A 251,000-nucleotide genomic window follows, 5' to 3' on the forward strand; every position below is an offset into this window, starting at 1 on the left:
ATAACGGAACGTGATGGGAGTCAGCGTCCTAACTGCATGATTTGCAATGCCAAGTTGAGCAATTCTAGTCTAGCACCCGCAAAACTAAGAGAACACTTTCTTAAGCTGCATGGAGATGGAAAATACAAGAACACAACGCTCGCTGAATTCAAGGTGAGGAGAGCCAGATTCGATGAAAAGACTAGTCTGCCTGTTCTCGGCTTTGTACCCATCAACAAACTGATCCTCATAGCATCGTACAAAGTTGCTTACCTGATTGCAAAGCAGGGCAAACCACACACCATTGGTGAAACATTCATAAAACCAGCTGTGTTGAAGATGGCGAATATCATGCTGGGAAAAGCAGCTGAAGTTAAAAGAAAATTAAAAATAAAAATCAATAGATCAAAATTCACAAAAAGGTTAAAAACGAATTCTTAAAGGATAAATATTTTTGGATCTTCTCCAATAAATAATGAGGCTTACATTAATATAACAGTTATATTATGAATCCTAGATAATACATATTTTTATTCTGTTACAATATTACTTTATTTCATCTGTTACATTATGTACTGTGAATTTCCTTCATACAAAAAAGAACATAAATCCCTGGAGAATACTTTTTTTTACCTGTGACAATGAACTCAGCTGTTTCTATTCTATAATATAAAATAAATCCCTGGAAGACACAGATTTTTTATCTGTCACAAAAAACAAATCAAGTTCCCTTCACACAATGACTATATAACAAATCCCTGAAGATTGTATCATTTTTATCTGTTACAATAAACAAAGTGAATGGCATTAATATAAGCTTATAAAATCTTCTCACAGAGATACCGGTATATAATTTGTATCTGTTTCAATGAACACAGCGGGTTCCATTCATAAAAGGGAAAATCTGGAAGAATAATTGTATTTCTTTTACAAAAAACACAAAGAGCAAAATTCATAAAAGTGCTAAAAATGAGATTCTTGGTGGACACATATTACATATAATACATATTTTTCATCTTTTACAGTAAATAATGTGGGTTACATTTATATAATGATTATATCATGAATCCCTGGAGAATTCCTAGTTTTATTCGGTTACAATACACGTAACAAGTTCATAAAAAACAAAGTTATTTTAACTTGATTTCCAGTCCCCTTCCAGGACGGCTTAATTGAGATATAGGCTCCTCCCACCTAGCACAGGAAACACAATCTACATTAGTTTAAATACAGGTGAGAGGCAGTCAGTCCCCCTCAGTAATAATAAATAACCTAAGGCCATTAAACCTCACACTTACCACCCATAATACACACATCCTAGATAGGGCGGGAAGCAGCGCCATCCTGAAAGATGACTGGAAATCAAGTTAACAGGTAACAACTTCGTTTTTCCCAAGTCGTCTTCCAGGACGGCCTAATTGAGAACATCATAATAGAAACCATACCTGCTTAGGGAGGGACTACAGCCTGCAGCACTTTTCTCCCAAAAGCCTGGTCACTAGCCAAAAGGAGATCCAGACGGTAAGGGCCCATGCACACAGGGCATCAGAAAAAATGAGCTGCAGAGCCACTTCTAACACCAGGAAAAAGCAGCTGAAAAAACGTGCTTTTAGTAGCAGTTTCCATTGGCGTTATTGCACGTTTGGCCATGTTGCTTTTAGCAGCGTTTTTTTCTGCCTCCATTCAAAATCAATGGTTCCCTATGGGAGCCTATTGATTTGAATGGAAGGCGCATCGCAAGTCAGATCAGGATGATCCGACTTGCGCTCTGAGAATCTTGAGGGGGAACTAGGAAAAAAACAGCGTGGTGGTCCCCACCAGGTTCCATACCAGGCCCTTTAGGTCTTGTATGGATTTTGAGGGGAGCCCCACGCCGAAAAAAAACGGCGTGGGGTCCCCCCAAAAATCCATACCAGACCCTTATCCGAGCATGCAGCCGGCAGGCCTGGAAAGGGGACAAGCAAAAAGCCCCACCCCCCTGGACCATACCAGGCCACACGCCATCAACATGGGGGGGTGTGGGTGCTTTGGGGCAGGGGGGCTCTGCACCGCCCACCCCAAAGCACCATGTCCCCATGTTGATGAGGACAAGGGCCTCTTCCCGACAACCCTGGGTGGTGAATCTGTGGGTCTGCGGGCAGGGGGCTTATCAGAATCTGGAAACCCCCTTTAACAAGGGGGCCCCCCAGATCCCAGACCCCATCCCTATGTGAATGTGCAGAGCCCCCTCTGCCCCAAAGCACCCACACCCCCCCCATGTTGAGGGTGTGTGGCCTGGTATGGTCCAGGGGGGGTGGGGCCGCTCGTTCATCCCCTCCCCTTTCCTGGCCTGCCGGGCTGCATGCTCAGATAAGGGTCTGGATTTTTAAAGTGGACCCCACGCCGTTTTTTTTTGGCGTAGGGCTCCCCTCAGATCGATTGTTGCCATAAAAGTGTTTCTGAACAACAGCTCCCTTGTTGTAAATATCGTGTCCATCTTAAATTTTTTGTACAAAACACTGTTGTTGACTTCTTTTAAATTCATAATTAATCTGTATTTTCCTGATGGCTTTATTCTGATGAATACGTGAGAAAATAATCCCCCGTAGCCTTGAACTTGAGGAATGGGGGAAATGACCCTCTGATCCAGAAACTCCTGGATAAGACCATGGCACCCGCCGCGATTGGGTCCGAAGTTAGCGGGGGTCACCAAAAAACAAACTGGGGGTACTTGAGGAAATTCTGTTTTGTATCCATTCTGGATTAGATCCAGAATGCATTTGTTGGCTGTAACCCTTTGCCAGAAGGGTAAGAAGGCCCCCCGCCTCCCCCTTACTGTGCAAAGAGAGTCATTGTTTTTTGTCTTTGGTCTGGGCGTGATTAAACAAAAATCCCCCTCGACCATTGCCTTTCCCTTGTTGCCAGGGCCTGCTTTGGTCCTTCCTGGCTGCGCCTTTTTAATTATTCTTCCTGAAAGAACGAAAAGGCTTATTGAACAGCTGTTTCTTCAGATTAGGAAAATCTTTCTTATCTGCCGACTTTTCCAATACCGAATATAAATCTTCATCGAAGATTAAGCCCCCCTTGAAAAGTAGCGAACACAACTTGGCCTTAGAAGCCGCGTCCCCCGCCCAGGCTTTAAGCCAGATCGCACTCCTGGCTTCATTAATGAGTGCTATACAACGCAATGAAAACCTAATAGCTTCCAGATATATTAGTGGCCCCACTAGAGCCCCATCTGTGGAGGAAGACCCGTTGCCTTAGCCTGATGATCTATATCACAAAACGCCTTTAATGGTGTATTTGGAGGTGAGTGGCCATTGCACCTATTTGTGGATTAGCTCACTTTAGTGACACACTTTCCCTATTGGCAACATTGGAGAATCACAAGAGTCACCATTTTGAAGCACCTTTGCACTTTTTGCACATGGACAAATTCTTTTTAATTTATTGATTATTATGTTCACCCACATCTGAGTGCAATTATTTATATATTTATTTTCACGTATCTAAGCACCTTATTGCTTTATGGCACTATGGATGCATGAACTGCTTATTTATTCATTTTCTGTGATATATACAGATATATTGGGCCGGATTTAAAGAAACTGCAGCTTCAGACATCCATGACGTGTTTCAGTTTCACCGCTTTCAAATCAATTAACTGGCGCTGCGGCGAATTGGCTAGTGAAACAGCAATAATGAATTCCGCCGTCAGCGGTATTCACTTACGATCGCGGCTTCGCAAATTCGCAAACTTATGTCTTCGTGCTTATAGCAGATTCACATAGCGATGTGGGCTAGTGGATTAGTGCACACATCACGTCTGTAATTCATCTCCCTCTGCTGTAGGTTCGAGGCTTACCATCTCCACCTAACTTTTTTATTTTCTTCTTTTGTTTATATTTCAAAAATGTAACGGATTACATCATATATATTGCTAAATAATGTTACACTCAGAAGCACTTGCAAACTTACAGCATTTTAAGTGGTTTTATGATCTTGTCTGTGTGTCGAATCGATCTTATGATTGAAAGTAGCAAAGGCAAGTGACCAAACCCCTACACTACTTCAGGTCAAGATGAAACCTCACAATTTTACCATGGTCTTCTTCCCAGATTCCATACAATGTTTAGTAATAGTAATCTAGCTATATGTGCTTTTTAGCCTTTACACACTCCTTTTTTTTCCACCAAACAGCTTTATTCTGCACAATAGCTAAGTGCTTTGCAACTTCACTGCAGTTAACAACGTCATGGGTTCAAATCCCAACAATCACTACACTTGGGATCTCTTTTCACTCTCATTTTTTTTAGAGTTTTTTTAAACTATCTTGAATTTGGGGGGGGGGGGTGTCCTACCCAAATTTCAAGCACATTAATGGAACCAACACAATTTTGATTTTATGAGTGTGGTCCTAGTTTTCTCGAGATGCAATTCTTTACATATTTACCATGGTTCTTACAATTTCTTGACCAATAAACATAGGTGTCTGATATTGGACTCTCTCCATATTTCAACAACACAGACCCTCATAGTCCAACACTACATTTGCCTCACACCTCTACACAACACTGTCACATCCCTACTCTACATTACAACCCCTCACATCACCAGTACAAGCAGCATGCAAAGTGCAAAGCTCCGGCCTTGGCAGCTTAATGGGCCATAAACTAAGAATTTTTCAAGACTTTTTCCTGTAGACTTAACCAAACCATATAATATGAGGTCAAACCTCAACACTTTCAATTTGTATGCAATCAGGCAGGCCCTTGCACTACATAGAAAATGTCAATCTGAAGGATAAAGTATTCTCTAAATCTTACAGTGTGTATGGCCCTTTTGTCTGTAGGCACCCACACAAAACAAAAAACACATGTTCCATTCAAAAGTCTTTATTTATTCTAGAATGACAGCATAAGGAGGGATGCAGCAAGATAATATTGTCACTCTCCAGTCCGTGTGCCTTTACAGCGCCAGCCCACGATCTTTGCTCCATGGCTACGGGATTCTGATGTCTTCCCCAACTTCATGCAGAGTTCAGAATCTATTCTGCACCTCTACCAGCTCATAGGGGACAGGCATGGCCAGGTTGCTGGTCAGCTTCCAAGCAACTTTGGAACTTCCAGGGTGTTCATGTTGGTCATCGATGCTGCTTTTGGCTATGTGCCTTACCAAATATCCACTGACCACAAAAGAAGATGAGTGGAGTCCATCAAGGTGGGTTTCTACCAGCTACAACCGCAAGCAGTACCACTCCTGGAGAAATAAAACAAAGGATAAGACATTTCATTATGAAAATCACATCTTAATGCCTGTTTGCTTCATTCTGAACTTCATTTAATTTCGACATCACGAGTGAAATAACACATTTTCTGCCAACTTACACAAACCAGAAATCATTAATGTAAACATTTGAATACACACCTGTGACGCCAGACAGCCCATCACCACAGGCTTCTCATGGTACGTGCCATGATTCCAAGATGTTCACGTTCTGGAAAATTAGAACACCATAAGATACCAAGCAGCCGTTCATGTTATCAATAACTACACAGGTGGCATAGACACAAATACACACCTGCCAGCTCTTCTCAGCCCTTTCCACTATTCACAATACCAACATGTTTATGGTTAGAGGTGCATGTTTTTGCTCAAGTAACACAATTTTACCAATGTTGACTACACTTTATCTACAATGGCAAGTGTCATTGGCAGATGATAATTACCCTCTGTCTCCCTGTGAGTGGCACCTCTGCTAACTAGCAAATTAATACACATGCCCTATCTTGACCGGTTACAGTACTTACATGTAAAGTGGCTAGCAACCAGGGTATTCCGGGTGGCAAAACCAGCAGCGGTGCTCCGCCGCCTGGGGGCCGCCGGCTGACGGACCTCTGGCTCCCTCTCCTCCGTCAGCTCCCAAGATTCATCCCGGGCAACGCACATGTTGTGCAACACGCAGCACGCCAGGATGATCTTGGAAGCCTTTGTAGGAGAGTACAGGAGTTCACCCCCAGGCCGGGCCAAGCAGAGAAACCGGGATTTGAGAAGACCTATGGTCAACTCGATGATACTCCGGCTTCTCCGCAAGGCCCTGTTGTAATTCATTTCTGCTCGGCCCTGGGGGTACCTGATTGGAGCCATCAGCCACGTCAGCTGCGGGTAACCAGCATCCCCTGAAAAAAATGAAAAATATACATTAGTTCTTCATATCATGTGACTTTAGATGACTCTTCAAAATGGGAGACAATTATGCATTTTACTAAACAACCTGCTCGTCTGTTTGCAAAAACTCATATGAAACATCTCAACTCTGTCTAACTGCCTAAATCACTAATACAAATGGGAAAAAGGACACACAAAGTGGTGGGTTTCTCTTGCAAGTTCCAACTTGGCCCCTATTTTGTTCCTATTACATTAGCCTAGGTATTACTTCTGGAATATATCTGCAACTAGAGTGAGGAAACCAATATTGACTCACTTATGCAAAGTACTTTGGGGATATGGCAATACCATTGGAATCATTTGTAGGTTTTGTTTGGGTGGCTAGAGGACACCATTTACACATTGGTTAACCACCTTCATTTGACTCAAAGACAACTTTGGAAATATTTATTTTGTGAGCTGCTAAGCTGCTGATCTGGTTGTGTGTGAACAGCCTGCCAACTCCTAACACATCCATTTTAGGTAGGCTTTGCTTAAATCAGGGTGTACACCGATGTAGCTTATTCCTATGTCTATGTAATCTTACAGTTTATGTTGTTAAGACAAAATACTTTACCAATAAGCCACCCTTGGGGCATTTGGCCACTTTCAAACGCCTCGTACAGAGTACTTGTTCTTAACATACTGGAATCATGGCACGACCCTGGGTGACCAGTGTTGACACTCATGATGCGCTGTTTGGCGTCACAAACTAATTGGACGTTCACGGAGTGGTACTGCTTGCGGTTGCGGTACTCCACTTCGTGGCTCCTTGGTGGCCTAATGGCTATGTGGGTGCCATCGATTGCCCCTAGTATTTGCGGCATGTGTGCCCGCAGGTAGAAACCCAACTTGACTTCATTCCACTCATTTTCATTCTGTGGCCAGTGGATAAAATTGGGCAGTATATCAACTATGGCATTAATGACCAACATGAACACCCTTGAAACTGTGGGCTGGCTAATGCCCATGATACTTCCCAAAGTGGCTTGGAAGCTGCCACGCCCTAAAATATACAAAGTGGCCAGCAATCTGGCCATGCCGGGCACCGCATGGCCGCGCTGTGTGTCCGGGTCAATTTTGTCTGCTATGAGCTGGTAGAGGTGGAGAATAGTTCCTCGCTCGAGCCGGAATTTCCTCCTGAAATCAGAATCCCGCAGCTTGTCCAAATAGATCCTTGGAGCAAAAATGCATGGCTGGCGAGGTAAGGGCACACGGACTGGAGGTGGTGCTACTGGAGGTGCTGCTGCTGCTGCTTCCCCACCTTCTGCTACCTCCTGTGCTAGGGCCTCCTCAAACAAGGCACAGACAGATGAATGCCAACATTGCACCATCTACATGGGATACATGGGACCAGGGTCGCGTCTCACTCGTTAACCGAGAAGCACAGATTGTGGGATGAAATCCGGGATGCTGTAAATGCACTGGGTGAAGCACCTCGCCACCGTGACAGTGTGCGGAAGAAGGTCACCGACATCTGTGCGTCCGTTCGGAGGAAGCTAATTGCATGGGCTGCGGAGGGTCTTTATGACCGACAAGGTCGGCTGGATGAACATGCACAAAGTTCTCTCTGGGATTATCAATTACCTTTCTTGCAGATCATAGGACCCAATACCATCTTTCCCAGAGAGGACTTAGATTTGGATGCTTTGCACCGAGGTAGGATATTATCTTGGATGTCAATTGTGTGAGTTGTTTTGAAAAGATGAACTACTATCCTATGTGTGACATGACTAGAATTTGATACTTGCCCTTCCAATTGTCCTTTTTTTGTTTTCCCCAACCTGCAATTTGTTCATCTGTAGCATGGATCTCAGCCCCTCCACAGCCCATGCAATTTGGCGACCCAGACGGGCTCACAGGTGTTGACATCAGTGCTGACCCTCCTCCTGGTAGGTCCCATATCATACTGTGCCAAACAATGTAGATGTATATTTTATTCTTTCCAAGATACCTCATATTGCTATGTCCTTTACAGAAGATCCGCAGCAGGGAACACACCCAGTGCAGCAAGGCCTGGAGGAAGGTGTTGGTATGTCTAGCAAAATAATATTTTTTGTGGAATCTTATTAACCCCATTAACACACATGTTTTTTCTTATGAAAGAGTGTTGCCTTTTAGATGTTTACAGTGGAAAACACCGTTGACAGCATTAATGGGTGCCGTCATTAGTAGGCAGACCAAGCCTTCTTAACCTTTGGGAGGGTTTAGCAAGTGTCCTATGAGCCCAGGAAAGCACTTTTGAATGTTTGGCCTCAATGCTTCATTCCTGAAGCTAGGAGGGCAATCTGGCCATAATAATTACTGCCTAAGGTTATGTACTAAACATGTTTTATTTTTTTTTTTTTTTTCAAAGGACATCAGGCCCCTCTTGACGTAGCAGCTGGAGTTGGATCAGGAGCTGGCGACGATTCTGCATCCAGTGCTGTGGTATGTGATATAAGGGAACAAGGTGCACATGTAACATTTCAATGGTAGTAATGATTTTGGGCTAGATGTGGCTTACATTGTGTGTGTTAAATGAATGCTATGACATTCTGACGATGCACCAGCACAACAAGAGTTCTATCTTGAACATCAGGGAATTATGTTATAATTTGGTGTGCCACTAATGTTCCAAAAACATCCAGGACCTTTAAAGTCCGGCCAGTCTTTGATTTTCCAGGTCCAAATTCATGTGTATCGTTTGGTTGGGTTGTCCTGTAGCCGATTGATGGCAAGATTTTAGACAACATACGTAGATGTAGAAAGTCATTGGTGTAGTAACAGATTTACCAAAAGCTTAAACAACCTACCACACCAGGGTTAATTGGGAACACCTTCATGTCGAAACTTTTTTGCCTTTGTCATATTAGTCCTACCAATATAATATGTACCCATTATCAGAAGTGTTGCTAGCTTGGATAATATTACAATGAACAAGTACTTATTAGAAGCACATCAAACTTTTCAACGTTCTGCTTGAGGTGTTAAGTTGTCAAACTAATCTGAACTATTTAGTCATGATGTTTGATAATGATTTGGTCTATTTCTTCTGCTTTCAGGTAGCCTTCGATGCAGAGGGATTGTCACCTACCCAACCTCGTCCATCTATGCTGGATGTAGCCGAGAGGCTGCTTGATGAGTATCGGATCCAAAATGAGTTAAGGAGGCGTACTCAGCAATCTACTGAAGTAGTACGTCTGCTCGGGCTCATACAGGAATCTGTAGCAACAATGGTACAGGTTCAACAGGATATGCGTAACAGCTTGGTAAGTTTAGCAGACCAGCATCAACGGGATCGGCAAAGTGTTGACACTCAGGTGCTGGCCACACGCCAATGCCTGTTTGGATCTGAAGATGCCCCATTGGCAGAGCCCTCCCAAACATCTCACTCACCTGCCACTGCAGGTTGTGGTAGTGGGAGGGTAATGCCAGTGTTGGCCACTTGTCAGGCAGCTGGGGATGGGACAATTCCTCCTGTAGCCACTCCTAGCACTTCACACTCCGTTCGGACTCCCACACCCCTCAATGAGCAATCCTCCTGCACAACCTCAATGCGCACTGGTTCCACAGTACCCCTTCCACCTGACTACATTCCCTCCACACCTTTATCACTTCACTCCTCCCCAGGCCGTCCTCCTTTTTTGTCACCAATGCAACATGTCGTTTCCCCCCGCACCGTGGACCACAACAACCAATCAACCACCACTCCCCACACATCTTCACAACTCTTGCACCACCAGCAGCATCAAATAGCCTCGGGGCAGCAACTAACAAATTTGATGGTAATGGCACACGTTCCCCAAATTCTTAGGCTGAGCACAGAGCAGATGGGACTATTGGCACAAGATCTTCAGTCTGGGACATTTCCAGGGTTCAACACCCTGCATCAGCAGCAGCCTCATACACAAGATCTGATCCTAATGGGCCACTATACCACAACTCTAAGGCTAACCCCAGAGCAGATGGGACTATTGGCCCACCATTTGATGGCAGGAACCTTTCCAGTGTTCACCACACTGCTTCAGTCACCACCACCACCACCACCACCACCAACTTAATTTGATATTTTTTTATTTATTTGTGTTAGTTTTGTTAATGATTGTTACATTGGCCAATTTGTGGGGCCATTTTTTTGTTTAATTTGAGGGTGGCACAATATGATTTATTATAGTGTTTTTTTTGGTGATGAAATTAAATTTTATGCAAAATGATTAGTTTGTTTTTGATCTTTGTTTTTTTAGGAGTGTTGGTGGCCAAGTAATGGCCCTGGTTAATGTAGGCATTTATACACACGTGCAAAAAAGTGAAAAAAGAATAACCCCCTTTGGGTGGGTGGGACTTTAAAGGCAACTAGTAATTATCTCTCATAGGAAAGATTAATTTAAAATAAAAAACAATTTATTGAAAAAGGTGATTATAAGAAGAATCATCAAGGTAAATTATATTGCATATATAACAGTATAAATGGACATGTGATACAATACAGTGTTACAGGTGCACAACAGAGTCCAATGCGTTTCGAAGTATTGTATAATACCAGAATCTTCCTCAGGGAATCTGTGTATATTCCTGAAAAGCATATGCCAGAAATAAATCAAAAAAAATAAAAAGAAAAGAAAAGAAAAAAGCAAAATAATGACTAAATATTATATACCAAATCATTAGCATGAATACTTTTTGCAGTTGCGACAACATATTACTCCATCTTATTGTGAGAAGAATTCCTGGCTAATTAGCCATCAGTGAGTCAGAAACCTTATCTTATACCCTATGGAAAATTAAGCAAGAAAAGAGAAAGAAGCATACCACATGGTAAGAGTTCACATACCTGCAGACCTTTGGAGCCAAAAATATCTGTCCAGAAAGGGGGGATATATAGTAATCCCACAGTGTAGGAGCAAGAGTCAGATATTAACTCATGATGTTCATTACCTAAAGATAATAATTCATTATCAGCGAAAAAAGGGGTTCCATAAATTTAATCCGCCATATATATAGAAGACTATGGATCAATTCACCTGTTATGATGATCAAAATGTATAATATGTGAAGAGGGGAAGAGAACAAATTCTCTCCAAGTATAAAAGGAAGGAAAGAGTTCCTAACAACTTGTGATGGTTATCCTCCAATGGGGGTGCCTTCAGGACTTGGCAGGTGGTAAATCCTGATGAAAAAAGGAAAAAAGAAAAGAAGAACAGGGAACCGACAGAATAAATATATCCATTAGCCACGGTAGAATGTGTGATATACCCTTGGTATTTCGGATACCTTACCTCCGTATTAATGTGAAACATCCATGGTGTCTTTGTTGACTTCTATGGATATAATGTTCACACGGGTATGTATAAAATATCTATTCCAAAATTTTATTCCCAAATTTTCAGGTCGATGTTGGATATTAATCTAGGACAGATACATGGATAATATATAACTTTATGTATGGGAGAAGATATGGAGGAGAAACAAATCCCCCCCAAGAGAGAAAAATATATAATGGATTTGTGAGATTTGGACTGCCTTACCTCAATATTGAGGTGGGTTGTCCATAGTATCCCCACCACTTGAAAGGCTGCAATATTTATCGGTATCAATACCAACTAATTGCCTGCAACAATATATAAAGAGAATGTATTCATCTAATTCCCCATATATGAAAATATGCCATGCATAAATCTCGCCCGTTAAGATAACGTATAAATACCGTTTAATGTAGGTGGAACACCAAACATCTAGTTGCTATCCACAAGCGTTGGCCGTCAAAAAGGTCCCAAGACTTAATAGCGCAGCCTTATCAATTCCATCCAGTATCCTGAAGGTAACAAAACGAAAATCCCCTTATGTGGAGTCAAAGCCTAGCACAAGCTGTTTAAGTCCCCTGAAGCATACTTACTGATTATAGGAAAAATAAGCAATAGACCTGTCATGTCACGGAGAGGTAACTCTCCGGACTGACTCTCGGCGTTTCCTTAAGTATCAAACCATTGCCATGAATTCTCGTTGAATCTCGCGAGATTACGTCTGATCGGCGCATTGTGATGTCGTCATTTCCGTTTCCTTATTTCGCGGGAAATCTCGCGAGTTTACGGTGACGTCACATCCGCCCTTATAGTCTTTATTGTGGAAACGTGCCACGTAGCCGCCGTCAGAGACATACTTCCGCCCTGACTTACAGATGGGCATAGCTACATGTCCGCCCATGTTTCTTGCGGTCCATGGGTACCACAAAAAGACAGAATGAAATGACGAAGAAGAATAGAAAGAGAAATAAACATTTAACACTGAAGAATCTGATCATAAATATGATCAGACCATCAATACACAATGAAATAAAACCCCAATTATATATGTATATATAGATTACTTGTTGTGGAGGAAGGCATGGTGCCGGTTGACAGAGAAGGAAAATCCTATCAGATATCGCCCCGGCACGGGAGATAGCGTTTAACCCCCTGAACTCACCCGGGGTTCAGACATGGAATTCCCGAAGAAATTGTCGGGAATTGATCCAGCTGAAAAGACGCTTATTTCTCCAGTTGTTAAATGGGGACACCCCTATTGGATGGGGATCTCCATTGGAGAATGTCTCACCCGTGCCGGGCTCCTATGCTGTGGGTGATCTCCCCAAGAGGAACAGAACAAAACCATGCTATGCAAGGTTGTGGCTCCAAAGCCGCTGGTGAACCCACCAGGCGGAAGGAGGGAGGAAACAAAAAGGGGGAAAGAGGTGAATATATACAATTATACACACGTGCTTCTCTATCTCCAAACATATGATTTCATGTAAATTTGGAAAACACAATGTTCACATAATGACCCAAGAAAAGGTCTCCCTTCAAATGTAGCTTCAAAACAAGTCTCAAGGCTAACATAAACCAAAGCCAACATACTAACAATTACAGACCACACCACTCGACTAAACAAATACAACACAAAAGACATTCGATGTGTACACCAAAAAGAAAACTTTGGTAATAAAAGAAACTCTTTTTAATAACACATGTAGGTGTCTACCAACTGTAGCGTACAAAAAATATATTAAAATATATAATAGAATGAACTAAATTTCCAATGTAACATTTGTGTTGCAACGAGCAACATACTTTTTTTTTATTTTATTTTTATTATAAATTTTTTTTGTTTTACAATTTTTTTTAGTTTTTCACAAAAAAAAGGGTTTTTTGTAAACATTTTTTGTTTTTTTTGTTCCCAAAAAAAAGGGTTTATTGTAAACATTTTTTGTTTTTTTTGTTCCCAAAAAAAGGGTTTTTTGTAAACATTTTTTGATTTTTTTTTGTTCCCAAAAAAAAGGGTTTTTTGTAAACATTTTTTGTTTTTTTTGTTCCCAAAAAAAAGGTTTTTTTGTAAGCATTTTTTGATTTTTTGTTCCCAAAAAAAAGGGTTTTTTGTAAACATTTTTAGATTTTTTTGTTCCCAAAAAAAGGGTTTATTGTAAACATTTTTTGTTTTTTTTGTTCCCAAAAAAAAGGGTTTATTGTAAACATTTTTTGGTTTTTTTTGTTCCCCAAAAAAAAGGGTTTTTTGTAAACATTTTTTGATTTTTTTTGTTCCAAAAAAAAGGTTTTTTTGTAAACATTTTTTTTTTTGTTCCCAAAAAAAAGGGTTTTTTGTAAACATTTTTTGATTTTTTTTTTGTTCCCAAAAAAAAGTTTTTTTTGTAAACATTTTTTGTTTTTTTTTGTTCCCAAAAAAAAAAGGGTTTATTGTAAACATTTTTTGTTTTTTTTTGTTCCCAAAAAAAAGGGTTTATTGTAAACATTTTTTGATTTTTTTTGTTCCCAAAAAAAAGGGTTTTTTGTAAACATTTTTTGATTTTTTTGTTCCCAAAAAAAAAAGGGTTTTTTGTAAACATTTTTTGATTTTTATGTTCCCAAAAAAAAGGGTTTTTTTTTTTTTACTTTTTTTATTTTTTTTGTTAGATTTTTGTTTATAATGGGCAACAATTACAAATGTGACATTTCTTTGTGTTGCAACGTGCAACATAAGTAAACAAACAATTAAAAAAACAAAATACTACGATCTTTTTAAAGGTGTCACATTCCTAACGAATGGCTCCTTAGGGTCTGGATCCACGCCACAAAGGTGTTCCAAATAGAGAATTCGGTCTCCGCACCACCTCATATAATCCATGAGGACCTCGTAGGTGAGGTGGGTGTGCCCTGGGTAGAAAAAGACATGACAATTAGTTTTATGCAAAATGATCCAAACAAGGATTGTAATTAATGTGCCTCAACAAATATGCTTAGGAGTCTATTGGTTGGCTTTTATCAACACTCTGAAGCAAATATGCTAAATTGCTGTTGTAAACCTTAAACTCAAACTTTCACAGCAAATTGTTCAAAAGGTTACATAAGATGGCTTGGAATGTTAGTAGCAGTTCCACCAAAGCTAAGTAAAAGGCTTTTCTTCATGTCAACACAAGCAATCATTAATGCCCCATACACACGTGCAGATTATCTGCAGACTTTTGTCTGCAGACTTACCAAAACCATATAATATGAGGTCAAACCTAAACACTTTCAATTTGTATGCAATCTGGCAGGCCCTTGCACTACATAGAAAAGGTAAATCTGCAGACAAAAGTCTGCAGATAATCTGCACGTGTGTATGGGGCATTAGAAGAATGTAAGGTGTTTTGGGTTCAATTGGTCAACACGATACATGTGCACACATTTATCTCTATCACCATTGGAGTTTGTGTAGCGTTCTCTCTCCCTCTTACTGTCTATAGATTGAACCTGACACATAGTAGAGACTCACCCTTTGGAATTCGGAGGGACAGTTCTGGCCAGAGTAGATGTGTCTGCTCCCCTGAACTCCTTTCCGCCATCCCAGCTGTGTTAAGAGAGAAGAAAAAGTTTCTCAACAAATCGACTCACGCTAACTGTAGGTTACGCAGTCATGAAAACGCTCTAACACCCACTCATTACCCCTCCACATTTCCCTGAAAGTTTTATTTAGACATTGATATGGTGGTGATGCAGATTTGTACAGTGCAAGCGTCATTCTTCTGGGTGAAGCTTGTAGCGTTAAGGATACGTACTCCCTGCTTTTGTGCTGATTGTGTTTTTCTGATGTTTTGGTGCCTCAGCCCTGCCTGTTCTAAGTGTTGGAAACATATCATTTTTGGAGGGCTGCGGAAAACTAATCAGGTTAGACATACACTCTCTAGGTTTTTGGGGACGAGAGAAATAACAATCCTCCTTTTTACATGGCCCCTGTACACACCTCTAGGCACCTCCCTCCTGTTGGTTGACTCCACAGCAGGCAGCTTGCTATGGAGGCACATGAGATGAAGCCAAGCACCCTGTGCCTGTTCAGGCACTAGGCTGTGAGCCAGCCTTGCCCCCCTCCCTTCCGATGGTCTCAATGATTAGGAGTGACAGCATCAGGAGGCAATATTCGCATGCTGTCACCTCAGTTAAGGAGGAGGGGGAGTCTGTTCCAGACAAGTATTTGTGCAAAATTTTGGACAGTAAGAAAATGGTCCCAGTAAGTCTTAGGGGGAATATGCACACCTATCACTTGGAATACTAATGCATAGAATGCATTCACATAAAGAACCTGCTGCCTTTAGAACAACTTGAAGCCTGAGCGGGGACATACACAGTTAGCATTTCTCCACTTACTAAGTAGACACATTACTGGAAAAGCACACAACTTACCATCATCAGGTTTTTTTGGGGCCCCTGAAGTGGATGGCGTGGCTGGCTCTGGAGAAACTGCACAAAAAAGAACACAAATTGTGAACTGGAATGTGGTACATTACCGAGGAAGAGTATTTATGAAAGATTGACAAACACACATTTTCAGTGTTGACTAAATCAGGACATGATTAAATTACAATGTCCCCAAAAAATTTACAAGTACAAAGCACACCATTTCCAATGTAGAGAAACTAACACCAATTTAGAATAGGGTGGCTTGAGATAACTTACAAAAGATAACATGTCCTGTAAAGCTCCCCAAAACCACCTTTCAAACATGAAGGTTAAGCAAGAGTGTTTCATGACCAACCTTCCTGTCACATATAGCAAAACTACACTTGCTTAGACTCCAACTTAGATTATCCTAGATACACATCATCCTAGCACACACAATTCATGTGAGAATCTAATTTTAGGTACTTACAGACTAGTTCAGGGGAGCCTGGAGTGGGGGAGGATGGGGGAGACCCTACATGGGGGGATGGTGTCCCTTCATGGGGGGATGGCGTCGTATCTCCTAGAAACACAAAGACACAAATACAATCCTTGAACCAAAGCTATTTGATAAAGGCACACAGAAAGTAGTTGGGAAACATTGAAGGTAGTAGTTACTTTGGACTGGGTAAGCAGCAGCCCCTCTTCCCCAGTCCTCCACAACTAACATCCTCAATGTCAGCTGCTACATAACCCCAATGGCAAAATATAGATATTACAGCCCTTAGATTTCCCAGGACACATTGAACACACAAACACATGTAGAATACTTACTTCCCATTTGAGGAGAGCCCAGGTCCTCATCCGGTTCAGACGAATTGGCCTCTTCTTGGGCAACAATGTGTTCCTGGCCCGGATCCAGGCGACTTGGCCCTGCCTGAGGCTCCTCTCTTGCTGAAGTTACATCAACCACAAAAGAAAACAAAACAAACAATCATTCCTCCAAGTTCGACCTAATACACAACACACCAGCACATCCACATTACTTACAGGGGGCCTGAGAAGGCTGAGCCTCCACATCCTGATCACTGGTTTCTAAAATAAAAGAAAAACATTATATATTATTTATGGACACAAATAGGCAGTAACCTCTCATCATGCTAGCACCATACTCAATGCCCCTACAATTCAGAACATAGAAGTGCACTTACACCAATGAGATGCATTGACCATGTTTTAAAACAGGAGGGCACCATGCAAATTAAGCGGGCGCCTAAGGCCTCGCACCTACAGGGGCCTTGCGGCCAGTGGCGGAGCACCAACATTTCGAAGGGCGCAGTCAGGGAAATCTCCCAAGTAAAAGATTGCTTTCAATCCTCGGATCAAAAAGTTGCAGCAGTGTGCTGCAGTCCCTTCACTGCGTCTGCCAGGTGTCTGTTGTCCGCTGACACTTACTCCTCCTTCTCTGCCTGGGGATTGGCCGTCTGATCATGTTATCCTAAGATGTGGAGGAATCGGTAGGTGTGTACCTGCACCAGTAGGAAGTGACTGGCCGGTCAACTCACTCTGCTATCATCATTTGTTGCTCTGGGAGGAGAGCTCCGCCCTGGACCCGGAACATACAGGTAACCAGGCCCAGACTTGATATTTTGCAGGCTGGTCATAGATTTGTTGTGTCCACTATGCAAAGGGGTTGAGTTGCCCAAGGGAAGTTGGAAGAGTCTGAAAATGGTTGGTGGAGGAGGAGGAGAAGAAGGCCCTGGGTGGCTGGGGGACAAGGAGAGGGCCCCTGGGTGTTTTCTAGAGGAGGAAAGATCCACAATGACGCCAGAGTCAATTGCCAAGGAAGAGAGTGGAGCTGAGCAAGTCCTGCCTATCTGACCTGAAAGCCAAACATGTTGTAGATGGAGCCCTTTGCCCTACACAATGACAGCACCAGAGGTGGAAGGTGAGTGGTAGCGGGTCTTTGACATTATAGAGCATATGGACTCTGTCCATTATTGGTAGTTTTGTTTGGAGTTGTCCTTTAGATGTTTAACTGTGTTGTTTTTGACCCGAGCTGTGAGGGACTGAGGTATGACAGCCCACTATGCTGAGACTTATAGTGCCCTAGAATGTTGAGGACTGAGGAATCCTTAGTCCCTAACAGAGGGCACTACAAGTCTTAGCATAGCAGGCAGTATTTCCTCATTCCCCTACAGAGAGGATTACAAGTCCAAGCAGGTAGCCTTCTGCAGTGGGACTTGTTGTGCCCTTGACTGTGGTGGACTGAGGAAGGGAAGTGTAAGAGGGTCTCTGTAAGCTCAGATGTATGGGGGAGCTTTGGGGAACACAGAGTTCCCTTTTACACCAGAGTCCCCAGCTTCCCCCCTCAAATAATGGTTCCCAAACTCTCCTTATATCAGAGTCTTCACACTTCCCTCTTACAGTGTAGTAAGTCTGGAGACTCCGATGTAAAGGGGGCTCTGTAAAATGTGATTAGAGATTAGAAATTTCTAACATTTTTATTTTCTACTTACGATCCACAATTTTCAGCTGCTCAAATGGCTCGCTGCCTCTGAATGCATATTGGAGTGTGGCCGTCCTCCTCCTCCCCTTCTTCACCAAAAGCACAAGAGGGTGCCGTCCGTCCGCTTTGGCTAGAAGCAGAAGAAAAAAAAAAAACATAAAAAATATGAATGTACATAGTAGTATTAAAGGTTGTGAAGAGACACTTGATGGAGGTAGGAAAGGTAGGAGCGAGAGGGAGGGGGGGGGGGGTGTTGGTATTAGTGTTGTTGCATAGCTAAACACATGTCCACCTACCCAAAAAACTGTAACCTATCTGGTCACATGTAATGTATATTTTTACTTACCGGAGATTTGCTCCACAGCCTTTAGCAGGAGCCTGGGTGAGCGCCTTTTGGCATCACTCCAGGCCCGCTGCAGATCCACTATCTCAGGCAGAAACTGAAATCTCCGCTGCAGCCTCATCCGGAGACGACACATCATCTTGTGCTTTTGGTGAAGATGCGTATAAACTTTATCATACCCCCAGAGGAGGAGGAGCTGTGGAAAGAGCAGTGTATGTTTGAGTCCAAGTATGTCCAAAATAGTACAGTCTTCAAATAACATGCTAGGTCGTCTTTGAGATATTGTAGAACAAAGAATTCCATTTCTGGTGATACATATACATCGATGTCCAAATCTACCTCCATGACATAGGTTGCCCCACACTGGTGATTTCCTCTACATGATATAGCCATTTTCTCAATTGGCCTTTCATGACACACCCAGGGCCGCCATCAGGGGGGGACAGGCAGTCACTGTATTTACAACTTTATTGCTGTCCATTTAGCAGGGTGCAAGTAACTTTACACACATGTAGCATAGGTATCAACTTTTGTCACCATGTTAAAAGGACAGCAGTATGGGTAGCATTACAGTGACTGTTATTAGTCCAGGCTCACTAAACTAGCCAATGCTTGGAAAAGCAAGCCATGCAGATTGCTTTTCAGGTCCCTTTTAACACGAGCTGTCTGATTGGGTGTGGCTGTTAATTTTTAACGCAGACCTGATAAGCCCCTCAATTCTCCTTTATGGAGTGTTATATGTAAATGGGATTGCTTCATTTGAGATGCAGATTTAAACTGTGTATGGCCAGGCTGAAGGTACCCAAGTTGATTGGTCGATCACCTGGAGGACAACGTACAACCAGTCTGTCAGATTTTACACACACTTATCGCTAGCATCTCTTGTAGCCACTAGCAATAATCACTGTGTTTTCCTGGCAGGGGCAGCACCAGGAGAACACAATGGCTCCGCAGGAGGGTTTCCCCTGTCTGTGTTGATGGTGGAATCAAGGCAAAATGTTTTTCCTGCAAGCCACGGGACAAACAAAGATATTTTTTTAATTAATCCATGATTTTGCCAAAATGGAAAAAAAAAGATGTTTGCTTTGTATATTCTTAAGTTTGCTACATAACTAGAACATGTAACAGTGTTATATCATTGCAGGAGATTTCCCCTCACTTCCTGTCTTGGTGTCACCAGGACAGGAAGTGAGGGAATCTCCCGTGGGGATATAGCCAGCAATTCTTTCCTTTTATATATACTATGGACATTATAAGGCAACAATTGCAAGCTATTTCCCCACAGTGATATTCCCCTCACTTCCTGTCTTGGTGACACTAAGACAGGAAGTGAGGGAAAATCTCATGCAATGATATCACCCTACTAGAAATTGTAGTTCCGTCTAAAAAGTATACATAAAGTAAGCACTTGGTTTCCAAAGTGGCAAAATTATGGAGGAGTTAAAACCCCATAGTGTGATCGGGTAATCTGACGGTGTGTTCCTACACTCCTCAATGTGTCTGTTCATTAAGCTGTGCTGAATTATCCTTGATTCACAATTCCTGCAAGAGTTGCACATGGTATGTGGGAGATGCAAATTTAAGGTGGCATAATTATCCACACAATCACACATAATCCTTTTTAAAGGTCCCCAGCAGAATTTGATGGCATAGTGGTTCACAGCAGTGCCATTAGATTCCAGTTAGATCTGTAAATTAACAAAGCAATGTGATCTGGGGGTGTATTTAACTTGCAATGGACACCCCCATTCATTATCATATGGCAGTGTGAGATGGGTGTGTTGGGAATGTGATCCATTGAGACAAGTGATTATACACTCATGTGTTTCTTTTAGAGGTGATTTGTTCAAGGCAATCCTTTGAAGACATGACCATTCCAGATTTTTGTGATCACTGATTCCATCTCAGGTGAACCAATTAGCTGCTGTGTGCAGATCCAGCTTATGATGGTAAGAGTGTCAGACAAGACAAACGGGGCCGAGCTTGCAGTGTGTATGGATGTATGTAAGGCAATAATTTTTGGCATTATGTATTTAGGGAATATAATGTTTCTAATCTTGCATATATGAAAAGGGTCAATACATTTGTCTTTATCTAGATAGATTCCAAAGCGTCAGAGCAATCTGTCACAGATAATTGGGTTTCATTTTGTGTAAAAGTTGAAACGAATCAAATCTATCTATATACAGGCATAGCCCACTTTAAGTACACAATGGGACCAGGGCATGTATGGAAACTGAAAATGTACTTAAAGTGAAGCAATCCCTTTTTTCTTTTCTCGATGCATGAAAATACACCAGCTCCATTGTAAATTTTGGCCACATTGACATAGCCTTACTCCCAAACCATGTGGGAGCATGTTAAGGGGATCCAGGACTATGACATGATAGATTACCTAGGCAAGCTGCCCAGCCACAAAATGGATATGGTGTAGTCCTGGGTACCTGGGTACCCTGTCGTTGCTCCCTAAGTTTGTTATCCCTGTCACTTATGGTTTGTGAGCAGTGTCATGGCAAGCTGAACAAGCTGTGTCCTTACTCACGATTGTATATAAAGTGAGTGTACTTAAAGCAGGGTATGCCTATCTATATCTATATAGAAAGTTCAGAGATGTGAACCTGTTCCCTATTATATACACTAATATATGGTATATAACATATTCTATAATGTATCTAATGTATATATATTGTATATAATATATACATAGTATATATATTGTCTAATATATATATTTTGTATAATATATATTTTTTATATACACATACATATATATATATATATATACACATACATATATATACATACATACATACATACACATATATACATATATATACATACATACATACACATACACATATATACATATATATACATACATACATACACATATATACATATATATACATACACATATATACATACATACATACACATATATACATACATACATACATACACATATATACATATATATACTCTCTCTCTCCCTCCAATGTGTGGATGGGGAATGAGTGTAGCTTTTTTTACTCATCCTGCTGGCTGAACGATAAAACTGAACCATGTATGGCCGGATTTGGAAGCAAGATATATTATTCATCAACTGATCCCCCAGAAGGGGTTAATCTAGGTTTCCACACTATATATGTGTGTATCATCATCTGCTGGAGGTAAAAGACGTCACAGGACAGACATGACGGGGGAGAGGGGTTACTGGGTGTAAATAGAAAATAAGATCTTATTACCTCCTCTGCTGCCTCTTCCAGCAACGTCTCTTCTCTCTATGTCTTCCCGACTCACCTCTCACCCGGAACTTCCTGTCTGTACCTGACATCACTTCCTGTCTATATTCCATAGAGACTTCCTGTCTGGGTAGAAGTGAGATCACCACCTTGTGGAGCTCAGAGCAACTGCAGCTCTGAGAAACGTCTGGTAGTGTGAACACAGCCTTGTGCTATGTGTGTATGTACTGTATATCCTTATAGATGGGTCATCTCCACTCCCACCAAGGGGGAGAGAAATATATTACTGCTCGGGGGGGGGGGGGAGACATTTTGGCAACTTTGATTTGGCAGTAAAATTGATCACAGATTTAGTCATGTAGATGTAGAACATCTGTTACATGGATACAAAGAACCCCAGCCGAGAGTAAAGGGTGGAAATGGCTCCTGATCCCCAGATTTGGGAAATTATGTCACCAATATAAATGGGAAAAAACTGCGCTATGTGTAACAACTCAAATACCTACAAAAATAACTTCCACCGGACTGCTGCTGTAACAAAGGTAAGAATTCCCTTTATCAACTAGAAGAGCATTATGTGTCACAGCGCTGTCCTATTGTGTGTGCACATAAATTATCATAAATACACTAAAATATGTGGCTACATTCATATATAAAGTGCTAGGGGCTCAAAATAATATTCTCTGCAGACCTACTGCTTCCGCTTTACACCTACTTCATTATTCTTATAATCTTTGCTGCTATATTAAATAAACTAAAAATCTGTGAAATTTCATGTAATCATACAATATTTTGTGCTCAATATAATGTTCTCTGCAAGTTCCACTTTCTACTTCAGTGAACTTATTTTGTTAATATAAATTCACAAATGAATGAAAAGTTGATAAGGTGTGAAAGTTCTCCGTGCTCCAAACTGTGCCAGCTGTAGTGTAGCCACGCCTTCTTCCACCTCTTACACACGTGATGGTGAGGGCGCCCCCTTAGTAGTGCTTCCCCACTCACCAGAGCAATATGACTCCCAGCTTTTCAGCTACCAGAGTCACAAACATCCTTCACACTCTCCTCACCTCCGATGGCAAAGGAACTGGATCCTCCTCGCTCACTCCTGCAAGTCTGCTGCGCTTTCTGTCAGTCTCCCTCCTAGACTCGGCTTCCTCCTCCAACCGCTGTTCCAGCAGGAGCTCCGCCTCTTCATACACACTCAGGGAGGAGAGAAAGGGGAAGGATATACAGTACATACACACTAGTGATGTCCAGTTCATGAACGACTCGGTAGGAAACAGTTCAATATTCAGTGAAGGAGAGCTGCTCTGGGCTGATGGTAATATGATCCTGGAGTGAGGAGCTCAGCTCCTCCCTCTAACCAATCAGCGTCTCCCAGGCCAGCACACTGAAGGACTGGCCAGAAACACAAGCTTGTATTGAACCGTTCAGGGAGAAGAGTCGAATCATTCAGTAGTTCAGTACACGAGTTACTGAGTCAAAAGAATCGAAACCTATGAGTCGGTCTCTGTTAGCACAGTACACTAAGAACCGTTCATCACCAGCACATACAGCTGTATACATGAAAAGCAGGTTTCTGTGCATGTGAACTGCATTCTGATGGGCAAACTTCACAGTTAACTTTGCCAGCTATCAGATTTGTCCAGTTTTTACAGCGCATGCATAGCAATAAAAGTCTAATTTTATTACTGTGGCCAAAGTACCCGCACACAGTAATAAAATCTGATCGTTATTCCTGTGCATAATCTGTAAAAACTGGTCAAATCTGATAGCTGGCAATGTTAACTGTGAAGTTTGCCCATCAGAATGCAGTTCACATGCACAGAAACCTGCTTTAAATATATACAGCTGTCACCTGAAGTCCTGAACGTGATAATGCTGGCTAATCTGAAAAAGTGTATTGTGTCTGACATACCGTAGGCTTGAGACAGCTCTGAGGAGCCAAGAAGGAGTTAAATCAAAGAAAACATCCCCAGAGAGCTGCCAAACGTATGAGTCACTCTTCTCATTCAGCTCATTTGAATAGAGTTGAGTCGGAGCTTCAGTTCACCTGCTTGTCAGTAGACTCAGCAAGTGAACCGAAGATTCGATTCAATGAATCGGTTAATTTCAGTGAGTGACTCGAAATGAACCGATTCATTTCAAAGAGTCGAACTTCCCATCACTAATACACACATAGCACATGGCCGTGTTCACACTATGAGAGGTTTCTCAGGGCTGCAGTTCCTCTAAGCTCCACAAAGTGGTGATCTCTCTTCTACCCAGACAGGAAGTCTCTATGGAATACAGACAGGAAGTCTCTATGGAATACAGACAGGAAGTGATGTTAGGTAAAGAGGACATTCCATAGAACGTAGAGGGAGACACTGCAGGAATTGGCGGCAGAGGAGGTAATAAGTAGATTAACCCCTTCAAGGGGATCAGTTGATGATTAATATATCTTGCTTCCAAAGCTGACCACACATGGATGGAAATGTGATCGATCCCTGCTAAACCAGCTGAATTTCCATGTATCTATGGTCACCTCCCCTCCCCCTTATCTCCTTCATTATGTAAGTCATGCTGAGATAATCTCCCATTGGCTGAGCAATATTCTCATTTGTCTCTGAGCTCCTTCTTGCTATTCCTCGTCCTGCCTGTTGTTTCCTTGGATAGATTTTCTGTGTAGTGACCCCGGCTTCATCTCTTGGATGCGCTCGTCTGTTGCTTGTCCTGACCTTTATCCTGATTCCTGGATCTCCTCCTCATCTCTCCTCCATATTCTCTTACACAGCTTTTCTCCACACCTGCAGTGACCCTGGGGGGTGGAAACTTGGCACCAGCATGCAGCAAAATCCATCCCCACCATTCAGAGCTCTGGAGAAAATTGTCTGCTATTTACACTCCGTTCCTCCGCACGTCACCTGATCACATGAGAGCTTATTTCACACTCCTGACAGATCTCTGTATGGTAAAGGTCAAAGTTCACTCTTCATTTTAGGAGAAGTGGGAGGCACCCAGGAACAATGATTGGTTTGCACAGGATCCTCATATAGAGGGCCCCTCAAATCTCCCCATCTAAATGTCCCTCCATTCAGAGTCTATATGTCCTATGACATCACACTGACCTCACAGCTCCTCCCCCCAATGTCCATCCATCTGGCTTTTTTTTTCTCATGCTCTTAGGATGTAGGCGGTCCCTTGGCATCCTCATTAGCAAAGTGGATCTATTGGTCCTGTGTTGTATGTAATGATGTCAGAATGCCTGAAACAAGCTTTTAACCTGCGTAGTGTGGGGGTCCTGTGTTGGTAAACTATACCTCAGCCTGAGGTGGGGCTTTAATCAAATGGAAACCCGAATGGTGGGGTGAGGAGGATTCTGGGAATTTCATTTGATTTTACTATTTGTGTTCAGATCTAGAGTTTTCCTCCTGTGAAGTCTGGAGATCATATGACCATCACATTGCCTCCACCTCCCCCCCCTGATAGAATAGAGAAATACAAAGAAGATTCTAGAAGTCACCAGAGAGATCATGGAGGAGAGGTGAGCGGTGCTGGGAATTCTGGGACATTATCCAGTAACAGACAAGGGATGTGTCTGGATGGTGACTGTATCATTGTGTGTGTCAAGTTCCTATAAGGTGTCAGGATGTCACTGTCTATTTCTCCATGGAGGAGTGGGAGTATTTAGAAGGACACAAGGATCTCTACAAGGACGTCATGATGGAGAAGCAGCCACCCCTCACATCACCGGGTAAGAGGAGACTTTATTGTAAAGGAGAGAGCAGTACGGAGGCTCCACCTAGATCCCCCATCATCTGATAAACACATAGAAACAATGTATTCAGTCAGTGTGTGTGTTTCCTACAGATGGATCCAGTAATGGGAACCCACCAGAGAGATGTCCCCGTCCTCTGTATTCCCGGGATTCCACACAGGAAGGTCACACCATCCCTCACCATCATCAGGTAGATGAGGAACAATCACTGATAGTATCATTAGGATCTGTACATTATCTGCATTGTTACCATTGATGTTATTTTTATTATATATTCAGATTGGAAACCTGAGAGATTCTAAAGTTGAGGTTAAAGAAGAGATAAAAGAGGAGGATGACGAGGATGGGGTGATGGAGGAGTCAGAGTTTCCAAAAGGACACAAAGATCTGTACCAGGAAACCACGGAGGAGTCATCAAGCTACAGGAACCCACCAGAGAGATGTCCCCGTCCTCTGTATTCCCGGGAATCCACACAGGAAGGTCACACCATCCCCCACCATCATCAGGTAGATGATGGTCAATGATTGGTAGTTCTAATTTATATACAGTATATATGTTATAAGAAATGTTTTATTATATATTCAGAGAGCAATCCTCGGGGATGATAATATTGATGTTAAAGAAGAGTATAAAGAGGATAAGGAGTATGGAGTGATGGAGGAGTTTTCAGAAGGACACAAGGATATGATGGAGCCACCTAATACCAGAAACCCACCAGTGAGATGTCCCCGTCCTCTGTATTCCCAGGATTCCACACAGGAAGGTCACACCATCCCTCACTGTTATAAGGTTGGTGAGACAGAGATTATAAAACACAGACTCATGGAGACCATGTGTGGATTTTTTTGTGATGTCACAATAATAAATCTTATATTTTACAGATGATATTCTCTTTCATTTTCTTGGTTTAGAGTGGAGATCCAATCGATATAGAATTTGAGGTGAAAGCAGAAGAAGAAGAAGAAGAAGAGAAGTATGTGAGAGATGATCAGCAGTCTATGGAGGAGGATGGAATAACGGGGACATTTATAGAGGAGGACACTCCTACAGAGATCAGTAGAGGTGGGTCATTAATAGTGTTGAGCGAACACGGACTGTATTATTCGTGTTCGTACCGAATAATTGGATTTTTGTTACCCGAACATGGACCCGAAAACTTTACTGTATGTTCGGGTTTAAAATCCGTGTTCGGTCATTTTATTTCTGGGTTTGTATGTATTGGCGCGCTTTTAATGGCGGGCTTTCAACAGCCAACCAACAAGCGTTTAACTGGTGTGCTTTAAGCCATCCCAGCCATGCCTACAAATGTATTAGTAGCTGTGATTGGCCATCTGAAGCATGTGACCAAGTCTTTATAAGTTCGAGACCGAGCGCCACTGCGTCATTCTGCTGTAGTACAGGGACAGAGCACACATCATACGTGCTGGCTGCTGATTAGGGACAGACAGTCATAAATTATATTGTGTCCAAAAATAATTCAGAATCAGGGACAGGTCAGAGTGCTGCAGGCAGGGCGAGTTGTTAGGGCATTTTAGGGTGAGGCTGGAGATAGGCAGGGTCAGTGTTCTACAATCGATTTTGCTGTGTGGGGGGGGTTTGCAGTGCCGACAGTGACCGATCTTATTGATCATTTTAGGGCGAGGCTGGAGATAGGCAGGGTCAGTGGTCCACATCGATTTTGCTGTGTGTGGGGTGGTGTGAACACAATCTTTTTGCCCGCTGAGGAGGAGGGATAATACACTGCTGTGTTCACATGTGCTATTATTGAGTGATTTCAAAATTTATACACTTTTTTTCTATTCCACTATTCAATATACACCCTTTTGGGTTAAAAAAATTAAATTGTGGCATAGTTTGTACTAATCTATTTAAAAATTACAAACTTAAAGGGGAATTTTCTTTTTTTTTCCCTCCATAGCCTGCAGCAGAGCTGACTGATATAAGACACTGCTGTTCACATGTGCTATTGAAAAATCACCAATTTTATATCATATTTTCTATTCCGCTATTCAATCTACACCCTTGGGGTAAAAACTATTAAATTGCGGGATAGTCTGTATCGGTACGTGTGAGATACACCTTTCCAATTTTTGGGGCGCATCTCATACTGCCGAGGATTGCAGGGTGCTTCAGTCTGCCTCCTGCCTGTTCCGAACTCCTCCTACTCCTCATTCTGCCTTTGGGGGTACAAAAAATAGTAATTTGGGCCTAGTCTGGGTCTGTACGTGTGAGATACATACACCTTTTGATATCATATTTTCTATTGCAGGGTGCTTCATTTTGCCTCCTGTTCGGACCTCCTCCTACTCCTCATCCTGCCTTTAGGGTACAAAAAATTGTAATCGGGGCCTAGTCTGTGTTTGTACGTGTGAGATACACCACCGTTTTGTAAAATTTTTCCTATTCCGCTATTCAATATACACCCTGTTTGAGTGTAAAAAATTAAATTACGGCATGGTGTGTATCGGTACATGTGAGATACACCTTTTTAAATTTGTTTGGCGCATCTCCTTCCACCGCCGAGGATTGCAGGGTGCTTCAGTTTGCCTCCTTTTCCCAACTCCTCCTACTCCTCTTCCTCATCCTGCCTTTAGGGTACAAAAAATTGTAATCGGGGCCTAGTCTGTGTTTGTACGTGTGAGATACACTGTATTATAAAAATGTTTCTATTCCGCTATTCAATATACACCCTTTTGGAGTGTAAAAAATTAAATTACGGCATAGTCTGTATCGGTACATGTGAGATACACCTTTTTAAATTTGTTTGGCGCATCTCCTTCCACCGCCAAGGATTGCAGGGCGCTTCAGTTTGCCTCCTGTTCCGAACTCCTCCTACTCCTCTTCCTCATCCTCCCTTTAGGGTACAAAAAAATTTAATCGGGGCCTATTCTGTGTTTGTACGTGTGAGATACACCGTTTTTTATCCTTTTTTCTATTCCGCTATTCAATATACACCCTTTTGGGGTAAAAAAAATAAAATTGCGGCATAGTTTGCATATTTGACTGTGAGATACACCCGTGCGATACTGTTGTTGTTTTGTTCCGCTATTCAATAAACACCTTTCTAGGGCAAGATCATAAATTACAGAAATATGAGGAGACCGTCAAATAAGGGCCGTGGCCTGGGTCGTGGTGCTGCTGGTAGAGCTCCTGTTGCAAGAAGAGGACGTGGTCGATCTGTGCCAGCTATACGCACAAGTGAAACACCTTTCTCAAATGTAAATAGGCGACAGAACCTGCAGCAGTATTTGGTAGGGCATCATGCGCCTCTAGAAGTGATGAGGCCAGAAGAAGTACAGGCGATAGTAGATTGGGTTGCTGACAGTGCCTCCAGTTCCTTCACATTGTCTCCCACCCAGTCTACTGCAGAAAGTTCAGAGTTGGCACCTGCAGCCAATGTCCAACCGTCTTTCACCTCACCCCCTCCTTGCAAATCAGGCAAGCAGTCTGAGCCCCAAGTCATGCAGCAGTCTCTTCTTCTTTTTGATGACTCTGTCAGCAGGGTTTCCCAGGGCCATCCACCTAGCCCTGCCCCAGAAGTGGAAGAGATTGAGTGCAGCGATGCCCAACCACTTATTTCTCAAGATGAGTACATAGAAGGACCATCGCAGCACGTCTCCGATGATGACGAAACGCAGGTGCCAACTGCTGCGGCATTCAGAATTGTGGAGACCGACAAGGAGGGCAGGGGTGAATACTGGGTGGAAGATGATGTGGAGGACGATGAGGTCCTCGACCCCAAATGGAATGAAGGTCATGCAGGTGACCTGAGTAGTTTGGAGGAAGAAGCAGTGGTCGCACAGAGCCACCAGCACAGCAGAAGAGGGAGCAGGGTGCAGAAGCGGAGCGGCCGTGCCCTAGACACTACGCCTGCTACTGCCCAACGCAGCAAGGGAACGAGCGCACCAAAGCGAGCTCAAAGGAGTTCTCTAGCGTGGAAGTTCTTCAGAAAATGTGCTGATGACAGGACACGAGTGGTTTGCACCCTGTGCAATCAGAGCCTGAAGCGAGGCATAAACCTTCTCAACCTGAGCACAACCTGCATGATCAGGCATCTAAGTGCAAAGCACGAGCTGCAGTGGAGTAGACACCTTCAAAACCAAGAAAGGTCTCTGGCTCCTCCTGCTTCCTCTTCTGCTGCAGTCTCGGCCTCTCCATCCACATCTGTAGTGATACCGGCACCTGCCACCCCGCAAACAGACGATCTGTCAGCAACACCACCACCTTGGTCACCAACCATCTCCACAATGTCCAGTGGAAGCGTTCAGTTTTCCATCTCCCAAACACTTCAGAGGAAGAGGAAGTACCCCCCTACCCACCCGCGATCCCTGGCCCTGAATGCCAGCATTTCAAAATTCTTGGCCTTTGAAATGCTGTCATTCCGTCTGGTGGAGACGCACAGTTTTAAAAGCCTTATGTCGGTGGCTGTCCCACAGTACGTCGTGCCCAGCCGCCACTACTTTTCCAGGCAAGCCATCCCTTCCCTGCACAACCAAGTGGGGGAAAAAATTAGGTTTGCACTGCGCAACACCATCTGTGCCAAGGTCCACCTAACTACCGATACGTGGACCAGTAAGCTTGGTCAGGGGTGTTATATCTCCCTAACGGCACACTGGGTAAATGCAGTGGCGGATGGGCCTGAGGCAGATAGCAATTTGGCGCATGTCCTTCCACCACCGAGGATTGCAGGGCGCTTCAGTTTGCCTCCTGTTCCTAACTCCTCCTACTCTGCTTCCTCATCCTCTACCGCCTCCTCATCCGGTCAGTGTAACACCTTCACCACCAACTTCAGCACGGCCAGGGGTAAACGACAGCAGGCAGTTTTAAAACTTGCCTGTTTGGGGGAAAAACCACACACCGCGCAGGAGTTGTGGAGGAGCATGGAACAGCAGACAAATGAGTGGTTGCTGCCAGCGAGCCTCAAGCCCGGCCTGGTGGTGTACGATAACGGGCGAAATCTCATAGCAGCTCTGGGCCTAGCCGGTTTGACGCACATCCCTTGCCTGGTGCATGTGCTGAATTTGGTGGTGCAGAGGTTCCTTAAAAATTACCCCGATATGTCAGAGCTGCTACAGAAAGTGCGGGCCATCAGTGCGCACTTTCGGCGTTCTCACCCTGCTGCTGCTCGCCTGTCAGCGCTGCAGCATAACTTCAGCCTTCCCGCTCACCGCCTCATATGTGACGTGCCCACAAGGTGGAACTCCACCTTGCACATGCTGGAAAGACTGTGCGAGCAGCAGCAGGCCATAGTGGAGTTTCAGCTGCAGCACGCACGCGTGAGTCGCTCTGCAGAACAGCACCTCTTCACCACCAATAACTGGGCCTCCATGCGAGACCTGTGTGCCTTGTTGCGCTGTTTTGAGTACTCCACCAACATGGCCAGTGCCGATGACGCCGTTGTCAGCTTAACTATCCCACTTCTATGCCTCCTTCAAAAAATGATTCGGGCGATGATGGAAGAGGATGTGGCACAGGAGGAGGAGGATGAATAGGTAACATTTCCAAGGCTTTCAGGGCAGTCATTCGCAAGTGGCTCGGAGGGTGGGTTCCTGCACCCACAAACGCCAGGGACACAATTGTCCAGCAGGGGCACAGTTCTGGAGGATGAGGAGGAGGAGATGGAGGAGGAGATGGAACCATGTTCACAGCAGGGTGGCACCCAGGCCAGCTCATGGCCATCACTGGTGCGTGGCTGGGGGGATACAGAGGACACGGACGATACACCTCCCACAGAGGACAGCCTTTCGTTGCCTCTGGGCAGCCTGGCACACATGAGCGATTACATGCTGCAGTGTCTCCACAACGACCGCCGAGTTGCCCACATTCTAACTTGTGCTGATTACTGGGTGGCCACGCTGCTGGATCCCCGTTACAAGGACAACGTACCGTCCTTAATTCACTCACTGGAGCGCGATCGCAAGATGCGCGAGTACAAGCGCACGCTGGTAGACGCGATGCTGCTGGCATTCCCACCTGACAGCGGGGCCACAGTGGAAGCACAAGGCCAAGGCAGAGGAGGAGGAGGAGGAAGAGGTCGCCAACGCAACCAGGGCACCGCCAGCACCTCAGAAGGCAGGGCTAGCATGGCCGAAATGTGGAAAAGCTTTGTCAGCACGCCACAACAAACAGCAGCACCAGCAGCTCATATGGAACGTCTTAGCAGGAGGCAGCATTTCACCAACATGGTGGAGCAGTATGTGTGCACACGCCTACATGTAGTGAATGACGGGTCTGCCCCCTTCAACTTCTGGGTCTCCAAATTGGGCACATGGCCTGAGCTTGCCCTTTACGCCTTGGAGGTGCAGGCGTGCCCTGCAGCCAGTGTATTATCTGAACGTGTATTTAGCACGGCTGGGGGCGTTATCACAGACAAGCGCAGCCGCCTGTCCAGAGACAATGTGGACAAGCTCACGTTCATTAAAATGAACCAGGCATGGATCCCACAGGACTTTTCCGTACCTTGTGCAGAATAGAGATGGATACCGACCTTACCCAGCCATTGTTCTATTTTTGATCTTTCTCACTCTTTTGGGGTGTACCCTCATTTAAAATGACTGAAAAAAAGCAGTGTTGGCTACCTTGTCCTCCTCCACCGCCGCTTCCACCTACAGCGCCCATAGGTGTGCGCAGCCTATTGCATTAGGGTGTGCACCCCAAAGTTTAAATACACATGCATGTGTTTGCCTACATGTATATGGCCCCGGTACATTACTCTCCCTGCTGGCAAAGTGAAATAGAAGTGTGTGGCACTTCTCTTATGGCAGAGCAGGTCCGAGGGAGATATTTCCCATCTCCTCACTGGCAAACAGAGCGATAATGCTAATGTGCCCTAGGTGATTAGGGTGTACCCAGGCACACCCGGCACACCCTGTGCGCACGCCTATGACACCGCTACATCCACCACCACCTCAACCTCCCTCCTACTCCATATGGGCCTCATCCTTCACAGATGAAGAACATTGTTTTATTTTTCTGTTTTTTTTTTTTGTTGTTTTAAGTTATTTCCCTATCCACATTCGTTTGCAGAGCACTTGCCATGCTCTTAACTACGTTTTGCTGCCATTTGCAGCACTCTAGCCCTTTCCATTGGTGTTTTAGAGCCATTTTAGTGCCTGAAAGTTCGGGTCCCCATTGACTTCAATGGGGTTCGGTGTCCGGGAAAAGTTCGGAAAAAGTCCGGGACACGGACCCAGACTTTTTTTTCAGGTTCGGCCGAACCCGCTGAACACGGACATCCAGGTGTCCGCTCAACTGTAGTCATTAACACTAAATACATTCCTCCACCCATACTGTGCACTGATTGGTCCAGAGTGGGGCGGGGACTGGGTGATATCAGCCTGTAATATCTTGGTCACTTACATGAGCTGTGTTCCCCGTCCTGTATTCCTGTATTTCTCTCAGATAATCTTCCTTCTCTGTGCTGCAGACACAATTTATGTCTCTAGACTGGATTTATGGAGATTCTGGGATTCGGCTGGCAAAAAAAATGTGCATGATATAGGCACCTAGGTTATGAGTTTTGGGCCTTCTGCCCCATGCCTGAGTCTAATGTCATGTTCCAAACAAATGAGGAGGAGATACTGTACACCACATGAAAGGTCCATCTCCATTCCTCAATATAACGTCATATTCCAAACAATAAAATTGTAATAATTTCAATAGCATTATTACTTAGTGATGTTTGGTTGGGTAAGGTTGTATCATTGATCCATGTCAGATCTCTTTTTTTTTTTTTTTTCAATTCTTTTATTTGTATGAAAGACAACTTCCAGGCATAATAAACAGTAACATTCCTTATAGAACATATGCTGAGACAGTGTATTACAACATTGAAGACAATTCAGTCATAAGGTTGAGATCTACATCGGTCGTAGAATAAGAGGTGTTCTACAATTCCTCTAATGGGAGGAGTTATGCAGGACTAGAAAGTACCCGGAGTTGTCCGTTTCAGTTTTGCATAACGTATAGAAGAAGGAAGGAGTAAAGTGAATAAGTAGTGGAAAGAGAGAGGGAAGTAAAAGAAACCTAGAGAGAGGCAGAAGAGGATAAGTAGGTGGGATGAGTGGGGAAGGGGTAAGGAGGTGTGGAGGGGGGGGGGGTTAGGAGGGTTAGCATTGGTAAATACTTTCCACCAATATTTTAGAGCTCCCCCAAACTCAACATAAGGTCTCTTTAGTATTGCCACCCTTAATTACAGAGCAGCCTTCATCAGAGAGGACAAATATATTCCATTATAAATAAAACGTGATGCGCCAGAAGTGCACAAAATTAATTGAAGTGACCGTATAAACAATACAGTGTCCAAGTATACAATTCAAAAAATGCCGTGTTCAAAAGATGCCGTGCTCAAAAGCAATGTGTTCAAGTGTCCATATATCAACTAGAAAGCCTTGATCCCGTGAGAGATAATAATAAACACCAGTGTGTTGAATCCCTTCACCAGAAAGATTGGCCTCTCATCTCAATATATGACCCAAAACGGGCCGGCATTAGCCTATATGGGGATAATGGACTTCAGGGATGACTCTCCAGCCTCCGGAGGTGAAAGGCTGGAGAGTCATCCCTGGAGTCCATTATCAACATTTAGGCTAATCCCGGCCTGTTTTGGGTCATATATTGAGATGAGAGGCCAATCTTTCTGGTGAAGGGATTCAACACACTGGTGTTTATTATTATCTCTCACGGGATCAAGGCTTTCTAGTTGATATATGGACACTTGAACACATTGCTTTTGAGCACGGCATCTTTTGAACACGGCATTTTTTGAATTGTAAACTTGGACACTGTATTGTTTATACGGTCACTTCAATTATTTTGTGCACTTCTGGCACATCACGTTTTATTTATATTACTTTGATTGTGAGGTGAGGACACGATTAGTGTATGCTGCCGGTCATTTTCATGCACATTGATTGCTGATATATATTTTGATGCACATTGATTTTTATGCACATTGAATTTATCATCATTGCACTTGGTTTTGCTCTGATAGTTTATTGTTTAAATATATTCCCTTGACCCCAGGTTTTGGTATATCGTTCGTGTTGGGGACATGTCGAGAGAACAAGGTTTTCCATTCTATTTATTTCTTTGAGCCACATGCCAACAGTCAGGGCCTGTGGGTTTTTCCATTTAAGAGGGATGCACATTTTAGCAGCATTTAGAAGGTGACAAATGACAGAATTTTTATAGGTCTGGACCGGGATGTTAAAGGCATGGAGAAGGAAGAGAGCAGGGTCATTGGGGAGGGGTCGGTTTATAAACCTCTGAGACTTTTCATGTACTGTCTTCCAGAACTCCACTAGTTTAGGACACAACCAAAAATCATGTAGGAGTGTCCCCTGGCCCTTCCTGGTATCTCCAGCACTGATCAGAGAGTGTGGGGAAGAATCTGCTCAACCTTGACGGCGTGTGGTACCACCTTGTTAGGAGTTTGAAGTTGGTTTCTTGTATTTACGTGCAGATGGATGATGTAAATGTAAATGGAATGATGTGATTTTGTTGGTCTGGATTAAAGTTACAGTCTAAATCCCATGCCTCTTAGCTAAGAATGGGGGTTGGTAAGTCCCCTGGGGTGTGATCGGTAATGCATAGGTCGTGGATAATACCTGTGTCAGTATTCCGTCTTGAGAGCAATGTTCTTCGAAGGGTGTAAGTTGTGTGTTGCGTTCACTGGGAGGTGGCAATGAGTTTAAAAAATTATGGAGTTGCAATGCCCTCCAGAAATCTAGACGGTAGGGTCCCGAGGAATCCATGAGGTCTTTGGGTGCAGGCCAACTAGATGATGTGGAAAAATGGGAGGCTTGGAAATAGCCTGACTCCATCAAGGTCCTGAATGTTTTATCTTGGTAGCCCGGGGTAAACTGGGGATTCCCCAGTATGGGTGTCAGTGGCGAGTGCGTCGGGGAAAGTGAAAGTTGTGTGAATAATTTAGAGCAGGTTCTTATCATGTGACCTATGAGGGGATGGCGTCTTATGGAGTCTGGTACTGAATGATGGCACGATGGAGCTCTATGGAGGGGTATGTCGCATTGGGCCTGTTCTAGTCTGGGCCAAAGCTTCGCTTCACCATGACGACACCAGTCTGAGTTTCCCCAATTGTGTAGCCTGATAGTACTTGCATAAGTCCAGCACTGCCAGTCCACCTAGTCGTTTAGGAAGCAAGAGCAGTCTCCTACATAGCCTAGGTCGCTTATGTGCCCAGATAAAATCCACTAGTAGGGTGTCATCTTGTTTAAAGTATTGTGAAGAGATGAATATTGGAAGTGCTTGAAAGAGGTATAGGAACTTAGGGAGTATGCAGATTTTAATAACGTTGCATCTTCCAAACCATGAATGGAGGCCAGAATTCAATTTATCTTATAGAATGTGGACTTTTGTTTAGGAGGGGGAGAAAGTTGAGCGTGAAGATGGGTGAAAATTTTGGGTGGTATGAGAGTGCCCAGATATTTCAGCGCTGAGTTCGTCCATTTTAGCCTAAAATTCAATCGCAGTTGGTGGAGGAGGGGGTTTGATAAGCCTACTCCCATAGCTTCAGATTTAGTAAAGTTGATATTTAGATTGGACAGAGTGCCATATGCCTCAAACTCATGAAGAAGATTCGGTAGAGAAATTATGGGATTCATGAGGGAAAATAACATGTCGTCTGGAAACGCTGATATTTTCTGCTGGGTCACCCCAACAGTCATGCCTGAGATATCCAGGTGGAGGCGTATTCTACATAAAAAGGTTTCTAGTGATAATGCGAAGAGTAAGGGTGACAGGGGGCACCCCTATCTTGTCCCACTCGTAATTGTGAAGTAATCCGATAAGATACCGTTCACCTTAACCTGGGCGGCAGGGGCAGAATAGATCTGGGAGATCCAGTTTAGCATGGTGTTGCCCTAAGTAGTAAGGGGCAGGGGGGGGGGGGGGTATGAAGATAATGGAGATAAAAAGAGGGGAGGCAAAGATGGTATGAGAGAGGAAGAAAGGAAAGCCAGGCAAGCAAAGAATATGAGAGAGTGAAAGAGAAGGGGGCAATCCCACAGAGAGAGGCCGCAATTTACTAAGAGATGGCAAAAAAAATGCTAAGACACTCACCAGCAAGGAGCCGGATGATTGAGCGTGCGCCTATGTGGGGTTGTGGTTGGAAAGAGCCAAGGGACGGGCCCCCGATCCCCCCCCCCCCCGGCCCGGCAGCCTTCTTGAATAAATGAAGAATGGTATATAAGGTGTAGCCCTGCCCCCTAGAGGACTGCTGAATTTTCACACTTTAAGGATTCCCTTGGGTTACCCGTAGCAACTGCTTGCAGAACTTGCAGAAATCTTAACACTTTATGTTCTTGGCTCAGTCAATGATCAGTCTAGGGTTAGTTGTTTTTGTGGTTTTATTTCATATTGGGATAGGAGAAGGGATGAGTGGGATACTCCAACTGATGAACTATTCACAATTCAGAGGACTTCTAGCTTGAGAATGCGGCAAGGCCGCTACTTCATCCTGCCACTTGAATGAAGCTGAGGTAAGTGTTCCTATTTGTGTTTCTCCTCAGGGTACTCCCCCAGTACCCCCTTTCTCTGTACTAGCTGACACCCGTCCACTGACTATAAACTCCGGAGTGGTCCCCTTCTTGGGCAGACCCCTGGGCAAGATCCTCTGTACTCACGATACAGTTTTTCCAGATTCTCGCAGTGCCCCAACTCCTCCAGTCAGCTCTCCTGGACCTCTGGGTTCAGCTCCTCTCCACTGGTTCACCAGGCTGACTGCCTGTAACCATCACCCACTGCTGCAGAAGAGGAGGCAGCCACCACCCTCCTTCTGGGACTTTGCTTCCCGCCAAAAGACCTCTACCTCATGTGCCCCTGGCTTTTTATACCCTACCGCACAATTCACCAAGACAACCCATCTGTGCCAATCCCTGGAGCTGTATCAAAAGCCTGTATGTTATTGGCCAGGTTTCCTCCAGCATCCAATGTGCCTCCCCATTGGATCAGCTGGGGACACTCCCTTAGACCAGATGAATCACACACCGGGCACACTGAGCAGACCTAACTCACAGATCCTGCTCCCTGATAAGCAGAGTGCAATATAGAATTTACCTGCTGCTCCTCTGATAGGCAGACAGAGCCAAAACTATACTCAATCTCTAGCACCTGACTAGGAGGGTGCTACATCCACCCCCCACCAAACGAGCCATGTCCTCACTGGCTCTGGGGCAGCCGCCCCCTACAAAAATTTCCTACAAAAATAAAAAGAAAAATATAGATATGCTGTACAAATATTCACAAAAATTAATGCACCCCCCATCAAACAAAACTCTGCTTGAGTGGGTAACATGTCAACCTGACTAACTAGCTAACTATAACATTCACTTTTCAAAAATGGAGGGCCTTGTCAGACCCGGACATCCCGTGCAAGCCTGCAAAGGAAGAATTAAAGGTTAACACTTCCAACATTTGCATATTAATAACATTCTACCTAATATAGTGAGAATGCCCTCTCCTCAGAGGCGACCTTCTCACCCAAGATCCCTAGCTACACATCCTGGCAGATATCACCTCCGGTAGGCTTGACTAGGCGTTCAGCTCCACTCCTGTACAGGTGACAACCAAACCCTGTCAAGCTAACTATCTACCTTCTAGCCACAATGAGTGACTGAAACAGACACAGTCCCTTTACCACCCGGGCACTGACTCTTCTTCCATTTCAGCCACGCCCACAATTTTCTGAAAGACATGTGGAGTCCATCCGACTGATGCTCACAGTGTCCCTCACACCTGTAGCACCGAGGCTACATGTCTTCTTAAGGACAAGGTATTTGCTGGAGCCTGAGCAACCTGTCTGACTTGTGGGTGTTAACAGTCTCTTCAGGGGCCCCTGGCACTAGGGCACCCCCCACCGAAGACACCTTAGGCCACTACCCGTTCTCCCTGGGTAGCAACCCAACAAAGTTCCATTACTGGCCCGTTGGCCCAATAGAATCTTCACAAGGCATCTTTGTAAACAGTGTCTCTTTGCAAAGAATTCTCCTCTTCAGCCCGATGACCTAACTACTCCACAGAGTGTCCTTTTATCTTGAGGTGTTACATGATCCTGGCCCGATGGCCCAAAGGGTCTCCTTTTTAGCACAGTTATAGTATCACAAGAGTCCTCCTTTAGTAAGGGTCTCTTCTTTTTTAAAGTTGGAGGGTTGGCCCTCTTTAGTGGAACCACTCAGCAGTGGTAATTGTAGATTTCCCAATCCCTTTTGCAAGGATGGAAGGGAAAGGGGTATTGGAAATAGGGCTTGGGCCCTAGCAACAATGATAAAACTTGAAACATCACTGTACACTTTACAATCGGGCTCTCCGGCCCCTCTTCTTCAGTAAGCAAGTAAGCAAACTCAGGCTAGCCAGCCTCACTAAACTCAGCATCCTGTGTCCTTAGTAATAGTAGTCAGGATGTGGGATTCAATATACTCCAACAGTGCTGCGCCAGACAGAATAATGTGCATAAACACAAATCATAAAAATCACAGTGCATAAATCACCATGCCTTCAATGACAGTGCTAAATAAAGTCCTTGGATAGTGCAAATTATATATTGTGCAAATAAATGTGACAGAAACAGTCCATCATATAGATCCCATAAGGAAGCTTGTGATATACACCTCCGTGACCGTGTAGACACCCCCACCACCAGCTAGAATGGCCTCTCACCTCACTCTTTGACCCAAGAGTCACCCTGGGTCTTACACAGCTGTCCCCACACTGGGGTATGCGGATGATGGTCCCCAAAGGAAGTGCTTTCAGGTTCCAGGCTCCACTCTCATTCGGTCAGGGGCACCATGAGCAGACCCCATCTAGGGGGAGCAGGGCAGTCAGCATGCATGCATAGTGTCTCACCAGGGTCTCAGCTCTCAATAGATCCCCGCGCAGGCAGCACACACCAAAAGCTCCCTGAGGATTCGCACAACTTTTCCCTCTGAGTCTTTTACATGGATGGACCATGCCTGGCCAGATCCGTCTGGGCGGTGAACCTCCACTCCGTCTATATCGATGGGCCGCCCAAAGTTCCATTTAGCCTTTACAGATTGGAAGGTTTTCCATAACTCCGGCTTTGACTGGTTGCGGTGGAGTTTTGGGATGTAAAGGAAGTCCCACACAGCCTCATCACACCAAGCCTCTCTCCTGGCCTCAATCTCCCTTGGAGCATAAGGATAATCATATCCATATTCTAAGGCCACCTTCCTATGTATCAGCCGTTGTAGTCTGGAGAACCTGGGGAGGGTTTGTCTGTTGCCTCTCCCAGGTGGGGAATACAGGGTCTCCTCCTTAATGATGAGAGATGCATAGGCCTCATTTTGTTCCTGAGCCCGGGCATAGGTCCGAGGAGGGGATAGATCTGGGACCTGGTTAGAGTAGGCCACACAGAACCCCAGATTCTTAGCACATTGTCCACGTATTACAGAATTTCTAGTCTCCTCATCAGGAACACTTGGACTGGCCGAACTGTTCCGTTCATTCAACCCCCCCAGTCCCACTCGGTTTCTTCCTCTGATTTACAGACATCGATCCCCTCCTCCAAGGATCTGTAGCGATGCTGGAAACTAGGAGACCCCACATAAATGACCCCGGCCTCTTCCTCGCTGCTCAGACTCACAGCCCTGGTCACCGCAGGCCATCGACTCCCCTTTGCCTTTGTTGGAGCAGACCTGGTGTCTGCCACTGCAGTCTTCTGTACATCAGGTGGCCGCTCCCCGGCCCTCACTACCTGCATGCACACAGCCTCGGAAGTACAGGTTTCTCTCGTGTGGCACACTGTAGCACTGGCAGATGTTACTGAGCCCAGTTCCATCAGCACCCTGAGCACTCCTCTTCCTCTGCCCACGAAGAGTCCTGATTCAGAGGCCAACAGAGCACGAGTGACCCCGGTCTCCCATGTCACATTCAGTCTCCTGGGCTGACCTTCACTCTTCTCCGCCCGCTTCAGTAGATTGCCACAGTGCCCGCACTGGCCACACACTTGCATCCGCATGGTAACATTCAGGCATTGACTACATACCAGGCCCAAGTGTTCCACGCCTACTCCGGTACACAACGCCAGTCTTCCATCGGGCACCAATTGCACCCCAGTGTCCCACAGGGTCGAAGTCGACATTCCGGCCTGCTCTGCAGGATCTCCGCCAACACGTGGGATAGCCTCCGCACTCCAGCTCACTCTGGCACTCGCCATCTTGCTTCTCCACACACGTGTCTCCCTCTCAGCTACACACGAAAGTGGAAGTAATTTATAGACTTCCTTCCTCTTACCAGATTGGCTGTGCGTGGGCGGTGTTTCCGCCCACAACTCCAGATTAGCTGATTCTTTGGCGGTGGCTCCTTCTGCTAGTCAGATCTCTCCAGCGCACGCTTTCCCACGCGGTACAGTAACCTTTTCATTGCCGCTCCAACTCAGCTCAGCCAGCATGAAAGTCACTGTAAAGCAGATCGTAGTCTTCAATCCGCACGCATCCGCCATCCTTGTCTGTACCTGGGCCTCAGTTGCACCTCCATCTCTCCAGGCCAACTGACCCCCCTTTGCTATTTAGGAGAATTGTCCCGCTGTCAGACATTGGATGGCCGACATTCCTCTTCATAGCATTTGTACCGACAACTCTTCCCATACTATCTTTGAAAAGTGTCCCGCTGTCATTAGTTGCACGGTCAACAATTTTCTGTATAGCACTGGCACAAACATGGCCCCCGTCACACCGATCCACGTGCCCTGGGCCTTCATTTTCTCCTTCCGCACTTGCACCATTCACTGTTAAGCAGACGCAGACCTTTTGTACAGCGTGATGCAACTCTCCTTCTCTAACTCTCCTGCACATTTCTTGAGAGAACAGATTACAGTCCCAACAAAAGTCCATCCGTTGCCGCTGGCAACAACCACTTTGAACTCGACTCTTCATCCCACTCTCCCTAACTCCTGTAGGATGAGTCCTAGGAATGAATAAACAGGAGGGAACGGGATAAGGCGCAGGCCAAGGAGATGTTGGGGGAGTGGGTGGAGTCAGTGAGATGTTGGGGGAGTGGGTGGGGTCAGTGAGATGTTGGGGGAGTGGGTGGAGTCATTGAGATGTTGGGGGAGTGGGTGGAGTCAGTGAGATGTTGGGGGAGTGGGTGGAGTCAGTGGAGGTGGGGAATGGAAACATGCAGGAGTGACTATATATGAAGGTTACGATCGCTGTGTCTATGACTGTACAAAGCGGAAATATTGTGTACCGAATGGAATGGACTTTTCTTTCTTTATAATAAAACTTTTTCTGATTTAAAAGAAAAAAACACTCAGAAAAGATGAGTATGGAAAATGTCAGTGGCCTCCACCTGTAAAACCATTCCTGTTTTGGAGGTCGTCTCATTGTTGCCCATCTAGTGCACCTGTTGGTAACAACCCCCTCTGCTACTTGACTGAGCAGATGAATATCCCAGGAGTTTCCCTGACTTGATGCTATACTCTGATTAAAAAGTGTTGAGCAGTGTATATGAGTGTGGAAAACTCTTGGTAATTTTTCTTGTCTTCTGACAGACGGACTCTGTGGTGGGAATAGAAGGACATCGGAGGAAGATGTGACTACAGAAGATAATGACATGGCATCTTCTCCAGAAGTAAATCCCGTTCCTCATAATATACATGACAGACCTCACCATTGGAGGAGATCATTGGAATCTCCTGATACTTCACATAGTCCTCTAATATCTGACAGTGCCGACGGGTGCGGGAAACCATCTCATCTCAGGGAATCTTCTTTATACCATAAAGGGGTTCATACAGGAGACAATTCATTCTCATGTTCAGAGTGCGGGAAATGTTTTAAACAGAAAAGATACCTTTTTCAGCACCAGAGAATACACACAGGGGAGCGTCCCTATTCATGTTCTGCATGCTGGAAATGTTTTAATCAAAAAGGAAGTCTTCTCATCCATCAGAGAATACACACAGGGGAGCTTCCATATTCATGTTCAGAGTGCGGGAAATGTTTTAAACAGAAAATAAACCTCCTTAGCCATCAGAGAATACACACAGGTGACCTTCCCTATTCATGTTCAGAGTGCGGGAAATGTTTTAAACAGAAAAGAAACCTTCTTATGCATCAAAGAATACACACAGGTGACCTTCCCTATTCATGTTCAGAGTGTGGGAAATGTTTCACTCAGAAAGGAAGTCTTCTTAGCCATCAGAGAATACACACAGGGGAGCTTCCATATTCATGTTCAGAGTGTGGGAAATGTTTTAATAATAAAAGAAACCTTCTTAGCCATCAGAGAATACACACAGGTGAGCGTTCCTATTCTTGTTCAGAGTGTGGGAAATGTTTTATTCGTAAAGGACACCTTCTTACCCATCAGAGAATACACACAGGTGTGCATCCCTATTCATGTTCAGAGTGCGGGAAAAGTTTTAATGATAAAAGAAACCTTCTTAGGCATCAGAGAATACACACAGGTGAGTGTCCCTATTCATGTTCAGAGTGTGGGAAATGTTTTAATGAGAAAGGAACTCTTCTTATGCATTTGAGAATACACACAGGTGAGCGTCCTTATTCATGTTCAGAGTGCGAGAAATGTTTTAATCGTAAAGGACACCTTCTTCGCCATCAGAGAATCCACACGGGAGAGCTTCCCTGTTAATGTTCAAAGGGCGGGAAATGTTTTAATAATAAAGGAAACCTTCTTAGCCTTTAGAGAATACACACAGGTGAGACTCCCTATTCATGTTCAGAGTGTGGAAAATGTTTTGCGCTCAAACGTTTACCTGTTAGACACCAGAAAGTTTATAGAGGCAAGCGTCTCTAATCTTGTGCAGAGTGTGGGAAATGTTTAACTAAGAAAGAACCTACTTACACCCAGGTAAGCGCCCTTTTTAATGTTACGAGTGCGGGAAATGTTTTCCAAACACATTTTTATTTCTTAGAAACCAGAAAGTTCATACGGGCGAGCGTCCTATTTCATGTTCAGAGTGCGGGAAATGTTTCACTCCTTATGTACGTTTCAAACATAAAAGAATTAACACTTATATTAGAGGCTCCGTTTTCATGTTCACGTACATGTACTGAGGCAGGGCGGCCGTTCTGGACAGAATCACGTACCTGTACGTCATCTGCATTTCTTTGTCTGGGGCCAGAAGAGTTCCAGGAGTTCTACGCTTATCACAGTTCCCAAACCAAAAGGAGACATCCACCACATCTTCAATCTTAGGGCCCTAAATGTCCTCAGCTGGGCACAGGAGGTCCTAAATGTCCTCAGCTGGACACAGGAGGTCCTAAATGTCCTCAGCTGGGCACAGGAGGCCCTATTTGTCCTCAGCTGGGCACAGGAGGTACTAATTGTCCTCTACTGGGCACAGGAGGTCCTAAATGTCCTCAGCTGGACACAGGAGGCCCTAAATGTCCTCAGCTGGACACAGGAGGCCCTAAATGTCCTCAGCTGGGCACAGGAGGCCCTAAATATCCTCAGCTGGGCACAAGAGGCCCTAAATGTCCTCAGCTGGGCACAGGAAGTCCTAATTGTCCTCAGCTGGGCACAGGAGGCCCTAATTGTCCTCAGCTGGGCACAGGAGGCCCTAAATGTCCTCAGCTGGGCACAGGAGGCCCTAAATGTCCTCAGCTGGGCACAGGAGGCCCTATTTGTCCTCTGCTGGGCACAGGAGGCCCTAAATGTCCTCAGCTGGACACAGGAGGCCCTAAATGTCCTCAGCTGGACAAAGGAGGCCCTAAATGTCCTCAGCTGGGCACAGGAGGCCCTAAATATCCTCAGCTGGGCACAGGAGGCCCTAAATGTCCTCAGCTGGGCACAGGAGTTCTGCATGCAATCCACCAGGTCATAGTCTCTTTATCAGGAAGAGTTTTTTCTCTGACTACCCCCCATACATGTACTGCGGTAGGGCAGCCGTTCAGCACAGAATCACGTACCTGTACATCATCTGCATTTTTGGGTTTGTGGTGTGCACACGCACCGCTGGCGCCCATCTTCCACTGGACACAGCAGGAGCCAATCAGTGGGTTTGGCGGATGCGGTGTCCGTTGGTACCCGGCAATCGTTCCCGAGAGAGGCAGAACAGTTGTCCACCAATATAAACAAGGTAGATCGCCGTTCTGTTAGTAGGGAAGATGGAGATCCTGTGTATCTGATAATGGAGGAAGGAGATATTGGCGCACAGAGATTATATATAGTCCAGCCAGCAATAAATATCTAAAAATACCAATGATCAGGGTAGGGGGTTGTCAGGACTATGGTAAGAAATAGGCATATTTTTCATATTACATGTGAAGAATTATGAACTGAATGACCCCAGAGACAAAGTTCAATTCATGGCCTTCACTAGAAACTCAATAAAAGACTCCGGTTTGTAGTTTCCATTGTTTGTTGTTGAAAAGTGGTAAGCCGTTGTTGACTAACCCAGGAGATAACGACTATATTCTCTGGTCTTGAAAAGAGAATATATTTGAAGAAGCCATAAAACATTGTGTCCTGGCCATGAGTTATTTTCCATACAATAGCAGATCCTAACAGGTTCCACAAGGACAGCTGTATCATGGATTACCTAACTAACGCACCATTGTTTCAACTATGGAAAAATAAACAACAGAGGAGCCATGGGAAGAGAGTTTTTGGTTAATTTTCTGGTAAATAACTTAGACTTATTCCAACTGTATTTTTAAATGAATTTAATATAATCATAAGCATCTACAACCTCCTTGTTCCATCATATACCAAGAGGGGATGTGGAAATGATGGTTATATGGACAATCCTCCATTGAAGATTATATTATATCAGTTAGATAGTAGTTGATGATTAAATTAGATTATTTCATATTGTAGATTACTAGCATAATAATTCTCTAGTAGATAACCTTCTGATTGAATACATCACATGTGTCAAACAATTATAATCCCAGGTTATTGCGTATTAATTTAGATAATCTATAAGTAAGTCACATATTCTTAATTAAGCTATATATATATATATATATATATATATATATATGGTATTAGTATGTATGCTCATTAAACGGCGTTACCAGAACTGAACCTTTCAAAGAGATATTACAGAAATATCAGATGACCAATGCCGGCACCATGAGAATATGGAGAGATTCTCATTTTTTTTATTACTATAAATGAATGTAGTAACTTCTATCAAAGATTTTTGCTCCCTGACATACATGGTGGTTAGTAGAGGTATTGCATAGTTACTCAACCAGTTAATGGTTATTTACCCCAACCATTGGGAAAGAGTTCCACCTTCTGGGTTTGGCTTATTGTAATTTTTATGGCCTTTTTGTCCTATACAATATATAAAGTAACCCAGACGAGACATAGAGACACACACATCCACCCATACACACTCATCATACTCCATCTTACTTCACCTTCATTCTACACCTTACAGTCTGAAAAACTTTAAGGACACAAGCTCCTCCCTAACCAGCCACCATTTTGGGAAAGGCAGCCATCTCAGGACTCTGGTAAACGATCATTTTGAGCCAGCAGCCATTTTGAAATGGTAATTATTCATTATTGATTCTTTGATTTTTGTTTCCTTGTATGCTATAATCGTATGTTCAAGATATTTAGATAACCTTCCCAGTTGTAACAACCATTGTAGATTTTTCTCGAAATATTATTTTTGTTTTTATAAAATTTTTCCATTCTTGGTTTAGCGCTATATTAGTGAATTAGTCTCACGTTTTGCATAGTCTGTTCTCACTCCAACTGCAGTGAAGTGACTGTTGGCTACGCAATTCACAGACAACTTTGTCTGATATATAGAACTCTTGATATATGGTTTTTACTCCTTCTGGGGAAAAAGTAATCCTGTCCTTTTGATTTGTATTGCTGAGCCAAATTAATTCAACTAGCGTTATCATTAAGTTTGTATGTGAGCTATATGTGAGATTATATTTTTGTGTCACCCATATCTATTTATTGTGAATACATGTCTTATGAATAAATATATATATATTCTCTACTGTAGTCTGTGTTCACTAAGATTGGTATATGCTGTTAAAAAGAAATTAATCAATTAAAAAGAATTCATTCTTCATTCAGAATAATATTCTCGAATGTGTAACGCACAACAGGGGTACAGTAAGAAAATTCTGAACCCAAGGTGTCAGAGGGGTCGGGAGACTTGTAGGGTCAGGACAACTAGGGGGTACAGTAAGAAATGTCTGAACCCAGGATAACAGAGGGGTCACAAGACTTGCAGGGTCAGGGCAATCATTGGGGTACTGTAAGAAATGTATGAACCCAGTGTGTCAGAGGGGTTGGGAGACTTGCAGGGTCAGGGCAACCTTTGAGGTATAGTAAGAAATGTTTGAACCCAGGGTGGCAGAGAGGTCTGGAGACTTGCAGGGTCAGGGCCACCATTGGGGTACAGTAAGAAATGTCTGAACCCAGGGTGACAAGAGGGTCGAGAGACTTGCAGGGCCAGGGCAACCATTGGCGTACTGTAAAAAATGTCTGACCCCAAGGTGTCAGAGGGGTTGGGAGACTTGCAAGGTAAGGGCAACCATTGGGGTACAGTAAGAAATGTCTGAACCCAGGGTGTCAGATCGGGAAACTTGCAGGGTCAGGGCCACCATTGGGGTACAGTAAGAAATGTCTGAACCCAGGGTGTCAGAGGAGTTGGGAGACTTGCAGGGTCAGGGCAGCCATTGGGGTACAGTAAGAAATGTCTGAACCCAGGGTGTCAGGGAAGTTGGAAGACATGCAGGGTCAGGGCAACCATTGGGCTACAGTAAGAAATGTCTGAACCCAGGGTGTCAGAGGGGTTGGGAGACTTGCAGGCTCACGGCAGCCATTGGGGTACAGTAAAAAAATGTCTGAACCCAGGAGGTCAGAGGGGTTGGGGGACTTGCAGGGTCAGGACGACCATTGGGGTACAGTAAGAAATGTCTGAACCCAGGGTGACAAGAGGGTCGGGAGACTTGCAGGGTCAGGGCAACCATTGGCGTACTGTAAAAAATGTCTGAACCCAGGGTGTCAGAGGGGTTGGGAGACTTGCAAGGTAAGGGCAACCATTGGGGGTACAGTAAGAAATGTCTGAACCCAGGGTGTCAGGTCGGGAAACTTGCAAGGTCAGGGCCACCATTGGGGTAGAGTAAGAAATGTCTGAACCCAGGGTGTCAGAGGGGTTGGGAGACTTGCAGGGTCAGGGCAGCCATTGGGGTACAGTAAGAAATGTCTGAACCCAGGGTGTCAGAGGAGTTGGGAGACTTGCAGGGTCAGGGCAGCCATTGGGGTACAATAAGAAATGTCTAGAAGGGGGAAGTTTTGGTGCATCAGGCCAAAGGAGAAGGTGGGACTTTTACGGGCAAGTAGGTTTAAACACAGTTTGTAAAAATTCAGATTTATTTAAAGAAATATATAAAAATTCCCAATTAGGGTACAATTAGGTACATATATTCAGTGCATATGTGTTTGGGTTATAGACCCAAGGTGTATTTAGAAGAAGGAAAAGGTTTTGGAGTATATCCGTGACATAAGTGAAAAGGTGACTTTTTATTTTTTGGACATTTGTTCTCTGTTTTTCCAGGCTGGTTGCTTGGAAAAAATTCACAGAGATCAAGCTGTTGGTCCAAAGCGTGTTTATCCGATGCGTTTCGGCTACAGAGTAGCCTTTCTCAAGGATTTTGGGGTATCATCAATTCTGTGAAGATAGTAGTAGGTAGTATTGATCTTTTAATGTACATAATTTCTGGTATAATATTTAGTATTGTGTTTTTTTATTTAATATATACATACTTTTTCTGTCTATTCATGTAAGCCTCCTTATGTCTGATCGGACACGCAGCAGGAACCACTGTGGTGCAACCTGGAGGGTATATATATATTATAGCAAATAAAGGTAAGAACACCTACCTGTACATTAAAAGATCAATAATACCTACTACTATCTTCACAGAATTGGTGATACCCCAAAATCCTTGAGAAAGGCTACTCTGTAGCCGAAACGCATCGGTTAACACGCTTTGGACCAACAGCTTGATCTCTGTGAATTTTTTCCAAGCAACCAGCCTGGAAAAACAGAGAACAAATGTCCAAAAAATAAAAAGTCACCTTTTCACTTATGTCACGGATATACTCCAAAACCTTTTCCTTCTTCTAAATACACCTTGGGTCTATAACCCAAACACCTATGCACTGAATATATGTACCTAATTGTACCCTAATTGGGAATTTTTATATATTTCTTTAAATAAATCTGACTAATTTTTACAAACTGTGTTTAAACCTACTTGCCCGTAAAAGTCCCACCTTCTCCTTTGGCCTGAGGCACCAAAACTTCCCCCTTCTAGATAAACAGGGACGGAGGCAACAAATACTATTTAGCTTTATAAAGGATCAAACCAACCCCCTCTACAGTAAGAAATGTCTGAACCCAGGGTGTCAGAGAAGTTGGAAGACGTGCAGGGTCAGGGCAACCATTGGGCTACAGTAAGAATTGTCTGAACCCAGGGTGTCAGAGGGGTTGGGAGACTTGCAGGCTCAGGGCCACCATTGGAATACAGTAAGAAATGTCTGAACCCAGGGTGTCAGAGAGGTCAGGGGACTTGCAGGGTCAGGGCAACCATTGGGTTACAGTAAGAAATGTCTGAACCCAGTGTGTCAGAGGGGTTGGGGGACTTGCAGGGTTAGGACAACGATTGGGGTACAGTAAGAAATGTCTGAACCCAGTGTGTCAGAGGGGTTGGAAGATTTTCAGGGTCAGGGCAACCGTTGGGGTACAGTAAGAAATGTCTGAACCCAGTGTGTCAGAGGGGTTGGGGGACTTGCAGGGTTAGGGCAACGATTGGGGTACAGTAAGAAATGTCTGAACCCAGTGTGTCAGAGGGGTTGGGAGATTTGCAGGGTCAGGGCCATCATGGGGGTACAGTAAGAAATGTCTGAACCCAGTGTGTCAGAGGGGTTGGAAGATTTTCAGGGTCAGGGCAACCATTGGGGTACAGTATCTTTAAGCGGCCTTCACTGCGGTAGATTTACATGGGCAATGATGTCACTGTGACAGACCTAGCTGGGACATGGGCTCTTACCCAATGACTATGGGCCCTGGTATTTATGGGAACACTGCTCTTTGAAAGGTGTATGCCTGGGGGATCAGTGAAGTGGTTTTGTTTCTGATTCATGTTCATGTCTCCCCAAAACACACAGACTCTGGGAGCTGGAGGTTCCATATTTGGGGCCTCTATGCCTCAAACTAGCAATGACAGTAGATGGTAATGTAATCCACTCAAACCACAGGGGTCCCCTGCCATAATGTGTTTATTGTAAGTAGGTCTCCTGTTATAGTCTGTTGCTTACTAGTCTGAGGAGCGGGGAGATCACTGTTTGTATTGGTAATTGTGCTAATTAACACACCTATTGTCTGCTAGCAAACTATTGGGGGGTGTGTTTACACTTGTAATAATGTGTATTGTGTGAGCTCAATGCCGGCAAGTCTGACCCGGAATAAGATCCCTGATTGTCCAGGTTGCTAATTAGCCTAATGTTTTTAGTGTTAGTTATATTTCTGTATACAGTTGTGTTTGCATATGATAATGTGATCAGCCTTACCTGAGTGTGTAGTGTATAAAAAGCCTGTATTCTTGTTCAATAAACAGTTCCAGTTTTGCAGCTAAACGAGTCCCATCTAGTTCTTGGTTGCAATATGTGGCTGTAATATCTGATATCTATGTTCAGACTGGAGGAAGCAGTATACTGATGGAAGCACTCAAGTGGAGTGTAGGACGGTTCCGTCACAATCACCACTATCCCCGCCCCTTCCTTTATATAGCAGATGACAGCTCAGGACGCCATTAGTCAGCGAGTGTTACCGTCTGAGATCGCTCCTGTGTGGCGGGTCATTGGGGTTATTGGTGGGTCAGTAGGGGGGGTTTGGCATGTTTTGGGGTGGTTTTTAACGACCGTCCGCATTTATACTGGGGCAGGCAGCCGCTCCCGGGCAAACCAACATAGCAATACAGGAGGCTTCTGCCCCCGCTCATCAGCTGGGAAGCCAATGCAGTGGGCAGGCGGCTCCGATTGCCGCCTGACACCCCTGATTGCTCCCCGCTGAGAGAATACCTTGTATACAAGGTTTCCAGTTAATACATCCTGGGGTTGTGATATATGTGTAAAATATTTCCTTGTAACATCTCTGTTGTAATATCAGTTTCGTTCAATTGGATAGCAATAGATTATCGATCGATGTTGGTTTGGGCGGCAGATTGGTTTGTGTGTGTGCTGGAATTGGTTTTTGGCAGGAACTCTTCTATTAGTGAAACTGGTGATTGTTTTAGATGCTGGCGTTTGAATTGAGCATTGAGCAGACGGTTTTGTACTGCATTTCAGTTTTAAGTGGCAGATTGTGTTACACAGCCTAAAATCAGATGTATATGTATAAATGGTTCCTGCGCTATCCTGGGAATTTGAATCACTCCTTAATGCTGCACCACAATACTGACACTATAAACCAGTCTAAGAATCAATTAAAAAGGGGGTGATGGTTAATTGTAAGTGCAATACTTTATTTTTGGAATAAACGGTTTATAATACTGCACCATGATGGCCCTCTTTATTTAATGAGCCCCTGAGGTGGTGGTAGTAAACAGAGAGCCCGCGATACAAGGAGTCCCAAATAAGGAACCCCAGAGTTATACCAAGGATCGGGAACATACACAGGACCCCCTAGGAAGGTCCCAGGAGCCATAAGGAACCACGCGAGAGGGAAAGGCACACAAACACAGGCGTTTTATTTCTTTATTTGAGGTGAGAATTTAGAGCACATAGAAGTGACACCTGGTGGAGGAAATTAGTCACAGCATTTTATTTGCACGGAAGCACTTTTTTGGATCGTTTATATTTGGATTGAAGACACACTTTTGTTTGATTGGACAATCTTTGATTATTTTAAGTGGACTTTTTTAATCACACAAATTGTCAATATTTTATTATATTTTGAAAGAGATATAATTTGAAGCACCAAGCACTTTAGAGATTGATTTCATCACGTTTTAAATGAAATGCTTTATCACAATTCTTATTGAAGCACATTTTTAACTTAATGGGAAAATGAAATTCACCTAATTATTCAATAGAGTAAAAAAGTCCCATCTAACAATCACGACACCAACACTTATATATAATTTTATAATAATTTAATATTCTAATTCATCCTTGAAGCGCACCATCACCCCCTTTTTAACAGCCTAAAATCAGCATTCCATGAGGATAGCTATTGTCTATATTCTGAATACGGCTGATCGTAAATCCTGTTTTTCTTGTTTTTTTGTACCTCTTTGTCGTATACCAAGAAACACGTTTGCTCAAACTCTTTGTTTTGTGCCGACCATGTGCTTGGCGGCCATTTTGTGATGCAACTTCCTTTGTGTGGCAGCCATTTTTGGGACTCCCACATTACCATTTTGTTAAATGGTGTTAAAGCCCATGTGGCTGAGATGCTATTTTGAGCTTTAACAAAACATTTTTCTCTGTTTTTGTTAAACATTTTTTTCTCTTTTTTGGTTATTTTAAACATTTTCCTCTGTTTTGGTATGTTATTTTTGCACTCTATTTCAGTTTAAAGTGGTGTTTCTTCATTTTAATTGAAATTCAGCATCTAGGAAGATTTTTATTTATTACAGGACCATTGCGGTTGTTTTTCTAGCTAGGTTTGTTCATCTTTTTGTTCATATTTAGCATATGCATATCCAACCCATCAGTTTTTTGTTTTTTTTTTGTGTTTTTATGTCTGTTTTTAGGGGTAACTATTGTGTTTTCTAAGTTTTTTTGTTTAAGCTGTTTTTTGTGCTGTATTTTGTCTCATTTTTGTTGTAACTAAGTTTTTTTTCCAATGATAGACTACATTGTGGAGTGTGACTGATCCATTTTTTTATTGGATTCAGTTTTCAGGTTTGTTTTGTGCTGAGTAGCGGTTGTTTCTCACAGAGGTAGTTTTCGGTACTGCAGGTTGGATTTTAGGTAGAGAGGTTATACCTTCCAGTGTGCAATCAGTAACCGGCATCTCAATTTAATTTTCGACATCAAGGAATAGACTGAAGCCAAGGTTTGTATAGGGAGGACTTTCATTGTGCCTTCGGGGGTTGTTTGGCTGCACAGGCTAGGTCAAAACGAATGTGTGTACTTTGAGCCGTTTACATGAAACGGGTAATTGCGACACGCTTGTTTCAGCCTTCAACGTATGCGGAGTAGATACCGAAACCCGCCCCACATTTGGCCGTGTAAAATAATCAGAGCTGGGGAGCGAGTGGGGGTTGATGAGCTGTATAGCTGTATGAAGTCACCGGGTTGAGGTCTTCTAGCTGACCGGCAGAGGGCCGTGTAAAATAGTTGGAGACCGGAAGCAGGCCAACACTGTCAAAGTTGGCACCTGGCAGTGTTGCTCCTAAACCAGGTGCAAAGGAGCGATTTGAATCGTCACGGGCAATGGTTTTGTCCGTGCAAGGGGGGAAAATGCAGGCCCCCTAAATTAGCCAAACAACTTTCGCGGTACATGAAGTCCGAGTTTGGGGCTCGGGCCATGAGACCCCTCGGGAAGTGGCATTACCAAGGGAAACAGTTGGTGCATCCCTTTGTTTTTGATGTCTGGAGATGGGAGTTCATTATTAAATTTAGGACTAGGCTCCAGGCAACAAAGATGCTAAGCGTAGAGCAATTGTGGCTTCAGAGATCTATTATGGTCAATCAGCAAGGCGTGCATGAGGCGGTTTCAGTCCGGAAGAACCGCATTATGTACACTTGGCCTGATGAGATAGCCGAGTCCAGCGATAGCCGAGTCCTTCTGGTGAGAGAAGTGGAGGAAGCTCTTCCTGGGCTAACTTTACCGAGATGAGCCAGATCCGCTGACACTGAACCTGTCACTGTCTCCTGATTCACGGCTTGTTATCGACTCTACTGTCTCTGCACTTTAATCTCCATTTTCTTCAGCTCATAGTGTAGACCTCGATACTTGTAACACCCTCCCACCTCACAGTGTCTCTATCTCTCAACAGCCTGTCATAACAGCTGAACCCTCTCCTTCTAACTCTGTGGCAAACTAGAAGTTCTTTTAACAGGTCTGCTATGGATGTGGAAAGTAAGGGTACATCAGGAATAATTGTCCGACTAACCCGGCTGGTCCGTGGGGTAAGTGGCATTTTTTTCCGGAGGACCCGGAAATTTTAAAGGTAGGTATGGTCAGAAACGACTATGACTTATCATAGGGCGTTGGTAAACCGGTGTCAGCTCACATCCTAGAGTAATTAAAATAGGCCCTCCCTTGCCTCACTGACACCAATGCAGCCAACACGGTTCTAAGATCTCAAGACCCTAGAGGCAAGGTTCCCCTTCCAGGGGAGACAACTCCTACTGTAGGTCTCACAGGCCAGATAGTGTCTTTACAAAGACTGAACCTCTCTATTGCAGGCTAGGCCAGTTCTGCAAGGAGAAGCTTGTTTTTTTTTTTTAGGTCATTGCATTTCTCTGGGTACCCAACATCTAACCACTCAGAGAATACAGACACTGGAGGACCCCCAAAGACCTCGTAACCTTAAACGATGCACTATTTTTGAACCCTGCGTCTCTTCTTCCTGTTAAGGAGGAAGAGAAGGGGGAGAAGGTCATGCAGAAAAATGGTAATTTTCAAAAACTTTATCTCGCTCTCTCTCTTTTTCTTTTTCTCTTTCTCTCTCATCAATTTCTAACTTTAGTAGGAACAACACAATTGTCTTTGATGGATTGGCAATCAGCTGAGGCCCCCATTCCAGACGCTAACCTTTTTGTAGATGGTTCCAGGTACTACACCCCAGATTGTAAGACCGAGATCAGAGGATCAATTTCTATACAGATTGAAGATACGCTTTTTGGGTTGGCACATTATTGTGGTCCTGTCTGGAAGGCAAGAGGGTTCTTGACTAGTTTGGGGAGGTCGGTGAAATGTGTGGGGTTTATAGAGCTGTTCATTGCCTTCTGCTTGCCACACGAGATAACCATTCTGAAGGTAAAGGCTCATACTACTGAGACCACTATGGAAGCCAATGGAAATGCCTTGGCAGATAGAGCTGCTAAGGAAGGTGCTCTGAGCCCTGGGGCAGAGACCCTGATGCTAGCCATCCCCCCTGACGTGCCGCTAGAGGAATTTAGTAAACTGTAGTTCAAAGTGGAAATGCCGGAAAAGAGGAGATGGACAGCCTTAGGGGCTACACATGGTCCAGGCAACATCTGGGGTCTTGATGGTAAATGGTGTTTACCCAGATCGGTTTTTCCAATGATGGCCCACTCGGCTCATTACCCTGGGCATCAGACAAAGCTGGTTATGTGTGCATAGGTGGAGGAGCATTGGATTGGCCCTGGCTTTTCTACCGCAGCTGAAAACGGTAATGGTACAGAGAAAGCCCTCACCCAAACCGGAATATCCCTTTCAGCGCATCCAGATAGACTATATCACTTTGCCAAAGAACAGACGAGCGTGTCTTGGTCTGTCTGGATATGTTTTCTGGGTGGCCATAGGCTTGGCCCATTCACAATGCCATTACCACTGCCACCACGAAAAAGATCCTGTCTGAAATAGTTTGTAGCAGGAGGGGGGGCTGCCGGGAATGATCAAGTCAGATCGCGGATCACACTGCACTGGTCAGATCTTTGCAGAGGTACGTAAGGCGCTTAAGGGATTCAAAGTAGCGGTAAGGTTGAACAGCTGAATAGAAAGGGCCATGGCTCAAATGTTTTTTCATTGCTCTTTACCCCATCAGGAATGCCCCATGGGTTATCACCCTAGAAGGTTTTGTTTGGGAGTCAACCAGAGACTGGATTGTACTTTCCTCAGCAGCTGTAATTTTTACATTCTCAGCTGACGGGGTGGGTGCAGTCCTGGCAAAGGGAGCTCCAAAAGGTCCATCATAGGGTTCGGGAGTCTCTGCCGAACCCTGACACGATAACCGGTGTACATTCTGTCCAACCAGGTGACTGAGTCGTTGTGAGGAAACGTCAAAAGACGGGATTGGAGCGGAGGTATTCTGAGGTATTACCAGGTTCAGCTGACAACGCCGACTTCCTTGAGGCTCTGGATCCATGCCAGCCACTGCAAAAAGCTGCTCAACTCCATCCAAGAATGATGATGAGGAGTATCATTTTTATTTACATATTTAGCAAGTGTGTTTTAGCAAGGGTAATGCATTTTCAGCTGACCAAGACGGCAAACAGGTCTAATGGCTGGGTGTGCTCCAAACCCCCACCTAGCTATTACACCCCAGCAATGGCAGACATTCGTATCATCATGAAGACAACCGAGAGACACTTGTCCACAGAATTTAATGACACATTCCTAGAGGGTAACATCAATTTTAGTTTTTATGTTAGCTCTGGCTCCTGTTCTTTTCTGGTCAATACAATTTGGGTATCGGGACAATCAGGTAGTCCACGGCTGGGCTTTAACTTTAGTTTTGGCACCGGAACTAGATTCGTAGGATCTACAACCTGTGGGACAGGTATAGCAGTCATCTCACCAATGAAACTCCGGGTGTTTTTACTGTAGGAGAAAATGGTACTAGATTTTCTTTTAGCTTCCAAGGGGGGTTTCTGTGAATTCATAGGGGAAGACTGCTGTTCCGGTATAGCAAACACCAGTGATAAGGTCCAAGCCTATATGGATAAGGTAACTTCATTGCAAGGCAGAGCTATAGCTAGCGAGGGTTGGAATCCTTTTATTGCTTTGGGAGGTTTTGAGTATTTTTTTTGTTCTCCATTGGCTCTTGGTTGAAGAAAATAGAAGTATATATACTTATGTTGTTCTTGTTTCTACTCCTCCCATATGATCCTGTTGTCTGGTCGACCAAGTCACCAAAGCCCGAGCAGATGACCTTGTCCTGATTGCTGAGACGAGACGCCCCAAGATTCCGCCCCTGCATCCGACACCAAGGACCCCAGCCCGACCGCTGATCAACGCATCCCATCATCTCATGCCCTCCCTCTGAAGTCATCTCCCGAAGAACGGAACCCAAGTGTTGTTTCCTTTCGATGGATTGTTTTTACCTATCTTTTTCTTTTTATAAACTTTTTGAAATGGATTGTTTTATCGTCAGAAGAACTGTTCTGTTTATTTAGAAGAAGAAGATTCATCAAGGGACACATGGGAGCATATGACAAAGAGGAGGGGCTGTTGTGGAAATTTTGATAGACATTTCTTTAGTTAAATAGTCATAATGTCTCCCAGTGTCAGTTTTACTGATAATCGCCATTTACAGTGATTGTCGCTTTAACTGTCATTACAGGAAAGACTTGTTGGTGAAAATCTTCCATTGGATGAAATGGCACAATACTAGTAGCAGAGAGAGTCCATCGCACAGATCTATGTCTGCAGTTCGGGGCCCTGTGCTGCTGAGATATGTCTGTGATATGGAAATTCTTAGCATTTTACCAAGATAAATAGATAGCTCCTTTTAGTCACATTCGATCGGTGTGACTGAATGACTGCTGCTATTATCTTATGCAGATAAAACCTCATCAACTGGAACAAATAGAATGGTCACTATCAAAAATGCTTTATATGTGAATCATGTTTGATGAAGACCCACTAACAAGTAATGGACTCATGTTTTTGGATTGACATTAATGAACAATGAAAAGCCATGTGCCCCTTGTGGCAGTTGAGCCCTTTGTTCGCTCGTGTCCATTCATGGGCATGTACTCCAGTTTCTATTGTGTTTTTTTTAATGTATACTTGTTCGTTGATTGGTGGTTTTGAAGCCACTCCCTGTAACTCCCTTTTGTTAAATAAACCTGATGTGTCCTGGAAGAGGGCAGTTTACTCAGAGGGACCCTCCAGAGAGCATCGGATTGACTACAGCAAGCGTGTCTGTTCATTTCTTTGCTACCAGTGCTTGGTAAACCGTTACACAAAAGAGCGGTACAATTGTACTTTTCAGTACAAGCTATTAATGGAGCTTGGTGCGTAATAATCTTGAGCGCACTGAAGCGGGTTTTCATGCTCCAAGCCCTATTCATTTCCACGACAGGCCTGTTCTGAGTGGAACCTGTCCAGTTAAACCGCTGTATGGTCCGGGCCACTGTGTTGCAGCTCAGTTTCAGGGTCTTGGCAATCTTCTTAAAGCCTAGGCCATCTTTACGTAGAGCAACAATTCTTTTTATAAAATCCTCAGAGTTCTTTGCCATGAGGTGCCATGTTGAACTTCCAGTGATCAGTATGAGAGAGTGAGAGCGATAACACCAAATTTACCACACCTGCTCCCCATTCACACCTGAAACCTTGTAACACTAACGAGTCACATGACACTGGGGAGAAAATAGCTAATTGGGCCTAATGTGGACATTTTCACTTAGGGGTGTATTCACTTTTGTTGCCAGCGGTTTAGACATTAATGGCTGTGTGTTGAGTTAATTTGAGGAGACAGCAAATTTACACTGTTATACAAGCTGTACACTCACTACTTTACATTGTAGTAAAGTGTCATTTCTTCAGTGGTGTAACATGAAAAGATATAATAAAATATTTACAAAAATGTGAGAGTGTACTTACTTTTGTGAGATACTGTATATTTTATCTTGTACATAGGATCTTCAGGACAGATACCTATAGATACACAACACATTTTGGTCTGATTTTTCCCCCCTGTGTCCGCCCCAGGTTGGGTTAATTTGTTGGGGGTTAGAAGGAAGGCCGTGTGCTAGTAAGCCATGTTTGTATTTATTATGATGTACATAAATACATATTATGTTCTATGTTTATGAAACACTAATATCGAGTCTGTTCATTTTAAGAAAAAACTGTCTGCACATCTTCATAGTCCTGAAGAAGCCTTGTGTGAAACGCGTTGACCAGTGAACAGAGGAAGATAGAGGAATATGATCCGAAGCAAACACAGTGACGTGCCTCTATTCCTAATGGTTAATGCAAACAGAAAACAGAGGTCGTGGGACTTTAAATGAGGCCGGTCACCAACTAAGATATACAAAAATAGAATCTGAACGTAGTCATTTATTATACATACAGTAATTGATACAAATGTTGACATCAGTAACAAATATGATGCAGACATGTATACAAAAAAAGCTGACACAAAAAAATCCATATAGTAAGGAGATTGTTATAATAGTAATAAGATATATTCAGTAAAAAAAAGTACATGACCGTCACTAAATGTTACATCTAAGTGAAGAGAGGAAATATCTATACCTACACGAACCTTATGATATATACCAACTTATCCTTATATATGTATGATGTACATGAGTGAAATTAGTTGGAGACATTGATCTCCTGTGTACGAGCTGAGCTCAGTTTGGGGCCAGTTTCCTCACAGGGTTCATACACATTTTCACCAATGAAATTCCATGACTTTTCCATGACTTCACGTAAATATTCATGACCTAATGTTTCATGAAATGTCTATGTATACGTGTTAAATAAGAAGAAAATCTATGTCACACCCAGCATATATTTACTAATATAAATGACCAGCTTTGTAGTGTACAGTGGAATATGAAATATTTATTTAAATAACGCTTGCACAGTAACGATGTTTCATAACATAAACCCTGAGAACCGCTTAGAAATGGATTAACGTAATCCACAGGAGATATAACATAAATCAAGGGGAAGCAACTAAAAAATAAAAAAGTGTCCAGCAACACTGTTCTGAACATAAATATGAGCACTTACGTTCGCTGCATGCAAAGCTGGCCGCTATCTTGCTGTCTGGGAACATAGTCTGGAAAAGCTGACCTGTGTCTTCACAAGACTTGTATGAATAGTGTGAATTAACCACCTTTAGAGCCCACAGTACCTCTGCTGTTAGAGTTTCGTTTCTGGATACAGCGTGACTCAAAATGGTCCCCTGTTTTACAGAGGATGAGGTGGAAGCACCGCTGCCGCAGCTGGGAGCCGGTGTCACTTCAAGCGCACGGGTGAAAAAGCCAGCGATCGGATTGGAAGCTGTCGAGCACGCAGCTGCAGACTGGTGCTTTGCACCTTTAGCGTGGCTAGACAGCGCTGCCTCTCCCATGTTCGAAATGTCAAACGTTTTACGACACACTGTACATTTAGCACGTCCCGGGTCCTGATCTTTCTCCAGCCACCTCTCATACTTTTCGTCATGAAGCCATACATTTTTAAAGCTGCATTTCCCTGGCATTGCTGTAACTGTGAACGGACTGGTATGGATGGCACAAAATGCAGCACTTAATATTTTTAGGCCCAAGCAACAGTCATAAGGTGCAGGCGGACTGGTATGGATGGCACAGACAGTGAGATGCACAAAATGCAGCACAGTAATCCTTTTTAGGCCCAAGCGAGTCATAAGGTGCAGGCGGACTGGTATGGATGGCACAGACAGTGAGATGCACAAAATGCAGCACAGTAATCTTTTTAGGCCCAAGCGACAGTCATGAGGTGCAGGCAGACTGGTATGGATGGCACAGACAGTGAGATGCACAAAATGCAGCACAGCAATCTTTTAGGCCCAAGCGACAGTCATGAGGTGCAGGCGGACTGGTATGGATGGCACAGATCTGATGGTGCACAAATGCGGCACTTACTTTTGGGAGAAAGAACAGTGGTGCTCCTGCTTGCCCAAATAAAACTGTTCAGGTGGCAGTGAGTCATGAAGGTGCAGCTGGAAAAAATGCGGCGCTTACTATTCTTAGGCCGAACCTAACAGTCCCATGAGGCAGAAAAGAGTTCTCACAGAAACTAAGGCGACTCAGGATTGGATGCTTAAATATTTATTTACATTTATTTTTAACATTCCCATAGGACTGGTACAGTAGGTGCTTGCAGTTTGCCCTACGGTCGGTCACTGGCCAGCAGCAGCCGAGGAAATGATCGTGCACCAATGACAGGCAGCGGGGAGGGCCGGGCCGTGGTTTGCCTGTATGTGACTGGCCAGCAGCAGCAAACCAATCACAGGCAACGGAAGCGTCACTGGAGAGCGGGCCGGCCGCATGAACGTGATCACGCGGGGGTGCGGTAACTGAAACGGTTACCGCCCCCTTCCGCGTCATCATCACGTTCATGCGGCCCGCCCTCCAGTGACGCTTCCGCCGCCTGTGATTGGTTTGCTGCTGCTGGCCAGTCACATACAGGCAAACCGCGGCCCGGCCCTCCCCGCTGCCAGCGATTGGTGCTTGGTGTGTGATCTACTCCTCGGCTGCTGCGGACCCGGAAATGTGCACAAGCATAAAATAAAATAATTATACATTAATTTGCAATAAAAAAGTTTTAAGCATCCGCTCCCCCCGCCGCTGCCCGCCGCTCCACCCCGCTCCTCCCCAGATTTCCATGACTTTTCCAAAACATTTGTAAAATCGTACTTTTCCATGACCTTTCCAGGCCTGGAAAGTGTCATCTCAGAATTCCATAACTTTTCCAGGTTTTTAATGACCGTACGAACCCTGTTCCTCATTTTATTGAGATCTGGTTTTAGATAAATCAATAAATGTTATTTTAGGATAAATCCATGTAGTTATCTGTCTCATGCTGTGCCCTTGAAGTCCACACATATGACAGTGGTTCCTTGTGAACATCTGTAGGTTCCCATTTCTCTGAATAGATAAGATGTTGGGACTCATGAAAAAAAATTACGTGGGATCCCCTCCCCCCCCCCCCCCCCCCAGTCTATACCAGGCCCATACCAAAATGTAAAAAAATAAATGCAGTGGGGTCCCTCCAAAATCCATACCAGATTCTTAACCTGAACATGCAGTTTGGCAAGTCAGGAAAAGGGGGACAAGCGAGCTCCCTCCCTTCCAACCCATACAATGTCCTCACCATGGGGTGGGGTGGGTTTTTGTGCCAGCTCTGCCCTCCCCACCCCAAGGCACCTTGTCTCCAAGTTGACGGGGACAAGGGCCTCTTCCCCACAACCGTGGCCTGTGTTTGTGGGGGTCTGCAGGCAGTGGACCATAGTACCTGAACCTATTCACCAAAAAAGTGTCAAAAAGTAATAAAAACACAAACACGATTTTGGAAAAGACCTTTATGAAAAAATAAAAACCAGCCTCCCCCGATGTAAATACGTCATCAATCACAACGCCTGCCGCACCCAAAAAAATAAATTAAAAAAGACGCTCTCGCCGTCATGGAGGCCCTCTGCCTACTGCAGGCTCCCCGTTTCACATCTTTTATATAGGTAAGGGATGGGGTCACCTGTCTACATCACCTGGAGACCACGCCCCTTCTGACGTCAGGGATCTAGCATGCACTGGTCCATGAGGTCAGAAGGGGGCAGTGCCACCAGGTGACGTAGACAGGTGACCCCGCCCCTTACCTATGTAAGAAATGTAAAATGGAGGAGGAGCCTGCAGTAGTTATTTTTTAATAAAGGATTTTTCAAAAATTGTGTGTGTGTTTTTAATAATATTTGACACTTTTTTGGTGAATAGATACAGGTAATATGGTCCCGATACTCACATGGGGGGGGCGGGATCTGGGGGTCCCCTTGGTAAAAGGGTCTTTCAAATTACGACAAGCCCCCTGACAGCAGACTCCCACAACCACAGGCCACGGTTGTGGGGAAGAGGCCCTTGTCCCCATTAACATGGGGACAAAGTGCTTTGGGGTGGGGTGGGGGGGGGGCAGAGCTTCCCCAAAGCACCCACCCCCCATGTTGAGGACATGTGGCCTCGTATGGTTAAGGAGGGGGGGCCCTCACTCGTCCCTCTCACTTTCCTGACCTGCCAGGCTGCATGCCGGGATATGGTATGGATTTTAGGGGAGAACTCACGCTGCTTTTTTTTGGGCTCCTAAGGGCCTGGTATGGACTGGGTGGGGGGGACGTCATTTTCTTCTATTGCCGGGCAATGCCGACATTCTTTTCTTTACATTCAGCTGTCAGTGGGGAAGCCCGCTGACAGCTGATGAGTCTTGGTTGGTAAGGATGCGGGCGGCCGGCTTCCCGGCTTGCTGCCAAACAACCAGCTATTTCTTCACACAGAATTTGCATCAGTCGATCGTTTTTTTTGACTGATCCGAATTCGAATTGTTCTGAAAAGTTAGTATTCAGAAGAAAATGAATAAATGAAACTAATTTTAACAGATTTCAATGAGATTCATTGCAATTTCATTTGGATACATCCGAATCTAGGAATAGCCAAAAATTTGTCGGAATTTGTATTCTCACCGAAACAAATTTCATGTGTCTAACACTTAATGGCCACCCACTAACAGCTGGGCTCCCAGCCAATGCAAATGGCCGCCGATGGCAGGGCCCACTCTCCAGGCATGGATCCACTACATATGTGTGCCATAACACCACCCCGCTGATAGCTGGGGACTCAATGACCACTCGGGACATCCTGGAAGACTTCTGGATACCAAAGGAAGCTCCTGACATCCCGCACAGCTGCCCAGCACCAGACCCGCCCACCAATACTTCCAATAGGTAGGAAAAATTCATACAAAAAATGGTCCTATAAGTGAGGAGGACAAAAAAGGAACGCAGTCATTGGCTTATCCTGAACATTTATGGGGTCGTATGCTGTCATGGACATCTTTCAGGAAAGCACATTATGGCCACTAGATGGAACTGACCATTATAGGAAATCCCATTTCATCATGACTGGGGGAATGGGGGTCACATTTCATCAACACATTTATAACAACCAGATCTGTAAGTGTTTTTGAAATCTTCCCGCACAAAATGTACTCAGCCAATGAAAGGTAAGAACTCCATTTTTATTTTTATCCTGCTATCAATGGCCAACACGGGACAACACTTCATCCATGTCTCTGGTGATCTCTGATCTCCTTATGAAGTGTTTCTTACATGATGAAGATCAGCCATGGAGTATATCTGAGGTGTATATCAGGGTGTGCTTCTTCCCCACATGTCCACCAACATTCATATAGAAGACATTTCCCGCACTCAAGGCACTAATACACCTCAAGGGTTGTGTGGGACCCCTGATGTACAGGAAGACATCACTTCAGTGAGGAAAATTTCCCTCACTCAGGACAGGAATACGGCTTCTCCCCTGTGTGAGATCTCTGATGTCTGTAAAGATTGGACTTCCTTGCAAAACATTTCCCGCACTCAGGACAGGAATGCGGCTTTTCACCCGTGTGCAATTTCTGATGTGTGGAAAGATGTGATTTGCGTGAAAAACATTTCCCACACTCAGGACAGGAATACGGCTTCTCATCAGTGTGCGATCTCTGATGCGTGTAAAGAGTGGACTTCTGTGAAAAACATTTCCCGCACTCAGGACAGGAATACGGCTTCTCACCAGTGTGCGATCTCTGATGTGTGGAAAGATGGGACTTCTGTGCAAAACATTTCCCACACTCAGGACAGGAATACGGCTTCTCCCCTGTGTGAAATCTCTGATGTGACGAAAGATATGACTTGCTTGAAAAACATTTCCCACACTCAGGACAGGAATACAGCTTCTTACCAGTGTGCAATCCCTGATGTGTGGCAAGATTGGACTTCTGTGTAAAACATTTTCCGCATTTAGGACACGAATACGGCTTCTCACCAGTGTGCATTCTCTGATGTATAGAAAGAGTGGACTTCTGCATAAAACATTTCCCGCACTCAGGACAGGAATCTGACTTCTCACCCGTGTGCAATCTCTGATGTGTGGAAAGATATGACTTGCTTGAAAAACATTTCCCACACTCAAGACAGGAATACAGCTTCTTACCAGTGTGCAATCTCTGATGTGTGGAAAGATTGGACTTCTGTGAAAAACATTTCCCGCACTCAGGACAGGAATATGGCTTCTCCCCTGTGTGCAATCTCTGATGTTTGTAAAGATTGGACTTCACTGAAAAACATTTCCCACACTCAGGACAGGAATACGGCTTCTCACCAGTGTGCAATCTCTGATGCGTGAAAAGACTGGACTTCTCTGAAAAACATTTCCTGCACTCAGGACAGGAATAGGGCTTCTCACCAGTGTGCAATCTCTGATGCGTGAAAAGACTGGACTTCTCTGAAAAACATTTCCCGCACTCAGGACAGGAATACGGCTTCTCACCGGTGTGAGATCTTTTATGTACAATAAGCTTGTATTTAAAGCGGAAACACTTCCCGCACTCAGTACAGGAGAACCTCTTTTCTGTTGGAAGGACGGCACCGTCCCTCACAGTCTGAGGTTCCTCAGGATAAGAGGAATACGATGATCCGGCACTGTCCCTCACAGTCTGAGGTTCCTCAGGATAAGAGGAATACGATGGTCCAGCACCGTCCCTCACAGTCTGAGGTTCCTCAAGGTAAAAGGAATACGATGGTCCGGCACTGTCCCTCACAGTCTGAGGTTCCTCAAGGTAAAAGGAATACGATGGTCCGGCACTGTCCCTCACAGTCTGAGGTTCCTCAGGATAAAAGGAATATGATGGTCCATCTACACTGTGTGGTGCCGGATGGACATTTGAGGTAGCCGGGTTTTCTCCTGGACTATACTGTGTGATGTCCTCATCTTCTACTTTACAGTCTGGAGACAAAGTGAGACAATCCTCTGAGGTTTTCCTCATCTCCCATCCATCTACTAAAATAGAAATACAAAGATTATTACTAGACATCAGCAGATTGGTTCCCCTAAACCAGGACTCCGCCCACATTAGACAGCTTTGTCTCTGAGGATCTTACAATTCCCCACTCAAGGTAACTAGTAAATGGGTCCTCTGATCTCCTACCAGTTCATTTCTTTATTCATGGACCTTAGTCAGAGGGTGAGAAAACAATGAGAACTGTCTTTTATAGGAGTGACAGTAATGAGGGGAATATAGGACGAGTGTCCCCTTCCCCTCTATCACTCATTGCCATCTTCCTAACACAAGAAGTGCTGCACTTCCTTATTTAGTCCATGATTTAGTCATGAATAGCAGAGGGGCTGAGCCGCACCAGAGGTCAGAGAGTGAGGATAGGGGGAGAACAACCAAGATGAAGACTGAACTGATCCTGAAGACCACCATCATTGGGTTACTGTAAAAGTCTGTCCTCCAATCAAATCATCAGATATAAAATAAAATGTCCAGCTGGTAGGAAATGGGCTTAACAAAAGAGAATCCATAATATGTGTATATATAGCAGTGGGTAGAGGGGAGAAAGCAGAAGTCAGGAGTCTGTAATGTACAACATAGAGTATATAGTATAGGGGTCAGGAGTATGTAATGTACAACATGGAGTATATAGTGCAGAGGTCAGGAGTATGTAATGTACAACATAAAGTATATAGTGCAAAAGTCAAGACTCATAATATTGGTATTCAGTAATCAGTGGTGGCTTACACGTATTCATGTCATATATGTATTTAGTGTTAATGACCCACCTGTGCTGATCTCTGTAAGAATGTCCTCCTCTTTACATGTCCCCATTATTCCATCCTCCCCAATAGACTGCTGATCATCCCTCACTTCTTCTTCTGCTTTAACCTCAACTTTAGAATCTCTCAGCTTTCCACTCTGAATATATAATAAAAATCACATCAATGGTAACAATGCAGATAATGTACAGATCCTAATGATACTATCAGTGATTGTTCCTCATCTACCTGATGATGGTGGGGGATGGTGTGATCTTCCTGTGTGGAATCCCGGGAATACAGAGGACGGGGACATCTCTCTGGTGGGTTCCTGGTATTTGGTGGCTCCATCATATCCTTGTGTCCTTCTGAAAACTCCTCCATCACTCCATATTCCTCATCCTCCTCTTTAACAACAATATTATAATCCCAGACGTTTCCACTCTAAATATATAATAAAACATTCATTGTAACAAACATGCTGTGTATAAATAATAACTACTAATAAGTGTCAATCATCTACCTGATGATGGTGAGGGATGGTGTGACCTTCCTGTGTGGAATCCTGGGAATACAGAGGACGGGGACATTTCTCTGGTGGGTTTCTGTAGCTGGATGACTCCACCATGGTGTCCTGATACAGATCTTTGTGTTCTTTTGGAATCTCTGACTCCTTCATCACCCCATCCTCATCATCCTCCTCTTTTATCTCTTCTTTAACCTCAACTTTAGAATCTCTCAGGTTTCCACTCTGAATATATAATAAAAATGACATCAATGGTAACAATGCAGATAATGTACAGATCCTAATGATACTATCAGTGATTGTTCCCCATCTACCTGATGATGGTGGGGGATGGTGTGACCTTCCTGTGTGGAATCCCGGGAATACAGAGGACGGGGACATCTCTCTGGTGGGTTCCCATTACTGGATCCATCTGTAGGAAACACACACACTGACTGAATACATTGTTTCTATGTGTTTATCAGATGATGGGGGATCTAGGTGGAGCCCCCGTACTGCTCTCTCCTTTACAATAAAGTCTCCTCTTACCCGGTGATGTGAGGGGCGGCTGATTGTCCATCATGACGTCCTTGTAGAGATCCTTGTGTCCTTCTAAATACTCCCACTCCTCCATGGAGAAACAGACAGTGACATCCTGACACCTTATAGGAACCTGACACACACAATGATACAGTCACCATCCAGACACAAATAGAAGACACTGCTGGAAGAAGCAGCAGAGAAGTGATGCATGATGATATATGTGGAGCAGAGGAGCAGAGCAGAGCGTGGGATCAGTGGCTGTGTGCAAGTGAGAGGAGCGGGTGTGTGACCGACTGCTTGTGGGTGTGTGAGTAACCGCCCCCCCCAGTAGAGTGGCGGGGGCGAGCGGTGCTAGAACCCCCCCCCCCGGAAGTAAAAGCGGGCGGCGAGCGGGTCAGTAACCCCCCCCTCCCTTGTGCGGGCGGCGAGCGGTGCAGTAACCCCCCTTTTGCGGCGGGCAGCGAGCGGTGGGGTAACCTCCCCCCCCCGGACAGAGAGGGAGAAGAGGAGACTAACAGAGCAAAGGCTGACCGGGAAGTGACAGAGGGAGGCGGGTGCAGAGGGGAAGACTGACCGACTGAGGGAGGAGGGAGGAATCCTTGTCAGGAACTGCAAGTGACAGGCTTAAAGGGACACACACTAGGTAAGTAAGACTGGTGACTGAGATTGAACACTGAGTGTCTGTGAGTACCTATTACTACCTGAGTGCCTGTGAGTACCTATTACTACCTGAGTGCCTGTGAGTACCTATTACTACCTGAGTATCTGTGAGGACCTATTACTACCTGAGTGCCTGTGAGTACCTATTACTACCTGAGTGCCTGTGAGTACCTATTACTACCTGAGTATCTGTGAGGGCCTATTACTACCTGAGTGCCTGTGAGTACCTATTACTACCTGAGTGCCTGTGAGTACCTATTACTACCTGAGTATCTGTGAGGACCTATTACTACCTGAGTGTCAAGATGGGAGAGCTGGACCTGCTGAGGTCTGAGGAGGGTTTAGATTTTGTGGGGATTAGAGACTTGGTTTAACAACTGTCATGACTGGATGGCAACCATTCAGGGGTATTCCCTTTATCGCAGAGATAGAGAAGGTAAAAAAGGGGGAGGGGTATGTCTGTATATTAAGAACAGTGTACAGGTAAGTATGAGGGATGATATTAATAATGGAGCCATGAACGAGGTAGAATCCCTATGGGTAGAACTTCAAAGGGAAGGCACTGTGGGGAAGGCATACTTGCCAACTGTCCCGTTTTTGGTGAGGCAATCCCAGCAAGTAGGACCCTGTCACGTGTAATTTAGTCTGCCGGGACTAGTCAGTGTTGCCTCGGGCTGCCCGTAATTTGCTAAACCACATTGGACACAGAAAATGGCCATCATAAGGCAGGACTAATCAAAACCAATTATAGCTCTCGTGGGGGCAGTGCTGCGGTGTATTATCGTGAGATTCAGGCTACAGTCTAATTTGAATGAAAGTTTGTTAGCCAGTCGAGAATGCGCCTTGTCTTTCCGCCTGAAGTCTGCTATTGTCCCCCTGGGTAAGGAGCTGTGTGAGGGGTTCTCTCTCCTGTGTGTCTCTATCTGTCCCTCTCCATAGTAAGGGCCAATGGCGTGCCAGCGGGGAAGCGCTGTCAGATCCCGGCATCTCTCAGTGTGAAGGCAGCTCGGCTGCAGTGACAGCTCCTTCAGTCCGGGGGGGGATGGGCGGAGCCGCAACGAGAAGAAGCCAGGTGAGTGCCCGAGTCAGTGTGTGTGCTGTTGTATAGGAGGGGGATGGGGCAGCTGCATATAGAGGAATTGATCTTTCCCTATTCCTCCTGCAGTATTCAGTGGCTGCAGGAGGAATAGGGAAAGACCAATTCCTCTATATGCAGCTGCCCATCCCCCTCCTATACAACTTCTTTTGCTGGCCCCCCCAGTGCTCTCCAGCCCCCCCTCAATGCTCTTAACCCCCCTCCAGTGCTCTTAACCTCCCCTTAGTGCCCTTAGCCCCCCCCCGCCATTGCTCTTTAGCCCCCCCAGTGCTTTTCATCCCCCCATGCTCTCTGGCTCCCCCAGTGCTCCCTGGCTCCACCCTCTGTGATTTCTAGTTTTCCCCCGTGCTCTTCATCCCCCTGGCTTTCCCTGCCCTCCCCCCCAGTGCTACCTGTTCCCCCCCTCCCCCCAGTGCTCTCCATCTCCTGCACCTTCCAACCCCCCTGCAATGCTTTCCAAACCCCTCCCTTAATTCTCTTCAGCCCCCCCCCCGTGCCCTTCAGCTCCTCTAGTGCTCTCTGCTTGCCCTGTGCTTTCCGGCCCCCTTAGTGCTCTTCTGCAGTCTCTGACCATCTCCTGTACTGTGTCCGCAGTCTCTGATCATCTCCTGTATCATGTCCTCAGTCTCTCTCTGACCATCTACTGTATCGTGTCCTCAGTCTCTGACCATCTACTGTATCATGTCCTCAGTCTCTGACCATCTATTGTATCATGTCCTCAGTCTCTTGTATCATGTCCTGAGTCTCTGACCATCTACTGTATCATGTCCTCAGTCTCTGACCATCTACTGCAGGGGTCTTCAAACTATGGCCCTCCAGTTGTTTAGGAACTACAATTCCCATCATGCCTAGTCATGTTTGTGAATGTCAGTTTTACAATGCCTCATGGGATGTGTAGTTCAACAACAGCTGGAGGGCCGTAGTTTGAGGACCCCTGATCTACTGTATCATGTCCTGAGTCTCTGATCATCTACTCTATCATGTCCTCAGTCTCTTGTATCATGTCCTCAGTCTCTGACCATCTACTGTATCATGTCCTCAGTCTCTGACCATCTCTTGAATTATGTCCTTTTCATCCAAGGCTCGGCAGTTCCTAAATGTTTTGCAGGACAATTTCATGGGTCAGATGGTGAATGCACCGACAAGAAACAATGCGGTACTATACCTACTGATTACCAACAATACAGACCTGCTCACAGATATAGAAATACGGGGCAACTTAGGAAACAGTGACCATAGGTCAATTAGTTTCAGTATTAATTATAGTATTAATTATAGTAATAGGAAACACAAGGGTAATATAAAAACACTGAATTTCAAAAGAGCCAATTTCCCTAAACTGCGCTCTCTGCTAGAAAATATCAAATGGGATAGAACCCTGGGAACAAAGAACACGGAGGAAAAATTGGAGTGCTTCAAGAGCATACTTAACAAAGGGATTGACCAGTGCATTCCAAAGGGAAATACATTTAAAAGAGCAAAACTAAACCCTGTGTGGCTAAACTCCCACATAAAAATGCATATTAATGCTAAAGGAAAGGCTGAGGGGTCATTGGCAGCATTCAAGCATTACAAAGAGTGTAATAAGAAATGTAAAGACAAAATTAGGGCGGCTAAAATAGAACACGAGAGACATATAGTGGAAGAGAGTAAAAAGAACCCCAAGAAATTCTTTAAGTATATAAACAGTAAGAAAGCGAGGCCAGAACACATTGGCCCCATAAAAGACGATAAGGGAGTTTTGGCCACAGAGGACAGGGAAAAGGCGGTAGTGTTAAATAATTTCTTCTCTTCAGTCTTTACAAAAGAATTGGGGGGGGGGGGGGTACACTAACCACGCTTGTAAGGCCAAACTAAACAACACACCTCAGGAAATACCGCCATGGCTAACAGAAGATAGACTTAGAACTAAACTAGAGAAACTTAACATAAATAAATCCCCGGGACCGGATGGCTTGCACCCGAGGGTTCTTAAAGAGCTCAGCCAGGTGATTGCCAGACCATTATTCTTGACCTGTAAGGATGGTATACAGACGGGTATGGTGCCAGCTGATTGGAAAAAAGCCAACGTGGTACCAATATTTAAAAAAGGGCCGAGATATATCCGGGTAACTATAGGCCGGTCAGCCTAACATCAGTAGTCTGCAAGATTTTGGAGGGGATGTTAAGGGACCACATACAAGACTTTAGTAATGAAAATGGTATTATTAGTAGAGATGGCCTTGCAGTTCGCCCGACGGTCGGTTCGCGGCGAATTTTGCTTGTTCACTACCCACCAAATTTTTGGACACATGGCGTCGTGCGCGGCGGCCATATTTGTTTACATTGGGGAGAACTTTGACCCGTGACACAGCCGTCAGGTGGAACGGGACAGCCAATTGAAACATTCCAGCACATGGACAGTCCCCCTACCCTATAAACAGACCAGATCTGGCGGCCATTTCACATTCCGCTTTCTGCCAGTGTAGGGAGAGGTCTGCTGTGCTCATTAGGGAGAGTTTGCTAGACACATATAGCGCTGTGAAGATCCACAAAAGCCCTTTTCAGGGCTGGTATTTCGGTATAGGCCTTCTACAGTCTCTTTTCAGGTTAGGGACAGGTATCCTGTGGTTGCTTTAGGGGCAGTTACAGATCGGCTGCAGTCACACAGAAATCGCTTTGTCAATGTCCACAAAAGTCATTTAAAGGGCTGCAAATTTTTTGGTATTGCTGTGCAGTGCACTAAAAAGGGGGGGAGGGGGTTAATCCACAATATAATATACTTTGTAGAAAGCATATTATAGTGGATTAGTACTATTATTGTGCACTGTGCAGCATTGTGACAGGTGTGGTGGTAATACTGAGCGTTTCTGCAGCAACACTACACACATTGGCAAACTCCCTGGGCAATTATTTGTAGAACTGGTGTGACAGACCAGTAGCCCCCCAATAGCACATATTGAAGCGGGGTGTTATTTAACAGTATACTTTTATAAGAGTGTATTTTAGTCCTGCAAAAATGTGGCCTCTCTTGCTGTGTGCTACACACAGTGACAATAGTTACTGGCCAATTATTTGTAGAACTGGTGTGATAGACCAGTGGCCCCCCAATACCACAGATTGAAGTGGGGTGTTATCTACCTTTTTGCAGATATACTGCGATTCTCTAGAGACTTTTGTCACAGGGTAATTAAAAAACATGACAGGCAGAGGAAGAGGCAGAGACGTACGCAGGGGTGGTAAGGGTAGGGCAAGAGCAGTAGGCCAGAGCCTAACTGTGAACTTTCAAAAGCAGCGTGCAATTACGACAAAGGACGCACCAGACTTGGTTGAGTGGGTCACTCAGCCTTCCTCTTCTGCACCCTTCTCATCCTCTCTATCTGCACCCCCAAAGACATCACCACCACCACCACATACCCTCCACTTGAGCCACTGGAATTATTTTCAGATCCATCACAAGACATTTGCGATGCACAGCCATTGTTGGCATCGGATCAGGAAGAGGAGGTAGCAACAGCCGCCACTCAGCAGTCTGACGACAGTACCCAGATCAGCCCAAGGAGGTTGGTCCCTGCTGTTGCTGCCTACTCCCAGATCTCGAATGTTAGTGGTGGGGAAGATGACGTGGATGATGACGAGTCTATGGACGTCACGTGGGAGTCCACAAGAGAGGAAGAGGAAGGGAGTTCAGAGGGAGAGACGGACCGGAAGATAGGGAGGAGAGGCAGGCAGAACTTGCATTGCAGAAGAGGTAGAAAGCAGACTGCAAATGTATCAGGAGCGAGCCATCAACCATGTACAGTCACATCTGGCGCTCCCAGGATGCCGGCACATGGCTCTGCAGTGTGGGCTTTTTTTAATGTGTCCGTTGCTGACAACAGTATTGCCATCTGCAGCCTTTGCAGTCAACGCATAAGTCGCGGTAAGCCCAACACTCACCTAGGGACAACCGCCTTAAGAAGGCACCTAAACTCCCATCACCGAGCCCAGTGGGAGAAACACCTTCAGAACCCACAAAGCCACACTCCAGGCTCTCACTGTCCAGCTCCTTCTCCTTCTCCTCTCTCCTCACATTTTCCCTCCACTCCACCTTCCATGATGGCGTTGTCACGTTGTTCTGGAAAAAGGCAGGCTTCTGTGGTCCAAATGTTGGAGCGTAAAAAAATGATGACGCCGGATAACCCTCTTGCCCAACATTTGACTGCTGGCTTGTCGCAACTGATAGCCCGCCAACTACTGCCATATCAACTGGTGGACTCAGAGGCCTTTCGTAAATTTGTGGCCATTGGAACACCACAATGGAAGGTCCCAGGCAGGAAATACTTCTTGCAAAGGGCATTCCAGAGCTGTATGGCCATGTTAAGCGGCAAGTGAATATATCTCTGGCACACAGTGTTGGTGCCAAGATTCATCTGACCACAGACACATGATCTAGCAAACACGGGCAGGGAAGGTATATCACTTTTACTGCCCACTGGGTGAACCTTCTGACGGCCGTTAAGCATGTAACCCGTGGCACCCGTGTAGATTTAGTTGTACCGCAATGGATTGCAAGCAGGCCTGCCTCTTCTTCTCCTCCATCATCCTCCCTCTCCTCCTCAGCTGACTCCTCCTCTTCCGCTGCTACCGTCTCTTCTCCTGCGCCGCCCAACATCCCCAGAACCTATTCCACATACCAGGTGAGACGTTGCCATGCTGTGCTGCGTCTGTTGTGCCTGGAAGCCAAGAGCCACACTGGTCCTGCACTCCTTTCAGCTTTGCATACACAGGCAGATCAGTGGCTGACACTGCTGAATTTGTCAGTTGGTAAAGTGGTGTGCGACAACGGTGCCAATCTGCTGAGCGCGCTGAAACAGGGCAAAATGACACACGTGCCATGCATGGCACACGTCCTGAACTTGGTGGTGCAGCGATTCGTTGGCAAATACACTGGGGTCCAGGACATCTTGCGGCAGGCCAGGAAAATCTCGGGCCATTTCCAAAGATCTTACACAGCCATGGCTCGCCTTGCTGAGATTCAGCGGCGACATAACCTGCCCCTCAGGCGTCCTATTTGTGACTGCCCGACGCGATGGAACTCAACGTTGCATATGCTCAATAGGCTGCTCCAGCAGAAATGTGCAGTTAATGACTACCTGTTCGAACTCGGCGGCAGGACAGGTTGTGGGGAGCTTGGGTATTTTTCACCTCCCCAGTGGCAGCTCATGCGGGATGTATGCAGACTTCTGCGGCCATTCGATGAGATCACCAAACTGGTCAGTCACGGCCAGGGCGCCATAAGTGACATCATACATAATGCCTTCTTTCATGAGCGTGCATTGTGTCGTGTCATTGATCAAGCCATCGAGGAGCAGGAGCACGAAGATCAGGAAGTTGCAATGTTGGATGAATTCCCAGGGGGTGCTACTCCATCTGAGACAAATCAACAGCAGGAGTCTGAAGAGGAGTCAGAGGAGGAGGATGGTGCTGGGGGGGATGAGGAGGAGCAAGAAGAGCATGCTTTAAACCTTTCTGGGATCCCTGGTGTTATCCGTTCTGCTTTTCCGTGCGCTGGCAGAGGAATGTCCAGTCACAGAGAGACAGTTGCGGGTAGCAATCCAACAGCGCCTGCACGAAGAGGGCGGTTGGAAGATGTCTTGGTCACTTCAGATATGAGATCCTTCTTTCAGCCGAACCATCGACAGCTGTACTCCGGATCCAGCATGAGGGAATGCCTAGACCGACAGGTGTCCGACTACATCGGGTTAACGGTCGATGTGGACGCTCTGAGGAGTGATGAACCCCTGGACTACTGGGTGGGCAGGCTTGACCTCTGGCCAGAGCTTGCACAATTTGCAATGGAACTGTTGGCTTGCCCCCCGTCCAGTGTCCTGTCCGAAAGGACGTTCAGCGCAGCAGGGGGGAACGTGACCGATAAGCGCACTCGCCTAGCTCATGACAGTGTAGACTACCTTACATTTATAAAAAATGAATGAGGCATGGATCTCTGAGGAATTCAACACATGTGACCAGTAGACCAGGTTTCATTGAAATTCCTCCACCCACAACAATTCCTGGTCCTTGGATTTGCTACATACAGCGGCATAAAAGGCATTTCATGTCCATTGAATGGCAAATTTTAGGGGCCTTTCAGGGCTGACAATTATTTTTTCTGTGAATGCCTACCGTACCTCTAGCCATCAAAAAATATGTTTTTTGCTGTCAGGTCAAACCATGTGAGCTAATTTTTGGAGCCTATACAGGCCGACACTTACGGTTCTGTATCCTGTGAATTCCTACCGTACATCTAGCCATCAAACAATACATTTTTTGCTGTCAGTTAAAACCATGTGAGCTAATTTTTGGAGCCTATACAGGCCGACACTTATGGTTCTGTGTACTGTGAATGCCTACCGTACCTCTAGCCATCATATACTACGTTCTTTGCTGTCAGTTCAAACCATGTGAGCTCATTTTTGGAGCCTATACAGGCCGACACTTATGTTTCTGTATCCTGTGAATGCCTACCGTACATCTAGCAATCAAAAAATATGTTTTTTGCTGTCAGTTCAAACCATGGGAGCGAATATTTGGAGCCTATACAGGCCAACACTTACGGTTCTGTGTACTATGAATGCCTACCGTACCTCTAGCCATCATATACTACGTTCTTTGCTGTCAGTTCAAACCATGTGAGCTCATTTTTGGAGCCTATACAGGCCGCCACTTCTGTATACTGTGTGAATGCCTAATGTACCTTCAGCCACAGAATATTACGTACTTAGCTGTCAGGTAAACCCATGTGGGCTAATGTTTGGGGCCTGGAATGGGCGACACTTACTTCTGTATCCTGTGAATACCTAATGTACCTTCAGCCACAGAATACTACATTCTTAGCTGTCAGTTAAACCCATGTGGGCTATTTTTTGGTGCCTTTTATGGCCGACACTTACTTCTGTATCCTGTGAATGCCATATTTTTCAGACCTTTTTCATGTACCTTCAGAATACAACGTTCTTAGCTGTCAGGTAAATGCATGTGGGCTAATTTTTGGGGCCTGGAATGGCCGACACTTACTTCTTTATCCTGTGAATGCCATATTTTTCAGACTGGAAATGAAAAACAATGGGTCTGTAAAGGTTCCGCCAAATTGTGGAATGGATGCGGACCCATTTTATAGATTTGTGAATGGACCCAATATGTATTAGACAATGTATTTACCAGCTGCTGTCAGTTCTGGCTGATTTATGAAAAAATAAATAAAATATTTTTTGCTGTAAAAAAAAAAAAAATTTAGGGCAACTTTTTCAATTGCAATACTTCTGTTATGACATTGTCCATGTGCTGGGACTATTTGTGCACAGCTAGTACGTCTTTTGTGGCTGCAAATATGACCTAAAGGTTTTTAAAGTTTGCCTCCCATTAAAGTTAATGGGGCCCGCCACGAACTCGCAGTTCGCGGACTTTTGAGAAAATTTGCGGCTGGTATTCGCGAACCGCCCCGGCCGATGTTCGTCCATCACTAATTATTAGTAGTAATCAGCATGGATTCATGAAAAATCGTTCTTGCCAAACCAATCTATTAACCTTCTATGATGAAGTGAGCTGCCACCTAGATTAAGGTAAGCCTGTTGATGTGGTGTACCTGGACTTTGCAAAGGCCTTTGACACCGTTCCCCACAAACGCTTACTGTTCAAACTAAGGAAGGTAGGTATGGACCATAAGGTGAGTACCTGGATAGAGAACTGGCTCCAGGGTAGGTTGCAAAGGGTGGTGATTAATGGGGAGTACTCAGATTGGGCGGGTGTGGAAAACGGGGTCCCCCAAGGTTCTGTCCTGGGGCCAATCCTGTTTTATTTATTCATAAATGATCTAGAAGGAGGGGATATCTAGTACAATCGCAGTATTTGCGGATGATACTAAACTAAGCATGCCAATATCTTCTATGCAGGATGTGAAAACCTTACAAGCGGACCTGAACAAAATAATGGGGTGGGCAACTACATGGCAGATGATGTTTAATGTTGAAAAATGTAAAGTAATGCACTTGGGTGCCAGAAACCAGAAAGCAAGCAACTCACTAGGGGGGGAACCTCTGGGTGAATCTAAGATGGAAAAGGACCTGGGGGTACTGGTAGACAACAGGCTTGGCAGTGGCATGCAATGCCAAGCCGCTGCAAGCAAAGCCAACAGAATACTGGGATGTATAAAAAATTAAAGTTACTTACTGGTAACTTCTTTTCCAGTAGTCTTTCAGGACAGGCACTTCTGAGAAAACCTGGCTCCTCCCTTCCTAGGAAACACCATCCCAATCAATTGGATTTAAGCCTCCCTCCAGCTGGCTGCCTCAGTTCTTCAAGAGTACCTCCGGCCACTGGGGAGACACAAAGATATATCATACTAACCTCCATCCTTTGATCATCTTATATTCAGAACTTCTTTGGGTGGGTATTAGTGCTGTCCTGAAAGACTAGTGGAAAAGACGTTACCAGTAAGTAACTTTAATTTTCCCTTAACGTCTTTAAGGACAGGCACTTCTGAGAGGATAAGCGAGTACTTACTTTCAGGGTGGGACTACCGCTTGCAGGACTTTTTGCCCAAAAGCCTGATCTTTAGCGGATAGTAGGTCCAGTCTGTAGTATCTGGAAAAGGTTGTATAGCTGGACCAGGTTGCTGCCCGACAGATCTGCTCCGGGGTAGCTCCAGCTCTTTCCGCCTGAGAGGTCGCCATTGCTCTTGTAGAATGCGCCTTGATACCCATAGGAACCTCCTTCCCGGAAAGCCTATAAGCCCCACTAACGGCTAGCCTAAGCCATATGGCTATTGACCGTCTGGACGCTTTAGTACCCTTTTTTGAACTAGTAAATAAAACAAAAAAGGAATCTGACTTCCTGAACTCCTTCGTGATGTTTAAGTATTGCAGAACATATCTTCTGATATCTAATTTGTGAAAATTAATTTCCTGTTCCCTTACAGGATCTGAACAAAACGTCGCTATCACTATCTCCTGGTCTCTATGGAACTTCGAGACCACCTTGGGAAGAAATGCTGGATCGGTCTTAAAAATAATTTGATCTGCAAAAATCTGTAAGAAAGGTGCTTTAACTGAAAAGGCCTCTAGCTCACTAACCCGTCTGGCGGTAGTGATTGCCACTAAAAAAACTGTCTTGAGGGTTAAGGTTTTCACCGAACAAGACTCAAATGGCTCAAATGGTTCTTTAATGAGAGCCTGCAAAACTAAGGACAGATCCCACATTGGAAATGGGAGACTTCCTGCTGGTCTTTGTCTATTCAAAGCCTTAAAGAAACGGATCACCCAGGGATCCTTTGCTAAGGGAATTTCTAGGAACATGCTAATGGCTGAAACTTGGCTTTTCAGGGTGCTGATGGCTAACCGCTTGTTTGCCCCCTCTTGCAGGAACTCGAGTACTGACACTGTGCTTCCTGCGTCTAAAGAGCTTGCTTTACACCAACCTTTAAAAAACTTCCAAGTTTTTAGGTAAATGCTCTGTGTCTCTTTCTTTCTGCTTCTTAGCAGAGTTGGTACCAGTTGGTCCGAGAAACCCTTGCTCCTTAACAGTTCTTCTTCAGGCTGCAAGGCTCCAACGTTGTGCCTGAGGACAGAGTACTGGGCCCTGATAGAGGAGATCTTCTCTCACTGGTAATAACCAGGGGGGTTCTACCGCTAGGTGTTTTAGGGTCGAGAACCATGGCCTCCTTGGCCAGTGTGGCGCTATAAGGATTAGCGTCATACTTTCCTCCTGAAACTTCCTCAGGACCGCTGGTATTAGCACCAGCGGAGGGAAGGCATAAGATTTGGGGAAAGCCAAAGGTTGAGCCAGAGCGTCCACTCCTAGAGCTCCATCCCATCTGTTCAGGGAAAAGAATTGAGGTGACTTTGCGTTTTGCCGTGAGGCAAACAGGATATTCGGTATTTCCCATCTCTGGGTAATCCCATTGAACACCTCCTGGTTCAGAGTCCAGCAGTGTTAATTTTGGCAGCAAATTTCAATTTAGTTTTAGTCTTAGTCTTAGGACTAAAATGGCATTTTAGTTTTAGTCCCATTTTAGTCTTCTGCAAGTGTTTTAGTTTTAGTCGTATTTAGTCGACTAAAACTCCAGTACATTTTAGTCGACTAAAACGTCCTACATTTTTGTCGACTAAAACTCATTTTAGTCATCTATAATCGAATGGGTGTAGTTCAATTGTAATTTGTAATGCATTATTTAAGCATTTCTCTACAATTTCCAAACTCATTATATACTACTGCTGGTCCTGGAGTGAAAAATCTAATATGTTATTATTTATGGTATTAAGCTTTGAGCATGCACCAGTGTTAATTTTGGCAGCAAATATCAATTTAGTTTTAGTTTAGTCTTTTGACTAAAATGCCATTTTAGTTTTAGTCGTATTTTAGTCATCTGAATTGTTTTAGTTTTAGTCGTATTTTAGTCGACTAAAATTGTGTTAATTTAGTCGACGAAAACGTTTTAGTCGGTTTTAGTCGACGAAATTAACACTGGAGTCCAGTCGCCTTCCCTTACTGTTCTCCTGCTGAGAAAGTCGGTCAGTTGGTTTAACTCTCCCTTGAGGTGAACCGCAGAAAGAGAGAGAACTTGAACTTTGGCCCATTGCAAGATTCTTTTTGCCAAACCCCAAAGGAGATTGCTCCTGGTTCCCCCCTGTCGGTTTACATATGCCACCACTGTGGCATTGTCCGACCGAACCTGGATTCTGCATCCCTGCAAGTCTTCCTGGAAGGCTCTGAGGGCCAGCTCTACTGCCCTCAATTTCCTCCAGTTGGAGGATTGTTTCGCTTCTTCCGGTCCCCAAGACCCCTGCGTTAGCTTGGATCCTAGATGGGCCCCCCAGCCTGTGCTGCTTGCATCTGTGGTGATAATGGTGGAAGCTATCTGAACCCAATAGAGGCCCTGCAATAGGTTTGAAGTTTTTCTCCACCACCACAGGGATCGCTTTACTCCGGTTGGGATGTGGATTAGAGTATCCAGGGAGTCCTGGCTGTGGTCCCACGCTTCCAGAATGCACAGCTTTAAGGGACAGAAATGCAGGCCTGCCCACTGAACTGCTGGGATGGCGGCTGTTAGAAACCCCAGTATGGACATGGCCTGTCTGACTGAGATTGCTTGGTTGGATTGTAACAGCCCTACCGCCTTGTCTATCCTCTGCTTTTTGTCCAGAGGTAAGAAGATTTTCTGTACAGTGGAGTCTATCTCGTAGCCCAGAAATAATATCCTTTGTGTTGGTACTGGGGAGGATTTTTCTAGGTTTAGTAGCCAACCCAGACTTTCCAGCATCCGTGTTGCATCTCGGAGGTCCCTTAACAATTGTTCTCGGGAATGGGCAAAAAGTAACAGGTCGTCTAGGTAAGCTATGACCGACAACCCCTGCAGATGCATGAATGCCAAAGTCTCTGCCATGACCTTTGTAAATATTCGGGGGGAAGAGGATAGACCAAATGGGAGGGCCTGAAACTGCCAATGCTGTATGTCCTCTCTTGTTTTTATGGCTAACCTCAGGAACTTCTGGCTTCTCTCTGCAATGGGAATGTGCAGATAGGCATCCTTGAGGTCTATTGAGGCCATATAACAGTCTGGGGGAAGGATAGCCCTTATCGAATATAACAGAGTCCATCCTGAACTTCCTGTATCTGATTGCACGATTCAGGGGCTTTAGGTTTAAGATCAACCTGTAACTGCCTGAGGGCTTTACCACCACAAAAATGTGGGAGTAGAGCCCCTCTCCTACTTCCCCTGGTGATACCCTCCTGATGACCTTCTGTTTGCTCAGGTCCTTGAGGGAGGAGAGTATGGCTGTGGCCTTCTTCTCGCACCTTGGCAGATGGGTAACTAACATCCTGGCTTGAGAACTCCAGCTGATAGCCCCATCTTACGACATCCATGATAAAATAGCTGGAGGTGATCTCTTCCCACTGTGGAAGAAAAGCCCCCAGTCTCCCTCCCACTGTGGTGAGGCTGTCACTGTGACTTTCTGGGCTGTTCAGGAGGGTGAAAAATAGCCCCCCCCCCATGGCCCTTCCCTTTTTGACTCCAGGATTTTCTCTGTCCTTCAGATTTTCTTGGAGCCAAAAAATTCTTTTGGGGATATGATCTTTTATTGAATCCCACCTTTTTCCCCTGCTTTACCAGAAAGGATTTTTTCCGATCTGCCGTTTGGTCTAGGATGGTCTCTAACCCTGGACCAAATAAGTAGTCCCCCGTCAATGGGATCCCACACAGCTTAGATTTGGATCACCCGTCTCCCTGCCAAGTTTTTAACTAAAGGGCTCTCCTAGCCAAATTGGTTAAGGCAGATGACCTGGCCGTCATGCGCACCGACTTCACAGAGGCATCCGCAATATATGCTACTCCCCGTAGCAGCATGGGGAAAGACGACAATATGGTCTCCTTGGCCGTACCAGCCTCAATGTGCGCCTTTATCTGAGTTAGCCAATACTCCATGTTTCTTGCTACCACAGTAATTGCCATAGAAGGTTTTAGGTTTCCTAAAGAAGAGTCCCATGCTTTTTTGAGGAGGGAGTCTGCTCTCTTATCCATGGGATCAGGAAGAGATCCCATATCCTCAAAAGCCAGATCCGTATGTCTGGAGACTCGTGAAAAGGCTGCGTCCAGTTTAGGTGATTTATTCCAGACGGCCGAATCATCTTCAGAAAAAGGAAACCTCCTTTTTAAAGCCCCGGAAAAAATGGTTTTCTTTCTAGGTCCTGCCATTCTTCTTTTATGGTGTCTACCAGGACCTTGTGTACTAAAAAAAAAAAATTTTCTTAGGTTTTCCCAGACCCCCATACATCTGATCATGTAGGGATAAGGTTTTCTTTTCCTCTTGGATTCCCAGAGTGGTTTGGATGGCCAGTAGAAGGCCCTCCACCTCTTCCAAAGACAGTTTGTACCTAGAGGTTCTGTTGGATTCCCCATCCGACCCCTCTGCCTCAGATTCCCCTTGGGAATTGGGGGGGGGGTGTGTGCTGTCACACTCTTCCCCCTGATATTCAAGAACCACTGGTGCTTCCCCACTTGTAGAGGGTAGTACCTGTGGCGTTGGAGCAATTTCCTGCCGTGCCGACTGGGGGGAACTCTGCGGAAGCTGAATGGTAGCAAACAAATCTTTAAAAGACTGAAAAGTGCTAGTAAGCTCCTTGACTGATGTAGCTAAGGCTGCATTTTTACTTTCTGTGTGCTCCCTGACTAAACTATCCAGACAATCCTTGCATAAGGGTTTAGTCCAGGATTCCCCCATGTTAGCTTTGCAGGAAGGGCATCTCTTCTTTGCAATATGGGCTGTTTTTGCTATCTCAGAGGCCTTAATCTGAAAAAATTTAAACAAACATAGTAAAAACATGTACTCTCACTAGCGCCCCCAGCCCGCACAGCTTGCCCCAACCGAGGGTGTTACTAGGGACGACCATCACCAAAAGATCCCACAGTGTAACCCTCAAGCCTCCCCGATCCCCTTATAGAGCCTCTAGGGGAAGGAAATGGAGCTAGAGGGAGAAGGTAAAGGAGTACCACCCCAGGTCTCCTTATGGTGGCTTGTGCTGTTCTCCCCCGGAGCAGTCCCTGAGGCCTGTGCCTCCGACATGGCTCTTGGAGTGGCTCACAAATCCTTCAGGCAGCTGTCCCCCAGCTCTTTGAAATGCACCAGCCTTCATATCTGGCCCGCTCACCGGCGCGACCCGGAAGTCGCGGTTGCTGACGGAAGTGCCCGCCCCTACCGGAAGTGACATCCTCCGTCATCCGGCCCGGCTGCTCCATACCGGCCGTACAGTGGGGGGGGGGGGGTGGGGGGCGGTGCACAATCGTCGGACGCTCTCCCCGAGCGCGGAGAGCAGCCCCCCCAGCCTGGGAAACCCCCTGAGCGGGGCTGGGGTGATAAACATCTTTTTGCGGCCGACAGGTAGGCGGGTGCCCCCCCGGTGCTGTCTTTATGGCCGCTTCTGAGAGTACCTGACTCCCTTGTAGCTTCAGCCTCCCCGCCTCAGCTATGGCTCCTCTTTGGACGGTGTCTCCCCGCTGGAGGAAACACCAGAACTGAGGCAGCCAGCTGGAGGGAGGCTTAAATCCAATTGATTGGGGCGGTGTTTCCTAGGAAGGGAGGAGCCAGGTTCTCTCAGAAATGCCTGTCCTGAAAGAAGATAAGGGAAAAGGGGATTCACTTCAGAAATAAAGAGATTATTCTCCCACTCTACAAGACTCTGGTCCGGCCACATCTGGAGTATACTGTCCAGTTCTGGGCACCGGTCCTCAGGAAGGATGTGCTGGAACTGGAGAAAGTCCAGAGAAGGGCAACAAAAATAATTAGGGGAATGGAGGACATCAGCTATGAGGAAAGACTACAAGCACTGAACTTATTCTCTCTGGAGAAGAGACGATTGAGGGGTGATATGATATCAATGTACAAATACTGTACTGGCAACCCTAGCATATGGAAAAACCTATTCAGTGAAAGGGAATACAATAAGACACGTGACCACTCACTAAAACTAGAGGAAAAGCGGTTTAACCTTAAAATACGCAGAGGGTTCTTCACTGTAAGAGCAGTAAGGATGTGGAATTCTCTTCCGCAAACAGTCATATCTGCAGGGAGCATTGATAGTTTCAAAAAACGATTAGATGGACACCTTAAAGACCACAACATACAGGGGTATACAATGTACAACATACAGGGGTATACAATGTACGGTTAACAGAAAACACACACACACACACACATCATAGGTTGAACTGGATGGACTGATGTCTTTTTTCAACCTCGCTAACTATGTAACTATGTAGCTCCTATACTTTCCTCAGAGCCCTCACTATTTTCCTCCCTCTGACACCAATGATAGAACATATTCTTCATGGCAGGCTAGGGAATGTTTTCTTCCTCCTGACCAGCAATGTAAGGGGCTCCATACTCCTGACCCCTGCACTCCATCATTGTGTTGGCTGCATATTGTAATGATTGCCCATTGGCTGCCTGTGTTGTGTAATAATTGCCCTTTGTAGGCAATGTATGGTCAGGATTAGAGATGGGCTTGGGCGTGGTCGAGTTCGCACGTGCCCGATCCCGCCAGGAAGCCAACACTGCAATCCACTAATCACAGGCAGTGAGACATTTACTGATCTGTGCACCTGCGGATCGGGAAATGTCTCACTGTCTGTGATTAGCGGAGTGCAGTGTCGGCTTCCTGGCGGGATCGGGCACGTGCAAACTCGAACACGCCCGAGCCCATCTCTAGTCAGGATGGTCATTGTCTTGTCTATTTATTGTCAGTGCTGTTTGTTTAGAGGAACATATTACTAGAATTTATCTTCAAAATAAAGGGAATGTTCCGGCCACAAAAGTGGGTTCTAACCCTGAAGGGGTTAATCTAGGTTTCCACACTATGTGTGTATCATCATCTGCTGGAGATAAAAGATGTCACAGTGACTATGGAGGAAGAGGACGAACATGACGGGGGGTTACTGGGTGTTAATAGAAAATAAGATCTTATTACCTCCTCTGCTGCCTATTCCAACAACGTCTCCTCTCTACTTCCTTCCAACTCACCTCTCACCCGGAACTTCCTGTCTGTATCTGACATCACTTCCTGTCTGTATTCCACAGAGACTTTCTGTCCGAGGAAGAAGAGAGGAGAAGTGGCAGCAGAGGAGGTAATAAGATATTATTTTCTATTTATAATCTTTAATTACATAAAGAAAATGTTCTCCTTCCGTTTTTATGCCAGAGGAAAGAAACAGAGGAACGCATAACACTGAGAATCAGATTGCAGTCCCCCGGTGAAATCAAATAAGTAGGATGAGCAGCAAAACTTCCTCCAGCTCTCCTGTAGCACCCTCACCAGGCAGAGCTGAGGTACTCATAATCTATCTGGGGAAGAGGCAGAGCTTAGGGTGACCCCGACACTCACCTCTGGAAATATTCAGCAGCTTTCCTCCCTCGTCACTACTAACATTAATCCCTTCCTCTGCCCCAACACCAACTGGGTCCCCAGATCTGTATATAGTGGATGACCGGGAACCCCACCGTGTCTATGCCATCTATACTCTGCATGTGTCAGAAGACACCAGACACAGCTACCTGCCCCCATCTAACACCGCTGTCCCCCGCTCCTCACCCCCCATCTAACACCACTGTCCCCCATTCCTCACCCCCCATCTAACACTGCTGTCCCCCACTCCTCACCCCCCATCTAACACCACTGTCCCCCACTCCTCACCCCCTATCTAACACCACTGTCCCCTGCTCCTCACCCCCCCCCATCTAACACTGCTGTTCCCTGCTCCTCACCCCCCATCTAACACCGCTGTCCCCCGCTCCTCACTCCCCATCTAACACCACTGTCCCCCGCTCCACACCCCCTATCTAACACTGTTGTCCCCCACTCCTCATTCCCTTATTTAACATTGCAGATCTCAACTCGTCACACCCCATATTTGATGCTTCTGCCCCCCACTCTTCACCCAAACCCCATGCTGCCACCTTGCTTTCTCTCGCTTCTCTCATGATATCGCTCTTATCTCTATTAATAACACACAGACCTGACCAGAGAGGTGAGGAGGATTCTCAGAAGATTCTTAGAAGGACACAAGGATCTCTACAAGGACATCATGATGGAGAATCAGCTGCCCCTCACATCACCGGGTAAGAGGAGACTTTATTGTAAAGGAGAGAGCAGTACGGAGGATCCACCTAGATCCCCCATCATCTGATAAACACATAGAAACAATGTATTCAGTCAGTGTGTGTGTTTCCTACAGATGGATCCAGTAATGGGAACCCACCAGAGAGATGTCCCCGTCCTCTGTATTCCTGGGATTCCACACAGGAAGGTCACACCATCCCTCACCATCATCAGGTAGGTGAAGATGGATGTCGAGATCCTAAAAGTGATCTGACTGTATGAAAATATATTCCACTTTTAGGTATAAGGTTATTTGTGCTCACAGTTTAAAGAAACCATCCCCCGCTATTTTGTTTGTTTAGAATGAAAATCTGATAGATATAAAAGATGAGGTTAAAGAGGAAGAAGAGACGTATGTGAGGGGTGATCAGCAGTTCAGGGAAGAAGTTGGGATGATGGACAAAGTTAAAGAGGAGGAATCTTCTCCAGATATCAGCACAGGTGAGTGATGGCCACTAAATACAAAAACTGTTTGGGTATATGGATTGATGTTTGAGGATCAGTAGCCGATATATCGGGGGCCAGTATGCACTTTCCCCGATATATCGGAATCGGCCACCAAGGTGACCGATATTGCCGATATTTCGGGAAAGTGCATGTACCGGAGCGGAGTGATTCCTGCATCACTCTGGTATCGGCGTCTATAGCCAACAGTCGGCTGTCTTGTAATGACAACCGATGCGGCTGAGAAGCCACTCAGCTTTCATTACAAGACAGCCTTCTGCGGCTCGCCCGAGTCTCCCGTCCCAACGGGAGACCCAGGCAACCAGCCTGCATGGCTGCCGAAGACCTGATCAAAGCCGCATTCATGACATCACTTCCGGGTACTCGGCGCCAGATTCCAAAAAATGACAGCATTCAAAAAATCCAAACTTGTCGTTTTGAATGGTGTTAAGTGCAGAGGAGGGGTTTGGGGTCTTTTAGACCCTCAGGTCCCTCCAAAAGAGTACCTGTCAAGTGCTTAAAATACATTTTTTTTTTTTTAAATGTACTAAAATATCAGCCGATACCGATATTCAATGGCCAAAGTATTGGTATCGGCAACGAAAAACATCAGATGGACTGAAACAGAATGTCCCAGAGATGTTCTATTGGATTCAGGTCAGGCGAGTGTGGGGGCCATTCAATGGTATCCATCCTCCAGGAACTGGCTGCATACTCTCACCACATAAGGCTGGGCATTGTCGTGCACCAGGAGGAACCCAGGACCCACTGCACCAGCGTAGGGTCTGACAATGGGTCCAAGGATTTCATCCCAATACCTAATGGCAGTCAGGGTGCCGTTGTCTAGCCTGTAGAGGTCTGTGCGTCCCTCCATGGATACGCCTCCCCAGACCATCACTGACCCACCACCCAACCGGTCATGCTGAACGATGTTACAGGCAGCATAATGTTCTCCACAGCTTCTCCAAACCCTTTCACGTCTGTCACATGTGCTCAGGGTGACCCTGCTCTCATCTGTGAAAAGCACAGGGTGCCAGTGGTGGAGCTGCCAATTCTGGTGGTCAATGGGAAATGCCAATCGAGCTCCACGATGCCGGGCAGTGAGCACAGCGCCCACTAGAGGACGTTGGGTCCTCGGGCCACCCTCATGAAGTCTGTTTCTGATTGTTTGGTCAGAGACATTCACACCAGTGTCCTGCTGGAGGTCATTTTGTAGGGCTCTGGCAGAGCTCATCCTGTTCCTCCTTGCACAAAGGAGCAGATACCGGTCCTGCTGATGGGTTAAGGACCTTCTACGGCCCTGTCCAGCTGAAACTGATTAACAACCCCCTCTGCTACTTCACTGAGCAGATGAATATCACAGGAGTTTCCCTGACTTGATGCTATACTCTGATTATAAAGTGTTGCGCAGTGTATATGAGTGTGGAAAACTCTTGGTAATTTTTCTTGTCTTCTGACAGACGGACTCTGTGGTGGGAATAGAAGGACATCGGAGGAAGATGTGACTACAGAAGATAATGACATGGCATCTTCTCCAGAAGTAAATCCCGTTCCTCATAATATACATGACAGACCTCACCATTGGAGGAGATCATTGGAATCTCCTGATACTTCACATAGTCCTCTAATATCTGACAGTGCCGGCGGGTGCGGGAAACTATCTAATCTCAGGGAATCTTCTTTAAATCATAAAGGGGGTCATACAGGAGAGAATTCATTGTCATGTTCAGGGTGTGGGAAATGTTTTAAACACAAAAAAAGCCTTCTTAGCCATCAGAGAAAACACACAGATGAGCGTCTTTATTCATGTTCAGAGTGCGGGAAATGTTTTAGTCAAAAAGCAAGCCTTCTTCAGCACCAGAGAATTCACACAGGGGAGCGTCCCTATTCATGTTTACAGTGCGGGAAATGTTTTAATCATGAAGGAAGCCTTCATAATCATCAGAAAATACACACAGGGGAGCGTCCCTATTCATGTTCAGAGTGCGGGAAATGTTTTAAACAGAAAAGATACCTTCTTCAGCACCACAGAATACACACAGGTGATCTTCCCTATTCATGTTCAGAGTGCGGGAAATATTTTAGCCAAAAAGGAACCCTTCTAAAGCACCAGAGAATTCACACAGGGGAGCGTCCCTATTCATGTTTACAGTGCGGGAAATGTTTTAATCATAAAGTAAGGCTTCTTCAGCACCAGAGAATTCACACAGGTGACCTTCCCTATTCATGTTCAGAGTGCGGGAAAAGTTTTAATCATAAAAGAAGCCTTCTTAGCCATCAGAGAATACACACAGGTGACCTTCCCTATTCATGTTCAGAGTGCGGGAAATGTTTTAATGATAAAGGAGTCCTTATTAGGCATCAGAGAATACACACGGATGAGCGTCCCTATTCATGTTCAGAGTGCGGGAAATGTTTTAAGGATAAAGGAAGCCTTCTTAACCACCAGAGAATACACACAGGTGAGCGTCCCTATTCATGTTTGGAGTGCGGGAAACGTTTTAATGAGAAAGGAACCCTTCTTAGCCATCAGAGAATACACACAGGGGAGCTTCCATATTCATGTTTAGAGTGCGGGAAATGTTTTAGTCAAAAAGAACACCTTCTTCAGCACCAGAGAATTCACACAGGTGAGCGTCCCTATTCATGTTCAGAGTGTGGGAAAAGTTTTACTCAAAAAGGAAACCTTCTTAGCCATCAGAGAATACACACAGGGGAGCTTCCATATTCATGTTCAGAGTGCGGGAAATGTTTTAATCATAAAATAAGCCTAAATAGCCATCAGAGAATACACACAGGTGAGCGCCCTATTCATGTTCAGAGTGCGGGAAATGTTTTACTCATGAAGTAAGCCTTCTAACCCATCAAAAGAATACACACTGTTGAACGTCCCTATTCATGTGCCAGGTGTGGGAAATGTTCTAATCACAAAAGAAACCTTCTTAGCCACAGGGGTGAGCTTCCCTGATCATTTTTAGAGTGTGGGAAATGTTTTAATTATAAAGGAAACCTTCTTAACCATCAGAGAATACACACAGGGGAGCGTCCCTATTCATGTTCAGCGTGTGGGAAATGTTTTACTCATAGAGGATTCCTTCTTAGCCATCAGAGAATACACACAGGTGAGCGTCCCTATTCATGTTCGGAGTGTGGGGGAAACATTTTAATGAGAAAGGAAATCTTCTTAGGCATCAGAGAATACACACAGGGGAGATTCCATATTCATGTTCAGAGTGCGGGAAATGTTTTACTCATGAAGTAAGCCCTCTTAGCCATCAGAAAATGCACAGGGGTGAGCTTCCCTGTTAATTTTCAGAGTTGTCAAGGAATTTACCTTTAGACCACAAGCTGATTCAAAGAAGAATTCATTGAATACTTGTATACGAGGAGATAGGTTATATCGACATACTTCTGTGAGCTTCTATAACCCGTCTGGTTTGCATACGTGGTTCCTATCCTTATTCCTTTGGACAATGAATGATGGCCTATACCGCCTTTAATATATCCTAAGGAGGGGGGTTGAACAGTAGTCTATTGTATTCTTCTTCATCTACAAACATCTGTACAGGATATACGGAGTCAGGCAATGTAGTAAGTCTTTGTAAATGTGAAAACTTTAACAAAGAACATATGACAGGATATGCAGTAGCCACTGTTTAAATTATTAGCAGAATCTGCTGAAGAAATGCAGTTTCTAGGTATACTCTATATATGTATACATAAATGATTATAACACACATAATAATTATGAAACATTCATAATTTCTTTAACAAGAGTGTGGGAAATGTTTTAATCATATAAGGAAACCTTCTTAAACAGCAGAGAATACACACAGTTAAGCCTCCCTATTCATGTTCAGAGTGCGGGAAATGTTTTAATAATAAAGGAAACTTTCTTAGCCTTTAGAGAATACACACTGGTGAGCTTCCCTATTCATGTTCAGAGTGCGGGAAATGTTTTGCACTCAAATGTTTACTTGTTAAACACCGGAAAGTTCCTAAAGGTGAGCGTCTCTAATCTTGTGCAGAGTGCGGGAAATGTTTAACTAAGAAAGAACACCTACTTACACACAGGTGAGCGCCCTTTTTAATGTTACGAGTGTGGGAAATGTCTTCCAAACAAAGGTTTATTTCTTAGAAACCAGAAAGTTCATACGGGCGAGTGTCCTATTTCATGCTCAGAGTGCGGGAAAGTTTACAAATAAAGGAAATATAATGAAACATCAGAATACGCTGGATTGTAACGGGTGGAACTGTTTAGGCCATAAAAAAATGTGAAACCACCACAGTCCACTCGGGGTTAGTTTACACCCGCATCGCCCTCTGACCCACTGTGGGTTTGGCAGGCAGCTGGGAGCCCTTATGTTAACCCTGTAAAGTCCACGCCAGTATGCCGCAACTGTATGCATCAGGGCTGTTGCAGAACAACCCCATTCAGTTGACTAGCATTGCCCAATGTGACCGGGGGGTGTGAGGTTTGCAGCAGCCGCAAATTGCAGTGCCATGTGTACCGCCCCATCCGACTGCAATTTAAGCTTAGGGGGTGGTAAAATCATGAGTCAACTGTCTACCTTTACTGATCCCTCCCCACATGAGGCAACAGGCGGGAAACCATGACAAGACATGGGGCAACAAGTGAGCAATTAAGACAAAACATGGGGCAACAGGTGGGCAATCCGGACAATACATGGGATAATTAATGGTCAATCCTGACAATATATGGGGCATAAAACCAATGAAAATGGTGGCACTCCAACAGGTTATAGCGATGATATTTATTGCAGACAGTCAATACGGGATACAGAAAGGTGGACGCGTTTCACACGTAATATTCACATAAATATCTAAAACTACCAATCATCAGGGTAGAGGGTAATTCATAAAATGTCACTGGTCTTTGGTTATGGGGGTACAATAAAGGAATGCACGGGACCACCTAAGGCTGCTGTCCTTGTGACTGGCTCTGTATAGACCAAGAGGAAAGCCTTGCTTCTCTTCTCGTCTGGTACCTCCTATCCTTCCAGTGCTGGCACATTCCCTGTGCCTTCCACACTGGTTAGCATGGCTTCTTGGGGCTCCTCCAGGCTCCCGAGCCAGCCATCTCTGTGCCCAGCAGCCGGAACAGAGGACAGCGGTCCTGCAGAATGGTTCTAAGAGGATCCATAGACTCTGACACCAGATAAGCACTTGTATATTTTACCTCATGTGAGTGTTTTTAATCCATCACTATTAAAACCCTTTAAATAGGATACTACACTTTGCTGGTGCTTCCTGTAGGGTTACCACCTATCTAGGATTCACCTGGACAGTTCAGGTTTTGAGTCATGTGTTTGGGTTTCAGGCCACCTGAAATCCAGACACAATATTCAGAATGGACTGTGGCTCCCGGAATAACCAAGTACCACAACCACTGAGTGCATACATGTACACACCGGCCCTACCCCCATACACAGACAGGAGAGAAGAAAGGGCTTGATCTACTCCTCTTCCTCCCACCCCTACCCCTCTGTCTGCCCACCCACACTCCAATCCCTGGCGTTCTGTGCTTCAGGAAAGGGATGTGTGGGCTGGAAGTTTTAAGCTCAGCAACCGGCAGATACAGGGTGGATTAAAGGCTTTGATGCCTAAACCTCCATCCTCGGTAGAGTGAGCTCACCATCCAATGTCTATGATTGAAGTCTCTGCCCTCTCTCCATTCTCTCTGATGCCTCCAAGTGAGTAAGTACACTAAGGTAAGATTTAAGAGGTGCTCTGTGGACTCTGATGTAAGGGGGGCTTTGGGAACCCAAATGAAAGGGGAAATGCTGGAGACTCTCATGTAAGTGGGAGGTTTGGTGAGTAGAAACCCCCTTACGTTAGAGTTCCCCTTTACATCAGAGTGCACAGGGTTCCTCTTTAAAAATAAGATTTTGCAGTGCGTGGCTAAAGTGTTCGGGTTTGGCTTGAAGAAAAGGTGGCAACCCGAGCTTCCTGTGTGTTTCTGCTAGGCAGGAACACGGATCTCTACATTCCCACAGTTAAAGCACCTCCCCCACAATGAGTAAGCACTCCCTAGGAACACATTTAACCCTTTGACCCCACCCCCCTGATGTTAACCTCCTTCCCTGCCATTGTCATTAGTACAGTAACAGTGCATATTTTTTTTTAACACTGATCACTGTATTGGTGGCACTGGTCCCAAAAAAAGCATCAGTTAGCTGTGCAATTTGTCCACCGCAATGTCGCAGTCCCGCTATAAGTCGCTGATCGCCGCCATTACTAGAAAATATTAAAAAGATAAAATTCTATAAAAATATCCCATAGTTTGTAGAGGATATAACTTTTGCGCAAACAAATGAATAAACACTTATTGGGATTTTCTTTTACCAAAAATATGTAGCAGAATACAAATTGGCCTAAATTGATGAAGAAATTAGATTTTTTTACATTTTTTTTATTGAATGTTTTATGGCAGAAATGAAAAAATATTGTTTTTTTTTGTCAAAATCATCTTTTTTTTCTCGGTTTATAGCATAAAAAATGAAAATCACAGAGGTGATCAAATACCACCAAAAGAACGCTCTATTTGTGGGGAAAAAGGACATCAATTTTATTTGGGTACAGCGTGTCACGATTTGACCACGCCCACAGCGACTAGCTAACCGAGACGTGGTAAACCGTGACTGGGGAGTATAAGGGGATGACAGAATAAAGAAAATTCCTACTGAGTAATTAGATTGGCTGCGATACTTTCACAGCCTGCACTGCCTTTGGTCACCACTAGAGGGAGACTCCACTCCAATCCAGCTGGCTGACCACACACAGGCAGATACAAATCATACATACAATCTGGTGCACTCTAAGGGTTGGGGAACAGTCTAGGAATTACCACACACTACTAGGATTCCTCCAGCTATCCTACAAGCCAGAACCCCTGTGTTAATTGAAGTTTGCTAATGAACAATTCAGAGGAGAACTGGGTGAAAGATTTGTGGTCAGATGAGACCAAAATCAAACTCTTTGGCATCAACTCAACTCACCATGTCAGAGGAGGAGGAATGCTGCCTATGACCCCAGGAACACCATTCACACCGTCAAACAGGGAGGTGGACACATTATGCTTTGGGGTTGTTTTTCTGCTAAGGGGACAGGACACTTCATCGCATCAAAGGGCCATGTACCATCACATCTTGGGTGAGAACCTCCTTCCCTCAGCCAGGGCATTGAGAATGGGTCATGGATGGGTCTTCCAGCATAAGAATGACCCAAAACACACGGCCAAGGCAACAAAGGAGTGGCTCAAAAAGCACATTAAGGTCCTGGAGTGGCCTAGCCAGTCTCCAGATCTTAATCCCATAGAAAATATATGGAGGGAGCTGAAGGTTCAAGTTACCAAACGTCAGCCTCGAAACCTTAATGACTTGGAGAGGATCTGCAAAGAGGAGTGGGACAAAATCCCTCCTAAGATGTTTGCAAACCTGGTGGCCAACTACAAGAAACGTCTGACCTCTGTGATTGCCAACAAGGGTTTTGCCACCAAGTACCAAGTCATGTTTTGCAAAGGGGTCAAATACTTACAGTATATCACTCATTAAAATGCAAATCAATTTATAACTTTTTTGAAATGCATTTTTCTAGATATCTTTGTTGTTATTCTGTCTCTCACTGGTAAAATAAACCGACCATTAAAATTTTAGACTGATCATTTTTTTGTCACTGGACAAATGTACAAAATCAGCAGGGGACCAAATACTTTTTTCCTCACTGTAAAAATAGTGATCTCATAATAGCCTCTACCTGGTCATGATCCAATGTGGAGAATCTACGTACCCCAGAAGAAATAGAACGGGATACAGAGTCAGCACAATATCATATACAGAATTTCGCTTATCTAACAGTTCCTGCCTATACCTATATAATCAATGAGACTTTCTAAACTCTGTGGACATCAAGGATGGATACTTGAATGTTCCTGTTTTTCTGACGCACCAGCAATTCTTCCCCTTTGCTGTGGGCCTTCAGCTTCTCTTGTTCATCATCTCTTCTGCACTTTGAGTGTTCACCAAGGCGCTGGCCCCCAGGGCTAGCCTTGCTGTGCTCCCAGGGTATCCCCATTGTGGGATATCTGGAACACCTCCATTAGCTTAGGTTCTGGCTGAAAGCATAGCTAGAACTGTCCTGACATTGCAAAGGTTCAACTGGTCCTGAACCTTCAGAACTCAATACTGGAACCAACTCATCACTTACAATATCGGAGACTCATTCTAAACACAGCTCAAGCAAGAGTTTTTCTTCCCCAAGAGAATCTTAAAACTCTCTGTTCCTAGGCTCAGGCTCCTCAGTCCAAGGGTCACCCAACTTTTTGCTTCTGCATGAGATTTCTGGAGCTCATAGTAGTGTTCTTCTAGATCAGGGGGTCTCCATACTTTCTAAACAATGAGTCAGTTTACTGTGCTTCAGACTTTGGGGAGGGGGCATACTCTGGCCAATCGGAGGAGAAAGGGCCTCGTCAGTTGGGAAAAATGGGGCCATCTATGATTCAGGTTCAAGCGCAATTTGCCATCTCCTCCGTCACAGCAGCTCTGAGCTCAGAGCTTCTACGAAAAGGAAGTTGGATCACACAGTTGCAGGATTTGCATCGTAGAGACCTCCCTCTTGTAATAGTGAGGGTAAGCAGTAATGGCAGGGATTATCTTAGCAACAACCTAGCAACAAGGCAGGTTGGGGAGGACGCCATCTCAGGGGGTGTTTTTGGGCTAGGCTCTGGTAGGTACATAAATGGCCTACACCAGGTAGGATGGGAATTATTCAAGTTTATTCAAATCTGCACAGTTAGTTTTCATCTACAGGCGCTCCCCAACCTGAATACGCATTTTTTGGGAACAACGAACTAATACTTGCTGACCACAATACGTATATATATATACATTGTGGTTTACTGGGGTTATGGCCAAAGCTATATGCCATAACCCCAGAATCGTTTTTTCAAGCCAGTGGCTGGCTTTCTCATGAAACCATTCTGAGCGGCTTATGAGCTTTCTGAAGCAGCGGGAAGGGACATACCCCCCTCTTCTGCCGCTCACCGGTGTTTGGGCTTACCGTTTTCATCGGTTCGCCTAAGAAACGATCAGATGGTGTGGCTGGCTGCTGCCATAGACGATCAAAGTGTAGATACTCTTTGATCACCCCAATGGCCTTGGAGGAACGGAGTGACATCATGACGTCAGTTCTGATCCAGGCTAGAAGTAAATCTTTTTTTCTTTTTGCTTTTAAAGTTAAAGAAGAGATTTGGGGTCTTTTTGACACCCATAAAGAGGACCTGTCATCCTTATTTCTATTACAAGAGATGTTTACAATCCTTGTATTAGGAATAAAAGTGATGGAAAAAAAAAAAGGGATAGAGTAAAGATAAACAGTAAAAAAATAAAAAATAAATAAGAAAAGAAAAATGTAAAGAGCCCCGTCCCTCCGTGCTCGCACGTAGAAGCGAACACATACGTTACGTATGTTAACACATACGAGTGTACGCAATTTTAAAGCATGACATGTTAGGTATCTATTTACTCGGCATAACATCATCTTTCACATTATACAAAAAAAAATTGAGGTTTAGGGGTATTGTGTTTTTTTAATTAATTAAAATATATTTTCCAACCAAAAATTGAGTTTGCAAAATCGCTGCGCAAATACCATGTGACATAAAAAATTGCAACTTTCCCCATTTCTTTCTCTTGGGTCTCCGCTAAATAAAATGTATAATGTTTGGGGGTTCTAAGTAGTTTTCTAGCAAGAAATACTGATACTGTTCGGAAGAAGATGAAGGGAGAACACCCTGAAGGCCAGTCCTGAAAAGTTACCTGTTAGAGCAAATAACCAAAACATCACCGAGAGTACTCAACTGTTTTGCTGCGAGGAACAAATACGCCTACAGTCACCGTAAGTACGCTAAGTACAAAAATCCCAATATGGTCCACAAGGTGGTGACCTGACTTCTCTCAGATGGAATGCACAAACAGGAAGTGATGAGGTAAAGACAGGAAGTGACACTGACAGGAAGTGATGTAGGTCCACAGAGGAAGTGATGTCAGATATAGAAAGGAAAGAGGCGAGTCGGGAGGAAGAAGAGAGGAGAAGTGGCAGCAGAGGAGGTAATAAGATATTATTTTCTATATATAATCTTTAATTACATAAAGAAAATGTTCTCCTTCTGTTTTTATGCTGGAGGAACAGAAACAGAGGAACGCATAACACTGAGAATCAGATTGCAGTCCCCCGGTGAAATCACATAAGTAGGATGAGCAGCAAAACTTCCTCCAGCTCTCCTGTAGCGCCCTCACCAGGCAGAGCCGAGGTACTCATAATCTATCTGGGGAAGAGGCAGAGCTTAGGGTGACCCCGACACTCACCCCTGGAAATATTCAGCAGCTTTCCTCCCTCATCACTACTAACATTAATCCCGTCCTCTGCCCCAACACCAACTGGGCCCCCAGATCTGTATATACAGGATGACCAGGAACCCCACCATGTCTGTGCCATCTATACTCTGCATGTGTCAGAAGATACCAGACATGGCTACCTGCCCCCATCTGACACCGCTGTTCCCGCTCCTCACCCCCCCATCTGACACCACTGTCCCCCGCTCCTCACCCCCCATCTGACACCACTGTCCCCCGCTCCTCACCCCCCCCCCCCCCCCCCCCGTCTAACACTGCTGTACCCCACTCCTCACCCCCCATCTAACACCGCTGTTCCCCGCTCCTCACCCCCCCATCTAACACTGCTGTTCCCCGCTCCTCACCCCCCATCTAACACTGTTGTCCCCCACTCCTCATTCCCTTATTCAACATTGCAGATCTCAACTCCTCACAACCCTTATTCGATGCTTCTGTCCCCCACTCTTTACCCAGACCCAATGCTGCCACCTTGCTTTCTCTCGCTTGTCACATGATATTACTCTTATCTCTATTAATAAAACACAGATCTGACCAGAGAGGAGAGGAGAATTCTTTATTCTAATATAGAAAGCATATTATAGTGGATTTGCATTGTGCACTGTGCAGCATTGTGACTGGTGTGGTGAGCGTTTCTGCAGCGATACTACAACTACAAAGAGTGACAAGTATTATAACTGGCGCAATAGACCAGTGACCCCCCCTAAACCATAGATTGAAGCGGGGTGTTATCTAACAATATACTTTTAGAACAGTGTATTTGTGTCCTGCAAAAATATTGCCTCTTTTGCTGCGTTAACACACAGTGACAACAGTTACTGGCCAATTTTTTGTAGAACTGGTGTGATAAATCAGTGCCCCCCCCAATACCACAGATTGAAGCGGGGTATTTATATGCAGGAGTGAGAATAAAAAGAACCTATGCGCTTGATCATATGCCAGATGTTATAGATAAAAACTGAGTGATAGATAAAGAGTCAAGATAGGGAATTAAAGGAATTAGCAGCCAATTCTGTATAGTGTCACCACATACATAAATAGATAAAAGGCAATAAAATCATCGTGCAATTGATCCCCCAATAAAACTTGATAAGAGAACTCACTTAAAATATACACATCAATAATAAATATCAAAAATTGTGACATCAAAATAAGTAATGTGATAAAGTGCATATGTGCCAAAAGTGCATAAAAATGCATAAATATGTGAGAACAGACTCCAATAAGTAGCAGCAAAAAGCTATAACCAATAATAGCGAACAAACGTCACTGTGAAGGAAAAGTGACAGTGAATGAAAGTGCCAAGTGGTGGTAGACTAAACAAAGTCACCAATAAGATATGATCCAAAGTGAAAATAATAAATAAATGCACAGTGAAGGAATAGCAATATATGATTGTGTAAATAAAAGCTGTGACTGTGACACATATGCACTTTATCACATCACTATTATTTTGATGTCACATTTTTTGATATTTATTATTGATGTGTATGTTTTAAGTGAGTTCTCTTATCAAGTTTTATTGGGGTATTTATATATCTTCTTCCACATATACTGCGCTTCTCTAGAGACTTTTGTCACAGGGTAATTTAAAATGCAGGCAGAGGAAGAGGCAGGCCCTTACGCAGGGGTGGTAGGGGTAGGGCAGAAGCAGTAGGCCGGAGCCAAAGTGTGAAGTTTCAGAAGGTGCGTTCAATTGCGTCAAAGGACGCACCAGACTTGTTTGAGTGGCTCACTCAGCTTTCCTCTTCTGCACCCTTCTCATCCTCTCTATCTGCACCCTCTTCACTCTCTGCTGTGTGCGCCACCAAAGACACCACCACCACCATATACCTTCCGCTTGAGTCACTGGAATTATTTTCTGATCCATCACAAGACATTTGCGATGCGCAGCCATTCTTGGCATCGAATCAGGAAGAGGAGGTAGCAACAGCCGCCACTCAGCAGTCTGATGACTGTACCCAGATTAGCCCAAAGAGGTTGGTCCCGCTGTTGCTGCCTACTCCAAGATCTCAAATGTTAGTGGTGGGGAATGTGACGTCGATGATGAATTGTCTATGGACGTCACGTGGGTGCCCACAAGAAAGGAAGAGGAGGGGAGTTCAGAGGGAGAGATGGACCAGCAGATAGGGAGGAGAAGCAGGCCGAATGTACATTGCACAGGAGGGACAAAGCAGACTGCTAATGTATCGGGAGCGAGCCATCAACCATGTACAGTCACATCTGGCGCTCCCAAGACGCCGGCACATTGCTCTGCAGTGTTGGATTTTTTTAATGTGTCTGCTGCTGACAATAGTGTTGCCATCTGCAGCCTTTGCAGTCAACACATAAATCGCGGTAAGCCCAACACTCACCTAGGGACGACTGCCTTAAGAAGGCACCTGGATACCCATCACGAGCCCAGTGGGAGCAACGCCACCAGAACCCACAAAGCCACACTCCAGGCTCTCACCGTCCAGCCTCTTCTCCTTCTCCTCTCTCCTCACAATTGTCCTCCACTCCACCTTCCATCATGCCGTCCTCCCGTTGTTCTGGAAAAAGGAAGGCTTCCGTGGCCCAAATGTTGGAGCTTAAAAAAAAATGATGATGCCGGATAACCCTCTTGCTCAACGGTTGACTGCTGGCTTGTCGGAACTGATAGCCCGCCAACTACTGCCATATCAACTGGTGGACTCAGAGGCCTTTCGGAAATTTGTGGCCATTGGAACACAACAATGGAAGGTCCCAGGAAGGAAATGTTTCTCGCAGAAGGGCATTCCAGAGCTGTATGGCCATGTTCAGCAGCAAGTGAATATACAGTATCTCTGGCACACAGTGTCAGTGCCAAGATACATCTGACCACAGACACATGGTCTAGCAAACACGGGCAGGGAAGCTATATAACTTTTACTGCCCACTGGGTAAACCTTCTGTCGGCCGTCAAGCATGTAACCCGTGGCACCCGTGTAGATTTGGTTTTACCGCCACGGATTGCATGCAGGCCTGCCTCTTCTTCTCCTCCCCCTTCTCCATCCTCCCTCTCCTCCTTGGCTGACTCCTCCTTTTCCGCTGCTACCATCTCTTCCGATGCGCCGCCCAAGATCCCCAGAATCTATTCCACATGCAAGGTGAGACGTTGCCATGCTGTGCTGCGTCTGTTGTGCCTGGAAGGCAAGAGCCACACTGGTCCTGCACTACTTTCAGCTTTGCGTTCACAGGCAGATCAGTGGCTGACACCGCTCAATTTGACAGTTGGTAAAGTGGTGTGCGACAACGGTGCCAATCTGCTGAGCGCGCTGAAACAAGGCAAAATTACACACATGCCATGCATGGCACACGTCCTGAACTTGGTGGTGCAGCGATTCGTTGCCAAATACCCTGGGGTCCAGGACGTCTTGCGGCAGGCCAGGAAAATCTTGGGCCATTTCAGAAGATATTACACAGCCATTGCTCGCCTTGCTGACATTCAGCGGCGACACAACCTGCCCTTCGTCTTATTTGTGACTGCCTGACATGATGGAACTCAACGTTGCATATGCTTGATAGGCTGCTCCAGCAGAAACATGCAGGTAACGACTACCTGTACGAACTCTGCGGCAGGACAGGTTCTGGGGAGCTTGGGTTTTTTTCACCGTGCCAGTGGCTGCTCATGTGCGACGCATGCAGACTCCTGCGGCCATTCAATGAGATCACCAAACTGATCAGTGATATCGTACCTTACGACTTCTTTCTGGAGCGTGCATTGTGTCGTGTCATTGATCAAGCCATCGTGGAGCAAGAGCAGGAAGATGAGCAAGTTGCAATGTTGGATGAAATCCCAGGGGGTGCTACTCCATCTGAGACAAGTCAACAACAGGAGTCTGAAGAGGAGTCAGAGGAGGAAGGTGCCGGGGTGGATGAGGGGGAGCAAGAAGAACATGCTTTAAACCTTTCTGGGATCCCTGGTGTTGTCCGTGGATGGGGGAGGAGAACAAGGATGACATTATCCTGGATGATGAGCTGGAGCCAGGCCACTAAACCGATTCCAGTTTAGTGCAAATGGGGGCCTTCATGCTCCAGTGTTTTAAGGGGGGACCCCCATATAAAAAGCATTAAGGGCAAGGACCAGTACTGGGTGGCAACGTACTTAGACCCCCGGTACAAACAAAAAATGACGGAAATGTTTCCACCATCTCAGAGGGCGATCAGAACGCAGCACTTCCAGGCCTTGCTTCGAGAAATGCTGCATTCTGATTTTGCGTTTGCTGGCAGAGGAATTTCCACTCACAGAGAAACCGTTCCGGGTACCAACCCAACAGCGGCTGCAAGAAGAGGGCATTTTGAAGATGTGTTGGTCACTTTAGATATGAGATCATTCTTTCAGCCGACCCATCGACAGCTGTACTCCGGATCCAGCATCAGGGAATGCCTAGATCAACAGGTGTCCGACTACATCTGGTTAACGGCCAATGTGGATGCTCTGAGGAGTGATGAACCCCTGGACTACTGGGTGAGCAGGCTTGACCTCTGGCAAGAGCTTGCACAATTTGCAATGGAACTGTTGGCTTGCCCCCCTGTCCAGTAGGGATGCACCGAAATGAAATTCTTGGCCGAAGCCGAATAATAATGAAATGTTTGGCCGAAGGCCGAATACCGAACGCGGTGTTTCGCATTTTTTCCATTTATTTTGCCAATTTTTTGTCCTCTCTCTTGTCCTCTTGTGTCTCTCTCTCTCTTGTCCTCTCACTCTCTCTCTCTTGTCCTCTCATGTCTCTCTCTCTCTCTCTCTCTTGTCCTCTCATGTCTCTCTCTCTCCCTAAATGTTACTGTAGGGAATGGGATTCAGTGCACACTGCAGCCTTTTACCATAGGGTTAATGTTAGTGACACTGTAGGGATTGGGAAGGATGCTGGGAATGGAAATCAGGAAGCATGCAGGCAGCCTTGTAAATTTTAATTGCAGATACAGGGCACTGGGCAGGTCAGGGTTAATGTGGTAACATCAATTACTCAGTGACAGTCAGTCAGTGTCAGTGTGGACTCGATCAGATTATAGTGACAGTCTCTCATAGTGGTGGTAGTAGGAGGCTGGAGGTTGACTAGTAGGAGCCTGGAAAGGAGCACAGCCGCATACATACATTACTCACTCGTGCACTGCAGCCCGCCCCACACATTCAGTGAGTCTTACTCTCCTCCCTAGTTTTTTCAATGGCACATTCAGGAAGCCAATCACGCCATGAGTAGCGGCACAGCGGAACCAATCAGGTATGCAGGCACGCGTGATTGGTTCGCTGTGCAGCTAATCACGGCGTGATTGGCTTCCTGAATGTGCCATTGAAAAAACTAGGGAGGAGAGTAAGACTCACTGAATGTGTGGGGCGGGCTGCAGTGCACGAGTGAGTAATGGATGTATGCTCACCGCTGAAGTGTCCCGGCTTCACGGAAGTCTGTGAGTCCTCCTGTCCTCCTCCGAGTCCCTTCCCCCTGTAAATATCGTGACCTCCGCGATATGAATATCGCCTACGGCCACAGAACGATAGTCGATATCATATCGACTATCAGTCAGCCCTATTGTTCGGCACAAAATTATTCGGCCTTTTGACTTATTCGGCCGAATACCGAAAGTGCTATTTTTTCTATTTTCGGCCGAATAATGTTCGGCCGCCGAATATTCTGTGCATCCCTACTGTCCAGTGTCCTGTCCGAAAGGACGTTTAGCGTAGCAGGGGGGATCGTGACCGATAAGCGCACTCGCCTAGCTCATGACAGTGTTGACTACCTCACATTTATAAAAATGAATGAGGCATGGATCTCATAGGAATTCAACACATGTGACCAGTAGACCATGTTTGATTAAAATTCCTCATGACAGACCACAAATGTCCGCCAGACCGCTATCCACCCACAACAATTCATGGTCCTTGTCTTCGGTAAATACAGCGGCATAAAAGGCATTTCATGTCCATTGAATGTCTAATTTTTGGGGCCTTTCATGGCCGACAATTATTTTTCCTGTCAATGCCTAATGTACCACCGGCCACAGAATACAACGTTCTTAGCTGTCAGGTAAACGCATGTGGGCTCATTTTTGGGGCCTGGAATGGGCGACACTTACGTCTGTATCCTGTGAATGCCTAATGTACCTTCCGCCACAGAATACAACGTTCTTAGCCAGTGGCGGCCGGTTGATAGGGGGCGCAGGGGCGCCCCCCCCCCCCAACCAGCATCTTCAAAGAAAAAAAATTACCATTTAAAGCCCACTAGGGGCGCCGGACCTATTGCTGGCTATGGTGGGGGAAGGGTTTGGCATCCCACGTGCTGACAGCAGAGGCGCCGATTGGCGGCCTTCTGGGTGTCATCGGGGTGCAGAGCAATGCGCCCGACACTCCCCACTTCTACACTTGTAGTCCTGTGATTGGTCCAGACTCCAGCCTGGACCAATCATTCAGGACATCCCGGCTGATGTCATCGTGGGGGCGGTGCATGCGTCCCAGTTCCCGCCCGCCGTCAGAGCGAGGAGGAGCAGCGTGTGGTCAAGACGTCTCACAGAGTCACAGTCGAGTCAGCCAGCCCAGGAGAGCAGGTAAGTGATTGAAGCCGCTGCCTCAGTGCCTTGTGCATCCTCAGAACTGCGTACTAGGGCTTTGGTTGCTATGGGTTACTGCATCATCAGCACTGGATGCTAGGGCTTTGGTTGCTAAGGGTTACCGCATCCTCAGCACTGATCTTTTACATTTGTGAATGCATGTATAGATGTACATATATAGGTATGTGTGCGTTTTTACTCCTACATACAACGCTGGAATGGATCTGCTGGAATGCTGAGCGGCGTGCAATCCCCCCGTGTGTTATAATAGCATGCAGCACAATGTATTGTAATGTCAGGCTGCACACAGCCATGCATAATGTATATACCCACAAGGCGCTATATGAGATAATGATGATGGGTGTATAATACAATGATGAGGATGATGATGAAGGGTGTATTATATGGAGATGATGATGATGATGATGGGTGTATAATACAATGATGAGGATGATCATATTTTCAATATCCTATGTGTATGCGGTATCTATATCTTGGCACGGCATGATGAGAAACCTCCAATCACACCCCCCCCCCCAATTCTGTGTATAAAGTATCTTATGTATATATGTAACCTATATATATATTATGTATATATATATATATATATATATATACAGTGGGTACGGAAAGTATTCAGACCCCCTTATATTTTTTACTCTTTGTTATATTGCAGCCATTTGCTAAAATCATTTAGGTTCATTCTTCTTCCTCATGAATGTACACATAGCACCCCATACTGACAGAAAAACACAGAATTGTTGACATTGTTGCAGATTTATTAAAAAAGAAAAACTGAAATATCACATGGTCCTAAGTATTCAGACCCTTTGCTGTGACACTCATATATTTAACTCGGGTGCTTTCCATTTCTTCTGATCATCCTTGAGATGGTTCTACACCTTCATTTGAGTCCAGCTGTGTTTGATTATACTGATTGGACTTGATTAGGAAAGCCACACACCTGACTATATAAGACCTTCCAGATCACAATGCATGTCAGAGCAAATGAGAATCATGAGGTCAAAGGAACTGCCTGAAGAGCTCAGAGACAGAATTGTGGCAAGGCACAGATCTGGCCAAGGTTACAAAAAGATTTCTGCTGCACTTAAGGTTCCTAAGAGCACAGTGGCATCCATAATCCTCAAATGGAAGACGTTTGGGACGACCAGAACCCTTCCTAGAGCTGGCCGTCCGGCCAAACTGAGCTATCGGGGGAGAAGAGCCTTGGTGAGAGAGGTAAAGAAGAACCCAAAGATCACTGTGGCTGAGCTCCAGAGATGCAGTCAGGAGATGGGAGAAAGTTGTAGAAAGTCAACCATCACTGCAGTCCTCCACCAGTCGGGGCTTTATGGCAGAGTGGCCCGACGGAAGCCTCTCCTCAGTGTAAGACACATGAAAGCCCGCATGGAGTTTGCTAAAAAACACCTGAAGGACTCCAAGATGGTGAGAAATAAGATTCTCTGGTCTGATGAGACCAAAATATAACTTTTTGGCCTTAATTCTAAGCGGTATATGTGGAGAAAACCAGGCACTGCTCATCACCTGTCCAATACAGTCCCAACAGTGAAGCATGGTGGTGGCAGCATCATGCTGTGGGGGTGTTTTTCAGCTGCAGGGACAGGACGACTGGTTGCAATCGAGGGAAAGATGAATGCGGCCAAGTACAGGGATATCCTGGATAAAAACCTTCTCCAGAGTGCTCTGGACCTCAGACTGGGCCGAAGGTTTACCTTCCAACAAGACAATGACCCTAAGCACACAGCTAAAATAACGAAGGAGTGGCTTCACAACAACTCCGTGACTGTTCTTGAATGGCCCAGCCAGAGCCCTGATTTAAACCCAATTGAGCATCTCTGGAGAGACCTAAAAATGGCTGTCCACCAACGTTTACCATCCAACCTGACAGAACTGGAGAGGATCTGCAAGGAGGAATGGCAGAGGATCCCCAAATCCAGGTGTGAAAGACTTGTTGCATCTTTCCCAAAAAGACTCCTGGCTGTATTAGATCAAAAGGGGGCTTCTACTAAATACTGAGCAAAGGGTCTGAATACTTAGGACCATGTGATATTTCAGTTTTTCTTTTTTAATAAATCTGCAACAATGTCAACAATTCTGTGTTTTTCTGTCAGTATGGGGTGCTATGTGTACATTCATGAGGAAGAAGAATGAACCTAAATGATTTTAGCAAATGGCTGCAATATAACAAAGAGTGAAAAATTTAAGGGGGTCTGAATACTTTCTGTACCCACTGCATATATATATATATATATATATATATATATATATATATATATATATATATATATATATTCTAGATAGAGTGGTTAGATGTACACATTGTATTTTATATATATATATATATATATATATATATATATATATATTATAATAATTTTTTGATTCATCCTTTTATCCTGCTGATCTCATGTAGCCTCTTTGCAGCTCCTTCCTCTTTACATACACTCCAGCAATGACTCAATGACATTTCTTGAGGTGTGGTTAAAGGAGAGCTAAAGGTAGTTTTTTTTTTTTTTTTTTTAGGGTAGGGGATAATTATTACCCCCATAAGATATTTTTTGTGATCTGTGTCCAATTGGGGAGATTTCTCTTTGATTTCTGCCTCAAAGCCAATCAGGAAGTGGGAGGGAATCCTCGGTTGTCACCAGGAGTAATGTTTATATTATCAACAATCTCTATCAGTTTCCATGTGCTGCTGCACCTTTGTCTTGCTTTTGTTTACACAGCAATACCACTTCTCCTGATCATTGGCATATAGTCAGTACAACATGTCACTGTATAATGACCACTGTAAAAATCATTAAGTAGTCAATTATAAGGTTCATTTGTTCGATATTCTCATTGTGTGTGTACGAGGCTTCAGGGTGGCACGCAAAAAGCCTTCAAACCTCCTAGCCTAACTATCATAACTCTTGATAAAATAGACCAGGGATCCTCAAACTATGGCCCTCCAGCTGTTGCGGAACTACATGTCCCATGAGGCATTGTAAAACTGACATTCACAGACATGACTAGGCATGATGGGAATTGTAGTTCCAGAACAACTGGAGGGCCATAGTTTGAAGACCACTGAAATAGACACTTGCATAGAGCAGTGCCATACCGATCTCTCTTCTAAACATTCCCATATTCTCATTTGACTCCTAGGTACTGATCATTGTGGAAGCGAGGCAAATTTGTTAACCATGAAAGAAAATTCAGTTTTATCTTTAAAACAAAACCCCTTCACAAGGCGTTCAGATGAAGAGAAAAAGAAGATAAAGGAGCTTGGACCAGATCGGCCCAACTTGGAAATTAAGCAACAGTCAAGTGATCGTGGTCGAGCTTACACTCGGTGCTTTTCCACCACTTGTTATGAGAGACGGAGTTGGCTAGCTGGATGCAATGTGAGTCATGCCTTCTATTGTTTTCCCTGTTTGTTGTTTCAAAGTCCTGGAACTGAAACGTTGTGGACAACAACAGGGGTTCGCGACTTACAGCAGCTCACTGGAAAGTGCAAACAGCATGAAAGTAGCCGAAGCCATCATGACAATGCTATGAGGCTCCAGTTTTTTGGGAGGCATAGCATTGCTGAACAGCTAGATGAAGGCTATGGGAGTGACATTAGAAGGCACAATGAGGAAGTCACCAAAAATCGACACATCCTGTCTAGAATTATAGACTGTGTGAAATTCTGTGGTGCATTTGAACTGGCTTTGCATGGCCATGACGAGAGTGAGACTTCAGATAATCCTGGGATATTCCGTGGCTTGGTCGATTTTGTTGCTTCTCTTGATGGAGTTTTAAAAGAGCACCTCGAGAACGCCACTGTGTTTAAGGGAACTTCGAAAACCGTGCAGAACGAGCTATTGGACTGTATGTTGTCTGTTGTGAAAGAACACATTATCCAAGAAGCACGAAACAGTGATTTTCTGTCAATCCAGGCCGACAAGACCACTGATATTGCCACACAGTGCCAACTTGTGCTTGTGCTGCGCTACATTGATGCCAAAAGCAACGTACAAGAGAGGTTTTTTGAGTTTATTTCTCTGCATTCAACTACAGCTGATTCCATTGCTACAGCACTACAAGAGCGTCTTGCTGTCATCCTTCCAGAAGATCAGAAGAGTAAACTCATCTGCCAAGCCTATGATGGAGCTAGTGTGATGAGGGGTGCCACTGCAGGTGTTCAGAGGAAGATACAAGATGTTTACCCAAATGCCCATTACATCCACTGCTATGCACATCAGCTTAATCTAATAATTCAGCAGGCCACTTCTCGCATATCCAAAGTAAGACATTTTTTTTCTAACCTTGGAGGGTTTGCCAGCTTTTTTTCAAGATCACCTAAGTGCACAGATGTTCTTGATAAAGTAGTTGCCCATAGACTACCAACATCAAGCAGCGTCAGATGGAACTTCCACAGCCGTGCCGTCAATACAGTGTTTGAGCACAGAGAGGACCTCATTCGCTGTTTTAAAACAATACAGGATTCAGGGGACTTTGACCTAACTACCACCAGAGAGGCAAGAGGCTTTGCCATGCTGCTGGAGGATCAGGATTTTAGATTTTTTCTGACCCTTTTCCACAACATCATGCCACATGTGGACTTCCTCTATGCCAAACTCCAGCGGAAGGACATAGATTCAGTCCACATTAAGGGGAGCATCCAGCAGTTCCAGCAGAGCATACAGAAGATCAGGTAGCAGCTTTATTCATCCTTTTCCTTGTTGTTGTTTCAATTATTATTACTTCTTCTACATTTTTCAGAGATTCTCTCCATTACCTGGTTGGCCAAATCAGTGAAGGTGGTTCTCAACCGAAGAGGTGGTGCTCGCTTGATCCAGAAGCCCATAAACTTATTGCAACTGAGGTTAGTTTTTATTTGTAGAAAGTATTTGGGTTTTTTTGATAGCTCCCTCTTTTAGATATGAAGATTGGAAAGAAAAATATTTTTCTTACAATAAAAATGATGTGATCTATAAGAATTTGTTGTTTGTTTTTTTCCTCTAGTGGACAACATTGGTATTACAGCCTTCATAGCTCCCAGACCATCAGAAATGCATACAACTCATAAAAATGTACTTAGAATGTCCTGTTCATGTGTATGGAGTTCTGAGAAATTCTGGATTCAAAAACACTGAAAATGATCTTACTTTATAATAACCTAAACCTGAACATTTTAACAAGTGCTTTTTGAAATCATAATTTCTCAGCATCCCATACAAATGCCCAAGACATTCTGAGTACATATGTTAAGCTTCATGCATTTCTGATGCTCAGGGAGCTAACGCATGACATTGACATGTCACCAGTATATCATTTTTGTTTTTATCATTCTCGATAGGTCTGTGATACCATCCTCCTACACACCATGGAGCGCTTCTCCTTCACAAACCACCTGGTTAGTGCCACCCTGCTTCAAGCGAACAAGTTTAAACAGTATGCAAGGGAATTTCCAAAGGAGGCACTGAGCACAACTGTGAAGACCTATCCTGTACTCGATGGGAGTAAGTTAAGAACAGAGCTTAGTCTCATCTACTCCAAGGAGGAATTTCGAACCTGCCATGGTGCTGTGGACCTATTCCAGCTGCTTGTGGAGAACAATCTTAAAGAAGTCTTTGGAGAGACTGTCACTCTCCTGAAGATTCTCATCACCACACCCATGACCACAGCAGAGGCTGAGAGGTGCTTCTCAACTCTGAAAAGAATAAAAACTTTTCTGAGGAACACCATGACCCAGGAGAGGTTGAATGCATTGGCCATGCTGTCAATGGAAAAGAGACTGGTGACAGAGATGCCAGATTTCAACCAGAAGGTGATAGAAAAATTTGCATGCCAAAAGGAAAGAAGAGCAAAATTTATTTTCAAATAGTACCTGGTGACTTTTTGTGGTTTGGTTTTCTTGTTTCAGGTTTGTGAATTTTGTTAATAAAATGTTGAAAGCAATCCAATTGTAATTTTTCTTCCATTTTCCTTCCAGTTCACAATTTTGTGCCGGTCTATCACATAAAATACATTTACGTTTTTGGTTGGAAGATAACATGACAAAATGTGGATTATTTCAAGGGGTGACTATGGATACTTTTCAAGGCACTGTTCCTTGATTACTGAAGGCCTCTTTCACACTTGTGTGACGTCAAAGTCACACAATTTTTTACCGCAAATCAATACCTATTACATTTTTCTTTTTGCGCCCCCCAAAAATTTTGAGCACCAGATGCCACTGATCTGCTTTATCATACAGCGATCTACATTGATTGTATTGTGTGGGGGTGCAGTGCACGATCTTTTTCCCCGGAGGGAGAGATAGGAGTTTACTGTAGGGCCAGGCTGGAGAGATTGCTTGTAGGGAAAACATAGGATAGGAACAATCTGCTTTATTCAGACAGCGATCTACATTGATTGTATTGTGTGGGGGTGCAGTGCACAATCTTTATGCCCTGACCTGAGCCAAGTGAGGAGGAGAAAGGAGAAAAAAAAAAAAAACTTTTATGAGTGTGTTAGGTGGGCGGCGTGCGGTGCTGCACATTTCATGCAACCTCAGTGCATATGTGTCTGCTTAATCTGCATTTTAAAAAGAAAAAAACATTCTTTCCTTCATATTTTGCTTTGAAATACAGTCTTTAGACAGACATTGCTTTTCTAACCTGCTCTTCCAAAAGCACCAATGTGAGGGGGAAATAATTATTTTTCAGTATTTAGGGTAAAAAAATTATTTTTCAGTTTTTTTCATTCAAATCTTTTTTTTTTTTTTATTCAATAGCGGAATAGAACAACAACAGTATCCAACCTGTTAGGCGTGCGGCGTGTAGCGGGCATTTCCTGCAAGCTCAGTGCATATGTGTCTGCTTAATCTGCATTTTAAAAAGAAAAAAAACTTTTTTCTTTCATATTTTACTGTTTAGACAGACACTGCATTTCAAATCTGCTATTCAACAAGCACCAATTAAGGGGACAATTATTTTTTAGTTTTTCATTCATACGTTACAGTGACATACACCCATTGCATACTGTTGTATTGCACCTTGCAATAAAAAACAACTATTTAGGGGCAAAAAAAGTTAATTGAGGCCCTGTCTGCATATGTTAAAGTGAGATACACCCATTGCATACTGTTGTATTGCCCCTTGCAATAATAAAAAAAAACAAAAAAACATATTTATGGGCAAAAAAAGTTTATTGCGGCCCTGTCTGCATATTTTACAGTGAGATACACCCATTGCATACTGTTGTATTGTGCTTTGCAATAAAAAAACTATTTAGGGGACAAAAGAGTTTATTGCGGCCCTGTCCGCATATGTTACAGTGAGATACGCCCATTGCATACTGTTGTATTGCGCATTGCAATAAAAAAAACATTTAGGGGACAGAAAGATATTAAATTGCGGCCTAGTCTGTATCTGTACGTGTGAGATACACTCGTTGTATACTGTTGTTCTAGTCCGCTATTCAATAAACACCCATTTAGGGAAAAATATAAAATTGCGGCCTAGTCTGTATATGTACGTGTGAGATACACCCGCTGTATACTGTTGTTCTAGTCCGCTATTCAATAAACACCCATTTAGGGGAAAAATATTAAATTGCGGCATAGTCTGTATCTGTACGTGTGAGATACACCCGTTGTATACTGTTGTTCTATTCCGCTATTCAATAAACACCCATTTAGGTAAAAAATATTACATTGCGGCTTAGTCTGCATATGTTACAGTGAGATACACCCATTGGATACTGTTGTTCTATTCCGCTATTCAATAAACACCCATTTAGGGAAAAAATATTACATTGCGGCCTAGTCTGCATATGTTACATCACAACAAGGCACACAGGTCTCACATGGAGGCCCAGTTACTGGTGGAGAAGTGGTGCTGTTCCGCAGAGCGACTCATGAGTGCATGCTGCAGCTGAAACTCCACTATGGCCTGCTTCTGCTCGCACAGTCTGGCCAGCATGTGCAAGGTGGAGTTCCACCTTGTGGGCATGTCACATATGAGACGGTGAGCGGGAAGGCCGAAGTTATGCTGCAGCGCTGGCAGGCGAGCAGCAGCAGGGTGAGAATGCCGAAAGTGCGCACAGACGGCCCGCACTTTCTGCAGCAGCTCTGACATATCGGGGTAATTTCTAAGGAACCTCTGCACCACCAAATTCAGCACATGCGCCAGGCAAGGGATGTGTGTCAAACCGGCTAGGACCAGAGCTGCTACGAGAATTTCGCCCGTTATCGCACTTATATGCTGTGGACAGAGAAGAACTCCTGGAACTCTTCTGGCCTTAGCTCAGTAAGATAGAGTTTGGAAGACTAATGTCATAGACAGGTTGCCAAAAAGTTTAGGGCTTTAGAAAGGGCCTCCAATGGCTGTCAATGTGGTGCCTTCTCCACTCTCCATCTCACTAATAAAACCCCAATGGATGACTCTCTATGAACTGATCACACTCCAATCACCGATCATCTAATCATTGGTAAAAAAGAAGACTCGGCACAGAATATTGTACGAAGAGTTTTTATTGTACAAGATCAGAATAAGCGATTACCACACAGTAATGATATGAATAAAATAAAGCTTAAATCTTTTATAATAGAATTAACAAATGTGTCAAATGTATTAATAATCATACATTGGTTGGACCAATAAAAGACTAAAAGGTCGGCTACTTCAATAAATCAAAAAGGAACAACAACATGAAGCAATCAATAAAAAAGGTTCACCAGTGAAAGATAAATCCTGATTGGCTGCTGTGGGTTAATGCATGTTACAGTGATCTTTTTCCATCCAGTAGGTTAGATCTATATACATATTTATAAGTAGAACACAAAAAGAATAAAGCATTTCCTGTTGGGTCCTCATGCAGTTGCATAATAGGCCATGTATTGTAATGATTGCCCACTTGTTGCCTTGTGTATTGCCCGTCTATTGCCTCATGTATTGTCATGAATGATCACCTGTTGCCTCAATTGTCCATCTCTTGCCCCCTATAATGTAATGCTTGCCCACTTGTTGCCCCATGTCTTGTCATGATTTCCTGCCTCATGTGGGGAGGGATCGGTAAAGGTAGACATTTGAGTCACGATTTTTCCACCTCCTTAAGCTTAAATGGCAGCCGGATGGGGCGGTACAAACTGCACTGCAATTTGCGGCTGCTGCAAACCTCACACCCCCCGGTCACATTGGGCAAAGCTATTCAAATGAATTGGGTTGTACAGCAACAGCCCCGATGCATACGGTTGCGGCGTACTGGCGTTGGCTTTACAGAGTTAACATAAGGGCTCCCAGCTGCCTGCCAACCCCACAGCGGGTCAGAGGGCGAAGCGGGTGTAAACCAACCCCGAGTGGACTGTGGTGGTTTTCACAGCTCCAATCGGGTCTCGGAAGTAGTAACCCGGAAGCGGCGGCATGACATCAAGTCCGGGTAATTTGACGTCACGACGGCGCCAAATTCAAACATCTGTCACTATTCAAAAATGCAGATTTCAGCATATTGAATAGAGTGAAGTACGGGGGAGGGGTTTGGGGTCTTTTAGACCCCCGATCCCTCCATAAAGAGTACCTGTCACTGCCTATTACTGTCACATCCCCCCCCCCTCAGATCCCTCCATAAAGAGTACCTGTCACTGCCTATTACTGTCACATTCCCCCCCTCCCTCTGATCCCTCCATAAAGAGTACCTGTCACTGCCTATTACTGTCACATTCCCCCCTCCCCCCGATCCCTCCATAAAGAGTACCTGTCACTGCCTATTACTGTCACATTCCCCCCTCCCCCCCCTCCCACCGATCCCTCCATAAAGAGTACCTGTCACTGCCTATTACTGTCACAAGGGATGTTTACATTCCTTCTCACACCAATAAAAGTCATCAGATTATTTTTTTTTTTTACAACTGTGCTAAAATTAAAGTTAAATAAAGTGAGTAGGAAACTAAAACTTTAAAGCGCCCCATCGCCGTGACCTCGCACACGAAAGAAAACGCATACGTAAGTCGTGCCCGCAAATGAAAACAGTGTTCAAACCACACATGTGAGATATCACCGCGATCGCCAGAGTGAGAGAAATAATTAAATAAAAAGATCTCCTCTGTAACTCTTAACTGGTAACCGCTAAAAATGTCTAAAGCGTCGCCTATGGAGATTTTTTTTGATATTGGTAGTTTGTCGCCATTCCACGGGTATGCGCAATTTTCTTTTTTTCCAATTATAAATTGTATAAAAAAAATCTAAAGTTTTTAATATTTTAGGCAAATTTGTTTTCAGCTACTTATTTTTGGTAAAACAAAAAAAAAAACAAAAAATAAAATCGCAATAAGCGTATTTTAATTGGTTTGCGCAAAAGTTTTTGCGTCTACTAATTAGGGGAGAGATTTATGTCATTTTTATTGTATATTTTTTTTTCTTACTAGTAATGATGGCGATCTGCGATATTTAGCGGGAATGCGACATTGCGGCGGACAGATCGGACCCCTAACTGACATTTTTGGGGGGGAGCAGTGACATTACTACAGTAATCAGTGCTAAAAATATGCACTGTCACTGTACTAATGACACTGGCAGAGAAGGGGTTAATACTGTGGGTGATTAAAAGGTGTTAAATGTGTACCTAATGTGATTCTAACTGTGGGGGGGGCGTGGCTTGTGAAATGACCATAGAGACCTGTGATCCTATATAGAAGGCGCTCTGTGATCATTCCAGGGAGAAGAACGGTCAGATGTGTTTAACCACTTGCCTACTGTGCACTTAAACCCCCTTCCCATCCAGACCAATTTTTAGCTTTCAGCGCTCTCACACTTTGACTGACAATTGCGCGGTCATGCTACACTGTACCCATATGAAATTTTTATCATTTTTTTCACACAAATAGAGCTTTCTTTTGGTGGTATTTAATCATCTCTGGGTTTTTTATTTTTTACAAAAAAAAGAAAAAAGACAGAAAATTTTGAAAAAAAAAAAAAGTTTTTCTTATTTTCTGCGAGTAAATTTTGAAAATAAATTTTTCTCCTTCACTGTTGTGCGCTGATGAGGCGGCACTGATAGGCTGCACTGATGAGGTGGCACTTATGGGCACTGATGAGGTGGCACTTATGGGCACTGATGAGAAGGTACTAATATGCCGCACTGATGAGCACTGATAGGCGGCACTGATGAGCACTGATAGGCGGCACTGATGAGCACTGAGAGGGGGCACTGAGAGGTGGCACTGCTGGGCACTGAGAGGCGGCACTGACGGGCACTGATGGGCACTGGCGGATGGCACTGATGGACACTGACGGGTGGCACTGATGGGCAGCACTGATAAGCAGCACCGTCAGTGCCCACACTCAGTGCCCATAGTGCTGCCAGTCAGTGCTCATCAGTGCCTAGATGAGCAGGCACTGATGGGCACTGACTGACAGCACTATGGGCACTGATTGTGGGCATTGATGGGGGGCACTGATGGTGGGCACTGTGTGTGTTTTTTTTACCTCTAGTAATCAGGGCACTGGTGATCGGTGCCCTGATTACATTCCTGTTTGTCCCCGGCGCTGTGAGGCTCCCCCTCCTTCCTCACACTGCAGGCTCCGTGTGAGGAAGGCGCGCTGGTGATGAGAGATGATCTCATATGTTTATAAATACGGCCTCCCGAAAATTCAAGCCCACGCTGCAGCCGTATATAGGCTGTAGCGCGGATGGGAAGAAGTTAACATCCGACCGTTCTTCTCTCTCAGCGGGGAACGATCGCAGGTGACCAGAGGCAATCGGAGCTGCCTGACCCACGCATTGGCTTCCCTGCTGATGAGCGGGGGTGGGAGTGTTCCAGCGGCAAGCGCTCGCCCCCTAGCTGCCTCCAAGTGACTGACTTAGACCTACGTGGGTTTGCCTGGGAGAGTAAAAAGGCGGCGCGTGGTTGGGAAGTGGAGAAGTTTGAGTTGAGGTGACGGGGCGGAATATATGGAGGAAATCCATTAGAAGACAAATCTTCCCCCAATCCGATCTGTGTGAGAGGACAAAACATCAATTCCCACTTCTCACCATCAAACGCTCCCCACAGACACACGCGGTAGGCGGGATCTATCTGCTATGTGTAGGAGGGGCCTTCCTAGTATTATCTCTCACTTCTCTATTCCATATAAACCGCACTTCATCTAAACCGCTCTGTGCAATTATATACCGGAACATGTTAGGTATCTATTTACTCGGCGTGACCTCATCTTTCACATTATACAGAAAAATTGGGAGAACTTTACTGTTTACTTATTTTTAAACGCGGCAAAATGTAATTCTTCCCCAAAAAAAGGCGTTGGAAAGACCGCTACGCAAATACCGCGTGACAAAAAAATATTGCAACGACCGCAATTTTATTCTCCAGAGTCTTTGCTAAAAAATATATTTAATGTTTGGGGGTTCAAAGTCATTTTCTAGCTAAAATATTGATTTTAACTTGTAAACCACTTAAGTCAGAAATGGGCTTGGTCCTGAAGGAGCTAAAACATTTCCCGCACTCTGAACATTAACAGGTAAGCTCACCTGTGTGTATTCTCTGATGGCGAACAAGGGTTCCTTTATTAGAAAAACATTTCCCGTACTCTGAACATGAATAGGGACACTCACCTGTGTGTATTCTCTGATGGCTAAGAAGGTTTCCTTTTTTATTAAAACATGCACTCTGAACATGAATAGGCATGCTCACCTGTGTGTATTCTCTGATGACTAAGAAGGTTTCCTTTGTGATTGAAACATTTCCCGCACTCTGAACATGAATAGGGACGCTCACCTGTGTGAATTCTCTGGTGCTGAAGAAGGTATCCTTTTTGGCTAAAACATTTCCCACACTCTGAACATGAATAGGGAAGCTCAGCTGTGTGTATTCTCTGATGCCTAATAAGAACTACTTTATCATGAAAACATTTCCCGCACTCTGAACATGAATAGGGACGCTCACCTGTGTGTATTCTCTGATGGCTAAGAAAGGATACTTTTTTATTGAAACATTTCCCGCACTCTGAACATGAATAGGGACGCTCACCTGTGTGTATTGTCTGATGGCTAAGAAGAGATTCTTTTTGATTGAAACATTTCCCACACTCTGAACATGAAAAAGGTCGCTCCCCTGTGTGTATTCTCTGGTGCCTAAGAAGGTATGTTTTGTGACTAAAACATTTCCCGCACTCTGAACATGAAAAAGGTCGCTCCCCTGTGTGTATTCTCTGGTGCCTAAGAAGGTATGTTTTGTGACTAAAACATTTCCCGCACTCTGAACATGAATAGGGAAGGTCACCTGTGTGTATTCTCTGGTGCTGAAGAAGGTTTCCTTTGTGACTAAAAGATTTCCCGCACTCTGAACATGAAAAAGGTCGCTCCCCTGTGTGAATTTTCTGGTGCTGAAGAAGGTTTCCTTTGTGACTAAAACATTTCCCGCACTCTGAACATGACAATGAATTCTCCCCTGTATGGTATAAAGAAGATTCCCTGAGATTAGATGGTTTCCCACACCCGTCTGCACTGTCAGATATTAGAGGACTATGTGAAGTATCAGGAGATTCCAATGATCTCCTCCAATGGTGAGGTCTGTCATGTATATTATGAGGAACGGGATTTACTTCTGGAGAAGATGCCATGTCATTATCTTCTGTAGTCACATCTTCCTCCGATGTCCTTCTATTCCCACCACAGAGTCCGTCTGTCAGAAGACAAGAAAAATTACCAAGAGTTTTCCACACTCATATACACTGCTCAACACTTTATAATCAGAGTATAGCATCAAGTCAGGGAAACTCCTGGGATATTCATCTGCTCAGTCAAGTAGCAGAGGGGGTTGTTACCAACAGGTGCACTAGATGGGCAACAACGAGACGACCTCCAAAACAGGAATGGTTTTACAGGTGGAGGCCACTGACATTTTCCCTACTCATCTTTTCTGAGTGTTTGTCACTAGTTTTGCATTTGGCTGGGGTCGGTGTCACTACTGGTAGCATGAGGCCATACCTGGACCCTATAGAGGTTGCACAGGCAGTCCAACTCCTCCAGGATGGCTCATCAATACCTCCCATTGCCAGAAGGTTTGCTGTGTCTCCCAGCACAGTCTCAGGAGCATGGAGGAGATTCCAGGAGACAGGCAGTTACTCTAGGAGGGCTGGACAGGGCTGTAGAAGGTCCTTAACCCATCAGCAGGACCGGTATCTTCTCCTTTGTGGAAGGAGGAACAGGATGAGCGCTGCCAGAGCCCTACAAAATGACCTCCAGCAGGACACTGGTGTGAATGTCTCTGACCAAACAATCAGAAACAGACTTCATGAGGGTGGCCTGAGGGCCCGATGTCCTCTAGTGGGCGCTGTGCTCACTGCCCGGCACCGTGGAGCTCGATTGGCATTTGCCATTGAACACCAGAATTGGCAGCTCCACCACTGGCACACTGTGCTTTTCACAGATGAGAGCAGAGTTCACCCTGAGCACATGTGACAGACGTGAAAGAGTCTGGAGAAGCCGTGGAGAACATTATGCTGCCTGTAACATCGTTCAGCATGACCGGTTGGGTGGTGGGTCAGTGATGGTCTGGGGAGGGGTATCCATGGAGGGACGCACAGACCTCTACAGGCTAGACAATGGCACCCTGACTGCCATTAGGTATTGGGATGAAATCCTTGGACCCATTGTCAGACCCATTCTGTTTCAGTCCATCCGATGCCCCCAGGTTACACCACAGTCGGTTCAGGAGCTCAGTAATTCCCTGGTCCAGATCTGGGAGGAAATACCCCAGGACACCATCCGTCGTCTCATTAGGAGAATGTCCCGACGTTGTCAGGCATGAATACAAGCACGTGGGGGCCATACACACTACTGAGGACCATTCTGAGGTCCTGCAGTGACATTTCACCAAAATGGACTCGCCTGCTGCATCATTTTTTTCACTTTGATTTTCGGGGTGTCTTTGAGTTCAGCCCTCTGTAGGGTGATAATTTTAATTTCCATCAAACTATGTGGCATCCTTTCCTTCCTAACACATTACCCAGTCCATACCAGTATAGATCCTAACACATTACCCAGTCCATACCAGTATAGATCCTAACACATTACCCAGTCCATACCAGTAAAGATCCTAACACATTACCCAGTCCATACCAGTAAAGATCCTAACGGATTACCCAGTCCATACCAGTATAGATTCTAACTAATTACCCAGTCCATACCAGTATAGATTCTAACGAATTACCCAGTCCATACCAGTATAGATCCTAACACAATACCCAGTCCATACCAGTATAGATCCTAACACATTACACAGTCCATACCAGTATAGATCCTAACACATTACCCAGTCCATACCAGTATAGATTCTAACACATTGCCCAGTCCATACCAGTATCTAGGTCCTGAATCTAGGGAAGCAACTGGCAACAATGAAAAGAATCTCCATAGTGAAGGAGAGCTGGGAACATATCCAGGTACAGGCAGAGGCCTACACAGAGGAGGGCAGAGATACAAGGGTGCAGGCATCAAAGCAGAGTAGTTGGGTGACAGGAAGGGTTGAAGGGAAAAATGCCAGGAGGCCGATCCTGGGCTGGAGCACCCCAATAAATACGCCCTGATGCGTGATGTAAGGGAAACCAGTCAGGGACAACATTGCTGGAGCAGAGCGACGCCCCTAGATGCCAGGGGAAGAACTCCTCAAGTAGGGGCGGGAGCAAGGGAAAGGAAAGACAGGTTCTGGTGGTAAGGGACTCTGAAGGACAGAGAGTGCATTCTGTCAAAAAGACCATAGGTTTGACTAACCCTGACCTTAGTAAAACACTGTCTACTGTCTACAAGGAACTGTTCCGCCTCACCCCTCCGGGGATTGTGCGCTGCAAGCAGCGCTGGACGGAGGATATTCCTGACTTGCAGGGGGACGACTGGGATGACTTGTGGACAGATCCTTTTAAACACCTGGTGGCGGCTAGAGATAAGTTCATCCAATTTAAATTTCTCCACAGAGTGTATTATACGCCTGCCCGCCTGGCCAGGATCTTTCCGTCTGTGTCCGCTGAGTGTTGGCGATGCTCGGCTGCCCCAGCGGATGCCCGACATGTATTTTGGGACTGTGCTCTGGTTCAGCGCTACTGGTCGGAGGTTGTCTCCTGCCTTGGAAGGGTGCTTATGACTCCGGTTCCGCTGACCCAGAGCGTCTGTCTCCTGGGCCTGGTGGAGGAGGTGGTCCCCTTGGTGGCTCACAGGACGCTGTTGATTATACTACTGTTTTATGCCAAGAAGGCCATCCTACTACACTGGAAAAAAGTGTCACCCCCTTCGATTCCCTTCTGGAAGGGGCTGGTGAACGCTGTTTTACCTTTGTATAAGGCCACTTACGAGTCCCGTGGTTGTCTCCGGAAGTTCGAAAAGGTGTGGAAGGCATGGGTGGAATCCACCGAGACGGTGGGCTAATTGTGAATGGGAAGTGTCTGTATCTTATGGTTTATTTGGGCCCGCACTCTCACTGGTTCTTTTCTTTCAGTCAGGAAACCTCTGCTATTTCTGACCTGTAACTTTGTGTTCTGATCCAGTTGTCATGTATGTTTTTTTTTTTTTGTGTGTCCTGTACCCCTGGGCCTGGGGGGGCGGTCTGGACCGGTTATGCTGTCCCAGCCGCCCCCGCCCCCCTATGCTTTACTCTGTTCTATAGGTAAGCTGCCAGGGTTGGGAGGGTGGGAGGGATGGGTCGGGAAGGGTTGTTGTGCTGTCCCGCCATGTTATGGACTGGTGTTTGTCACTGTCTGTATTTTTTTCTTGTTATAAAACAATAAAAATAATTTCTCAAAAAAAAAAAATGTCCTCTAGTGGTCCCTGTGCTCACTGCCCGCCACTGTGGAGCTGGATTGGCATTTGCCATTGAACACCAGAATTGGCAGCTCCACCACTGGCACCCTGTGCTTTTCACAGATGAGAGCAGGGTCACCCTGAGCACATGTGACAGACATGAAAGGGTCTGGAGAAGCCGTGGAGAACATTATGCTGCCTGTAACATCGTTCAGCATGACCGGTTGGGTGGGGGGTCAGTGATGGTCTGGGGAGGCAAATCCATGGAGGGACGCACAGACCTCTACAGGCTAGACAATGGCACCCTGACTGCCATTAGGTATTGGGATGAAATCCTTGGACCCATTGTCAGACCCATTCTGTTTCAGTCCATCCGATGCCCCCAGGTTACACCACAGTCGGTTCAGGAGCTCAGTAATTCCCTGGTCCAGATCTGGGAGGAAATACCCCAGGACACCATCCGTCGTCTCATTAGGAGAATGTCCCGACGTTGTCAGGCATGTATACAAGCACGTGGGGACCATACACACTACTGAGGACCATTCTGAGGTCCTGCAGTGACATTTCACCAAAATGGACTCGCCTGCTGCATCATTTTTTAACGAATTACCCAGTCCATACCAGTATAGATCCTAACACAATACCCAGTCCATACCAGTATAGATCCTAACACATTACACAGTCCATACCAGTAGTAGTAGTAGTAGTACCATACCAAAAAGACCATAGGTGCCAGGCTGTCTTTTTTTTTTTTTACCGGGCGCTCAGCTTCGGCACATCACGGATCTGTTGGACAGATTATTGGGTGGGGTTGGGGAAGACCCGGCTGTCATGGTACACGTGGGTACCAATGACAAAGTCAGAGGAAGATGGAGAGTCCTAAACAATTTCAGGGACTTAGGCGCTAAGTTGAGGACTAGGACCTCCAAGGTGATTTTTTTTAGAAATACTAACTGTACCTCGAGCCACACCAGAGAGGCAGCGGGAGATTAGGGAAGTTAACGAGTGGCTGAGGAGCTGGTGTAGTAAGGAGGGTTTCGGGTTCCTGGAGAACTGGGCTGACTTCTCAGCTGTCTACCGGCTCTTTAGTAGGTACGAATTGCACCTAAATGGGGAGGGTGCAACTGTACTGGGTGAGAAGATGGCCAACAAGTTAGAGGGGCTTTTAAACTAGGTGATGGGGGGGAGGGTACAGATGATGAATTAACCAGCGGGGAGCAAGGTTCAGCGGGCACAAATGGGGACATTAGCGGGAGGTGCTCAGAGTTCCTAAACCCAAGGTGGGTATGGGGAAAAAAAAATAAATAAATCACAAGAGCAGCCTTAAAACAACATCAAACGAGGATATAGTATGCAACCGGACAAAACTACCAGGTCTGTACACCAATGCTAGAAGCCTGGCCAACAAGATGGGAGAGCTGGAGCAGCTGATGTATGAGGAGGACTTCAATTTCGTGTGGATTTTAGAGACTTGGTTTGACAGCTCTCATGATTGGCTGGCGACCATACAGGGGTATTCCCTTTATCGCAGAGATAGAGAAGGTAAAAAAAGGGGAGGGGTATGTCTGTATATTAAGAACAGTATACAGGTAAATATGAGGGATGATATTAATAATGGAGCTATGGACGAGGCAGAATCCCTATGGGTAGAACTTCAAAGGGAAGGCACTATGGGGAAAGTAATATTGGGCATATGCTAAAGGCCCCCCAACCAGAGGGAGGAGGGGGTGGCGGACCTCCTTTCACAGATTTGAATGGCAGCAAGGATGGGAAATGTCATTATAATGGGGGACTTTAATTATCCATATATAGATTGGGCAGAAGGAACCGCACATTCATCCAAGGCTCGGCAGTTCTTAAATGTTTTGCAGGACAATTTCATGGGTCAGATGGTGAACGCACCAACAAGAAACAATGCAGTACTTGACCTACTGATTACCAACAATACAGACCTGATCACGGATATAGAAATATGGGCCAAATTAGGAAACTGTGACCATAGGTGAATTGGTTTCAGTATTATTCATAGTAATAGGAAACACAAGGGCAATATAAGGACACTGAATTTCAAAAGAGCCAATTTCCCTAAAATGCGCTCTTTGCTAGACAATATCAAATGGTATAGAACCCTGGGAACAAAGAACACGGAGGAAAAATGGGAGTGCTTCAAGAGCATACTAAACAAAGGGATTGGCCAGTGCATTCCAAAAGGGAATACATTTAAAAGAGCTAAAATAAACCCTGGGTGGCTAAACTCCAACATAAAAATGCATATTAATACTAAAGAAAGGGCCTTCAAAAAATACAAGGCTGAGGGGTCATTGGCAGCATTCAAACATTACAAAGAGTGTAAAAAGAAATGTAAAGGCAAAATCAAAGCAGCTAAAATAGAACACGAGAGACATATAGCGGAAGAGAGTAAAAAAAAAAAAAACCCAAGAAATTCCTTAAGTATATAAATAGTAAGAAAGCGAGACCAGAACACATTGGCCCCATAAAAGACAGCAAAGAGAATCTGGCCACAGAGGACAGAGAGAAAGCGGAAGTGCTAAATAATTTTTTCTCTTCAGTCTTCACAAAAGAATCGGGGGGCTACACTAACCCAGCTTGTAATGCTAAATGAAATAATACACCTCAGGAAGTACCGCCATGGCTAACAGAAGATAGACTTAGAACTAAACTAGAGAAACTGAACATAAATAAATCACTAGGACCGGATGGCTTGCAACCAAGGGTTCATAAAGAGCTCAGCCAGGTGATAACCAGACCGTTATTCTTGATCTTTAAGGGTAGTCTACAGACGGGTATGGTGCCAGCTGATTGAAAAAATGCCAACGTGTTACCAATATTTAAAAAATGTCCGAGATATATCCCGGGTAACTATAGACCAGTCAGCCTAACATCAGTAGTCTGCAAGATTTTGGAGGGGATGTTAAGGGACCACATATAAGACTTTAGTAATGAAAACGGTATTATTAGTAGTAATCAGCATGAATTCATGAAAAATCGTTCTTGCCAAACCAATCTATTAACCTTCTATGATGAAGTGAGTTGCCATCTAGGTAAAGGAAGGCCGGTGGATGTGGTGTATCTGGATAAAGGAAGGTCTGTGGATGTGGTGTATCTGGATAAAGGAAAGCCTGTGGATGTGGTGTATCTGGATAAAGGAAGGCCTGTGGATGTGGTGTATCTGGATAAAGGAAGGCCTGTGGATGTGGTGTATCTGGATAAAGGAAAGTCTGTGGATGTGGTGTATCTGGATAAAGGAAGGCCTGTGGATGTGGTGTATCTGGATAAAGGAAGACCTGTGGATGTGGTGTATCTGGATAAAGGAAGGCCTGTGGATGTGGTGTATCTGGATAAAGGAAGGCCTATGGATGTGGTGTATCTAGGTAAAGGAAGGCCTGTGGATGTGGTGTATCTGGATAAAGGAAGGCCTATGGATGTGGTGTATCTAGGTAAAGGAAGGCCTGTGGATGTGGTGTATCTAGATAAAGGAAGGCCTGTGGATGTGGTGTATCTGGATAAAGGAAGGCCTGTGGATGTGGTGTATCTGGATAAAGGAAGGCCTGTGGATGTGGTGTATCTGGATAAAGGAAGGCCTGTGGATGTGGTGTATCTGGATAAAGGAAGGCCTATGGATGTGGTGTATCTAGGTAAAGGAAGGCCTGTGGATGTGGTGTATCTGGATAAAGGAAGGCCTGTGGATGTGGTGTATCTGGATAAAGGAAGGCCTGTGGATGTGGTGTATCTAGGTAAAGGAAGGCCTGTGGATGTGGTGTATCTGGATAAAGGAAGGCCTGTGGATGTGGTGTATCTGGATAAAGGAAGGCCTGTGGATGTGGTATATCTGGATAAAGGAAGGTCTGTGGATGTGGTGTATCTGGATAAAGGAAGGTCTGTAGATGTGGTGTATCTGGATAAAGGAAGGTCTGTGGATGTGGTGTATCTGGATAAAGGAAGGCCTGTGGATGTGGTGTATCTGGATAAAGGAAGGCCTGTGGATGTGGTGTATCTGGATAAAGGAAGGCCTGTGGATGTGGTGTATCTGGATAAAGGAAGGTCTGTGGATGTGGTGTATCTGGATAAAGGAAGGCCTGTGGATGTGGTGTATCTGGATAAAGGAAGGCCTGTGAATGTGGTATATCTGGATAAAGGAAGGCCTGTGGATGTGGTGTATCTAGATAAAGGAAGGCCTGTGGATGTGGTGTATCTGGACTTTGCAAAGGCATTTGACACAGTTCCCCACAAATGCTTACTGTACAAACTAAGGTACATAGGTATGGACCATAGGGTGAGTACCTGAATAGAGAACTGGCTCCAGGGGAGAGTCCAGAGGGTGGTGATAAATAGGAAGTACTTGGGAGGGTGTGGAAAGTGGGGTCCCCCAAGGATCTGTCCTGGGACCAATCCTGTTTAATTTATTAATAAACGACCTAGAGGAGGGGATATCCAGCACAATCTTTGTATTTGCGGACAATACTAAACTAAGCAGGCCAAATTCTTCTATGCCGTATGTGGTAACCTTACAAACGGACCTGAACAAAATAATGGGGGGGCAACTACATGGCAGATGGCAGTGGCCACTTACTAAAACTAGAGGGAAAAAGGTTTAACCTTAAAATACGTAAAGGGTTCTTTACTGTCAGAGCAGTGGGGATGTGAAATTCTCTTCCACAAGCAGTGGTATCAGCGGGGAGCATCGATAGTTTCAAAAGACTATTAGATCGGCACCTTAAAGACCACAACATAGAGGGGTATACAATGTACGGTTAACATAAAACACACACACATCATAGGTTGAACTGGATGGATTGATGTCTTTTTTTATCCTCACCAACTATGTAACAGTATAGATCCTAATACATTACCCAGTCCATACCAGTATAGATGCTAACACATTACCCAGTCTATACCAGTATAGATCCTAACACATTACCCAGTCCATACCAGTATAGATCCTAACACATTACCCAGTCCATACCAGTATAGATCCTAACACATTACCCAGTCCATACCAGTATAGATCCTAACACATTACCCAGTCCATACCAGTATAGATCCTAACACATTACCCAGTCCATACCAGTATAGATCCTAACGCATTACCCAGTCCATACCAGTATAGATATCCAGCATGATATTTTCCCCATTGAGATCTGATGTGTTTTCAAAGTGTTCCTTTCATTCTTTGGAGCAGTGTATGTTGGTCGAGCATTTCAAAGTGTAAAAGAGATCTGTGGTGGAACTGGGAGCAATCACAACACCAAACTGTGACAACTAACCAGATCAATGATACCACCCAACTAAACATCACTAAGTAAGCTTTAACCTATTCTTCCATAATTACCCGAGCTGATATCTGGAGAAGTTTCTTCCTCTTTAACTGCGTCCATCATCCCAACCTCCTCTGTAAAATGCTGATCACCCCTCACATACGTCTTTTCCTTTATAACCCCAATTTGTACATTTATCAGATCTTCATCCTAAACCAACAAAATGGCAGAAATAATATTAAATACAAAAAAATAATAATAATAGAAGAATGATATCTCTTAGGGTTTGGGATCACTTTCCTACATTCTCATCTACCTGATGATGGTGGGGGATGGTGTGACCTTCCTGTGTGGAATCCCGGGAATACAGAGGACGGGGACATCTCTCTGGTGCATTTCTGTAACTGGATGACTCCACCATGGTGTCCTGGTACTGCTTTCTGTGACCATTTGGAAACTCTGCCTCCTCCATTACAAAATCCTCATCATCCTCCTCTTTTATCTCTTCTTTAATGTTGACCTGTGTGGAATCCCCGGAATACAGAGGACGGGGACATCTCTCTGGTGGGTTCCTGGTATTAGGTGGCTCCATCATATCCTTGTGTCCTTCTGAAAACTCCTCCATCTCTCCATACTCCTCATCCTCCTCTTTATACTCTTCTTTAACAACAATATTATACTCACCGAGGTTTCCACTCTGAATATATAATAAAACATTCATTGTAACAAACACACTTGTGTATAAATCATAACTATCAGTGATTGTTCCTCATCTACCTGATGATGGTGAGGGATGGTGTGATCTTCCTGTGTGGAATCCCGGGTATACAGAGGACGGGGACATCTATCTGGTGGGTTCCCATTACTGGATCCATCTGTAGGAAACACACACACTGACTGAATACATTGTTTCTATGTGTTTATCAGATGATGGGGGATCTAGGTGGAGCCTCCGTACTGCTCTCTCCTTTACAATAAAGTCTCCTCTTACCCGGTGATGTGAGGGGCGGCTGATTCTCCATCATGACGTCTTTGTAGAAGTGGATCTACAAATCCTCAAACATAAATCCATATACCCAAACAGTTTTTGTATTTAGTGGCCATCACTCACCTATGCTGATGTCTGGAGAAGATTCCTCCTCTTTAACTTTGTCCATCATCCCAACCTCTTCCCTGAACTGCTGATCACCCCTCACATACGTCTCTTCTTCCTCTTTAACCTCATCTTTTATATCTATCAGATTTTCATTCTAAACAAAAAAAATAGCAGGGAATGGTTTCTTTAAAATGTGAGCACAAATAACCTTATACCTAAAAGTGGAATATATTTTCATACAGTCAGATCACTTTTATGATCTCAACATCCATCTTCATCTACCTGATGATGGTGGGGGATGGTGTGACCTTCCTGTGTGGAATCCCGGGAATACAGAGGACGGGGACATCTCTCTGGTGGGTTCCCATTACTGGATCCATCTGTAGGAAACACACACACTGACTGAATACATTGTTTCTATGTGTTTATCAGATGATGGGGGATCTAGGTGGATCCTCCATACTGCTCTCTCCTTTACAATAAAGTCTCCTCTTACCCGGTGATGTGAGGGACGGCTGATTCTCCATCATGACATCCTTGTAGAGATCCTTGTGTACTTCCAAGAATCTTCTGAGAATCCTCCTCACCCCTCTGGTCAGGTCTGTGTTTTACTAATAGAAATAAGAGTGAGATCATGTGACCTCCCAGAATCCTCCTCACCTCTCCGGTCAGATCTGTGTTTTATTAATAGAGATAAGAGTGATATCATGAGAGAAACAAAAGAAAGCAAGGTGGCAGCATTGGGTCTGGGTGAAGAGTGGGGGACAGAAGTGTCAAATATGGGGTGTGAGGAGTTGAGATTTTCAATGTTGAATAAGGGAATGAGGAGTGGGGGACAACAGTGTCAGTGGGGGTAGTGGAATATAGGTGAGCAGTGTGGGAAGGGGGGTGAGGAGAGGGGAACAACAGTGTTGGAAGAGGAGTGAGAAGTAGTGAACAGGGGTGATAGATGGGGGTGAGGAATGGGGTACAGCGGTGTTAGATGGGGGTAGCGGTGTTATATGACAGGTGAGGAATGAGGGACAGCAGTGTTAGACGGGGGTAATGGTGTTAGATGGGGGTGAGGAGCGGAGGGACAGTGGTGTTAGATGGGGGGTGAGGAATGGGGGACAGCGGTGTTAGATGGGGTGAGGAGCGGGGGACAGCGGTGTTAGATGGGGGTGAGGAGTGGGGGACCAGTTGGTGTTGGGACAGAGGATGGGATTAATGTTAGTAGTGACGAGGGAGGAATGCTGTTGAATATTTCCAGAGGTGAGTGTCGGGGTCACCCCGAGCTCTGCTTCTTTCCCAGATAGATTATGAATACCCCAGCTCTGCCTGGTGAGGGTGCTACAGGAGAGCTGGAGGAAGTTTTGCTGCTCATCCTACTTATGTGATTTCACTGGGGGACTGCAATCTGATTCTCAGTGTTATGTGTTCCTCTGTTTCTTTTCCCCCGGCATAAACAGGGAAGGAGGACATTTTCTTTATGTAATTAAAGATTATATATAGAAAATAATATCTTAATACCTCCTCTGCTGCCACTTCCAGCTACGTCTCCTCTCTATTTCCTCCCGACTCGCCTCTGAAATTCCTATTTATATCTAATATCACTTCCTCTGTGGACCTACATCACTTCCTGTCAGTATCTTACATCACTTCCTGTCTGTGCGTTCCATCTGAGAGAAGTCAGGTCACCACCTGGTGGACCATATTGTAGGGTGACCAGATTTTTAAAATGAAATCCAGGGACGTATTTTTTTTTTTTTTGGCAAATGGTAAACTATTTTATGAGCATATTTCCTTGAAATGATCTATGCGGTGTATGTGGGATGTGTTTATGGAATGATTGTATGATATATATGTTATTTCTCACATTTCGTCCATGAGATAGAAAAAAAAAAGATAAAGATACTTTTTAGAATTTTTGGGATGGGGCTACCAAAAGTTAGGAAGATAAGATAAAGGAAAAACTTGGAGGGGGGATGGGGCGGCTAAATTCAAATCTAATTCGGGCAGGAGTAATGGTGTCACCCTCTCTGTAATAGGTAAGAAATACTGCAGAGCTGCAATGTGCAAATAGTGGTGAAACACCCCCCCCCCCATATATAATTATAATAAAATGTAAAATATGCACATTAAAGTGGAGCTCCACCCATTTTTACAAGTTGAGATGTATGTAATCCCCTTCAAATATGCTTTTGACAATGTAAACAATTTTTTATTTTAAGGAAATACCTTTAATCTTCTTTATTAATCTGCACCTCCGGGTCCTGCTGCTTTCGGCGATTATGTCATTCGGCAATTCGCAAGGGCTCCTGGGACATGTATCCCAGCAGCCCTTGCAATTCGCCTAGTGACGAAATCTCGTGTGATTTCCAGTTCTCAGGGATGTATTGCATTCAGTCCGTGCTCCGCCCCCACCCCTCCTCGCCTCCTCTCAGTGAGCTCTATGGGATGTATTGCATTCAGTCTATGCTCCGCCCCCGCCCCACCTCCTCTCAGTAAGCTCTACGGGATGTATTGCATTCAGTCTGTGCTCCGCCCCGCCTCCTCTCAGTGACTGAAAGCATTACATTCCGTAGAGCTCACTGAGAGGAGGCGGGGCGGAGGCGGGGCAGTTTGTCGGATGCATTATCCGACGATAGACAGAGAGCAGAGGGGAGAGAATCTAATGTTAAAGGGCAACGCTGACTGGAACATTAAAGGGTAACTGACTGGAACATTAAAGGGGAACGCTGACTGGAACATTAAAGGGGAACACTGACTGGAACATTAAAGGGGAACGCTGAGTGGAACATTAAAGGGGAACTCTGACTGGAACATTAAAGGGGAATGCTGACTGGAACAATAAAGGGGAACTCTGACAGGGACACAGATGTAAACGGGCACTCTGACAGGGACACTGATGTAAAGGAGGACTCTGACGGGTTCACATCCATGTCCCCGTCAGAGTGCTCCTTTATATCTAGTGTGTCCCCGTCAATGTCCTCCTTTACATCCATGTCCCCATCAGAGTGCCCCTTTACATCTAGTGTGTCCCTATCAGAGTCCTCCTTTACATCTGTGTCCCTGTCAGAGTGCCACTTTACATCCAGTGTCCCCACCAGAGTCCTCCTTTACATCCAGTGTCTCAGTCAGAGTGCCCCTTTATGTGTTTCCCTTTATTATTCCAGTCAGAGTTCCCCTTTATTTTTTCTGTTCAGAGTTCCCCTTTAATATTGCGGTCAGAGTTCCCCTTTAATATTGCGGTCAGATTTCTCCTTTAATATTCCGGTCAGAGCTGCCCTTTATTATTCCGGTCAGAGCTGCCCTTTATTATTCCGGTCAGAGTTCCCCTTTAATATTCCGGTCAGAGCTCCCCTTTATTATTCCAGTCAGAGCTCCCCTTTATTATTCTGGTCAGAGTTCCCCTTTAATATTCCAGTCAGAGTTCCCCTTTAATATTCCAGTCAGAATTCCCCTTAATTATGTCGGTCAGAGCTCCCCTTAATTATTCCGGTCAGAGTTCCCCTTTATTATTCCGGTCAGAGTTCCCCTTTATTATTTTGGTCAAAGTTCCCCTTTAATATTCCAGTCAGAGTTCCCCTTTAATATTCCGGTCAGAGTTCCGCTTTATTTTTCCGGTCAGAGTTCCCCTTTATTATTCCGGTCAGAGTTCACCTTTATTATTCCGGTCAGAGTTCCCCTTCAATGTTCCAGTCAGAGTTCCCCTTTAATATTCCGGTCAGAGTTCCGCTTTATTTTTCCGGTCAGAGTTCCCCTTTATTATTCCGGTCAGAGTTCCCCTTCAATGTTCCAGTCAGAGTTCCCCTTTAATATTCCAGTCAGAATTCCCCTTAATTATGTCGGTCAGAGCTCCCCTTAATTGTTCCGGTCAGAGTTCCCCTTTATTATTCCGGTCAGAGTTCCCCTTCAATGTTCCAGTCAGAGTTCCCCTTTATTATTCCGGTCAGAGTTCCCCTTTAATATTCCAGTCAGAGTTCCCCTTTATTATTCCGGTCAGAGTTCCCCTTTATTATTCCGGTCAGAGTTCCCCTTCAATGTTCCAGTCAGAGTTCCCCTTTAATATTCCGGTCAGAGTTCCCCTTTATTATTCCGGTCAGCGTTCCCCTTTATTATTCCGGTCAGAGTTCCCCTTCAATGTTCCAGTCAGAGTTCCCCTTTAATATTTGTATATTATATCTGTGTCCCCATGAGAGTTCTCCTTTACATCGTGTCCCCGTGCGGTGAGAGTGCCCCTTTAATGTGACTGTTCTGTAATCAGATAATATTCCGCCATTTCTCACTATGATCTCATATAAGAATAATCCGTTCCGTCCCGCCATGCATTATTCCACAGGACACCGGTCTTGTTTGTTTCATTTCAAATCCATTGTGGTGGTGTATAGAGCCAAAAAGATTAGAATTGTGCCGATGTCCCAATATTTATGGACCTGACTGTATATACATATATATATATATATACACATGCATACACGTCCAATAATTAGTCACCAACTTTGAGCTAGGCTTGTATTGTCAGCTGAGTCAATACTGGATGTCCCAGGGATAGATAATTTCACCCTTAGAACGATGAGGACAGTCTATTCCTTTGTTTCTTTCTTAATGAAGTTTCATCTTTAACCTTTGGGTTTCAAATCCTTATCACATCTTTTTATTTATTGATCTGGAAGGTGGGGACCGTTCAGTATTGTCAATTGTGACCGACTAGTTACATAAGACTGTAGCTTCATTTGCACTGTTAAGGGTTGGTCAATATAGTTGTATGGGGCCCGGCCTCTTAAGGTTTTTCTTCCTGCCCTTGAATGAATCGCGTCAGACAAACGTCAGATTCACATTCAGCAAAGTTATATTTCATCAATTTTATCATTTTATATAGATATAACCTGACAATATGCAGATGACGGACAGGTACGTGATTCTGCACAGAACGGCCGCCCCACAGCAGTACATGTATGTGGGATGGTCAAAGAAAAAAGTCTCCCTGATAAAGAGAGAGGCTATGATCTGGTGGATTGCATGGAGAACTCCTGTGCCCAGCTGAGGACATTTAGGGCCTTAAGATTGAAGATGTGGGGGATGTCTCCTTTTGGTTTGGGAACTGTGGACAGAGAAGAACTCCTGGAACTCTTCTGGCCTTAGCTCAGTGAGATAGAGTTTGGAAGACTAATGTCATAGACAGGTTGCCAAAAAGTTTAGGGCTTTAGAAAGGGCCTCCAATGGCTGTCAATGTGGTGCCTTCTCCACTCTCCATCTCACTAATAAAACCCCAATGGATGACTCTCTATGAACTGATCACATTCCAATCACCGATCATCTAATCATTGGTAAAAAAGTAGACTCAGCACAGAATATTGTACGAAGCGTTTTTATTGTACAAGATCAGAATAAGCGATTACCACACAGTAATGATATGAATAAAATAAAGCTTAAATCTTTTATAATAGAATTAACAAATGTGTCAAATGTATTAATAATCATACATTGGTTGGACCAATAATAATCCGGCTAATTCAATAAATCAAAAGAAGCAAAAAATTTAAGCAACCAATCATCAGGTATGCATTCTTGACCGTGATGCTATTGAGGACCCTATAATCAATGCAAGATCTCAACTCCCCCCCTTCTAAGAAGGTTCACCAGTGAAAGATAAATCCTGATTGGCTGCTGTGGGTTAATGCATGTTACAGTGATCTTTTTCCATCCAGTAGGTTAGATCTATATTCATATTTATAAGTAGAACACACAAAGAATGTATTGTCAGAATTGTTTGTCTGCTGCCCCATGTATTGTCATGAATGCCCACTTGTTGCCCCCATTTATTACCAACAGGTGCGCACACCGTGGTGAAGAAGCACGATATTACGTGTGAAACGCGTCCACCTTTCTGTATCCCGTATTGACTGTCTGCAATAAATATCATCGCTATAACCTGTTGGAGTGCCACCATTTTCATTGGTTTTATGCCCCGTATATTGTCAGGATTGCCCACTTATTATCCCATGTATTGTGCGGATTGCCCACCTGTTGCCCCATGTTTTGTCTTAATTTCCCACTTGTTGCCCCATGTATTGTCATGGTTTCCCGCCTGTTGCCTCATGTGAGGAGGGATCGGTAAAGGTAGACAGTTGAGTCATGATTTTACCAGCCCCCTTAAGCTTAAATGGCAGCCGGATGGGGCGGTACACATGGCACTGCAATCTGCGGCTGCTGCAAACCTCGCACCCCCCGGTCACATTGGGCAATGCTATTCAACTGAATGGGGTTGAATGGGGTTGTGCCGCAACAGCCCCGATGCATACGGTTGCGCCGTTCTGGCGTGGGCTTTACAGGGTTAACATAAGGGCTCCCAGCTGCCTGCCAACCCAACAGCGGGTCAGAGGGCGATGCGGGTGTAAACCAACCCGGAGTGGACTGTGGGTGTTTCACATTTGTTTATGGACTAAACAGTTCCACCCGTTACAATCCAGCGTCCATTTCCCGTAGTACCAGCAGGGGGTGCACTCTGATGTTTCATTATATTTCCTTTATTTTTAAACATTTCCCACACTCTGAACATGAAATAGGACGCTCGCCCCCATATGAACTTTCTGGTTTCTAAGAAATAAATCTTTGGAAAACATTTCCCGCACTCGTAACAATAAAAAGGGCGCTCACCTGTGTGTAAGTAGGTGTTCTTTCTTACTTAAACATTTCCCGCACTCTGCACAAGATTAGAGACGCTCGCCTGTATGAACTTTCCGGTGTCTAACAAGTAAACATTTGAACGCAAAACATTTCCCGCACTCTGAACATAAATAGGGAAGCTCACCTGTGTGTATTCCCTAAAGGCTAAGAAGGTTTCCTTTATTATTAAAACATTTCCCGCACTCTGAACATGAATATGGAGGCTTAACTGTGTGTATTCTCTGCTGGTTAAGAAGGTTTCCTTTATGATTAAAACATTTCCCACACTCTGAAAATTAACAGGGAAGCTCACCCCTGTGTATTTTCTGATGGCTAAGAAGGTTTCCTTTATGATTAAAACCTTTACCACATTCTGAACATGAATATGGAAGCTCCCCTGTGTGTATTCTCTGATGGATAAGAAGATTTCCTTTCTCATTAAAATGTTTCCCACACTCCGAACATGAATAGGGACGCTCACCTGTGTGTATTCTCTGATGGATAAGAAGGTTTCCTTTATCCTTAAAACATTTCCCGCACTCTGAACATGAATAGGGACGCTCACCTGTGTGTATTCTCTGATGGCAAAGAAGGTTTCCTTTATCATTAAAACATTTCCCGCACTCTGAACATGAATAGGGATGCTCACCTGTGTGTATTCTCTGATGGCTAAGAAGCTTTTCTTTACGATTAAAACATTTCCCGCACTCTGAACATGAATAAGGACGCTCACCTGTGTGTATTCTCTGATGGCAAAGAAGGTTTCCTTTATCATTAAAACATTTCCCGCACTCTGAACATGAATAGGGATGCTCACCTGTGTGTATTCTCTGGTGATGAAGAAGGTTACCTTTTTGGCTAAAACATTTCCCGCACTCTGAACATGAAAAAGGTCGTTCCCCTGTGTGAATTTTCTGGTGCCTAAGAAGGTTTCCTTTGTGCCTAAAACATTTCCCACACTCCGAACATGAATAGGGAACCTCCCCTGTGTGTATTTTCTGATGGCTAAGAAGGCTTCCTTTATGATTAAAACATTTCCCGCACTCTGAACATGAATAGGGACGCTCACCTGTGTGTATTTTCTGATGGCTAAGAAGGTTTCCTTTATCATTAAAACATTTCCCGCACTCTGAACATGAATAGGGAAGGTCACCTGTATGTATTCTCTGATGGCTAAGAAGGTTTGTTTTATTATTAAAACATTTACCGCACTCTGAACATGAATAGGGGCGCTCCCCTGTGTGTATTCTCTGGTGCTGAAGAAGGTATGCTTTATGACTAAAACATTTCCCGCACTCTGAACATGAATAGGGAAGGTCACCTGTGTGTTTTCTCTGATGTCTAAGAAGGCTTTTTTTGTGTTTAAAACATTTCCCGCACTCTGAACATGACAACGAATTCTCTCCTGTATGGTATAAAGAAGTTTCCCTGAGATGAGATGGTCTCCCGCACCCGTCGCCACTGTCAGATATTAGAGGACTATGTGAAGTATCAGGAGATTCCAATGATCTCCTCCAATGGTGAGGTCTGTCATGTATATTATCAGGAACGGGATTTACTTCTGGAGAAGATGCCATGTCATTATCTTCTGTAGTCACATCTTCCTCCGATGTCCTTCTATTCCCACCACAGAGTCCGTCTGTCAGAAGACAAGAAAAATTACCAAGAGTTTTCCACACTCATATACACTGCTCAACACTTTATAATCAGAGTATAGCATCAAGTCAGGGAAACTCCTGGGATATTCATCTGGTCAGTCAAGTAGCAGAGGGGGTTGTTACCAACAGGTGCTCTAGATGGGCAACAATGAGACGACCTCCAAAACAGGAATGGTTTTACAGGTGGAGGCCACTGACATTTTCCCTACTCATCTTTTCTGAGTGTTTTTTTTCTTTTTAAATCAGAAAAAGTTTTATTATAAAGAAAGAAAAGTCCATTCCATTCGGTACACAATATTTCCGCTTTGTACAGTCATAGACACAGCGATCGTAACCTTCATATATAGTCACTCCTGCATGTTTCCATTCACCACCTCCACTGACTCCACCCATCCCCCCCAACATCTCACTGACTCCACCCACTCCCCCAACATCTCACTGACTCCACCCACTCCCCCAACATCTCCTTGGCCTGCGCCTTATCCCGTTCTCTCCTGTTTATTCATTCCTAGGACTAACATATGTTTAAACATAGAAGTAAAAATAACACAAAAAACAGACAAGAAACAAACAAAGCAACTAAAACAACTCCCCATCCCCCCCCCCCCCCCCCCAACCTCAGTGCAATGCTCATGTACTACAATACTTATAGGAAAATGTAAAAGGAGAACCTCCCAGGAGAACCTCAACGCGGCAGTGTCTCCCCCACACAGACTCTCACCCAGGTCCATACGCCACCCTCCCCCACCCTCTCACCACTGCTTGTTGTCTGCTAGGCATAGACTTCATTTGTTACCTCCCTAAGTATCAGGGGACCTCAACTCACCCCTCTAAGGTGACCGTCACCTTCACCGGTGGCGGACCACAATCACCTCCGAGAAGAGTAGATGGCCTCTCAGTCCAACCCTGCCATATAACGCATCCTCTATTCAGGTATGTGGCTTTGTAAAATAGCAGCATCGTGTTCACTGGTGACTTCCAATACTCCACCAATGGCGCTTCGGTCTTCCTGCAATGTAGAAGAATAGCCTTGCGCGCATAGAACAGAGTAACCGACAATAAAATTCTTTGTGCTCCAAGAGGTGCCATTTCCTCCTCCAAACCCAGCAAACACACTGTCAGCATCAAAGGTACCCTCAATGTGGTCCTAGGACTAATCTTTGAAGTGTTAATTGTTGTGGACCAAGGCCAGGAGTATCCAACCACATGTCCCACAACTTTTCAAATTTACCCGGACATCCACGTCTTTTAAAGATGTAGCACCCTCCTAGTCAGGTGCTAGAGATTGAGTATAGTTTTTGCTCTGTCTGCCTATCAGAGGAGCAGCAGGTAAATTCTATATTGCACTCTGCTTATCAGGGATCAGGATCTGTGAGTTAGGTCTGCTCAGTGTGCCCAGTGTGTGATTCATCTGGCCTAAGGGAGTGTCCCCAGCTGATCCAATGGGGAGGCACATTGAATGCTGGAGGAAACCTGGCCAATGACACACAGGCTTTTGATACAGCCCCAGGGATTGGCACAGATGGGTTGTCTCGGTGAATTGTGGGGCAGGGTATAAAAAGCCAAGGGAACATGAGGTAGAGGTCCTTTGGTGGGAAGAAAAGTCCCAGAAGGAGGGTGGTGGCTGCCTCCTCTTCTGTAGCAGTGGGTGATGGTCACAGGCAGTCGGCCTGGTAAGAGGCTTGGTGTGACGAGGCTGTGTGGGACTTCCTTTATATTCCGAAACCCCACCGCAACCAATCAAAGCCGGAGTTATAGAGAACCTTCCAATCTGTGAAGGCAAATTGGAACTTTGGGCGGGCCATCTATATAGACGGAGTGGAGGTTCACCACCCAGACAGATCTGGCCAGGCTTGGTCCATCCGTGTAAGAGACTCAGAGGGGAAAGTTGTGCGAATCCCACATCCTGACTACTATTGCTAAGGACACAGGATGCTGAGTTTAGTGAGGCTGGCTAGCCTGAGTTTGCTTACTTGCTTACAGAAGAAGAGGGGCTGGAGAGCCCGAATGTAAAGTGTACAGTGATGTTTCAAGTTTCACCTTTGTTGCTAGGGCCCAAGCCCTATTTCCAATACCCCTTTCCCTTCTATTCTTGCAAAAGGGATTGGGAAATCTACAATTACCACTGCTGAGTGGTTCCACTAAAGAGGGCCAACCCTCCAACTTTAAAGAAGAAGAGACCCTTACTAAAGGAGGACTCTAGTGATACTATAACTGTGCTAAAAAGGAGATCCTTTGGGCCATCGGGCCAGGATCATGTAACACCGCAAGTTAAAAGGACAATCTGTGGAGTAGTTAGGTCATCGGGCTGAAGAGGAGAATTCTATGCAAAGTGACTCTTTTTACAAAGATGCCTTGTGAAGATACTATTGGGCCAATGGGCCAGTAATGGAACTTTGTTGGGTTGAATGGGTAGTGGCCTGAGGTCTCTTCGGTGCGGGGTGCCCTAGTGCCAGGGGCCCCTGAAGAGACTGTTAACACCCACAAGTCTGACAGGTTGCTCAGGCTCCAGCAAATACCTTGTCCTTAAGAAGACATGTAGCCTCGGTGCTACAGGTGTGAGGGACACTGTGAGCATCAGTCAGATGGACTCCACAGGTCTTGGAGAACTTGTGGGCGTGGCTGAAATGGAAGAAGAGTCAGTGCCCGGGTGCTAAAGGGACTGTGTCTGTTTCAGTCACTCATTGTGGCTAGAAGGTAGATAGTTAGCTTGACAGGGTTTGGTTGTCACCTGTACAGGAGTGGAGCTGAATGCCTAGTCAAGCCTACCGGAAGTGATATCTGCCAGGATGTGTAGCTAGGGATCTTGGGTGAGAAGGTCGCCTCTGAGGAGAGGGCATTCTCAGTACATTAGGTAGAATGTTGTTAATATGCAAATGTTGGAAGTGCTAACCTTTAATTCTTCCTTTGCAGGATGTCTGGGTCTGGCAAGGCCCTCCATTTGTGAAAAGTGAATGTTATAGTTAGCTAGTTAGTCAGGTTGACATGTTACCCACTCAAGCAGAGTTTTGTTTCATGGGGGGTGCATTAAGTTGTTTTGTGAATATTTGTGTGGCATATCTATATTTTTCTACATAATTTATTATATGTACATTTGTTATTCCCCTTTTCCCCCTTTTCCAGGTTTGTGGGATACTCCCTTTATTTTTGTAGGAAGTTTTTGTAAGGGACGGCTGCCCCAGAGTCAGTGAGGACATGGCTCGTCTGGTGGGGGGTGGATGTAGCCCCCTCCTAGTCAGGTGCTAGAGATTGAGTATAGTTTTGCCTCTGTCTGCCTATCAGAGGAGCAGCAGGTAAATTCTATATTGCACTCTGCTTATCAGGGAGCAGGATCTGTGAGTTAGGTCTGCTCAGTGTGCCCAGTGTGTGATTCATCTGGTCTAAGGGAGTGTCCCCAGCTGATCCAATGGGGAGGCACACTGGATGCTGGAGGAAACCTGGCCAATGACACACAGGCTTTTGATACAGCCCCAAGGATTGGCACAGATAGGTTGTCTCGGTGAATTGTGGGGCAGGGTATAAAAAGCCAGGGGCACATGAGGTAGAGGTCTTTTGGCGGGAAGCAAAGTCCCAGAAGGAGGGTGGCGGCTGCCTCCTCTTCTGCAGCAGTGGGTGATGGTCACAGGCAGTTGGCCTGGTGAACCAGTGGAGAGGAGCTGAACCCAGAGGTCCAGGAGAGCTGACTGGAGGAGTTAGGGCACTGCGAGAATCTGGAAAAACAGTATCGTGAGTACAGAGGATCTTGCCCAGGGGTCTGCCCAGGAAGGGAACCATCTGGAGTTTATAGTCAGTGGACCGGTGTCAGCTAGTACAGAGAAAGGGGGTACTGGGTGATTACCTTGAAGAGAAACATCACTAGGAACACTTTTCTCAGCTTCATTCAAGTGGCAGGATGAAGTAGCAGCCTTGCAGCATTCTCAAACTAGAAGTCCTATGAATTGTGAATAGTTAGACAATTGGAGTATCCCACTCATCCCTTCTCCTATCCCAATATGAAATAAAACCACAAAAACTATTACCCCTAGACTGATCATTGACTGAGCCAAGAACATAAAGTGTTAAGATTTCTGCAAGTTCTGCAAGCAGTTGCTACGGGGAACCCAAGGGAATCCTTACAGTGTGAAAATTCAGCAGTCCCCTAGGGGGCAGTGCTACACCTTATATACCATTCTTCATTTATTCAAGAAGGCTGCCGGGCCAGGGGGAATCGGGGGCCCCTCCCTTGGCTCTTTCCAACCACAACCCCACATAGGCACGCGCTCATTCATCCGGCTCCTTGCTGGTGAGCGTCTTAGCATTTACTTTTGCCATCTCTTAGTAAATTGAGGCCTCTTTGTGGGATTGCCCCCTTCTCTTTCACTCTCTCATATTCTTTGCTTGCCTGACTTTCCTTTCTTCCTCTCTCATACCATCTTTGCCTCCCCTCTTTTTATCTCAATTCTCTTCATACCCCCCCCCCCTCCCACTACTTAGGGCAACACCATGCTAAACTGGATCTCCCAGATCTATTCTGCCCCTGTCGCCCAGGTTAGGGCGAACGGTATCTTATCGGACTACTTCACAATTAGGAATGGGACAAGACAGAGGTGCCCCCTGTCACCCTTACTCTTCGCATTATCACTAGAAACCTTTTTATGTAGAATACGCCTCCACCCGGATATCTCAGGCATGACTGTTGGGGTGACCCAGCAGAAAATATCAGCATATCCAGACGACATGTTATTTTCCCTCATAAATCCCATAATTTCTCTACCGAATCTTCTTCACGAAGTTGAGGCATATGTTTGAAGCTATGGGAGTAGGCTTATCAAACCCCCTCCTCCACCAACTGCAATTTAATTTTAGGCTAAAATGGACGAACTCAGCGCGGAAATACCTGGGCACTCTCATACCACCCAAATTTTCACACATCTTCACGCTCAACTTTCTCCCCCTCCTAAACAAAAGTCCACATTCTATAAGATAAATTGAATTCTGGCCTCCATTCATGGTTTGGGAGATGCAACGTTATTAAAATGTGCATACTCCCTAAGTTCCAATACCTCTTTCAAGCACTTCCGATATTCATCTCTTCACATTACTTTAAACAAGATGACACCCTACTAGTGGATTTTATCTGGGCACATAAGCGACCTAGGCTATGTAGGAGACTACTCTTGCTTCCTAAATGACTAGGTGGACTGGCAGTGCCGGACTTATGCAAGTACTGTCAGACTACACAATTGGGGAGACTCAGACTGGTGTCATCATGGTGAAGCAAAGCGTTGGCCCAGACTAGAACAGGCCCAATGCAACATACCCCTCCATAGAGCTCCATCGTGCCACCATTCACTACCAGACTCCATAAGACGCCATCCCCTCATAGGTCACACGATAAGAACCTGCTCTAAATTATTCACACAACTTTCACTTTCCCCGACGCAATCGCCACTGACACCCATACTGGGGAATCCCCAGTTTACCCCGGGCTACCAAGATAAAACATTCAGGACATTGATGGAGTCAGGCTATTTCCAAGCCTCCCATTTTTCAACATCATCTCGTTGGCCTGCACTCAAAGACCTCATGGACTCCTTGGGACCCTACCGTCTAGATTTCTGGAGGGCATTGCAACTCCATAATTTCTTAAACTCATTGCCACCTCCCAGTGAACGCAACACACAACTTACACCCTTCGATGAACATTGCTCTCAAGACAGAATACTAACACAGGTATTATCCACGACCTATGCATTACTGATCACACCCCAGGGGACTTACCAACCCCCATTCTTAGCTAAGAGGGAACGGGATTTAGACTGTAACTTTAATCCAGACCAACAAAATCACATCATTCCGTTTACATCATACATCATCCATCTGCATGTAAATACAACAAACCAACTTCAAACTCCTAACAAGGTGGTACCGCACGCCGTCAAGGTTGAGCAGATTCTTCCCCACACTCACTGATCAGTGCTGGAGATGCCAGGAAGGGCCGGGGGACACTCCTACATGATTTTTGGTTGTGTCCTAAACTAGAGGAGTTCTGGAAGACAGTACGTGAAATGTCTCAGAGGTTTATAAACCGACCGCTCCCCAATGACCCTGCTCTCTTCCTTCTCCATGCCTCTAACATCCCGGCCCAGACCTATAAAAATTCTGTCATTTGTCACCTTCTAAATGCTGCTAAAATGTGCATCCCTCTTAAATGGAAAAACCCACAGGTCCTGACTGTTGGCATGTGGCTCAAAAAGGTCGAAGAAATAAATAGAATGGAAAACCTTGTTCTCTCGACACGTCCCCAACACGAACGATATACCAAAACCTGGGGTCAATGGAATATATTTGTCCTCTCTAATGAAGGCTGCTCTTTAATTAAGGGAGGCAATACTAAAGAGACCTCATGTTGAGTTTGGGGGAGCTCTAAAATATTGGTGGAAAGTATTGCTGATGTAGGGCCATAGCTTTACCAATGCTAACCCTCCTAACCCCCCATCCCCCCCCCTTTCACACCTCCTTACCCCTTCCCCCCTCATTCCACCTACTTATCCTCTTCTGCCACTCTCTAGGTTTCTTTTACTTCCCTCTCTCTTTCCAGTACTTATTCACTTTACTCCTTCCTTCTTCTTCTATACGTTATGCCAAACTGGAACAGACAACTCCGGGAACTTTCTAGTCCTGCATAACTCCTCCCATTAGAGGAATTGTAGAACACCTCTTATTCTACCACCGATGTAGATCTCAACCTTATGACTGAATTGTCTTCAATGTTGTAATACACTGTCTCAGCATATGTTCTATAAGGAATGTTACTGTTTATTATGCCTGGAAGTTGTCTTTTATATAAATAAAAGAATTGAAAAAAAAAAAGAGATCTGACATGGATCAATGATACAACCTTACCCAACCAAACATCACTAAGTAATAATGCTATTGAAATGATAACAATTTTATTGTTTGGAACGTGACGTTATATTGAGGATTGGAGATGGACCTTTCATATGGTGTACAGTATCTTCTCCTCATTTGTTTGGGATAGGACGTTAGACTCAGGCATGGGGCAGAAAACCCAAAACTCATAACCTAGGTGCCTATATCATGCACATTTTTTTTGCCAGCCGATTCCCAGAATCTCCATAAATCCAGTCTAGAGACATGAATTGTGTCTGCAGCACAGAGAAGGAAGATTATCCGAGAGAAATACAGGAATACAGGACGGGGAACACAGCTCAGGAAAGTGACCAGGGGATTACAGGCTGATATCACCCAGTCCCCGCCCTACTCTGGACCAATCAGTGAGCAGTATGGGTGGAGGAATGTATTTAGTGTTAATGACCCACCTGTGCTGATCTCTGTAGGAGTGTCCTCCTCTATAAATGTCCCCGTTATTCCATCCTCCTCCATAGACTGCCGATCATCCCTCACATACCTCTCTTCTTCTTCTGCTTTAACTTCAAATTCTATATCGATTGGATCTCCACTCTAAATCAAGAAAATGAAAGAATATCATCTATAAAATATAAGATTTATTATTGTGACATAAAAATCCACACATTGTCTCCATGAGTCTGTGTTTTATAATCTCTGTCTCACCGACCTTGTAACAGTAAGGGATGGTGTGACCTTCCTGTGTGGAATCCCGGGAATACAGAGGACGGTGACATCTCTCTGGTGGGTTCCTGGTATTAGGTGGCTCCATCATATCCTTGTGTCCTTCTGAAAACTCCTCCATCACTCCATACTCCTCATCCTCCTCTTTATACTCTTCTTTAACATCAATATTATCATCCCCGAGGTTTTCACTCTGAATATATAATAAAACATTTCTTGTAACAAATATACCGTATATAAATCAGAACTACCAATCATTGTCAATCATCTACCTGATGATGGTGGGGGATGGTGTGACCTTCCTGTGTGGAATCCCGGGAATACAGAGGACGGGGACATCTCTCTGGTGGGTTCCCATTACTGGATCCATCTGCAGGAAACACACACACTGACTGAATACATTGTTTCTATGTGTTTATCCGATGATGGGAGATCTAGGTGGATCCTCCGTACTGCTCTCTCCTTTACAATAAAGTCTCCTCTTACCCAGTGATTTGAGGAGTGGCTGATTCTCCATCATGACGTCTTTGTAGAAGTGGATCTACAGATCCTCAAACATCAATCCATATACCCAAACAGTTTTTGTATTTAGTGGCCATCACTCACCTGTGCTGATGTCTGGAGAAGATTCCTCCTCTTTAACTTTGTCCATCATCCCAACCTCTTCCCTGAACTGCTGATCCCCCCTCACATACGTCTCTTCTTCCTCTTTAACCTCATCTTTTATATCTATCAGATTTTCATTCTAAAACAAACAACATAGCAGGGAATGGTTGCTTTAAAATGTGAGCACAAATAACCTTATACCGAAAAGTGGAATATATCTTCATACAGTCAGATCACTTTTACGATCTTGACATCCATCTTCACCTACCTGATGATGGTGAGGGATGGTGTGACCTTCCTGTGTGGAATCCCGGGAATACAGAGGACAGGGACATCTATCTGGTGGGTTCCCATTACTGGATCCATCTGTAGGAAACACACACACTGACTGAATACATTGTTTCTATGTGTTTATCAGATGATGGGGGATCTAGGTGGAGCCTCCGTACTGCTCTCTCCTTTACAATAAAGTCTCCTCTTACCCGGTGATGTGAGGGACGGCTGATTCTCCATCATGACGTCCTTGTAGAGATCCTTGTGTCCTTCTAAGAATCTTCTGAGAATCCTCCTCACCTCTCTGGTCAGGTCTGTGCTTTATTAATAGAGATAAGAGCGATATCATGAGAGTAGCGAGAGAAAGCAAGGTGGCAGCGTTGGGTCTGGGTGAAGAGTGGGGGACAGAAGCGTGAAATATGGGGTGTGAGGAGTGGAGATCTGCAATGTTGAATAAGGGAATGAGGACTTATCCCCAAATCCATCAGCCCTTGTTTCATTTCAATGTCAGTTACTATGCACGTCCGGGAGGGGTTTGACCCCACCTTTCTGGTCCAGTTGACCATGTTCATTCTCAACCAATTTAACCTTTTTTGACGAAACAATGTTTATGATGTTGTTGTCAGATTGCATCTCATTTTTTCCTGATGTGCCTTAACTCTGTTTATACTGCAACCTCTTCTTAAATAAAGAAAAAAAAAAAAAGAATGAGGGAATGAGGAGTGGGGGACAACAGTGTCTGTGAGGGTTGTGGAATATAGGTGAGCAGTGTGGGAAGGGGGGTGAGGAGAGGGGAACAACAGTGTTGGATGAGGAACGAGAAGTAGGGAAGAGGGGTGATAGATGGGGGTAAGGAATGGTGGATGGCGGTGTTAGATAGGGGGTGAGGTGCGGGGGGACAGCGGTGTTAGATGAGAGGTGAGGAGTGGGGACAGCGGTGTTAGATGAGAGGTAAGGAATGGGGGACAGCGGTGTTAGATGGGGGGGTGAGAAGTGGGGACTGTGGTGTTAGATGGGGGGTGAGGAGCGGGGGACAGCGGTGTTAGATGGGGGGTGAGGAGTGGTTGACAGTGGTGGTAGATGGGGGTGAGGAGTGAGGGACAGCAGAGATAGATGGGGGGTGAGGAGCGGGAGACAGCGGTGATAGATAGGGAGAGAGGAATGGTGGACAGTGGTAGTAGATGGGGGGAGTGAGGGAACAACAGTGTTAGATGGGGTGAGGAATGGGGGACAGAGGTATTAGATGGGGTGAGGAATGGGGAACAGTGGTGTTAGATGGGGTTGAGGAGCGGGGGACAGCGGTGTTAGATGGGGGGTGAGGAGTGGGGGACAGCGGTGTTAGATGGGGGTTGAGGAGCGGGGGACAGCGGTGTTAGATGGGGGGTGAGGAATGGGGGACAGTGGTGTTAGATGGGGGGTGAGGCGTGTGGGCCCAGTTGGTGTTGGGGCAGAGGATGGGATTAATGTTAGTAGTGACGAGGGAGGAAAGCTGCTGAATATTTCCAGAGGTGAGTGTCAGGGTCACCCCGAGCTCTGCCTCTTCCCCAGATAGATTATGAGTACCTCGGCTCTGCCTGGTGAGGGCGCTACAGGAGAGCTGGAGGAAGTTTTGCTGCTCATCCTACTTATGTGATTTCACCGGGGGACTGCAATCTGATTCTCAGTGTTATGCGTTCCACTCTTTCTGTTCCTCCGGCATAAAAAGGAAGGAGAAATTTTTCTTTATGTAATTAAAGATCATATATAGAAAATAATATCTTATTACCTCTGCCACATCCAGCTACGTCTCCTCTCTTCTTCCTCCCAACTGGCCTCTGAAATTCCTATTTATATCTGACATCGCTTCCTCTGTGGACCTACATCACTTCCTGTCAGTATCTTACATCACTTCCTGTCTGTGCGTTCCATCTGAGGGAAGTCAGGTCACCACCTTGTGGACCATATTGGGATTTTTGTACTTAGCGTTCTTACGGTGATTGCATTTGTTCCTCGCAGCAAAACAGTTAAGGTACTCTCGGAGATGTTTTGGTTATTTGCTCTAACAGGTAACTTTTAGGACTGGCCTTCAGGGTGTTCTCCCTTCATCTTCCTCCGAACAGTATCAGCATTTCTTGCTAGAAAACTACTTAGAACCCCAAACATTATAAATTTTTTTTATTTTAGCAGAGGCCAAAGAGAACAAAATGGCGGTCATTGTAATTTTTTATGTCACACAGTATTTGCGAAGCTGTTTTGCAAATGCAATTTTTTGGGGGAAAATACACTTTAACCATTCCACCAAATGGACGTACCCATATGTTTTTGGGGTTCAGTGGTAATAGTGGGGTGGTGGGTGCACCTAAGGGCATCATCCCGGTATCATTTTGTTCAGCCGGCGATTCTGTACAACGCAGAAGTGATCTGAGTGGATAATTAGCAACTCGATCACTTCTGCGGATGATGGAAGGAGGTTCCACCCCCTTCCCACCGCCTCTCCCGGGCTCTCCGGTCCCATCGTGGAGGTCGGGAGCGATGTGGCCAGTGGTGATGGCTGCCCTGTACACAGAGATAGGAACTGACATCATTCCCCTCGCTCTGTAACCCTGGAGACCAGGAGCGGCGAGTATTCCCCACTTCCGGTTCTGCCCCTTTGTTTACCTGGACATCTAATCTCGGCCTGATCGGCTGCAGGGGGGACCAGAGGAGAGATTTGGAGCTCTAATAGACCCCCGATCTCCCCATTAAGAGGACCTGTCATGCACTATTCCTATTACAAGGGATGTTTACATTCCTTTTAATGGGAATAACTGTGATAAAAAAAATTTAAAAGGAAAGTGTGAAAAAAAGGAAATAAATAGAAAAAATGTAATAAAATAAACAATAAAAGAAAAAAATTGAAAGCGCCCCCGTCCCGGTGTACTTGCACGCAGCAGTGAACGCTTATGTACATCGCGTCCATTTATGTAAACGGCGTTCAAACCTCACATGTGAGATATCACCACGAACGTTAGAGCTAGAGTAATTATTCTAGCCCAAGACTTCCTCTGTAACTCTAAACTAGTAACCGTAAGAATGTTTAAAGTGTCACCTATGGAGATTTTTAAGTACAGAAGTTTGGCGCCATTTCACGAGTGTGCGCAATTTGAAAGTGTGACATGTTAGGTGTCTATTTCCTCGGCGTAACATCATCTTTTACATTGTAATAAAAAATTTGGCTAACTTCAGTGTTTCTTTTTTTTTTAATTGTTGAAACAGTGCCAGAAGAGACCAGGTACGGAAGCGGTTAAAATTACTCAAACTACGATACTTAAAAATCTCCATAGGCATCATTGCCCCCCCCCCCTCCCCTTGTATCCTTGTACCCTTTCCTAATGTGTTGTATGCTCACCTTTTCTGACATTACTTTGAGGCAAGCTGCTCTCCACTGTTTGCGAACCTGTTGGGACTACGCTACATGTTGGCTGTTTTTTTCTGGTAGATCTCTACATGTTCTTATATGTTATGAACGGACCTGCTGTCTATTTACCCTGTTTTGAGTGACTCGGGTTTGTTGACATTTTACATTCACCTTTCTCACCCATACTGTTTTGTGTATTGACTCTGTATGCTACAACACATCTGTATCTGCATAATGATGTATCGCTTGTACTCATGTTTTCTCTTTTACGTTTCATAATAAAAAAGAATTTGAAAAAAAAAAAATCTCCATAGGCGACGCTTAAAAAGCCTTCACAGGTTACCTGTTTAGAGGTACAGAGGAGTTCTAGTGCTAGTATTATTGCTTTCGCTCCAACGTTCTCTGTGATACCTCACATGTGGGGTGCGATTACCGTTGCATGACTTACGTATGCGTTCGCTCCTGTGCACAAGCACCGCGCAGGGATGGGGTCTCTTCAAATTTTTTTTTTCTATATTACTTTTTATTTTTACACTGTCCCTTTAATTTTTTTTATCACTTCTACTCCTATTACAAATAATGTAAACATCCCTTGTAATAGAAATAAGGATGACAGGTCCTCTTTATGGAGACATCTGGGGTCAAAAAGACCCCAAATCTCTTCCTTAACTTTAAAAGCAAAAGATAAAAAAAAAGATTTACTTCCAGCCTTGACCAGAACTCATGTTATGACGTTGCTCCGGTCCTCCAAGGTCATAGAGGCGATCAAAGAGTATCCACTCTTTGATCGTCTATGAGAGCAGCCAGCCGGACCATCGGATTGTTTTCCAGGCAAAAACGGTAAGCCCAAAAACACCGGCAAGCACCAGAAGGGGGAGGAACATCCCTTCCCGCTGCTTCGGAAAGCTCATGAACCGCTCGGAATGGTTTCATGAGAAAGCCAGCCGCCAGCTGGAAAAACCAATACAATGATAGCTTCAGCCATAACCCTGGTAAACCACAATGTATACAATGAGAACACCAACAATGGGGTCCACTGACACAAATGATGGGGCACAATTCCTCCCACTAACACCAATGATGGGGCACAATTCATCCCACTAACACCAATGATAGGGCACAATTCCTCCCACTAACACCAATGATGGGGCACAATTCCTCCCACTAACACCAATGATGGGGCACAATTCCTCCCACTAACACCAATGATGAGGCACAATTCATCCCACTAACACCAATGATGGGGCACAATTCCTCCCACTAACACCAATGATGAGGCACAATTCCTCCCACTAACACCAATGATGAGGCACAATTCATCCCACTAACACCAATGATGGGGCACAATTCCTCCCACTAACACCAATGATGGGGCATGATTCCTCTCAATGAAACCAAAGATGGGGCATTGTTTTTTTCCCACTGATAGGACCCTTTCTGCTCCCAATGGCCACAGTCTAGCCCCTCCCTAAAATCTGAAGGACAGTAAACTGGCTCTTTTGTTTAGAAAGTTTGGCGACCACTACCCCCCCCCGGTCTAGAAAACCGCTACTACTAGCTCCAGACTTCTCATGCAGAAGCAAAAAATTGGGTGACCCTTGGACTGAAGAGTCCGAGCCTGGGAAAAGAGAGTTTGAAATTTCTCTTGGGGAACAAAAACTCTGGCCTGAGCTCTGTTTAGGATGAGACCCAGATATTCCAAGCCATGAGTTGGTTCCAGTGCTGAGATCTGAAGGTTCGGGATCCAGTTGAACCTTTGCAATGGCAGGACAGTTCTAGTTATGCTGTCAGCCAGAACATGAGTGAATGGAGGTCTTCCAGACTTCCCACAATGGGAATGCCCTGGGTGAACAGCAAGGCTAGGCCAGGCAGGCAGGCAGGGCCAGTGCCTGGGTGAACACTCAAAGTGCCTATTCCCTACTTCTGAGTAGGATTCCTGAGCCTCAAGTTCAGGGACAACCTGATTTTCTTGTACAAAAGTTTTTATTAAAGGAAAAGCATAAACATACATCAGAGCAAGGTATGTACATACAATGGGAAAAATGGAACATATAAAACAGATAGCAGCAAAACAAAATGCAAACATAGGGCGTGAGGTAACATTCAATGCTGTAAACTAGATAGAATTTGTCAGCAAAAATTAGTAAAGCGAATAGTGCAAACAACAACAGGTGGAGCAATCCGAGTTCCATCAATCAGATATAGTCATGGTTGTAGAGTACCAAGCTAAAAGAAGGAGTAACACAGAATAGATAAAGGGAAAAGAAAGGAAAGAAGAAATGAAAAAGGAAGACAAACAAAGAGGGAGAAGACAATAGAAAGAGACAAAGAGAAGAGTGGGGAGGGGAGAGCAGGTCCTGCGGGGCGAGCACTCGGGGGGCATTAAATGGAGAGGAGAGTGGTCTGAAATCTAGAAGGGGCAACATTCAAAATCCAGGGATCCCACACCTTAAGAAATTTGTCATGAGAATCAGAGGCTATAGCGGTCAGTTTTTCATTGATTAGGATATCATTCATACAATTTTTGACCACCTCAAAACGAAGCAACGGGGTCTTCCAGGAGCGGGCTATTGTCAATTTCGTAGCAGTAAACAAATGCTGGGCCAACTGGCGTTGCCTACGGGATAGGTCTGGTATAGGTTTGCATAAAAGCGCCTCATACGGGTCCCTTTTCAAAGTGACCTAAAAAATATTACAGAGCTTTGTTTAGAAAGTTTGGAGACCCCTTGATCTAGAAGAACTCTACAATGAGCTCCAGAACTCTCATGCAAAGGCAAAAAGTTGGGTGACCCTTGGACTGAAGAGTCCGAGCCTGGGAACAGAGAGTTTAAAGTTTCTCTTGGGGAAGAAAAACTCTGGCTTGAGCCATGTTTAGGATGAGACTCAGATATTCCAAGTGATGAGTTGGTTCCAGTACTGAGATCTGAAGGTTCAGGACCCAGTTAAACCTTCGCAATACCAAGACAGTTTTAGCTATGCTATCAGTCAGAATCTAAGCTAATGGAGGTGTTCCAGATGTCCCACAATGGGGATGCCCTGGGAGCACAGCAAGGCTAGCCCCGGGGGCCAGTGCCTTGGTGAACACTCAAAGTGCAAAAGAGAAGATGAAGCAGAGAAGATGAAGCAGAGAAGCTGAAGACTCACAGCAAAGTGGAAGAATTGCTTGTGGGCCAGAAAAAAAAGGAACATTCAAGTATCCATCCTTGATGTCCAAAGTGTTTAGAAAGTCTCATTGATTATACAGGTATTGGCAGGAAGTGTTAGATAAGCGAAATTCTGTATATGATATTGTGCTGACTTTGGATCCAGTTCTATTTCTTCTGGGGTGCGTAGATTCTCCACAATTGGTCATGACCAGGTAGTGGCTATTATGAGATCACTTTTTTACAGTGAGGGTATAAAGTATTTGACCCCCTGCTGATTTTGTACATTTGCCCACTGACAAAAAAATTATCAGTCTATATTTTAATAGTCGGTTTATTTTACCAGTGAGAGACAGAATAGCAACAAAAATGTCCAGAAAAACGCATTTCAAAAAGTTATAAATTGATTTGCATTTTAATGAGTGAAAACCATGACTTGGTACTTGGTGGCAAAAGCCTTGTTTGCACACATCTCAGGAGGGATTTTGTCCCACTCGTCTTTGCAGATTCTATCCAAGTCATTAAGGTTCCAAGGCTGAGGTTGGATAACTCAAACCTTCAGCTCCCTCCATATATTTTCTATGGGATTAAGATCTGGAGACTGGCTAGGCCACTCCAGGACCTTAATGTGCTTCTTGAGCCACTCCTTTGTTGCCTTGGCCGTGTGTTTTGGGTCATTGTCATGCTAGAAATCCCATCATCCATGACCCATTCTCAAAGCCCTGGCTGAGGGAAGGAGGTTCTCATTCAAGATTTGACGGTACATGGCCCCGTCCATTGTCCCTTTTGATGCGATGAAGTGTCCTGTACCCTTTGCAGAAAAACACCCCCAAAGCATTATATTTTCACCCCCATGTTTGACGGTGGGGATGGTGATCTTGGATTCATAGGCAGCATTACTCCTCCTCCAAACATGGTGAGTTGATGCCAAAGAGTTTGATTTTGGTCTCATTTGACCACAACACTTTCCCCCAATTCTCCTCTGAATCATTCAGATGTTCATGAGCAAACTTCAGATGGGCTGTACATGTGCTTTCCTGATCAGGGGGATGCTGCAGGATTTCAGTCTTTCACCACTTAGTGTTTTACCAATTGTTTTCTTGGTGACTATGGTCCCAGCTGCCTTGAGATCATTGACAAGATTCTCCTGTGTAGTTCTAGGCTGATTCCCCACCGTTCTCATCATCATTGAAACTTCACGAGGTGAGATCCTGCATGGAGCCCCAGACAGAGGGAGATTGACAGTTATTTTGTGTTTCTTCTATTTGTGAATAATCGCACCAACTGTTGTCACCCTCTCACCAAGCTGCTTGGCGATTCTCTTGCAGTCCATCCCAGCCTTGTGTAGGTCTAGAATCTTGTCCCTGACATCCTTGGACAGCTCTTTGGTTTTGGCCATGGTGGAGAGATTGGACTCTGATTGCTTCTATGGACAGCTGTCTTTTATACAGGTAACAAGCTGAGATTAGGAGCACTCCCTTTAAAGAGAGTGCTCCTAATCTCACCTCGTTACCTGTATAGAAGACACCTGGGAGCTGAAAATCTTGCTGATTCATAGGGGATCAAATACTTATTTCACTCAATAAAATGTAACTTAATTTATAACTTTTTTGAAATGTGTTTTTCTGGATATTTTTGTTGTTTTTCGGTCTCTCACTGTTAAAATAAACTGATCATTAAAATTATAGACTGATCATTTCTTTGTCAGTGGGAAAACATACAAAATCAGCAGGGGGTCAAATACTTTTTTCCCTCATTATAGCCAGTAAGCTGATAGCCCCACGTAAGGTTTCACCCAGTCCTCCTACCGTCGGAGACTGGATCTGGGAAATGGATAAACTAATGTTTGAGGCATATACTCATGCTCAATGTAATGCCTCCCGCAACTTTGAAAAAGAGTTGAAGAAATGGAAGGATGCATCACGTTCCAAATTTTAATTTGAATCCTAACTCTAACGTATAATAAAGGTTGGGTATGTTCTCTCTTATTGGTGGAGAAGGACAGGTCAGGGACAGCCTGGTTTTCAGTGCCTGGTGACTTGGACTGTCCACAGAACGGACCGAATTGTCCCACAATGACACAATGTTGTGTTGTTGGGGACTGGAATGGAACTGGGCAAAAGAAGCTGTCTAGAACAGTGGTCTCCAAACTGCGGCCCAGGGGCCAGATACCCTTTGCTTGCTTTTATCTGGCCCTTGGGGAATGATTTCTCCCACTGACATCAACGATGGGGCGGAATTTCTCCCAATGACACCAGTGATGGGGCACAATTCCTCCCATTGGCACCAAAAAAGAGACCCACTGACACTAACAATGGGGCACAATCCCTCCCATTGACACCAACGATGGGGCACTACGTTACATTAACTGAGAATTGCGCGGTCGTGCAACGCTGTACCCAAATAATATTGATGTCCTTTTTTCCCCACAAATAGAACGTTCTTTTGGTGGTATTTGATCTCCTCTGCGGTTTTTATTTTTGGTGCTATAAACAAAAAAGACGGATGATTTTGATAAAAAAAAAAAAAAACATTTTTTACTTTCTGCTATAAAAAATCCAATAAAAAAATGTAAACAAAATCAAATTTATTCATCAGTTTAGACCAATATGTATTCTGCTAAAAGTTTTGGTTAAAAAGAAAAATCGCAATAAGTGTTTATTGATTGGTTTGTGCAAAAGTTATCGCTTCTACAAACGATGGGGTATTTTTATAGAATTTTTTGTTTTTTTAATCTTTTTCTAGAAATGGCGGCGATCAGCGACTTATAGCGGGACTGCGATATTGCGGTGGACAAATCGCACAGCTAACTGATACTCTTTTGGGGACCAGTGATACCAATACAGTGAAAAAGATATAAAAGAAATATGCACTGTCACTGTACTAATGGCACTGGCAGGGAAGGGGTTAACATCAGTGGGTGATCAAAGAGGTAAATTTGTTCCTAGGGAGTGCTTACTTACTGCAGGGGAGGTGCTTTAACTGTGGGAAGGCAGAGATCCGTGTTCATCCTTAGCAGAATCACACAGGAAGCTCGGGTTGCCACCTTTTCTTCAAGCCAAACCCGAACACTTTAGCCACGCACTGCAAAATTTTATTTTTAACCAATTTAATACCGGGCACTTTCACCCCCTTCCTGCCCAGGCCAATTTTCAGCTTTCAGAGCTCTCACATTTTGAATGACAATTGCGCAGTCATGCTACACTGTACCCATATGACATTTGTATTATTTTTTTCACACAAATAGAGCTTTCTTTTGGTGGTATTTAATCACCTCTGGGGTTTTTTATTTCTTACCAAAAAAAAGAAAAAAGACAGAAAATTTTGAAAAAAAAAGTTTTTCTTATTGTCTGTGAGTAAGTTTTGAAAATAAGTCATTTTTCTCCTTCACTGATGTGCACTGATGAGCCTTGATGAGGTGGCACGGATGAGGAAGTACTAATATGCCGAACTGATGGGCAATGACGGATGACACTGATGAGTGGCACTCATGGACGCTGATGGGCAGCACAGATTAGCAGGCACTGACTGGCAACACTATGGGCACTGATTGTGGGCACTGATGGTGGGCACTGATGGGCATTGGTTGGAGGGAGATATGGGTACTGTTTTTTTTCCTTACTGTAATCAGGGCACTGATGATCAGTGCCCGGATTACCTCTCCTAGGCTCCCCTTCAAGGAGAAGCCACTGATTGGCTCTCCTCGCCACACACTCTGACAGTGTGAGGCGAAGAGAGCCGATAAACAACACTTCTTCATTTACATGTGACCGGCTGTGATTGGACACAGTCGATCACATGGGTAAAGAGCCAAGTCATTGGCTCTTTTCCTAGATCAGGGTCGCACCCTGTCCAAGCAGCACGGTGCGGCCACAATCGCCGCACTGCGTGCCCCCACTTGCGCACGAGAGAGGCTGTTCTGGTAAGCCGTCATGTAAACGAGAGCCGCACCGCTCCGCCGTCATTTGACGGTGGGTGAGCGGGCGGCAAGTGGTTTAGGGGGAATGCTGTGGACCTCCCACTTACCTCAGAGTTCCCAGAATTCCCCCTTTAATTAGGGTTCCCAAAGCCCCCCTTACATCAGAATCTGCAAGGCACCCCTTAAACCTTACCTTAGTGTACTCACTCACTTGGAGGCACGAGAAAGGGAAGGGAAAGAGGGTGGAGACTTCAGTCATAGACATTGGATGGTGAGCTCACTCACCCGAGGGTCACTCACCCGAGGGTGGAGGCTCAGGCATCGAAGCCTTTCATCCACGATGTATCTGCCAGTTGCTGAGCTTCAAACTTCCAGCCCACACACATCCCTTTCCTGAGGCACAGAATTCCAGGGATTGGAGTGTGGGTGGGCAGACAGAGAGGTAGGGGTGAGAGGAGGAATAGATCAAGCCCTTCTCTCCTGTCTGTGTATGGGGGTGAGGCCGGTGTGCACATCTATGCACTCAGGGGTTGTGGTACTTGAGGAGCCACAGTCCATTCTGAATATGATTTCTGGGTTTCAGGTGGCCTGAAACCCGGACACATGATTCAAAACCCGAACTGTCCAGGTGAATCCTGGACGGATGGCAACCCTACAGGAAGCGCCAGCTAAGTGTGTTATCCTGGTTAAAGGGTTTTAATAGCAAAGGATTAAAACACTCACAAGAGGTAAAATATACAAGTGCTCACCTGGTGTCAGAGTCTCTGGATCCTCCTAGAACCATCCTGCAGGACCGCTGTCATCTGTTCCGGCTGCTGGGCAGAGAGATGGCTGGTTTGGGAGACTGGAGGAGCCCCAAGAAGCCACGCTAACCAGCATGGAAGGCACAGTGGAAATGCAGTCACCGGAAGGATAGGAGGTACAAGACCAGAAGAGAAGCAAGGCTTTCCTCTTGATATATACAGAGCCAGTCACATGGACAGCAGCCATATGTGGTCCTGTGCATTCCTTTATTGTACCCCCATAACCAAAGACCAGTGACTTTTTCTGGATTACCCTCTACCCTGATCATTGGTATTTTTAGATATTTATTGCTGGCTGGACTATATATAATCTTTGTGTGCCAGTATCTCCTTTCTCTATTAGTAGAAACACAGGATCTCCATCTTCCCTACTAACAGGACAGCAATCTGCCTTGTTTACACTGGCAGACAACTGTTCCGGCTCTCTAGGGAATGATTGCCAGGTGCCGACGGACACCGTGTCCACCAGACACGCTGATTGGCTCCTGCTGTGTCCAGCGGGAGCTGGGCGGCGGCAGAGCGTATGCCTGCCCCAGACCCAGAAAAGCAGATGTGATTCTGTGCAGAACAGCCGCCCTACCGCAGTACATGTATGGGGTTGGTCAAAGCAGAAAGTCTCCCTGATAAAGAGGCTATGACCTGGTGGATTGCATGCGGAACTCCTGGGCCCAGCTGAGGACATTTAGGGCCTTAAGATTGAAGATGTGGTGGATGTCTCCTTTTGGTTTGGGAACTGTGGATAGAGAAGAACTCCTGGAACTCTTCTGGCCTTAGCTCAGTGAGATAGAGTTTGGAAGACTAATGTCATAGACAGGTTGATAAAAAGTTTAGGGCTTTAGAAAGGGCCTCCAATGGCTGTCAATGTGGTGCCTTCTCCACTCTCCATCTCACTAATAAAACCCCAATGGATGACTCTCTATGAACTGATCACATTCCAATCACCGATCATCTAATCATTGGTAAAAAAGAAGACGCGGCACAGAATATTGTACGAAGAGTTTTTATTGGACAAGATCAGAATAAGCGATTACCACACAGTAATGATATGAATAAAATAAAGCTTAAATCTTTTATAATATAATTAACAAATGTGTCAAATGTATTAATAATCATACATTGGTTGGACCAATAAAAAGCCGGCTACTTCAATAAATCAAGCACATGTATTGCCATGATTGTCCATCTCTTGCCCCATGTACTCTGATGATTGCCCACTTGTTGCCCCATGTATTGTCATGATTTCCTGCCTGTTGCCACATGTGGGGAGGGATCGGTAAAGGTAGACAGTAGAGTCATGATTTTACCACCCCCTTAACCCCTTAAATGGCAGCCGGATGGGGCTGTACACATGGCACTGCAATTTGTAGCTGCTGCAAACCTCACCCCCCCCCCCCCCCCGGTCACATTGGGCAATGCTATTCAACTGAATGGGGTTGTGCCGCAACAGCCCTGATGCATACAGTTGCTGCGTATTGGCTTGGGCTTTACAGGGTTAACATAAGGGCTCCCAGCTGCCTGCCAACCCCACAGCAGGTCAGAGGGCGATGCGGGTGTAAACCAACCCCGAGTGGACTGAGGTGGTTTCACAGCTCCATTCGGGTCTCCGAAGTAGTAACCCGGAAGCGGCATCACAACGTCACGTCCGTGTTATTCCACGTCACGATGGCGGCGAATTCAAACATCTGTCACTATTCAGAAATGCAGATTTCGACATATTGAATAGAGTGAAAGCGGGGGAGGGGGTTGGGGTCTTTTAGACCCCCTATCCCTTCGTAAAGAGTACCTGTCACTGCCTATTACTGTCACATTCCTCCCCGCCCCCCGATCCCTCCATAAAGAGTACCTGTCACTGCCTATTACTGTCACATTCCTCCCCTCCCCCGGATCCCTCCATAAAGAGTACCTGTCATTGCCTATTACTGTCACATTCCTCCCCGCCCCCCGATCCCTCCATGAATAGTACCTGTCACTGCCTATTACTGTCACATTCCTCCCCTCCCCCCCCGATCCCTCCATAAAGAGTACCTGTCACTGCCTATTACTGTCACATTCCTCCCCTCCCCCCGATCCCTCCATAAAGAGTACCTGTCACTGCCTATTACTGTCACATTCCTCCCCTACCCCCGATCCCTCCATGAATAGTACCTGTCACTGCCTATTACTGTCACATTTCCCCCCCTCCCCCCGATCCCTCCATAAAGAGTACCTGTCACTGCCTATTACTGTCACATTCCTCCCCTACCCCCGATCCCTCCATGAATAGTACCTGTCACTGCCTATTACTGTCACATTCCTCCCCTCCCCCCCCGATCCCTCCATAAAGAGTACCTGTCACTGCCTATTACTGTCACATTCCTCCCCTCCCCCCGATCCCTCCATAAAGAGTACCTGTCACTGCCTATTACTGTCACATTCCCCCCCCCCCCGATCCCTCCATAAAGAGTACCTGTCACTGCCTAATACTGTAACATTGTCCCCTCCCCCACCCCCGATCCCTCCATAAAGAATATCTGTCACTGCCTATTACTGTCACACCCCCCCCCCCCAATCCCTCCATAAAGAGTACCTGTCACTCCTATTACTGTCACACTCCCCCCAATCCCTCCATAAAGAGTACCTGTCACTGCCTATTACTGTCACATTCCCCCCCCCCCGATCCCTCCATAAAGAATATCTGTCACTGCCTATTACTGTCACATCCCCCCCCCGATCCCTCCATAAAGAGTACCTGTCACTCCTATTACTGTAACATTGTCCCCTCCCCCACCCCCGATCCCTCCATAAAGAATATCTGTCACTGCCTATTACTGTCACATCCCCCCCCCCCGATCCCTCCATAAAGAATATCTGTCACTGCCTATTACTGTCACATTCCCCCCCCCCCCAATCCCTCCATAAAGAGTACCTGTCACTGCCTATTACTGTCACATTTCCCCCCCCCAATCCCTCCATAAAGAGTACCTGTCACTGCCTATTACTGTCACATTTCCCCCCCCCCCAATCCCTCCATAAAGAGTACCTGTCACTGCCTATTACTGTCACATTTCTCCCCTCCCCCCGATCCCTCCATAAAGAGTACCTGTCACTGCTATTACTGTCACATTCCTCCCCCCGATCCCTCCATAAAGAGTACCTGTCACTGCTATTACTGTCACATTCCTCCCCCCGATCCCTCCATAAAGAGTACCTGTCACTGCCTATTACTGTCACATTTCCCCCCCCCCCCCCAATCCCTCCATAAAGAGTACCTGTCACTGCCTATTACTGTCACATTTCCCCCCCCCCCCCCAATCCCTCCATAAAGAGTACCTGTCACTGCCTATTACTGTCACATTTCTCCCCTCCCCCCGATCCCTCCATAAAGAGTACCTGTCACTGCTATTACTGTCACATTCCTCCCCCCGATCCCTCCATAAAGAGTACCTGTCACTGCTATTACTGTCACATTCCTCCCCCCGATCCCTCCATAAAGAGTACCTGTCACTGCCTATTACTGTCACATTTCCCCCCCCCCCCCCAATCCCTCCATAAAGAGTACCTGTCACTGCCTATTACTGTCACATTTCCCCCCCCCCCCCCCAATCCCTCCATAAAGAGTACCTGTCACTGCCTATTACTGTCACATTTCTCCCCTCCCCCCGATCCCTCCATAAAGAGTACCTGTCACTGCTATTACTGTCACATTCCTCCCCCCGATCCCTCCATAAAGAGTACCTGTCACTGCTATTACTGTCACATTCCTCCCCCCGATCCCTCCATAAAGAGTACCTGTCACTGCCTATTACTGTCACATTCCCCCCGATCCCTCCATAAAGAGTACCTGTCACTCCTATTACTGTCACATTCCCCCCGATCCCTCCATAAAGAGAACCTGTCACTGCCTATTACTGTCACAAGGGATGTTTACATTCCTTCTCACACCAATAAAAGTCATCAGATTTTTTTTTTTTTTTTTTTACAATTATGCTAAAATTACAAAGTTAAATAAAAGAAATAGGAAAAAAATAATTTTTAAGCGCCCCATCGCCGTGAGCTCACGCACAAAAGAAAATGCAAACGTAAGTCGCGCCCACAAATGAAAACGGCGTTCAAACCACACATGTGAGATATCGCCGCAATCGCCAGAGTGAGAGAAATAATTAAATAAAAAGATCTCCTCTGTAACTCTAAACTGGTAACCGCTAAAAATTTCTAAAGTGTCGTCTATGGAGATTTTTATGTACCGTAGTTTGTCGCCATTCCGCGGGTGTGCACAATTTTATACCGTAACATGTTAGGTATCTATTTACTCGGCGTGACATCATCTTTCACATTATACAAAAAAATTGGGATAACCTCACTGTTTACTTATTTTTAAACGCGGTGAAATGTATTTTTTTGTTTAAAAAAAAATGGCGTTGGAAAGACCGCTGCGCAAATATCGCGTGACAAAAAAATATTGCAACGACCGCAATTTTATTCTACAGAGTCTTTGCTAAAATATATATATATATATATAATGTTTGGGGGTTCTAAGTCATATTCTAGCTAAAATATTGATTTTAACTTGTAAACCACATGAGTCAGAAATGGGCTCGGTCCTTAAGGGGTTAAAACATTTTCCGCACTCTGAACATTAACAGGGAAGCTCACCTGTGTGTATTCTCTGATGGCGAAGAAGGTTTCCTTTTTTATTAAAACATTTCCCGCACTCTGAACATGAATAGGGACGTTCCTCCGTGTGTATTCTCTGATGGCTAAGAAGGTTTCCTTTCTCATTAAAACATTTCCCGCACTCTGAACATGAATAGGGAAGCTCACCTGTGTGAATTCTCTGGTGCCTAAGAAGGGATCTTTTTTTACTAAAACATTTCTCGCACTCTGAACATGAATAGGGACGCACCCCTGTGTGAGTACTCTGGTGCTCATGAAGGTTTCCTTTGTAACTAAAACATTTCCCGCACTCTGAACATGAATAGGGACGCTCCCCCGTGTGTATTCTCTGATGGATAAGAAGGCTTCCTTTCTGAGTGAAACATTTCCCGCACTCTGAACATGAATAAGGAAGCTCCCCTGTGTGAATTCTCTGATGCTTTAGAAAGTGTCCTTTGTGACTAAAACATTTCCTGCATGAATAGCGAAGGTCACCTGTGTGTATTCTCTTATGGCCAAGAAAGCTTACTTTTTGACTAAAACATTTCCCGCACTCTGAGCATGAATAGGGTTGCTCGCCTGTGTGAATTCTCTGGTGCTGAAGAAGGTTTTCTTTTCTACTAAAACATTTCCCGCACTCTGAACATGAATAGGGTCGCTCCCCTGTGTGTATTCTCTGGTGCTTAAGAAGGTTTCCTTTTTGGCTAAAACATTTTCCGCACTCAGAACATGAATAGGGACGTTCCCCTGTGTGAATTTTCTGGTGCCTAAGTAGGCATCCTTTTTGACTAAAACATTTCCCGCACTCTGAACATGAGAATGAATTCTCTCCTGTATGGTATAAAGAAGATTCCCTGAGATGAGGTGGTTTCCCGCACCCGTCGGCACTGTCAGATATTAGAGGACTATGTGAAGAATCAGGAGATTCCAATGATCTCCTCCAATGGTGAGGTCTGTCATGTATATTATGAGGAACGGGATTTACTTCTGGAGAAGATGCCATGTCATTATCTTCTGTAGTCACATCTTCCTCCGATGTCCTTCTATTCCCACCACAGAGTCCGTCTGTCAGAAGACAAGAAAAATTACCAAGAGTTTTCCACACTCATATACACTGCTCAACACTTTATAATCAGAGTATAGCATCAAGTCAGGGAAACTCCTGCTGGGATATTCATCTGGTCAGTCAAGTAGCAGAGGGGGTTGTTGCCATCAGGTGCACTAGATGGGCAACAATAAGACGACCTCCAAAACAGGAATGGTTTTACAGGTGGAGGCCATTGACATTTTCCCTACTCATCTTTTCTGAGTGTTTGTCAATAGTTTTGCATTTGGCTGGGGTCAGTGTCACTACTGGTAGCATGAGCCCATACCTGGACCCTATAGAGGTTGCACAGGCAGTCCAACTCCTCCAGGATGGCCCATCAATACCTCCCATTGGCAGAAGGTTTGCTGTGTCTCCCAGCACAGTCTCAGAAGCATGGAGGAGATTCCAAGAGACCGGCAGTTACTCTAGGAGAGCTGGACAGGGCCGTAGAAGGTCCTTAACCCATCAGCAGGACCGGTATCTGCTCCTTTGTGCGAGGACCAGGATGAGCACTGCCAGAGCCCTACAAAATGACCTCCAGCAGGACACTGGTGTGAATGTCTCTGACCAAACAATCAGAAACAGACTTCATGAGGGTGGCCTGAGGGCCCGACGTCCCCTAGTGGGCTCCATGCTCACTGCCCGGCACTGTGGAGCTGGATTGGCATTTTCCATTGAACACCAGAATTGGCAGCTCCACCACTGGCACCCTGTGCTTTTCACAGATGAGTGCAGGTTCACCCTGAGCACATGTGACAGACGTGAAAGGGTCTGGAGAAGCCGTGGAGAACATTATGCTGCCTGTAACATCGTTCAGCATGACCGGTTGGGTGGTGGTCAGTGATGGTCTGGGGAGGCGTATCCATGGAGGGATGCACAGACCTCTACAGCCTAGACAATGGCAATCTGACTGCCATTAGGTATCGGGATGAAATCCTTGGACCCATTGTCAGACCCTATGCTGGTGCAGTGGGTCCTGGGTTCCTCCTGGTGCACAACAATGCCCGGCCTTATGTGGTGAGAGTATGCAGCCAGTTCCTGGAGGATGAAGGAATTGACACCATTGAATGGTCCCCACACTCGCCTGACCTGAATCCAATAGAACATCTCTGGGACATTCTATTTCAGTCCATCCGATTCCTCCAGGTTGCACCTCAGTCTGTTCAGGAGCTCAGTGATGCCCTGGTCCAGATCTGAGAGGAAATACCCCAGGACACCACCCGTGGTCTCATTAGGAGCATGTCCCGACGTTGTCAGGCATGCATACAAGCACATGGGGGGGCCATACACACTACTGAGGACCATTCTGAGGTCCTGCAATGACTCGCCTGCTGCATCATTTTTTTACTTTGATTTTCGGGGTGTCTTTGAGTTCAAAGGGTTTGTAGGTTCTGTTGGGTGATAATTTTCATTTCCATCAAACTATGTGGCATCCTTTCCTTCCTAACACATTACCCAGTCCATACCAGTATAGATCCGAACACATTACCCAGTCCATACCAGTATAGATCCTAACACATTACCCAGTCCATACCAGTATAGATATCCAGTATGATGTTTTTCTGGGTGCAATCACAACACCAAACTATGACAACTAACCAGATCAATGATACCACCCAACCAAACATCACTAAGTAAGCTTTAACCCATTCTTGCATAATTACCCGAGCTGATAGCTGGAGAAGTTTCTTCCTCTTTAATTGCGTCCATCATCCCAACCTCCTCTGTAAAATGCTGATCACCCCTCACATACATCTTTTCCTTTAAAACCTCAATTTGTACATTTATCAGATCTTCATCCTAAACCAACAAAATGGCAGAAATAATATTGTTAGCTCAAATCTCGTCAGGGGCAATTACACGATGATATACAGCCCTTCAGTCCCAACTACCGCTGTATAGTGAATTCTCTCTCTTCCGGCCAGGAGATGCGAGGACACAGAGCAATTAAGCAAAGCGTAGACACATCTAGTTTATTTCAAGTTTCTCTCACACATTTAAAGGAAATTTGGGCAGCAAAACCCCGTTTAAACCAGTTACAATTCATGGGTCAACTTATCAATAGAACATATCTCACACAAAACAATAGAAGAAAAGGCCCTTGTGTTCCCTATACATCTGTGTCAATATGAGGTGTCTTGTGTCTGAAATTGTGTTTTGTGGGAGAGCCGATCCGTTAGAGCTGCACGATTCTGGCCAAAATGAGAATCACGATTTTTTAGCTTGGAATAAAGATCACGATTCTCTGTGTAACAAAAAAAAATTGGGATAACTTTACTGTTACGTTTTTTTTTATTCATTAAAGTCTATTAATTGCGTTTGAAAGACTGCTGCGCAAATACAGTGTGACATAAAATATTACAACAATTGCCATTTTATTCTGTAGGGTCTCTGCTAAAAAAATATATAAAATGTTTGGGGGTTCTAAGTACTTTTCTAGCAAAAAAAAATGATTTTAACTTGCAAGCAACAAGTGTCAGAAAAAGGTCTAGTCTTTAAGAGGTTAAACTTCCTTTCTCCCTGGCAGAGGGAAGGAAAAGATACAATGTAATAATTTTTGTTTATAGTTACTGGGAGACTTAATGCTGATAGGCGTTTGCCTGGAGGCTTTTTTTTTTTTCCCACAGCTGTTCTCTCTGCTTCCTCACAGCTATGCAAAGAATCGACCATATCTCAGGTTCAGATCGTCAGGGGGGGTGAATCAAGATCGCGATTTTCATACGATTAATCGTGCAGCTCTACGATCCGTCTGTGTTCAGCTGTCAGATGTGTTAATGTAAGCAATTGTCAATTGTTTTTAGGTGGTGTCAGTAATTTCTATGCAAAGCCTTAACTTGTTAAGTGTCCGAATGAATGAATGAAAAGGTATTTAACATGTCAACACCTATCACTGTCTTGTCGTCTATATGCAAAATATAGCTGTCTGATGTCCAGCGTGTATGAATGAGGTGTGTCAAATGGCTCGTTAATATCATTTGCAAGAGCCCACATTCCATCATAGAATGGGCCCTAGCTGAAATGTAATATGAAATATAATATTTTAGTAAGGCACGTTCATACACTCTTTCAAATATTAAATACAAAAAAATAATAATAATTGAAGAATGATATCTCTTAGGGCTTGGGATCACTTTCCTACATTCTCATCTACCTGATGATCGTGGGGCATGGTGTGATCTTCCTGTGTGGAATCCCGGGAATACGGAGGACAGGGACATCTCTCTGGTGGATTTCTGTAACTGGATGACTCCACCATGGTGTCCTGGTACTGCTTTCTGTGACCATTTGGAATATCTGCCTCCTCCATTACAAAATCCTCATCATCCTCCTCTTTCATTTCTTCTTTAATGTTGACCTGTGTGGAATCCCGGGAATACAGAGGACGGGGACATCTCTCTGGTGGGTTCTCATTACTGAATCCATCTGTAGGAAACACACACATTGACTGAATACATTGTTTCTATGTGTTTATCAGATGATGGGGGATCTAGGTGGAGCCTCCGTACTGCTCTCTCCTTTACAATAAAGTCTCCTCTTACCCAGTGATGTGAGGGGCGGCTGATTCTCCATCATGACGTCTTTGTAGAAGTGGATCTACAGATCCTCAAACATCAATCCATATACCCAAACAGTTTTTGTATTTAGTGGCCATCACTCACCTGTGCTGATGTCTGGAGAAGATTCCTCCTCTTTAACTTTGTCCATCATCCCAACCTCTTCCCTGAACTGCTGATCACCCCTCACATACGTCTCTTCTTCCTCTTTAACCTCATCTTTTATATCTATCAGATTTTCATTCTAAACAAACAAAATAGCAGGGAATGGTTTCTTTAAAATGTGAGCACAAATAACCTTATACCAAAAAGTGGAATATATTTTCATACAGTCAGATCACTTTTACGATCTCGACATCCATCTTCACCTACCTGATGATGGTGGGGGATGGTGTGACCTTCCTGTGTGGACTCCTGGGAATACATAGGACGGGGACATCTCTCTGTTGGGTTCCCATTACTGGATCCATCTGTAGGAAACACACACACTGACTGAATACATTGTTTCTATGTGTTTATCAGATGATGGGGGATCTAGGTGGACCCTCCGTACTGCTCTCTCCTTTACAATAAAGTCTCCTCTTACCCGGTGATGTGAGGGGCGGCTGATTCTCCATCATGACGTCCTTGTAGAGATCCTTGTGTTCTTCTAAGAATCTTCTGAGAATCCTCCTCACCTCTCCGGTCAGGTCTGTGTTTTACTAATAGAAATAAGAGTGATGTCATGTGACCTCCCAGAATCCTCCTCACCTCTCCGGTCAGGTCTGTGCTTTATTAATAGAGATAAGAGCGATATCATGAGAGACGCGAGAGAAAGCAAGTGGGGGACAACAGTGTCAGTGGGGGTAGTGGTATATAGGTGAGCAGTGTGGGAAAGGGGGTGAGGAGAGGGGAACAACAGTGTTGGATGAGGAATGAGAAGTAGGGAACAGGGGTGATAGATGGGGTGAGGAATGGGGGACAGTGGTGTTAGATGGGGGGTGAGGAATGGGGGACAGCGGTGTTAGATGGGGGGTGAAGAATGTGGGCCCAGTTAGTTTTGGGGCAGAGGATGGGATTAATGTTAGTAGTGACAAGGGAGGAAAGCTGCTGAATATTTCCAGAGGTGAGTGTCGGCGTCACCCCAAGCTCTGCCTCTTCCCCAGATAGATTATGAGTACCTCGGCTCTGCCTGGTGAGGGCGCTACAGGAGAGCTTGAGAAAGTTTTGCTGCTCATCCTACTTATGTGATTTCACCGGGGGACTGTAATCTGATTCTTAGTGTTATGCGTTCCTCTATTTCTGCTCCCCCGACATAAACATGGAAGGAGAACATTTTCTTTTTGTAATTATAAATTATATATAGAAAATAATATCTTATTACCTCCTCTGCTGCCACTTCCAGCTACGTCTCCTCTCTACTTCCTTCGGCCTCGCCTCTGAAATTCATATTTATAGCTGACATCACTTCCTCTGTGGACCTACATCACTTCCTGTCAGTATCTCACATCCCTTCCTGTCAGTATCTTACATCACTTCCTGTCTGTAACTCATCACTTCCTGTCTGTGCGTTCTATCTGATAGAAGTCAGTTCACCACCTTGTGGACAATATTGTAAGGTGACCAGATTTTTAAAATGAAATCCAGGGACATATTTTTTTTTTTTTTTTGTAAATGGTAAACTATTTTATGAGCATATTTCCTTGAAATGATCTATGCGGTGTATGTGGGATGTGTTTATGGAATGATTGTATGATATATATGTTATTTCTCACATTTCGTCCATGACATAGAAAAAAAAAAAGATAAAGATACTTTTTAGAATTTTTTGGTATAGGGCTACCAAATGTTAGGAAGATAAGATAGAGGAAAAACTTGGAGGGGGGGATGGGGCGGCTAAATTCAAATCCAATCCGGGCAGAAGTGATGGTGTCACCCTCTCTGCAAAAGGTAAGAAATACTGCAGAGCTGCAATGTGAAAATAGTGGTGAAACACCCGATATATAATCATAATAAAATGTAAAATATGCACATTAATTCTACTATTTATTATGATTATATATGGGGGGGGGAGGGGGTTCGCCACTATTTGCATATTGCAGCTCTGCGATATTTCTTACCTTTTGCAGAGAGGGTGACACCATCACTACTATATTGTAATACATTGGTTGATTTGCACAGGATATTCATTTATAGGTAGTGTTGAGCGAACACGGACTGTATTATTCGGGTCCGTACCGGATAATTGGATTTTTGCTACCCGGACACGGACCCGAAAACTTTACTGTATGTTCGGGGTTTAAAATCCATGTTCGGTAACTTTATTTCCTGTTTTGTATGTAATGGCGCGCTTTTAATGGCGGGCTTTCAACAGCCAATCAACAAGCGTTTAACTGGTGTGCCTTAAGCCATCCCAGCCATGCCTACTAATATATTAGTAGCTGTGATTGGCCATCTGAAGCATGTGACCCATGTCTTTATAAGCTCGAGAGACACAGCGCGGTGCGTCAGTCTGCTGTAGTGTAGGGAGAGAGCACACATCATACGTGTTGGCTGCTGCTGATTAGGGACAGACAGGGAAAAACAACATTGTGCCCAAAAAGAATGCAGGGACAGGTCGGAGTGTAGGCAGGGAAAGATATTTGAGCATTTTAGGGACAGGCTGGAGAGATTTGGCAGGGACAGAACAATCGATTTTTGCTGTGTGGGGGGTGGTGCAGTGAACGATCTTTTTGCCCTCACTTGAGCCCACTGAGGAGGAGGAGGGAGAAAAAAATATATTTTTATCAGTCTGTTGTGTTACAATTACAAAGTTAAAGGAGAATTTTTTTTTCCCTTCATAGCCTGCTGCTGAGCTGCTGAGCTGACCGTGACACAAAACATAAGACACTGCTGTGTTCACATGCGCTATTAAGTGATTTTAAATTTTATATACTTTTTTCTATTCCACTATTCAATATACACCCTTTTTGGGTTAAAAAAATTAAATTGTGGCATAGTCTGTACTAATCTGCTATTTAAAAATTACAAAGTTAAAGGGGATTTTTTTCTCTTCATAGCCTACTGCTGAGCTGACCGTGACATAAAACATAAGACACTGCTGTGTTCACATGTGCTATTGAAAAATCACCAATTTTTTATAATTTTTTCTATTCCGCTATTCAATCTACACCCTTTTGGGGTAATAAAATTAAATTGCGGCATAGTCTGTATCGGTACGTGTGAGATACACCTTTCAAATTTTTGGGGCGCATCTTCCACCGCCGAGGATTGCAGGGTGCTTCAGTTTGCCTCCTGTTCCGAACTCCTCCTACTCCTCATCCTGCCTTTAGGGTACAAAAAATTGTAATCGGGGCCAGGTCTGGGTTTTTACGTGTGAGATACACCTTTTTATATCATATTTTCTATTCCGCTATTCAATCTACACCCTTTGGGGTAAAAATAATTAAATTGCGGCATAGTCTGTATCGGTACGTGTGAGATACACCTTCCAAATTTTTGGGGCGCATCTTCCACCGCCGAGGATTGCAGGGTGCTTCAGTTTGCCTCCTGTTCCAAACTCCTCCTACTCCTACTCCTCATCCTCATCCTGCCTTTAGGGTACAAAAAAATTATAATCGGGGCCTAGTCTGTGTTTGTACGTGTGAGATACACCGTTTTATAAAAATTTTTCTATTCCGCTATTCAATATACACCCTTTTGGAGTGTACAAAATTAAATTACGGCATAGTCTATATCGGTACGTGTGAGATACACCTTTTAAATTTGTTTGGCGCATCTCCTTATACCGCAGAGGATTGCAGGGCGCTTCAGTTTGCCTCCTGTTCCGAACTCCTCCTACTCCTCTTCCTCATCCTCCCTTTAGGGTACAAAAAATTGTAATCGGGGCCTAGTCTGTGTTTGTACGTGTGAGATACACCGTTTTATATCCTTTTTTCGATTCCGCTATTCAATATACACCCTTTTGGGGTGAAAAAAATTAAATTGCGGCATACTTTGCATATTTGACTGTGAGATACACCCGTTGTATTTGTATACTGTTTTTCTATTCCGCTATTTAATAAACACCCTTTTAGGGTAAAAAAAAATAAATTGCGGCATAGTTTGCATATTTGACTGTGAGATACACCCGTGCGATACTGTTGTTGTTTTGTTCCGCTATCCAATAAACACCTTTCTAGGGCAAGATCATAAATTACAGAAATATGAGGAGACCGTCAAATAGGGGCCGTGGCCTGGGTCGTGGTGGATCTGTGCCAGCTACACGCACAAGTGAAACACCTTCCTCAAGTGTGAGTAGGCGACAGAACCTGCAGCAGTATTTGGTAGGGCATCATACGCCTCTAGAAGTGATGAGGCAAGAAGAAGTACAGGCGATAGTAGATTGGGTTGCTGACAGTGTCTCCAGTTCCTTCACATTGTCTCCCACCCAGTCTACTGCAGAAAGGTCAGAGTTGGCACCTGCAGCCAATGTCCAACCGTCTTTCACCTCACCCCCTTGCAAATCAGGCAAGCAGTCTGAGCCCCAAGTCATGCAGCAGTCTCTTCTTCTTTTTGATGACTCTGTCAGCAGGGTTTCCCAGGGCCATCCACCTAGCCCTGCCCCAGAAGTGGAAGAGATTGAGTGCAGCGATGCCCAACCACTTATTTCTCAAGATGAGTACATGGAAGGACCATCGCAGAACGTCTCCGATGATGACAAAACACAGGTGCCAACTGCTGCGGCACTCAGAATTGTGGAGACCGACAAGGAGGGCAGGGGTGAAGACTGGGTGGAAGATGATGTGGAGTACGATGAGGTCCTCGACCCCACATGGAATGAAGGTCATGCAGGTGACCTGAGTAGTTTGGAGGAAGAGGCGGTGATCGCACAGAGCCACCAGCACAGCAGAAGAGGGAACAGGGTGCAGAAGCGGAGCGGCCGTGCCCTAGACACTACGCCTGCTACTGCCCAACGCAGCAAGGGACCGAGCGCACCAAAGCCAGCTCAAAGGAGTTGTCTAGCGTGGAAGGTCTTCAGAAAATGTGCTGATGACAGGACATGAGTGGTTTGCACCCTGTGCAATCAGAGCCTGAAGCGAGGCATAAACCTTCTCAACCTGAGCACAACCTGCATGATCAGGCATCTAAGTGCAAAGCACGAGCTGCAGTGGAGTAGACACCTTCAAAGCCAAGAAAGGTCTCTGGCTCCTCCTGCTTCCTCTTCTGCTGCAGTCTCGGCCTCTCCATCCACATCTGTAGTGATACCGGCAACTGCCACCCCGCAAACAGACGATCTGTCAGCAACACCACCACCTGGGTCACCAACCATCTCCACAATGTCCCGTGGAAGCGTTCAGCTTTCCATCTCCCAAACACTTCAGAGGAAGAGGAAGTACCCCCCTACCCACCCGCGATCCCTGGCCCTGAATGCCAGCATTTCAAAATTCTTGGCCTTTGAAATGCTGTTATTCCGTCTGGTGGAGACGCACAGTTTTAAAAGCCTTATGTCGGTGGCTGTCCCACAGTACGTCGTGCCCAGCCGCCACTACTTTTCCAGGCAAGCCATCCCTTCCCTGCACAACCAAGTGGGGGAAAAATCAGGTGTGCACTGTGCAATGCCATCTGTGCCAAGGTCCACCTAACTACCGATACGTGGACCAGTAAGCACGGTCAGGGGCGTTATATCTCCCTAACGACACACTGGGTAAATGCAGTGGCGGATGGGCCTGAGGCGGATAGCAATTTGGGGCATGTCCTTCCACCACCGAGGATTGCAGGGCGCTTCAGTTTGCCTCCTGTTCCTAACTCCTCCTACTCCGCTTCCTCATCCTCTACTGCCTCCTCATCCGGTCAGCGTAACACCTTCACCACCAACTTCCGCACAGCCAGGGGTAAACGACAGCAGGCAGTTTTAAAACTTGCCTGTTTGGGGGAAAAACCACACACCACGCAGGAGTTGTGGAGGAGCATGGAACAGCAGACAAATGAGTGGTTGCTGCCAGCGAGCCTCAAGCCCGGCCTGGTGGTGTGCGATAACGGGTGAAATCTCATAGCAGCTCTAGGCCTAGCCGGTTTGACGCACATCCCTTGCCTGGCGCATGTGCTGAATTTGGTGGTGCAGAGGTTCCTTAAAAATTACCCCGATATGTCAGAGCTGCTGCAGAAAGTGCGGGCCGTCTGTGCGCACTTTCGGCGTTCTCACCATGTCAGCGCTGCAGCGTAACTTCGGCCTTACCGCTCACCGCCTCATATGTGACGTGCCCACAAGGTGGAACTCCACCTTGCACATGCTGGAAAGACTGTGCCAGCAGCAGCAGGCCATAGTGGAGTTTCAGCTGCAGCACGCACGCGTGAGTCACTCTGCGGAACAGCACCACTTCACCACCAATAACTGGGCCTCCATGCAAGACCTGTGTGCCTTGTTGCGCTGTTTTGAGTACTCCACCAACATGGCCAGTGCCGATGACGCCGTTGTCAGCTTAACTATCCCACTTCTATGCCTCCTTCAAAAAACGATTCGGGCGATGATGGAAGAGGATGTGGCACAGGATGAGGAGGAGGAGGATGAAGAGGTAACATTTCCAAGGCTTTTAGGGCTTTCAAGGCTTTCATTCGCTAGTGGCTCTGAGGGTGGGTTCCTGCACCCACAAACGCCAGGGACACAATTGTCCAGCAGGGGCACAGTTCTGGAGGATGAGGAGGATGAGGAGGAGGAGATGGAGGAGGAGATGGAACCATGTTCACAGCAGGGTGGCACCCAGGCCAGCTCATGGCCATCACTGGTGCGTGGCTGGGGGGATACAGAGGACACAGACAATACACCTCCCACAGAGGACAGCCTTTCGTTGCCTCTGGGCAGCCTGGCACACATGAGCGATTACATGCTGCAGTGTCTCCACAACAACCTCCGAGTTGCCCACATTCTAACTTGTGCTGATTACTGGGTGGCCACGCTGCTGGATCCCCGTTACAAGGACAACGTACCGTCCTTAATTCACTCACTGGAGTGCGATCCCAAGATGCGCGTGTACAAGCGCACGCTGGTAGACGCGATGCTGCTGTCATTCCCACCTGACAGCGGGGCCACAGTGGAAGCACAAGGCCAAGGCAGAGGAGGAGGAGGAAGAGGTCACCAACGCAACCAGGGCATCGCCAGCACCTCAGAAGGCAGGGTTAGCATGGCCAAAATGTGGAAAAGCTTTGTCAGCACGCCACAACAAACAGCAGCACCAGCAGCCCATATGGAACGTCTTAGCAGGAGGCAGCATTTCACCAACATGGTGGAGCAGTATGTGTGCACACGCCTACATGTAGTGAATAACGGGTCTGCCCCCTTCAACTTCTGGGTCTCCAAATTGGGCACATGGCCTGAGCTTGCCCTTTACGCCTTGGAGGTGCTGGCGTGCCCTGCAGCCAGTGTATTATCTGAACGTGTATTTAGCACGGCTGGGGGCGTTATCACAGACAAGCGCAGCCGCCTGTCCATAGACAATGTGGACAAGCTCACGTTCATTAAAATGAACCAGGCATGGATCCCACAGGACTTTTCCGTACCTTGTGCAGAATAGAGATGGATACCGACCTTACCCAGCCATTGTTCTATTTTTGATCTTTCTCACTCTTTTGGGGTGTACCCTCATTTAAAATGACTGAAAAAAAGCAGTGTTGGCTACCTCGTCCTCCTCCACCGCCGCTTCCACCTACACCGCCACATCCACCACCACCTCAACCTCCCTCGTACTCCATAGGGGCCTCGTCCTTCACAGATGAAGAATTTTTTTTTATTTTTCTGTTTTTAAGTTGTTTTAAGTTATTTCCCTATCCACATTTGTTTGCAGAGCACTTGCCATGCTCTTAACTACATTTTGCTGCCATTTGCAGCACTCTAGCCCTTTCCATTGGTGTTTTAGAGCCATTTTAGTGCCTGAACGTTTGGGTCCCCATTGACTTCAATGGGGTTCAGTGTCCGGGTAAAGTTCGGAAAAAGTCCGGGACACAGACCCGGACCTTTTTTTCAAGTTCAGCCGAACCCGTCGAACCTCCGGTAAGCCTCCTTATATATATTGGTGGGGGATGGTGTCACAGCAAATTTTCAGTTATTCACTTCTGGAATACACGTTTGAAGATTTTTCTATGTTCACTCCATTTTAAAGGACTTTTTGCCCTTATTCACTTTTTTTGTTATTTTATATTTGTATATGTATTCTTCACAATGTAATGAATTTTCACCGATTATCATATGTTAATTATTTATGAGCGCGGCTCATTTCCATATTTATACATTTTATTCATATAAGCATTTAAAGAATTGCTATTACTTAACGAGATCTCCACCACCATTCCTATGTGACCATTACATCCTTGCAATTTATGTTTAGCATGTTCATTTTGAGTGGATTAAAATATATTTTAATGCTTTATGATATATTTTTGCATTTCCTTATCCAAAAAGATCAATTTCCGGAGTTTGTTTTCTTAGGTATACCTTTATTTTGAACTTAGCCATGTAAAATAGATATTATACAGGAATGATTATTATGAGGTTTCTCAGGGCTGCAGTTCCTCTGAACTCCACAAGATGGAGATCTCACTTATACTCAGAGAGGAAGTCTCCATGGAATACAGACAGGAAGTGAGGTCAGGAACAGACAAGAAATTCTATATAGACGACGTAGCGAGGAGACAGCAGAGGAGGTAATAAGATCTTCTTTTCTATTTACACCCAGTAACCCCCGTCATGTCCATCTTCTTCCTCCATAGTCACTGTGATGTCTTTTATCTCCAGCAGATGATGATACACCAGGGGCGGACTGAGAACCCTCAGGGCCCCCGGGCAAAATAAATCAAGGGCCCCTTCCAGGCCCCACCCATGTGCCGCCTCCAGCCACACCCTTGCCATGCCTCCATCCACACCCACACCCCGCCTCCAGCCACACCCACAGTAAAACAACGCAACATAGCTCTCTGGTATCTAGGCCAAGTTGGCTCCTCTTACCAGCGGCGGCTGGTGCTCAAAATTTTTGGGGGGGCGCAAAAAGAAAAATGTAATAGGTATTGCTTCGCGTCATAAAACGCGGTAAAACATTGCATGACTTTGAGGCATGGCACAGGTCATGCTACAGGAGATGGTATAGGCATGGCACAGGTCATGGCACAGGTGATGGTATAGGCATGGCCCAGATATGGTATAGGCATGGCACAGGTCATGGTACAGGTATGTCACAGGTCATGGTACAGGCATGGCACAGGTCATGGTACAGGAGATATATGCCCCCTTTCAATGCAGAGACCAGCGTACATGCCCCCCTTCAATGCAGAGACCAGCGTATATGCCCCCTTCAATGTAGTGACCAGCGTACATGCCCCCTTCAATGCAGAGATCAGCGTGCCTGCCCCCTTCAATGCAATGAACACTGTGCTGTGCCCCCACAATGCAGAGTTTAGCGTGCGTGCCCCCTTCAAAGCAACTGTGCTGTGCCCCATTCAATGCAATGATCATTGTGCCGTGCCGTTCCCTCATCAATGCAGAGTTCAGCGTGCGTGCCCCTTTCAATGCAGTGTACCACCCCCCCCCCCCCGAGAGACCAGTGCACTTACCTGGAGCAGGTCCCGGACTCCCGGCGGGCGGCTTCTTCTCACTCTGGCAACGGCTTCGGCGGGTGGCTTCCGGCGGCGCGGCTTCTCGAGTCCTCCTCCCGCTCCCGCCTCCTCCTAGGCTCGGCCAATGACATGGGGTTTGCCATGCGGCCAATCCGGAAGCCGGTATTAGACCGGCTTCCTGATTGGCCAGGAGGAGGATCGGTGTGACAATAGTGAATTTCCATTCGCTATTGTCACACAATGGGTGGGCTCGGGACGCACTGCTCTGCTCCCCGGGTCCACCCTTTCCATCGCCCTATTAGAGCCTTTGGCTCTAATCAGGTGATTGAAAAAAAAAAAAAACATTGCACTCCATGCGTCCGGCGCCCTGCATGCAGATTAGGGGGCCGGATGCATGGATGGGGGAGCGGCGCCCCTGCGCCCTCAACACACCAGCCGCCACTGCCTCTTACCTTAATTACAGTTGCTGGCTGGCAGGCTGTGGGCCTGTGGCCAGGGGCAGACTGAGTGGTCTGGCACTTTGGACGTGGTACGAGGGCCTGGCCAGAAAGGGGGGGCCCGGCTGGCAAAGGGGCCCGTCGCCCAGTACAAAATTAACTCACCCGGCGATACGTAGTGGGAGGAGGGGAGGGGCCCGGCAGGCGTCGCTGCTTCAGTGAGAAGAGGGGCCCAGGCTAGCGCTGGATTTCCATGGTGTCCTGTGTGCGGGTGCGTGTTGGCGTCGAATACTGACGATCCCTGGCGGTTTCTGTTTGATTGCGAGTAGTTCTTGTAACATATGGCCTCTATGTGAAATCCAGCTCCACTTAATGGTCTCTCCTGTGAGGAATGATGTGTACATACATTTACATTATCCCACACAATTTTAATAAAAATATATGATTCATATATTTTTATTAAAATTGTGTGGGATAATGTAAATGTACACATTATTCCTCACAGCCACAGGAGAGACCATTGAGTGGAGCTATATTTCAGAGGGCACAAGAACTACTCACAATCCAGGGATCGAGGATGAAGGTATTGAAGATGTTGAGAGGAGAGACGACACAACTCATGCACAATTGCAGGCAATCAGGCAATGGCATCCAGTCCACTCTGAACTCGACCATTACTCTTTGTTGTTGTATCACCCTGTGGAGGCGGGGCACATCGACGTCACCTCCCCCTCCCGCACACCATCACTATTCAATCCAGCGCTAGGGCCCGCCCTCCGTTGAATCCAGCGCTAGGGCCCGCCCTAAGGCCCGCCCTCCTCCTCCTCTCACTGTCACTGAAGCAGGAACAGCCGCCTGGCCCCTCCCCACACTCAGTCAGCACCGCCGGGCCCCTCCTCTCCTCCCAGGCTCACACTACCTATCGCCCAGCGCTGCTGGGTCGCTGGGTGACTTAAAATCGTATACTGTGCGGCGGGCCCCCTTGCCAGCCGGGCCCCCCCTTCCTGACTTCCTGGCCGGGCCCTCGGACCACGTCCGAAGTGCCCGACCGCTCAGTCCGCCCCTGTGATACACACATATATAGTGTGGAAATGTAGAATAACCCCTTCAGGGTCAGAACATTTCCCCACTTACGGGGCCGAAACATTCTCTTCATTTGAAGATAAATTCTAGTAATATGTTCCTCTAAACAAACAGCACTGACAATAAATAGAGAAGACAATGATCATCCTGACCATACATGACCTACAAATGGCAATTATTACACTACAGAGGCAGCCAATGGGAAATCATTACAATATGCAGCCAACACAATGATGGAGTGCAGGGGTCAGGAGTATGGAGCATAGAGCCCCTTACATTGCTGGTCAGGAGGAAGAAAACATTCCCCAGCCTTAAATGAAGAATATGTTCCATCATTGGTGTCAGAGGGAGGAAAATACTGAGGGCTCTGAGGGAAGTAGAGGAGCTGAGGGGTCTCTGAGGAGGTAGCGGGACTAAAGGACTCTGGGACCTCTGAGGGTTTACTGCATCTGAAGGGCTCTGGGACCCCTGAGGATGAACTGTAGCTGAAGGACTTTGGGGACCTCTTAGGAAGTAATAGGACTGAACAACTCTGAGAGGTTAGTGTGACTGAAGGGCTGTGGGGGACTCTGAGAGGGTAGTCGGGCTGTAAGGCTCTGAGGTAAGAGGGGGCTTTAGGGCTCCTAGAGACTCTTGGTCTTTGATGCTCATCTCATGCCACCTGCACTTACTTTTATGGCCTCCTTAAAGAACTCCTGCCAGCACCTGAATGAAGCCTTCACCTCACCATCTCACTGGTCAAGAAATATGTTGCAGGCCACAAAATAGAACAAAGAAGGACACTTGTTCTTTGAGGAGGTCTGTTTGTGCAGGCTCACTTACTGGTTGGCCAGTCCAATACCTTCCCATGACACAGGGTCTGGTAGTGCCCGGTGCTGGAATTCAGAGCCCCAGGAACCCACTGCCACTCTGTACAATGTCCTGGATACTACAGAATACATTCCAATCAAGAAAACAAACCCCTTCCCCAGCTGTTCTCCTCCTACTCACACTGGGCTGCCATTGGAAGGAAAAGAAGAGACTCCTCCCCCATAGATCTCTACTCCACCAGCAGCATCCTCCTGCTATCCAATCCCTTCTCTTACTGTAGAGAGTGACGGTGACATCACTCCTGTTAGTCAGCAGGCTGCCGAAGATTGGAGCCTTGCAGCCAGAGTTCTGGCAAATAGATATAAAAAAGAGGGAGGAAGAACAGCTAACAAGGGAGCTGTTCAAAGATCGGTAAAATTCCACAAGCGGTGTTAAGGACTAAAAAGTGCTTTATTAAATATATATTAAAAATGAAAAAGAAATCACATTTATCAATAACGAGTCAATAACATGACAAACATACAAGTAAAAAGACAGCCCAGGTCATGTGGTCTTTTTAATTGTCTTTGAGAAGTAATAACGGAATCACAGCAGAGGAGGGAACTAATGAGTCCTGGTGTTCAGGGACTATAAAAGGACCATTAGCATATTCTCTCCCTCGTTCTGAAAAAGTCAGCTGATTGGCAGACGAAACGCGTCATCCAGTGTTGTTCCCGGTGACAGCCTGAGCTAACCTCCAAGCCTGCATGTGCTGCGTGGGAATCTCTAGACTTTAGCCAGTTGACTTTCTACATACTGCCCTGCATGTTAGCTACTTGGCTCTTACTCCACGCTGAGCCCTGTGATCTAGGGGGACTACTAAAGGAATGAACTTAATGTTCCGTACTGACAAGGAAAAGGCACTTACCTCTGAACTACTGTCGGAAGGTCAAGCAGCAAGCAGTGAGTAAAGTTTCCAAAAATGGAGCTGGTGACAAAATTCATTAATCCTGCTTAGCTTCCTTCCACACATATGACATTTTCTTTGTGCCTCATCAGTGATGGTTATTAAAGTGTATTTCCATATGAACTTTCCTCCTTACTTGGCTCTAGCCTCTAGGATATTCACTTTCTCCATTAAGCAAACAGTAAGTGGAGGTGATGGAATGGATTAATTACGATGGACTAGTCCCTGGATATTATGCTTATTGTGTCTGGAATATTGAAACGGCTGCATATTGGCCTTACTATGAATTTCCTGAAGGATTCTCACTAAACCCAGTGTTCTTTACTTCATAAATGACTATTTGTAATCCACATTAATGCTGCTTGCACTGTATTATGCACCTTATGTTCCTCGATTCCCTCCATCCCTAGAGGTAATTACTACTGTGGAAGGAACGTCCTACTACCGAGGAGTTATGGAACTGTGGAGTGGTTAGCTAGAGATACTAACATAGTAGCAGAATCTCAGCTGCACAGTGACTTTCTTACAACTTGAAGGTCTGTTTATACAGAGGAAACTTGACCTGTCATCAGTAATTTTGATTAATGACATAGCTGTCATTAGTGGACTTCACTGTGAACTACTTTTTACACTCGTTATCAGCTGATTACTTGCATTAACCCTTACAGACACCTCCACAGCACTCTATAGAGTATGTTCCTGAATTCCATTCACCCCAAGGGATTAATATTATTGTGGAAGGAATTTTCCAACTAACATTAAGGTGATAGTTAGGGATGCACAGAAATAATTTTAATTAATAATAATTAAAAGATACTGAATTAATAATTGTTTGTTATTAACAGCATAAACAACCTGGCATCCCTCCCCTGCACATTAACCATTGGAGCCCAGGCTGTGTACCTGTCCATAGCCAATAGCTCACCAATCCATTACAGCACTGGATGGGTTAATTCATCTGGGATATGTGTGTATCTGTATGTGGGGGGAGGCTTAATTATTTCTTAAATATTATTCTTTTTTTTAAGGGGAAAAAGATTTAGGGGTAATATTGATTTGGAGGTAATTACTTGTATTATCATCTCTATTAGGCTGCTGCTTGATAATTAAAAGGAGAGCTATGGATTTTCAAAACGTTTGAGCCGGGTCTTGTATTGGGATATACAAACCCAATTCAAAAAAGTTGGGACACTGTACAAATTGTGAGTAAAAAAGGAATGGACTAGTTTACAGATCTCATAAACTTATATTTTATTCACAATATAATATAGACAACATATCGAAAGTGAGACATTTTGAAATGTCATGCCAAATATTGGCTCATTTTGGATTTCATGAGAGCTACACATTCCAAAAAAGTTGGGACAGGTAGCAATAAGAGGCCTGAAAAGTTAAATCTACATATAAGGAACAGCTGGAGGAACAATTTGCAACTTATTCGGTCAATTGGCAACATGATTGGGTATAAAAAGAGCCTCTCAGAGTGGCAGTGTCCCTTAGAAGTCAAGATGTGCAGATGATCACCAATTCCCCCAATGCTGCGGTGAAAAATAGTGGAGCAATATCAGAAAGGAGTTTCTCAGAGAAAAATTGCAAAGAGTTTGAAGTTATCATCATCTACAGTGCATAATATCATCCAAAGATTCAGAGAATCTGGAACAATCTGGATGGCGGTGATCTTCAGGCCCTTTAGACGGCACTGCATCACATATAGGAATGCTACTGTAATGGAAATCACAACATGGGCACAGGAAAACTTCCAGAAAACATTGTCGGTGAACACAATCCACCGTGCCATTTGCCGTTGCCAGCTAAAACTCTATAGGCCAAAAAAGAAGCCATATCTAAACATAATCCAGAAGCACATGCATTTTCTCTGGGCCAAGGCTCATTTAAAATGGGCTGTGGCAAAGTGGAAAACTGTTCTGTGGTCAGACGAATCAAAATTTGAAGTTCTTTTTGGAAATCTGGGATGTCATGTCATCCGGACTAACCCAAGTTGTTCTCAGCGCTCAGTTCAGAAGCCTGCATCTCTGATGGTATGGGGTTGCATGGGTGCGTGTGGCATGGGCAGCTTACACATCTGGAAAGGCACCATCAATGCTGAAAGGTATATCCAAGTTCTAGAACAACATATGCTCCCATCCAGACGTCGTCTCTTTCAGGGAAGACCTTGCATTTTCCAACATGACAATGCCAGACCACATACTGCATCAATTACAACATCATGGCTGCGTAGAGGAAGGATCCGGGTACTGAAATGGCCAGCCTGCAATCCAGATCTTTCACCCATAGAAAACATTTGGCGCATCATAAAGAGGAAGATGCAACAAAGAAGACCTAAGACAGTTGAGCAACTAGAAGCCTGTATTAGACAAGAATGGGACAACATTCCTATTCCTAAACTTGGGCAACTTGTCTCCTCAGTCCCCAGACGTTTGCAGACTGTTATAAAATGAAGAGGGGAGGCCACACAGTGGTAAACATGACCTTGTCCCAACTTTTTTGAGATGTGTTGATGCCATAAAATTTAAAATCAACTGGGGGCGTGGCGACCGCCAACCAATATGGCCGCTTAGCAGAGGAGCTCTGCCGCACACCCGGTTCCTAATACATCTACGGCCCGACATCGTGATTGTCTCCGCTCCTTACCTGGATCATTCGTCGTGGGAACCTCCGCTGCCTCCAACCAGCATGACACGGAGGAAAACCGAGCCACCCGCGGTCCGCAAACTCTCAGATTTTTTCCGCCTGGCTGCCTCGGGACTCTCGCAAAATGGCGCCGGAGCCTCGAATCACCACCGAGACACCCGCCCTCTAGCGTCTGCCGGACATGTGGCGGAAATGACATCATCAACGTGCCCTGACTGCTCGGACCCGATCACACCGACGAGGCCAGCGTGCTCAGCAGATTCCTCTCCCTCCACGCCATCCACCCAAAGCCTGGCAAAATCGAGGCCTCGGTGGGAGGAGGGCCACAATCCGCTCCACCATTCCTCCATGGAGGTGAGTGACCATGACTTCACCACCACTACTGCATGGGCATATATTCCTCCACCAGACCCTTTTGCTTCCATCCCCACCACGGGACAGCCTGTATCAGATACCGCCCTAAAGGACATGATGTCCATGTTGCACAAGTCCATGCAAGCCAATGTTACAGCCTCCATTGCCTATTGCCAAAAATAACTGCATGGTCTTGGTGACAGAGTTAATACCGTAGAAAATAAAATGGACGAGTTTACCATTTCATACAATACTCTAGTGGACTCTCATACTGCCCAACAAGATGACATTCGCCACATGCTGGCTAAAATTGCTGACTTAGAAGATTGATCTTGGCGAAACAACTTGAAACTTTGTGGCATACCTGAGACCGTCCTACCCAATCAGCTCCCCGGATATGTGCGTGACCTTTTCCTGCAGGCTGTCCCTGAGCTGACAAACGTGGACTTGACCATAGATAGGATCCATCGGATCCCCAAACCAGCATTCCTTCCGCAGGAGGTACCCAGAGATGTGCTGCTTCGGATCCACTTCTTCCGGGCGAAGGAAAAATTTTTGGATACCTTCAGGCGTAAAGACCGCCTCCCAGACCAAGTCGCGACGATTCAAATCCTACCAGATTATTCTCAATATACCCTACAACAGCGGCGTAACCTCAACACCGTGACCAAGGCACTCTGCAATCACAAAATAATCTACAAGTGGAAATATCCTGCGAAACTCTGTGTGACCCACCAAGGTTCCTCTACTCAAATCACCACCATTGACCAAGGGATGCGTATGCTCCTACAGTGGGGTATTGTTCCTGATGCCTCTGACCCTCCCAATGGTAGAGAGATACCTCCACTACCGCCTCGTGTGCAACCCGAATGGCAGGTAGCGTCCAGATCCTCAAGATCCCCCAATCGTCCTAAGTGACAATCACCATAGTATCTTCCCGGGTGTGCCTGGCCCTCGCTGCTCTGAAGTAGCACAACCCACCCTGCTCTTTACCCTCCGCTGCTTTTGTAGCTCCAGCTACCCACCTGTTTTTTTTATCTCTTAACTGTTTTGTTGTTTTTTCTTTACTTTTTTTTGGTTTAATCTTCACCAATCCTGCCGTACATGTGACATTGCATTTTCTTGATTCATATGCAGTATGTAACTTCTTCTCCAGCTTCGAAACCACCGCCCGCACATGGTCGCAGTTCCACAGCTCTCTCCAACGGGTACCTGTTAGGACTTCCGTGATCATCCTTCCTATGAACTCGGATACTATGCATTCCTCGCCTACCATGGAGTATTTCTCAGGTACTATTCCTTTTTCCTTTTGCTTCTCCTTGACCTTTCCCTAGGACGGGTTAGGTCAACCACAATCCAGTTTCTGCCTCACATTCCCACATGCCACTGGCCTAGACATCATCGTTTTGGGATATCAACACATGCTAGGTTTCTTCTTGTATGTCCATGTCTCTTAAATTTCTCTCCATGAGCGTTAAGGGGCTCAATCACCTGCAAAACGCCATTCAATGTGGAAGGAAGCCAGTTCAGCCAAGGTTGACGTTTTGGCAATACAAGAGACTCATTTTCAACAAGGCAATGCTCCCCGTTGTACTCATCCTGACTACCCGCATGTTTTCCAAGCTTTTTTCACTGCTAAAAAGAGAGGTGTGATGTTGGCATTTCAGAATTTTGCTTCTTTCTCCTACTCTAGGGTGGTGGAAGATGCGGAAGGCCGCTTTCTTATTATCAACTGTTCTATTTATCAATGTCTTTACACGAACTTCGCTTTCTGCGTAAGCTATGTTCGAAAATTATGAAACTGAAAGTAGGCAAACTGATCTTGTGTGGTGACTTCAATCTGGTAGCCAATCACGCCCTAGATTCCTCAGCTAGAACCAAATCCAAATTGCCCTCCCTTGCCACACTCCTACACTCTGAGGGGCTCCACGATGACTGGAGATATCAACACGCGGAGGAGAGAGGATACTCTTTCTTCTTGGCGAGCCACAATACTTATACAAGTATTGACATGTTCCTAGTAGATTCCGTCACGTTACCACTTCTTGTTGATACCTCCATTTCCACTATTACATGGTCAGACCATGCTGCGGTCCATATGATAATATCTACTGGCCCACCCGCCACATCCTCCTCAATCTGGAGATGCAATAACTCGCTTCTATCCGACCCTGACTCCCTGACGCACCTGCGGAAGTGCTTGCAAGACTTCTTCCACTTTAATACTTCCCCAGAAACTTCCCCTTCAACCCTGTGGAATACACATAAAGCATTCATCATAGGCATTCTTATTCAGTTAGGCTCTCGCCTTAAGAAACGGCAAAATAGTGCACTTCAACACCTCACTAAAGAGATTCACTCCCTCGATGACAAAAACAAAACCTCCCCTTCCCCGGCACACGCTTCTAAACTTTCGGCTCTTCGTGCAGACCTGCGCAGACTGTTAGTTGAACAGCATGATAAAATGCTAGCGCGCCTCCGCTTAAACTACTATTCCTCCCATAACAAGGCTGGCAAATTCCTAGCTTCCCGCCTAAAAGCTAGAAGAATCAAGACCAGAATAGACTCTATTATACACCCGCACACTAACGAAAAACACACACACCCCCAAAAAATCGCAGATGCCTTTGCAGACTATTATAATGCTCTTTACAATTAGTTCCACCCCCCAACCCACCGATAATGACATTTAAACCTTCCTTCAGCATCTTCATCTTCCGTCCTTATCGGCTGAGTCGTTATCTTATCTCAGTGGTCCCCTTACCCTTTCAGAATTATCTAAAACTCTTAAAACTATAAATCCCCAGGTCCTGACGGCTTGACTAATAAATATTACGCTGCCATGCAAGAAATACTTTCCCCCCATATGTTAGACCTTTTTTCTCAAGCCGTCGATATAGGCTCCCTGCCCAACTAAATGTTACATGCCAATATCACCACCCTCCCTAAACCCGGGAAGCCACCTACCACTCCGGCCAATTTCAGACCCATTTCTTTATTAAATACTGACGTTAAAATTGATGCTAAAATTATTGCCAACCGCCTTGCCACAGTCCTGCCGACCCTGGTCGGGGCAGATCAGATGGGCTTTGTCCAGGGTCGCCAAGCCCCTGACGCCACAAGACGCGTAATCAACTTGATGCACTATGCGGAGCGCACTCTAACGCCTTCTCTGCTCCTGTCTATTGACGCAGAGAAGGCGTTCGACTGCGTACATTGGGGCTACATGGAGCCGTTTTGGCGAGGTTTGGCTTCTCTGGCCCCATTTTATCTGCCATCCTTACTCTATATTCCAATCCCTCTGCTAGAGTGCTGTCGGCTGGCACACTCTCTAAAACCTTTTCCATCTCTAATGGTACGCGTCAAGGCTGCCCACTTTCCCCCTTAATATTCAATCTCCTAATTAAACCTCTTGCAGCGAAATTGAGACAAAGTCCCTTGATCTCTGGATTTAAATTCACCAGCTCCCACCATGTCATTACACTTTTTGCAGACGATGTTATTCTTAGCCTCACTAACCCTACAGTCTCCTTACCGGCCGCCCACAACATTCTTCAATCCTTTAGCAAAATTTCATATTACAAGGTCAACTTCAGTAAATCAGTCATACTCAACATGAGGGTCCATCCGACAGCCCTCTCACACCTACAGATGATCTTGCCTTATACATGGTCCACTCAACCCTTACATTACCTAGGCATAGACCTGACGTTCCCTACTTCCAACATGGTTGCCGCGAACATGTCCCCTCTTACAAAATCAATCATATCGGATATCACCAAGCTCAGAACTTCCGAACTATCTTGGATGGGTAGAATAGCCGCGTTCAAAATGGTATGCTTACCCAAAATCTTATACATTTTTCGCACTCTACCCCTACTTTTTCCCAAGAAATACATTCTCCCCCCAACTAAGCTACTGCGCACGTTTGTCTGGCAGAAGAAGAGGGCTAGATGTGCTCACACTCATATGATTAGACACAAGTCGGTGGGAGGCCTAGGGCTCCCCGATCTCGCTGATTACTACACTGCATCTCGCCTAGCTCCATTGCGCCACTGGTTTGCAGATCATCCTACCATACCCTGGATTTCTATAGAATCCACACTCTTAAAAACCACCGACCTCTCTACCCTGCTGTTGGCAGACATGTGGAAGCCATTGAACCTGCAATCTCTGCCCTTGCCCACACAAGCTACCTTATCATCATGGAGATTCCTCCTTGCGCATCTTCCTGCAACCCCGCTGTCTAGGCCCATTCCTCTCCCGATCACCACACTATCTACACTGCTCCCCTGCACCAATCTTTCCAGGTTTCAAGCGGCCGGCATCAACACAATTACCCAACTCTTCCAGGCCAACTCCAAACCTTTCGAGACATTAAGGCGTGAATTCAATCTCCCAGCACAATAGTCTATCAAGTTTCCTGCGCAAACACCCTCCTCCTGTAATTTGTCTCCCCTTGCAAGTATGGCAATTCCTTACATCCCCCTTTCCTCCAACAAAAGGTATTTCCTTAGTCTATAATATCCTTGGACAAAAATTGGCGTTCTTGCACACATGATAGCGTAGGAGGGGGAACTTCAATCGTCTTTCTCCGAAGCACAGTGGAAACTTACCATTCGTAGCTCCTATAAATCCACCCAATGTGTCAATCACTGGGAGCAAGCGCAAAAAATCCTCACACGGTGGTATCTGACGCCGTATCGCCTATCTAAAATGTATGACTCTCAGAGCCCTCTTTGTTGGCGTAACTGTGACCAAGTAGGATCGCTACTACACACATTTTGGTCCTGTAAAAGACTTTCTAGCTTTTGGAGAAAGATCTTTGAGTTTTGTCTACCACTACTGGAATTCTCACACCACCCAATCCTGCTTTAGCCCTCCTCTCATTGGGCCTGGAGTCAATCCCGCCCTTTATGAGGATGGTTACTGTACATATCTTGATAGCTGCCAAAACAGTCATAGCGAGAAACTGGAAGCAATCCGCTGCACCTTCCCATATGGAAGCGGTGCGTCTGGTGAACTTGCAGTGTTCTTTAGAAAAGGCATATGCCTACTCAACGTCCCGAGGTCTTAAATTCAACAAAGACTGGCAAGTTTGGTTACAGAGTCCATACTTCTCCTCTGCACCTGGCTGATTTTGCTAATACAGTTATGATTAATGTGTTTTCCTGATTGACTTCTGACATTGTTTTTTGAAGCATTTACTCAATTGTTTACGTGATACTCTACATATACTGTTTGCATATGTACATGTTTCGTTTTTCATCTCTCTCTTTTTTTTCCTGGTACGGCCCATTTCATGTTGAACCCTGATTCTGTTTGTTTTTCCTATGTTATGTAAATTTCAATAAAAATCTATTGCAAGTAAAAATTTAAAATCAGCGTATTTTTCCCTTAAAATGATACATTTTCTCAGTTTAAACATTTGATATGTCATCTATGTTGTATTCTGAATAAAATATTGAAATTTGAAACTTCCACATCACTGCATTCTGTTGTTATTCACAATTTGTACAGTGTCCCAACTTTTTGGGAATCGGGTTTGTAGTAATACTTTTTTGGCCACAAAATATGGTGGGTAGCATGTGAGTTATTTGTTTGTAGAGTAGAAGTGACGTCACATGCATGTGCATCTAGAAGTGCCAGCCTTTCTGATTATAAAGGTAATTTATAATTCATTTTTTATATTAGTATATTTTATGGAATAATTATTTTTAAAATGGGTCACTCATACCATGGAGGTATTTTTGCCTTAATGCTGGTCCTGAGCTGAGGAAGAATCAAGGGATGAAATTAGGACAAAAATTGAAGAGTGGGAGGGGGCAGTGAATGGCGGTTCCTGGTTGCCTGGTGGAGACAGGGATGACCTGGATGCCCTGCTGATCGTTGTTATCTAAGTCATCTAAAGTGCTTTGGATCTGTATATTTAAAAGGGTAGTAATATACAGTATATGCTGTTATGAGAGAGAGAATGAACAGCAGACAGCCAGATTACCTTTCTCCACAGCGGCAGCACCAGAGCACATGTAGAAAGAGAGGGAGAACAAACACAGCAGACAGCCAGATTACCTTCCTCCGCAGTGGCAGCATGAGAGCACATAAACGGAGGAGGTGGGTGGAGCCATTCTGCAATAGGCACAGAGGAGGACGCTGTGCATGCTGGGTCCTCTCCTCGAATGTCACTGGTTGCTAGACGCCAGTCGGCTGGCCATCCTACCAACCAGTGTAGCTCACAATAAAGCACCCGGTGTCAGCGGAGAAACAGAAAGGAGCGGTCAGCGGAGATACCCGCCTGACAGGGAAGTGAAGGGCTCACTTCTTACAGCTATTAGCGGCCATTCATTTTCGGCATCTTTAACCTGTTTTCGGCCGAAATGGGATAGGCCCATTTTCAACCGAAAATATTGGTTGCCGAAATTTCGGTGCACCACTAGTGAGAGTATATACGTTTGTGGCTATACAGAGGAAATTTGATCTGCCATCAGCAACTTTGATTCATGATATAGTTGCGAGTCATCAGTTGGCTCCGCTGTGAATTACTTTTTATACTCGTTACTAGCTGATGATTTGCATGAACTCTTATAGCCACCTCTACGGCACTCTATCGCCTGTGTTCCTGTATTATATTTATCCCAAGGGATCAATAATACTGTGGAAAAAATCTTATAATTAGCAGTAAGGAACTGTGTGAGAGTATATACCTCTTCCCATTGCGGCAGCATAACGGGACTTTGTCTGTCCGACTTTTTAACTATTTTTTCATCTGCTATCCTAGTTTTTAGTGAACAGAGCTGATCCATTTTTAGTCTTTGGTTGTCGCCTGGGCTGTTTTTTACTTGTGTGTTTATTGACTCGTTATTGATAAATGTGATTTCTCTATAATTTTTAATACATATTCAATAAAGTACTTGATTTTTAGTCCTGAACACTGCTTGGGAATTATACAATCTTTGAACAGCTCCCTTGTTAGCGTTTCTTCCTCCCTGTTTTGTGTCTGGTTAAACACATAGGTAATCCGTCACCCTACAGGTGAGACGGTGAGGCTTATCCCCTACTAAACTAAGTGATTTCACTTGGTCTGCTTTGTATACCTAAGTTCTAGCAATTATCCTGATTAGCCGCCAACTCCCACCAAGAGTCAGCAAGTTCCCCTTTCTGGACATCATGATGACCCTACATTGTCCTCACAGCACTGCCTCAGAGCAAACAAGTCAAAGGAAGAATCATATTTATTATTCCTTGTCTGCAGATCTGCAGATCAAAAACTAATCAAATTCAGTTCAGAAACCAAACAGACCCAACAGAGAAAAGGGAATTTCTGATCCGGCAGGTCAAGAGGGTCCCAGGCCTTGAAAATATAGAAAACACTAAACAGTCCAAACTAAATGTGTTCCCATGGGGGCAGTAGTCCTTAAATGTACAGTAACCCTTCTATCCCCCCCATCACATCCCCATCCTAATACTGTGTGACCAATGCCATCCATATAATTATTACTTTCATTTCCCAAAGTTATCCGTCTACAAGGAGACCTGTATAGATCAAATGATGGCACCAATGAGGATGGAAGAGGACCGGATTCACATGACTGAGAAGATACTAAACCTCACCCTGGAGATCATCTACCTGCTGACTGGAGAGGTAAGGAGGATACTGAGAGGTCACATGACATCACTCATATCTCTATTAATAAAACACAGACCTGACCGGAGAGGTGAGGAGGATTCTAGGATTTTAACATGATATTCCTATTGGTTCCTCAATACAGAGATATCCTCTAGTGAAGTCAGGTGATCATATGACCATCACAGTGCCTCCATGTGACTCCCTAAAACCTGAGAGAAGCAACATGCAGAAGATTCTAGAAGTCATCAAGAAGATGATGGAGCTGCTGACAGGAGAGGTGAGCGGTGCTGGGAATTCTGGGACATTATCCAGTAACAGACAAGGGATGTGTCTGGATGGTGACTGTATCATTGTGTGTGTCAGGTTCCTATAAGGTGTCAGGATGTCACTGTCTATTTCTCTATGGAGGAGTGGGAGTATTTAGAAGGACACAAGGATCTCTACAAGGACGTCATGATGGAGAATCAGCAGAATTTGAGTTTTGTAAAGAATGTAAGGAAGGAATTTCCCCGGAATGAGACGATATTGAACCTCACCCTGGAGATCCTCAGCCTGCTGACTGGAGAGGTGAGTGTAATGAAGGGGTTATATCTGACTCCGCTGTATACTGGGATGTATTCAGAGTCACTTTGAGACTTCTGATGATCTGCTAATCAATAACAACATCCACACAAGTACTATGAATACATAAATTGTACGTACCAGCGGTGGAACTACCAGGTTTCGGGGGGCCCCAGCGGGGTGGCTGGCCACAGGACTCTGAGCATCTCTCTCATACAGCCAGGTGCTGCACTGACAGTTCCTCCTCCCTCGCATGGATGGGAGAAGAGAGAGACGATCTGTTCCTTCTCCTCCCGCCCCTCTCCTCCTGTGTGCACTGTGGGAAGTGTGAAGCTAAGCAGAATTTGATCATTCAGCTGCTGGGGTTCACCCTTCCCATGGTGCACACAGGAGGAGAGGGGCGGGAGGAGAAGGAGCAGATCGGCTCTCTCCTCTCCCATCTGTGTGAGGGAGGAGGAACTATCAGTGCAGGCTCTGAGCTGCATGACAGAGATGCTCTCAGCTCAGAGAGGAGGCACTAATTGGCAGCACTGATGGGGCTGCACTAATGATCAGTGTGAACAATGTACTGACAGTCTTGCCAATTAACCACTTGCTGACCGCCTACAGTATATTTACTGCGGCAGTCAGCCCCTCCTGGGCAAACCGACGTAGTACTACATCGCTCGCCCAGGAGCCTGTGAGGGGCGAGCGTGCACCACGGGTGGCGCACTCCCGCCCCCGCTCGTTCACGGCCATCCCCGTGTGTGTGCCTGGCGGCTCCGATTTCCGCTGGCCACTCGCGATCTTGCTCAGGAGAGGGAGAAAGGCAGACGGCTGATGTAAACACAGCCGTCTGTCATTCTCCCTTAGATCATGACAGAGGCTATGCGATCCTGCTCTGTAGGATCGTATGTCTCTGTTATGATCTAACAAGCCACGCCCCCTGACAATTAGAATCATGCCCCTAGGGATACATTTAACCCACTGATCACCAATAAAGTTAACCCCTTCCCTGCCAGTGTCATTTTTACAGTAACAGTGCATATTTATAGCAAAAGTGTCAAAAATGTCAGTCAAGGGTCCGATCTGTCCGCCGCAATGTCAAAGTCCCGCAAAAAAATCGCAGATCGCTGCCATTACTAGTTAAAAAAAAAAACAATAAAAATGACATAAATCTTTTCCGTAGTTAATAAACGCAATAACTTTTGCACAAACCAATCAAAATACGCTTATTGCGTTTTTTTTTTACCAAAAATATGTAGCAGAAAACAAATTGGCCTAAAATGTTAAAACATTTTGATTTTTATATTTTTTTGGGGGGGAATTTCATGTAAAAAAATGTGAAAAATATTGTTATTTTTTCAAAATTGTCGCTCTTTTTTTGTTTATAGCGCAAAAAATAAAAATCGCACAGGTAACCAAATACCACCAAAATAAAGGTCTGTTTGTGGGAAAAAAAGGACATCATCCGTTTGGGTACAGCGCCGTACGACCGCGCAATTGTCCGTTAAAGTCACGCAGTGCCGAAACGCAAAATAGGGCCAAATCCTCTGGGGCTTAAGTGGTTAACCATTTCAGCTCTGGAAGATTTAACCCCCTTCATGAGCAGGCCATTTTTTCTATACGGCACTACGTTATTTTAACTGACAATTTTGTGGTCATGCGACACTGTATCCAAATAACATTTATTTACTGTATCCTTCTCTTCCCCAGTATTGCGCCCTTCTACTCCCCTGTATTGTGCCCCTCTACTCCCCTGTACTGTGCCCTTCTACTCCCCTGTACTGTTCCCCTCTACTCCCCTGTACTGCGCCCTTCTACTCCCCTGTACTGCGCCCTTCTACTCCCCTGTACTGTGCCCTTCTACTCCTCTGTACTGTGCCCTTCTACTCCCCTGTACTGTGCCCCTCTACTCCCCTTTACTGTGCCCTCTACTCCCCTGTACCGTGCCCTTCTATTTCCCTGTACTATACCACTCTTCTCCCCTGTACTGTGCCCTCCTACTGCCCTGTACTATGCCGTTCTATTCCCCTGTACTGTGCCTGCCTACTCCCCTGTACTATGCCCTCCTATTCCTCTGTACTGTGCCCTCCTATTCCCCTGTACTGTGCCCTCCTACTCCCCTGTACTATGCCCTCCTATTCCCCTGTACTGTGCCCTCCTATTCCCCTGTATTGTGCCCTTTTATTCCCCTGTACTGTGCCCCTCTTCTCCCCTGTACTGTGCCCTTCTACTTCCCTGTACCATGCCACTCTATTCCCCTGTACTGTGCCCCTCTATTCCCCTGTACCGTGCCCTCCTACTCCCCTGTACTATGTCCTCCTATTCCCCTGTACTGTGCCCTCCTATTCCCCTGTATTGTGCCCTTTTACTCCCCTGTACTGTGCCCCTCTTCTCCCCTGTACTGTGCCCTTCTACTCCCCTGAAAGGTGCCCTTCTACTTCCCTGTACCATGCCATTCTATTCCCCTGTACTGTGCCCCTCTATTCCCCTGTACTGTGCCCCTCTATTCCCCTGTACCCTGCCCCTGTGTCCCTCTATTCCCCTGTACCATGCCCCTCTATTCCCCCTTACCATGCCCCTCTACTTCCCTGTATTGTGCCCCTCTACTTCCCTGTACCATGCCCCTCTACTCCCCTGTACCGTGCCCATCTACTCCCCTGTACTGTGCCCCTCTACTCCCCTGTACCCTGCCCCTCGACTCCCCTGTACGGTGCCCATCTACTCCCCTGTACGGTGCCCATCTACTTCCCTGTACTGTGCCCCTCTACTCCCCTGTACCGTGCCCTTCTACTCCCCTGTACTGTGCCCCTCTACTCCCCTGTACTGTGCCATTCTTCTCCCCTGTACCGTGCCCTTCTACTCCCCTGTACTGTGCCCTTCTACTCCCCTGTACTATGCCCCTCTACTCCCCTGTACTGCGCCCTTCCACTCCTCTGTACTGTTCCTCTCCTACTCCCCCTGTACTGTGCCCCTCTGCTCACCTGTACTGTGCCCCTCTACTCCCCTGTACTTCGTCTCCCCTGTACTGTGCCCCTCTACTCCCCTGTACTGTGCCCTTCTACTCCCCTGTACCGTGCCCTTCTATTTCCCTGTACTATACCACTCTTATCCCCTGTACTGTGCCCTCCTACTCCCCTGTACTATGCCCTCCTATTCCCATGTAATGTACCCTCGACTCCCCTGTACTATGCCCTCCTATTCCCCTGTACTGTGCCCTCCTATTCCCCTGTACTGTGCCCTCCTATTCCCCTGTACTGTGCCCGCCTACTCCCCTGTACTGTGCCCTCCTATTCCCCTGTACAGTGCCCTCCTATTCCCCTTTATTGTGCCATTTTACTCCCCTGTACCATTCCCCTCTACTCCCCTGTACCGTGCCCATCTACTCCCCTGTACCGTGCCCCTCTACTTCCCTGTACCCTGCCCCTCTACTCCCCTGTACGGTGCCCATCTACTCCCCTTTACATTCCCATCTACTCCCCTGTACGGGTGCCCATCTACTCCCCTGTACTGTGCCCCTCTGCTCCCCTGTACCGTGCCCCTCTACTCCCCTGTACCGTGCCCTTCTGCTCCCCTGCACAGTGCCCCTCTACTCCACTGTACCATGTCCTTCTACTCTCCTGTGCCCTGTGTTGATTAGTCTTTGATTTGTGTCATATATTCTCATTGTATAAAATCTATTATATTGAAAGTAATAATAAATATCTGTTTAATTCTATCAACTATTTATTCTTTTATTTTAGTAAATTTGAACAGCCTGGTAGGGGCCCCAGTACATTACTTTACCCAGGGGCCCGTAATGATAATAAGACGTCCCTGTGGGAGATTGATATTTATCTTTGTATAACACAGAACTGTACAGTGATAATGAAGAAATCTACTGAAAATGACACAAGAAGGAGATCTCATAATAGGACCACAAGATCCTCGAGAATCCAGAATCCCATCACCATCCCCCCACATCTATCCCTGATCCATACAAGACACAACATGCAGAAGGTTCTAGAAGTCACCAAGAAGATGATGGAGCTGCTGACAGGAGAGGTGAGCGGTGCTGGGAATTCTGGGACATTATCCAGTAACAGACAAGGGATGTGTCTGGATGGTGACTGTATCATTGTGTGTGTCAGGTTCCTATAAGGTGTCAGGATGTCACTGTCTATTTCTCCATGGAGGAGTGGGAGTATTTAGAAGGACACAAGGATCTCTACAAGGATGTCATGATGGACAATCAGCCGCCCCTCACATCACCGGGTAAGAGGAGACTTTATTGTAAAGGAGAGAGCAGTACGGAGGGTCCACCTAGATCCCCCATCATCTGATAAACACATAGAAACAATGTATTCAGTCTCAGGAGATGGGAGGCAGTGGTGTGGGACCTCTGCAACTTGACTCATGTGAGCATTTAAGACCCCACTGATTACTGAATACCAATATTATGAGTCTTGACCCTTACACTACATAATATATATATTGTACATTACATACTCCTGACCCCTGCACTATATACTCTATGTTCTACATTACATACTCCTGACCCCTGCACTATATATTCTGTTGTACATTACATACTCCTGACCCCTGCACTATATACTTTATGTTGTACATTACATACTCCTGACCCCTGCACTATATACTCTATGTTGTACATTACATACTCCTGACCCCTGCACTATATATTCTGTTGTACATTATATACTCCTGACCCCTGCACTATATACTCTATGTTGTACATTACATACTCCTGACCCCTAGATTGGTCTGGTAGGAACGATTTTTCATGAATCCATGCTGATTACTATTAATAATATTGTTTCCATTACTAAAGCCTTGTATATAGTCTCCTAACATCCCCTCCAAAATCTTGCAGACTACTGATGTTAGGCTGACCGGCCTATAGTTACCCGGGATATATCTCGGCCCTTTTTTAAATATTGGTACCACGTTGGCTTTTTTCCAATCAGCTGGCACCATACCTGTCTGTAGACTATCCTTAAAGATCAAGAATAATGGTCTGGCAATCACCTGGCTGAGCTCTTTAAGAACCCTCGGGTGCAAGCCACCTGGTCCCGGGGATTTATTTATGTTAAGTTTCTCTAGTTTAGTTCTAAGTCTATCTTCTGTTAGCTATGGCGGTACTTCCTGAGGTGTATTATTTAATTATCATTACAAGCTGGGTTAGTGTAGCCCCCCGATTCTTTTGTGAAGAAATTATTTAGCACTTTCGCCATCTCTCTGTCCTCTGTGGCCAGATTCCCTTCATCATCTTTTATGGGGCCAATGTGTTCTGGCCTCGCTTTCTTACTATTTATATACTTAACCACTTCTATACCGGGCACTTTCACCCCCTTCCTGCCCAGGCCAATTTTCAGCTTTCAGAGCTGTCACATTTTGAATGACAATTACGCGGTCATGCTACACTATAACCATATGACATTTTTATCTTTTTTTCCCACAAATAGAGCTTTCTTTTGGTGGTGTTTAATCACTTCTGGGTTTCTTATTTCTTACAAAAAAAAAGACAGAAAATTTTCTTATTTTCTGTGAGTAAATTTTGAACATAAATCATTTTTCTCTTTCACTGATGTGCGCTGATGAGGTGGCACTTATGGGCACTGATGAGGTGGCACTTATGGGCACTGATGAGGTGGCACTTATGGGCACTGATGGGGAGGTACTAATATGCCACACTGATGGGCACTAACAGGGGGCACTGATGGGCACTGACAGGTGGCACTAATGAGCACTGATGGGCAACACCATCAGTGCCCACAATCAGTGTCCATAGTGCTGCCAGTCAGTGGCCATCAGTGCCTAGATGAGCAGGCACTGACTGGCAGCACTATTGGCACTGATTGTGGGCACTGATGTTGGGCAGTAATTGGCACTTTATTTACATTTTCTATAATCAGGGGCATTGATAATCAGTGCCCTGATTACCTGTCCTTGTCTCCCCTATGAGGAGGAGCCGCTGATCGGCTCTCCTTGTCTCACACTCTGACAGTGTGAGGCGAGGAGAGCCGAATAACGACACTTCCTCATTTACATGTGACCGGTTGTGAATGGATACAGCCGATCACATGGGTAAAGAGTCATCTCATTGACTCTTTACCGAGATCGCTAGGACACGGCGCGGCCACAATCGCCGCTCTGCATGCCCCCGGGAGAGGCTGTTCTGGTGCGCCGTCATATGACGGCATCCCAGAACAATAGCTGCACCTCTCCGCCGTCATTTGATGGCAGGTGGGTAGCAAGTGGTTAAAGAATTTCTTGGGGTTTTTTTACTCTCTTCCGCTATAAGTCTCTCGTGTTCTATTTTAGCCGTATTGATATCGCCTTTACATTTCTTATTGCACTCCTTGTACTGTTGGAATGCTGCCAATGACCCCTCAGCCTTGTATTTTTTGAAGGCCTTTTCTTTCGTATTAATATGCCTTTTTATGTTGGAATTTAGCCACCCAGGGTTTAATTTTGCTCTTTTAAATGTATTTACCTTTGGAATGTTCTTTGTTCCCAGGGTTCTATCCCTTTTGATATTGTTTAGCAAAGAGCGCAGTTTAGGGAAGTTGGCTCTTTTGAAATTCAGTGTCCTTATATTACCCTTGTGTTTCCGATTACTATGATTTATACTAAAACTAATTGACCTATGGTCACTGTTTCCTAAGATGTCCCGTATTTCTATATCCGTGAGCAGGTCTGTATTGTTGGTAATCAGTAGGTCTAGTATCGCATTGTTTTTTGTCGGTGCATTCACCATCTGACCCATGAAATTGTCCTGCAAAACATTTAGGAACTGCCGAGCCTTGGATGAATGCGCGGTTCCTTCTACCCAGTCTATATTTCGAGAATTAAAGTCCCCCATTATAATGACATTTCCCATCTTTGCTGCCAATCCAGTCTGTGATAGGAGGTCTGCCACCCCATCCTCCCTCTGGTTGGGGGGCCTAGAACATATGCCCAATTTTACCTTCCCCACAGTGCCTTCCCTTTGAAGTTCTACCCATAGGGATTCTGCCTTGTCCATAGCTCCATTATTAATATCCTCCCTCATATTTACCTGTACGCTGTTCTTAATATACAGACATACCCCTCCCCTTTTTTACCTTCTCTATCTCTGCGATAAAGGGAATACACCTGAATGGTCACCAGCCAATCATGAGAGCTGTCAAACCAGTTCTATGAAATTCCCACAAAATCTAAGTCCTCCTCATACATCCGCAGCTCCAGTTCTCCCATCTTGTTGGCCAGGCTTCTGGCATTGGTATACAAACCACATAATTTTGTCCGGATACATACCATATCCTCGTTTGATGTTGTTTTTAGGCTGCTCTTGTGATTTTTCCCCATACCCACCTTGGGTTTAGGAACTTTGAGTGCCCTACCGCTAATGTCCCCATTTGTGCTCGCTGAACCTTGCTCCCCGCTGGTTAATTCTACATCTGTACCCTCCCCTCCATCACCTAGTTTAAAAGCCCCTCTAACTTGTTGGCCATCTTCTCACCCAGTACGGCTGCATCCTCCCCATTTTTGTGCAATCCGTCCCTACTAAAGACTGAGAAGTTGGCCCAGTTCTCCAGGAACCCGAAGCCCTCCTTACTACACCAGCTCCTCAGCCAATTGTTAACTTCCCTCATCTCCCGCTGCCTCTCAGTATTTCAGTATTTATGAAAATACTACCTTGGAAGATCCTGCTCCTCAACTTAGCTCCTAAGTCCCTGAAATCATTTTTTAGGACTCTTAATCTCCCTCTGACTTTGTCATTGGTACCCACGTGTACCATGACAGCTGGGTCTTCCCCAGCCCCACCCAATAATCTGTTCACCCGATCCGCGATGTGCCGAACCCGAGCGTCCAGTAAACAACAGACAACGGCACCTACGGTCATTTTGACAGATTGCCCGCTCTGTCCTTCTAATAATTGAGTCCCCTACCACCAGGACCTGTCTTTCCTTTCCCTTGCCCCCGCCCTCACTGGAGGAGTTCTTCCCCTGGCAGCAAGGGGTGTCCCTCTGCTCCACCAATGCTGGTCCCTGACTGGATTCCCCAACATCATGCAACAGAGCGTATTTATTGGGGTGCTCCAGCCCAGGTGCACGACAATGCCCGGCCTCATGTGGTGAGAGTATGACAAGTGCCTTGTTCTCTTCTACCCTTCCTAACTGTCACCCAACTACTCTGCTCTGATGCCTGCACCCTTGTATCTCCGCCCTCCTCTGTGCTTGCCCCTGCCTGCACCTGACGGGTACGTTCCCAGCTCTGCTTCAGTGTGGAGATTCTTCTCAGTGTTGTCTTCCCTAGATTCAGGACCCAGATACTGGTATGGACTGGGTAATGTGTTAGGATCTATACTGGTATGGACTGGGTAATGTGTTAGGATCTATACTGGTATGAACTGGGTAATGCATTAGGATCTATACTGGTATGGACTGGGTAATGCGTTAGGATCTATACTGGCATGGACTGGGTAATGTGTTAGGATCTATACTGGTATGGACTGGGTAATGTGTTAGGATCTATACTGGCATGAACTGGGTAATGTGTTAGGATCTATACTGGTATGGACTGGGTAATGTGTTAGGATCTATACTGGTATGGACTGGGTAATGTGTTAAGATCTATACTGGTATGGACTGGATAATGTGTTAGGATTTATACTGGTATGGACTGGGTAATGTGTTAGGATCTATACTGGTATGGACTGGGTAATGTGTTAGGATCTATACTGGTATAGACTGGGTAATGTGTTAGGAAGGAAAGGATGCCACATCATTTGATGGAAATGAAAATTATCACCCTACAGAGGGCTGAATTCAAAGACACCCCAAAAATCAAAGTGAAAAAATGATGCAGCAGGCGAGTCCATTTTGGTGAAATGTCATTGCAGGACCTCAGAATGGACCTCAGTAGTGTGTATGGCCCCCACGTGCTTGTATGCATGCCTGACAACGTTGGGACATGCTCCTAATGAGACCATGGATGGTGTCCTGGGGTATTTCCTTCCAGATCTGGACCAGGGCATCACTGAGCTCCTGAACAGACTGAGGTGCAACCTGGGGGCATCGGATGGACTGAAACAGAATGTCCCAGAGGTGTTCTATTGGATTCAGGTCAGGCGAATCTGGGGGCCATTCAGTGGTATCAATTCCTTCATCCTCCAGGAACTGGCTGCATACTCTCACCACATGAGGCCGGGCATTGTTGTGCACCAGGAGGAACCCAGGACCCACTGCACCAGCATAGGGTCTGACAATGGGTCCAAGGATTTCATCCTGATACCTAATGGCAGTCAGGGTGCCATTGTCTAGCCTGTAGAGGTCTGTGCGTCCCTCCATGGATTTGCCTCCCCAGACCATCACTGACCCACCACCCAACCGGTCATGCTGAACGATGTTACAGGCAGCATAATGTTCTCCACGGCTTCTCCAGACCCTTTCACGTCTGTCACATGTGCTCAGGGTGAACCTGCTCTCATCTGTGAAAAGCACAGGGTGCCAGTGGTGGAGCTGCCAATTCTGGTGTTCAATGGCAAATGCCAATCGAGCTCCACAGTGCCGGGCAGTGAGCACAGGGACCACTAGAGGACGTCGGGCCCTCAGGCCACCCTCATGAAGTCTGTTTCTGATTGTTTGGTCAGAGACATTCACACCAGTGTCCTGCTGGAGGTCATTTTGTAGGGCTCTGGCAGCGCTCATCCTGTTCCTCCTTGCACAAAGGAGCAGATACCGGTCCTGCTGATGGGTTAAGGACCTTCTACGGCCCTGTCCAGCTGAAACCGATTAACAACCCCCTCTGCTACTTCACTGACCAGATGAATATCCCAGCAGGAGTTTCCCTGACTTGATGCTATACTCTGATTATAAAGTGTTGAGCAGTGTATATGAGTGTGGAAAACTCTTGGTAATTTTTCTTGTCTTCTGACAGACGGACTCTGTGGTGGGAATAGAAGGACATCGGAGGAAGATGTGACTACAGAAGATAATGACATGGCATCTTCTCCAGAAGTAAATCCCGTTCCTCATAATATACATGACAGACCTCACCATTGGAGGAGATCATTGGAATCTCCTGATACTTCACATAGTCCTCTAATATCTGACAGTGCCGACGGGTGCGGGAAACCATCTCATCTCAGGGAATCTTCTTTATACCATACAGGAGAGAATTCACTATCATGTTCAGAGTGCGGGAAATGTTTTAAACATAAAAGAAACCTTCTTAGCCACCAGAGAATACACACAGATGACCTTCCCTATTCATGTTCAGAGTGCGGGAAATGTTTTAATCATAAAGGAAACCTTCTTAACCATCAGAGAATACACACAGGTGAGCGTCCCTATTCATGTTCAGAGTGCGGGAAATGTTTTAATTATAAAGTAAGCCTTCTTAGTCATCAGAGACTACACACAGGTGAGCTTCCCTATTCATGTTCAGAGTGCGGGAAAAGTTTTAATGTGAAAAGAAACCTTCTTAGACATCAGAGAATACACACAGGTGAGCGTCCCTATTCATGTTCAGAATGCGGGAAATGTTTTAGTAATAAAGAACACCTTCTTAGACATCAGAGAATACACACAGGTGAGCGTCCCTATTCATGTTCAGAATGCGGGAAATGTTTTAGTAATAAAGAACACCTTCTTAGACATCAGAGAATACACACAGGTGAGTGTCCCTATTCATGTTCAGAGTGCGGGAAATGTTTTAATGATAAAGGAGTCCTTCTTAGACATCAGAGAATACACACAGGTGAGTGTCCCTATTCATGTTCAGAGTGCGGGAAATGTTTTATTTGTAAAGGAAGCCTTCTTAGCCATCAGAGAACACACACAGGTGAGCTTCCCTATGCATGTTCAGAGTGCAGAAAATGTTTTAATGAGAAAGGAAGCCTTCTTAGACATCAGAGAATACACGCAGGTGAGCGTCCCTATTCATGTTCAGAGTGCGGGAAATGTTTTATTCGTAAAGAAAGCCTTCTTAGCCATCAGAGAATACACACAGGTGAGCTTCCCTATGCATGTTCAGAGTGCGGAAAATGTTTTAATGAGAAAACAAGCCTTCTTAGACATCAGAGAATACACGCAGGTGAGCGTCCCTATTCATGTTCAGAGTGCGGGAAATGTTTTAGTCAAAAAGGACACCTTCTTAAGCATCAGAAAATACACACAGGTTAGATTCCTTGTTAATATTCAGAGTGAGGGAAATATTTTAATAATAAAGGAAGCCTTCTTAGCCATCAGAGAATACACACAGGTGGGCGTCCCTATTCATGTTCACAGTGCGGGAAATGTTTTGCACTTAAATGTTTACTTTTTAGACACCAGAAAGTTCATATAGGAGAACGTCTCTAATCTTGTGCAGAGTGCGGGAAATGTTTTACTTAGAAAGAACACCTACTTACACACAGGTGAGCGCCCTTTTTAATGTTACGAGTGCGGGAAATGTTTTCCAAACAAAGGTTTATTTCTTAGAAACCAGAAAGTTCATACGGGCGAGCGTCCTATTTCATATCCAGAGTGCGGGAAATGTTTCACTCCTTATGTACGCTTCAAACGGCAAAGAATTAACACTTCTATTAGAGGCTCAGTTTTCATGTTTAGAGTGCGGGAAAGTGTAAAAATAAAGGAAATATAATGAAACATCAGAGTACGCCCCCTGCTGGTACTACAGGAAATGGACGCTGGATTGTAACGGGTGGAACTGTTTAGTCCATAAACAAATGTGAAACCACCACAGTCCACTCGGGGTTGGTTTACACCCGCATCGCCCTCTGACCCGCTGTGGGTTTGGCAGGCAGCTGGGAGCCCTTATGTTAACCCTGTAAAGCCCACGCCAGTACGCCGCAACCGTATGCATTGGGGCTGTTGCGGCAAACCCCATTCAGTTGAATACCATTGCCCAATGTGCCCGGGGGTGCGGGGTTTGCAGCAGCCGCAAATTGCAGTGGCATGTGTCCCGCCCCATCCGGCTGCCATTTAAGCTTAAGGGGGTGGTAAAATCATGACTCAACTGTCTACCTTTACCGATCCCTCCCCACATGAGGCAACAGGCAGGGAATCATGACAATACATGAGGCAACAGGCTGGTGATCCTGACAATATATGGTATGATATATAACAGACGGGCAATCATCATAATACATGGGGCAACAGACAAACAATCATGACAATACATGTTCTATTATGCAACTGTATGAGGACCTAACGGGAAATGTTTTATTCTTTTTGTGTTCTACTTATAAATATGTATATAGATCTAACCTACTGGAAGGAAAAAGATCACTGTAACATGCATTAACCCACAGCAGCCAATCAGGATTTATCTTTCACTGTTGAACCTTTTTTATTGGTTGCTTCATGTTGTTGCTCCTTTTTGATTTATTGAAGTAGCCGGCTTTTTATTGGTCCAACCAATGTATGATTATTAATACATTTGACACATTTGTTAATTCTATTATAAAAGATTTAAGCTTTATTTTATTCATATCATTACTGTGTGGTAATCGCTTATTCTGATCTTGTACAATAAAAACTCTTCGTACAATATTCTGTGCCGAGTCTTCTTTTATACCAATGATTAGATGATCGGTGATTGGAATGTGATCAGTTCATAGAGAGTCATCCATTGGGGTTTTATTAGTGAGATGGAGAGTGGAGAAGGCACCACATTGACAGCCATTGGAGGCCCTTTCTAAAGCCCTAAACTTTTTGGCAACCTGTCTATGACATTAGTCTTCCAAACTCTATCTCACTGAGCTAAGGCCAGAAGAGTTCCAGGAGTTCTTCTCTGTCCACAGTTCCCAAACCAAAAGGAGACATCCCCCACATCTTCAATCTTAAGGCCCTAAATGTCCTCAGCTGGGCCCAGGAGTTCCCCATGTAATCCACCAGGTCATAGCCTCTCTCTTTATCAGGGAGACATTTTGTTTTGACCACCCCATGTACTGTACGTCAGCTGCATTTTCGGGTCTGGGGCATGCACACGTGCCACCAGCGCCCAGCGGGAGCCAATCAGCGGGTCTGGCAGACATGATGTCCGTCGCCACCCGGCAGTCGTTCCTGAGAGAGCCAGAACAGTGGTCTGCCAATGTAAACAAGGGAGATCACCGTTCTGTGTTCCCCCTTAAAAATAATATTTTGCCGTGTGCGGCTAAAGTGTTCAGGTTTGGCTTGAAGAAAAGGTGACGACCCGAGCTTCCTGTATGATTCTGCTAAGCAGGAACACAGATCTCTGCCTTCCCACAGTTAAAGCACCTCCCCCACAGTAAGTAAGCACTCCCTAGGAACACATTTAACCCTTTGATTGCCCCTGATGTTTTTCCCTTCCCTGCCAGTGTCATTAGTAGTGACAGTGCATATTTTTTTTAGCACTGATCACTGTATTGGTGTCACTGGTCCCCAACAAAAGTATCAGTTAGCTGTCCGATTTGTCCACCACAATGTCACAGTCCCGCTATAAGTCGCTGATCGCCGCCAGTACTAGAAAAAATTAAAGAAATTCTATAAAAATATCCCACCGTTTGCAGACACAATAACTTTTGTGCAAACCAATCAATAAACACTTATTGGGATTTTTTATTTACCAAAATTATTTAGTAAAATACATATTGGCCTAAATTGATGAAGAAATTCGATTTTTTACATTTTTTTTTTTTTATTGAATGTTTTATGGCAGAAAGTAAAAAATATTGTTTTTGAGTCTTACATGGCACTTCATTGACAGCGGATGGACAAGAAGGCATTTGGTGTTGAATACAAAAGTGATGCAAGGGTCCCACACTGGGGAGTACTTTAAAGAAAAGTTTCTAGGCATGCTAGAAGAATGGGGAATCAGCAAAGACCGAGTGATGCTTGTGCTGCGAGACAGTGGAGCGAACATGGCTAAAGGTATGAGACTTGCTGAAGTGTCAGACCTCAGTTGCATGGCACACACCCTCCAACTGGTGGTAAATGATGGTCTGTTGAACCAGAAAGCTTTGCTGGACATATTACCATGCTGAAGAAGTGTGCAGGCCATTTCCACCATTCTGTTCTTGCCAAGCAGCGACTGAGGTGCATTCAGGAAGACCTTGGCCTACCCAAAAACAACCTGATACAGGCTGTTCCAACATTATGGAACTCAACACTACCCTTGTTACAAAGGATGCTGGAGCAGAAGCGAGCTCTCACCATATATTCTGGTGAATATGGACTTCGAGGACATTCTTGCCCTACTGCAGATCAATGGGACATAGTAGCCAACATTATAGAGACGCTCGTACCCATTGAGGAAGTGACACTGGAGGTGAGTCATTACGACTCATCTGTTTCCTCTGTGATCCCATGTGTGAGAGTCCTGAAGATGCTTCTTCAACAGAAGGAAGGACCCAACACACGTGGCATCAAAGCATGTAGGCAGGCCATGAGGGACAGCCTCACCAAAAGGTTTGAGAAGCATGAGGAGAATAAAAATGTTGTGCTTGCATGTCTTTTAGATCCTCGATACAAGAACCATCCCTTCTCTTCTGATGATGTATTGGCCAAGGCAAAGCAATGGCTGACAGAAGATATTCAACAGAAGGTGCAGGAGGTTCCTCCTGACGAAAAGAAAAGTCAAGAAGAGAAGGTTTCTGATGTGGAAGAGCAGGATGCAAGAGAAAAATGTCCAAAAAGACAACGGACAGAAGAGAAAATTCATCGTGGTCAAATAGATGCAATGTTCAGCGTTTTATTGGGGCCTCATGCAGAGGATTCATCAGAATCAGCAATAATGAGCCTGGATGATGAACTTCATCTCTATTTGAAGGAACCAGTAATTGACAGAAGAAGTGATCCTCTTCAGTGGTGGAAAGAAAACGAGGCACGCTACAAAAGACTTGCTTCCCATGCTAGAAGATACCTTTCTTCTCCTCCTTCCTCAGTACCAAGTGAGCGTGTTTTTAGTGAAGTGGCAGCAATTTATGAAAAGAAAAGAAGCCGTTTAACTGGTGAACATGCTGAAATGTTCTGCTTTCTGCACTAGAATATTGTTCTACTTAACTGGGAGTATTGAAGTGTAGTAGTAGTAGTGTCTGTCCACCAGTCCACTGAGTCCACTCCAATCCACTGTCTAGCTTTTGTCTAGCTTTTATTCTAGCAGTTTTGCACTGACTGCACTGTGCTGCAGTCAGTGCAAAAGTGATAGAAAAAAATCTAGACAGTGGATTGGAGTCAGTGGAATACTGCTGCAGTACTGCGCCACTCACTGCTGCAATAATTTTAAATCACTACTGCAGTCACTGTGAGTGAGTGCCCTACTGCAGCAGTATTCCACTGACTCCAATCCACTGTGTAGCTGTTGCCTTGCTTTTTTTCTAGCAGTTTCACACTGACTGCAGTAGTTGCTGTAAGTGCCATAGTGCAGCAGTATTCCACTGACTCCAATCCAATCCACTGTGTAGCTTTTGTTGTTGTCTAGCTTTTTTCTAGCAGTTTTGCACTGACTGCATTGCAGTAGTGATTTGAAATCATTTCAGTGAGTGAGTGCACTACTGTAGCACTTTATTATGCATTAATGCACAATCAGAATAATGTGAAACTAAATGTCCCTGCAAGTGAAGTTTTCCTATCAGTTCCTATGCAGTTAAGTTGTGGCGAAGGAGCCCTTAATGTTAAAAATGTAAATAAATAAAGTTTTACATTTTCAGTAACAGATTTGTGTTGAAACTTGTGTTTTTTTTGCAAAATTTTAAATGTACAAAAATATTGGCCAATATCGGCCAATACCGATATGCGATCGCCAAAATATCGTTATCGGCAACCGTTCGATCACTACTATGCACCCTGCAACCATGGGTTCAAATCCCCAGTAATATCACATACTGAAATTTTGAATCAGCTGTGAATGCTGTCACTTGGCGAACGCTTGAACGCCTCCGCTTCACAGGCATGTCCAATCATCTCAGCTGCATGTACTTATCACCAATTTTACCACCATTTAACAATCTGAAGACATAAAAAACATTGCCTTCTTCCCATACTGCATCCTGGTGCCACCTCTTTCCTAGGCAGGCAAGTGACGCACACATAACCCAGGACATCCACATGATGGAAGAAGGTGGCCTGGTCTGATGGATCACATTTTCTTTTATATTGCTCTCTGGTCCAGTTCTGATGCTCACATGCCCATTGTAGATACATTTGTCTGTGGAGATGGGTCAGCATGAGCACCTTGACTGGTCTGCGGCTTCACAGCTCCATACACAGCAAACTGTGATACCCATTTTATTGCTTTTAACATATCAACTTCAGGGACAACATGTTTACTTGCTGCCTAATAAATCCCACCAAATTGTCAGATGCCACTGTAACAAGATAACCAATGGTATTCATTGAACCTCTCAGTGGTTATAAATGTATGGCTGATCGGTGTAAATTGGCCGCCCTATGCGCATAGTGCAACAACGTGCTACGAAGTGAAAATGGGGACTTGATAACTAGAGAGGATAGTCTAAGTAGGATCTGGGTGAAAAGATCCTCAACACTAGGACTAAATTCTCAATTGTAAAAGAAAAAGGAAAAGATAGGAAGCAAAAAATCAGATAGGTATAGAGAGAGAGGGGGGAGAGGGAAAGAAAAAAAGAAAAGGAAAAAAGAAAAACAAAAACGAACGAAGAGAAAGAAAGTAGAGTAAGAGAGTGAAAGAAAGGGGGAAAAAAAAGGAAAACAAGAAAACGAGAAAAAAGGGGGGAATAAAGTAAAAAGGAAAAAAAGGAGAGAAATACAGAATGTGAGGATGGCTAGAAAAAAAGGGGGAAAATGGAGGGCTGGTGGGATTTTGACGGTACTATATATCTAGAAAGTAGATGACATATTTATAAAAAATACATGTTTATTATTCAACAAAATTTAAAAACACACAAAAAAACATACAATAATACATACAATGGGAATGTAAAAACATTATTGTATCCAAATTTGACATACACGTAAAGGAGCAGGCAATAGATATAAACACATGAGACGATAGCCGGTGGTCAAATGAGCACCTGGCATCTACCCAACATGTTTCGCGGACAAGTGGGTCCGCTTCTTCAGGGGTTTAATACCAAATAGTGGTCTTTTTGCCTTGTCAAATCCTGTGTAATAGAAGATATATATTAGAATACAACATATGAATGAATTGATGCGTCTCAAAGCCACTGCATATGCATGCACACCAGGGTCCCATGTCTATCTCACCCCATGCAGATGCGGGTCACCACCCAGTGAACGCCTCACCAACGGATGTGGAGGGGATATTGGCATGCAAAAGTTTGTGAAGTAAAAAGTTTTTTGAAGAAAGAGATTTTTATATATCAAAGGAAAAAAGGCAGGGGAGAACCTTCTTGCTATAAGCATAAATACCTGTATGTAGACAATAATGGATATAGTTGTCTCAAATGCTTAACAGAGTAGTGTATGTCACTCTCTGTAGAAATCAGAAAAGATTTTTTTCTAAATTAGTGTTCTTGGATAGCAGACAGACCTTTAAGGTTAGAGGTAGGGGTGGAGCAAAGTGAAAATTCAACTTACCAAGCCTAAGACAGTGTATCATCTGTCAGGCCAAACTGAAAGGACACTTGTAACCCGAGATGCTGTTTTGGAGTGCCGGGAGTCTTAATTCTGATTACAACAGTATGATACTGAGGTAACTTGCTCAGCCAGCATGGAGAGAAAGAGGGGGGTGGTGGGGGGGAGGGGGTAAAAAAGGAAAAAAGGAAGGGGAGGAAAGGACTGGAAAAGGAAAACAAAAGAGGGGAAAAATGTCTCCATGGCGTCACCAGCAGCGTGTAGTCTGGATGGATATACAGAGAAAGCAACATCAGGGACAGATTCGTAAAAAAATCCGTATTGGAGTCAAACATAATGGCTCAGCACTCCTTACCTCTAGGTCATCTGTCTGCATAGACAGCGGCATCTGAAATGATGATGCCGCTGTACTGGTTTTTAAGCCAACCCTCAACTCGGCGCAGTGACACACCTCCGGGCGGAAGTGACGTCAGTACGTCGAGTCAGGTCCCTAACAGCGTAGTCCAGGTGATGGAGCATGCGCCGTGCTGTGCACCAAAGTGCCGCGATAGCGGCAATGCACAGCCACCAGACCGGATATGAAGGGAATCAAGCCCCACAGTCTCGGCCGGCCCAGAGACCACACATCCGTTGGGGGTGCTGGGTCATGGCGACCCCTGCAGGGGGAGAAGGAGATAGCATGGGATTGCACGTATGCAGTGGCTAGAAAGCAACCTTAAAGACACATTTGTGTCAATATTCCAGCAATTGTATAATTAATGAAACAATAAACAATACATAAATTATATAGAACACCCTATTGAAGTGTTTACATATACAATGCATACTAACAGCCATGTGGGCAAGAATTGTCCATCTATGGCTGCTAGAAAAAATATATTAACAACATTTGAATAATTATCTGTGTAAAAAAGAGACACACAGAAAGCATAATTGACACATAGAAAATTAATGTCACTGGTATGGAATAAACAACTATTAGTTAGCATTCATGGGAAACCACAAAAGAATGAATTAGAAAGAGTGAGACAAAAGTAAAACACACTACCAAGGTCAATGGACTTGGCCTTCACCTCTCATAACTAAACCCATAGGAACGCAGGCCATAAAGGGGCCTGCTATTCCATCTTTCCGCACAATGTGGGAAACAGCACGGTCATTGGCAATTTAGGACGTATCCGGGAAGCAAAGCTCCGTTAAATGTTTTTGACAAGGCAGCATATATGTAACTAGAATGATAGGTCCAAAGGATTGGACCGTGGAGACCATCGGTCACATATAGGAAATGTATTGCAAGGTCTCAACTAAGATATGTGGTGACAGGATCAAAAAGAAGAACAATCAGTGATATATACAAAGTATATTGGTTATAAACTATAGATGATTAAATTATCCCAAAAAGGGTTTATAAGTCACCATTTCGTTGATTCCTGGGGGTCTGGTGGCATCTAGTGCTTCGATTCAATAGGACTCCTTTTGGAGTATGCGTCTGTCCCAATTTCCGCCTCGGGGGTCTGGGGGAACGACCTCCAGGACGAAAAAGGATACAACTGAATTGTTAAACTTATGATGGAGATTTATGTGTCGACTGACACTTGTCTGATACATGCCTCCCTCAGAATGGTATAAGTGGTCCCCTATCCTTTGTCCCAGTGTGCGTATTGTTTTACCGATGTAGTACGAGCCACACTGGCAGGTCATTAAGTAGACCACTCCTTGTGTACTACAATCAGCGTAATGTTTGGATTTTAGCCAGCGGCCGTTGGGTAAGCGAATGCCCTTGCCAGTGTGGATCCAGGGGCACCTGTTGCATGAGCCACAGGGGTATGTGCCCTTTTTAGTGTGATGATGGGGAGCCTCAGTGGTGTAATGGCTTTTTGTGAGGCTATCCCTAAGTGAGACAGCCCTCCTAAAAACCAAATTTGGTTTGGGTCCCAAGTATTTATTAAGGGTATAGTCCTGTGTCAGAATAGGCCAATGTTTAAGGAGCACATTACGAAGTATCCCTTCATGCGCCGAGAACCTCGTAATGAACCTATGATGGGGACTTAAAATATCTGAGGAAAGTCCTGTAAAAAGAAAAAAATACACATTTATGTGTCTTACTAATGTGCTCTGTGCTCCGCCAGCATCTGGCCTCTGAAGCTGGAGGTGTGCGGTAAACATGAATGGGGGGGGGGGGTCACACGTCCAGCTCCCCTCTGATCACAGAACTCCATGGTATTCCACCGGCTACACAAGGCCAAGCCACCCCACATGTGCGTCCTTACAGCCCTGATTCTGTGCTGAGCGCACACTCGCTGTGTTCTCCCAGTACCCTGACTGAGCTGTCACTGACAGCTCCCAATCTCTCTTTGTGATCGGGAGCCACAGGGATGAACTTCCAATTATGTGACCACTGTGACAGCTAATCACAGCAATTGTGTAATCGGGAAGCCACCTCCCAATGCTGACACCCACTTAAAGGGCCACCAGGAGGTTAACAAAATGCAGCCAAATTCAGCCTGTAAAGAAAATCATTATCACTTACCTCGGGGGGCACCACTGAACTCCGCTGTCTGCAAAAGATAAGCTTGCTGAAGACGCTTCCACATCCGGCATACTTCCAGGAACCCCACGGCACTGTGCCACCCCTTCCATTGGCCCCTATTTTACCAAATCCGCCATACTTCCAGGTACCCGGCAGCACTGTTCCACCCCTTCCATTGGCCCCTATGTCACCAAATCCGGCATACTTCCAGGAACCCCGCGGCACTGTGCCACTCCTTCCATTGGCCCCTATGTCACCAAATCCGCCATACTTCCAGGTACCCCGCGGCACTGTGCCACCCCTTCCATTGGCCCCGATGTCACTACTGTGACTTTTAATGGTGCAGGAGCCAATAGACAACAGGAACAGCAGGGGGCGCACTCCTGGAAGTGTGCTGGATGCTAAATAAAGACAAAGGAGCTCGGTAGCATGGAGTGGAAAGTATTTTATTTGTTTTAGGCTTTCCTTCTTTTTAGTGAGTCGCTTCAAAGTGGACCCAGCATCAGAATGTATTTTTTCATGTTAGGTGCATGTATGTCCTTGTGACACTTCCAAGTATTTATAACCTCTAAAGATATCACAGTACTCCTCCTGACATTGTATTCATTGGGTGGATGGAGTCATCTCTGTTCATATAGCATTTAGGGTCAGCAATTACTTCCTGGACTGAAATTCCAGCTCAGGTGACACAATTGTATGCTTACAACATTGGCCACACGGTGGCAGTGTTTTCCGAAAAATACAGCCGAGCTGCAGTTATAAAATTGGCCACACGGTGGCAGTGTTTCCCGGCAATACAGCCGAGCTGCAGTTACCACCGTGTGGCCAATTTTATAACTGCAGCTCGGCTGTATTGCTGGGAAACACTGCTATCGTGTGGCCAATTTTGTAACTGCAACCGCCTATATTCCTGGGAAACACTGCCACCGTGTGGTCAACTTTGTAACAGCAGCTCGGCTGTATTACCGGGAAACACTGCCATCGTGTGGCTAATTCTATAACTGTAGCTCGGCTGTACTGCTGGGAAACACTGCCACCGTGTGGCCAATTTTGTAACTGCAGCTCGTCTATATTGCCAGGAAACACTGCCACTGTGTGGCTAATTTTGTAACTGCAACCGCCTATATTCCTGGGAAACACTGCCACCGTGTGGTCAATTTTGTAATTGCAGCTCGTCTGTATTGCTGTGAAACACTGCCACCGTGTGGCCAATTTTGTAACTGCAGCTCGGCTATATTGCCAGGAAACACTGCCACCATGTGGCCAATTTTGTAACTGCAACCGCCCATATTCCTGGGAAACACTGCCACCGTGTGGCTAATTTTGTAACTGCAGCTCATCTGTATTGCTGTGAAACACTGCCACCGTGTGGCCAATTATGTAACTGCAGCTCGTCTGTATTTCTGGGAAACACTGCCACCGTGTGGCCAATTTTGTAACTGCAGCTCGGCAATTGCCATGAAACACTGCCACCGTGTGGCCAATTTTGTAACTGCAACCGCCTATATGCCTGGGAAACACTGCCACCGTGTGGTCAATTTTGTAATTGCAGCTCGGCTGTATTGCCGGAAAACACTGTCACCGTGTGGCCAATTATGTAACTGAAGCTCGTCTGTATTTCTGGGAAACACTGCCATCGTGTGGCCAATTTTGTAACTGCAGCTCGGCAATTGCCATGAAACACTGCCACCGTGTGGCCAATTTTGTAACTGCAACCACCTATATGCCTGGGAAACACTGCCACCGTGTGGTCAATTTTTTAATTGCAGCTCGGCTGTATTGCCGGGAAACACTAGCTAAAAACGGGTACCTGCGCTTATGGTGTTATATAATTTAAATTAGATTAATAAATTAATTAAATTAAGACAATGAGCTGCAGCTGAAGAAGAAGGATTGGTTCTAAAGTGATAATAAATGAAAGTGTCAGCGCTGCTCAGGTAATAAATAAATACTAGTAAGGTGTGTCAGTGTCAAATGAATCCCATAATATTAATAAAGTGCTAAATATTGTGCATAAAGTGTATCTGTGCTAAATAAATTGTTCATAAATAAAGTGCAATATATAATGTGCAGCATATATAAACAAATCTGTTATGCAAAAAACTTTTCTATGGTAATAAATAAATTCATTTAAATAATGTGCATTAAGTAATCCAAAAAAATCATTAAATCAGCAAAAAAAGTCTCTTCATTAAAAAATCTATGCAGTGTTCAGTAAAAGTGCTGATATGAGTGACTCTTCTTCATAAGCAGTGCCAGGTGGTAACACACACTGCTCCCCTCCTAGTCCCTCACTCACCAGACCTTTCTCAGCCATCCATGCTGAAACTCTGGCTAGTGAACACTTGTAAACGTTTCAGAACACTCTCAATCAGGCCAGATATGTGGCTATGGGATCCTCCTCTTCACTATTCACAGGGCACTATCTCTGGAAGTGACGTAACTTGCGGTCCACGAGGATGCGTTATATGGCAGGGTTGGACTGAGAGGCCATCTACTCTTCTCGGAGGTGATTGTGGTCTGCCACCGGTGAAGGTGACGGTCACCTTAGAGGGGTGAGTTGAGGTCCCCTGATACTTAGGGAGGTAACAAATGAAGTCTATGCCTAGCAGACGACAAGCAGTGGTGAGAGGGTGGGGGAGGTTGGGGTATGGACCTGGGGGAGAGTCTGTGTGGGGGAGACACTACCGCGTTGAGGTTCTCCTGGGAGGTTCTCCTTTTCCATTTTCCTATAAGTATTGTAGTACATGAGCATTGCACTGCGGTTGGGGGGGGGGGTGGGGAGTTGTTTTGGTTGCCTTGTTTGTTTCTTGTCTGTTTTTTTGTGTTATTTTTATTTCTATGTTTAAAAATCAATAAATTAAATAGAATATCTACGCCTATCCCTGGTGCAGCAAAAGACAGGGGCGTAATAAAATAAAGGAACATGTGCCACGTCCTGAATGTCAGAAATACAAAAGGGGGAGGAATAAATGGACTTTGAAGGCACCGTAATAAAAAAACACAACACTTTATTTTGGATAAGTATTAAAACCACAAAAGTATGTATCGACCGATCAACATGGGCAGTTTCATTGATCAGAGGATACAAATGATAGGTGAATGGGGAGGACCTCACCACCTAGAGCATACAATGCAACAAACAATACAAGATTGCATTTGAATGATATACAAAGGAGAAGTAGGGCGCTATACGCTGCACACAGGCCGCACCACGGTGCAGGCAACGCAGAGCGTCCTGTACAATATAATAACAGCTTCCAAAAGGAAATAAACCAATATATCCAATTGCTCTACATGTTTCGCCTGGTGTTCAGACTTCATCCGGAGCGGTTTGGAATATAGATTCTGTGTGGTAGGATACAATGAGATTAGTATAATAACATATCATCAGAAAATGAACATTGATGTCGCAAGTTGAGTATGTCCAACCAATTAACACATGTCGCAAATTAGAACACTAACTGGCAAATTGCTAGAATGTTTACAACGTGAGGCACTCTGGATCCTACGCCTCAATGCCACCTGCCGCCCAGGGTTGAATGAGGCACAGTCTTTCAAATCCTTTTTGTAATTCTACCACTCTCCCCTACCTTCCCTTTCCTAAACCCCCCCCCCTCCTCTCCCTTCTTTGGACTATTCCTGTGATTCATATATGGTTCATTGGACCTGGTGCGCATTTTCTGCACCCCTACTGTTCGATATATATTTTTTCAGTTTGAAGGTTGTTCCTTCTCATTGCAGACACCCATATGGTTGGGCTTTTGCCATGGCTGGAATTTTATTTGTTTATCTCTCTATATCTAACATCATTCATTCATGGATCTGATATTCAATATAATATATTCCTGCTTTTTCTTCTTTTTCTTTCCATAGGTGCGGCTGTCATTGGGGGATGTTGTTACGTCCTGGTTTCACTGGGTGGCGCTGCTTCATTGCCAACGGTCTGCTCGAGTACAATAGGTTTCACTGTGCGGCCGGGGAGCCACATTGTAACGCTTCCTGATGGAGGCTTTAGATGTGGCATATGAGCCCATTAGACCCTAGGGCTTCTGGTGGGCTCCTCCCCTCCCACGCTCTGCCAGTCCGGCGTTTCCTGCCCTTTTACGCACGGCTTTTTGGCGCATGCGTGGGTTGGACGGCCGGGGTCAGACTGACGTCACTTCCGGGTGACTCACTGACCCGGGAACAATTGAGCTATAAAGGAGGCAGCTACCCAGCCTCCGTTATGGTGGTCATTCCCCATCCGGGGGTCACTGATCTGTGTCCTTGAGGAGCATCTGGAGGACGCGCTGCATGGTAATTCTTATCTCCCTACTTCGTCTCTCTGCCTATCTAGAGTTCCAGTCTAGTCTCTAATTGTCTACTTGTTGCTAGCTTTTTTCATTTTGGAGGAACTGCCTGCTATTTTACTCTATGCCCTACGTCCGGCTATGTATGGGACAGGTAAGTATACACTGGCTTCAATACCGACATTGGCCACCCTTCACGGCCTCTGTCCTTAGACATTTGGCACTTCCCCCTTTGGTTTTACTCTTTAGGTGTTGGTGTTCCATATATCTAATTTACTTTCCTGATTAGGGTTCATTAACCCTGTGGGTGCTGGTTCTTGTCAATGTTGCTATGTATGCTTTCTGCATCATCTATTTTCGTGGGATATTTCCTGGCTTGGGTATATTGCTACTTGTCGCTATAATTACCCCTTGTTACATCTTTTTGATGCCGTTATCTGCTACTTTAACTGGCCCTATGACATCTTACTCCTTACCACAGGCATACCCTATATTGTGATTACCTGATTCTCTTTTAATCTGGCCATAAGCAGTGCGTGCTCCTCCAGCTACCTCAACAGGTCACCCCTCGTGATTACTAATTACAAGATTGGTTTCTTCTGGTGCCTATTGGTTGGCTCCAGCAACATCTTCCTATGGGTAGGTATTGTTACCTGACTTACACGATCCTTTTTGTCTTGCTACTTTCTCCCTTGTTCCCCACAGTGACCCCTTTACTCCTGAGACCCTTGAATCAGTGATCCATAGCCCACCCAGTTTGACCATGACTGGAGGGGAGCATACCATCTCCTCCCCCTCCTCTGTGCCAGCTGTACTATTCTAGATGTTAATTATGAGAACATTCTAGCAATTTGCCAGTTAGTGTTCTAATTTGCGACATGTGTTAATTGGTTGGACATACTCAACTTGCGACATCAATGTTCATTTTCTGATGATATGTTATTATACTAATCTCATTGTATCCTACCACACAGAATCTATATTCCAAACCGCTCCGGATGAAGTCTGAACACCAGGCGAAACATGTAGAGCAATTGAATATATTGGTTTATTTCCTTTTGGAAGCTGTTATTATATTGTACAGGACGCTCTGCGTTGCCTGCACCGTGGTGCGGTCTGTGTGCAGCGTATAGCGCCCTACTTCTCCTTTGTATATCATTCAAATGCAATCTTGTATTGTTTGTTGCATTGTATGCTCTAGGTGGTGAGGTCCTCCCCATTCACCTATCATTTGTATCCTCTGATCAATGAAACTGCCCATGTTGATCGGTCGATACATACTTTTGTGGTTTTAATACTTATCCAAAATAAAGTGTTGTGTTTTTTTATTACGGTGCCTTCAAAGTCCATTTATTCCTCCCCCTTTTGTATTTCTAAAAATCAATAAAAATTAATTTTCAAAAAAAAAAAAGGAGAATTCATTCTCATGTTCAGAGTGCGGGAAATGTTTTAAACAGAAAAGAAGCCTTCTTAGCCATCAGAGAATACACACAGGTGACCTTCCCTATTCATGTTCCGAGTGCGGGAAATGTTTTAATGGTAAAGGAAACCTTCTTCGCCATCAGAGAATACACACAGATGAGCGTCCCTATTTATGTTTAGAGTGCGGGAAATGTTTTAATCATGGACTAAGCCTTCATATCCATCAGAGAATACACACGGGTGAGTGTCCCTATTCATGTTCAGAGTGTGGGAAAGGCTTTAATAATAAAGTAAACTTTCTTAACCATCAGAGAATACACACAGGTGAGCGTCCCTATTCATGTTCAGAGTGCGGGAAATGTTTTGGTCATAAAGGACACCTTCATGAGCACCAGAGAATTCACACAGAGGAGCGTCCCTATTCATGTTCATAGTGCGGGAAATGTTTTAATAAAAAAGAAGCCTTCTTTACCATCAGAAAATACACACAGCTCAGGGTCCCTATTCATGTTCTGAGTGCGGGAAATGTTTTAGTCGAAAGGAAACCTTTTCCGGCACCAGAGAATTCACACAGGGGAGTGTCCCTATTCATGTTCAGAGTGCGGGAAAAGTTTTAATCATAAAAGAAGCCTTCTTAGCCATCATAGAATTCACACAGGGGAGCGTCTCTATTCATGTTCAGAGTGCGGGAAAGGTTTTAATAAGAAAATAAGACTTCTTAAGCATCAGAAAATGCACACAGGTGAGCTTCCCTATTCATGTTCAAAGTGCGGGAAATGTTTTAAGGAAAAAGGAACCCTTCTTAAGCATCAGAGAATACACACAGGCGAGCGTCCCTATTCATGTTCTGAGTGCGGGAAATGTTTTAATGAAAAAGGATCCCTTTTTAGCCATCAGAGAATACACACAGGTGAGCATCCCTATTCATGTTCAGAGTGCGGGAAATGTTTTACTCATGAAGTAAGCCTTCTTAGCCATCAAAAGAATACACACGGTTGAGCATCCCTATTCATGTGCCAGGTGCAGGAAATGTTTTAATCAGAAAAGAAACCTTAGCCATCAGAGAATGCACACAGGGGAGTGTCCCTATTCATGTTCAGAGTGCGGGAAAATTTAATTGTAAAGGAACCCTTCTTAGCCATCAGAGAATACACACAGGTGAGCGCCCTTTTTAATGTTACGAGTGCGGGAAATGGTTTCAATACAAAGTTTTATTTCTTAGAAACCAGAAAGTTCATACGGGCGAGCGTCCTATTTCATGTTCAGAGTGTGGGAAATGTTTCACTCCTTATGTACGTTTCAAACTGCAAAGAATTCACACTTATATTAGAGGCTCCGTTTTTTTATGTTCAGAGTGCGGGAAAGTTTAAAAAGAAAGGAAAAATAATGAAACATCAGAGTACACCCCCTGCTGGTACTACGGGAAATGGACGATGGATTGTAACGGGTGGAACTGTTTAGTCCATAAAAAAATGTGAAACCCCCTCAGTCCACTCGGGGTTGGTTTACACCCGCATCGCCCTCTGACCCGCTGTGGGGTTGGCAGGCAGCTGGGAGCCCTTATGTTATTCCTGTAAAGCCCACGCCAGTACGCCGCAACCGTATGCATCGGGGCTGTTGCGGCACAACCCCATTCAGTTGAATACCATTGCCCAATGTGATGGGGGGTGTGAGGTTTGCAGCAGCTGCAAATTGCAGTGCCATGTGTACCGCCCCATCCGGCTGCCATGTAAGCTTAAGGGGGTGGTAAAATCATGACTTAACTGTCTACCTTTACCGATCCCTCCCCACATGAGGCAACAGGCAGGAAATAATCACAATACAGTTGGGCATTAATGACAATACATGGGACAACAGATGGACAATCAAGACAATACATGGGGCAATAAGTAGGCAATCATGGCAATACACGGGGCAACAAATGGGCAATGATGACAATACATGGGGCAACAGCTGGGCATTCATGACAATACATGTGGCAACAAGTGGGCAATCATCGCAATACATGGGGCAAGAGATGGACAATATGGCAATACATGAGGCAACAGTTGGGCATTGATGATTATTTAGTGGGCAATCGCCACAATACATGGGGCAAGAGGTGGGCATTCATGATAATACATGGCTCAACAAGTGGGCAATCATCAGAGTACATAGGGCAACAGATAGACATTCATGAAAATACATGAGCTTGATTTATTGAAGTCGCTGGATTTTTATCGGTCCAACCAATGTATGATTATTAATACATTTGACACATTTGTTAATTTTATTATAAAATATTTAAGCTTTATTTTATTCATATCATTACTGTGTGGTAATCGCTTATTCTGATCTTGTACAATAAAAACGCTTCGTACAATATTCTGTGCCGAGTCTTCTTTTTTACCAATGATTAGATGATCGGTGATTGGAATGTGATCAGTTCATAGAGAGTCATCCATTGGGGTTTTATTAGTGAGATGGAGAGTGGAGAAGGCACCACATTGACAGCCATTGGAGGTCCTTTCTAAAGCCCTAAACTTTTTGGCAACCTGTCTATGACATTAGTCTTCCAAACTCTATCTCACTGAGCTAAGGCCAGAAGAGTTCCAGGAGTTCTTCTCTGTCCACAGTTCCCAAACCAAAAGGAGAGACATCCACCATATCTTCAATCTTAAGGTCCTAAATGTCCTCAGCTGGGCCCAGGAGCTCCGCATGTAATCCACCAGGTCATAAACCTGGTGGATTCCATTCCACGTACTTGTACTGCGGCAAGGCGGCCGTTCTAGACAGAATCACGTACCTCTACGTCATCTGCATTTCTAGGTCTGGGGCCAGAACAATTTGAGAAGTTCTACTTTATCACAGTTCCCAAACCAAAAGTGGACATCCACCATATCTTAAATCTTAAGGCCCTAAATGCCCTCAGCTGGGCTCAGGAGTTAAGCATGCAGTCCACCAGGTCATAGCCTCTTTATCAGGGAGAATTTTTGCTTTGACCAACCCACATACATGTACTGTGGTAGGGTGGCCGTTCTGCGCAGAATCACGTACCTGTACGTCATCTGCTTTTCCGGGTCTGGGGCGCCCAGGTCTTACTGGACACAGCAGTAGCCAATCAGCGGGTCCGGCGGACACAGTGTCCATCGGCACCCGGCAATTGTTCCTGAGAGAGGCAGAAAAGTTGTCTGCCGATGTAAACAAGGGAGATCACTGTTCTGTTAGTAGGGAAGATGGAGATCCTGTGTTTCTGCTAATGGAGAAAGGAGATACTGGCACACAGAGATTATATATAGTCCAGCCAGCAATAAATATCTAAAAATACCAATGATCAGGGTAAAGGGTAGTCCACAAAACGTCACTGGTCTTTGGTTATGGGGGTACAATAAAGGAATGCACAGGACCACCTGCGGCTGCTGGAGAAGGAGCTTTTCCCTGTAGAAGGAGCCAAATACTCTGAGCTCGTAGCCGTGCTTCTCTTCTTGTCTGATACCTCCTATCCTTCCGGTGACGGCACTTCCGCTGTGCCTTCCACACTGGTTAGCGTGGCTTCTTGGGGCACCTCCAGGCTCCCGAGCCAGCCATCTCTCTGCCCAGCACCCGGAACAGAGGACAGCGATCATGCAGGATGGTTCTAGGAGGATCCACAGACTCTGACACCAGATGAGTACTTGTATATTTTACCTCTTGTGAGTGTTTTAATCCTTCGCTATTAAAACCCTTTAACCAGGATACCTCACTTAGCTGGTGCTTCCTGTAGGGTTGCCACCCATCCAGGATCTACCTGGACAGTTCGGTTTTTGAATCCTGTGTCCGAGATTCAGGCTACCTGAAACCCGGACACAATATTCACAATGGACTGTGGCTCCCCAAGTACCACAACCCCTGAGTGCATAGATAGAAAGGGCTTGATCTATTCTTCCGCCTCCCACCCCTACCCGTGTCAGTATAGTAATCAGGTAGGTTAGTGTTGGAATCAGGTAGGTCTCTGTAGTGGTCAGATGGGTCTCTGTAGGTGTCAGTATAGTGATCAGGTAGGTTTGTGTAGTGGTCAGATAGGTCTGTGTAGTGGTCAGGTAGGTTTGTGTAATTGTCAGTATAGTAATTAGTTAGGTCAGTGTAGTGATCAGGTAGGTCAGTGTAGTGGTGAGTTAGGTCAGTGTAGGTGTCAGTATAGTAATCAGGTAGGTCTGTGTAGTGGTCAGTGTAATTGTCAGGTAGGTTTGTGTAGTGGTCAGGTAGGTTTGTGTAGTGGTCAGCTAGGTCTGTGTAGTGGTCAGTTAGGTCTGTGTAGATGTCAGTATAGAAATTAGGTAGGTCAGTGTAGTGATCAGGTTGGTTAGTGCAGGAATAAAGTAGGTCAGTGAAGGAATAAGATAGGTCAGTGTAGGTGTGTGTAGTGGTCAGGTAGGTTTGTGTAGTGGTCAGGTAGGTCTGTGTAGGTGTCAGTATAGTAATCAGGTAGGTCAGTGTATGAATAAGGTAGGTCTGTGTAGTGGTCAGCTAGGTCAGTGTAGGTGTCAATGTAGAGTAGTCTAGTAGATTTGTGTAGGGGGCGCAAATTACTTACCTTGCCTGGGCCGCAAATTACTTACCTTGCCCCGGGCGCTGACAACCCATGCTACACCACTGTTCCTGCCTGACCACTGCCCTCTATACACAGGACTGTATATGACATGTTCCTGATCACTGCACTCTATACACAGGGTTGTATATGACATGTTCCAGGGTGAGATCATTTAATTTATTTTAGGAACCCCGATTCTTTTGAGGGTCTAATAAAAAAAAAAAAAAACAATTAAACAAATGTGACCAGCGTTCACCCAGCAGCTGTGATGGGTTTTGGCCAAATTTTATTTCCTATGAACAGTGACTCCATCTAGTGGCCATAATGACACTTACTTTCCTTCATCAGGTATGGCTTCATACTAACACCTGAGATCATACACTTATGAGTACATTAGACTGTGAAGAACACAAGTCAATTAAACCGACTATTAATTTAATATGTAAAATACCACATTTGGGCTTTAGATGGCGCTGAGTATAACAGCAATTAGCTCCATCTAGTGGCAAATGTATTATTTTCAATTTTAAATCAATGGAAAACATTTAAGCAGCAAATATCCAATAACATCCATATTTTCCCCTCATTAACACAGAAGGAATGTACATGGCAGATGAATTGCTATGCAGTTTTTTTATGAATAGACCCCTAAATGTCAGGAGATGTTTATATAAAGATTGGAAGTATGTAGCAGATTGTAACGTTCATGCGTTTTTGTTAGTGGATGGATTTACAGCTGCAGAATTATTACACTCAGTAGCCTTGTAGAGATTCTGTTGAACAAACATATCCAACTCTCAGGACTTCATCATAGTGCACAGCCTGTTATACAGTATACATATACTCAATCAGATGTTATAATGGAGGGATAGAATATATGCAAGGTATAGATGAGAGACAGACTATTTGTATGGTGAGCACTTAGGAGTAGTAAGGAGAGTTGCAGGTGGTGATAATAGGCAGATAGGTTCTGATGTAAAGTATAGTGCAGATGGTATGAGGACACAGATGGAGTATACTTTAGACAGAGTAACCTAGTGCAAGGATAGTTGTAGGTAGTCCCAAGAGCTAACAGTCTATGCAGATGATAATGAATAGATAGATATAGATAGTCCTGGTAGTTGTAGTAGATGACAGTAGGAATGTAGTTAGTAAGGAATCCCCTGTGGGGTACTTATCACTTAGATAGGTTAGTAATAATAGAGTCCAGTAATGAGAGGTGATCCCGTAGCGAGATACGGATCAGCAGCGAGGTTCCGGCTTCAGTTCAGCAAAGGGAAATGCCAGCAGCTCCGACTTCACAGGAGAAGGTGCGGTGAACATGTGGTTTGAACGAGCAATGAGTGAGAGAAAGCCGGCGATTGAAATAGCCGCTCATAGCGGCGCTCAGTAATGATGTCATCCGGTCTTAAAGGTGTATGCGTCTCTTAGATAACAAGATGGGACGCAATCAGCAAAAGAGAAATATGGAAACAAGGGTACCAGAGGTACCAGAACATTACACAGATAAATGAATAGACCTCCTAGCAATGTTATTACCAGGCTGCAGCTAGGGGGCGCTCTAATGTGACCACAGCAGAGTGATCCCATCTAGCTCTCATTAACCCTTTCACCTAAAGAGCCGTGTTTGCATTATTTTTGCACACATGGTAAAATGCAGATTTTGGACCTGAAGATTAGATAAAACCCCCAAGCATATATTTTCTGAAAGCAGAGGCCCTGGAGAATAAAATGGGGGTAATTGTTAAGGTGTTCCTCGTACACAAATGTCACCTTCATATCCGGGTTTATTTTCTCCTTTCCCCCATTTTCTATGGTGTGATCTTTTCTACAATACCTTGTTTTTATAATGTAACACGTTGTGTATTGTATTGTACACAAATTAATAATGACTCCGCCTCCACATTCCACACAAGTCATTTTCCTGACCAATCGGATTTCTTCCTTTTACTACTTCCTGATTCTATGACTGCAATCTTGTTAAAAGTAACATTGTAATAAAAAATGTATTGAATGAAAAAAAGTGTCGGTGTAATGAGTAAAATCTGTGACGGTCAAACATTGCTAATCGGTGACACTTTAGATCCTTCACAGGTCATTAGTTTAGAGTTCGGGGTCATCACACCATCTGCAGAGATCTGCGATTTCTGCACTAGGGAAATGCTGGTCTTTGTATGACACATACTATAGAAAACAATTATTTCTCTTACGTGCTCTGACAGTCGCCGCCCACTCATACAGTCTTCACCAATGGGTATTGACCTCTTATCCATAGGAGCAAGCTAGGCATAAGACTTGTTAGAAACAAAGCAATTTACATAGACACACCTTAAGGGGGCTGTCCCTCTGGTCCAATACCCCCTGCTATCAGCATTTCCAACTCAGTTTGTCTTCTGCCTAGTTAAGAGTAAGATAGGCTATCCCTGTGCTGGGGCTACAGTCTCAGCCTTTCTTCTGTTTTATTACTTTTATTTTATCCTATTTTTATCCTATGGGAAGCCATTTTTCTTTAGTCCGAGTCCTGTTTAGCCTCTAGCGGTGTGACATCACTTCCTTTCCTCATGCAGAGAGATTGTCAGCAAGCGTGGTAACACTTCTGGGGGTCTTTTATTGCTGTTTTCTGGGGAATATCTCTTGGCTATCAGTTCTATTCCTGCCTGAGGGAGTTTTCAGTCTAGTCCCTGTTTGCAGTGCATTGCTGTGGGATCGCCGCTATTATGATTTAAAGGGCCAGCGCCATAAAAGTTTTTATGGAGTCCCAGGACAGCAAATTCCCCCCAGCTTTGGTGGATGATTTGGGTACGTCTGAATCATCTGCGATTACTGCTGCACTTGCAACTTTAGCGTCCAAGGTGGATCTATTGATGTCTGAACGGAATTCTAGAAAAGGGCCTAGGCTTTCTCACTCCTCTGATTCAGAGTCTGATATGGTTGCCATAGACCAGTGTTTCTCAATTCCGGTCCTCAGGGCACACTAACAGGCCAGATTTTAAGTATTACCTTGGGGAGATGCAGACTAGAATACTGCAATCACTGAGCAGCAAATGATATCAGCTGTGATGTATTTCAGTTTTCTTGCAAACCTGGCCTGTTAGTGTGCCCTGAGAACCGGAGTTGAGAAACACTGCCATAGACAGTGTACCCCCTGAAGGGTCTCAGTCGGAAGGGGAGGAGGAGGATGAGGAGGGGGGATGATTCCCCCCCTGGGATGGCCAGAGAACGCGCTGCTATGTCTGCGCTTATTACCGCTGTTAAAGATACACTACATTTAGAGGATGAGCCCAACCCACCGGGTAAGCAGTCTTCCTTTGGGACCCGTAGAACCCAGAAGGCGGCACAGGTGTTTCCTTGTCCCGCTGAGTTTCACGAAACGGTGAACGAACAATGGCGCAATTTGAAGCGCAATTTTGTGGTACCAAAACGGTTTCAACTCCGTCATCCCTTTGCGTCTCCTACGGATTCACACTGGTCTGTGGCCCCTAAGGTGGATCACACGGTGTCCAGGTTGAACAAGGCCACTCTTGTGCCCACGGAGGATTCTCCAGTGTTCAGGGACCCTACGGATAGGCGGATGGAATCTCTTGCTCGCCACTCCTATATGGTGGCGGGTTCCTTGCTGAAACCTATTTTTGCCTCAGTGATGGTCTCTCGGGCTGTGGTAGATTGGGCCAAGGTGCTCAGACGCACCCTTGTGGCGGATTCTGCCCCTCCTACTACTTTGGAGATGGTGGACAAGATTATTTAGGCTGTTCTGTACCTGTGTGACATGGCCTTGGACGAGGCCCCTTTAGCCGCACGCCTATCTGCTGTCGTGGTGATAACCCGTCGTTTGGTATGGCTGAAGCGCTGGACGGCTGAGCAGACTTCCAGGAAGACGGTGTCTGACATCCCTTATGTGGGGACTCGCCTTTTTGGGGACTCCCTGGACGAATTGGTTAAAGGGGTCACTGGGGGCAAGAGCACTCTGCTGCCCCAGAATCCCAAGGGTAAGTTTTTCCACGGTAAGCGGGGCCCTTCCTTTAAACCAAATCAGGGGTCCTTTCGTGCCTTCAAGGCACAGGACAAGGGCAAATCCTTCAAAGTCCATGGTGGCCAGAGGAAGCCTTGGGCGGGCAAGTCAAAAGCCGTCCACACGGCCCGTTCCAGGGGTGGGGGGGGGCCTCTGCGCGGTTTTCTCGAACCTTGGCTGCTCCGGAATCCCGGACAGGGGGGTTCAGGAAATCATTAGATCAGGTTACAAGATTGAATTCCTTTCGCGTCCAGCGGACAGGTTCTTTCCCTCAAATCTTCATTTGACCCCAGATCGTTTACAAGATCTTCATCGGGCGGTTCAGGATCTTCTTGCCCAGGGGGTTATCGTCCCGGTGCCACATCGGGAAAGATTTCGGGGGTTTTACTCAAATCTGTTCACTGTGCCCAGAAAGGAGGGCAAGGTGCGTCCGATTCTGGACTTGAAAGCTCTGAACCGCTTCGTGCGGGTTCAAAAATTCCGCATGGAATCCCTCCGTTCGGTGGTAGCCTCCCTGAGCCCGGGAGATTTCCTGGCTTCCATCGACCTCAAGGATGCGTATTTACACATCCCCATATTCGAGGGTCATCAGAGGTACCTCAGATTCGCAATCGCAGAGGAACACTGTCAGTTTGTGGCGTTACCTTTCGGTCTCGCTTCGGCTCCAAGGGTGTTTACCAAAGTGCTGGCTCTTGTTCTGGCCCTGTTACGGGCACAGGGAGTTGCGATCTTGGGATATCTGGACGATCTCCTGTTAAGATCGAGTGCCAGCCCGAGTCTGTTACGTGATCTGTCAACTACGGTTCAGATGCTCCAGGAGTTTGGGTGGACCATCAACGTTCAGAAGGCGACTTTGTCCCCTTCTGTACGACTCCCTTACTTGGGGATGGTCCTGGATTCCGCCCAAGCAAAAGTCTTTCTGCCGGAGGACAAGCCCCGGACTCTGCAGAACGAGGTCAGGTCCCTCAGGGACAGCGAATCCTCATCCCTCAGGACCTGCATGCGGTCCCTGGGGTTAATGGTGTCAGCCTTCGAGGCGATACTGTTTGCACAGTTCCACACGCGATCTCTCCAAGTGGAGATTCTAGCCAGGTGGGACAGGCTTCCTCAATCCTTGGAACAGAGGATATCTTTGATTCGCCAAGCCAGAGAGGCTCTTCTGTGGTGGCTCCAGTCTCCGGATTATTGATGCAGGGGAAGTCTTTCTGGCCGTTGTGGACGGTGATCACCATGGACGCCAGCCTGTCAGGCTGGGCTGGCGTTCTGGGCACTCTGTCTGCCCAGGGCACTTGGTCGGAAGAGGAATCCTCCCTGCCGATAAACATCTTGGAACTGCAAGCGATCAGACTGTGATTGCTTTGTTGGTCGGATCATCTTCGGGGCCGTCCTGTGAGGGTGCAGACGGACAACGCCACTGCGGCGGCTTATATCAATCACCAAGGGGGCACCAGGAGTGCCCGGGTGGCCCAGGAAGTGACCAAAAATCTGTATTGGGCCAAGACGCACGTCCCGGCAATTTCGGCAGTTGTGGAGAATTGGCAGGGCGATTATCTGAGCCACCGGACCCTGGACCAGGGGGAATGGTCCCTACACCCGGAGGTGTTTCATATGCTGTGTGCATGATGGGGATCCCCGGATGTCGATCTGTTCACGTCCAGGCTAAACAACAAGGTGGGAAGGTTTGTGGCAAGAACGCGCGATCCTCTGGCAGACGCCTCGGATGCGCTGGTGGTGCCTTGGAATCAGTATAGCCTGATTTATTCCTTCCCCCCAATTCAGTTGTTGTCCAGGTTCCTTCGTAGGTTGGTCTCGGAACCGAAGTTGGTGATTCTGGTGGCCCGGACTGGCTGCGCCGGTCTTGGTACGCGGACATCATACAACTGGTCTTCGAGCCTCCATGGGGGCTCCTGTTATGGGACGATTTGCTGTCTCAGGGGCCGATCTTCCATCCTGCTTTACAGTCGCTGGCTTTAATGGCGTGGCTGTTGAAAGCCAGGTCCTGAGAGATCGGGGTCTTTCATCGGAGGTCTTTCCTACCCTGCTTAAGGCTAGGAAGGCCTCGTCCGGTAAGATCTATTACCGTACCTGGAAAGCTTATTTTGCCTGGTGTAAATCCAGGGGCGTCCATCCTCGCTCCTTTTCGGTGGCGAGGGTGTTGGCCTTCCTGCAATCTGGTGTGGACCAGCGTCTTGTGCTGACCACAATTAAGGGTCAGTTGTCTGCACTGGCAGTCCTTTTCCAGCGCCCCTTGGCGTCAAACTCTTTGATACGCACTTTTATTCAAGGGGTGTGTCATTTGGCTCCTCCTAGGAGAGCACCTTTACCTCTTTGGGACTTGAATTGGGTCCTGTCCGTTTTGCAACGTCCTCCCTTTGAGAGCATCCGGGAGATTCCTCTGCCTGTGCTGTCTCGGAAGGTTGCCTTCCTGGTGGCGATCACATCTGCCCGCAGAGTGTTGGAGTTGGCGGCTCTGTCGTGCCGCTCCCCTTACCTGGTTGTTCATAGGGATAAGGTGGTCTTGCGACCGAACCAATCTTTCCTTCCTAAGGTGGTTTCAGATTTTCACCTTAACGAGGATATTGTCTTGCCTTCACTGTGTGCGAATCCTAAGCATCCTAGGGAGTTTGCCTTGCATTCCTTGGATGTAGTCCGGGCGATCAGGGTATACCTGTCGTCTACTGAATCCTTCAGAAAGTCGGATTCCCTTTTTGTCCTTCCCGAGGTCCCTCGGAAGGGTATGGCTGCTTCTGCGGCAACCATTTCGAAATGGATCAGGCAGACGATTGTACAGGCATATTCTATTAGGGAACGGGTTCCGCCCTTCCCTGTCAAGGCGCTCTCTACCAGAGCGGTGAGTGCGTCATGGGCTTTCCGCCATCAGGCTTCAATGGCCCAGGTGTGCAAGGCAGCGACTTGGTCGTCCATGCACACCTTTTCCAAATTCTACAAACTTTATGTTTTGGCATCAGCAGATGTCTCCTTTGGCTGCAAAGTTCTTTGTGCGGCGGTGCCTTTAAGGGGCATGGCGTTGGCCAGTCCCCGTCTGTTGGGGTTGTTTTCCCCCTGGTTTATTTGCTTTCCTGGGTTGTTTGCTCCAGTTGAGCTTTTCTGTTACCCAGAGTTTTTACCTTTCTGCTCAGATAAGGTTCCTTTCTCTGACCTGGGTGCTGCGTTGCCTTTGTGATGGTTGCGCTTCCCACCCCTCGTGTCTACACTGCTTTGGGACATCACATTGGTGAAGACTGTATGAGTGGGCGGCGACTGTCAGAGGACGTAAGAGAAAACAGAATTTTTGTAAAATCTTACCGTAAAATTCCTTTCTCGGAGTCCTCTGACAGTCGCCGCCCCCACCCCTCTTGTGCGGTTCTTTTGGACTTTAACTGCTTGCTTTCAAACTGAGTTGGGGATGCTGATAGCAGGGGGGTATTGGACCAGAGGGACAGCCCCCTAAAGGTGTGTCAATGTAAATTGCTTTGTTTCTAACATGTCTTATGCCTAGCTTGCTCCTATGGATAAGAGGTCAATACCCATTGGTGAAGACTGTATGAGTGGGCAGCGGCTGTCAGAGGACTCAGAGAAAGGAAATTTACGGTAAGATTTTACAAAAATTCAGTTTTTCTATGTCTGGTTCACACCAAATCGCATGTGGGATGTGCAGTGCGGAGCTGTGTGGGATTATGCATCATGTCTGCAGTTTACCGCACCTAAACTGAAGGAAACTGTCAGCGTCGCTCTGAACTCCAGGTGACTGGCAGTGAGAGGACAGCAGAGCCGAGTGTCCCTACAGCACGGCCGCAGATCAGAGAGGGCAGCAGGAGGAATCATGGTGGACAGGAGCATGCAGTCGGTGTGGTGAGGGAAGAAGGGGTGCAATTACATGAACCAATCTCCTGTGCATCTCCCCTGCAGCTGCTGAAATCTGCTTCCCCTCCTCTCCCTTCTGCCAGCTTTCAGAGGCTGCAGGGAGAGGTGCACAGGAGATTGGTTCATATGATTGCACCCCTTTTACCCCCACTGCACTGAATACATGCTCCTGTCCACCATCTGATTTATCCTGTTTGCCATATCCCCCCCTTTTCCCCTTACTCCCCCCAAGCACTTCCGGCTGTGCCTCTTGCCCCTCCCACCAGCTGCTGCAAACACACAGATCAGGGGTGGACTGGGCCGGGGGCGGGGAGGCAATTGCCCCCAGGCTGATCTGATGCACAGTAAAAATCTTGCTGAACTGCTTCTGCCAAAATCGTTCAACCAGGAAACTGGGGAAGGTGAAAAGAAAACACTGCATGGGGATCACAGGGTGGAATCGGGAGGAGAGGCGGCCAGATCACAGAGAAAGGATCTCCTGCTGTGACACTCCTTGGAGCTAAAACTCCGCCCACTGTCAAACAAAGTCCCACCTCCTGGACCGGCTCCTATGATAGACAGCATATTGGTTCAATTTTCCAGCATTGGATCAGTGTGCTGTCTATTATAGGAGGTGGTGCAGGAGGCGGGGCTTTGTTTGACAGCAGCCGGCGTATCAGCTTCAAGCAGTGTCACAGCGGGAGATTCCCTCTCTGTGTGATCCAGTCAGCTCTCCTAATTTCTCCCTGTGATCCCCATGCAGTGATATGCTGCATTGATGGGCACTGATGAGGTTGTATTGATGGGCACTGATGAGTCTGAACTGATGGACATGGATAAGGCTGCACTGATGGAGACTGATGAGGCTGCACTGATGGACACTGATGAGGCTGTACTGATAAGGCTGCACTAATTGGACACTAATGAGGCAACACTGAAGGGCACTGATGAGGTGGAACTGATGAGGCTGCACTTATGGGCATTGATGAGGTTGAACTGATGGACATTAATATGCTGCCCTGATGATCAGTGTAAATGATATCACATCAATTTCCTATCACAGGAAAGTCAATTATCTGCTTTCCTTTCCTCACACAGAAAAATTGCTGAGGAAAGGAAATACAGATAACCGGCATTTGTTTATATGTGATCTGCTGTGATTGGACACAGCTGATCACATGGTAAAGCGCCAACATGATTGGCTCTTTTCTCTGATGGTGATACCCGAGGGTGCGCATGTGTGGTAAGATGGGGAGGACATCATAAGACGCCCACCCGGAGGGGAGAAAGGCCCATCCAGCCATTAATCTGCTATAAGGAACTGGCTAATGGCTGATGGTTTCCCCATTTGTGAGAAATTATTTGTTTTATGCTACAATTAGAGGCTCTTTTTGCACTGGAATCTTTATATATTTTTCACACAATGAATCACATAGGAACGCGCTATGTTTTCCTCTGCGATTCATGTGTGATCTGGGTGCAGTGCCATTCATGTGTGATCTGGGTGCAGTGCGATTCACGTGTGATCTGGGCGCAGTGCAATTCATGTGTGATCTGGGTGCAGTGCGATTCACGTGTGATCTGGGTGCAGTGCGATTCATGTGTGATCTGGGTGCAGTGCGATTCACGTGTGATCTGGGTGCAGTGCGATTCATGTGTGATCTGGGTGCAGTGTGTTTCATGTGTGATCTATGTGCAGTGCAATTCATGTGTGATCTGGGCGCAGTGCCATTCATGTGTGATCTGGGAGCAGTGCGATTCACGTGTGATCTGGGCGCAGTGCAATTCATGTGTGATCTGGGTGCAGTGCGATTCACGTGTGATCTGGGTGCAGTGCGATTCATGTGTGATCTGGGTGCAGTGCGATTCACGTGTGATCTGGGTGCAGTGCGATTCATGTGTGATCTGGGTGCAGTGTGTTTCATGTGTGATCTATGTGCAGTGCAATTCATGTGTGATCTGGGCGCAGTGCCATTCATGTGTGATCTGGGAGCAGTGCGATTCACGTGTGATTTGGGTGCAGTGCCATTCACGTGTGATCTGGTTGCAGTGTGATTTCAGCCCATTTATTTCACATGTACTGAAATCACACCCCACCACGCTGATCGTACTGCATGCACTACTCTTAGAATTGCACTACACTGGATTACACGATACTTCTGTACCATGCCATCCGATTCGGGCAAACGCCCTGCAATTGTGACCTGAATTTGGGGTGTTCTGAACTTTGCTTTGACACCTGCTGCAGTTTGCAAGGGCAGTGCAGGAAACGCACAGGGAACGCAGGTTTCCCACACTGGGTTCCAATGTGAACGGGTCCTGAGAGAGTTCCCTGCTCCACCATCCAGGGTGGCACAGGACTGCTTTCTAGTTTTAGGGTTATCCACACTAGAATCTGGTGCGGGAAAGTTACGTTCCCGTGTGGCTTCCCGCACCGCATTGCAGTTGCATCGCCCTTGTGATCTGCTGCGGGTGTCATTGAAAAGTTAACGACACCCTAAACGCAGGTTGGGAATGCAGTGTGGTTTGCCTGCAACCGATCTCATGGCACACAGGTACGATGCGATCTGGTTGCCGGATGCATGCATTTGTTTTGGTGCGGTAAAATCGCACTGCATAGAACTACATGGGAATGACATGCAGGTCCTAGTATGAATGGACCCTTCCTGTGTTCTCTGCTGGGGCTCCCGGGGTCCCAATCCAGGACTCATCCTGGGTTTGCTGCTTTGGCAGATTGGTGACCTTTGGTCTTACAGTATATATTGTGACACCCAGCCAGGACAGGGCTTTTGGTGGGGACTTCAGGGGGGCCTTTTGCCTACAGACTATGGGCCCCGGCTTTTAGGGGGCACTGCTCTTTGGGAGGTGTATGCCTGGGGGGACCCTTGAATTGGTTTTGTTTCTGATTCACGTCCACAGACTCTTGGAATCTAGGCCCAGGATCCATATTTAGAACCTAGATGCCCCATTACCAGCAATGACTACGTGACACATAAGCTCCAAGCAACCTTATTCTTGGGGTCTCCTGCTATAATCTGTTTAAGGTGTTATGTGTAGGGATGGGCCGAACCGAACACCCCCACCCCCCCCCCCATTTCAGTTTTCTCCAGAACATCTGGAACAGGTAAAAGTTCTAGTGAACATGCAAACTCCAGTAAAGTCTATGGGACACATGAAAAATCAAAAGTCCTCTTTTTAAAGCCTTATATGCAAATTATTGCCCAAAAAAGTGTATGGGGACCCGAGTACTGCCCTGGGGGGACATGTATCAGTGCTAACTATTTTTTTAGAACAATAGTTTTGATAGGAGCAGTGATTTTAATGAGGCTCAAAGTGAAACAAGAAAAATTCCTCTAAATATTGTGCCTGGGGAGGTCCCCTTAATGTGCCTGTAAAGTGGCACATCTGTACGATGTATGGAGCCTGCTGCAGCAATACTGACATTTCTAAAGGAAAAAATGTCATTTAAACATGCTCGCGGCTGTAATGTATTGTCAGGTCCCCGCAATACAGATACAAAAAACATGAAAAAAAAAGACGGCATAGGGCTGCCGCGTAACCCAGATGGTGGGATGGGAGACCCGGGCAGAGCCGCGGAAGGCGGTGGGAGGGGGGGGGACGTCCCCTCCCGCTAGCCGGGGTAACAATCGAGCGGCTCCCGACATGAGACATGTTCCTTTAATATCTCTCAGAAGAAGTAAACCTCTGTATACTGATTCCATTTAATTTTATCATCCTTTAGCTGTGTTAAATTGGTGGGGGGGGGAGGGGGGGTGTGGAGTGCCGCCTCCCTGTAATGAGTTTTTGCAGGTTGGGATGTCTGGTAAAGGCAGAAGGTTTATGCTATGCATTAAGATAAAAAACCTTCTGTGTGTGGCAGCACCCCCTAATACTTACCTGAGCCCCATCTCTGTACAGCAGTGTCCACAAGTCCCTCGGCCATCCAAGACTCTCTCTCCTGATTGGCAGAGACACAGCCGTGGTTCCCGCGGCTGTCAATCAAAGTCAGTTAGCCAACCAGAAGAGAGAGAGGCAGGGCCGAATGGCAGCTCCATGTCTGAATGGACACACAGAGCTGCAGCTCGGCTTGAGTGCCCCTATAGCATACTGCTTGCTGTGGGGGCACTCAACAGGAGGGAGGGGCCAGGAACTCCAGCCAGGGACCCGAGAAGAGGAGGATCCTGGCAAAAACGAACTGCACAGTGGAGTAAGTATAACATGATTAATATTTTAAAAAGAAAAAAAAAACAAGACATTAAAATCACTTTAACATTGACGTCTAGGAGAAATATTGATGAGCTTGGGATGGCACTGCTCCCAGTTTTTAACATTGGCATCTATGGGAAATCTTGGTCAGCTTGGCATGGTACTGCCCCCTGTCTTTACCAATAGTGTCTATGGGAAATCTTAGTCAGCTTGACATGGCACTGCTCCCTGTCTTTAACATTGGCGTCTATGGGAAATCTTGGTTAGCTTGGCATGGTACTGCCCCCTGTCTTTACCAATAGTGTCTATGGGAAATCTTAGTCAGCTTGACGTGGCACTGCTCCCTGTCTTTAACATTGGCATCTATGGGAAATCTTGGTTAGCTTGGCATGGTACTGCCCCCTGTCTTTACCAATAGTGTCTATGGGAAATCTTAGTCAGCTTGACGTGGCACTGCTCCCTGTCTTTAACATTGGCATCTATGGGAAATCTTGGTTAGCTTGACATGGCACTGCTCAGGAACTATAAGTGACAGGGACACCAAACTTAGGGAACACCGAGAGGGGACCCAGGACTACAACATATTCATACATTTTAAAAATAGAGTATGCCTGTACACTACACTGACTGCACGAAAGTACTGAACTCGCTATCCACTAACTACCTGCTTAATCTCTACTATACCCGGCTGCCATGTAAGCAGCAGCCTTATATAGTGTGGGGCGTGGAGTTAGCCCCTGAGCCATGATTGGCTAACGGCACTCTGCCTTTGGCCAATCATGGCTATCATAGTACTTTGTGCTGTGATTGGACAAAGTCAGGTCACGTGCATGCTTTGGCCAATCATCAGCAATTAATGCACTGCAAAAGCGCAATGCATTATAGGGAGCTCATCGGTGAGCGAACTTCCCACTGAGAGCCCCATTTGTTTGTGTATTCAGCGAACACATGAACAGCTGATGTTTGAGTTGAACTTACGTTCGACTCAAACACACAGCCCATCCCTATTTGTTGTATGTTCGTTTATTCATGTCAACAACTTCCTGGTGATCCTCTCCACATACTGTAATCCACAGGGGCACTCCTTGTATCACATGTAATAAACTTGTTTATTTTGTAATTCCTACCACTGGACAAAGAATGAAATTCTTCAATTTTCTGATTTTTGTTCTGTGTGGTCCTACATAAAATGCACCTTCTGCATCTGTAAAATCCAACCCTGTTTAGGAATGTCACTTCTCTTTTAGATGGATCTAGTATATTCTATTCACATTTCTCACTCCAGGGTCCCTTTTTATAAATTAACTGTGTTTTTTTTTTAGTAGAATCCCCCTGAAAGGTATGGTCCTTCAGTAACAATGGCCAATATTTCCTCATACACTTTCCCACCTCTTTATATTGGACATTATATCCTGTTATATAAGCTATATAAAACTCTTGGATTTTCTTTTGTCTTTTACGTAACAATTTCTCTCTATTCATCCTCCTAACCAGTTCCCTGGTGTTTTCTAAATCTTTTCTATCATACCCTTTCTCTATAAATCTATCAATAAGCATATCAGTTTGTACCAAATATACAGCTTCCCGAACACAATTGTGCCTTGTGGAAGGCCCTAACCCACCCATGATGATGGCAGCTATAGGTAGAAATATACCCGTTATGTTAGGGCTTGTTTACATCCTGGCAAAACCGGAAGTGACAAAACACTCATCACTTACGGTTTCTTAGACCATAGAGAAGATCGGGGTTGTAAAAGCAATCCTGTGACTATTTAGCCACTAGGATCACTTTCACATTAAAAAGTGCTGCCACCTGAAAACCAAAATATAACGGGATAATGCCTGCAGCTGCAAACATCACCCGGATATCATCATCTACGGGTGAGAAGTAGTTAAAGGGATAAAACAAGGTAAATGTACATGTGTTGCAGAGATGTACTAAATTTGTTTATTTATTAATTTTCTCAGATATACACTTTTAAATAAAACAAAGGGAATGTTCCTCATTTAAAGATAATGGGTGGAGACATGGAACTCCTTCCTCTATACCCTGAGTCAATGGTGCAATATCCCTAATATATCGTATGCTACCATGGTATTGACCTCTAGGCATAATAATAATAATAATAATAATAATAATAATAATATTCTTAAAACATCATAAGAAACTTTTAAAATTGTATTTTATTTTTAAAACACCTTAAATCTAAAACATGATAGATTTATAAAAAAAAAAAACAGAACACGGGGTTTATTCATGACAAAGGATTATCAGAGCACTATGGGGACACAGCACACTTCCTATACACTGTTTATTCTATATCCACGTTAATGACAGCAGATTTCTTTTGCATATATTTATGTCTCATCTCAGTGAGTAATCACAACCTATCACAGTTACTGCTTTTGCCAAAGAACATTCTACGATCTCATTGCAAGCATTTTATTTGCTATCCACAATTCACAGCATTACTTTTCATGCCAGTATATAAGTTATATTTTTCATTGAGGTGTCTTTCTTTGGGCTACAGTGGCCTTCACATTCAGATCTGGTCTAAGGAGAAGGATGTAACATTTGGGGATGAAGATACAGCCCAGGAGTCCAGCACTGGAGGACAAGATGGCGAAGACCTCCACAGCCACCATGTATTTCCCTTTAGTGCTGAGGTAGGCTGGGATGAAGGAGATCCAAACACTGCAGAAGACCAGCATGCTGAATGTGATGTACTGAGCTTCATTGAACGTGTCTGGAAGTTTCTTGGCTAAAAACGCTACAATAAAGCTAAGCATGGCCAGACCTCCCATGTAGCCAATCACAATGTAGAAAGCAGTGACTGAGCCCTCATTACACTGTAATATCATCTTCCCCACCTCCACTTGGCTGTTATACTCTGGGAAGGGTGGAGAAAAGACCAACCAGAAGACACAGATGGCAAGCTGCCCAGAAGAACAGATAATCAGGAGGAAAGCAGAGAATTGTTTCCTCAGCCATTGGCTTGGTTTACCGATAGGTCTGGTAACATTAAAAGCCAGAACAACAGTAACTGTTTTAGCCAGAACGGAAGAAATTGCCACTGAAAAAGTTGTCCCAAAAACAGCTTGTCGGAGAAGACAGGAGATCTTTGTAGGACGTCCGACGAACATCAGAGGACAAAGGAAGGACAGGATGAGTGAGAGGAGAAGGATGAAGCTGAGGCTCCGGTTATTGGCTTTTACTATTGGAGTGTCTTTGTGTTTCACAAACATCCCAAAGATGATTATAGTTCCAGAACAGAATAACAGAGCCATAAAGATCAGAGACATCCCCAATGTATCTTCATAAGACAGGAACTCAATTGATCTTTGTATACAGGTGTCTCGTCTCTCGTTGGGCCATTGATCCTGCGGACACTCATAACACCTTTCCATGTCTGAAATAGGAAAAAAGGTTCTTATAGAAAATGACAAAGACTATAGGGCACAAGTCATAGCTTTAAATCCGATATTGTGTGATATAGAATTTTCCTGGAGTCAGGATCAATATATGATTTATTGTATCATGTGATCGAGAGGAAGATTCATCACAAGATAGGACAATTGGACTTTTTTAATCCCATCCATACTTTGATTTTCTGGAGATTACCCAGTTTATCTGGAAGTTAAAAGTAAAGATAATTATCTTAATTTTATACAAACCAAGTTTCCACACAGTTTCTATTGAATGACCAGAAAAAGTTGGGATTGTGTCAGATATTAGTGATCTTTGGTGGGTCCTCATGTATTCTTCTATGTCTTCCTATCCTTGTGTGCGTCTTCTTCCCCAGCCAGTAGAACTGAGACTAGGAATGAGCCATCACACCAAGCTTCGGCTGAATACCCTGTACAGTGGGAGCCATACATAATATATAGAGGAGGTATTTCTACTGTTTCTATAAATTATATCTTCCCACCGACACTGGTGTCACAGATTTGGGAGACTTTTGGAGAGGACTGCAGGCTAGCCTCCTGGCCACTGACTGTGTGGACTGTGGAGCAATCCTTATTGGTAATCTCATCAACTCAAGCCACCTGTCTTTCACCCATTATTAATTAACAACCTATTATCTACTGTGGGGATGTGTTTACACTTATAATAATGTGTATTGTTCTTTGGGAGCTCGATGCCGGCAAGTCTGACCTGGAATGAGATCCCTGATTGTCCAGGTGGTAATTGTGTCATCTATTGTTTGTCTGCTAGCATTCTGTGCATTCCAACTAGGCTGGTTTAAGTGCTAAGTTAATTAGCATGTTAATTATATAATTGTCAGCTAAAGTAGTTGCTAGAGGGGGATTAGCCATGAGTCAGCCCTACCTCGTTCTCTAAACCATTGTGTGATGTTTTGGGTAAATATTCTGGTCATTGTTCATGTAGGGACTGACATACTTCTCAAGTGTATAAAAGGCCTATATTCTTGTTCAATAAACAGTTCTTATTCAGGTTTACTCCGAAAATGGTATTGCCTAGTTCTTGGGGTAACTATAGCCAGATTCATGGGTCTCATGTTCCAGAGCTTAGGAAGCAGCTTCTTGGCGGAGATACCCAGTCGGGGTGTCTGGAATCCGTTCCAACTGTTTCCTAAGGAAATCACATCCGCAAGACCCATTGAAGTCACCAAAATTCACTTGCCTATTAGCCCATAAAACGGCCATTTTAAATTTGAGAGATTCCGCTTCCATTGATTTCATTGGGGTTCAGCATCTGGAACCAAACCCAGGGCAGATTTTCTCATCCCTACCTGAGATTATCTTTAGACAAGATTCTTATAGCAAATATTGTAGAACCATGGCAGTTGTTATTTTTTCTTTTTTTGCACCAGTGCTGGATACATTTTTCTCTATATTTCTCAGGTCCAGAGACAATAATCTCACATTGGGATTTGCTTTCCTATCTGTACTAGCTCCCAATCAGCTTCACCCACCGGCAGGCCCATTGACAGTCAGCATTTCTGTTCCTGCGGTCGGTGCCGCTCATTGTGATTGACATGGATCCGCATCACTGGACAATGGGATTGATGGTGGATTTACATTGTGCAGCTTTGTATGTGTTTATATTTTACATTTCACTTTTTTTTATGAAAGTGGGTGCATGGAGATGTATCTCTGGCTACTCTTTTATTGTTAAAGTGGACTTTCATAATACAATAAGATCCTTCCCCCAGAGACCCCACAAGCACTGGGTCAGGGTTGTTATAAAAACAAAAAGCAGAGCGCCTCTAAGTGTTATCAATTTAATTAAAAGGGTAAGGCAGGTACAGGAAAACTGCTCACATTTAACCACTTAAGCCCCGGAGGATTTGGCTGCTCAAAGACCAGGCCCTATTTTGCGATTCAGCACTGCGTGACTTTAACGGACAATTGCGCGGTCGTGCGATTCTGTACCCAAATGAAATTGACGTCCTTTTTTCCCACAAACAGAGCTTTCTTTTGGTGGTATTTGATCACCTGTGCGTGTTTTTATTTTTTGCGCTATAAACAAAAAAAGAGCAACAATTTTGAAAAAATAACAATATTTTTCACATTATTGAATGAAATTCTCAAAAAAAAAATCGCAATAAGCGTATTTTGATTGGTTTGCACAAAAGTTATTGCGTTTACTATCTACGGGAAAGATTTATGTCACTTTTATTGTTTTTTTTTATTAACTAGTAATGGCAGCGATCTGCGATTTTTTTTTTTTGCGGGACTGCGACATTGCGGTGGACAGATCGGACCCCTGACTGACATTTTTTACACTTTTGGGGTTACCAGTGACATTACTACAGTAATCAGTGCTATACATTTGCACTGTTACTGTAATAATGACACTGGAAGGGAAGGGGCTAACTTTATTAGTGATCAAGGGTTTAAGTGTGTCCCTAGGGGAGTGATTCTAACTGTCAAGGGGCGTGTCTTGTGAGATCATCACAGAGACATACGATCCTACATAGCAGGATCACATAGCCTCTGTCATGATCTAAGGGATCACAGTGTTTACATCAGCCGTCTGCCTTTCTCCCTCTCCTGCGGGAGATCGCGAGTGACCAGTGGACATTGGAGCCACCGGTCACACGCGCAGGGATGTCAGGGAATGAGCGGGGGCAGGAGTGCGCCTCCGGCGATGCGCGCGCTCGCCCCCTAGAGGCTCGTGGGCGAGTGACGTACACTTTACGTCACTTTGCCTAGGAGGGGCTGACCGCTGCAGTATATAGTATATAGTGGCTAAAACAGTATAAAATATCTCATCTGTTAGGTTGTCTGCAGGAAAACAGGGGTCCACGGCTTGATGTTTTGTCTCCAAGAGGTCGTGCAGGGGATGGTGAAGGAGGGAGATGCCTGGAGGGCCAAAAGATCAGATAGTAGGATGGCCGGCGGCTTCAGGAAGGTGTTCTGTTCCTCAGGGAGACACCTGGTGAGCCAAGAGACCATTTGGTAGGATGGCCAACAGCTTCAGAAGGGCGCCCTGCTCCTCAGTACATCTGGCGCTAACAGACAGGGGAGCTCAGCATGACAGATCCAGCAGCCAATCGCACAGCGCGTTTCTGATCGTGCGCAGTAGCCTCACAGGGCGTGCACGCTCCTTTCTCAAGTGCAGTGGCATGACACAGAAGAGCTGAACAAGTTTATAGGAAGCTAGAACTCAAGCTGGGTCAGGGTTGTTGGGCAAAGTCTTTTCTCTCAATCAATATGGGGACAATATTTGCTGAGTAGGAGGTTCTCCCTGGCTCAGTACCCCTCCTATGTTGAGGGCATTTTGCCTTGTATGTTTCAGGAGGGGAGGCACATGCTCAGCCCCACCTTTCCTGACCTGTCAGACTAAATGCTTGGATAAGGGTCTGTAACAGAACCATGACCCACACCCTGCTTGTGGGCTTCTGTCAGTATAACGCTTCCTTCAGTCTTGAACATAGATATCCGATATTACAGCCGCCCCCATACAAAGCTAGCCGACAACCTAGCTGGAACCTTTAAACAAACTCACACCGAATATATACCTCACAGGAGGACATCCCCCTCCTGATCAGATTACCCCACCAGGTCAGGTGCCTGATTACATTATCCTATGCAGATGAAATTGTATACAGAAATAGAAATAACCTGAACTAATTACCTAGCCATCTGAACAGAAACAATAGGTGAGTAAATCAGCATAGTCAACAATTTGTGGAAGACAGGTGGTAGAGCTGATGATATTAGCATCTGCTATGAGTCTGACTGTCTTGGGGAGACATGGGCTTGAATCAAAGATAACATTACTCCAAGGGGCCCACATATAGTGTCTGTCTTTCATTCCTAGTGATGGTGACTATTGTTAAACATCTTCCCCCCCCCCCAAAAGGTAGACTAAACAGGTACCAGATCTCCAATCGGTCTGTGCCTGAGTTAGTCGGGTAACAAGTCCCAAAGAGTCAATCTATACCATATTCTCTGTGTCCATTAAGTCCATCATTTTCTTGGTCACCCTGTGTCCCTAATAGACACAGGGTGACTTACACATAAGAGGGGCCTAGTGGGTTGAGAGAGGGATTTCCCAACCTCTCTAAGGTAAGCTGTGTTCCACAGCCCCCCATCCAAAGTGGGTCTGGTGTGGATTTTTGGGAGGTCCCACAATTTTAATAATTTTTGCATGAGGTTCCCCATAAAAATCCCCTGCTATACAACCAACAGACAATTTCCCAGCACACTTACCAGCTAGCCTGCAATATAAAACAAATTACCCCGTCTAACAGTTCATGTTAAATACAAGAGGGTTTAATTGCACATGTTTGCAATTTACGTGAAAGCCACAGCGCTCTGCCAAGGCTCCTCTGTATACTGCGATCCTAACCACTTGCCAACCGGCCTATAGTAAAAATACATCATTTGTTTGACATTAAATATCGGGATTAGCTGGCAGCTATAACCCTGATATATTTTTTCCTCCCTCCCCCGCCCATCTGCTCCACTCCCTTCTCCTCTCCTCCTCCCCCTGCCCCTGTCTGCTCCACTCCCTTCTCCTCTCCTCCTCCCCCCTGCCCCTATCTGCTCCACTCCTTTCTTCTCTCCTCAATTCTCCTCTTCCCCCTGCCCCTATCTGCTCCACTCCCTCTCCTCCACCCCCTACCCCTATCTGCTCCACTCCCTTCTTCTCTCCTTAATTCTCCTCTCCCCACATCTGGTCCAATCCAGTGGCGGTTCTACATTAAATTGCTCCCCGGGCAAGACTCCCTCCCAGCACCCCCCCCCCAAAAAAATAAAAAAATAACATGACAACATAACAATAAATGCAGAGTGCCACAGCAATGCCCAAAATAAATGCAGAGTGCCAAAGCAATGCCCCCAATAAATGCAGAGTGCCACAGCAATGCCCCCAATAAATGCAGAGTGCCACAGCAATGCCACCAATAAATGCAGAGTGCCACAGCATTGCCCCCAATAAATGCAGAGTGCCACAGCAATGCCCCCAATAAATGCAGAGTGCCACAGCATTGCCCCCAATAAATGCAGAGTGCCACAGCATTGCCCCCAATAAATGCAGAGTGCGACAGCAATGCCCCCAATAAATGCAGAGTGCCACAGCAATGCCCCCAATAAATGCAGAGTGCCACAGCATTGCCCCCAATAAACTGCAGAGTGCCACAGCATTGCCCCCAATAAATGCAGAGTTCCACAGCAATGCCCCCAATAAATGCAGAGTGCCACAGCATTGTCCCCAATAAATGCAGAGTGCCACAGCAATGCCCCCAATAAATACAGAGTGCCACAGCATTGCCCCCAATAAATGCAGAGTGCCACAGCATTGCCCCCAATAAATGCAGAGTGCCACAGCAATGCCCCCAATAAATGCAGAGTGCCACAGCAATGCCACCAATAAATGCAGAGTGCCACAGCATTGCCCCCAATAAATGCAGAGTGCCACAGCAATGCCCCCAATAAATGCAGAGTGCCACAGCATTGCCCCCAATAAATGCAGAGTGCCACAGCATTGCCCCCAATAAATGCAGAGTGCGACAGCAATGCCCCCAATAAATGCAGAGTGCCACAGCAATGCCCCCAATAAATGCAGAGTGCCACAGCATTGCCCCCAATAAACTGCAGAGTGCCACAGCATTGCCCCCAATAAATGCAGAGTTCCACAGCAATGCCCCCAATAAATGCAGAGTGCCACAGCATTGTCCCCAATAAATGCAGAGTGCCACAGCAATGCCCCCAATAAATACAGAGTGCCACAGCATTGCCCCCAATAAATGCAGAGTGCCACAGCATTGCCCCCAATAAATGCAGAGTGCCACAGCAATGCCCCCAATAAATGCAGAGTGCCACAGCATTGCCCCCAATAAATGCAGAGTGCGACAGCAATGCCCCCAATAAATGCAGAGTGCGACAGCAATGCCCCCAATAAATGCAGAGTGCCACAGCATTGCCCCCAATAAATGCAGAGTGCCACAGCAATGCCCCCAATAAATGCAGAGTGCCACAGCATTGCCCCCAATAAATGCAGAGTGCCACAGCATTGCCCCCAATAAATGCAGAGTGCCACAGCATTGCCCCCAATAAATGCAGAGTTCCACAGCATTGCCCCCAATAAATGCAGAGTGCCACAGCAATGCCCCCAATAAATGCAGAGTGCCACAGCATTGCCCCCAATAAATGCAGAGTGCCACAGCAATGCCCCCAATAAATGCAGAGTGCCACAGCATTGCCCCCAATAAATGCAGAGTGCCACAGCATTGCCCCCAATAAATGCAGAGCGCCACAGCAATGCCCCCAATAAATGCAGAGTGCCACAGCATTGCCCCCAATAAATGCAGAGTTCCACAGCTTTGCCCCCAATAAATGCAGAGTGCCAAAGCAATGCTCCCAATAAATGCAGAGTGCCACAGCAATGCCCCCAATAAATGCAGAGTGCCACAGCATTGCCCCCAATAAATGCAGAGGGCCACAGCAATGCCCCCAATAAATGCAGAGTGCCACAGCATTGCCCCCAATAAATGCAGAGTGCCACAGCATTGCCCCCAATAAATGCAGAGTGCCACAGCATTGCCCCCAATAAATGCAGAGTGCCACAGCAATGCCCCCAATAAATGCAGAGTGCCACAGCATTGCCCCCAATAAATGCAGAGTGCGACAGCAATGCCCCCAATAAATGCAGAGTGCGACAGCAATGCCCCCAATAAATGCAGAGTGCCACAGCATTGCCCCCAATAAATGCAGAGTGCCACAGCAATGCCCCCAATAAATGCAGAGTGCCACAGAATTGCCCCCAATAAATGCAGAGTGCCACAGCAATGCCCCCAATAAATGCAGAGTGCCACAGCATTGCCCCCAATAAATGCAGAGTGCCACAGCAATGCCCCCAATAAATGCAGAGTGCCACAGCATTGCCCCCAATAAATGCAGAGTGCGACAGCAATGCCCCCAATAAATGCAGAGTGCGACAGCAATGCCCCCAATAAATGCAGAGTGCCACAGCATTGCCCCCAATAAATGCAGAGTGCCACAGCAATGCCCCCAATAAATGCAGAGTGCCACAGAATTGCCCCCAATAAATGCAGAGTGCCACAGCAATGCCCCCAATAAATGCAGAGTGCCACAGCATTGCCCCCAATAAATGCAGAGCGCCACAGCAATGCCCCCAATAAATGCAGAGTGCCACAGCATTGCCCCCAATAAATGCAGAGTTCCACAGCTTTGCCCCCAATAAATGCAGAGTGCCAAAGCAATGCTCCCAATAAATGCAGAGTGCCACAGCAATGCCCCCAATAAATGCAGAGTGCCACAGCATTGCCCCCAATAAATGCAGAGGGCCACAGCAATGCCCCCAATAAATGCAGAGTGCCACAGCATTGCCCCCAATAAATGCAGAGTTCCACAGCTTTGCCCCCAATAAATGCAGAGTTCCACTGCTTTGCCCCCAATAAATGCAGAGTTCCACAGCAATGCCCCCAATAAATGCAGAGTGCCACAGCAATGCCCCCAATAAATTCAGAGTGCCACAGCATTGCCCCCTTTCAATGTAGAGATGCCAGCGTTCCCCCCGCGAGACCCGTCCATGCACTTACCTCACTTCTCTTCCGTTCAGTCCCCGGATTCCTCGCGTCTCCTCAGTCCTCTCGCGGCGCCTCCTCCTCAGCCAATGGCGTGGGGTTCGCCTTTCGGCCAATCAGGAAGCGGGAGGACCCGCTCCCTGATTGGCCAGGAGGAGGATCAGTGTGACAATAGCGAATTTTCATTCGCTATTGTCACACAATGGGCGGGCTCGGGAGGGAGCAATGCTCTGCGCCTCGGCTCGGCTGCGGCAGTGGTGGTTTTTAGGCATGGGTGAACGGGGCTCGGCTGCCACAGTGCAATTATTCAAATTTCCACGGGCGGCCCGGTACCATTTGTTCCACGGACCAGTACTGGTCCACGGCCCAGGGGTTGGGGAACACTGTCATGCCGCCCACCACGTGTCATGAAAAAATGCCGCCCCGGGCAGCTTCCCCATTCGCCCATGCCTAAAACCGCCACTGCTCCAATCCCTTCTTCTCTCCTCCCTTCTCCCCCTCTCTTATCTGCTCCAATCCCTTCCTTCTCTCCTTCCTTCGCCCCCCCCCCATCTGCTCCAATCCATTCTTCTCTCCTCCCTTCGGTCCATAAAGACATGGATGAGTGAGTTTAGGGTGGAGGAACATGGCTGGCCTGCACAGAGTCCTGACCTCAACCCAATAGAACACCTACGGGATGAATTAGAGCGCAGACTGTGAGCCAGGCCTTCTCTCCAACATTCCCATAAACACACTGAAACATTCCCATAGACACACTCCTAAACCTTGTGGACAGCCTTCCCAGAAGAGTTGAAGCTGTTATAGCTGCAAAGGGTGGGCCAACTCAATATTGAACCCTACGGACTAAGACTGGGATGCCATTAAAGTTCATGTGTGTGTAAAGGCAGGCGTCCCAATACTTTTGACAATATAGTGTAGGAAGAGAGATAAGGCGGACTATAGTATTAGAGGTACCAACCAGTACTATTGGAGATCCCATTCTCCGGGCAGGGCACACACTGGTGACAGCAGGGTTGTCTTCCTCCGGGTTGAAGTTTATGGTATCCTTGAGGGCAGATCTCGGAGCACAGAGAACGTGGAGTCTGAAGACAAAGATAATAGAATAAATCTCTGGATGTGTAATAATAATGATTACCTATATGGACCAAGTTCTCCTATAAGGATAAACAACATGTCTGAAGTGTAAGTATACCGTCCACCATTCTACCGTTCCTATATGACCCATCTCTAATGATGAGTCCATTACTCTCCTTCCATATTATACACATGAATTAAAGTGTAACTAAACCCAAAACTAACAATGTCATATATTACAGATTACCAGTCCACACATGTATATCTGTCCAAAAATACAATGTGATCAGAAAGTTAAAGCAATTTCTGTTCAGTAAGCGACTACCCCCCCCCTCCCCCCAATGTAATAGAGAGGAACGAAGACAGACATGTCCAGTCCAGTCTGTATTACAACCATGGCTCCCCCCATAGGTACAATGGAGAAATGGGACATGAAATGTGTTATTCGTAGGACTATGAAGTGAAAATGAAGTAAAAAAAAAAAACTAAAATATAAAAACGAATGCAGCCACCACATCCATGGACTGGTAATCTGCAATGTATTACATTTTGGCTTATGGTTTTAGATACAACACTTTAAGACCGGGCCTTTTTCTTACATTTGTTGCTTACGAGGTAAAATCAATATTTTTTGCTAGACAGTTACGTAGAACCCACAAATATTATATATTTTTTTAGCAAAGACCCTAGAGAATAAATTGGCGGTTGTTGAAACACGGTTCTTGCGCAGCGGTTTTTCAAATACGATTTTTTTGTAAAAACGACACTTTATTCAATTAAAAAAGGCCAAAGAGATGAACGGTGGCCATCTGTCCATCACTCATCTCTATGCTAAAACATAGCTGAGGGCGGATGGTTCCCGGGCTCGCGGATCGGTAACATTAGCCCGGGAACCACCGGGAGGCGGGGGAGGGGGGCATCTCTACCGCTGCTTATAAAAGTGATTCAGTGGTGAATCTGCAACTGGGACCACTTTTATCAGAAAGCCGACCGCCTGAGGAAACAAAAGATACCGGGGTAATGGCATCTATCTGCAGCCATCACCCCGGTATTTTCTGTAAAGTCATAATGTACATTTACAGTTATGCGGTCAGCAAGTGTAGAATGTTTTCTTACGAATGGTTTCTGGGTTTTGTCTCTTTGTACATTTTTGTGTTTTTATGTGTTATGTGGACTTTGTGTTTTGTAAAGACTGAAAGATGTTTTTTCAGATACCTGAGAGAATCGTGGATTCCACCGAATCGCACTCTCATTAAGTTGGAGTCTCATTTCTCTTCCGTGTTTGTAGAAAAATCCAACTGGATCCATTGATAAGGAATCATTAGGTGTAAATATGATGTTTAATAGATCAAATCCGAATGAGACTTTTCCTTCATTAAACTGGATCTCCTCTCCTCCTTTAGTGGTAATGTGCGCTCTTCTCAGATATCTGTTCATCTGAAAGTAATAAAAGGCCAATCACATCTACTACTCCTCTCCTCCTCCCCCCCCCATCCCATCTGCTCCACTCACATCTTCTCTCCTCAATCCCCCCCCCCCCATCTGCTCCACTCCCATCTTCTATCCTCAATCCCCCCCCATCTGCTCCCCTCCCATATTCTCTCCTCAATCCCCCCCATCTGCTCCACTCCCATCTTCTCTCCTCAATTCCCCCCCCCATCTGCTCCCCTCCCATATTCTCTCCTCAATCCCCCCCATCTGCTCCACTCCCATCTTCTCTCCTCAATTCCCCCCCCCCATCTGCTCCAATCCCTTCTTCTCTCCTCCCTTTGCCTCTCCCCCATCTGCTCCACTCCTTTCTTCTCGCCTCAATTCTCCTCTCCCCCCCATTTGCTTCAATCTCTTCTTCTCTCCTCAGTTCTCCTCTCCCCCTCTCCCCTGCCCCTATCTGCTCCACTCCCTTCTTCTCTCCTCAGTTCTCCTCCCCCCCCATCTGCTCCAATCCCTTCTTCTCTCCTCCCTTTGCCTCTCCCCCATCTGCTCCACTCCTTTCTTCTCGCCTCAATTCTCCTCTCCCCCCCATTTGCTTCAATCTCTTCTTCTCTCCTCCCTTCTCCTCTCCCCCTCTCCCTTGCCCCTATCTACTCCACTCCCTTCTTCACTCCTCAGTTCTCCTCTCCCCCCATCCGCTCCACTCCCTTCTTCACTCCTCAGTTCTCCACTCCCCCCATCTGCTCCACTCCCTTCTTCTCTCCTCAGTTCTCCTCTCCCCCCATCCGCTCCACTCCCTTCTTCTCTCCTCAGTTCTCCTCTCCCCCCATGCGCTCCACTCCCTTCTTCTGTCCTCAGTTCTCCTCTCCCCCCATCCGCTCCACTCCCTTCTTCACTCCTCAGTTCTCCTCTCCCCCCATCCACTCCACTCCCTTCTTCTCTCCTCAGTTCTCCTCTCCCCCCATCCGCTCCACTCCCTTCTTCACTCCTCAGTTCTCCTCTCCCCCCATCCGCTCCACTCCCTTCTTCTCTCCTCAGTTCTCCTCTCCCCCCATCTGCTCCAATCCCTTCTTCTCTCCTCAGTTATCCTCCCCCCCATCTGCTCCAATCCCTTCTTCTCTCCTCCCTTCTCCTCTCCTCCCTTCTCCTCTCCCCCTCTCCCTTGCCCCTATCTGCTCCACTCCCTTCTTCACTCCTCAATTCTCCTCTCCCCCATCCGCTCCACTCCCTTCTTCACTCCTCAGTTCTCCTCTCCCCCCATCCGCTCCACTCCCTTCTCTCTCCTCAGTTCTCCCCCCCCCATCTGCTCCAATCCCTTCTTCTCTCCCCCCTTCACCTCTCCCCCCTATCTGCTCCACTTCCTTCTCCTCTCCTCCTCCCCCCTGCCCCTATCTGCTCCACTCCCTTCTCTCTCCTCAGTTCTCCCCCCCCCATCTGCTCCAATCCCTTCTCCTCTCCCCCTCCCCCCTGCCCCTATCTGCTTCACTCCCTTCTTTACATTACAATTGTCTTACATGCTGTATATGTCTCTTTATGACTATTGTGTCTACCTGATATAAAGTCCCGCCTGGGCGACCGTTCTCTTGTCTTTGCAAAATTTAGGGATGGAGGTGTACACAATTGCAAGTGCTAGACCATTCTCTCTTTTTTTTACTAGTATCCCCCGGGTGGAAGACACCCATTGCCCGCCTTTTGTCTCGCACTGCTTTAGTCTAACTGATGCAACGTTACAGCATCAATTCATGAAAGCATTGTATATAATATATTAATAATCCATTTTACCATTCTTTTTTGCAGGTGCACTTCGGCACTCGAATTTTAGTGGCATATGCGCTTCCCCCTGGTGGCGGGTGCAGATCTGCTCCGGGAGCTGCGATATATTATGGGGAAGGTTTCCTCCCTTGTTGTCTCCTCCCCTTTGGGGTGGAGCCACCTATATATCGGCGTCATGCTCCTGCTGATTACATGCACTGCTGCATCTGCAGCGTCTACACGTATTGGTGGTGTTTGTAACATCTATGGTCATGGTTGCCAGCTAGTGCTGGCTTTTTCCATGTTGACGAACAGTGTGTGTTTGTCTTACCATACACATGGCGCTAGGGACAAGATCTACGTGCAGCCTATGTGGATATTGGGATGAGGAACTCAACTTTATGCACTTCTATCTTTTCACGCACTGACATCCCTTATTTTCTCTCCTACGGGTTTACTATGTGGCTACATTTATACACCTTGTCACATCCCTATCACTTCCCTCACTATCTCCACTAGTGATGTCGCGAACCTAAAATTCGCCGTTCGCGAACGGCGAACGCGAACATCGGCAAATGTTCGCGAACCGGCAAACCGGGCGAACTGCCATAGACTTTAATAGGCAGGCGAATTTTAAAACCCACAGGGACTCTTTCTGGCCACAATAGTAATGGAAAAGTTGTTTCAAGGGGACAAACACCTGGACTGTGGCATGCCGGAGAGGGATCACACAAAAAAAAGTTCTTAAAAATTGTAATTTTTTGATAGAGAGCCAATTATTGGAAAAATTAAAAAAAAAAAAAAAAAAATTCTTTGGATTTAGCATCTGGGGGGTCTAAAAAGTGTACCTGTGAAGTTTCAGCTCTGTAGCATTTCCGGAACCAGAAAAAAATACGAATTAGGGTTAGGGCTAGGGTTAGGTTTAGGGTTAGGGTTAGGGTTAGGTTTAGGGTTAGGGTTATTTTTATGGCTAGGCTTAGAGGGTTAGGGTTAAGGTTAGAGGGTTAGGGTTAGGTTTAGTGTTAGGGGCTAGGGTTAGGGTTACGGTGAGATACTTAGGGTTAGAGTTAGTAACCCTACCCCTACCCCTCTAACTCTAACCCTAAGCCCTAAAAATAACCCTAACCTTAGCCCTAACCCTAACCCTAACCCTAACCCTAACCCTAACCCTAACCCTAACCCTAATTCTATTTTTTTCTGGTTCTGGACATGCTACAGAGCTGAAACTTCACAGGTACACTTTTTAGACCCCCCAGACAATAAATCCAAAGAAATTTTTTTTTTTTTAAGTTTTTTTTTTTTTTAAGTTTTCCAATAATTGGCTCTCTATCAAAAATGACAATTTTTAAGAACTTTTTTTGTGTGATTTAGTGTCTAGGGGGTCTAAAAAGTGTACCTGTGAAGTTTCAGCTCTGTAGCATGTCCAGAACCAGAAAAAAAGATAATTTTTCAGTAGAGCAGGGATGGTGGGAACCCCTTTTACACCTATATGAATTTTTTTTTCTGGTTCTGAACATGCTACATATATATATATATATATATATATATATATATATATATATATATATATATATATTAAAAAAAATACTCAAATACCAGCCCTCAAAGGGGCTTTTGGGGACAATAGATATATATATATATATATATATCCAAAAAAAACCTCAAATACCAGCCCTAGGAAGGGCTTTTTGGGGTGCTGTCCTTACAGCAGGAGTGTACCAAGAACACTGGCTAACAAGACCGGGAACTGTCCCTAGCTATAACAGCAGCAGCACCAGCACTTTCCCTGCTCTCAGTAACACAGAAAAACACAGAAATGATCTAAGATGGATGCTGCCCTTGCTTATTTATAGGAGGTGGGAGGGTGTGGGAGGGAGGTATGCTGATTGGCTGGAATGTGTCTGCTGACTGTGAGGTTCAGGGTCAAAGTTTGCCTCAATGATGATGTATAGGAGGCGGACCGAACATCGCATATGTTCGCCCGCAGCGGCGAACGCGAACATGCTAAGTTCGCTGGGAACTGTCCGCCGGCGAACCGTTCTGTACATCTCTAATCTCCACCTCCCATTCTTTGAGACACTTCACTCTTTCAATCCTTCATTACTTTCGGCATTGCTGCTTGTGGACAGGCATCACCCTGCGAGCTCATTACTTTATGGTTTCCACACTTGCCTCAACCTTACTGTATTTTCATTTGTATTATTTTTATTTTCATTATATTGTTACTTTTTTGTACTACTATTATCCTGAGATACTGAGTTTCACTATTTATGTCCACTTAGTCAGTGTTATGAAACCAAATGAGCTCACCTACTTCACTCTATTTCATTTATCACAGTTTTCTTATCACTACTCCCAGTTACAGAGATCAGCACTTTTTCTGGGGATCTGAGCCTCTTTTTGGTGCCTTCTTTCTGCTTTTTTCTTTTGATGTTGACACTGTTTTTGCTGGAATACACCTTCTATATTGAATACTCTTACTTTTTACTATGTAATACAGCCCATATTCTAATACTTTGGTAGATTATTCCTTGCATTTTCAGCCAGTGTCACATCATCTTTAATGATCATACTCTCCATCCCACATGTTTCCTTGCCCGGCTCCCCATTTTGTTGTGGGAATTCTTGTCTCTTCAGCTCCCGGATCAGACGTTGGCACCCCCACTTCATGGCAGCATTTATCAATCTGATTTGGCCAGATGTAAGTGTGGTTTCCCCACTTGGGTCATACATTTGTTGAAACTTCACATTTGCAGGCCAATATAAACGCACAGCTAACATTGACATTTTTTATTTTTAGACAGATCTACTTACATACTCCTGATGAGTGGGTGTATTGACCCACGAAATGCGTCGAGTTTCCAATACAGATATATCTATTGTTATGCTACACAGATGCTGCAATGGTGTCATCATGTGCAATTTTCTGCTATGCTGTTATTTTGTCAATTTGTCTTACATGCTGTATATGCTGTCTTGTAATTATGCTTATGGCTATGCATATATATTCATTGTATGCTTTTAATCTACTAATAAATTTACTCTGACTCTTTATGACTATTGTGTCTACCTCATATAAAGTCCTGTCTGGGTGACCGTTCTCTTTTCTTTAAAAAATAAAGACATCAGCCCTGGTCTACATAGGTTTACAAAACCCACGCAGAGAGGGGGCGAGGGGCAACCGCAATCCTGCTCCGGCTAGGCGCCCCATAGAGCAAAAGGTGCCGCCAGGACAAAAAAAAACCCTAAAAAGAATAAAAAAAGAGATCTTTCTCGATAAGTTGTTGTGAGAGTCCCGCAGAAAGAATCAAAAATGCAAAACTTGGAGAAAATGCGAAAAAAGGTTAATGTTCAACATAGAAGTGCAGAGCATGCCACAGGGGGCCATGTTGCAGGCCAGCAAGAAAGGGGGAATGTACCCCACAGACATCAGTCCAATTCGCGACCGATAAAGAGTGAAGGGATATCAGTTGGTAAGAGAACGCCATTAAGGCGGTCTTGCGTCTTTGGCACGCTTGAACTGTTGTTTCTGCCAAGTTGGAACCAGGGGGCTTTGAGATGAAGGGCGTTTGAAGGAGCCAGAGCTTCTGCCTGGAGCTGAGGTGGCAGGATCCTGCAAGGAACCAAGCTTCAGAAGGAGTTGCTCCCCCTCAGGAAGGGCCGAAAAACTGTGTGTTCTTTGTTAATGGACAAAGGTAAGACAAAAAGGAAAGGACCACCAGTATTTAATAGCTTTTTGCTGTAGGACTTGAAGGAGCGGTTTAAGTGCCCGCCGTTTCTGGATGGTAGTGGGTGACAGGTCCGCAGAAATTTGAATGGGGTGGCCCTGAATCGTTAATTGCTCCGCATTTCTAGAAATCTTCATGACCTCCTCCTTGACTTTATAGAAGTGCGGCTTCACAATAATATCTCTTGGTGATCCGTCAGGGAGGGGAGGCCTGAGGGCCTTATGAGCCCTGTCAAGCTCCAGGCGGTATTGCGGTATAGTGGGGATCAAGTCTTTTATGAAAGTGGTAACAGCTACTTCAACATCTTTAACACTCTCAGGCAGGCCTCTGATTGTAAAGTTGTATCTTCTAGACCTGTTCTCAAGCTCGTCTATCTTAGATAATGCGGTGTCCAGCTGGTCATGCAAGTCTTGCATCCTCGCAGAGTTTTGGTTAACTTTAAATACTGTCTGGTCAGTTTTAAGTTCCATGGCTTCAAGTCTGGACCCCAGACTCTGTAGATCAGAATGAATTGCAGAGGTGATCTGGGAAGCTGTCTGGGCCAAGCCTGTAGCTAGCATTTTGGAGAAGGTACTCATTAAATAGGCAAAGTCCTGCTGGTTAGTGTGGGGAGGAGAGCCCTGTGTCAGGCTCAGCAGGTCCAAGTAGGCCCCAGCCGGGGACTTTATTAGTTCATCGAGGGTTCTCTCCAGGAGAGAAACTGTAGATGCTGGGGACAGTATTTGTGGGAGCTCCAATGGAGGTGTGGGGCTATTGGGGACTGACCTGTGCTGTCCCAATAGTGCCGGTGCATCCGAGATGTCCTCCCCCTCCTCAAGTCCCGGGCTGTGTGAGGAAGCGGCTGCCATTTTAGAAGTGCCGTGGCCCGAAAACTGCTGCGTGAGGTCTCTGCGGACCTGGGAGCCTGGCATCGGGGGTCCCGATGGGAGCACCGGGGAGCTGGAGCCGGAATCTCCTTGCGATGAGGCGGGTATGTGTTGTTAGTCGTGGTGCGGGCTCTTATAGTGCCGGAGCGGGACTGAGCTCCCTGGTTAAGGCACCATCCGGGAAGCTGCCGCGCCAGTTTTTATTTTTTATCAAACACGTTTTTTATTGATTAGAAAAACACAATTACAAAGATCCAAACAGAGGAACTGTCATGTGAATACAGCAAAATAGATAATGTCAAAGAAGGAATACTTTGGTACATCTATCACACGTAGTGAGTGTAAGAATTGCCAAATCTCTAACAGTGATAGCTCTATGTTCCTGACAGTAAACAAAAGCGGGATTTGTGGTGAAAATAAAATCCAATACAAACAGCAGTACAAAATCAAATACATGTCTCTGGAGCCTGTACCCATCTGTCCCATATTTTGTTGAACTTGGAAGGACAACCACAATGGGCATATATGAACTTTTTGTAGGGTAGCATGTTGTTAACTTCTCGGAGCCAGTCATGAAAGGCGGGAGGTTTTTTCGTGCATCCATTGTCGTGCAATCACTTTCCTAGCCAGAAATAGTGTCTCATGCAAGAAGAGGGTAGTAAATCTTTCTACACTGGTGTCGGGGAAGATCCCAAGCAAGCACGGCTTGGGGAGCAGCGTCAGAGGGGAACCCATAGTGTTATGTAGAAATCTGACAACCTGCATCCAAAATCCCTGTACTTCTGGGCAACTCCAGAGCAGGTGATAGAAGGTACCCCGCTCCAACTGGCACATGGGGCACAGTTCGGAAGTGTCGCTTCTGTACCTGGCTGTCATAATAGGAGTGATAGGCACGTTGCAGGATGTACATTTGGGTGAGGCGGTCTGACAGTTTGGGAGAAACCAGTTTACATGTATCAGCCCACTCCTCGTCCTCCAGGGCACCCACATCACCCTCCCATTTGGTCTTGGGGTCATACACTAGCACGGTAGAAGCTGGTAGATGTAGTATATTATAAAGGTTTAGGATGAGGTGTTTAGGGTCTGAGCCCCTGACCACCTCCATTATTGAGATCGGGGCAATATCATGCACAGGCTGCGGGAATTGCAAGTGAAATACATGGTGAATCTGCAAGTAGCAAAAAAACATATGGTTAGGCAGCCCATACTGACTTTTCATTTGCAATAATTTTTATTAAGTTTTCAAAAACAGGATGACAATCATCAACAGTTCAAGTAAAATGTAAGAGCAGAAAAAACTTGTCATAATGAACACAGGCAACAATGGCATCAATAAACAGTGGGACAGCACGGGTACATGAGGCATGCTGGGCAATCAAACAAAAGTAGAGAAATAAAGCGCATGTACCAATTGATCTCTCAAAAGGTAATATCTGTGCCCAACACTGATAGCGACCAGAGGTTCCAAGACGCCCAGCGACCCCATGGAGGCCGTCACCCGGGTGCCCCAGAAGGGTGGACGTCC

General features: G+C 45.4%; 5 protein-coding genes and 3 pseudogenes across 8 annotated transcripts; 4 read left to right on the forward strand and 4 right to left on the reverse strand.

Annotated features, from left to right (window-relative positions):
- Window positions 1-25,511: 25,511 nt before the first annotated feature.
- LOC309543656 lies at window positions 25,512-43,460 on the forward strand (annotated as a pseudogene). Its single transcript has 7 exons — window positions 25,512-25,639; window positions 25,756-25,853; window positions 25,943-26,170; window positions 26,250-26,453; window positions 26,576-26,827; window positions 34,959-34,992; window positions 42,427-43,460. The product of its transcript is annotated as an uncharacterized misc_RNA (transcript).
- Window positions 43,461-63,434: 19,974 nt separating this feature from the next.
- Window positions 63,435-162,832, reverse strand: LOC309543657 (uncharacterized protein; the record flags this gene model as incomplete). Its single annotated transcript, XM_082276111.1, has 5 exons — window positions 63,435-64,615; window positions 115,429-116,189; window positions 132,936-133,810; window positions 159,072-159,336; window positions 162,815-162,832. 5 exons carry the CDS (start codon window positions 162,830-162,832, stop codon window positions 63,604-63,606), a joined length of 2,931 nt encoding a protein of 976 aa, XP_082132237.1. The 3' UTR covers window positions 63,435-63,603.
- Window positions 65,311-127,449, reverse strand: LOC309543653 (uncharacterized protein; the record flags this gene model as incomplete). Its single annotated transcript, XM_082276109.1, has 6 exons — window positions 127,435-127,449; window positions 66,961-67,084; window positions 66,747-66,844; window positions 66,430-66,657; window positions 66,156-66,350; window positions 65,311-65,322 (listed from the first exon to the last, which is right to left on the reverse strand). The coding sequence occupies exons 2-6, from the start codon at window positions 67,043-67,045 to the stop codon at window positions 65,311-65,313; spliced, it is 618 nt and encodes a 205-aa protein (XP_082132235.1). The 5' UTR covers window positions 67,046-67,084; window positions 127,435-127,449.
- Window positions 84,332-108,667, forward strand: LOC309543654 (annotated as a pseudogene). The gene is made up of 11 exons: window positions 84,332-84,344; window positions 85,231-85,335; window positions 85,452-85,549; window positions 85,678-85,816; window positions 87,610-88,029; window positions 88,114-88,728; window positions 88,798-89,111; window positions 89,764-89,823; window positions 105,961-107,494; window positions 107,563-107,665; window positions 108,140-108,667. The product of its transcript is annotated as an uncharacterized misc_RNA (transcript).
- On the reverse strand, window positions 141,436-153,925 carry LOC309543655 (uncharacterized protein; the record flags this gene model as incomplete). The annotated part of the gene is made up of 7 exons (XM_082276110.1): window positions 141,436-141,695; window positions 141,811-142,017; window positions 142,097-142,194; window positions 142,431-142,569; window positions 142,657-142,796; window positions 142,913-143,022; window positions 153,891-153,925. The coding sequence occupies 7 exons, from the start codon at window positions 153,923-153,925 to the stop codon at window positions 141,492-141,494; spliced, it is 933 nt and encodes a 310-aa protein (XP_082132236.1). The 3' UTR covers window positions 141,436-141,491.
- A 23,745-nt stretch (window positions 162,833-186,577) lies between the features above and the next one.
- LOC309543658 (uncharacterized protein) lies at window positions 186,578-191,552 on the forward strand (the record flags this gene model as incomplete). Its single annotated transcript, XM_082276112.1, has 5 exons — window positions 186,578-186,702; window positions 186,830-186,964; window positions 187,051-187,254; window positions 191,083-191,274; window positions 191,361-191,552. Exons 1-5 carry the CDS (start codon window positions 186,607-186,609, stop codon window positions 191,550-191,552), a joined length of 819 nt encoding a protein of 272 aa, XP_082132238.1. The 5' UTR covers window positions 186,578-186,606.
- A 3,789-nt stretch (window positions 191,553-195,341) lies between these two features.
- On the forward strand, window positions 195,342-213,995 carry LOC309543659 (annotated as a pseudogene). Its single transcript has 4 exons — window positions 195,342-195,346; window positions 197,450-198,393; window positions 211,159-211,226; window positions 213,341-213,995. The product of its transcript is annotated as an uncharacterized misc_RNA (transcript).
- An 18,110-nt stretch (window positions 213,996-232,105) lies between these two features.
- LOC309543660 (vomeronasal type-2 receptor 26-like) lies at window positions 232,106-241,634 on the reverse strand (the record flags this gene model as incomplete). Its single annotated transcript, XM_082276113.1, has 2 exons — window positions 241,583-241,634; window positions 232,106-233,013 (listed from the first exon to the last, which is right to left on the reverse strand). The coding sequence occupies exon 2, from the start codon at window positions 233,009-233,011 to the stop codon at window positions 232,106-232,108; it is 906 nt and encodes a 301-aa protein (XP_082132239.1). The 5' UTR covers window positions 233,012-233,013; window positions 241,583-241,634.
- Window positions 241,635-251,000: the final 9,366 nt, after the last annotated feature.

Source organism: Pelophylax lessonae, assembly GCF_965119305.1.
Source record: "Pelophylax lessonae genome assembly, contig: HAP1_SCAFFOLD_273, whole genome shotgun sequence".
Taxonomy (NCBI): domain Eukaryota; kingdom Metazoa; phylum Chordata; class Amphibia; order Anura; family Ranidae; genus Pelophylax; species Pelophylax lessonae.